Source organism: Halichoerus grypus, chromosome 9 (assembly GCF_964656455.1).
Source record: "Halichoerus grypus chromosome 9, mHalGry1.hap1.1, whole genome shotgun sequence".
Lineage (NCBI taxonomy): Eukaryota > Metazoa > Chordata > Mammalia > Carnivora > Phocidae > Halichoerus > Halichoerus grypus.
Genome location: NC_135720.1, coordinates 142,579,427 through 142,861,505, shown reverse-complemented (window position 1 = coordinate 142,861,505; position 282,079 = coordinate 142,579,427). Strand labels below are relative to the sequence as shown.

Here is a 282,079-nt window from a genome sequence, read left to right as displayed (position 1 = left end):
ACTGAGTGAGTCTCTTCTAAGGCAGCATATAGTGGGTCTTATTTTCTTTATCCATTCAACTACTCCCTTCCTTTTGATTGGAGAATTTAGTCCATTTATGTTTATTAGTAAGTAAGGACCTACTGATGCCTTAATAGTTATTTTCTGGCTGTTTTATACTTCCCTGGTTCCTTTCTTCCTCTTTTGCTGTCTTCCTTTGTGAATTGACCATTTTTCAGAGAGGTATGCTTTGATTTCCTTTTCTTTATCTTTTCTGTGTCTGCTGTAGGTTTTGCTCTGTGGTTATCCTGGGGCTTACATAAAACATAGATAAAACATTTTTCAAGCTGATAACCAACTTAACTTCAATTGCATACAAAAACTCCACCTCTTTACTGCTCCTCCCATTTTATGTCTTTGATGTCACAATTTATCTCTTTTTATATTTTGTATTTATTAATAAATTATTATAGCTATAGTTATTTTTAACATTCTTGTCCTTTAACCCTTACGTAAGAATTAATGTTGAACACACAACCATATTACGATATTAGAGTGTTTTGAATTTGACTGTACACTTATTTTTACCAATGTGTTTTGTAATTTCATGTTTTCATGTTATTGATCAGCATCCTCTCATTTCAACTTGAAAGATGCCTTCCAGCATTTCTTGTGAAGCAAGTCTAGTGGTGAACTCCTTCACCTTTTGTTGTATAGGAATGTCTTTCTCTCTCCGTTTCTGAAGCACAGCTTTGCTGGGTAAAGTATTCTCGGTTTGCAGGCTTTTTTTCTTTCAGCATGTTGAGTATGTTATCCCACTCTGTCCTGGCTACACAGTCTTTTGCTGAGCGGTCTGCCAATAGCCTGACAGGGCTTCCCCTTAAATGGGAGGGATTTTTCTTTTCCTCTTCCTGCTTTTATAATTTTGTCTTTGATTGTAGACAGTTTTATCATAATGTGTTTTATTTTTTTTTTTTTTAAGAATTATTTATTTGTCAGAGGGAACACAAGCAGGGGGAGCTTCAGGCAGAGGGAGAAGCAGGCTCCCCGATGAGGGACTTGATCCCAGGACCCCGGGATCACGACCTGAGCTGCTTAACTGACTGTGCCACCCAGACGTCCCTATCATAATGTGTTTTAGAGAAGATATTTTTCACTGGAAATTATTTGGAGACCTGTGAGCTTCATGAACTTGGAGGTCCTAGTTTCTGCCAAGATTTGGGAAATTCTTAGCTATTATTTCTTTAGATAACCTTTCTGTCTCTTTTTCCCTTTATTCTTCTGGGACTCCAGTAATGTGTGGATGCTTCTTTTAATGGTATCCTATTGTTTACATAGGAGTTCTTCATTCTTTTTCTCCTATATTCTCCTCTGACTGGATAGTTTCAAATGACCTGTCTTCTACCTCACAGGTTCTTTCCTCTGCGTGGTCCAGTTGGCAATAAGTGTCTTCCATTGCAGTTTTCATTTCATTATGTTCTTTGGGTCTAGAATTTGTCTTGTTTTGCTTTTTTGTTTGTGATTTTATCTGTTAAACTTCCAATTCTATATATTTTCCTAATTTCATTTAAATGTTTTTCTCTGTTATAGCTCGCTGAGCATCTTTAAAACAACTATTTTCAATTTTTTTTTTATCATGTAAGTCATAAATCTCCCTTTCTTTAGGGTTAGTTAAAGGAAAATTATTGTATTCCTTTGGTGGTATCATGTTTTCCTGATTTTTCATGTTTCTTGAAGTCTGGTGTTATGTCTTTGCATCTGAAGAGGCAGTCACCTCCTCCTGTCTTTAGTTACTGGCTTTGGGAGAAAAATACCTTCTGTCAGCCCCGTTAGGGATTCTGAGGTGTTCTCAGACCTACTGTGGATATGTCTGCCCCACTCTTCTTGTTCCCTTGCGGGGAGGATTTCCTAAAATTGTGCCTTCTCTCAGTCCTGCAAAGCTAGGCCGGGTGCTGACAGACTCACATTTACTCTCCTTTGGTACCGAATGCTCAGGCTTTAGTGCTTTTCCCCCAATCCTGCAGAGTCAGGCTGGCCTGTGTGGGCTCACGAGCTGTCTCCGAAGTCTTGCTGTCACCGCCATCAGGGATGTATCCAGGGAGCCAGCCACAGGGGGTGGGGCGTGTGTGTGCAGGTGAGGCATGCAGAGCACTGGGGGTGCCCGTAGGCTCACTGGGCGAATCTGCAGCTGAAGCATCCCCAGTGGCTCTTTGGCAGGCTTCCTGATGGAGTCCACGAAGTGGCTCGTAGGATCTGTGGTCCTTTGTTGCCCCCTAGGACACTGACTACTGTTCCCCCAGCTGCTCCCCGCCCCCCCGGCACTCAGGACACTTCAGTATTCTGGTTGGATGAGAGGGAAGTGGGTCCGTTTGGTGGCATCCCACACAGCTAGGAAAGCTGAGCGCTCGCACGCTCTCTTTCCCCTGTGGGAGAAATAATGGGCCAAGAAGGTCTCTCTTGGCACTGAGCTTTACCACCGTGGGGGTGGGGGGTGTGACACAGACAAAATGAAACCGCCTCTTACATCTTCAGTGCATCCAGTCCTGGGTTTTCTGTTTTTTTCATTCTTTTGTTGTTATTGTTGTTGTTTTGTTTGTTTGGCTTTTTTTTTTTTTTTTTGCTTCTACCATGTATTGAAACTTCCCTGCTGGACTCCTGGACTTCCACAAAGACACTCTCATCCATGGGTGATGGTCTAAGTCTGTGTTCTTTGCAGGAAAGATGATAGGAAACTCTTATTCTGCCATGTTATTACTCCTCAATGCTTTGCCTATTATATTTTTTATAAATGTAAATCAGCCAAAATGGTTTTAAGTCCTTGCTTTTTTTTCTTCTTGGGATTTTTCACAGTTGTATAGTCAGGATTACTTTTCATGTGCCTCTGTCCCTTAGAGTCATAATATTTGTAATATTTACTGAGCGTTTGTTATTGCCATTTTCTATAACCAACATAGTTGGTTTCTGCAGGTCTCACTGTTGTTGGTTCTATTGGTTTCTGTCACTTGAAATCAGAAGCATCTTATCTGAGACATTTGTCTTGATTCTGTTTTCCTAAAGTCTAGGTTACATATCTGTTCATGCACAACATTTCCTTCTGCAGTTAAAAACTCTAAAATCACACCTTCATTTTTTTCTCAAGATTTCTATTACAAATCAGTTTTCCCTTACCGATCAAATTTAAGTCGAGAATAATACATAGTTCCTTTTATTCTTCCTCTGCTTTCTGAGAATTGGGCTTTCCTGTGAACCATTACTCTGAATAGACCTCTCCAAGAGCAAAGTTTGTTTTTGTTTATTGACATATGTTACGTATATTAAGTGCATATATTAAGTGCACTGATTTTTATGTATTATATACCAGTGGAATCACCACCCACAGTAAAATGTAGGATGTTTCTGATGCCCCAAAAGTTTCTGTTGTGCTCCTGCTCAGTTATTATTATCCCTCCAGAGTTATCCACTGGTCTAACTTCCATTACCATCGATCAGTTTGGTTGGCTTTTTTTATGTAAGTGGAATTATACAGTTACGTATTCATGTTTGGCTTGTTTTGCTCAGCATGATGAGGTACGTCCATGTTCCTAGATATATCAATAGCTCATTCTTTTATATTGTTGAATAATATTCTGTTGTATGAAAATATTGTGGTTTATTTACCCATTCACCTGATGAAAGACATTTGGGTTGTTTCCAGTTTGGGGACATTATGAATACACTGGCTACAAACAGTCTTGTACAAGTCTCTAGGTGGTCATGAGTCCCGCCACTCGAGTGGAATTGCTGAATTCAGAACAAGCATTTGTGTAACTTTAGTATATAACTGCCGAACAATTTTCCTGCGTGGTTGATACATTTACTCCCCACAGCAATGCACGACGTTCCAGTTGCTCTGTATGCTTGCCGGCAGTTAGTATGCACCATGTCAATTTAATTTTTAGACATTCTGGTGGGTGGGTAGTATAAGTAATTGTGCCATTGTGACATTTAATTTATATTAATAGCAAAATTTTAAAGGGCCTGTGAAGACTTTGGGGAAGTAATCGTATTATTTATTCAGATGTTGTTCGTAGCGGAGAAGGCAGCAGAAATATTTTGCTTCACTTAATAAGGAACAGATTGAGTTGAAGGCTACTGTATGTGTCTAGGGACAGAACTGTGAACGTTGACGTAACGCTTTACATCCTGAGTCTACTGATGAGGGTACCAGGGCCCTCGTCAGCAGTTACCCTGTTTCTGTTTTTGGATTCGGAGAAGTAAAGGAAATGGCATAATTCTTGCTATTTTCACATGGAAAGATAATCTGGATTTAACAGCTTGCTGGTAGTAGCTAATTTGGACAGGATTCATTGTGGTTTCTTCTTCTTCTCCAGATCTGTCCTCTTCGGAGTCTGCCCTTCTCCAAGGGGAACATACTCTACTCGCATCAGCCAGTTTTCAAGTAAGTTGGAATTCCTGAAATGCCATTTAGTCCTTAGAGTGGATTGTGTATTTTCTGCTGTGGGTATGTTCATTTAAAAACCAATGTTGGGAATTCATTCTGGGCTCCCACCTGCCCAGTGACGTTTGAACCTCTGCCTCTCCAGCTTCACTAATACATTTACCACTTAACCTCCTGCTTAGTATCTTGTCATGCTCCAACAGTGACAGGGCAAAGGAAGTACAAAATGTGATCCTTTACTTGAATAGACCAAATGACTGCTAAAAACCAGAACAGGTAAATATAAACAAAGCTAAATGAGTACCATGGAAAATAGAGAATGCAAAAATGTGTGGTCTGGAAGGGTCAGGAGAGTTTCAAGGAGTATGGGATTTGCACTACCTCTCACAGGATGGGGGACATTTGGATATTTAGACAAGTAATGTGGGAGGGATGGGGTGGATTCTAGCTATGGAGAAGATTTTGGGCAAAGGTTTACAACAATTGACAGATGTTACGTAGGAATCAGAAAAAGTGGGGGAGCTGGTTTATTTTGGCAGATGGTAAACAGATGATTAAATAAGTTGGAATATGACATTCCTCAAATGTCTAGATGAAAAGTTGAAGGCTTTCTTCTGTAGGCCATTTGTGAACCATTAATGGTTTTTTTTTTTATTATTATGTTATGTTAGTCACCATACATTACATCATTAGTTTTTGATGAAGTGTTCCATGATTCATTGTTTGCGTATAACACCCAGTGCTCCATGCAGAACGTGCCCTCCTCAATACCCATCACCAGGCTAACCCATCCTCCCACCCCCCTCCCCTCTAGAACCCTCAGTTTGTTTCTCAGAGTCCATAGTCTCTCATGATTCGTCTCTTCCTCCGATTCTCCCCCCTTCATTTTTCTCTTCCTACTATCTTTTTTTTTTTTTTTTACATATAATGTATTATTTGTTTCAGAGGTACAGGTCTGTGATTCATCAGTCTTACACAATTCACAGCACTCACCATAGCACATACCCTCCCCAATGTCCATCACCCAGCCACCCCATCCCTCCCACCCCCCCATTAGTGGTTTTTGAGGAAGAAAGGGACAGGATACTGTTTTAGGAAAACCAGTAACTGAGAATTTAGACAAAAACGGTAACCATTGTTCCACCAGGTATAATTTACCTCAAGCCCTCCCTTAATCAGGCTTTTTCTTAGACTTTTCCCCCTACTTCCTGTCCCACAATGTAATCATCTTATCAAAGAAATGATCCCAGTTCTTCCCACTTTGAGCTCAAGTACTTCTGGTATCACTTTATTTTTTATTAATGTATAATGTGATAATAAACTACATGTATTTAAAGTGTATAGCTCGATAAGTTTTGACATACATATGCACCCATGAAATCATCACCACAATCAAGATCGTGAATACGTCCAGTCAGAGAACATACTTTGTATGACTTGACTCTGAATTTGAGGCTTCTTTTGCCCTGATTTGGTCTCCCTTGGTAGATGAGCAGTGAGCACTTGAAAAGAATGTATATTTTGCTTTTGTTGGGTAGAGGATTCTAAGAATGGATTAGTTTCCTTTTACAAGCTTAATGACTGAAAACAACACATTTACTGTCTTACAGTCACAGAGGTCAGAAGTCCAAAATGAGCTGGCCGGTCTGCAGTCCTCCGAAGGCTGTGGGAGAATCTGTCCCCTCACCTTCCAGTTTCTGGAGGCGGCCTGGATTCTTTGGCTTGTGTCCCGATCCTCCATCCTCAGAGCCATCTGAGGCATCCTTAAATCTTTCTTCACATCGCCTGCTCTGTGACCTTATAAGGACTCTTGGTGACATTGGGCCCACCCCCGTAATCCGGGATAACTTCCCCATCTTAAAGTCCTCAACATGACCTCATCGGCAGTGCCTCTTGTTTTCGATAATTTCATAGTTTGGAGGATCCGGACGTGGCCGTCTTTGGGAGGGGCCCGTATTCCGCACACGCAGAGGTCAGTTAGGGCAAGTCGGTTGAGCGTTGTTCAAATGCTTTATATCCTTATTGATTTTGTCTACTTGTTTTATCAAATGTGATAGGGATGTTTTAATTTGGGGCCCTCATTATGTAGATTTGTGTGTTCTTGCAGCTCTGTCAGTTTTTCCTTCATGTATTTTGAAGCTGCCACTCGGTGCATAAACATCTGGGACTGTTAGGTCCTCTTCATCAAGTGACCTTCCTTATCATTGAGAAATGAACTTTCTGTTGTTGGCCTTGAAGCTACTCTGATATTTGATTAGTGTCAGTGTGGTGTATCTTCGTTCATCCTTTTGCTCTTAATTTACTTGTGTCTTCATATTTACTTACAGGTAATAAGTAGTTCATTGGGTTTTGCTTATTTCAGTCCAGTCTGGCAATCTGCCTTTTAATTGGGGTGTTTAGACCAATTATTTAATGTGACATTTCCATTTAATGTGATTGTTGATGTGATTAAGTCTGTCATCCAGCTTTTTTTTTTTTCTGTTCATATTGCCTTCATTCCCTTTTTCCTCCATTCTTACCTTCTCTTGGAAACTGAATATTGCTTAGGATTCCAGTTTATTTTCTTACATTAGCTTATTAGCCATAACCCTTTATTATTTTATTTTTTAATTTTCTTTTTTAAAGATTTATTTATTTGAGAGAGCACTGGAGAGAGAGAGCAAGCATGAGGGGGGTGCAGAGGCAGAGGGAGACCCTGGGATCCTGGGACCCCGGGATCATGACCTGAGCCGAACGCAGACGCTTAACTGACTGAGCCACCCAGGCGCCCCATCCCTTTGTCATATGTTGCTTAAGGTATACGTATTTATCGCCACTTACTTTCAAGTGATACTCCCCTTCGTGAACAGAAGAACCTTGCAGTAATGTTCTTCCACTTCTCTCCTCCCAGCGTTTAATGTCGTTGTTGGCACATGCTTTCCTTGTACACGTGTTGTCAACCCCACAATACTTGTTATTTTTGTTTAAGCAATTATCAGATGTAAATAGTAAGAAAAATTATATCCACATACTTACTATTTCTGGTGTTTTTCATCTTTATGATGTCTATCAGTGAGTGATAATTAGGGGTGATTTGACCCCGGGATGTTTGGCAGTGTTAGGAGACATTTTGGCTGTTAGGACTTGCTGGGACAGGCTCCTGGCTCCCAGCGGGTTGATGCCAGTGATCCTCTCCCTACAATGATTTAAAAGAATGATTTGGTCCAAAATCATTCAACAATAAGGTTGAGAAACGTTGGTTGTAGATCCTTATTCTCATCTGGTATCATTTTTTCTTCTGCATGAAGGGCTTCCTTAAGATTTCCACAGTGCAGTTCGCTGTTCATGAATTCTTTCCAGTTTTTATGTCCGAAGAAGTCTTTATTTTGCCATTGTGTTTCAATTCTCATTTGACAGTTTTTCTTCTTTTTAGTATATGTTTTCTTCTTGTTTGCATTGCTTCCAACAAAAAAGCTGCTGTCGTTTTTTATCTTTGTTCCTTTACATTTATGTGTTTTTTTTCTCTGGATGTTTTGTAAGATTTTCTCTAACACTGGGTTTGAGTTACTTGATTAAGATGTGCCTCAGTGTAGATTTGTGTCTCGTATGCTTGCAGTTTATTGAGTTTCTTAGACCTCTGAACCTTCATCAAGTTCAGAAAATAATGAGCTATTATTTCTTCAGATGTTTTTTCTGCTCCTCTCCCCTCGTTTTGTTTTCAGGGACTCCCGTTGCACACATACTGGGCCACCTGAAGTCCCTGGGCCATCTCTCTCTCTCTCTCTCTCTTTTTTTTTTTTAAAGATTTTATTTATTTGAGAGAGAGAGAGAGCCCAAGAGGGGGTAGGGTCAGAGGGAGAAGCAGACTCACTGCTGAGCGGGGAGCCCAATGCGGGACTCGATCCCAGGACCCCGGGATCATGACCTGAGCCGAAGGCAGTCACTCAACGACCGAGCCACCCAGGCGCCCTGCCATCTCTTTTTATAAATTCTTGTCTCCTGTCTGTTTTACTTTTGATATTTTCTGTTTTGTTGTCTTTGAATTTACTTTTTTCTTCTTCAATGCCTTTTGTGCCATGAAGACTATTCAGTATGCTTTTCATCTCCAAACATTCTCACTTTTAGCTCTAAATATTCCATTAAGGTCTTTTTAAAAAATGTCTTCCATGTCTCTATTAAACTTTTTATTTTTAAAGATTTTATTTATTTGACAGATACAGAGCGAGAGAGGGAACACAAGCAGGAGGAGTGGGAGAGGGAGAAGCAGGCTTCCCGCCGAGCAGGGAGCCCGATGTGGGGCTCGATCCCAGGACCCCAGGATCATGACCTGAGCCGAGGCGACTGAGCCACCCAGGCGCCCCTCTATTAACTTTTTGAACATATGGAATGCAGTCATAATTTTTAATGTTCTCATCTGTTAATTTTAGCCTCTGTGTTAGTTCTGGGTTGGCTTTAATGGATTATTTTTTTTCCTCATTATAGGTTGTATTTTCCTGCTTCTCTGTAGACCTGATAATCTTTGATTGAATGGCAGACACTGCAAATTTTACTTTATTGGGTTCTGCATGCTTTTGTGTTGAGCCTTATTCTGGGATTAAGTTACTTGAAACAGTGTGTTTGTGTCAGATCTGGCTTCTCAGATGTGTCAGGTGAAGCAGAACAGTGTAGTGTAGGCCGCCTGGTCCCACCGTGGGGGCCCCGCCTTCCTGAGTGTTGTACCCAGCGTCTGACGAATGTGAGATTTGCCAGTTTGACTGATGGGAACAGAAACTCTATTTCCAGCCCTTTTTGAGCACCGGTACTGCTCCCTTGAATCCTTCTGGGTGATTGTTCCCCTGCCTCGGTGGTCTCATCACACCCACGCCCTGATGGGCACTTCACTGAGTACTCGAGTGGGAACCTCTGCAGTTCTCGTTGCTTCTTCCCTTGTGCAGCTTTCATCTGCAGTACTCTGTCCCGTGACCTCGAGTCCCCGATTTCCCCGAAGTCTAAGCATTCTCTCTCAGTTCGGGGAGTCTGTTGGGCAGCCTCCGGGTGCCCCCTGTCTGCACCCTGGCCTGGAAACTCAAGGCAGTTGCCGGGGCCGTTGTGTGACTCACCTCATTGGTTTACTGATTCTTAGGGATCGCGGTTCTTGGTTGTAGGAAACTCATTGTCTTGGAAACCTTGTTTCCTTTGTTTTATCTGGAATTTTTTGGTTATTTCATGCAGGAGTGTGGATCCAATCTTGTTAATCTTATCTTGACCACAGCTTGATCCTTTTGAGGTTGTTTTCTTTGAATTTATTACCCTTTATTCATACCATAAGCTTTATTAGGGCAGATCTAGCCCAGCCTCACTCTGGGACTATTTCTCAGGGGCCCCATGACCACCGTGTACCTCAGTGATTTGCTAGAATGCCTCAGCCAAGTGGCATGACTTAGGGCTAAAGATGATTACTACAAAGGACATGAAACAGGATCAGAAGGAAAAAGATCCTCGCAAGAGGAATCCAGAGAAATCTGGTGCAGGCTTCCGAGTCCTCCCTCTGTGAGGGTCGCACGGAGGCCCTTTGTTTCTGGCTGTGAGAATGTCTCTCCCCGGGAAGCCTGCTTGAGCCTTGGGGTCCAGAATTCTTAGAAGGAGCTGACCCCTCCCGCAGGCACCTGCTGTCGGGCAGCTGTGGGGCAGACCCCAGACGAGGCAGCGTCTGTGCGGGAGGTCTTCGTGTGTGCTTGAAACAGTGCGGACAGTCGGGGACGTCACCCTCCAGGCGCCCCATGACACCCTCGGCCCGTGACGATGTAAGCCTTAGTTTTGAGAGCGTAAGGCTCGGAAGCGTGGATCCGGTTCTCCCTGTTGGTTGGTAAGGATCGAACAGACCAGACTTGCGGCTGCTCCTTCCTCCTGGGTGCACCTGCCTGCTGCGGAAGGTGCTGGAACGGTCTGCGTGTCTGTCGTCACGCTGGGTTCTGTCCTGCGTGACTTCCTGTTTCCCGTGGAGGCTGCCGTGCTCGCACCAGATTGATGAACTCCCGCATCCGCGGTCCCGAGCTGTCACCTTCGTGTCCTCAGCGCCGTCCGACCGCTGTTCTTGAGGGGCCCTGCCTCCCTGCTCTGCAGGCTGGGGTGCCTCCTGGCGGGGTGCCCAGGGGCTTGGGGTCATGTCGGGGTCCCCCTTCTCTCAGGGTCACTGTTCTGTCCCGCTGCTGTTCAGATACGGGGACCGTTGTTCCAGATCTCAGTGGGGTGGCCTTGACACCAGCAGAGCTAGTCCACTTGCTCTTGTTAGAAACAAATCTCACGAGGTGACTTCCCAACTTCAAAACAAAATGAACTCACCCAGTTTCAAATCCAGACTAAAGAATAAGTAGTAGGACGCGCCCCGTACCACCTCCGGCTCCCACCGATGAGACTCGGTGATGTCCTCCTCCAGGTGTTCTCTGTCATTTACATATAAACCTTCCTTTTTATAAAAATAACAGGATCACGCCACATATACCATTCTTAACATCACACGTATTTCCTAATCAGTGCATAGAGAGAGACTTCATTTTAAAATGTCCACAGAAAGCACTTCAGTATGGATGCGCCATACATTCTTCAGCCGCGATCCTACTAACGGACATTTCCGTTTGCTTGTCACCTCCGGAGTGTGGCAGGGGCTGGTGCTGTGTCTCTGCACTCCCAGGTGCTTCTGCACAAGAGTCCTCCCAGCAGCAAACTGGACTGGATGACAGGTGCATTTAAAGTTTTGATGGATCCTGTCCTGTCAGACTGCCCCTGGGTGGACCGAGCGAGGCTCCGTTCCTGCCACGCGGCCCACGCGCGCTCCTGGGCCTCGCCGCTCCGTGTTCTCCGTGGAGCATTCTCTCGTGGCTCATTTGACACTGTCGTGGGTGAATTGCTTGTTTGGGTTGTTGGCTTTTTTGTTGTAATTGTTGTGGGTTCATCTCTTTTACTATTTATGGAAATTCAGAATATTGCCTTTTGTTTATGGTTTATTTTAGAAGTTCTACGTTTTTATGTGGTTATATCTGTCAGTCTCTTTGTCTTAGGATTTTTTGCTTTCTATATTTCAAGCTTATAAACCTCTTTATTCTGTTTTTGCTTTTTCTTTAAAATTCTACTCCAACAGAAATTTTCACGTGTGCCGTGAAAGTAAGAAACTCACCTTAATTTTTTTCTCAAATAGACAGTCATTTGTTATGACACTATTTAGTGACTAATCAGCTTATTTTAACTAATTTGAAAGTTGCTTAATCCTATTCAGTTCTTATAATCCTGGGTCTGTTTCACTGAGTTTTATTCCATACTAGGCCACTCTCTTTTACCTTATCTCTTGGGTATATTTTGAAATGCGGTAGGGCAAGTCTCCTCCCTGAATTCTTTCAAAACTATTTTTGGTTATTGTTACACATTGTAGGTAAGACATCTTATTGATATTGGTAGGTATACTGTTAATACTTCATGTATCTTAGAACACAGAGATGATGATGATGATGAACTACAACACGGACTTAGCACCAGTTGTATGCCCGGCCCTAAATGAAGCATTTCATGTTGAACATTTCTTATTAATTTCTCACAGTAACCCTATGAATGAGGTACTGTTTTTATATTCATTTCACGAAGAAGAAACATCAAAGTCATTTCTCGGAGAGCCCCGTAGCTATCTCGCCTTCCTTCTGTCCATACCGTAAACTTCACCCCTTTCCCAGGTGAAGGCTATAAGGCTAAGGACAAATCTGTTTGGTATTTCAGGAATCCGTGACCTTCAAGGATGTGATAGTGGATTTTACCCAGGAAGAATGGAAACAGCTGGATCCTGTCCAGAGAGATTTGTTCAGGGATGTGACACTGGAAAATTACACACACCTGGTCTCCATAGGTAAGGATGATTTCTGAGTTCGTATCTCAGGGTGTGGAGGAGGAGGGGTCTCTTATGCTTAGGTGAGTTTTTGCCTTTAATGAAGTTAAGGAACCTAAGATTCCGACATTTTGAAAGGCTTTGAAAAGGTTTCTACTCTCCTAGCAAGTAGAAGTACAAACTAGTAACTTCTCTGAGCCCACATTGGTTCCCAAATTATACCGTGTCTGGGAATTTGTAACATCGAGGCTTTATGTGCTATTCACTGCTCTAGGATTTGTCTCATGTAGGACTTTCCTCCTACTGTAATCAGGCACCTTTTTTTCCCCCCGTGAGCAGGACTCCAAGTTTCCAAACCTGATGTGATTTCCCAGTTAGAGCAAGGGACGGAGCCATGGATCATGGAGCCTGGCATCCCCGTAGGTGCTTCGGGAGGTAAGTGATGGATACCTGCCCGGTGAGTATCATTAACTCTAACCATCAGCCTGGTAAGAGGATCTTATGTCTGAAATACAGATGTATTTGCTTCTCTTTACCGTCTCCCGTGGAGAAAGGAGAATCCATCTGGACTCTTGGGGCTTTGTCAGAACACTAATGGTCTCAACATATATTCTGTTTTGGGATACTCCTTTCAGAGGCGGTATCCTTCCTGCTTTTTTTCTGAAGGCAGCCTCTTGACCTGGACTCTGGATTCCATATTTTCCCACCTCCTTTGGGACCCTGGTCTCTTAATTATCACCTCACTTTTCAGCCCTTACCGCTTGTTTGTTTTGGATCTCCAGGCTCGATGACTAGTACTTTCAAACAGAAATAGTACCCTAAATTTCCAAATGCTTTACTCAACTCTGTTCCTCCTTTTGGCCACCATCCAATCTGTCACCTTGCTTTCTCAGCCAAACTCTACAAAAGTCAGTTCCATACCTGCAGTCTTCATTTTTTATCACCTGTTCCTTAAGCTTCTGACCCTACAACTTAATCTAAGACTATCCCTGAAATTGTGAATAACTTTCTTGTAGACCATGAATTCCCAAAGTGCACGGAGAGGAGCTTCAAAGATCTGACCCTGAAAAAATATACAGACTTAGTCATGCTAGGTGAGGGATAGATCTCTAAAGTCAGTGAGGTGGGAGCAGGGGTTCTTTTTATGGGGAGAAAAAAAAGTACTCCATGTTCAAATTTGAGAAGTGCTGGGTCATCAAAATTTTAGCAGGTTTCTTACTGAAAGACCACTCAGATTTCTTAAATATGTAATTGGGCAGTATGAATTTCCAGTAGGGTTGCATAGCATGTAACATTCTCCCTCCCCCACCGTCCCAACCGTGAAGCCTTTTCATACTGCACCTTCAAAATCTTCCTCTTAGAAGACGGTTTCTCAGAACACAGTTTAGAAAAATGATTTTTTAGAAAAATTAAGAGCTTTATTAAGTCATGCTTAACTTTTGGAAAAAAGTCGTCAGGTTTTATTACAAATTAAAGTTTTTAAAAATCCCAACTTGAGCAGATAGAAGGTAATTTTAAAATATTTAACTGTGTACTGAAAAATCCTAGACTTTTCACAAAACGCTTTAGTCATTACCAAAGAGAGATTCATTTAGGTAAAAATAACACTAGATGCCTCCTGTTGCGTAGATAATGTAGATGGTCCCAGGGATCCGCTCAGTAGGCAGAAGACAGACACTTGAAATATTTGGCCCCGTTCCTTGGTTGACTTCTTATTACTGGAATGAGACATGATGGTAGTCTTGGTAAGCTGGCCTCTAGCCCCTGGCCCTGCGCTCTTCAGCATCCAGAGCGGACTCATTCTCAACTGTGGATTTGGCTCTTTTTATCTCTGTAAGAACAATGGACAGCTTTACAGACACATGCGGGTAATTGGGAGTTGTAGGAGTACCCACAGTGAGGTGGCTGCTGGTCCGGGGCCTTGTCTGGATTCTTCTCCTTACCCTCCTCATGCCCTCTCCTCTGGGCCAGGTCTCCACTGCCCCCGCAGGATCCTGACCAGTAACCCTGACCCGAGCTGTGTCTCTCGGGCCCAGTGCCCAGGAGTGTGGCAGTGTTGTGGTCGAGGCCCACAGCTTTGCTTTAGTAAAGTGAGAATTCCTTTCTGCAGCAGGAATGGTGCTGCTCAGTGTGGCCTTCTGGAACTCTCTCCAGTCCTTCATTCTTTGCCACGGATCTAAGACATGACAACGTGGATAACGTTTGTTGCCTTCTCCTGCCCGTCTGGGCTGGACACCCTTTTCCCCTTTAACAGCCTCAGACCCCATGATCTCTGTGTTCCTCACTGTGGAATACTTCCAGAAGGTATTCTTCACGGCCAAGTGCTGTACAAATAGGTCTTTCTTGGTGTTACTCCGTTAGTGGAAACACACCCATTTCTTGTACTGCACAGCTGGCCATTCCCGGACTCTTCGGGTCCGTGCTGGGGGAGCTCGGCTGTTCGGCTTCGCCCTGGGCTTCCAGACGTCGCGCCCGTAGCCAGGGCGCCCGGGATGGGTGGGGGGACCCGGCTGTCCTGCGTCTCTGCCTCCCGGTGCACGCTGGCAGTGACGATGGTGGTGATCGTGGCCCTCCTGTCACCAACGGAACCACAGAAATGCGTTATTAAGCAGCTTTGTTTCTTTACTGAATCTACCGGCATTGACTCCCCTGCTGCGTGTAGCTGTCCCCTCCCTGGGCTTGAGCGACACTCCGCCCCCTGGTTACGCGCCTGCCTGTCTGTCCTTCTGCTTCCTTTCCGCAGTACGTTTGATCCCGCCTGTCAGCCTGTCTTTGAGGGTCTCCCCTGCCCTCTTTTCTCAGAGACATTCCTGTGGTTTCTCCTCTCCTGTGCTCCCTTTTTAGTGCCAGTCCCTCCTCTCCTCTATCTGAACATCTGGGTGGTTCTACTTTTGGCATCTTCCAGCCCCACAAACACCACTGCAGTCAGGTCCCTCAGTTCTCTTCCTGATTCTCAGAATGCCTGGAGTTGAACTTGCTGTCTTCCTCCCTTAAAGTCTGTCCTCCGTCTGCACCTTTCCCATTCCTGGCAGAGATGTAAGTGTTCCCCCAGTGTGCCCAGCTAACGACCCTGGTCCCAATTAGCCAGGTCTTCCCTCGTTGTCCTCACTTGAAATCTTTGTTCCAGATTTTTGTTTGCTGCTCGTTGGCAAGGAATCCCCGTTCAGACTTGCTTTCGTCTGATGGTGTCTGCTCTCGGCCATCTCCCATCTCTGTGGTCAGCTTCTAATTTACTATTACCTTCCTGGTTCTTCGAGATTATCTATGAAACTGAGTGAGACATTCTCTTGCCACTTTCATATTTTATTTATCATTATCCTTCGCTCTTTCCAACCTTCTCCCCAGATAATTGGCTACACTTGAAAACCCTCGAGATTTCCTAAGGGCTTTATTTTTAGCTTCATTAGGTCCTTCCCACAACAGCAGTTATTTGTTTTTCTCTTTAGAGAATAGAGACATTTTCTTTTTCTTTCAGACTGCGAGACAAGACCAGAAAGTAGTTCAGTCCGAGCGCCGAACATCTCTGAGGAGCAGCCCTGTCAGGAAGCAGCAGTGGAAAAGCACAGAAGGGACGACCCTTGCAGTTCTGAGTCTGTAGAAAGCGGGGGGTGTGGGAGTGGTGTAGAGAAGCATCAGGCCAACCAGCAGACGCTGGCCAGAGAAACGAAAATCACTGAGAAGACAGTGCCCACGTGGGAGAGAGGCCCTGCAACTAAGGACTCTGAAAAATGCATCAGTGTGAGTTCAAACCTTGTAACACAAGAAAAATCCCCAGAAGAGACCTCTACTAAAACAAGCGCCAAACAGAATACAAACCCAGTTAAAAAAGAGAAATCTTGTAAGTGCAACGAATGTGGGAAAGCTTTTAGTTATTGTTCAGCTCTTATTCGCCATCAGAGAACACATACTGGGGAAAAGCCCTACAAATGTAATGAATGTGAAAAAGCCTTCAGCCGGAGTGAAAACCTTATAAACCATCAAAGAATTCATACTGGAGATAAACCGTATAAATGCGATCAGTGTGGAAAAGGCTTCATTGAGGGTCCATCTCTTACTCAACATCAGAGAATTCACACCGGAGAAAAACCCTATAAATGTGATGAATGTGGGAAAGCCTTTAGTCAGAGGACCCATCTTGTTCAGCATCAGAGAATTCATACTGGCGAGAAACCATATACTTGCAATGAGTGCGGAAAAGCCTTTAGCCAGAGAGGCCACTTTATGGAACATCAGAAAATTCATACAGGAGAAAAACCTTTTAAATGTGATGAATGTGATAAAACCTTTACCAGGAGCACACACCTCACTCAGCATCAAAAAATTCATACTGGCGAGAAAACCTATAAATGTAATGAATGTGGGAAGGCCTTCAACGGGCCCTCAACGTTTATCCGCCATCACATGATCCACACTGGGGAGAAGCCGTACGAGTGCAACGAGTGTGGGAAGGCCTTCAGTCAGCACTCGAACCTCACTCAGCACCAGAAAACACACACGGGGGAGAAACCGTACGACTGTGCCGAGTGCGGGAAATCCTTCAGTTACTGGTCATCGCTCGCTCAGCACCTGAAAATTCACACCGGAGAGAAACCGTACAAATGCACCGAGTGTGGCAAGGCCTTCAGTTACTGTTCCTCCCTGACTCAGCACCGGAGGATCCACACCAGAGAGAAGCCCTTCGAGTGCACCGAGTGCGGGAAGGCTTTCAGTTACCTCTCCAACCTCAATCAGCATCAGAAGACGCACACCCAGGAGAAGGCGTACGAGTGTAAGGAGTGTGGAAAAGCCTTTATTCGGAGTTCATCTCTGGCCAAACACGAGAGGATCCATACTGGCGAGAAGCCCTACCAGTGTCACGAGTGCGGGAAAACCTTCAGTTACGGCTCGTCCCTCATCCAGCACAGGAAAATACACACTGGAGAGAGACCGTACAAGTGTAACGAGTGTGGGAGAGCCTTCAACCAGAACATCCACCTCACACAGCACAAGAGAATTCACACGGGCGCGAAGCCTTACGAGTGCGCCGAGTGCGGCAAAGCCTTCCGGCACTGTTCCTCTCTCGCTCAGCATCAGAAGACTCACACCGAGGAGAAGCCCTACCAGTGCAACAAGTGCGAGAAGGCTTTCAGCCAGAACTCTCACCTGACTCAGCACCAGCGCATCCACAGCGGAGAGAAGCCATACAAGTGCACCGAGTGTGACAAGGCCTTCAGCCGGAGCACCCACCTGACGGAACATCAGAACACGCACACGGGGGAGAAACCCTACAACTGTCACGAATGCAGGAAGACTTTCAGCCAGAGCACGTACCTCATCCAGCACCAGAGGATTCATTCAGGGGAGAAACCCTTTGGATGTAACGACTGTGGGAAAGCCTTCAGGTACCGTTCCGCTCTCAACAAACATCAGAGACTGCACCCGGGCATATGACTCTCCAGGAAGTCTGCCTTGCCCTTCGGTTAAGTACCGAGGAATCAGAGTGAAGTAAGCGAACTGCTCAAATATTTTTACTTTTCACCGTCCACTATGGTGTGGAAAGGACACAAAGGGCTGAAGGAATCCAATGATGTTGTTAAGCAACTCGGTGACATTGGAAAATTGAACTGTTTTAAGCTTCAATTTGCTCTGTGAATGAGGGATCTGGAGTAGATGGGTTTCAGGAGTTTGGAGTTTTATATTCCAGTTTTGTATATTCACAATATATTCTTGATTAGGATTACTATACATCAGCATTTTGCTATGTTGCATCTAGAGTGTGTATATTTATGCATGTTTTGCTAATAGAAAGCATTTGTGCTTCAGTAACTAGACGGGGGATCTATTATGCTCCTGTTCTAATGCATTTAAGTTGATTAAGTAACTGGTTCCTAATAAAAAGAATTATAAAACATTCTTAAATTAATAATTCATTAGGATATCCTGGCTTACCTCAGGGCAAGGATTAAACCTTCCTGTTCCTATTTCTTTTAGTATGTCTTAGCATTCTAGGAGTTTATCACAACTACAGAGATCCTCTGTAGCTAAACCAGTGTTATTTAACCCTCACTGAAGAGTGCAGTCACTTCCGGACCTTTATAAAATTTGTTGCCAAGGCCCCACCCTCGGAGACTTAAGCCTAGTGGGTGGGGACAGGCTTCACTATGTTTTTAAACTCCGAATGTGCAGCCCAGAAAGAAAACTGGGTTAGATGACCCGCTCCTTAGTCGGCAGCTTCCGGTGGCTCCTCCTAGAAGCCTCACGTAACTTGTACACAGAATTTCGACTGTCATCTTGTTTCATAAGTTGGGTTCTCACGCTCTGGGAGGTAGGGTTAATTTATTTCCTCACCGAAGTGCAGAAATTAAACAGCTGTGTAAAGGTCATCTTACCTGCTTTTCCTTGGCCCCAGATGGCAAAGGCAGATGACAGTTAACGACCTCCCTGGCCGTGTGTGGCTCCGGTCAGGATAATGTGCGAGCCAGAAATCCATATGGGCCGAGCCCAGAAGCAGGCCCCTTCGATTTCCTCCAGATCTAGTCTAATTACCAGGTAGCTCTTTTCAGGGCAACTAACGACTTCCCAGCCGGGCCTTGAGAATGGAGAGCTCTGAGAACAGAGGGTAGCAGAGCAAAGTTCTAGACTCTTCCACAGCAAGGTTTGGGGGGAGTGGGCGCTGCAGACTCTCACAAGTGAAAAAAAAACCAATGTAGTCTTTTTGGCTTTAATAAATGCCAGTGACCTACACTGGAGTCTTGTCCCCTCCTTAAGTGGAGGTGCCAGACAGTGAAAAACAGATCAAATTCAGGAAAAATGTAGCCATTTTAAATCTCACGACCTTTTTCTGTTGTAATTTGAAACATCTGTAAAGGAATGCCGCCTTGGTGTTTCATAATTTCTCAAGGCTTCCATCATGTAGGAATTACAGTCCTCCCACCTCGGAGGTGGAAACGGGCAGGATACAGGGTAAGCTTGGGGTGGGATCGGAGCCCCTCCCACAGGACAAGGAAATGAAGTTTCTGTACCTGCGTGAAGGGTCCTCTGGTGTCAAAGGAGATCCCAAAATGGAAAACACCAGCGTCTGTCTGGAATGCGAAGACGCCTGTCCTTGTGCAGATTCCTAAATGAGGGAGTAGAATTTATGTGGAAATGCGTCACCAACCCTGAAAGATCCCACTTTGTTCCACTCGTCACAGATGCCGTCAGGTCCAGAGCAGCGGAGCATGTGGCCACTGCCCGACTGACTTCCTCTGCTTGCCTGTCCCCCATCTGCCCAGATCTCTCCCCGATCACACAGGCCTGCAGAACGCAGAAGCAGGGGCCTCCAGAGGTTGGCGTGACCTTGGTTTCTGTATCTTCTTTTTGAGTAGCTCAAGAAACCCTCTTTACTGTTTGTCCCGGGACACATTCCACGTCCCCAGGGGAGCAGATTTGCAACTGCCGCTTCTGCTCAGACCCATCACCCTAATCCTACACGCTGGTGAGTGAAGGTGTTCACCACCTGAGCTGCCCCCTCGCCATGTATGTTCCTCCCTCCCCCCCAATCTTAAGAGCCGAGAGAGGAAGTTCCTTCGAGTGGTTTCTTAGTCCTTTTTTCTTAATTGTGTCACTTATATGCCACAAACATCTATAACGTAACTGTTTGGATAATAACATGCTCTATCCCACTATGTCCTACTAGACGGTGGAGTAAAATTAAAATCTAAAGGGGAAAACTGGAATTTAGAAGTTCTAGCCTTTTCCTTGAACTTATACCCAGCCCTGAAAACTAGGAGTTCAGTTTACATTAGAGGTGTACCATCTATTGACAAGCTGCCCCAAAATAAAAGGGTCTCAGAAATAACCAATAAAACCAGACAATACTTTATGAGATGAGAAATTCTCTACCATTTACAAAAAATTCTATGAACTTCATAATGTCGTTTCTTTGGGTGTTTCAGCGTCCAAGACTGAGCATATAAAGACCACACATTTTTCCCTCAGTCCTAGACTGGCAATTTCCTTATCTGCCACCAGATCATAGATAAAGGGCCACCTGACCAGGTTTTTGTCAAATACGTTGTTGGGGGAAAGGGGGAAATACCAATAACCTCGTCATTCTTAAACATTTGGGTCTTCAGGGGCGCCTGGGTGGCTCAGTCGGTGAAGCGGCTGCCTTGGGCTCAGGTCACGATCCCGGGGTCCGCAGGGAATCTGCTCCTCCCTCTCCCTCTGCCCCCACCCCTGCTGTGCTCTCTCAAAGTGAAATCTTTTTTTTTTAAAGATTTTATTTATTTATTTGATAGAGAGAGAGATAGCGAGAGCAGGAACACAAGCAGGGGGAGTGGGAGAGGGAGAAGCAGGCTTCCCGCTGAGCAGGGAGCCCGATGTGGGACTCGATCCCACGACTCTGGGATCATGACCTGAGCCGAAGGCAGACGCTTAACGACTGAGCCACCCAGGCGCCCTCAAAGTGAAATCTTTAAAGCGAAAAAAAAATTGGGGTTTTTTCATTAAAAATAATCCAACCACGGCCACTGCCTATGAGCGACCTAACCTTAGAGTGCTTGGGGGTCAGATGGGGACAAAACCAAATCCCTGCTTCCACAGAATTCACATTTTATTATAAATAAATGTGTAGAATGCTAAGCGATGGTAAGTGTTTGAACTAACACTGGAACAGCGTGGATGGCTTGTGAGAAGTCCCAGCAGGGGCTGCGGAAGTAGGATGGCTGGGAAATGCCTTTCTAAGGAGACCGCCGAGCTCAGGCTGGAGGAGGTGAAGGAATGAACGAAGTCGGTGATGGACAGCCTCCTAGGCGCGGGGCTGTGGCCACAAAGGTCCTGAGACCGAGCGTCTTTGGCAGCTGGAGGACACCGGCTGGAGCTCGGTGAGTGGGGACGGGGTCAGGCAGCTGCGGAACCGCTCACGCGGGGCCTTCCTGGCCTTGGTCAGGACTGGGCGTTTTATTCCCAATGAGATGGGAGGTCAGCGGGGGCCGCTGAGCGGGGGAGTGACAGGATTTTACTTAGGTTTTAGGAGGGTCGCTTGCTGCGGTGGAGGGAGGAGATGCAGGGGTCTGGGTGGAATGCGACCCCGGTTGGTCCAGGTGACCCAGACAGAAGTGTCAGTGAATGTAGGAAGTAGCTGGGTTGAGGCGCTACTCGGAAAAAACAGACCAGGTTTGCTGATGGTTTGGACATGAGAGTGTGAGAGAAAGAAACCAGAATGGCTCCGATGTGGGAAGCAAAGGCAAAAGAAAAATTAAATTTCCTTACTACCTACAGCCCACTGACAAGTCCTAGAAACAGGCAGAGAGACCTTCCTCTGGGAGCTCAGCGGCCTGGATGTTAATACTCTGCTGAGGGCAAAAGGCAATCCTAGCCTGACCTCCAGGATCCTGTGAGTCAACTTTAAAATATAAAAATTCCTTTGGAAACTTCCTCTATCTCTACCATCCTCCCCCAAGACACGTGTTGGCAATCGTGCCCCAAGCATACGGTCCACCGATAGACATCTGAAGGCCCTCGTGAGTCAGGTGCTATCAGACGCTAATAAATGACCTTTCCCCAACAACAGCTGGCCCCCGTGAGGTCCTGGAAACCTTGCTTCCAAATTCCCTAGAGACTCACGCTGTCCCTGAACGCCTCCCAACTTGAGGGTGTACAATGGGCCACTCTTCACAACCCCAGCGCGGCTCTTTCCGCCCACGGGTCCTGTCCCCGTGCTTTACTAAAACCACCTGTTTGCACCAAAGACGTCGCAGGCACTCCTTGCTGGCCGTCGGCCTCGAACCCTAACGTCTTTCCTGCGTCCGCTCTAAGGGCTGCGGCCTGAGTAACATGAAGAAAGCAGCTGCCGAGTCCTGGAGAAAGGACCAAAGAGGGAGCAGGCTCACAGAAGGGGTGAGGCACCTGAATTCAGTTTGGGAGCTTGTTAAACATGGGAAACCCCACAGAATACAAGTGTACAAAGAACACATCGGTCCGATACCACTCAGGTCCCGAAAGAAGCGCGTTGCCGGCGTCCCAGTAACCCCTCCTCTACCCCTTCCAGTCACAACGTGTCTCCGTCCCCCAGGGAACCACCGTCCTGCGTGCCAACACCGGAGACAGTTTCGCCAGTTTCTGACCTGCGCTCATACGGCAGACTCGTGTGACTAGCTTTTTAAACTCAGATTGGGCTTGCGGGACTCGTCCCTGTTGTCGCAAGGAGCTGTGAAGGTCGCACTCCATTCCTCCACAGGTGTCTCATTTGGATTGTTTCCCCGTCGAGCAGCTGGGAACAACGCCACTGATGACGTCCCTGCACGTCTTTTGTGCACGTATGTGCCCGGCTCTGTTCCGCGCACACCTGGCAGTGAAGTGATCGCGTCCGCGTACACGTACGTCCGACTTCAGTAGATGCTGCCAAACCACCGCCCACAGTTGAGAGCTTCCACCGCTCTGCGTCCTTGCCGTTTTCATGGTGTTTTTATTTTAGCTACCTGGGCCAAGTGTTGCTTCGGATACTTTAGACACCCAAGTGCAGCCATCACGTCGGCTGCCGGATGCGCAAGGCTGCAGTAGGAAGGAGAGGGCCACCGCTGGGGGTCCACAGGGTGTCTTTAAAATCATGGGAGCGGATGGTGTGGCTTTGGAGGAGAGTGTAGATAAACCAGAGTTTCAAGGACTGAGCCCTTAGGAACCCCAGCTGTTAGAAATCAGAGGTGGGGATCCATGCAGAAGGCAGAGGACTGAGCCCTCAGGAACCCCAGCTGTTAGAAATCAGAGGTGGGGGTCCATGCAGAAGGTAGAGGACTGAGCCCTTAGAAACCCCAGCTGTTAGAAATCAGAGGTGGGGGTCCATGCAGAAGGTAGAGGACTGAGCCCTTAGAAACCCCAGCTGTTAGAAATCAGAGGTGGGGATCCATGCAGAAGGTAGAGGACTGAGCCCTTAGGAACCCCAGCTGTTAGAAATCAGACGTGGGGATCCATGCAGAAGGTAGAGGACTGAGCCCTTAGAAACCCCAGCTGTTAGAAATCAGAGGTGGGGATCCATGCAGAAGGTAGAGGACTGAGCCCTTAGAAACCCCAGCTGTTAGAAATCAGACGTGGGGATCCATGCAGAAGGTAGAGGACTGAGCCCTCAGGAACCCCAGCTGTTAGAAATCAGAGGTGGGGATCCATGCAGAAGGTAGAGGACTGAGCCCTCAGGAACCCCAGCTGTTAGAAATCAGACGTGGGGATCCATGCAGAAGGTAGAGGACTGAGCCCTTAGAAACCCCAGCTGTTAGAAAACAGAGGTGGGGATCCATGCAGAAGGTAGAGGACTGAGCCCTCAGGAACCCCAGCTGTTAGAAATCAGAGGTGGGGATCCATGCAGAAGGTAGAGGACTGAGCCCTTAGGAACCCCAGCTGTTAGAAATCAGAGGTGGGGGTCCATGCAGAAGGTAGAGGACTGAGCCCTCAGGAACCCCAGCTGTTAGAAATCAGAGGTGGGGATCCATGCAGAAGGTAGAGGACTGAGCCCTCAGGAACCCCAGCTGTTAGAAATCAGAGGTGGGGATCCATGCAGAAGGTAGAGGACTGAGCCCTCAGGAACCCCAGCTGTTAGAAATCAGAGGTGGGGATCCATGCAGAAGGCAGAGGACTGAGCCCTCAGGAACCCCAGCTGTTAGAAATCAGAGGTGGGGATCCATGCAGAAGGCAGAGGACTGAGCCCTCAGGAACCCCAGCTGTTAGAAATCAGAGGTGGGGATCCATGCAGAAGGCAGAGGACTGAGCCCTCAGGAACCCCAGCTGTTAGAAATCAGAGGTGGGGATCCATGCAGAAGGCAGAGGACTGAGCCCTCAGGAACCCCAGCTGTTAGAAATCAGAGGTGGGGATCCATGCAGAAGGAAGAGGACTGAGCCCTCAGGAACCCCAGCTGTTAGAAATCAGAGGTGGGGATCCATGCAGAAGGTAGAGGACTGAGCCCTCAGGAACCCCAGCTGTTAGAAATCAGAGGTGGGGGTCCATGCAGAAGGTAGAGGACTGAGCCCTCAGGAACCCCAGCTGTTAGAAATCAGAGGTGGGGATCCATGCAGAAGGCAGAGGACTGAGCCCTCAGAAACCCCAGCTGTTAGAAATCAGAGGTGGGGGTCCATGCAGAAGGGAGGCGGCCTTTGAGGCAGTGAGATAATCAGGGAGTGGAGTGTACTGGCAGCCCAATGAAAAGAGAGTTTAAGGATGAGAAGATGATCGACTCTGTCTCCTGAGAGGTTGCAAACGATGAAAGCTGAGAACTGACCTTTAGATTTGGCAGGGAAGAGATCAGTGTCGACCTGAAGAGCAGCGTCGGTGGACCGCAGGAACCAAAACCTGACTGGAGCGGTGAACACGAGAGTAGGAAGGAAACAACTGGAGAAAGCAAGTCTGGGCACTTGAGTTTTGCTAGAATGAGAAAAGAAAATTGGGGTAGTTGCTAGAAGAGGATATTGAGTTGATGACTTTTTTTTAAGATTTTATTTTTTCAAGCGAGAGTGAGTGGGGGGGGAGGGGCAGGGGGAGAAGCAGGCCCCCCACTGAGCAGAGAGCCCGACATGGGGCTCGATCCCAGGACCCTGAGATCATGACCTGAGCCAGAGGCAGACGCTTCACCGACTGAGCCCCCCAGGCGCCGAGCTGATGACCATTACTAGGAGTTACGACAGTACATTGGAATGCTCCCGAGTCTGACCCAGTAGGGAGGGAAGAGCTGATGACCCAGAGAGGAGTGAAAATAAAGGGAAGTCCCGAAGGGAGCAGGACGCAGCGAGCTCAGTACACAAGGGGGAGGGCTGACCTTAAAACAGGAGCGTGACCGGGATGGCTGTAGAAACAGGAGGGAGCGCAGAGTATTTGGCTGTGGTTGTAGGTAGGTTGGTGGAGGAAGGCTGCAGAAGTTCTCCTTCGATTGCTTTTGGTTTTTCACAGAATTAGGTCATGAGCGGGGACGGAGAAGTGGGTGATGAGCTGTCAGAGGCTTAATGAGAGGACACAAGGTGTCAACGGGGACCTCGGACAGCGCGGGGGAGTGACCAATGGAAGAAACGCAGGGCTGGAGGGCGACAGACAGGCCCCTTGAGGAATCTGGCCGAAAATTTCCAAGGAGACCCATCACCATCTTTGAGCTTCCTTTGATGTTCCGCTGCATGGGGGCAGGGATAGAATAAGCTGAAAACTGGATTTAACCAGGATTTTCCTAGGACAGTGTGACCCAAGAGAGGGTTAAGAGAGCAAGGCTGCTTGAGAGACGTGGATTATAATAATGACCTGTGGCATTTACGCGGGGAATGGAGTGAGGGAAGCAAAGAAAAACCCACAGGTCTTACTGTTTTAGGTTTTGTTGAGGCTGAAAACAGATCGTACTAGAGGGAGGAAGCTGAAAAGGTAGGAAGGAGATGGTAGTCAGGAAGCGGGCTGCTTGCAACGGAGGTTGTGAGGAGTGTACTCACTGGTAAGGACACGAGGTCCAGGGTGTGACTCCGGGTGGAGATGTCTAAGAGAAAGAGAAAAGCAGACGGTTGGAGGAGAGGCAGCTGAGACCCGAGAGCCCGGGCGTTAGGTGGACTGACTACATGAATATTACTGGGAACAGTGGGGCAGGCGCTATGATCTCAGGGGATGAAGCAGTGACTTGGGATCAGTAGATGGCTTCAAGAAGGGGCGGTGGGTGGTCTGGTTTGATGGCGGATGTCTTGGCGGCGGCGGTGGGGGAGGTCTAGGGACGAGGCGGAAACGATGGCCTGTAAGTGGCGATGAGGAGCAAGGACACCTACCTCACCTCCAGGCCCAGTTAAGTCTGCTTACGTAAGAGAGATGCAAGGGAAGAAGAGCAAGAAGGCAAAGGAAATACTCTAAAAGAAGTGCCAGAATTACCTGAAGAACTGTTTTCAGAGTCTGATGCATCTTCTTGTGAATTCTCTCACTGTGACAAATGCAAATGAGAAAGTAGACTGATAATCTGGGAACATTTTGAATCAAGACTAAAGAGTGATCACAGAGCCTAGGCTCTGTTTACCGGAAGGAGGAAGGAGGAAGGCAGTGGGAGAGGGCCCACCCCCTCAGACGGTGGCTACTCAGTTTGTGTTTATAACTGGGTCACTGGCTGAAAGTTAAGTAGGGCACATACATTACGAGGGAGGAGAGGGGTCAGTATTGATCCTAATGATCCTATTTTTTGGAGGCAAGGTGCCCACGACCCAAGTCCCTAGGTAAATTCGAGCCTCCAGGCTGAAGAGAATAGGAAGTGAAACTGGATGGGCCCTAGGAAGGAGAGAGGGGCAGGGGCCCTGAAGGAAGGGTACGTCGGTGAGCTGGGGGGACCTAGAGAGCCAGAGGCCGACGGGACAGCGTGGGGCGATCGACATCAGTGACTTCAGCGTGACCCCAAACCTTCTGAACCCCACAGCCGACCCCCTGCACAATCTCACACTTCTCCCGCACCCTCATTTCTGGTGACAACCCGGCCGCGCTGTAGATCTGCCCACCCGGAGAGCGCGGGGTTTGCGCATCACTCGCCTGCCCTCCCGACAGACGCGGTTCCCGCGGTTAACTAACAAAGTAGCGGCCTGTGCTCTACGGGAGCCTCAAATGACGGGTCTGATTCGCGCTGGTCTGTGTGAAGAAACTCCTATATTCCGGCCACACCTGGCCTCAAACACCGGGGACCAGGCCCTGGACAATGACCACAGCAATAATAATTACTGTTCATCAAAAAGCAGCATTCCAGGCCGCTTAACATGCATTATCCCATTTTTTCAAACGACAACCCTTGGAGGTTTGTGTTGCTCTACCTGCTTTTACAGGTGATAAAACTGAAATTTGAATGGTAACTAACTTTTCTGTCACTCATACAGTAAGGGTGCAATGGGCATTCAAATTCTATTCCAGCTTGCTTCCAGGTCCCTATTTTCCTACCTCCTCACAATGCCCACCAGCAAGTCACCAAAGGTAAGGCCACCCTCCGAGTGTTGAGTCCACTGGGTTTCTTCCAGTGCCAAGAATGCATAGCCACGCACCTCTTTCAATCTCCACCATAGTTTTATGTACTCAGCGTTCCATCTCTGTGACATCTTCCTTGCCAAACACAAGATGAATCTTTTTTTTTAAAGATTTTATTTATTTATTTGAGACAGAATGAGAGAGAGAGAGAGCACATGAGAGGGGGGAGGGTCAGAGGGAGAAGCAGACTCCCCGCCGAGCAGGGAGCCCGATGCGGGACTCGATCCAGGGACTCCAGGATCATGACCTGAGCCGAAGGCAGTCGCCCAACCAACTGAGCCACCCAGGCGCCCTACACAAGATGAATCTTAAAAAATAATAATAACAACCTTTGATGAAGCTCCTTGTCAAAACTTTTGAAAATCTAAATCACAACATCAAGGCAAACTTCATTGCCTCGGCGTACCAGAGGACTGCCAGTCTACCCTCAACTGGAAAAAAAAAAAAAAGCAAATGATCAATACTTTTAAAACGAATGTCTATACTGTAATGATCATGAAGCAATGGACAGAAAGTAGCATTACCAGTTAGCCCTGAAGTTAAATATCCTGACCATCAATAGAACTACAGGTTTTCAACCTGTCTATACATCAGAGAGCTACAGAATTATAAAATGCATACTGTAAGGCTTCCTAAAATTGATTCTTTTTGGTGCCTGAGCCACTTCTCTCCACCTTTCACCAAACCTTCCCTCCTGTGGAATCAGACCAATTCATTTGAAATCAATTTGTCATAATTGAATTAGACAGAAATCAATGTATGACCAATTTGCTGAAAAATCAATTCACCCATTTTACAAAAAAAAAATGCATTTAACTATAAAGTTACAATTGCGTAAACTGGGAAAAACCTTTCCCCTGCCTGCCGGAGAAGCAGTAACAAGATCCTCAGTGATTGACATACTTTAAAGCTGGAGAAGCACCGCGCTGGATGGTTTCTCAGCAAATCGATGATCGAGGTCTACGGGAGTACTAATGCTGCACTGAAGTTTTTGGTTTCGGAGTCTAGTCTTTTTTTCATAACCGATTAGAAGATGAAACTACCTTATATGATCTTTATGTCCCCAAATTGATTATTTTTTTCAACATTTTTGTATGCTAGAATAATGAAGATTGCCCAGCTTAAATTTTACAGTAATCTTATTTTTTTCTAAAGATTTTAAAAATCTTTAAAATTTTAAAGATTTTAAATTCATTAAATTCATTGCCTCGGTGTACCAGAGGACTGCCAGTCTACCCTCAACTGGAAAGCTCCGTCTCTCCGATCTTTCCCGGCTGGAAACACTATTTTCCAAAAATGGCCCTAGCAGTATTTCCGGTCCTAAACAGTCTTCCAGAAAGCCCATTCTCCCACCCAACCTCCCCAACTCGGGGGCTGTCACTGCCTCCTTGGGCAGCACTCAGCAGAAGTGACCCGGTTTCCAGGTCTAGGTCGTAAAAGGGAGAAGACCCCGCTCCCTTCACTTCTCCCTCCACCCCAGAAACCGCCTCTCCATCCCCCCAATCCTTTGTAACACACGCTACGAGCACAGACGTCCCCTCGCCTTCTAGGAAATAGATGTTTGGAGAGAGTTCTTTGAAAAGCTGGACTTGATCTTTATTACTGTTTTCTCTCTACAATCCAAGCGGCTGACAGAGAGGGCGGTATAAACCCCAGGAGCAAGTGGCACTCAGAATCACCCTTTAATCGGCTCCTGAACCTCTGTCCTGAACGTCTGATACACAGCCACTCACTTCCCTGAGCGTGAACTCTTTCCCGTAAGGTTCTCGACTTCATGCAGAAACCACCTGTAATTACGGGTCTTTCTATTTTCGATTCCTGGCTTTGGGCAGCTTTCAAGCTGCCCCCTCCTCCCCCTCGCCTGGTGTCTGGCCCAGTCCTGGTGCTTCTTCTTTGGGCATGCTGGCGTGCATGGTGTTCAACCCACACAATCCTGGCTCACATGTGAGAACTCTCATCCAGTCCCCCCATCCACCATAAAACCCCACGCTAGGAACCCCTCCACACTATTTTCTGACCATGTGGGGAGCTTGCTGTGCTCTCCCCAGAAAGTCTCACTTTCACACCATCTTGGTGCCTGTGTGGAGTCATCAGTCTTGACATCCGATCCACCGTGCCCGCGTCCTCGCCACCACCTCCGTCTGAGTCCCTGCGCGAACACAGCTCGGGTTTCAGCTGGTGATCTTCATGCATAGGTGTTAGGAATCCAACTGCCTGCTGCAAAAATTCTGGCTCTTCTACAAAAACGTCCTGTAAAACTAAGATCACGCCCGTCCGCTGCGTTGGAACAAGACACACTGTTAGAGCACGCATCATTCCTTGGCTCCCTGTTCTTTCATTCTGTAGTCTGTCAGTGCCGAGAGCGCTGGCAGCTGCTAAAGGCTTCAGAAATATGGCAGACCAAGTTAGTGTGGACGGGAAGCAAAACAACTATCCATTAACTTTTTCCTCCGTGCACTGCAATTATTCAATTTCAGTGGCGCTAGATCTCTTTCCAGCTACTGGTAGAGAGGGGTTCCCAGGAAAAATAGTTTGATGCGGCAAGGGAAAGGTCAGAGAAGTTTCTCTCTCTCTGGATTTGTCCCTGTAAAGGGGTGTGGAGAGGGGACGGAAAGAATGACCTCACAATGGGATGGGGCCTGTGTTCCAGACACTGTCTTGGTCACACCCTGCGCCTCAGATGGGCGTCCAGGTGCTTGAGCCGTGGAGGAACCCACCACGGCCTGACTCACCTCGGTCCCGGACCGGCAAGAAAGCATCCAGGCTCCAGACCCAGGAAGTAGAGACTGTATCGTTACCGAGACCTCCGAGAAGGGCAGTTCGGAGCAGAAGAGCCCAGGGCCAGCGAAACCTGGACTCACAGCTCCGAGCGCTGACGGCCCCATCACTGCCCCATCACTGCCCAAGGAGATCCAGAAACAAACGTGGGTCTCTCGGTAACGGAAGAGATTTTCGGGGGCCTCTTCTTGGCTGCTCCCTTACTTTCTTTGCCGCACCTCCAGGCAGAGTCCCAGAGAGAAACTGATGGCCCCCTCAAGCAGTTTAATGGAAGAAAATTCCCCCAAGACGGGGAACCAAGCAAGGCCAGCGGGGCGCTGGCCCCGAGCCATCCCACACCCCCGAGCCTGAAAGGGCAAGGGCAGAAGAGTGCGTTTGCTTCCCACGGCCGCTGGCACGAAGTACCACAAGCTTGGAGGCTTTAAACAACACATTTCTTCTCATGTTCCTGGCGTCCAGAAGTCTGAAATCAGTGTCACTGGGCCAAAATCAAAGTACTGCCAGGGCCACACTCCTTCTGGAAGCTCCATGGGAGAAATCATTCCTTGCCTCTTATAGATGGTGGTATCACTCCAGTCTCGGTCCCCACTGCCTCCTCCTCTTCCTTTGCCTCCCTCTTATGAGGTCCACCCTCACACTCGGGATCATCTCCCCATCTCAAGATCCATAATTTTTTTAAAAAATTTTATTTATTTGCAAGAGAGAGCACGAGCCGGGGGTGGGGGGGGAGGCGTACAGGGAGAAGGAGAAGCAGGCTCCCCACTGAGCAGGGAGCCCAATGCAGGACTCGATCCCAGGACCCCGGGATCATGACCTGAGCCGAAGGCAGACGCTTAACGACTGAGCCACCCAGGCGCCCCAGGAGGGTGATTTTTTTCGCATGGGAATCTAGGAGCTCCTGAGTAGCACCTTTGTCCTTCCCCAGAGGGGAGCACAGAGGAGGTGGAAAGGAATGCTTTGCCCCACACAGGTCAGGAGTGGAGAGAAAGCGGGCAAAGTGGGCTTTCAGTCTCGGGTGTATGCTTACTCAAGAGTACCACGATCAGCTATGTTCTGGGGGAAGATAACTGACAGCAAATGTGAAGAGCAGGAAATGGAAGCTCAGAGGCAGAGACCAGTTTAGGAAGCCTTCGCAAAGTGGTAGCTGAGAGCTCATATGTGAACTAAGCCAGAGACTGCAGCAAAAGGGGGCTCAACAGGGCTGGGTGATGGGCCAAGTGCAGGAGTAAGGAAAAGAGAAGAGCTGCAGATGAAACCATAGTGTGAACCAAGACAACGGGTTGGCAGGTGAGGTCGTCACCCTATTGGCATTTGAGGGGGACAGTTCCCGCTGTGCCAGATTGCCACAGCATTTTAGGATGTTTATCATCACCGACTCCTGCCCGCTAAATCCAACTAACACTCCCCAGTCACTGTGACCACCAAAATGCCCTCTGAAGGGTTGGGGATACCACTCGACATGGTCGCCAGTCTAACAAGCGGGGTTGAAGATGATGGGTTCCTTTTCACACACATTAGTTTGTGGCGCCAACAGAATCGTGGTCTGCAGACACCTAGGAAACAGGTGGAAACGTAGGTCATAAGCTCACGAGGAAGGCTGTGTGTGGAGCTCCAGACCAGGACCTCAGAGTTAATGGTTTAGGCTGCAGAGAGCCAGAGGAAAGATGCTAAACACAGAACTTTGGAGAATGTCCAAAGTCAAGGAACAGAAGAGTCAGAGAAAGAGACAAAGCAAGTCAGAGTACTAGGAGGGTCAAAGCTCTGAGAAGCGAGATGAGGACATTCCAAGGCAAGACTGTGTGTGGCAAGTAGGAGCTCCTGAAAGCCACAGAAAATGCAAGTTTTTTAATAGGTAAAAATAGTCACATGGCTCAAAAATCACGAAAGTATAAAAAAATACATTAAACTTGTCACTCCTACCTCTGTCCTGCACCTGTCTAGAAGTCCCTTTCAAGTAACCACTTTAATTAATTTGTGTACCCTTCTAGGATTCTGGTGCAGATAAAAGCAAACATAAATTCATATTCCTGTTTTAATTCTTCTTTAACACTGGATATGGCACAGAGAATGTTATTCACCTGGCTTTTTTTCACTCAAAAATATATTCTGGAGATTTTTTTTTTTTGTAGTGTTGTGTCATTCTCTTCAGAGAAACAGAATCCATATAGATGACATACAGATTTAGATACAGAAAGATAGAGATTTATTTTAAAAAACTGGCTCGTGCAATCATGGGAGCTGACAAATCCAAAATCCCTAGGGCAGGCCAGCAGGCTGGAAACTCGGGCAAGTTTTCCGTGTTAAGGTCTTGAGGCAGAATTCCTTCTGCTCTGGGAAACCTCAGTTTTTGTCTTAAGGCCTACCACTGATTGAATGAGGCCCACCCACGTTACGGAGGGTTATCAACTTTACTCAATAATCACATCTACAAAATACCGTCACAGAAACACCTAGGGTTTGGCCAAACAACTCAGCACAGAGCCTAGCCAAGTTGACACATAAAATTAACCATCACAAGACGCACAGTATTTCATTGTATGGACAGGCAGAATTTATTCGACCAATTCCATAGATGGAGGACATTTAGCTTCTTATCAATTTTTTTTGCTATTACAAATTATTCAATGAATCACCTCGTATATATGTCATTTTAAATATGTGCAGATATATGCAACTGCCAGATATTGCCACACTGCCCTTCATGGGGTTGCTCCTCCTACCAGCGACCTCTGAGACTGACTCTTCCCCCCAGCCTTGACAACGACTATGCTGTCAAATCTGGGAATTTTTGCATCTGATTGGTGAAAATGATAGCCCCATGTAGTTTTAATTCTCCTTTCCCTGTGAGCAGATGTAGCTGAGCTTCAAGGGGACAGGTCAAATTTCAGGGGCTGGGAACACGCGGATGATGGTAGGGTGTAGAGCTGAAGAAACAGGTAGTCTAAAGGGACAGAAATCTGGCAATATTAGGAGAGAATTAGCTTGGTGGCTAGAGTAGCATGTGGGTTTAATGAAGATGTTTTTAAATAGAAGAGATCTATTAGACTTGTTTAAAGTGATAATGAAATGAGTCACCAGAAGACTGAAAACTGAAGAGTGTGAGAGCAAAGTCATAAAGGAGACATAAAGGATTGGATCTCCAACGAAGTTGGGATGGAGAGGAGCTAAGTGGTGGGTGTGCAAAGTGTGGAGGACAGAAGCTGGTGGGTGGGGAGCAGACGGCAGGCACCTTTTAAAAGCAGAGGAGGAGGAAAACTTTTGGAACAAGAATTAAAAAGGGAAGGATTAGATTCACCGGTGGGAGAGGAAAAGCACAAGGCGCAGATGCTACACTGGCCAAAGGCATGGGGATTCCTGCCTGCCAAGACCCCCGGGTTCCAGAGAAAAGGCAGAATGTTTGCTGGATGATTCATCCATGTGGACACGGAGATTCAACAAATATTTACCGAGCATTTACCCTGTGAGCCACACTGTTGTCACTGAGAATGAAATGAGACCAAGATATAGAGCAGAAGGCTATAAGCCAGATGCCAAGGTCACGCATGTCTGAGACCAGGAGGAGAGAGTGGGGGAGCATGATAAAAGGCATGTTCTGGGAAAAGCAGAGATTTACTTTAGCCTCAGAGGTACTGTGGAAAATCTAGTAACAAGATGGGTCCCCGGAAAAGGAATCACTAGCATCACGGAGATGACTGGAGGGAAAAATTCTTCATTTGGGCAGTGGTGAAGGGATGCCTTGAACAGGAGGCAGGAAGGAATTAGTGGACCTCACTGTTCCATGAGGAATGCTGGTACACATAAAAATTACAGAAAACTTCAGTCAGACACAGGATAGTATAGTGAACTCCACTGTATCCCTCACTCAGCGTCAACACTGATCAGTATTTTGCCAATCTTGTTTAGTGATCGCCCCCTCATTCCCCACTTTTATTTATTCCTGGAGTATTTTTCAATAAGACCCAGATATTATATGAGCTGCATCTCCTAACCCATAAAGGACTTTTTCTTCCTTTTAAAACATAACCATAATGCCATTATCACAACTAATAAAACTAATTTTATAAAGTTGTTTTGATAAGTGACCGAAGCACCTGCTAAGGGTACAAAGTAACCACACTGGTGTTTAGAAAGCCTGAAAGGAACGCGGACACAGGGCCGGGACTAGGCAGGCCTCTGGAGCACCGCTGAGACTCAGTGTGCAAGTCGGGCGGGCGGCTGAAGACGGAAACACCGTCACGTACCTGCTGTCATCCGTGTAAACACACACGCCTCTGTCCCACACCGAGCCCGTGCAGATACAAACAGGCCTGGGGGAAAGAGGCCGAGAGCACATTCACTACACCGCCCGACGGGAGAAGCACTTCTGCTTCTCGGTCCTCACGCTTCTCGGGGGGGCCGTGGGGAGGGCGGCGGCCCCCTCGGGCGGCGGGCCCCCCAGTGCACACATGGGAGATGCGCATCAGCAGACGGCAGGCAGGGAACGAACAGGGGCGAAGGCTTCACCCCGACTTCTCAGCTCGTTCCAGAAGGCAGCAGCTCACCCACGGCCGGCCCCCGCCCCAGACGGGGCCCAGCGGCACCCCCAGCGCCCGGCGCGCTGCCGCCCACCCCGCGCCCGCAGCAGCTTGGGGCGGTGACGTCACACAGTTTCCGGTGCGGGCGGGGCTTGTCGCTAAGACTCCTGGGAGATGGAGTCTGGGAGCGGGGACGCCGCGGGGCCTTCTGGGAAGCGTAGTTCCCAGCCGTGGGCCCGGAGCCGGCCGGGAGGGCGCGCGTCGCTCGGAGCGCCGGAGGCCGCCGGCACTGCGGGAGGGACGGCTGCGCGCGTTCGGCCGGCCAGCAGGGCGGCCGAGGCCGTGTAGAGCCGGGTGCCGCCCGGGGGGGCAAGTTCCCGCGTGCGGCCGAGTCGGGCCCGTCGGCCAGCCCGCCGCCCTGGAAGCGCGAACCCGGCGTGCAGCGCTCCACCGGAGCTGTGGGGACGACGACCCCCACGAGGGAGGGCGTCCCGGCTGCCGAGGTCGAGGCCGCCTGTGGTCGCTCTACCAGGGAAGCGTGGGGTTAAGGGGAGGCCGCACACTCGTCCGCGTCGAAGGGCTGGGGGCGGCGGGTCTTGTTTCGGAGCCTCAGAGGCGCGTGGGGAACAGAGGACGGTTCAGGGCGATTCGGGACACGACGGAACCAGCCTCCCCGGGGCGTCTCGGCGGAGAGCGCTGTCCCGCTCCGGCCCCGGCCCACGAACCCCTTCCTCTCTCCGTCCGCCGCCGCGTGGGCCCCCACGGCCTGTGGGTGCGGGGCACGGACGCTCGCGCTGCCCCCGTGGCTCGGGGCCGGGACAGCACGAGCATCGGTGCCCCGGCCACTTGGCCGAAGGGACGCACGGTGGCACAGAAGAATGGGCTCCCGGCCCCGGACCCCAGACGCCGGCCCCGTGGCCTGGTGGAGTCACTGGCCGGCCCCGCGCTGCTCGTGTTCAAACTACGGGCAGCGTGGCGGACGTCGTCGTAGGCTCCACGGAGCGGGTCCGTGCCCTCCCGCTCGACAGCGGGGGCCCCGGCCCGGCGCTCGGCGTCGGTCTTCACGCCGGGTTAGCAGTGATTAGGTACGATCTGCGCTTCTACGTGTTCTAAATTTCTTAGTAGTTTTGTGCAGTAAGTGGAAATGATGAGGAAACACTCAGGCTAAATGACCGCCCTGTGTTCGGGAACAAGGAGCGCTCCTGGGGCCACAAGTCGTTCCTCCGACCGCCGCACGACTTCCCTGCTCACGTTCTTCTAGCTTGGATCACAAGCTGCAGTGATTCCGTACACAGCTCAGGGTCAAGTAAGGGTTGGGCAGTCGGGCAGTCCTCTATTTATACACGAAACTGACCTTTGCATGGGCTGGACAGAAATTTCTCAGTCCTAAGATGATCTCTGCACGTTTCAAAACGTCTTAGGAGAAAGTGCATCATTAGGATTTATTCTCATGTCTACAGTAGGGGATTATGGACAGACATCTCCGTGGAAAAGTAAACTGAGAGCCAATGGAATTGCTTGGTACCCTCTCCCTCCGCACGGGAGGGAGCCTCACTCCAGATCCGTGCTGATTTTCGAATGCAGCCGCAGGAGCTGACTACACTGATAAGTGCTGGCTTCTCACGTCCAGAACTCAGAATACGTATTTCCCACACTGTTAACGATGGTTTGTGAGTCAGACACATTAGGGATATTACTCATTGCATAAGCTAATTTAAGTTTGACCTAGCACCCTAAATGCCAAGCATGATTTCCTTGGAAAATAGTTTCTAAGCTGCTGGTCTCAGGGATTTAACTTGTAGGTATGAGTGAAATTCCTGTAGTTTTTCATTTTGGTGTGCCAATCACTAAGGCTCAGAGACATTCAACCATTTATTTATTCGATAGGTATTTCTTGAACATCTACTGTGTGCCAAGCACCGTTGTGTAGCTATGGGTACAAAGGTGGACAAAAAAGAAATTACCTGCCCTCATGTTGGATTTGTTTAAGAAGTTTGGTTAGGAAGACAGACTTTAACCAAATAATCACATAAGCTACAAATTGTGAAGGAGCTGCGAGAGAAAAATGACCTAGTCTGGGAGTCCCAGAAAGCTCCCTTGAAGAAGTGCCACATGAGCTGAGAGCTCGTGGGTGAGGAAGACTAAAGGTTGTATTAACCATATTCTTCTTCTTCTTCCTTGACGCTCTAATATTTGGAACCTCACAGGTGGCAGTGGGATTGTCCCTTCACAGGATTAGCGGAGTCCTAGAGATAGCCAACAATTTGCCGGGCCCCCAACGCCCTTCCCCACCTCCCCTCTGGCTGCTACTCTCTGCTATTCCCCTGTCCTAATCACCCCAGGTCCCTACACACCCCCACTGAAATAATTCAAACTGGCCAATTCTAAACCTGCCTACCCTCCTTCGTCTGTTCTCTTCCATATAGAAACCACAATAAAGGCTTTTGCCCACATTTTCCTCCCACCTCTTTAGCCTCCTGACCAACCCTGGTGCTTCCCCCGTGTGGCGCTGCCTGGCCGGGCATGGCATGCGTGCCCCTCAGGAACAGTGCGTAACAAGCTCTCTCTTCAGTGGCAATCATCTCCTGATGTCACCATACCTAAACAATAAATAAAACCTACATTTTAAAACAGAGGCAAAGAAAACAAGGTAGGGTATGGAGCAGGGAGCGGCTACCATTCTCTCGCCGGCAGAGACCCGGGTGAAGTTGAGCTTTTTTTTTTTTTTTAAAGATTTTATTTATTTATTTGAGAGAGAGAGACAGCAAGAGAGGGAACACAAGCAGGGGGAGTGGGAGAGGGAGAAGCAGGCCCCCCCGCTGAGCAGGGAGCCCGATGCAGGACTCGATCCCAGGACTCTGGGATCACGACCTGAGCTGAAGGCAGACGCCTAACGACTGAGCCACCCAGGCGCCCCGAGGTTGAGCTTCTCCTCCTGGACTTGTGCGGTGGGAACAAACTTCTTTCCCTTGTCCTAGACCATCTTTCCCTCACCTCATCCCATGTAAGGACAGAACTGGCCAAGGCAGAGCGGGGGTGTCAAAGAGACAGAAGTCAAGGGCAACGGCTATACTTCAAGCCTGAGGGTTGTACCATTGATAGATAAGGGAAATCAGGAGATTTGGCTTTTTGATGGGAAGAATCTAGATACCACATCTACCAGCAGAGAAAACGCTTTTAAGAACCCTTAGCAAACCCTTAAGCAGATACTTGAGAAATCACATCAGATGACTAACCTTAGTAAAATAAAGAGAGGGAATGGATAACTAGTTTTAAATCAGAAAGTTTAGCTGTTTGGGTATAGTCAGGATAACTTCTGAAGAGAAGGAAGAAGGGACTTCGTTTGTACTGTTAATGCTGATTTCCTCAGCTAGGTGGTGGTTACGTGTGTATTCTTTATGTTAACATTTGTAATATTTTGAATGTCTTAAATATTTCCTAATGATTTAAAAAAGTGTATTGGGAGATTGTTGGGCAAGGAGGTAGTGTGAATAATTATGTAGGCAATTAATAATAATAAATCTCTCCATAATTGTCCATGAAACATTTACAAAAATAGGTTCTTTTTTATTTAACAAAATACTATCTATGCATATTTTTAAAAGCCAAACAGTACTATTAGGTTTATAAGGAAAAACAGTTATCCCTACGTCCATGACCTGCTGTCCAAAGGGAACTATTATTAAGTCTTCTGGCTATTTTGGTGTTACCCTGAATGTTTCTAAGAAGAATGTTTCTACAGTGCTGTTTATTCTTGATTTTTCATTTTTAGGTAATTATATATTGGCTTTTGCTGTGGAGGATAAGCATTTTTACCTCTCTCAATCTTCCCATACGTATCTTCTCCCCAACCTTTCCAATAAACTGATATCACAAGGCTGGGTGAAATCAGTTTTGATAACTAGGGACTACATAAATATTGTTCACAGCTGAGCCACACAGTACACTATGATTAATTTTCCTTTTTTGTACAGATTTTTGTTTTTCCTAAAGGTAATTATTGCCCCTTTTTCCTGCTTAGTTTTCTATGTACCAATTCCTCAATTCACCAGTAGATCCATGAAAACCTCAGTATGGTCAAACACATCAGACTATCAGTTCAACTGTTCTTCCTTGCTGACAACCCTTTTGGGGGCCTCCTCCTCCTCCTGTTCCCATCTTGACTCTTTAGGCTTACTACATAGTTAGCATTCTGGGGCAGTCTTTTATTGGCCTTACAGCTTTGAACACTCTCAGTGTTATTTCAGTTTGGTCCTGTCTCACTTCTGGCTACTTCATTCTTCATCCTAGTGGTGCCATATATCTTTGATTTTCAGGAACTGATAATATTCCACATGATTGTAGACTTCACCCAGAAGAAGCGGCAACAAATGAACCTTGCTCAGACATACAGATAGAGATGTGATGCTTGAAAACTATAAAACCTGGTAGCACAAGGTAATACTAGCTTCTCCCATGACTCAAATTTCCTCACCTGAGGTACTTTCTGCTTCAATCTAAAATAATAGCACCTTATATTTGTTTGGTGTTTCATGGTACTTACATTGCTTCTATGTTCTCTCATTGGATCCAGATAATATCCCTGTTCACATTTTCTTGTTTATATAATTTTTAAATTTTTACAATTATTTGTTTTGTTGCTGGGTGAACTGGGGAGACTCCAGGCCCTGAGGCCTTGATCAGAGTACCCCAAAGATGTCACCAAAGGCCCTTGGTCTTATCACAAGAAAAAATTCAAGGACAGACAACACAGCAGAGAAGCAAGAAAGTTTCCGGAAGTGAAAGTACACTCTCCGTATCTGAGAGAGCGAGCTGTGTGCTATGGGCTTTGGGTTTCTATCTTTTATTTACAGTTGTTAACAAGGCGATGGAACATTCATTATTTGGGGGGGTAATATCTTGGAAGCAGGGTTTTCTGCCTTTTCTTTCTTATTTGGTCAGGGGTTTCTGGCCGACTTTGTCAGTCATCTTAGGCCTGTCTGGCTGGATCCGGCTTCCTGTGGCTCTGTCTTGGAGTGCTGCCAGGACGGGCTTCTGACTGAGAGCTGGCCCTGACCTCCTCTTGGCCGACCTCCAAGCGTCTTGTTAGAGCCTAATGAACTCGCTCTACTCTGCTGAATCGGCATCCAGATAAGATCCATATACTATGACTGGTTGGTAGGTCTCTTGAGACTCTTTAATCTATAGTGTCTTCTTCTATGTATTTGTTTTCTTGCAACTTTTTAGTGAATTAACTAGGTTGTTTGTCGTAGTGTTTCCCATTGTTGTACTGGATTTTGCTGGTTGTATTCCCACAGTGTCATTTAACAGATTTCTTTTGTCCCTTGTGTTTCCTATAAATCAGTAGATCCAAGAGGCTTAACCAAATATATCTATATTTATATTTTTACATTTATATATAATTTATTGATATATTTAATTATATCTATGTATCTATATTTATTTTGGCGGAAAGGCTATTTCATAGGTGGTGGTGTATACATCTGTTAGAGGTACATAATGGCAATAATGTCAGCCATTGACGATCATTGCCTCAATTAATTCATTATCTCTTGATTTATTTCTGATTTTAAGTATTTTTCTACCTTATTTCTTTTTTTTTTTCTACCTTATTTCTCTCGATACATTATTTGTGTTTACTTGCTCTTCTGTTCCTTGTAGTTTCGTCTTCGTATCTGAAATTTTTTTTTTCAATTCTTTCTTGAGTTGTTAGTTCTTTTCCAAACCTCTCTATTTCTGGTTGTGATATTATAATAAGAAATATGCATCTGGCCTTGTCCCAGTTCCTGAACTCCTAAAACCCTTGTTTTTTTTTTTGTTTCTCCTAAAACCCTTGTAATTTCCTAAGTAATAAAGGCAACAGAAATATCGTCTGTTATATTTGGTTTCTGTCCCCAGCTCTGGAAACAGCTCCAGAATGATAAAGATGAAAGAGCATCCTTTGTTATTCATAAAAGTCCCTTACAACTACCCTGAGTTTATGTTAATGAGGCGACTTTTGGAAAGCCCCTAAGGATGGGGGTGCTGGTTACCAGGGAAACCAACCGTGTGATTAGACAGTTGGAACTCTCAGCCCCATTCCTAACTTCCAAGTATGGGAGAGGGGCTGGAGGTTGAGTTAATCACCAATGGCCAGTGATTTAACCCATCGAGCCACTGTAATGAAGCCTCCATTAAAAACCCTAACCTAAGGGGTTCAGAGAGCTTCCAGGTTGGTGAATGCATCATACCAGGAGAGGTGCCTTATACCCCTGTACCTTGCCCTACACGTCTCTTCCATCTGGCCATTCCTGACTTGCATCCTTTTATCTAGTAAGTATACGGCAGGATGGTGTTACTTACTTCTAAGGCCTCCAAACCTCTTTCCTGTGATACCTTTGCTAAATCAGGACTCCTGGGATTAAGAATATGTCAAATAATCTGTTCAAAAGTTGCCCTCAGCTCTTTCCAAAGAGCTCACTAAGAGGAATAAATGTGTGAGGTGGTGATTATAATACTTAGGCGGTCTTGGTGCGTAAGACTGGCCTAGGAAAGTTAAATGCACATAAGCTGGTCTTCAAGTAGCTAATACTATTTTATCTGAACAGTGGAGAAGTCTCAGATACATTTTAATTAAGTGTTTCACAAAATGATAAATATGACAGTTTTGTTTTCACATTAGTTTGTCCCTAATTTTAGGAGCTCAGAAACTGGGACAAGGCCAGATACATATTTCTTATTATAATATCACAACCAGAAATAGAGAGGTTTGGAAAAGAACTAACGGGGCGCCTGGGTGGCTCAGTTGGTTTAGCGACTGCCTTCGGCTCAGGTCATGATCCTGGAGTCCCGGGATCGAGTCCCGCATCGGGATCCCCGCTCAGCGAGGGGTCTGCTTCTCCCTCTGACCGTCTTCCCTCTCATACTCTGTCTCTCATTCTCTCTCTCAAATAAATAAATAAAATCTTTAAAAAAAAAAAAAAGAACTAACAACTCAAGAAAGAATTGAAAAAAAGAAAAATAATTTCAGATATGAAGACGAAACTACAAGGAACAGAAGAGCAAGTAAACACAAATAATGTATCGAGAGAAATAAGGTAGAAAAATATTTAAAATCAGAAATAAATCAAGAGATAATGAATTAATTGAGGCAATGATCATGTCCCCAGTTACGTACTATCTGTCATTTATTTTGAAAACTTCTCAGCCATTATTACTCCAAATATTTCTTCTGGTCCTTTTGATGTGGGAAACAAAGGCAGAAGAAAATTATTAAATTTCCTTACTACCTAGAGCCCATTGACAAGTCCTTGAAACACGCAGAGTGACATTTCTCTAGGGACTCAACTGCCTTGATGTTGACACTTTGCTAAGGGCAAAAGGCAATCCTAGACCAACCCCCAGGCTCCTTTAAGTCTACTTTAACATACAAAAATTCCTTTAGAAATTTCCTTTATCTCTAAACCCTCCAAGATGCCTGTTGGCAATCATCCCCCAAGCAGATGACCCACCGATATACATCTGAAGGGTCTCATGACTAAGGTTCTATTAGACGGTAATAAATGACCTTTCCCCATCAATAGCTAGCCGTGCCCCCCCCCCCACCGCCCCCAGGTCCTGGAAACCTTGCTTCCAAAATTCCTTAGAGACTTACTATCCCTAACCCCCTCCCAACTTTGAAGTATATTAATGGGCCACTCCTCATGACCCCAGTACAGCTCCTCCTGCCCACGGGTCCTGTCCCTGTGCTTCAATAAAATCACCTTTTTGCACCAAAGACGTTTCAAGAATTCTTTCTTGAGCCATCGAAACGGCTTTGAACCCAAATGTCTTTCCTACATCACTTTGTCTCTTTCTCCTCCTGGTATTCCCATTAAGCATGTTACAATTTTTTTGTAATTGCCTCACAGTTCTTGGATATTCTGCTATGCTCTTTTTATTCTTTTTTCTCTTTGTTTTTCAATTTGGGGAGTTTCTATTAACATATATTCAAGCTCAATGATTCTGATGTAGTTTTGGAATGTAGGTGAGGTTTGGTGGGGTGAGGTCAAAAGCCGATGACCAGGAAAGAATTCTTGAGAATTCTTGGTGCAGAATGGTGGTTTATTAAAGCCCAGGGTCAGGACCTGTGGGCTGAAACAGCGGCTGCCCCGGGGTTGTGAGCGTGACTGATTATATACTGTGCGGCTGGGGGAGGTGAGGCAAAGGGAGGTTTTCAAAAGGACTTTCATATGCTAAAGAGGACCTACCAGATACCAGAAGCCTTGCCATTGTCAAGTCAAGGTTGTTTTTCCCTCTAGCAAGGCATTAACATGATGACAGTTGGGAGTTTCCTGGAGGAACGTCACACAGGTCCCACCCAGGAGTGGGGGGTGGGGCAAGGTTGCAGGGTATCAGCTAGTCTTCTGCTCCCTCATCAATTCTTTGCTTGGCTGTGTCCAGTCTACTCACGGGCCCGTCTAAACTATTCTTCATTTCTTTACACTGCTTTTGAATTCTAGCATTTCCTTTTGATTCATACTTAGAGTTTTTGCTTACATTATCTGTTCTTGTATGTTGTGCACTTTTTAAAGCCCTTAACATGCTCATCATATTTTAAATTCCTGCTAATTCCAAAATCTAGGCCATATCTGAACCTGCTTCTGATTGATGTTTGCTTTCTCTTTAGCCTGTTTTGTGCTTTGTGGTATGCCTTTAATTATTTGTGGAAATCCAGACATGACGTATTGGGTAAAAGGAACTGACGTAAATAGTAAATAGGTCCGTAGTGTGGGGTTTTATGTTTGTGTGGCTAGGAGTTAGACTGTGTTTATGGTTTTCTGCAGCCACAGGCCTCAGAGGCTAGTTTCCTGTGTCCTTGTTTTTGTCTCCTCTGTAGTCCTTGGGTTTCCCAAGAAATTCTTTCCCAAATACAGCCTGAGTCTTACTGGGAAAGTAGACAGTGAGGCTCTAACGGGATGCCTGGAGGCCAGCAAGGAGGCGGCCGTGGCCGGCTGTGGGGAAGGTCAGAGGCCTGTCCCGGCAGCATCCACGAGAGGCCGGATCCCACCAGACAGGCCCAAGATGGCGGCGCCACGACAGGAAAGCCCTGAGCAAGTGAGGAAGAAAAGCTCAAAACCCTGCTTCCAGCCCCAAGTAATAAATATTCTGTCCCCTAGTTAACAACTGTCAATAAAAGATAGAAACCCAGCCCGCAGGACGCACAGTTCTCTCTCTTGAGCTCACCATGCTCTCACAACTTGAAAGTGTACTTTTGCTTGAATAAACTTTCCTGCTTGTACCCCTCACACACTGTGTTGTGTCTGCCCTTGAATTCTTTCTCCTGAGAAGACCAAGAGCGTTCTGCGACATCTTTGGGACAGGCTGGGTCAAGGCCCCAAGGCCTGGAGTCTCCCCAGTTCACCTGTGACATGACAACTCTTTCATGTGTAATCCTCCATCGTTATACAGGCACGATACCGATGCGGTCCGACGTCAGGGTGGCTGGGGGAAGTGTTCTGTAATCTGTGGTTAGGCCTCAGTTGTTTAGTGTTTATGACCCTGGGCTGGGACCTTCACAAGTACTTCTCAGTACTTCTGCTCCCTTCTAGGTGAGACAGGAAGGCAAGAGGGAGCCAGAGCTGGGAGCTTCCTTTCCCCCACGTAGACTTTAATGAAATAGTTTTGAGAGCAGGCATTTGTTAAGGAGAATGGAATAGCTCTGGGCATATTTCAAGATTATTACTTCCAGCAGGGAAAGGATTTTTCTCAGATCTTCACAGGGAGAACCTGATAGGGCTCCTGGAGGTAAACCTTATAAAAACATGGGGCTCCACAAAGGTTGGACCCCCAGGTTTTTTAACTCTCAAATTAGACCATACGCAGTCTCCAGGAACTAGTCAATTAGCCTTTAGCTAATCCTATCAGTAGCTGGCTCCAACCTGGGTTTCTGCTTTTGGTCAGTTGCGATTCTCTGTATCCACCTGTCTGTCTCTCCAGTTTTCAGGGCGGTGTTTGCCCTGTGACTTCAATTCTCTGATGCATCTAAGAAGAGTTGTTAATTTTCAGTTTGTTCAGCTTTTTTCTTGTTGTGAGGATGGGAGTGAGAACTTCCAAGCTCCTTACATGTTGGCCTGGAAACCAGACGTCTATATTGTATGTCATGGAGTTCTGATGCTGTGTAAGAACAGAACTTCTGAATTTTCTCTCAGAATTCTGATGCTGTGAAAGACATGAGCTCTCTGAATGAAGATCCTTCCACATTTGGCATATTGATAGGGCTTCTCACTAACACTTTCTTTGATGTGAAGAGATGGAACAAGACCAAAAGATTTCCGGGGCGCCTGGGTGGCTCAGTCATTAAGCGTCTGCCTTCGGCTCAGGTCATGGTCCCAGGGTCCTGGGATCGAGCCCCGCATCGGGCTCCTTGCTCCATGGGAAGCCTGCTTCTCCCTCTCCCACTCCCCCTGCTTGTGTTCCCTCTCTCGTTGTCTCTCTCTGTCAAATAAATAAATAAAATCTTTAAAAAAAAAAAAAGTGGCCTGGCATGTTTAAATACAACTAGAAGGCCACCGTGGCCAGAGGAAAGAGAATAACAAGGAGGAGAGCAAGAGGTTAGATTCAAGAGGTCAGACAGAGCCAGACTATGTGGGATCTTGCAGACTTCTCCAGGGACTGTGGCTTTGGCTTCTACTTGAGTGAGATGAGAAGCCACTGGACAGTTCTGAGCAGGGGTGACATGATTTAACAAGTATCTGAAAAGGATCCCTCTTGGTTCTGTGTTGAGAACAGACTGTGGGAAATAGTTTGATTCCAGAACAATTCTGAAGTAGGGATAGGATTTGCTGTTGGGTTGGATATGGGATGTGTTTTTAATTTCGGTTGCCACATGTTCATTGTTAAAGAGTTCATTGTTAAAGACACTATGAAGTCATAAGGAAATGGTTAACCACAGGAAAAGGCCTATCGGAGAAGATGGAAAGTGAGGAAAAATATTGGAAAATGGTTCTCAAGGATTCAAATCTCTAGCTCCCCAGAAGCCAATTTTTTTTTTTTTAATTTTAGATTTTATTTATTTGAGAGAGAGCAGGGCAGAGAGAAGAAAGGGACAAGCAGACTCCGTGCTGAGCATGGAGCCCGATACGGGGCCCAATCTCAGGACCCCAAGATCGCGACCCAAGTTGAAGCCAAGAGTCTGACGCCCAACTGACTGAGCTACCCGGGCACCCCAAGAAGCCAGTGTTCTGAAGAAACCAACAGGCTCAGTTAATGCAGTTCTACTCCAGGGTCTTGGAAGTTAGGATAAAAGGTGAGCATCACATGGCAGAAATGTCCTATCTCAACTCTTAAACTTAGAATGGATCCACATCCAGAGCCAGGCTACCTTAGTTTCTCTGCATTTTCCAAAACAGAAGATGTAGCTCAGGTTTATTTCATCTACAAACTGAAGGGTATCCCAAGAATTACTGCTAATTTTGTTAGGTCTGATAGTAGCATTGTGGTTACACAGGGAATTGCCCCTGGTTTTTAGAAATGCATAATGAAATAGGGATGAAACCACATGATGTTTCAATTTCATTTAAAATATCTCAGCAAAATACAGCTCAACACCCAAAAAACAAATAATCCAATTTAAAAAATGGGAAGAAATGGACATTTCTCCAAAGAAGACATACAAATGGCCAACAGACACATGAAAAGATATTCAACATCACTCACCATCAGGGAAATGCAAATCAAAATACACCTCACACCTGTCAGAATGGCTAAAATTAACAACACAGGAAACAACAGATGTTGGTGAGGATGCAGGGAAAGGGAAGCCCTCTTAAGACTATTGGTGGGAATGCAAACTGGTGCAGGCACTCTGGAAAACAGTACGGAGGTTCCTCAAAAAGTTAAGTATAGAACTACCCTATGATCCAGTAATCACAGTACTGGGTATTTACCCCAAATATTCACTAATTCAAAGGGATACATGCACCCTTATCTACAATAACCAAATTATGGAAGCAGCCCAAGTATCCATCGACAGATGAATGGATAAAGACGTGGTGTGTATATATATACAATGGGATATTACTCAGCATCAAAAAGAATGAAATCTTGCCATTTGCCATGACACGGATGGAACTAGAGGGTATAATGCTAAGAGAAATAAGTCAGAGAAAGACAAATACCATATGATTTCACTCACATGTGGAATTTAAGAAAGAAACAAAAAAAAGAGCAAAGGGGTAAAAAAGAGACTAACAAAGAAACAGACTCTTAACTCTAGAGAACACACTGATGGTGACCAGAAGGGAGGTGGGTGGGGGATGGGGGAAACAGGTGATGGGGATTAAGGAGGGCACTTATCATGATGAGCACCCGGTGTTGTATGAAATTGCTGAATCACTATATTGGACACCCGAAACTAATGTAACACTGTGGGCTAACTACACTGGAATTTAAATTTAAAATTTTTAAAGTCAGAAGAATAAAACAAAGGAAGAAAAGAGGGACAAATAAAGCAAATGTGGCAAAATTTCAATAATTGTTGAATCTGGGCAATGGGTATATGGGAATTTATTGTACTATTCTAATTTTGTGTATATTTCAAATTTGTCATTTTTTTATAAGTGAACATTGTTTTATCAGTTTAATTATTTCCTAGAGAACAAGTTTAAAATGGATTTGACTGGTTTTATGATCTTTGAGATAAAAGTTCAAAGCAATCATAGAAGGTATAGACTTGGGGTCTTGATTCTCCTCCAACCTCTTTTCCTAAATTTCATCACCCTACGATTGCCCTTCCTTTCCACCTCCTCCTCCATTTCCTTTCACAGCCAAATATGAAAAAGCATCATGTGTTGGGAAAGAAAAGGCAAAAAGTGATATGAAGAGAAAAATATGACTTTGATGAGATGTAAAAGTTAAATAATCAGCAGCCGCTGACTCCATGTCCCAAAACTGCATAAGGAGCCATCGACTAGGAATTAGGGCAAAGGCTCTTCCTCAGCAACTTCAAAGTCCATATTCCTTTCTCTATCTTTGTTAAAAAATATTAAAATGCAACACCTCCCGATTGGTTTGCAAGAACAAGTTAGCTCGTATGAGGGAGGCCAGACAACCACCAGCGCCATCTCAACACAAACCTTGCATAAGAACGGAGCCGAAAAATAAGCACGTCGATTGCACCCACAGAGCAGACAACGCGCCTTCTTCGTAAAACCGCGTGAACAGACTCCAGGTCCCATCCCGCATCCCCGCGGCACAAACGGGAGTAGCGCCGACAGCACCCACAGGCGCCGCCAAGGGGTCCGCGCCCCCCGCAGACGCCGAAGCCGTCGGCAAACCCGAAGCGAAAGCCCCCTGGAAAAGGAAAGCACGGCACCCCTGGGAGTCGCGCCCCGCGGGCGTTACCTGCCCGGCTTCCTCACGTCCCTCCCCGGCGGCGGCGGAGGGCCGACCCTCAGCCGGGCCCGGGCAGCCCGCTGCGGGGCCCTCTCGTCCGACGCCGCGCGCTCCCGGCTCTCCGGCCGCCGCCGGCCTACGGGGGCCGGGAAGGGCCGGACCGCGTCGGAACGCGGAGCCCGCCCGCAGGCTCCCGCCCGCGCCCCGCCCCCCCGGGCCCGCGAGCGACCGCGGCGCGCGTGTACGCGCGCGCCCATGTGTGCACGTGTCCGTGAGCGCGCGCGTGTCCCGTGAGCGCGCGCGCGTGTCCGGGTGTGTGCGCGTGTGCGCGCAGACGGGAGGCGCACTTCGCCGGGAGGCGTCCTGCCGCGGGAGCACCATGCAGGATTTCCCGGCAGACCCCGCGCTGTTCCCCGCAAAGGCGGACCCCTCCCAATCACGCGTCCCTGTGACTCGACTTCCCCACGGGAAGTCCCTAACGTCTCTGGGTCCACGCTGACTGAGAAGACGCGAGGCAGCCCCACCCGAGAGTGGACACTGGCATGACCGAGGCTGTATCCCAAACCGCTCGCTGCGGGTGCAGGTCACTTACAGGACAAGTCACAGCAGCAGTTAAGGAACGCAGGCTCCGGCCGCTCCGGTCCCGGGTCCGGATCTAGGCACCGCGTCTTCATCCACCGGTGGATGCGCTTCGGCTCCCTCCACCGCCATCCTAAGACTCCAGCTTCCCACCTAGCTGCTGCCTACCCCCACCCCCAGGTCCACACCATCCCGTCTCCTCTCCCAGATTAATCTTTCCCCCTGAAGCCACACTTAATCAGCATCCTCACTCACCTCCTGTGATTCCCTCATTAAACCCAAACGCGATCTAGGACTGGAGGCAGCCATCACCCAGTTAACCCAATTCCAAGTCCGCTTTCCCATTCCTGACTTCACTGAACTCCCTGCCACAGACAGTCCAGTCCATCTACTGGAACTTTCCCCACCTCCACGCCTTTACTCACAGTTCTTTCTTTTCCAGACCTTGCCAGGGTCCACCTTAAGAAGTCCAGTACCATCAGCAGAACTGGGGTCAAATCCTGGTCTTTGGTAAGTTATTTCACATCCGTAAAGGTCAGTTTTTTCATCCCATAAGGTAGGAAATTAAATGACTCAAATGGGTGAAAAGAGCTTTTCTTCTGGCACCCAGGTATCATGTGGTTATCAACTCTATGCCCTGCTCCTTCTAACCCCACTCCCCCGGAAGAACCATCTTCACCCCCACCTTTCTGAGCTTTCCACTATGAACTAAATACTTGTTCACTGGAGAACCTACTATATGCTAGATGTTGTGGAGAATACATTATTTTTTATTTTTTGCTATCAAATGCATTGTATAATTACATGCAGACAAATGGAGAAATTCATCTTACATCTATTCGGAAAGCTTTGGGACAGAATCTGAAAGGGCTGGTGGTGGAGGGAAGGAAAGTTCTCCGAGCAGTGAGCCAGGAGACTGGGAGGACTCTGGCTTCCTTGAAAGAAAAACGAGGTGGGGGCAGGGAGCGGAGACTGGGGCCCACGGAGTATCTGTGGGCCCCGCAGGCGTTTGGATTCTAGCCCAGCAGCACTGAGTAGCCATGAATGGGTTTTACGCTGGGGTGTAGTGTGGCCCCTAGGATTTTAGTGGATCCCTCTGGCCTCGGTGCCCATCCAGGGCTCGGCCAGCTTGGGCAGAAAAGAACTCCTTGCTGCATCATGCAACACTGCAAGCTGCCGTCTCACCCTGCTGTGGCTTTGGGGAGGTGAGGGGAGCCTGGTGAGGGGGACGGGTGCCACACCCATTTTGCAGATGTTTGTAGACCAAGGTAAGATCCTGGCTGTGATGGGCTGAATGGGACAGAGAACACCAGTTCTGTGTGTACCACTTAGAGTGGGAGAGGGGTCCCAGGCTGCAGATGAGTAGGAATCACCAGGGAGACATGCCCGGAGGCAGGGCTGGGGCTGGAGGGGTTTCAGAGAGAGAGAGAGAGAGAGAGAGGGAGAGGGAATGGCATCTGCCAAGGCGCAGTCAGGAGAGAGCACAGTGTGCCAGGGATACCCCTGACTCAGAACTTGAGTATAAAGAACTTGAAGACTGCCTAGGCATCTGTCATTGTCCCTCTCTGGGGCTGCTAAGGTGCAGGCGAGGAGCAGAGAGAGGCCCCTGGGTTTGGGTGTACATGGTGGTTGCAGGAGGGGGGTGGTGGAGGAGGGGCAGGGAAGGCCACATCAAAGCTCAGGCTGTTGGGCGGGGGTGGGGGTGGGGGGTTTAGCTGGGGGACAGAGCAGAGAGGTTGAAAATGGAGAATAAACCCAGTGCTTATCTCTGCTTCCTCTGGAAACTTCATTACAATGATGGCAAAGAATTAAAAAATGCATAAGAGAAGAGATGACCAAAGATGAGTGGTCAAAAAAAAAAAATCTTTCCTTGAAGAATGGACTTTTTTTTTTCTTTCCAAATACAAAGTAAGCAAATGACCGTCCCCCTTTGGTTGCCAGAATGCTGTTTGCACCTCTATCTGGATAACTACAGCATAACCATAACTTGTCCTGATCTTGATCTTTTAGGCTTTCTCCTTTCTCTAATGCTGATTTTTTTTTTTTAAGATTTTATTTATTTATTTATCTGGGAGAGAGAGAACAAGCAGGGGGAAGGGCAGAGGGGTTGGGAGAAGCAGACTCTCTGCCAAGCAGGGAGCCCAACTCGGGGGCTCGATCCCAGGACCCTGGGATCATGACCTGAGCCAAAGGCAGACACTTAACTGACTGAGCCACCCAGGCGCCCCTCTAATGCTGATTTCTGTGTTTTCATTTTCTATTTTATCATGTAAGCTATCTTGAGTCCTTTTCGACACGATACAGTTATAATAAAATAGATGGCTATTGCCTATTATTACCGTTAGCAGCAATGTCTTCTAACTTAAGTGACTGTAATCCTAGTTTTCCATTGCTGGTAATGGACTTACCCTGCGGGGGATGAAATGAAAGGCCACAGGCTGAATCGCAGCAGAATCATAACAATTAGCATTTATTGAGCACTTACTTTATGTCAGGCACTGTTTTCATCACTTTACATGAATAAACTCGCTTATTCCTTACAACAGTCTCATGAAACGGAAAGCCAAGAGGCCAGCATCCCAGGAGCTCTAAAGGAGAATTAGTCCCAAGAGTGAATTTACATAATTCAAGGTAGGACAAAAAGGACCAAAATATTTATGATCTTATCTCTCCATTCATAAGACTAAAGAGATTGCACTATTAAACCCTCCTAGTTTAGATTAAAACAAGTCCAGACCTGCATTATACCATGTATCAGATGGGGCTTCTGAGAATTTAAGATAATTTCTAACTTCAGAAGCTTATGGGAAAAAAGCACCTGAGAGAATCAGAAAACAGAATAGGAAAGTTTGCAATGCACGAAAATACATGCAAACCACGACTGCAAAGGACTTCAAAGGTGGGGGACCCAAAGTGTCAGAGGAGGCAGGACTCGAGCAAGGCCTTTTATAAAGCGTGGACAGGATTTCTGGAGACACAAGGAGGAAAGCAGAACATGTAAAAGGGTGCCAAAGAACCGTGTGAAAAGAAGCCAAGTGCGAGAAGAGGGTAGAGCAGACACAAAGGACAGGCTGCCTACATGCACTGGGCAGGAATGGAACATGGGTAAATAGATCTAACTGCGGACGGCCCTGGGGTTAAACAGTTTGATCTTTTTCCTGGGAACTGTGCACTCTTTGAACAAGGTGGTGGTTTAGTCAGGCAGCGAGATAAAGATAGGAAGACAAGGGCAGCAGTGTTGACTCTCGTAATTTGGGCGCAAACTCCAGCAGCACTAAGAACAGAGAAAGAAATCAACTCGTAAGCCACTTGAAATAAAATCTTGCAGACTGATTACCTGGGATAAAGTAGGCAGTAATTATAGGTCATTTAGTAACTATTCAGCACTATGGATGTTTCACAGGGGTCAAAAAGACCTTTGTCTTCAGGAAGCTTACAATCTAATTGAGTGACCGCAAGTATTATAACCCGATAAAATGAGAGCATTCTGGCCGAACTCTTGCCCAAATTTATAGAGCTGATCATTGTTAATCAGAGAGTGCTGGGAGGTAGGAAAAGTGTGAATCAGCACAGAATCAGGGATGCCAGAAGCAGCTCAAATTTTAAGGCATAAGAGTGGCCCAAAGTGCCAATTCTGCAAATGTCAAGTAGGAAAAAGACTAAGAAATAGGCACTGAATTGTCCTTGAGAGATCAGCTTTATAGGATTGGTGAGAGTTTGAACCAGAGGGTATAAGTTTCATGAAGAAGAAACAGAACAAAAATTTAAAAACTAGGGAAGCAATTTTTTAAAAAATAATAGAACTCAATGGAAGTGTTAGGACATTTTTGGTGAGGATAAGATAAAATAACACTAGGATTAGTTAGGCACATTAGAACTATGGTTTATACTTTGAGGAAAATATGCTATAGCAAAAAAGGTTTAAGAGAAAAATCTGTCCTTATAAAACGAGACTGGATTTGCCTCAACACTATTATCGCCAAACTGCTGGTGCGAAGCTTTTTGTCCTGTTCTGAAGCCAGCTCCTTTTCTGCTACTGGAACCAGCATTTCACTCACACAGGATTTCCTCTTTAAGTAAAGGGGCTGATGTGGTCGGGAAACAAGGTTCACTGACTGTTCAGGGACCCAAGCCCCGTGGAATAGATAAAGTGAGCAAATACAAGGTGTCAGGAGGGTCTAAACTCTAAGGTTGGAGTCCTCTGGAATAGGAGATGGAATACGTGAGGTTCTTACGTTATCCCCTTGTACTCACTCACTGGAGCATCTAGTTTATGCAACAGGAGGAAGGAAGGCTAACTTGAAACTGGCTTATAGCTAGCTAGTAGAGAAGAAAACTCCAAAGATGTATCTACTGTTCTTTGCAGGATAGGACGTGAAGGCTGTGTGCTCTTATGCTAACATTAATGAAAAAGCTCAAATACTACTCTTTAGTGTGAAGTCGCTGATGTCTGATGAGAGTTGAACTCTGGCTGAAGGCTTTCCCACAGTCATTACATTTGTAAGGCTTCTCTCCGGTGTGAGTTCTCTCGTGGATAATAAGGGATGAGCTCCGACTGAAGCCCTTCCCACATTCTCTGCACTCGTGGGGCTTCTCTCCAGTGTGGATTCTCTGGTGCTCAGTGAGGGATGAGCTGCGCGAGAACACTTTGCCACAGCCGCTGCATGCATAGGGGTTCTCTCCGGTGTGTGTCCTCTGATGCTCAACAAGAGACGAGATCCAACTGAAAGCTTTCCCACATTCACTGCATGCATAGGGGTTCTCTCCGGTGTGTATTCGTTGATGCTGAATTATGGTTGAACGGTCACCGAAGGCTTTCCCACACTCGTTACATTTGTAAGGTTTCTCTTGAGTATGAGTTCGCTGATGTTGGCTAAGGTTAGTGCTTCGGCTGAAGGCTTTCCCACACTCACCACATGCATACGGTTTCTCTCCAGTGTGGATCCTCTGATGCAGACTCAGGTGAGTGCCCCGGCTAAAAGCTTTTCCACATTCACTGCATTCGTACGGCTTCTCTCCAGTGTGAGTTCTCTGATGTTCAATAAGGTGTGTACTTCGGCTAAAAGTTTTCCCACATTCGTTGCATTCAAAAGGCTTTTCCCCACCATGAATTCTCCTGTGGACAATAAGGTCTGATTGGTAACTGAAGGCTTTCCCACATTCGTTGCATTTACAAGGTTTCTTTTGTGGGAAGAGTTTTTGGTGTTTAATGAAGTCCGAATTATCTTTGGAGTTTTTCCTAGATATGGGGGATCTAGCTCCCTTTGGAATGTTCTGCTGTATATTAACTTTTGAGCTTAGACTAAATTCACTAGCTTCAGGAACTCTCTCCCTAGTGAAAATTTCCTTGAGGGTCATCGACACTTTCCTGATGGCTGTTTTCTCAAAAGATGTCTTCTGTACAGGACATTTTGTCTGCCTTGATAACCGGCCCTCACCCTTACAGGCCTCTTCATTCTTAGGACCTTGGGCAGTACTCCCTCTGAGACTTTCCATTGCTGACCCTGAAAACTCTAGTTCTTCAGAAATAGCCTGATTGGTGTTGATGCTTTGGCTCAGTTCACATCTCCCTATCTGAAAGACATTTAAAGTGCAAATGTCACCTGCATCTAGTATGGAGAGCAAGGAAAATAAACCAGCAGGAAAAAAAAAAAAGACAACAAATTTGCAATTCACACACACTAGCAACTTTATATGGGAAGAAAACAAAAAGGGACAGCCGAAGGCAAGTGAACAGGAGCAGAAGAGATAACAGGCAGTTTTTATAATAGGCATGGGGAGCACAGAGACATCAAGAAATACGGGAAGGGTGACTGGGTACTACACTGAGCCAAAAAAATGGAAACGAGCAGATATACCAGCTGATGAGCAGAGAGTAGAGGATTAGAAAGTAAAATGAGCTGTTACTTATTATAGCTGATCAGCAGTGGTAAATGGGAGAAAGGAAAGGGATGGAAACAGTAGACTCTTAAGTGTAGAAAAGATACCCTCTAAAAAAAGCAAACAGTAAGGATGATTCTATCAAGCTTGGATGCAGTCACTTTCTTGGGATTGAGAGAGAACAGAATTTCAGAAACGCTGTCTACAACACTGCCACCCGACGTGCCCCCCGACCCTCCTTCCAGCTAGTGTTGGTGTTCTTCTAAACAAGTCTACTTTCAGAGTACACCGAGGACAGCTCACTTACTTGACAAATAGAAAGCAGCCTAACTTAAGTCACCCGGTGAATTCCAAGAACTTAGACTGGAACTCATGTCTCCTAAATATCGAATCGGTGGTCTTTTCATGGTCTCACTCACCCAGACAGGTATTTTCGCTCACTCCCCTCTTCAGTGCCCTGAAGATCCAGCATCCACAGCTGTCCTCCCTCCGACTGAAAGACCATGTCCAATTCACATGCTGGGACTCCTGCTGATGGGAAAGGATTTAACACAAGGCTTGGGTGCTGGAGACACAGGGCTATTCAGAGCTCAATATTAATGCTTTGATCTATAGAAAAGATGGTGTGAACTTTCAGAAGCTGTGGGAGGAGGGCCTGGCAAAAATGGCTTTCTGAAAGGGGGCAAAGTTGGGTTCCAGAAGGTTATACACATTCACATCAGAATCCCCCAGGGAACTTGTTAGTCAAGATACCTGGGCTTTGCTTCAGACCTAGGAGGTAGGACACGGGGCCCAGGCATGTGTATTTAATAACTTCATATAACTTGACAAGTAGAACTGTCCAAAAAGAAGCCTAGAAAGATACCCTAGATTGCCTGAAAAATGTGCTCCCCACTCCAACGTTCCTCACAGAGCAGGAGGGTCTAAAATACAAACTCAGCTTCCCCTAGACAGGTGGCTTCTCCCTTCTGCCAGCAGGGCCAACACTTCCCAAGGATCTCACGATTCCCAGGTAGCCAGCCAGCTTTCTCAGACACCTCCTATCACAGCTGGTGCCCCACGTTCGGACTGCCCGGCACCAAGCAGTCCACTTAACTCCCCACTGACAGCTGGTTTTTACACCTGCCTCCTGAGTAAGAGCAGCGGGCCCTCTCCTGGAACACCGACCTGTGCTGAGCGACCCACAGAGCATCCTCCTACAGCAGCCTTCCTGCTGGGGAAATGGGAGAATGTGGGAATCTGTGTCTTTCCTCTCCCATCTCTGCACTCTAACTCTCCCCACGAAAGCCTTTTCTTTAAGCCATGGTCTTGTGGATTCATCTGGAGCCTCTGTGCTTGACAGTCAGGTACAAACTATATACCATCTCCCCTAATGCTTCTGCTCACAGCACAGTTTGAGATCCGCTGGGTTAGGACATAATCTGGTTTCACAGGCTCCTTTCTCGTAGACCAGGGACCCTTCCAGATGTGCAGGTGAGCTGTGGAGGACATCCACCAAGAAGTCACATAGGGAGAACCTCTAAGGCAATGTGACGATGCTGTCTGTATCCAGCTTGGCCAAAAACATGCCTTCCAACTGGAAACAGGGAACACAGAAGCACTACCACTAGACCGATTAAGAGTCTGATTTATTTAGAGCCTCTCAGTACAATCCAGTTGCATACTTTACGGTGCCCTCATTCCTTAGTAGGAATCTGCCGCATCGCTAGGTTGGCTGGCCTGCATTCTTGCAGCACAGACCCTCCCACTACGCCATCCTGATTTTGTTGACCATTCACTGTTATTTCTCTCTTCTATGGCAGTAATTCTCAAGGCCTGCTGCCTCCTGGGGAGAGTTCTGGGAATTGGTGAGGGGTTTTTTTTTTTTGGACCGTCATGTTGACTGGATGGTGCTATTGGAATTTAGTGGGGGTCAGGGATAATGGGCATTCCTGCAAAACAAAAAAATGTTTCTGATCCTGTGTGACTTTCAAAAAAGTTGTTTAATAGCGGCACCCAGGTGGCTCAGTCAGTTAAAGCGTCCAACTCTTGATTTCAGCTCAGGTCGTGATCTCAGGTCCTGGGATCGAGCCCCACGTTGGGCTCCGTGCTGGGCGTGGAGCCTGCTTGAGATTCTCTCCCTCTCTCTCTCTTTCTGCCCCTCCCCCCACTCTAAAAAAAAAGTTAATAGTTACCTAAGGCTAGAACCTAACATTACTTTACATAGAGATACAAAATATTTTGTACAGCTTTGATACATATTGGAAAATTAAGGAAATATACTTCTCTTTCTTTCTGCTATTCTGTTTCTTTCTGTAGGCCTTGTTCACATTTCAGGAAAATCAAACCACTTAATGGTGTTAGATTCGGAAATACAACATTCACATATCGGGCTGCTGCAGGTGCAGGCATCCATTCACCCCGTCTAGACGTACACACTGGAACACATACTATCCTAATACAAATTACTTTCCTTTGTATCAGGTTAGGTAATACATTGATATTTTGGAAATTATATCTATAGGCAATCAATATTATCTGTCAATCTTACTACAGGATAGTAAATGGGACTTTTGTTCCTAGGGGAATGTTACTACATTATTACATATTATATCCCATCCTAGGGAAGAGATACTGTTGAGAAAATGTTTAGGTTTTTGGTGGTTTAAGTTTTCCCCCTAACCAGGAAGATCTGAAATTTGAAGATCTTTGTAAATTGTGTTTAAAAAAAAAAAAAAAAAGATTGTATTTATTTATTTGACAAAGAGAGAGTGCAAGCAGGGGGAGCATCAGAGGGAGAGGGAGAAGTAGGCTCCCCGCTGAGCAGGGACCCAGGCGCCCCTGTAAATTGTCTTTTTAGAACCATGAAAACATAGGCTACCTAAAAGTAAGCAGAATATCCTGAACAGAGAAAGAACTAGGACAGAATTCAAAGGAGATGGCCAGGTGGAGGTTGAGGGTTCTCCTTCATGCTCATTAGTATTGGTGGTTGGTAAGCTGAGCCAAGGTGCGATGGGTTTATCTATATAATTCAATTTGTATGTATACTGTGCGGTACAAGTGTCCCAAAATGTAGCTGTTTTGGCATTTCAAATAAGTTCATTACATGTATAACTGTATTATGCATTTCATGTTTGTAAATGTGACACATTATCGATACACAGAAACCCCACTGGGAAAGTTTCTACATTAAAACAAAGGAACCTAACTTGGGAGATTCTTTAGGTCTTTTGGGTCTGCCTTTTATAAGCATTTTATGAATATTGACTCATTATGCTTCACAACAGTGACAGGGGTACTGTTGTTATCCCCACAGTACAAATGAAGAACCGGAGGTACAGAAAGGTTAAGTAACTTGGCCCAAAGCCAAGTGTTAAATCCTGGACTCAAACTCACTGGGGACCAACACCTCACTGCACTTTCCACTCCTGTGGCCCCTAAATGGCCAAGAAACTAACCCCCATGATCCCAGGACACCAGCATGACCTTAACCACAGTGTGCCACGGAGGTTTAGAGAGTGCCTGCCTCTGAAGGGTGACCACCCTGAGAGGCTGCACTGAGTCCCACTCATGCTAAAGCCCTATCTATGTAACCTGAGCACTAGATTTTCCAGCCACCCCAGTGCAGGCGGCATCCTTGGCACGAATCAGTGAAACATCAGATAGAGGCCCTGTGATGTAAGCATTTACCAGGTAATCTGGATTTTTAAAAAGATTTATTTATTTATTTGACAGGGGAGAGGCAGAGGGAGATTATCAAGCAGACTCCACTCTGAGTGAGGAGCCCTATGTGGGGCTCGATCTCAAGACCCTGAGATCATGACCTGAGCCGAAATCAAGAGTCAGATGCTCAACTGACTGCACCCCCCAGGCACCCCAGTAATCTGGATTTTGATTATAGTTCTAATGATAGCTATATAAAAAACAGGGGAAAATAACCAATCTGGTTTTTATGTCTCCTCATCTGTCAAATGAAGATGTTGGACTTGATTGTTTGGTACAAAGCTCTTTGATTCCTGGAGTTTAATTTTAAGTGCCAAACACTAAAGCACATACCTGTCTGCCTAGACTAAGGGGATTAGACTAATATGAGCCTAGTCTTTTTGAAATCATGAGACACGTGAGAGCCTCAGGTCCACGTTTCGGATGAAACCATTCAAGAAACAGGCCAATAAGGTGTTCTTCAATCACCTAATGATGAAATAGAGCAAAGGAGTGTTGAGGAAGACATTAAGGGCAATCAGCAGGCAAGCGAAGAACAGTCCCATCCTGGGCAAAATTTGGCAGATTCACCTAAGGGAAGTTCTATGAAAAGAAATAAATGTATCCCCTGCTTGGAAGAAGGAAGACTCCTTAACTTACATGGGACATAGCTCTTCTAGTGAGATAGACAGTTGCCTTTCCCTCTTCCACCTTCCACCACCTCTTGGCTTTCTTTCTGGTCAAAGATAAAGCTGGCAAAGGTCCTATCCTAGGCAGCCAGAATCACTGGTCTAGTAATGTCACATCTGGCCAGTTGAATGCAACCTTAAGCATTGAGGTAAAACAAATGCCTAAAAGCAATCCTACCTCCTCCCAGATGCAGAGAAAAGGACAATAGACATTGATGTCTGACCTGAAGTCCCTAGTTCTTGAATGATAAAAGGTAAAGGGGATGGATCTGGGCCAAGTCTAAACCCTCCCTAAACTCTTTAGGTGATCTGAGGCATAAAATCCAGGCTCTTGGTCAATTTCCTCCCATGGGGTAGGAGTTCAAATGGAGTTTGACACAGTCTCTTAATTCCTCCTGAGGATCAAAACAGAAGGCAGCCGATGCCGCTCCAGCACCCTAGGGCTGTGCATCCCCGAGCAAGTCACTCACCTCTCTGAAAGTCTGGTCCCACGCTGTAAAATGGCATAACTAGAACTTGCTTGTCCTTTCTCACAAAGCTTCTGTTAATGCTACAAGTGAAAAGACAGCAAAGCATTTACAATAAAGGATTTCATATACAACATAAAGAGATACGATTGCTGTGCATATCTCAAACGAATTCACTTTAGGGGCGCCTGGGTGCCTCAGTCGTTGGGTGTCTGCCTTCAGCTCAGGTCGTGACCCCGGGAAGCCTGCTTCTCCCTCTCCCACTCCCCCTGCTTGTGTTCCGTCTCACGCTGTCTCTCTCTGTCAAATAAATAAATAAAATGTTAAAAAAAATTTTTTTTCATTTTAAAATTGTGAGGGTGTTCATTTAAGGGCAGATGCTCTCCGAGAACTCGTGAGGCTCCCGTTGGCAGCTGCTGCTACGGGGCGGAGACAGATGCGTTCTTCGTCCCGGCTTTGGAGGACGCACAGGAAGGCAGGGCTGGTCTGTGTGACAAAAGTCTCAGGAGGGAACCCTGAGATGTAGTTCAGAGAGGCCAGGAGGTCACTGTCTCCACAAGGTTACAGCCATCCCCGTGCTCAGGCTCCATCCGAGGATTCCTCCCCCACAGTGAGGCAAGTCCTCCTCTCTCCTCCTCCCTCCCACCTCACACTCAGTTATCTGGATCACCTTACTGCCACAGACATGCTGTACCCCACGTACAGCGGTCCTGAGGGCTGCGGCAGACCCCATCTGCTTCTCCGGGACGAGCTTCCCAGCGCTGTCCACCTCCTGCCACCCTAACCGGCTGAAGTTCTTCGGACCACGCCACTTCCTCTCCGACTGGGAATCCAGCACGAATTCTCCCGTGTTTCTACCCCCTTCCGTATTGAGCATTTATCTCGCTCAGAAGGAAGCAGGCCGGAAGGTTCTGGAAGAGCTCTTCTCCAGGTGCTTTGCTTTCTGGTCTGGGCCGGACGGCTTGCTGGAGGCTTTGCTGATGGACACAGGAATCAGCAGGAGGGCCCGGGCAGCCTCAGCTCAACCCCACCACAGAGACGTCCTGAGACCTACTGAAATACGCTCTTCAGGCAACCGTGCTGGCGGAAACTGGCTCGAGATAGCACAGAATTTGACTCACAGTATTTGCCAAACTCCCCACCAATAAGTAAGCACCTACTGTATGCAGGTACCAACGGTCCTCGACGGAACCGTAAAAGAAAGGCTACTACTCACAAGCTGCGTAACTTCCCGGAAGGTGCTTCATCTCGGCGTGCCTCAGTTTCCTCGTCGGCAACGTGGGGATGATAACGGTGCATGTCATGCGGTGGCTGCGGGGATAAAAGGGGTCATCCGCTGCAAACGCCTGGCGCGGCGACGGGCGCAGCCGCGTACAGAAGCCCCGCGGCGCCCGGCTGCAGGGCAGAGGGGGGCGGGTCGCGGGCACGCAGCCCCGGAGACCACCGCCCGCCCCAGCGCAGCCGCGGGACCGGCCTGAGCCCCCGCAGACGCAGCCCGCGTCCCCGCCGCCCCGCCCGTGGCTGCGGCGCGACACCGCCGGAGCGCCTCCCGGGGCCTGCAGGCCCGCCCGCCCAGGCCCGGCCCTGCGCGCTCCACTCACCGCCGCCTCGGCCGCGCGCCGGGCCACACCCGGTGCCGGGGCCGCGCTGCGACGGAACCCGAGTGCGCGGCGCTCGAGGAAGCCGGAAGGCTCCGGGGGGAGCCCGGCGGCGGCCCGCGGCGCGCGGTTCGCCGGCCCAGCGGCGCCCCCTCCGTCGCGCTCGGCGGAGCCCGGCGCAGCCCAGCCGCGGGAGCGCCGAGCGGGTGGGGCCGGGGGCCGCGCGCGGCGGCGCGGGTCTGCGCCTGCGCCCGAGAGCCGGGGCCCGCGGCGCGCTGCGCGGAGCCCCTCCCGCCGTGGGTGCGGGCGGGCGGGGGCGGAGCGCCGCGGTCGTCGGGCGTCAGCGCGGGACAGCCCGGGCCCGCGTCGTGGTGAGCGGCGTCCCTGGACGACTGCGTAAAGTACTGACCCCCGGGCTCGCGCTCCGCCCTGAGGAGGGTCGCGGGGACGCGGCGCTGCCGACGGGGCACCCCGGGCCAGGCTGCCCCCCGACCTCACTGCAGAGACGGGCTTGCCCAGCCTCGACGCGCACGCGCAGTCAGCCGCAGGCGCCTGGGCCGCCCAGCCGGTGAAGCGGCCGCCTTCGGCCCCGGTGTGGTCCCGGGGTGCTGGGATCGAGCGCCGCACCGGGCTCCCCGCTCGGCGAGGCCCGCTTCTCCCTCTGCCCCTCCCCCTGCTCTCTGTCTCTCAAATAAATAAAACTAAACACAAAACAAAATCATCCCATCAAGAGCTGTACAGATGCGTAAAATCAGGCTCTATTACATTTGGAAAAAAAGAAAAAACCAAGACGCTTTTCTACACAAAATTTTAATACAGGATAGTGTCCTTGCCCCCAAATCGGTCAGTTTGATCTGGGAGTTCGGAAGGGAGAGCCGCTATGGGATGAGGGACATCAGATGGTCTGGTTCATCGGAGATGCGATGAAAGTACAGCGGAGCGCAACGCTGAGAATGACGAGCTGGCCGAGGGGACGCGTGTGCAGAGCTGCGGACTGGGTGTGTGAGGCCGTGCGCCCGCCGCGGGGTCATCCAGGAGGGTCGGGAGCCGGATGACAAAGCTGGAAGGGGCCTGGAGACCAGCTAATGGGATCACTTTCATTATCTTTTTCATAGTAAAACATACAGACCACAACAGTTCCCGTTGTAACTATTTTAAAGTGCACGGGAAATTTTTTAGTGTATTCAGAATGCTGTGCAAACAGCACCACCCTCCGATTTCAGAACATTTCCTCACCCCAACAGAAACCTTGAGCACACTGAGCAGTTACTCCTCATTACTCCTCCCCAGCTCCTAGTAACTTCCGTTTTACTTCCTGTCTCTATGCACTTGCCCAGTCTAGACAACACATAAAAGTGGAATTGTACATTTACCTTATAGTGTCTGGGGTTTTTTCAATTAGCATAACCTTTTCAAGGCTAAACCACGTTATAGCGTGTATCAGGTTCACCCTGTCCCAGGTTCATCCATATTATAGCGTCATCCATTCATCTCTTGTTCAACACTTGGGGTGTTTGCACCTTTTGACTATTGTGAATAGTGCTGCTGTGAACATTGGTTACAAGCACCTGAGTCCCTAATTTCAGTTCCTGTTTTAATTCTTGTTGGGATTTTGACTGGGGTTGTATTAAATATATGCATCCATCTGGGAAGGGTTGATGTCTAAACAATATTCAGTTTATGAACATGGTAGATTTCTCAATTTATTTAAGTTTTCTGAGCAATCTATTTAGTTTTCAGTTTAAAGGTCATATATGTGTTTTGTTAAATTTAACCCTAAATACTTTATGGCTTTTATATCATTAGAAATGGAATTATTTGGGGGCACCTGGGTGGCTCAGTCAGTTAAGCATCAGCCTTCAGCTCAGGTCATGATCCTGGAGTCCTGGGAGCGAGCCCCATGTGGGGCTCCCTCCTCAGCGGGGAGTCTGCTTCTCCCTTCCCCTCTCCCCCTGCTCATGCTCTCTCTCTCTCCAATAAATAAATAAAATCTAAAAAAAAAAAGAAATGGAATTATTTGCATTTTATTTTCTGGTTGTTTCCTACTAGCATATAGAAATGTGATTGATTTTTTTAAGGATTTTATTTATTATTTTAGAAAGAGAGAGCTCAAGTGGGGGAGGGGCAGAGGAAGGGAGAGAGAATCTCAAGCAGACTCTGCACTGAGCATGGAGCCTGATGCAAGGCTCCATCTCACGACCCTGAGGTCATGACCTCAGCCAAACTCAAGAGTTGGACACTTAACTGACTGAGCCACCTGGGTGCCCAGCAATTGATTTTTTTCTACTGATCTTATACTGTCACCTTGTTATGTTTACTTATTTGTTTCAATGATTGTTGTGTAGGTTCCTTGGGATATTTCCATGTAAATAATAATGCTGACTGTGAATAGAGTTTTACTTCTTCTTTTCCAATCTTTAGGCCTTCTATTTCTTTTACTACTTTTATTAAATCTTGTGCTATTTATTTTCTATTTATTCCTTATATGTATTCATTAATTTTATTTCACCGGCTAGGACCTCCAGTACAATGCTGAATGGACATGATGACAGCAGATGTCTTTGTCCTGTTTCCAATCTTATGAGCAGAACTTTAATATTCACCATTAAATATATTTGTTGTGTCAGATTGTGGAATTTTGCTTCTATTCCTAGTTTGCTAAGAGTTTTTTATTTAAATAAATGGGTATTGAATTTTGTCACCTTTTTTGCATCTATTTAAAAGATAATGTAAGTTTTGTCCTTTATTTTGTTAATATGATGAATTACATTGATTATTCAAATGTTTCACATACCTTACATTACAGACATAAACCCCACTTGATCCTGACATATTATTTTGTTTATATTGAGGGATTCTTGATCTCAGGGTTGTGAGATCAAGCCCCATGTCGGGCTCTGCACTCAGCGTGGAGTCGGCTTGAGATTCTCTCGCCCTCTGCCCCTCCCCCACTCTTTCTCTCTAAAATAAAAATAAGTAAATCTTTTTAAAAAATAAAGTTTTAAATATTGATGGATTCTATCTATCTGATAATATACTTTTAGGGATTCATCTATGTTCATGAAAGATATTGATCTATAATTTTATCATAATATCTTTGTCAGGATTTGGTGACAGGATTATGCTGGTCCCATAAAACAACCTAGGAACAGTTTCCTTCCTTTATATTTTCTGAAAGATTTGGGGGAAGTATAGTATTATTTCTTCCTTGTGTCTTTTGATGGAATTTACCATATAGGCCTGGAGGTTTTTGTTGGTGTTTTTTTTTTTTTTTTTAGAATTCCATTTAATAATGCATTAAATTTGGGGTGCCTGGGTGGCTCAGTCAGCTAAGCATCTGCCTTCGGCTCAGGTCATGGTCCCAGGGTCCTGGGATCGAGCCCCACATCAGGCTCCCTGCTCGGCTGGGAGCCTGCTTTTCCCTCTCCCTCTGCTCTTCCCGCTTGTGATCTCTCTCTCTCTCTCTGTGTCAAATAAATAAATAAAATCTTTAAAAAAAAATAATGCATTAAATTTCTTTAATAAGCACAGGGCTATTTATTCATATTTTCTATTTCTCCTTGTGCTAGTTTTGTTGTGTTTTTCATAGAATTTGTCCATTTCATCTAAGTTGGGTTTAGTGGCAGGAATTTGTCCATATTATACCCTTATTATTTTTTTGTTGTCTATAGAATCTGTAATGATATCTTCTGTTCATTCCTCTTATTGGTAAGTTGTGTACTTTCTCTTTTTTTCTTGATCAGTTTTTCTAGGAAGTACCAATTTTACCAGTATTTTCAAAGAACTTTTTTCTGTTGATTTTCTCAAACCTTGTTTTCTATTTCATTGCCTTCTAGTCTTAACAGCCATTTACTTATGTGGGGTTTAATATGTTCATTTTCTAGCTTCTCAAGGTAGACAGATAATTGACTTTAAACCTTCTTTTCTAATATAAGCATTTAAAGATACAAACTTCCCTCTAACAGAGCCCTTCAGCTAGATCTCACACATTTTGCTATGTTGCACTTTTACGATCATTTAATTTGAAATATTTTCTGATTTCCCTAGTGATTTTTCCTTTGACCCACGAATTACTTATAAATGTGTGTGTTCTTAATTTTTAAATGTCTCAGGCTTTTCTGAATATTATACCGTTATTGATTACCAATTTAGTTCTGCTGGTCAGAATATATTCTGTGTAAGATTTCAATTCTTTGACATTTATTGCAACTTAGACGTATGGTGAAAGAGCCTGCTTTGAAAGGTAAACTCAGGGGCATCTGGGTGTCACACTCAGTTAAGTGTCCGACTTTTGGTTTCAGCTCAGGACGTGATCTCAAGGTCCTGGGTTTGAATCCTGTGTTGGACTCCATGCAGCATGGAGTCTGCTTGAGATTCTCTCTCCCTCTCACCCTCTTCCTCTATTCCTCCTGATCATGCTCTCCTCTAAAATAACTAAATAAATCTTAAAAAAAAAAAAAAGGTAAAGTCAGCTAAGTAACTGGCTGATACATAATCAACCATCAGACAGACAAAGCCGTCAGAAGAATATGAATTAAAGGAAAGGCAAGGAAGACATACAAATGGCCAACAGACACGTGAAAAAATGCTCAACATCACTCGGCATCAGGGAAATACAAATCAAAACCACAATGAGATACCACCTCACACCAGTTAGAATGGCTAAATTTAACAAGACAGGAAGTGACAGATGTTGGTGAGGATGTGGAAAAAGGGAAATCCTTTTATGCTGTTGGTGGGAAAGCAAGCTGGTGCAGCCACTCTGGAACACAGTATGGAGGTTCCTCAAAAAGTTAAAAATAGAGCTACCATAGGACCCAGCAATTGCACTACTGGGTATTTACCCCAAAGATACAAATGTAGTGATCCGAAGGGGCATCTACACCCTAATGTTTATAGCAGCAATGTCCATAATAGCCAAACTATGGAAAGAGCCCAGATGTCCATCAACAGATGAATGGAAAAAGAAGATGTGGTATATACATACAATGGAATATTATGCAGCCATCAAAAATGATATCTTGCCGTTTGCAATGACGTGGATTGAACTAGAGGGTATTATGTTAAGTAAAATAAGTCAGTCAGAGAAAGACAATTATCATATTATCTCACTGATATGTGGAATTTAAGAAACAAGGCAGAGGATCATAGGGAAGAGAGGAAAAAATAAAGCAAGGCAAAATCAGAGAAGGAGACAAATCTAAGAGACTCTTAATCATAGGAAACAAACTGACAGTTGCTGGAGGGGCGGGGGGTGGGGGGATGGGGTAACTGGGTGATGGGCATTAAGGAGGGCACGTGATGTGATGAGCACTGGGTGTTATATAAGACTGATGAGTCACTGACCTCTACCTCTGAAACTAATGACACAATATATGTTAATTAATTAAATTTAAATTAAAAATAAATGTAAGAAAGTAAAGGAAAGGCAATCATCCACTCATTTATGTATTTAGTAAGTGTCTCCTGTTTACCAGGTCCTATTCAATGTACACAGCTGAGCAGAAATGTATGTTCTCATGGACTTTGCAACAGATGGGAAAAGACAAGAGTCAGCAAAATAAATAGACAATATATTAAGGACTGGTTCTGTCACCAGACTGGTGGGATTCTCAGTCCTTCTTGGAAGCTACTGTTTGGGGTTTTTTTTTCCTCCCAAACAGAACCCTTGAGGTCACCCCTCTGACCCCAAGATGTTTTGCACTGTCCAGTTCTCACCTCCTGGATATATTGGAAGATACTTTCTCATGGTTCCCCCAAACACCTCTCTTTGTCCTTGGGCTCTGAACTGCGAATATGATCCTCACTCCACCTCATGACTTCCAACAGCCGTACCCCAAGAAGGACTGAGAAGCCCAGCGTTGTGGTGGCCAAGCTGGCTTCTGTCTATATCCACCGAGAGAAGCTCGGGTTCCTGCAGGGCTGGAGTGAAGGACGTGAGTGAGGGGCACCAGGTAGGATGACAGACATGTACTCCCTAAAGTCGTCCACTTCTGCTCCTATATTTTTTATTCTTTCGTAAAAGCCTATCTTTAAAATGCCAGCGTCCCCTTAAATAATCCGAAGGAAAGAGGAGTGTCACGGCGGCTCGGTGCTCGGTGCTCGGTGCATCCCGGGGTGTCTTGGACACGGAGGGGACCTGGGGCTGGCACGGCGGGAGAAAGGACGTGCCGAGGGCTGGGCGGTGACGTCTGTTTGCCGGGCTCCACTCCTCCTGCCCTCCCGTCCAGCGCACTGCTCCCACCGTGGCTCCCAGGCACTCCCCGTCCATCACATTACCTGCCGCTCGCAAGCCTCCAGCCGCTCCCCACCTCACTCAGGAGTGAGAGCCACAGTCCTGACATTCACTTAAAAGGCCTCTTCTTTCTTTCTTTTTTTTTTAAAGATTTTATTTATTCATTTGAGACACAGAGATACAGAGAGAGAGAGCATGAGCAGGGAGAGAGGCAGAGGGAGAAGGAGAAGCAGGCTCCCTGCTGAGCCAGGAGCCCGACGTGGGACTCGATCCCAGGACCCTGGAATCATGACCTGAGCCGAAGGCAGATGCTTAACCATCTGAGCCACCCAGGCGCCCCCTCTTATTTCTTTTTTTAAAGATTTTATTTATTTGAGAGAAAGAGAACGCGTTGGGGGGAGGGGCAGAGGAAGAAGCAGACTCCCTGCTGAGCAGGGAGCCCGATGTGGCTCAGAACACATGAGCGAGCCCCCGGGCAGGTAGCCGGGGTGGGAAAGCCTCCGGCCAGAGTGCACAGCTTAGCCACATCAGATAACCTGCACCAGGGAGAAACCCTGCGAAAGTGGTGAACGTGGCAAAATCCTTACCCAGAGCACAAGTCTCACCACAAATCCGAAGACGGCACACTGCAACAAGACCCTACAGATGTAGTCAGTCTGAGAAAGCCTTCAGCCAGCGTACAATCCTTTTTTAAATAAAGATTTATTTATTTATTTGAGAGGGCCAGAGAAGGGAGAGATAGAGGGAGAGAGACTCTCCAGCAGATCAAGCCTGACGCGGCCTGATCCCAGGACCCTGACACCATGACCTGAGCCGAAACCAAGAGTCAGGCACTCGAGTAACAACTTACATCCCCCAGAATAGAATCCTTTTAAGCATCGAATAACTCACGTGACCCAGAAATTCTGTGAATGTGAAGAATGTATTGACTTCAGGTAAACATCAGTCATCACCTGAGATCAAAGACTTCACTGGCAATACAAGGAAAGTTTAAGACTTGACATTTCATGAAAGGCCAGCCAGTTAATGTTGTGAGCAAGACACTAACAAATAAATTCTGTGAGATACTGGAGGACAGGTATTGTGTAGTTCTGATATTTCAGCTTTTCATCAGTATTTCTTATAGAGATTCCATGTAAATGCTTCTATCATTCATTAACAAATTTTCAGTCAGACTTTTCATGCCCTCATCTTCAGAAGCTTTCTGAAACCTTAAAAAATAGGAATTCCCCTATAAAACAAATAAGTCACGGAGATGAAAACTCCAACACAGGGAATCTAGTAAAAAATATCATAATAACGTTGTATGGTGACAGCTGGTAACCTCTCTTATGGTAGTGAGCATTGTGCGATGTATAGAATTATTGAATTACTATGTTGTGTCCCTGAAACTAATATAACATTGACTGTCATGCATACTTTAATAATGAAAAATTAAAAAAAGCAGTGCCCCAAATGGAAATGGAACCACCCACATAAAAATTGAGAAAATGTTTTAATTGGAAGATCATCCCAAATTCTACATCCACAAGTTCTATCCAGAGAAGCCAGGAATCCAAGTATCTATCACAGCTGTGACAGAGACAATTCCAGAGGACCCATGGAAGCAAAGGGACACCTTTTAGATAACTGAGCCCTTTAACAGAGCTGTTCATTCCATCACTATGCTTCTCTTCACTTCCTCATCCCCAACACCACAAGATTTTATCTAAGGGGGAAAGACACATGGGAAGAGAGTGATTTTCAAGATGTATTTCACAAGAATAAATTTCTACAGGATTATAGACATGTACTTTTTGAAGCCTATCTTCTCTCTGAACATACCAGTGAAGAAGTAGAGGATCAGGAAAGACAGATACTATATCTCTGAGCCTATTTCTTATTACTTGGCACTTGGTTTAAAAAGCACTATGCTGGGTGCCTGGGTGGCTCAGATGGTTGGGCATCTGTCTTCGACTCGGGTGGTGATCTCGGGATCCTGGGATCGAGCCCTGCATCAGGCTCCCTGCTCAGCGGGAAGTCTGCTTCTCCCTCTCCCTCTGCCGTTGCCCCCCCCCCAGCTCATGCATGTGTGCGCTCTCTCTCTAATAAAGAAAATCCTTTTAAAAGAGCACTATGTTATTATGCTTCATGAGTGAACCTAATTACCCATATTAAATGAGGTCACATCACTTTAGTAGATTGGGCCTTAGGTCAGAAGGTAAGATGATAGTAAATCCGAGTTCCCTTGAGATACCCACAGCATAGAAGGAGGAAACCAGAAATGACCTAAACAGGATGAAACTGTGAAACTTGATTACTCTCCCCGCAAAATGCACTTCTATTTAGTTTTAGTTGGCTGTTAATCAGTGTAAGTTCACATAAAATTTAAAATATTCTCTAGATTGTATGGCCACAGTTATAATACAACCAAACATCGAGATCAGAAATTGTGGCAGGGTACAGAAATTATTTGTCAAAATCTTTAGGCCAGTATTCAATAATATTAAATGGAAAATACAGGTTTACACTTCCATTGACTTCTATTTAATCCACCCATTGATGGGTTAATGACATGATGGTAATTTTGGTACGACTCTAAGGGCTGGCTGGTGTTTGGGGCAGTCTGAGTATGTAAAAGTCGATAAGACTATTTTTCATTTGCAAAATCAGTTAAAATTAGTTAACAAATTCCAAGAGACATAACTTCAAACAAAGTAGTATATAAATTTTTATTATAAAACCAATAATTCAAATATGTTTTTAATTAAAAAAAACTCTGATTTCATCTATTTAATGGGAAATCACTAAAATGTTGCATACAGGGATACTGCCTACGAGGGAACTTTCTGGGGGACAGACAGGTTCTGTATCATGACCAGTGTGGTGGTTCCTCAAGTGTATACATTTGTCAAGCCATTCACCTGCATACTTAAAAATACTTTCAAAAATATTTGAAAAAAATGTTATGCAAGCAGACCATTAATTTCTATTATTTCTCTTTAAGGACACATATTTTTTCCTTACAATATGTATACATTCCTGAGAAGTTTGTAAAACTAGCTCTTTATTTAGATTTGTGAATCTACAGGATCCAGGTTCAAGCTCAGATGCATTTATTTCTTTCCACACACACTCATGCATATATATATATATATATATATATATATATTTCCGTGTCTTGCTACATCACTGAAGGTCATGAACTTTAATCTTTCCCAGCTTATTTTGACAATGATTTTCTACTTTTTAATTTTTCCAGATAGAATTGCTTTTTTTTTTTTTTTTTTCCAATTTTACTTTATTGGAATCTTTGTGGCAGTTTTTCATTTAGGAGCATTAACGTTCTATGTATTGAATTCTGAGTTCTGTTTGACTCTCTCTTAACTGTTCCCAATTTCTTTGAGAGGCTCCTTGTGTCATTTGCCAGGCTGGGTTCTTAGCAGCATCACATTCATAACTCGTTTCATCTTCGTAACAACCTATGGAAGGAACCACCAAGGAACAATCTCTGAGATGCACCAAGGGAGAATGCCACACACTGTGAGGGGTTTCAAATTCCGCCCATTCTTAGCCAAAGGACTGTGAGAGGCTTGCTTAGATATAAGGATATAAGACTCAGGAAATGTAGAGAGACAATCAGACAAATCCATTGATGTTGTCTCTCAGGCTTGTCTATTTAGGAAGGAACAAGAGCCTATGACATTTTCGGAGATGCATCCACATAAGCACTTAATTCAGCGCCAGCCACTCCACTTTTCTGCTCAGCACTGACTTCTTCCAACTACCAATGTGCTTCTCTGAGCTAGGCCCCTTCACTCACATTCATCACTGTCAGAATGAACAACTTACATCAAGGCCATACCTTATCAAGGGATGCAATCTGACAGTTTCCATCTGAAATACGACAGTATTTGGATCTTGGAGATATTGTCATTGGTAAATATATTGAGGTCTATACAAGGTCAGGTAGATGAGCTAGAGTATACATCTGTCTCTCACTCACACACACATACATACACACAAACACACACACACAAATACCCCAGTAGTTGGGTAGGAAAATAATTGGACTAAGATTAACCATGGACTCTAATCTTAGTTTTGCCATATGCTAGTTCTGAAACTTGAAGCATGTCCTATCTTGGGCAAGTAGTAGGGCCCATAACACAACAATTAAGGATGTGAGCTCCTCTAGCCAAATCATGGGTAACCTTATTTAACCGCTCTGAGACCGTTTCCTCATCTGTAAAATGAGGTTAATAATAATGACTTCATTTATTCAAAAACTATTTGATTATCTACAACATGCCAGTCTCTGTTGGAGCTTATGTTTTGAGGTAAAATGTGCTAAGACACATCTGATGAGGACTACCAGGAATAAATGTATAGTCCAACAAAATTAGGTTTATTCATCCACCGCAACAAGGTAGACCATCACCAGCAGTAACCTGGAGCATCTCACGAAGAATGAAACAGGGTTATTGCAGGATTTTGAGAAAAAGTAAAATTTTAGGTAAAATTTTATGAAAGTGTTTTGATAGACTCAATGCAAGGCTGGTTTGGATTAATTTTGTTTTTTTTAAGAGAGAGAATCTTAAGCAGGCTCCCCACCCCGTGTGGAGCTGACCTGAGTTCCACATGGGCCACAGGGCTCCACATGGGGCTTGATATCGTGACCCTGAGAACATGACCTGAGCAGAAATCAGGAGTCAGATGCTTAACCGAGGGAGCCACTCAGGCACCCCGGCTGGTCTGGATTAAAAAGTAGGTTCAGGGTCCTGCTTTGTTTTTGAAATCTCAAAGTTACCATAAATGTGACACGTTGTGTGTGAAAATGCTGTATCTGGAGCTCTACAGCTAGCTTGGAAGAGATTGTTTTTGTTGAAGGTGGCTCCGATCCTCCAGGCAAGAGTGGAGCATTTACTTATCCTGACAGTGATGTCAAATAGTTTCTGACAGTCTCTGATTTTAGCAAAGAAGATTTCTCGGTCATTTTTTAAGTGGGAGCAGCAAGGCAAAGATATCATTGATAAGAAAGCAGTAATTATTCAAAGAGGATCATGGTGAAATTTACAGCTCCAGTATGATTTTGGGAGAAATATTTGCTGTTAACTTTGCAGCAGGCTCTCTCAGTGTCCTCTGAGTCTGGTCTATGGCAGAGCCGAGTTTTGCTTTTTCAAACGAGATAATACAAGTAAGGTGCTTAGAAGAGTGCCTAGCACACAGTTTGTGTTTAACAGTCACTGTCTATCGCCATCCTGAAATGAAGGAGTCTGATTTTCCTGTGGCTCTCTGATTTTTCATGACGGTTTAAGAAATGAAGGTAGGAACCCGCCTCTCTCCTTTGCGGAGGCACTTCGGTGCGTGCAAATTACTCAGGTATACCCCAGTTACTGGGGCGGCGTCCTGGAGACCGAGACCCGCCCAGCCCGGAAGACCCGCCCACTTAGAGTCACGTGGATGGGCTCTAGCCCCGCCCCGCCCCGAGTCCGCGCAGCCGCAGACGCATCTGGGAAATGTCCCCGGGGAAGGAGCGGGTCCCGCGGGGCCGAGAGCAGCCGAACCGTACTTCCTCCGGGATCGGTGTCGGGACCGGGTAGTCGGTGTCCTTGCTCGGGGCTGGTGGGCCAGGCCTGGCAGGTCCCGAAGTTTCACAGGGCCTTGCTCTGTCACCTTCTCAGCTGCGGCAGCTGTTGCCCGCGAGCGGCGCGGGGGTCCGGGCGCCGACGCCCCTCCAGGCCCCGGATCTGCGGTGCGTCTCGGCGGGTGCTCGGCCGGGCGGCGTCCGGGCCTCGGAGCCCGGCGCTAGGGGCTCCCCGGAGCGTGACGGGGTCCGGCCTGGGGTCCGGAGGCCGCAAGGAGGCGGGTGTCCGCAGGGAGGGCCCCTAGGGGAGCGGGCCCTCGGTGGCGCGGCCGCGGAGCCCGTGATGCCCGGGCGGCCGCAGCACCCCGCGCTGTGCAGGGAGAGCGAGGTGAGACAGGGACCGGGTGCGGCGGGGGGCGGGGGGGGCAGTGTTCTGCACAAAAGACTCACAACAGCCGCGTTTCGGTGCGGAAGAGGAAAGAAAACATTATTATTATTATAGGAACTAATAAAAGCAGAAGAAAGGGATCTGCTCATAGTGGAGGGGATAGGAGGCAGTAAAGGAGAATAAGGCAGAGCTGCACCAGGTCGGGTGCTTACAGCCTCCAGCCTCAGCTGGGAAGCCCCGTGGAGACGGCCAGGCTGCAGTCCCGGCTGGGAGCCCTGGCAGAGCGTCCTCCCCTCGGCTGAGACGGACTGACCATCCCCATATAAGGGCCGTATTCGGAGGGTGAATAACAGGGTCTGCAGTCAAACATTTGTTCGCCTCCGTGCAGTTTGGAGCAAGCTGCATTTCCATGTTCTCGTGCTTCTGTATTTTCAAGGAGCCCGGGCTCTGTGTCTGCCCCCCCTCGGGGATTCCATCCTGGGGGGCCAGCCCCTGCTTGGAGCAGGAGGGGACGTGAGACAAGATTTGTAGCTCTTGGTGTTCGCAACAGAAGGGCCCGTTCTGACCTGGAGGCCAGCTCATGTCCTCTAACCGGGCTCCCGAGGTTACTCACACAGCACGAGTCTCACACCCCCCTTCTTGAGCCTGCCTGTGTCACCTGCAGGCCCAGGAGGTCGGCTCTGCGGGACGAAGCACAGAGACGGGTATCTGTACAGCACAGGGGTGAGGTGCGGACGGGATGTGAGGACAGGCGGCTTTCCTTTGCAGGGAGAGAAGTTTGCAGGAGTAGGTGGGAAGAAGGCTTCCTGGGCTGGGGGGGGGGGGTCCTGTAGGGAGCGCCGGTGGGAGCCAGGAGCAAAGCCCCTCCTGTGTCACTTCCCGTGACCCCTTCTCCCACGCCAGCCTTTTATCCATCGTGGCTTAATGAAAACGGCCTGGTTTGGTTAGTTTCAAAATTATCAGACAGTAAAATTGATAGGAGAGGGGCGTGCAGTTCTACCATGTTCAGAAGCGTGCAAGCAAACCACCGCCACAATCAGGACGCAGAGCTGTTTCACTGACTCCTGAAACCGGCCTTGTGCTCTCCCTTTATTATATTCACACCTCTCTCCCACTGTTAACCTCGGGCAGCCGCGGACTGGTCCCCATCTCTCTAGTGTGTCTTTTCCGGGATGGAATGGAATGGATGGATGGATGGAATCTTACCCTGTATAACGTTTTGGGACTGGCAACTGTCACTCAGCACCATGCCTTTGAGATTCCTTTGGAACATTCCACTAAATAGATATACCAGTGTTGTTTTAATCTGTTCATCCGTTAAAGAACATTTGGATTGTTTCCAGTTTTGGGTAATTATGAATTGTACTGCTCTAAATATTCATGTACATGAATTTTTTCTGTGAACATAAGTTTTCATTCAGCCTGGTTTTGAAAAGCAAACCCGTTTGAACTTCAGTGCTCGTTTGAGCTTTATTGATTGTATGATGGGCTTAGAATAGTTACTTAACTTTTTTTATTTTTTTGAAAGATTCTATTTATTTATTTGAGAGAGCACAAACAGAGGGCGGGCAGAGGGAGAGGGAGAGAGAGAAGTAGGGAGCCCGACGTGGGACTCAATCCCAGGACCCTGGGATCATGACCTGAGCTGAAGGCAGACGCTTAAGCAACTGAGCCACCCAGGCGCCCCGTTTTATTTTCATTTTTGAAAGGTATTTCCTCTCTATATAAAATTCTGAGGTGACACAATTTTTTTCTTTCTGTAAGTACTTTGAAGAGGTTGCTCCACAGTCTTCTAGATTGCTTTGTTTCTGATGTGTTGTCTGTATTCTATTTCTAATGTGTCTTTTTTCTCTGTTTAAGATTTTCTCTTTGTCAGTAGTTTTGACTGATTTGATTATTATGTGCATTGGTTTAGTTTTCTCCATGTTTCTGTGCTTAGAATTTGTTGAGCTTCTTGGGTCTGTAGTTTTCATCAAATTTGTACAATTTTTAGCTACTATTTCTTCAAGTATTTTTTCTGCCCCACTCCCCCAATCTGTAGATTTCAATTGCACAAATACTAGTCGGTTTAGATTTGCCTGATACTCTGTTCATTCTTTTGAAAAGATGATCTTTTCTCTCTGTTTCTTTCTGGATAGTTTTATTGCTGTCTTCAAGTTCACCAATCTTTACTTTGCAGTGTCTAATTTGCCATTAACCTATCACTGCATTTTTCATCTTGATCTTCTTAGTTTTTATCTCTGAGTTCATTTTGAGCCTTTTGAAAAAATTTTGCCTGCTATTCTCTACTCATTTTGGACATGTGCAATGTAACTACATCAGTTGTAATTATCACATGTGTTTGTTCAGATTGGTTTTTATTGACTGATTCTTTTTCATTGTGGTTTGTGATTTTTCTTCTTTTTTTCCCTAGTAATCTTTGTTTGGATGCCAGACAGTATTAATTTTATCTTTTTGGATGCTAGGTATGTTTGTGTTCCTAAAAATATTTATGAGCTTTTATCTGGGATGCATTTAAGTTACTTGGAAACAGTTTGATCCTTTCAGGTCTTGCTTTTAAGATTTGTTAAGTGGGACCAAAGCAGTTCTCAGCCGAGAGCTATTTATTCCCTCATATTAACATGGCTATTCTGTGGATTCAACACAGTGTTTTGTGTATCACGCAGTTTTGTACTATGGCTGTCAGAATGGGCCCTGTTTGAGCTCTGAGCACTGTTACCTCTAATACTGTTAAATAGTTCTTTTCCTGGCCTTGAGTAGTTTCCTCACATGCATATGGTGATCTGTGCCTTGCTAAATACTCAAGGGGGACCCTCCACAGATCTCCAGAGTTCTCTCTACATATGTCTCTTTTCTCAGTACTCTGTTCTACAAACTCCAGCCACGTGGGCCTCCTCAGACTCTGCGTTCCATCTGTTCAGTTCTTATGTATGGATTCCCTAACTCTGTGCTACAGCCTGGAAACGCTCAAGGCAGTCCGTTGGATGTACTAGTTATCCATTGCTATGTAACAAATCGTCCTGAAAACTTAAAACAACATGGCTTAAAACAACACGCATTTATTATCCCGGGGTCAGGAGTCTGAACACGGCTTAGCTGGGTCCTCTACCTCAGGGTCTTTTGCAAGGTTGTGCAAAAGATTCACTTCCTCACTTATTTCTGTGGTTGTTGCAGGATTCCGTTTGTTGCGTTATTGGACCACGGGACTTAGTTTCTTGTTGGCTGTTGGATGGGAGGCCACCCTTGGTCCCTTGCCACACAGACCTCCAGTATTCTAGCTTGCCTCTCCGAAGTCAGCAAGAGAGAGAATCTGCTACCAAGACAAAGTAACATTCTTTTGTGACCTAATCATTCCCTCAATGTTGCCATATTTTATTAGTTGGAGCAGGTTACTCAAGAGAAGGGAATTACACAAGGCTGGGACAGCCAGGATACAAGGATCACTGAGGATCGTCTTAGAGGCTGCCTACACACTAGGGCAGTTGTGGGGCTCTCCCCATCTGTGTCTGTGTCTCAGGGTCACCTTTACTGCTGGATGTCTGGTATCTTAAAAACCATTGTTTCATGTATTTTGTCTGCTGTCAAAATATATATTGTCACTTCAGATTTCGTCATTGTTCATATATTTTTTGGTTGTTCCAGGCAGGAGGATACATCTGATTCTCAGTATTTCACTGTGGCTAGAAGTGCAAGTCTCAGCTCAGATGCTGATTCCCATCTTTTTAAACTTACTGAAAATTGTTTTGGCCTAACATCTGGTCTATCTAGAGAAGATACCACGTGGACTTAAAGAACTGGGAGCTCAGCAGTTGTTGGATGTCATATACTAAAGTATCAAACAGGTCAAGGTGCTTGATAGTGTTATTCAGATCTCCTGTTCTAACTGTATTTTTAAATTGCATTTGGTCAATTGCTGAGACATGGCTGTTGAAAATTAAGAAATGTCCTTCTTCAGCTCTGATAATATTCTATCTTGAAATCTATTATTATCTGACAGCATACCCGCCCAGCCTTCTTACACTTACAGTTTGTGTAGTAAATCTGTCTCTATCTATTTACCCTTGACCTGTGTCTTCATATATGAAATATGTCTCTTGTAGAAAGCATATAGTTTGTCTTATTCTGATGATCCCTGCCTTTTAATCAGGGAGCTTAGACGAGGATTGGACAGACTTTTTATTCAAGAGACAAATGGGAAATATTTCAGACTTCATGGGCCATTTAGTTTGTCACATCCACTCAACTCTGCAAAGAGTGGTAAAAAGAGTAAAGAGAGAAAGCAGCAATAGACAATATGTAAATGAATGGGTGCAGCTATGATCCAGTAAAACTTTATTTTCAGAAAGAGGCATTGGGCCAGATTGGCCCTCGGGCATCATAATTTGTTGGTCCCTGGTTTAGACTATTTGAATTATATTAGTAATTACTAGTATGTTTGGATTTGTCTCACCACTTTATTATTTGCTTTATGTTTGTCCCCTTGTTTTCCCCTGATTTTCCTTTCCTTCTATTTCATAGACTACTTAAATATTTTTAAATATTTGTTTTCAATTTTCCTATTAGCTTTTAGCTGTGCTCCTTTTCATTATTATTTTTAGTAGTCCCTCTAGGGATTACACTATGCACCCTTAATTCTTCACAGGCTTCTTAGCATTAATGTTTCCCTTCACATTAAAACATGAAACCTTAGGGGCTCCTGGGTGGCTCAGTCAGTTGAGCATCCAGCTCTTGGTTTCAGCTCAGGTCATGATCTCAGGGTTGTGAGATCGAGCCCCGAGTGGGGCTCTGTGCTCATCGGGGGTCTGCTTGAGATTCTCTCTCCCTCTCTCTCAGCCTCTCCTACTCTTGCTCTATCTCTAAAATAAGTAAATAAATCTTAAAAAAAAAAATAAAATAAAATGTGAAACCTTACAACCATATAAATCCCATTATCACACCCTCTTCTTTTGTTCTAGTTGTTTCATGTATTACCTGTACATATGTTGTGAAATGTACAAGGCAATTAGATTATAATTTTTCCTTTAAACAGTCACATGTATGATAAAAAAAATTAAAAAGATAAAAACAAACTCTTAAAAATAAATTTTCATCTACCCAGATATTTACTATTTCTAGTACTCTTAAGTTCTTTTGGGGGATCAGAATTTCCATCTGGTATCATTTCCCTTCATCCTGAAGAACTTAATCACTTCTGCAGCGATCACATAAAAAACCCAAGAGACACACTTGGTTGTCCATCAGTGAGCCTCGTCATGGTGAAGAGGCCGCATCCGCTGGTCGTGTTAGAGAAGTTCCAGAAACCCAGAAGTGCGCCGTTCCTGTCCCTTCTTGCCCACTGTGTCCCCACGGCCTGTCCCTCCCCCGTATGTTGCAAATCCATCACTGCTTTCTGTCTCTGCTGTCTCTCGAATCCACATTCTCACCTTGCCTCGATTTCTGGGGCATCCACACAAATATTCTTTCATGTCCATTCTGGCCTTTTCACCTCCCTGCCTACTGCCGGAGAGATCCTTTTTAACACTCCGATGTGGCTTTGTCATCTTCCGTCTCCTCCTCTGAAATGACTGCTTCTTGCTGTCGGGTTGAAGACTGAATGCTTCTGCGTGGCCTGTGAGCCCCCTGTAGCTGGCCTCTGTCCCCCCCGCCCCCATTCAGCACAGACAGCCCGAGGAGCTCTGTCCACACTGGCCTCCTTCTGTTTCTCACCCTCCCCACCTCTCCTTGCACTTCCTGTTTGCTCTGCTTTGTCGCCAAGGGGACTCCAAGCATCCTTCAGAAATTAGTTCAGCATTGTCTCTTCAAATAAGCTCTCCTGAAACCCTGGCCGGGTCAGATGGCCTTACTAGAGACTCTCATAGCGTCGTATGACTCTTCTTTGTGACACTTGTCACCACTACAATTATGTGTGTGTTTGTGTGACTGTTGTTTATCTCCTGGACACTCAGCTCTATGAGATCAGGTACTATCAGGTTTTTTGCTCAGCACAGTATTGTCAGTATTTAGCACGGTGTTCAATAAATATATGTTGAAAGAATAAAAGTTTATTAGTTCAGTCATTTACTCAAAACAGAGATATCCTAAAGATGCTTGGAAGGAGAAAGATAATCAGTTGGCATTATTCTAATTGTCAGATGTGCCTTTTCTTCATAAAAATGATCAAATTGAAATATAAGTATTGGCTCAGTCCAACTCAGTCCCGTTCGTAAAGAGTGTTGCTGCCCAGGAAAAGATTTTTTTCTGTGATACAAACTGGTAATTGCAGTCTATTTGGACAGTAGACACATATGTTGTAGGTCTATCTTCCTTTACCAAACACACTCCTGGGTTTCTCCCGTAATCTCACACGACTACCACAGAGGACACTTCTGACACCAAATGTGGGGGATTTTTTTTCCCCACACCAAGCAATTCCCTGTGACACCAACTGAGCACCCTAAAAATCACTTCAGTTTTGACACTAATTAGAGTTAGCAAAGACCACCGGGTAAGTGCTCAGTCTCCACAGACGGCCCCCACTTCACATGGCCCCCATGACTTCCCTCCTTGGATTCCATCACTTGCTAGAACAGCTCACAGAACCCAGGGAAACACATATGTTGACCAGTTTAGTATATTATCAAGGATATGATAAAGGTTACAGATGAACAGACAGATGAAGGGATACATAGGACAAGGTTCACAAGTGTCTGGTGTTTTGGTTTGTTTTTTTCAGTCTTTATACTCTTTGCTTTTCAGTTTTTGAAAGTTCTATTGATATATCCTCTTGGAGAGTCTTTCGTTAACTGTGTCCAGTCTACTAATGAGTTCATCAAAGGCATTCTTCATTTGTTAGTTTTTTAAAAAATCTCTAGCATGTTGGGCACCTGGATGGCTCAGTTGGTTAAGTGTCCGACTCTTGATTTCAGCTCAGGTCAGGATCTCAGGGTCTTGAGATTGAGCCCCACGTCCGACTCCCTGCTCAGCGCCAAGTCTGCTTGAGATTCTTTCTGTCCCTCTCCCTCTGCCCCTCCCCCTGCTCGTGCTCTCTCTCAAATAAATAAATCTTAAAAAAAAAAACTCTTGCTTTTTTTTGGTTCTCCTTACATTGCCCATCTGTTCTTGCATGCTGTCTACTTTATCCGTTAGAGCACTTACCACATTAATCATAGTAGCTTTAATTCCCAGTTTCATAAGTCCAGCATCCCTGCCATATCTATATGCTCTATAATTTGTCTCTCACTACTGTATTGTAAATATGCTTATAAAGGACATTACTCCTTTCCTTCCAGAAGAATCTGATGGCATTTCCTTAACCCCCTTTTCTCTTCTCAGATAAAATTGAGAGCACTGTCCTTTGTGAAACCATCTTTTCAGGTCGTGCGTGACAATGTGAAGCTCTGATTCGCCTAATTCTCTGACTACTCCTCGGGTTCCTCTCATGGTTTGTTTGTGCCTCTTAACAGCGGGTATCTGTGAAAAATTGTCTCCTCAGTGGTGCTTATGGTTTACAGGTTGACTATCCCTCTTAGCTCTTATGCCTGTGATTATTTGAAAAGTAGGTACTATCAAACATTTACTGTCCCAAATATTAGGGTGGTGGCTTTATCTTACCTTTTTCTTTAAATAATTTCCAGGGTTTAGGTGCAAAAAAAAAAAAAAAAAAAAGGGTGGCCAGACTAATCTTGAAAAACTGCTGTCAGGGCGCCTGGGTGGCTCAGTCGGTTGAGTGTTGGACTCTTGGTTTCAGTTCAGGCTGTGATCTCATGGGTCACGGGATCGAGCCCCATGTTGTGCTCCGTACTCAGCGGGGAGCCTGCTTGAAGATTCTCTCCCTCTGCTCCTCCCCCTACTCTCTCTCTTTCTCTCTCTAAAATAAATAAATCTTAAAAAAATAAAAACCCTGCTGTCATTGCGGCATTCTCAGAAGAAGACCACCAGCATCTGTCCACTCACCAGACATTCATCAGGCATACTCTGTGTACCAGACACTCTGCCAGGAGCTGAGGGCTCAGAGGTTAAAGACTCTAGTCTCTAATCTCCGGAAGCTCAGAGGTTAGTAAAGACACTGGTGAGTGCTGTGATGGGGTAATGCAGACTCAGCATGGGAGCAGTGGTGAAGAGGGGGCTCTGAGGCTGGGTTTAATCCTGGCTCTGCCACATACTAGCTCTGCAGCCTTGCACAAATGTCTTCATGTCTTGAAGCCAGCGTGGACCAGTGGAACTAAAATGCAACCCACATGTGTAATTTTAAATTTTCTACTAGTCATGCTCGAGAAAAGTAATGAAAAAGAGGTAAAATTAATTTTAAGAATATTTTTATCAAATCCCATATGCCTAAAACATTTTAACGATTAATCAAAATAAAACTTTATTACTGAGATATTTTCCCTTTTTCTCTTGAATCTTCAAAATCTGGTATGTATTTTACACTTGCAGCACAGCTGAGTTTAATGCAGGCATATTTCTAGTGTTCGGCAGTCACGTGGCTGGAGGTCACTGCGTGGGACTGTACACTTTTATGCCCCTTTTCCTCACTCATAAAATGAAGATAATAATAGCTTCTACCTCCTGGAGTTCCAGTAAGGGATTAAGTGATTAAATACATGTAAAGTACTTAGAACAGTGATGGTTCTAAGCATGATTAAGTATCAGCTGTTATTATTTATAGGAATTATTTTATTATTATAGAGGCAATGAGAATATAGATAAGGAGCTTAGAGTAGATGATGTTAGAACTGAGTCCTGAAGAGTGAGCTGGAAGTAGCTCAGCAAACAGTAGGTGGCAGAAGGGGAGTTCTAGATAAAAGATCAACACATGCCCGGAGACGTGAGAAATTTGATAAATGTCTAGGAAGTAGACACAGTGTGGTTGGATATAAGGCATGTGTGAGAGTGACAAATGGCGAGGCTGGGTTGGCAATGGATCAAAACATGAAGGACCTGTATCTAAAAAGTTTGAGAAGAATTTAAGGAGTTGAAAAAAAAAATCACGCTATAAGTAATATTGAGGATTGGAAAGAGGCCAAATGGGGGGCTTCCCCTGATGTCACACAGATAGTCAGTAGAAAGCTGGGATTAAAACTCAGGATTTTCTGTCTTCAACCTTTAGCATCTGCTCCATCTGCTTCCTAGGGCAGCAGAGATGAACCCTGGACTCTGGAATTCGGGCTTGTGTGTAACTTGAGGCAAGTGACTTCAACACCCTGAACCTCTCCCAAAGTAAAGATTCCGTTTTCCACTTCCCAGGCTTGTTAGGAGGATTAACTATGCCAATATTGTGAGTCAGCTTGGCATAAACTCACTAAGTATTAACTCCAAACCCACAAAAGTCATTCAAGTTTCCTTCCTCTAAGACATGAAACGCTGACTCTGGAGACACGCATATGCACACACAACATAATGGATAAACAGTATAAGGCACTGCTTTTAAGGACTAAAATCAGAAGTTAAAACAGTACAGTAAATACTGTGGGAGATCAGGAAAACGAGAGTTAGGAATGTCATGGGACTAGTGTAATTTTTTTTTTTTTAAGATTTTATTTATTTATTTGACAGAGAGAGACACAGCGAGAGAGGGAACACAAGCACGGGGAGTGGGAGAGGGAGAAGCAGGCTTCCTGCAGAGCGGGGAGCCCTGATGCGGGGCTCGATCCCAGGACTCTGGGATCATGACCTGAGCCGAAGGCAGACGCCTAACGACTGAGCCACCCAGGCGCCCCGGGACTAGTGTAATTTGAGTGGGGCTCTAAAATATGGTCAAGAATTAGTTGGGCAAAATAAGGAAGGCAAGAAAGGCTTTGGGGGCAGGAGAAGCAATAATAAACTAGTTAAATGAGGAATGAATGTTCAATGTTAGAAGTACAGTTAATAAAATAATTAATTCCTCATGTTTAATGTTTGCTTATTACATGCTATGATCTGGGGTTCACACCGAAAACAGATGTTTAAGTGAAAATCTACTACTTACTGAGGCACCTGGGTGGTTCAGTCAATTAAGAGGATGATTCTTGATTTTGGCTCAGGTCATGATCTCAGGGTGGTGATATCGAGCCCTGTTTCAGGCTCTGAGCTCAGCAGGGAATCTGCTTGAGGATTCTCTCTCTCCCTCTGCCCCTCCTCCTGCTCATGCTCTCTCTAAATAAATAAACAAAATGTTTTTAAAAAATCTACTCACTGGGGCACCTGGGTGGCTCAGTCAGTTAAGCTTCTGCCTTCAGCTCAGGTCATGATCCCGGGGTTCTGGGCTCGAGCCCCAGATGGGGCTCTCCACTCAGCGGCAAGTCTGCTTCTCCCTCTCCCTCTGTGATCTCTCTCGCTTTCATTCTCTCAAATAAATAAAATAAAAATCTTAAAAAAAAATCTACTCACTGAATAGAGAGACCCTCCCCCCAGTTCTTCCTTTCAGTTGACTCAGAAGATGGGCAGTCAGGCTTCCACATACCACCTCCTCCCCAAGTACAAGGTCGAAGTATTTCATTCTGGGGAAACTAATCAGCCCAAAATAAAATGCTATAGGTGCCAACGTTTGGGGGGTCATCTAATGAAACAGCCAGGCCCCTGCCCAGTAATCCTGCAGTGAAACCCGTTCCTTATGTCCTTACACACAAACACTTAACTTTCAATCAACATATTAGTAACTCAATCTTAAGTATGAACCCATAGTTAAAGACAACTTCTAGATATGCTGATATACAAAAAGAAGGGTCATCTCTCTTTTGTCCTCTATGCTTAATGTTCCTTATCTTTTCTGTCCATGACCGAGAGTAAAAAAGAAATACATATCATTGGAAAGCCGTGAGAATTATTTTTCATTTCAAAAAAGTAAATTTCTCCTGTTTCAACCTTTTTTTTCTTTAGACCTGGTTTCTGCTCTTCTTTCATTAAATGTAAAGCAATAATGTCAGCAGCAGTTATTCAACAAAGAGGGAGTAGGTAAAGGTATTGCTTTGTGGAAGTCAAAAAACCAAATTTAAAAGAAGAGTTTGGTTTTTTTTTCAAAGATCTTATTTTTATGTAATCTCTACACCCAACATGGGGCTCGAACTCACAACCCCGAGATCAAGAGTCGCACATTCCACTGACTGAGCCAGCCAGGTGCCCCAAAAGAAAAGTTTTTTTTAAAGAGACATTTAAAGAGCTCTTAATGGGCTTTAGGATAATAGTTTCCTTTCTTAATACCCGTTCATCTTCATGTTTTTCTCTTTTCTAATCTCTACAATTTAGCCTTTTCCCAAATCACCTTCTCTCCCGACAATGTCTGTTCCATTCTCTTTGATTACTTTGTTTTAAATCAGACTCTTTCACACCACTAGCATTTCCAGCTAACCCCTCCCTGGATTACTAGGTTACATTTATATCCCCTGTGTTGTATATTCTCAGTATTACAATTTCATTACCCCATTCCTCACCGAACACCTTCTCTTCTTCCAGCTTTGGACACAGTGGATTTGTATTTTTATGTCTTTTAGATGGCAAGTCTGGACCTAAAGCTGAGAAATCAACAATAGAGCTGCAGGACATTTTCAAAGAAGGCCCATCCCGAGGAATAAACACAGAACTTAAAAAGAGAAAGTCTCTACTGGGAGATACCTGGAGGTCTAGAGAACAGTTTAAGAATCAGCACTTAAACCAAGAGAAGTATCTGGGACACGATAAAGTCACCTGTATGGAAATTCCTGCCAAAGAAGGAGATACAGAATCTAATGAATTTGGAAAAGTTTTCACTCTACAATCAATAGTTTCAGAACAGAGTGATCTTATACAAGAGTGTTTTCATGAACATGGTACACATGGAAAAATCTTCAAACAAAACTCAGAGTTAATTATACAAAGGAAGTGTGATGGAAAGAAACCTCGTAAATGTGGTGGATGTGGGAAAACCTTCAGAGACCACACTGCTCTTGTTCAACATGAAAGGACTCATACTGGAGAGCGACCCTATAAATGTAATGTATGTGGAAAGGGATTTAACCAGAGTTCCCACCTAACAAACCATCAGAAGACTCATACAGGAGAAAGGCCCTACAAATGCAATGAATGTGGGAAGGCCTTCAGTTATTGCTCAGTCCTTACACAACATCAGAGAATTCATAGTGGGGAGAGACCATATGAATGTACTGAATGTGGCAAGACATTCAGTCGTAGCACATACCTTACTCAGCATCAAAGAATTCACACGGGTGAGAAGCCCTACAAGTGTCTGGAATGCGGAAAGGCTTTTAGCCAGAGCACGCATCTTACTCTACATCAGAGAATTCATACTGGAGAGAAGCCTTATGAATGCAATGAATGTGGTAAAACCTTCAGTCAGAGTGCACATCGTACTCAACATCAGAGAATTCATACGGGAGAAAAGCCCTATGAATGTAATGACTGTGGAAAAGCTTTCAGTGATCACTCAGCTCTTATTCGACATCATATCATCCACACTGGGGAGAAACCTTATGAATGTAGTAACTGTGGGAAAGCTTTCAGTTACTGTTCAGACCTCATTCAACATCAGAGAACACATACTGGAGAGAAACCATACAAATGCAGTGAATGTGGGAATGCCTTTAGTGATTGTTCAGCCCTTATTCAGCATCAAAGAATTCACACTGGAGAGAAGCCCTATGAGTGTGATGAATGTGGGAAGGCCTTTGGTAACTACTCAGCTCTTGTTCGACATCAGAGAACTCACACTGGAGAGAAGCCCTATGAGTGTGATGAATGTGGGAAGGCCTTTGGTAACTACTCAGCTCTTGTTCGACATCAGAGAACACATACTGGAGAGAAGCCCTATGAATGTAAGGAATGTGGACAAACCTTTAGCAGAAGGACATACCTTGCTCAACATCAGAGAAGTCATACAGGTGATAAACCATATAAATGTAATGAATGTGAGAAAACTTTCACCCAGAGTTCATTCCTTACACAACACATGAGGGTTCATACCAGAGAAAAACATGAATGTGGGAAAGCTTTCAGCGACCGCTCAGGGCATATTCAGCATCAGAGAACTCACACTGGAGAGAAGCCCTATGAATGTAATCATTGTGGGAAAGCTTTCAGTTTCTGTTCAGCTCTTATTCAACATCAGAGAATTCATACTGGAGAGAAGCTCTATAAATGCAATGACTGCGGACAAGCCTTTAGTGATAGGTCAGCACTTATTCAACATCAGAGAACTCACACTGGAGAGAATCCCTATAAATGTAACGTATGTGGGAAAGCCTTCAGTCAGAGTGCAAGCCTTACAAATCACCAGAAAACTCATTTTAGTGAAAAATCCTGTAAATGCAGTGAATGTGGAAAAGCCTTTAGTTACTGCTCAGGCCTTATTCAACATCAAATCATTCATACTGGAGAGAAACTTTATGAGTGCAGTAAATGTAGCAGAGCCTTTAGCCGGAGGACAGACCTTAAAAAACATCAGAAAACTCATACTGAAGAGAAACTCTACAAATGTAATGAATGTGGAAAAGCCTCAGAGCACATATCTTACAAAACACCAGAAAATTCATAGTGGGGAGAAACCAAATATACATACTGAGTGTAGGAAAACATTTAGACAAAACTCTTCTATTCAACATGAAAAATCTCGCACTGGAGAGAAATCCTCTGAATGCCTTGAGGGTCTGGCTACTGTGGAGACCCTTCCCAGGGAAACAGAAGGAGGATCATGAAAACTGTTAATTAGAGTGGCCACATGGTTTAGTGGGAGGCACACATCTCTGGGTTTTAAAGATCCTGGGTTCCAATCTCAGCTCTATTACCAACTAGGTCTATTACTTACTTTAGGGTAAGTCACTTTACCTCTTCATGCCTTAACTTACTCACCTAAAAAATTGGAAGGCCTGATTAATTGATCTTTAAGATCCACATTTATTTTATTTATTACCAATGCATGTTTTTATAGATGTGACTCTCAAATTGTGACTTATTTATTCTACAACAGGTCTGATTTACAATGTGAGGATGTAGTAGTTATTAGGAATTCAATAAAGATATAGACTACATGCTATTTATTACCTTTGTATTGGTCCTCCAAAATTAAACATACCATGAGTATTCAAGGAGATTGAGACATAAAATAGTATAAATTATGCTAATTATTGCAGTAGGAAGGTTGGGGTCTTGATTAAGAATATGGTGTTTGATAAATCCTCAAAAAGAATGAATCAAATTGTTGGTAAAGGCTGGCTTACCTAGAATCCACCCAAATTTAATGTTGCAATATAAATTTTTTCTATTAAGTTGAATTGGTCACTATCATGTCCCAGGTGAAAAGGAACTAGAAAACAGTTCTAAAGTCTTGAGCAGGTTACCAAGAAAAGATGAAATTGGAAAATGCATTTGTTGTTTCCATACCTTAAACATGTAAAGACCACGTGAATGAGAATAAAACTTGAGATCCCATACATCTAGAAAAGTCTGTTGGTCTCTTGTCTTTGTCCTGTGATTACAGAGATAATAGCCTGAAAATATGAAGATTTATCTCAGAAACCTGTGATTTTAAGTTGGCCAGTTAATCTTTTCCAAATTTTCTGTAATGCCTATGCATTGTTTTATAATCAAACTATTTTTTAAAAGCATTTGATAACTAAACAAATTTAATGGTTTTGGAAAAGGAGCCTACTTTAGCGAATTATGCAATGGATTTAAAAACTATGAGCACAAGTGTAAGAGACTATCATAAAGCTGCTACTTTATGACTTTTTTGTTGTTGCTTTCTCAGCCTGTTTCCCCTTACAGTAAACACCACTCTCCCTTTGAGATACATTTCAGCCAGGCAGTTCCCACTTTCTCTCCTACTTCCCAAAACTTTGACCATATGCTAACTGCAATCAGGATACCCTCCTTATTTACCTTCCTAATATCTGCCTCTCAAACTTCATTTTATGGTTTAACACATACATAGTCTTGGATGATGATGATGATGGTGATGATGATGATTCACCTTCATCAGCTGCTTTCAGCACTCATCTCTTCTTTTTTTTTTTTAAGATTGTTTATTTATTTATTTATTTGACAGAGAGAACACAAGCAGGGGGAGCAGCAGAGGGAGAGGGAGAAGCAGGGTCCCTGCTGAGCAGGGAGCCCCATGTGGGACTCCATCCTATAACCTGAGCTGAAGGCAGACGCTTAACGACTGAGCCACCCAGGTGCCCCAGCACTCATTTCTTCTTTCTTTGAATTTCTGTAGCATTTATTCACATGGACTTTAGTACTTAGTGGTTCCTTGATGTTCAATAATCACCTTAAAGGTAGGTTCCATACCTTAGAGTTTTATAAGTTCACAGAAGCTAAGTAGAAGTAGAAATAGAGTAGATGCTCAGTAAATCTTTACTGACTGAGGAAGCGTGCTGTAGTAACAAGACCATGATGAACACACGTGCTTTATCTCATTTGCAAGATGGCTCTTCGAACTCTGTTTTGTTCCATCCATGAATATACAACCATACTTACTTTTTAAAATATATATATTTAAAACTAGGGGTGCCTGGGTGGCTCAGTTGGTTAAGCATCTGCTTTCAGCTCAGGTCATGGTCTCAGGGTCCTGGGATCGAGCCCCACACCGGGCTCCCTGCTCAGCAGGGAGCCTGCGTCTCCCTCTCCCACTCCCCCTGCTTGTGCTCCTTCTCTCGCTTCGTCTCTCTCTGTCAAATAAATAAATAAAAACTTAAAAAGATAAAACTAATTAAAACAAATAAAAATGTATAGTGATTATAATAAAACAAAAAATTATACTGTACAGCAGTCCTTTATTTCTTCTTCATATAGCTATTTTCAAATAGGATATGGTTTTCCACGATAATTTCTAATGTCTATACTTAACACCACTATCCTGGGATTTTATTTATTTATTTATTTATTTATTTATTTATTTGACACAGAGAGAGAGATAGCGAGAGCAGGAACACAAGCAGGGGGAGTGGAAGGGGGAGAAGCAGGCTTCCCGCCGAGCTGGGACCCAGATGCGGGGCTCGAGCCCAGGACCCTGGGATCATGACCTGAGCCGAAGGCAGACGCCCAATGACTGAGCCACCCAGGCGCCCCTATCCTGGGATTTTTTTAACTTGACATCCTCAATCTTCTCCAGCAAGTTGCCACTGGATTTCAGTTACGGATACCGGACTTTCACACATAGTTATTCTGGCATTTTCTTCCATCGCTTGCTGTGGAGATAACTGCTCACTTCCTGAATCACTCATTCACTTTGGTCTCTGCTAAATATCAATTTCCTGTCTCTGTTTACAATAGAAACCCATTCGTTTTTATAAATGTAAGGTCACTGCTTCCATTTTCTCTTTACCTGAGAGTTTTAACATACTGAGGTTAATTGTTATACATAGTTGATTTTCTTTATTGACCCCTTAGCAGCCAGGTTTGACTCTGTATTCAAAGAGGTTGCTTCCATTAGGATTATGGGTATCTCTTATAACAGGCCCAGAGCAGTGGTCATCCAGACTGTGGACATAAGCAACCCAGGCTTACCTGGGCAGGGGAATGCCAAGATGTCAGAACACAGGCTCTCAGTCATGTCACTCCACCATCTTTGATGTGTGTTTCTGTCCGACGTCCAGGCAGCTTGTCCCTTTTCAAGCTAGTAGAAATGTAAAGACATCTCTTTTCCAGTAGGGGTGTGACCTGGAAGTTCTGTGCATTATTTTACTCCTATCCCATTGACCATAAATGGGTCATACGACCTCATGCTCCAGAGAAGGAGCAAAGGCAGACATAGTTTGAAAGGGGAGAACGGTAATAAACAGCCAGCAGAGATCTTAGGGTGATTGTGTCCCTCATCAGTTAAATTGCAATAGAAAATGACCTGGTTTCATAAGCTCATGGGCCATGCATTCAGTCTGGAAGGTCGGCGGTCAGCTTAGACGTCCCAGTGGAGTAGCTCAATAACGGGACGTAGAAAGCTGCAAGTGTAGGCCAGGTACGCTCTCAGAAGGTGCACATGGTCAGCATGTGCGAGATTGCCCCCCATCCAAAACGGGGAACTGAGCTAATTTCTTAATTCATTAACTTTGAGCAGGTCTTTCTTTCCGAGCGATGTGCCCAGATCTGAGCCCGAAGGCGAGTAGAGACAGCCCCAGAGCAAACACATTACAAAGGAAATCTAAATCCGGCTTCAAGCCAGGGGAAGGTTTGTAGCTGTTGCGTGCTCATGTGCTCGCCACTCAAATCTGTCCGAGAAACTGGAACATTTGTTTCCGTCCAGCTTACCTGGAAGCCAAAGTAATGATGCCCATGGAAAAAGAAGTGAGATAGAGCCGAACAACTCTGTCCACACCAAGGGGTTAAAAAGGCCATCACAGGTGGGTGGGAGAGGCAGAGATGCAGTCCCACCAAAACCCCACCTCCGGGGGGCAGACACACGCAGGAGGAATCTCATAGGTCTGGTAGTTGTCAGAGGGGAGGGGGTTGGAGGACAGGGGAAAGGCATCGACTGTATGATGAGGCAGGGTAACTAGACTTAGTGTGGCGAAAACTTTGTATGGTACACAAATATCAAATTATTATGCAGTGCACCTGAAACTAATGTTGTATACCAGTTTTACCTCAAAACAAACAAACAAACCAAAAAACAAACCAAACTTCATCTAAAACCTTATCAACTCAGACAGGGTGGTATTTGTGCAAGGACAGACAAATGGACCAATGAAACAAAACAGGAGCACATTTTATACTTAATAAATGGGATACAGAAGAGTATGGAAAGGCAGGACTTTTCAATAAATTGTGCTGGCAAATTAGATATCTATATGGAAAAATAATACACCCTACATAGAAACGAATTCCAGGTACATTAATGCTGAAATGTAAAAGGCAAAAGTATAAAGCATTTAGAAGAGAATATAAATAAATATACTGCAGACTTCTGGATAGGAATAAGGAATAAGACACAACAGCACTAAACAGGAAAAATGGATAAATTTAATGAGATTAAATTTACAGATTATTTTAAGAATAAGTGAAATGAAGAACTTGTTCATCAAAAGGCACTATGAAAGAATGAGTCTAAGTCACAAAATGGGAGAAGATATTTGCAACATAAATAACCTACACAGGACTAGCACGAAAATACAGAATATAGAAAGAACTTCTATGCCCGTGACGTCCGTGAGACAGGACGGGAGACCGGCCGGAAGTGTTTGGGCTGAGATGTCACCAGTCTCTTCTGCTTCGCTCTGCTTGTTAGAAGCCAGTCAGTATGGCCCCCGGGTGAGGAGAGGGTATTTGGACCACCTTCTGATGACAGGAGTGCCACAGAGTTTGTGGACCTACTTTATTATTTTTTTTTTTTTTTTAAGATTTTATTTATTTATTTGACAGAGAGAGAGCACATGAGAGGGGGGAGGGTCAGAGGGAGAAGCAGACTCCCCGCCGAGCAGGGAGCCCGATGTGGGACTCGATCCCAGGACCCTGGGACGACCTGAGCCGAAGGCAGACGCTTAACAACTGAGCCACCCAGGTGCCCCTGTGGGCATACTTTAAAACAACTACAGCAAGCAACCTTATTAGAAATTAGGAAAATGCAAACCAACCCTGTAATTAGATGCTACTGATCTTCCACCAAAATAGCTAAAATTAAAAAGACAAGAAGTACTGATTACTGGCAAGGACGCTAAGTAATAACGTTCATCACTACTGTTGAGCGTCTAAACTGATAGAAATACTGTGGAAGTCAGATGGACTTTAGTAAGTTAAAGATGTACATACCCTATTATCCTAGGTCTCTACCCAAGAGAAACACTGCGCGTGTTCAGCAGGAGGGTCTGTAGGAGAATTTTCACAGTGGTGGTGTCTGTTGAGCCAAGAATCGGAAACAACTGGAGAGAACATTTGCACTAACTCGGATAAACAGTGTCGAATACTATTCAGCAGTTGGCAACAGATCAGAGCTACAGAAAACAATATGGATGAACCTTACAAACATAATTTTGTGAGAGGAAGATACAAAGGAAGCATTTAGTCTGATGATGCTTACGTAAGTTTCAAAACCAGATAAAATTAGGCTGTATTGTTTAGGGATATATATGTACATGGTGAAATGTATTAAGAATGTAAATACAGGGCGCCTGGGTGGCTCAGTCGTTAAGTGTCTGCCTTCGGCTCAGGTCATGATCCCAGGGTCCTGGGATTGAGTCCCACATTGGGCTCCTTGCTCGGCGGGAAGCCTGCTTCTCCCTCTCCCACTCCCCTTGCTTGTGCTCTCTCTCTCTCTATCTCTCTCTTTCTGACAAATAAATAAATAAAATCTTTTTTAAAAAATGTAAATACACAGTTACTGTAAAAGTCAGGACTGAGTTTTTCTGGGGGCGTAAGGAGAACATGGAGGACAGAGGTTTAAAGGGAAGGGACACACACAGCTTCCTGGGTGCCAACAAGGCCCTGATCACCATCCCGAGTGATGGTTAGATGTTCACTTTGTGATTACTTGTTAAGCTGCAGGTGTAGATTTTATTTACCTCCCTGTGTGTTATATTTCACAATAAAAATATAAAACAGAACAAAGAGAGACAAGGAAGCTTCCTCTGTTTGAACATGTAAAGATTTCCAACCTATATTGTGAAGTATAAAAAGCAAGGCCCAGAACAAATGAATATATTTACAGGAAAGTGGATAAATTCCAGAAGGATAGGTAAGAAATGAAGAACAGTAGAACCAATGGAGGATGGGGGACAAAGTAGGAACCAGGTAGGTAGGTGACAAGGGAAACGTCAGTGTATAATCATTTTGAACTCTGTGAGTCCACTACTATTTCAAAATGCCAAACAAGCAAATGAGTAAAATCTCTCAAAGCTGTATTCAGAAGACTTACAGGAATGTGCGTCTTCCTTAGAACAGTTTCCCACGCCTTCGAGCCGCATGCATTATATCCTCAAGCTTAGGCACCAGTGGCTCAGGAGTCGGATTATTCCTGGGCAGCCTAAAGGTTTGGGAAGGAGAAGAACTAATGATGAGAGAGGTGAACGTGGGCAGCTCTGCAGATGGGAATGGAGTCTCAGGTGCTCAGTGCCAGGCGAGCCTGAAGTCCTGCATGGCACTGGCTAGATGACAGACCACGGGACGAGGCAGAGGACCCACGGTTAGCCGCTCGGGCTTATGCACCCGACCAGGAGCGGTAGAAACAGAATCTGGAACACTTTACCTAGGAAAAGCCCATTCCTGTCCCTGTTCAGGGTTAAACTCTTGAAATTTGCTTACACATCCTCCTGCAGAAGACTCCTTTACTGAGTGTTTCCTGTGTAGGTGGCAGGCCATTCATTCGGCCTCTACTTAACAAACTGTCAGTGAGGAGTTGCCGTACGACATGTATTCCTCCAGACACCGGGACGATAGCTGTGAACAAAATGGGCAAAAATCTCTGTCTTCATGGAATTTGCGTTCTAATGGGAAATTCAGACGAATGAAAAATATATAAGTACTAATAAAAAATAAAGCAGGAAGATAATAGGGATGACTCCTGAAAAAGTGTTTTGAAATTTTAAATGTGTTGAACAGGTAAGATTTCACTGAGAGGTTGATATTTGAGCAAAACCCTAAAGGACAGGAGGAAATGAGTTAGGCACATATTTGGGGGGGAGGGGGGAGAGTTTCCAGGCAGAGCACACAAGAGAGGACAAAGGCCTGAGGCTGGGGCAGACCAGACTTGCGACTGTCTGAGGATGAGCAGGAGGCTGTGTGGCTGGGGAAGGGGGGCCCAGGGAGGGGGAGGAGTGAGCAGGGGATGGCTGCAGGGGTCACTAGAAGCACTTCAGCTTTCATCCTGGAACCAGAGGGGAGCCCTTGGAGAGTTGTGCACTAATTCTTTGTTTAGAACAGACAGGAAGGGGGGCAAAGAGAAATAGAAACAGGGAGAGCACTGAAGAGTCTATTGCAAACATCCAGGCAAGAGGTGATGGTAGATTTCGAGTGTGACAGCAACGGAAGGAGTAAGAAAAGGTTGGATAATGGATACATTTTGAGAGTGGAGCTGAGAGATGGGATCTAGGATCTGAGCCAAAGAGCATCCACAGCTGGAGCAGCTGCTTATAGGGATGGGGAAGATGGGTGAGGAGCCAGGTTGGGGAAAAACGGGGAGTTCGGGTTTTGACAATGTTGGGTATAAAATACCTGTGGAGGAATCCTGGGTATATTCCAGGAGCTTCAAAAACCAGTCTTGAGGAGTCAGCAAAAGCTTCCAGAAGGAGGTAATGGGTAGCGTCCGAACTGAGATGCAAAGAACAAGCAGGGGATGACAAATGGAGAAAGGGGCAGGAATTCGAGGGTAGCGGCCCCTGCGAAGTGGAAGAGCACGAGAGGACACGAGGCACCAGGACTCTCACGGTCCCTGTGCGCCCCGCCCGTCGGTCACCTGTCCGGTCCGAGGCCTGGGGAAGGTGCAGTGGGGAGGTTCAGAACCCGGGCTGGTGGTACTTTGACGGCTCCAGTCCCCTGTGCGCGGCGTGAGGTTCTCGCGGGGCGCGCGGCGGGGTGGTTGCTGGACCCCCGCGCACGGGCAGCCGCACCCGCAGCCCCGGTGGACAGACTGCCGAGAGCCTGAGCCCGCAGAGAAGCCCGGAAAACAGAAGTCCGTCCAAACACAGGAACTCCTGGTCCCTGTCGAAACGGATCCAAACCTACCCAATCAGAGACGGAATTCTGGAAGTCTGGCTGCCTCGCGGACAAAAGAAAAGCCTCTTGGCGACTGATTTTCGACGGCAGCTGGTGGCGACCTTCCCGCCCCGAGGCCGCCGTGCTGACGCCCCAGCCCCCGGCTCCTCCGCAGCGCGGGGTCCGCGGGCCGCGCCCCACCGCCTCCCTTGCGGCTCCTCCCCGGGAAGGAGGCCGCACAAGCTTCTGGGCAGCGGGCTCGGCAGCTGCGCCCTGCGCGGATCGGGAAGGCACGCACTCGGAGGAGCTGTTGGAACCACCTGCTTCTCAAGGGGACCGGGTTGAAAGAGGCTGAGAAAAGGGAGCAAGGACGAAGGAAAAAGATGCGGCGAAAGAAATGAAACCGTTTTCATATGGGAAAAACTCATTGTGCCCCTGGAATTGCATGTTAACGGGGATGCACCTGCTCGTAAGCGGTGGCGCAGCGGCGGTCCTGAGACTCGAAGCCATCCTCGACTGAGTTTTATAAGCAACTCCTGCTGAACTGCGTCCAAACAGTTTAACTAAATCTACCTCCAGAGCTTTCATATTTAGTTAAATATGGCCACAGAAAATTCGCCTTCTGAAAATCAGTCTGCCAGGGAAGTACAGCTCTAAGTCCCACGTTCTCACCCTCCTCGGAAAAATCTCGCCCTTCTGCTGGTAAATTAAGACATTTCTGTAAACGAAGACTCATCTGACTGTGGCACATTGTCCTGGATTTGTGAAAACGCTCTCCTTGCGGATTCCCAGAGTGGGAACAATTGGAAATACTGAGTCAGAGATGCCTCCTTCAGTTGAGGTAGTCTCTTACAGGATTTCACTGGGGGGCTCTAAGTGGGGGGATAACAAATTCCACATTCACATCCATTACATCTTCCAGTGAAGGGGTTTTTCAAATTATCTATTATTTTGCACTATAAGTAGATGCAAATATAACCCAATCCACAAGAAGTATTTTTAACATAGATTTGGGGTCACAGGAAATAACGTCAGATTTCAATGTTTATACTTGTATTTGGTACCTAGAAGTATGGTAGGAAGATCAAGAAAGACTAGATACAAAATGATGGTATTGGGATTAAAAAAATCTATGGGAGACCCGGAATGGAAATAACGATTTCAAGGAGATAAAGATCAATGTAAAATCTTCCACAGAAGATTAAAGAAGGGGTCTCTGTCTCTGTCTCCCTCTCTCTCTTAAGGGATATTGCTAAGTGTTTGAATTACTAAACTTTTTAGATTCCTTGGATACAAGTCACAAGACCCTTCAGAAGAATTTGAACATATGGAGAAAAATGCTACATGTCCAGTGAAAAATTGTGAGAGGGAACAGCCAAGTTGCCAAAATTCTTTTAGGGGTTAAGGACCTCAGGGAAGTGCACACCGTAGGGCCGCTCACAGTCACCAGACATTTCCCCTCCTTTGTAATGACTTGATTTTTCTTGCACCAAGAAAAAGATTGGTAGATGTTACCAAACTTGGCAGATTCTTACCATTGTTCTCCATTGGTTGCTTTTTTTTTCTTCTCTTGTTTTTTATTATCTATTTATATTTTTATTGTTTCTTTGTTCCTCTTTGTGTCCTTTTTGGTTATTTCTTGGTGCCCAGTAAATAAGAGCTGACAGATTTCACTAAACATTCCGTAAATATTTATTGGGAGCAATCTGTTGGTTTCTTTTGTTTATTTTCCTTTCTACAAGTGTACCCAAATAAGGATTGTTTTCTTGATGCCATTTACATTCCTTCTCTACCTACCTACAGAAAACATAAACAAGTGCTGGGTGAATTGACTATAAAGGTTAAACACCTGCTCAGTTGCCTTTCCTGAATGCAAGAATGAATGGACCACACTATTAAGCTTCATCCTATTTATGTGTATGGATAAAACAATTTTCCCAGAGCCTGGGTAGCTCAGTTGGTAGAGCATCAGACTTTTAATCTGAGGGTCCAGGGTTCAAGTCCCTGTCCAGGCAATGTGGTCCTTGCTTTCCCTGGGTCTGAGAGTCCCTAGGTTTTGTCCTTCGAGGAAAGAGATTTGGGTTCCACTTTGACTTTTACCTGTCTAGAGTGAGAAAACACCAAAAAGTCAGTTACCTTCAACCTTAACCAAAGTAGCTGAGATTTGCTTCCATCTTCCAAGCAGAAGATGACTTTAGTGCTTTTTAATAGAGATTTCCCCAGGAGCACAGTCCAAGGAGTATAAGAAAGCTATCCCTCTAGGCTAGGGTGTTTTAGAAAAGGAACTGGAAATTATATATATTGAGTAAAGTGTTCACTGTGTCAACACCCAGGACCTTTAGATTTTCCGTCTTTCACACTCACAACTGAGCTACTTGGCAGATGCGGAGAGCTCTCTGCCAAGTCCTGGTGATGTCACATTCTAATATAAGGCAAATGGTGCTGCGTTACTTGACAGATAGTGCAGTAAGGTCTTAGGTGAAATACTCATCCTCCCCAGAAACACAGGGACACTTTGCCGTTCATTTCCACAATTCTGGCCAATTGTGAGTTGATGGTGCAGTTGACTGCTCAGTGGATTGTATTTTTCTCTAGAAACACACATTTCCCCTCCCTCTCTGTCTTAGGATTATACTTCCCATTCCCTTTGAAGATGATATGATGGTTTACATAGAAAATCCCAAGGAATCTAAAAACAAACCCCTCCTAGAACAAATATGTATGTTCAGCAAAGTCACAAAATACAAGATCAAAATACAAAAATCAACTGTATTTCTAGACACTAGCAATAAACATGTGGGCACCAGAACTAAAATACAGTATCACTTACATCACTTAAAAAAATAACTTAGATGCAAATCTACCAGAACATGGACATGCTGAAAAATACAAAATTGCAAAAGGCTGATGAAAGAAATCAAGGACCTAAATAAATAGAGAGATATTCTGTGTCCATTGATTGGAAGACTCGGACATGTCAAGTCTTCTCAAAGTTATATACAGGTTTAACATAATTTCTATCAAAATCTAGTGAGTTATTTTTGTAGATATGAACATGACCATTCTAAAATTTATATGGAAAGACAGATGAGTTAGAATAACTAAAACAAATTTTGAGAAAAAGAGAAATAAAGTGGAAGAAATCACTCTTATTATTTCAAGACATTTGACAGCCACAGTACTAAAGACTGCATGTTATTGGCAGAGGGCTAGATACATAAGTCACTGAGACAGCAGAGAGGACCCATAAATCACCGCATACAAGTACAGCTAAGTTATTTTTGACAAAAGTGTGAAAGCAATTTAGTAGAGGAAGGAAAGTCTTAGTTTTTTAAAAAAAAAAAATGGTGTTGGAGAAATTTGATATCCTTAGGCCAAAAAAAAAAAAAAAAAAAAAAAAAAGCACTAATCTCAACCTAAACCTCCACTGTATTAAAAAATTAACTGGAAATGAAAGATTGAAAGTAAAACATAAACGTATAAAACTTTTAGGAGAAAAATAAGAAAATTTGGAGGACCTCAGGCTTGGAGATTTTTAGACATGACACCAAAAACACACCCATAAAAGACAAATTTGACCAAATGAATTTCATTAAAACTAAAAGCTTTTGCTCTGCAAAGGACCTTTTTAAGAGGATAAAAAGGTAAGTTACAGATGGGAGGAAATGTTTGCAAACCACATATCTGGCAAAAGACTCATATCTAGAATATACAAAGAATCCTCAAAACTCAACATTAAAACAACAATCAATTAGAAAATGGGCAAAAGACATGAAGAGACATTTCACCAAAGAGGATATACAAACGGCACATGAAAAGATGTTCAATATCACTAGTCGTGTAGGAAATGTGAATTAAGACCATGATGAGGTATCACGGCACATCTCTTAGAAGAGTTAAAGGAACACAGAGACCCTCCATCTGTCACTCATGGCTGATGGGAGTGGGAGATGGGAAAGCAGTTTGGCAGTTTCTTAAAGAAACGACACATAACACTCACTATACAATCCAGGATTTCCATTCCCAGGTATCTATCCCAGAACAATGAAAACTTAGGTCCACACAAAAACCGTACACTATTCTTCAGAGAAGCCTTATTTGTAATTGCGCAAACTGGAAACAACCAACGGGTTTCTCAGTGGGTGACTGCTTAACCCAACTGTGGTATATCTATTCTATGGAATACAGCTCAGCAGTAAAAAACATGAATGAACTACTGATACATGCAATAATTTAGATAGATCTCACGGGCACTGTGCTAGATGAAAAAAAGCCAATCTTAAAAGGTCACATACTTTTTGATCTCACATATATATCAGTCTCAAAATGACATCACAGAGATGAAAAACAGATTGGTGGGGACCAGGAGTTAAGGATGGTGGGGAGTGGTGGGTGGGTATAAGTATAGAGAGAGAGCACGAGAGATCTTTGTGGTAATGCAATGGTTTTGTATCTTGGTTGCAGTGGTGGTGACACAAATCTGCACATACAACAAAATGACAGAATGATAGAACTATACACACACACAGCAATGGAAGGTGAGAATTGCTCATCCTAGGAAAAATGTAAGGGGAACTTAATATCCAAGTATCTTTGAGGTATTCACAGAAAATGGAGGACAGGTGGCATCTCTCCAAAGCCTTTGGATTTATTGGTCCTGCCATTTGAACAAAAGCTTGAAGAAGGTGTGGGGGGTGGGGGTAAATCCTATAGAGATATGAGGTAAGAATTCTCCAAGTAGTGGGAACCATCAGAACAATAGGTTGGATGCAAGAATCCTTCAGCAGATGAAGGGGAAGAGAAACCACCTCACAAATGTAGGACAGAGGTGGGAAAACCTGAATCACAGAGGACTTCTCTAGAATGTGTAGTATTCCTTCACCCACTGCAGGAATAAACACACAGGGAGGCATACAGAATACAGAGGCTCAGAGTTAACATGTTCACTGTCAATACCAAAAAGAAAAGCTGGGGGAACTGGAACCTTTTCCTTAACTCTTTGACTGCTGGTCCCACCCTCAGGAAAAGGTCACTGTCTTCCACTCCATTATCTGACCCCAGAGGGACAAGCCATTTCTTTTTTTTTTAAATTTTTTATTGTTATGTTAATCACCATACATTACATCATTAGTTTTAGATGTAGTGTTCCAGGATTCATTGTTTGTGCATAACACCCAGTGCTCCATGCAGAACGTGCCCTCTTTAATACCCATCACCAGGCTAACCCATCCCCCCACCCCCCTCCCCTCTAGAACCCTCAGTTTGTTTTTCAGAGTCCATCGTCTCTCATGGTTCGTCTCCCACTCTGATTTCCCCCCTTCATTCTTCCCCTCCTGCTATCTTTTTTTTTTTCTTAACATATATTGCATTATTTGGTTCAGAGGTACAGATCTGAGATTCAACAGTCTTGCACAATTCACAGCGCTCACCATAGCACATACCCTCCCCAGTGTCTATCACCCAGTCACCCCATCCCTCCCACCCCACCCCCCACTCCAGCAACCCTCAGTTTGTTTCCTGAGATTAAGAATTCCTCATATCAGTGAGGTCAGATGATACATGTCTTTCTCTGTTTGAATTATTTCACTCAGCATAACACCCTCCAGTTCCATCCACGTCGTTGCAAATGGCAAGAGCTCATTCCTTTTGATGGCTGCATAATATTCCATTGTATATATATACCACATCTTCTTTATCCGTTCATCTGTCGATGGACATCTTGGCTCTTTCCACAGTTTGGCTATTGTGGACATTGCTGCTATAAACATCGGGATGCACATGCCCCTTCAGATCCCTACATTTGTATCTTTGGGGTAAATACCCAGTAGTGCAATTGCTGGATCATATGGTAGCTCTATTTTCAACTTTTTGAGGAACCTCCATACTGTTTTCCAGAGTGGCTGCACCAGTTTGCATTCCCACCAACAGTGTAGGAGGGTTCCCCTTTCTCCGCATCCCCGCCAACATCTGAGGGACAAGCCATTTCTAATACCATTATATAGGTGACAGTGTTTTTCAATCCATCTTGTGTTTCAGAAGTGAATGAGCGTAAAGTCAATATTTAAAAAAAAGTCAAGACTGGTATTTTAAGAAATGAAATAGAATAGGAATAGGAAATATCAGAATAAATCCCATGTAGTAAAATATTGTTTGGTGGAGTTGGGTTTCTCTCTCTAGATAGATACATAGACTCAGTTGGATATACTCTCTATATAGACACATACTTGTTTTTTTTTTTTTTTAAGATTTTTATTTATTTATTTGAGAGAGAGAGAGAGCACATGAGAGGGGGGAGGGTCAGAGGGAGAAGCAGACTCCCTGCTGAGCAGGGAGCCCGATGCGGGACTCGATCCCGGGACTCCAGGATCATGACCTGAGCCGAAGGCAATCGCTTAACCAACTGAGCCACCCAGGCGCCCCAACACATATTTGTTTGCATACTGTATTGAGTTGTGATTTAAAATGTATTTCTGATTCTGGGTTGCAGTCAGAAAATTTGCAAGAAAACTGCTTTTTGGGAGAATACAGCATCTTTTGAAGATGGCAGCATCTCCTTGGGATGACGAAGATCTAGGAGGGTAAAAGCCCGAAAGGAATAATCGCGTTTCACTTTTCTCGGATCTAGAGTATCCCTGGGGGTTTAAGAGGAACAGGTAGCCTGCGGTCTGGTTCCTGTCTCTGGGCTCCCTCCTCCTTCACGTCAAGTCTGGGAAAACAAATCTGAATTCAAGACCACCCTTGTCCTGAGGAAATCTCGGCCGAAAGGAAGCTCCATCCCGCCTGGACTGCCTTAAGAAGGCCCGAATTAAAGGCCGTTTGAAGTAAGAGTCTCCCTGGAAGCGAGGGAAACCTGAAATTGGCCGGAAAGTGACTAGCGATGTCTCTCCGTCTGTCTCCGCGAGGGGACGCTGGTGTCAGGGAGTTGCCGAGGCCGCGGCCCGAGCTGCAGGAGCGGGGCTGGCGAGGGGGGCGCACCCCCGCTCTGCCCCGGGAAGGGCTGTGCGCGACCTGCCCCGCCGGCTGGGTTGTGCTGTGCGCGCCCCAGCTCTGCCCGCGAAGGGCCGCCCTCCCCCTACCCCGCCGACCCCCGCTGGGTTGTGCTGTGCGCGCCCCGGCTCTGTCCCGGGAAGGGCGGCGTGCGCACCAGCTCTGTCCTGGGAAGGACCGCGTGCGCCCAGTTCTGCCCCGGGAAGGACCGTGCGCAACCTCCCCCGCTGACCCCCGCCGGCTGGGTTGTGCTGTGCGCGCCCCAGCTCTGCCCGCGAAGGGCCGCCCTCCCCCTACCCCGCCGACCCCCGCTGGGTTGTGCTGTGCGCACCCCGGCTCTGTCCCGGGAAGGACCGCGTGCACCCCGGCTCCGACCAGGAAAGGGCCGTGCGCAACCTCCTCCGCCGGCTGGGTTGTGCTGTGCGCGCCCCGGCTCTGTCCAGGGAAGGACGGAGTGCTCCCCGGCTCTGCCCCGGGAAGGACCGCGTGCGCCCCAGCTCTGACCAGAGAAGGGCCGTGCGCAACCTCCCCCGCCGACCCCCGCCGGCTGGGTTGTGCAGTGCGCACCCCGGCTCTGTCTCGGGAAGGGCTTTGCGCGCAGCGGGGAATGGGCGAAGGATCCTGGGCCGGGCCGGCAGCTGCGCTCGCCACTCCTGCGCAGAGGTAAACGCAGCTGCGGCCGCTCCCGCAGTGTAGTTGCGGACGGGGAAATGGAGTAAAGGGAGACACGAGCGTGCGAGCCCCGGTGCAGCCGTGTGATCGAGCGAGCTCACGAACGCGCGTCCTCCAGAAGCTGACATTAGTGAAGATACGAGGTTTACCGCTGTGCAGACGGGCCCTAGGACCTGGCGTCCTCGGAGAGGCAGCGACAAACGGGGGCTGGTGTTCGCAGCCGTCCTAACACGGTCTGTTTGGAAGCCCCTATCTTTATTAGTTTCTCATTTTTAGTTCCTCTCTGTGTGTCACAACGGCTCCAAACGAGATCCAGTTGAAATCGTGGCGCCATGTAATCATTTGAGCAGTAAATTGGGTTTATTCCCCCTTTCCCGGGCGCATTGTCCTTGTGAAAATCTGCGCCCTTGCAAGCAAATAAACTCTTTTTTAATCCAAACGATTGTCCTTGAGACTTTTGGAGACGACACAAGCGCGGTGGTCAACAGGATTCCTCTCGCTGATGGTGGTTCAGGGTCCGCTCGGGCTCCTCAGATTCCGCCCGAAAAGGCTCCACCCCGTTGTGCTGGGCGCGCTCTTCCTCAGCTCTCTGAGCAAAGAGCGGCTCAGAGAAACAAATAAAATTAAGGGGAAAAAAAAAATTCCCGAGCTTGGACGCTCTTTTGGCAGGTTGGAAAAGCGCAGCCCCGGAAGGGACGGCCCTTAGCCACCTGGTTGTGGGAGAGCTACTCTCCGAAAAACCCACCAGAAGGGAAGGAATTAAGACAAAAGAAGGATCATTTTCTCAGCGTGGAAAAGGTGACTTTAATCATTAATAGACACAAGAGAAGAGCAAATGCAGCAAGCAGAGTGGCGCAGCGGGAGCGTGCTGGGCCCATAACCCAGAGGTCGATGGATCGAAACCATCCTCTGCTAGGAAGCTTTTTATGCTTGCTTCCCTCTTGCTATGAGCCCAAAAGCCTAAACCAGTTTTTAGATCTTTCATATCCTCCTCTAATTTGGATTCCTCTTCCCCAGCTTTCTTTGAAATCATGCTGTCTCCCAGTAGACAATTCTCAAAAGCTTCCACCTACCTGAAGTTCGGGAATTGTAAAATCCCTTCCATCCAGGGCGTCCAATAAAAGAGCAATTGGAAATACTCCTTCAGTTGAGGTGGTTTTATATGCTGTAGGGGATTTCATGGAGAAGGAGGTGACAAACTCCATATTTACTTCTGTTAAAATCTTCCAGTAAAGGGGTTTTCAAATTTATTATCTACTTGTGATGTTTTGTTTGCACTGCATACTACTAGTAAATGCAAATATAACTCAAACTAAAAGAATTCATTATAACACAGATTTGTGGTCCCATCAAACAGCAAAATCTCAGATTTCAATATTTACACTTATATTTGGTGCAAACTAGTACAGTAGCATGATCAAAGAAGGACTTTAAGTAACCATACATTATATTGGCATAAAACTCATTCAAGGAGCAAGAGAATCAATATAAAATTTCCAAGTGTCATAGAAGGGCATGCTTTTCTATTTTTTCCAGGGGATGTTGGCAGGTATTCAATCACTATGGTTTTTAGATTCCATTTGGTACAATAAAGGAGTGTGATGCTACACTTCAAAAAATACTTAAAAGTTTACAATATACCAGTCATTACCGTCTTCGTGCGTATCTGATGAAAACTGTCAGGTAATGGTTATAAAGCACATGAGGGTGTTCCAAACTGGTTAAAAAAAATCGTTTAGAAGGTAAAATCATCCCCAAACTAGTGAAGTTCAGGGCACGAAGTGGGGGGGGGTCGTATTTGCTGGGACATTCCCTTCCCTATGAATGGTTGATTTTTTTTTACATCAATAAGTATTTGGCAAAACACAATAATTTCAACTATTGCTCTCCACTGATTGCTTTCCACTTTTCCTGCTTTGTCATTAGTTTTGTTTTTCTTAGTCATCAAAAGGTGGCCAGTGAGCATATTAAGTATTAATAAGTATTTACGGAAGACAATCAGTTGGTTCCACGTTTCGAGTCCCACTCTTACAAACCGAACGTAAATGAATAAGGATTATTGTATTGATGCTATTTACACCCCTTCTATCTAAGCCGGGATGGTTGGTTAGACGTAGAACAAACATAACAAACAACAGCTCCCCAGTGAACACCAAGTAGCACTCAGAAGACGTGACTACACTTCTGTTCAGTGAATCGTTCCCATGGACTTGGAACTATTTCTTCAGCTGTCTTCCCCGAGTCCAAGAGTGTATTTACAATACTAATCAACAGCAGTGATGCTCGCTAAAACCATCTGTGTAGACAAATAAAAGCTACTTCCTGGGGCCTATGTGGCTTGGCTGGTGGAGCAAGAGACATTAATTCTAGAGTCAAGGGTCCAAAGCCTCCTGCAGGGGTGACAGCATTTTCTCCTTTGGTGCACAGTTTCCTTTCTCTGTTCTTCAAGGGACAGATCCAAGGAACTATACCCAAGTTACCTTACATACACCTAGATACGATTTAAATGTTATATTTTGAGACCTCTGGGGCCTCTTGGGAAATGGTGAGTGTGTTTTGCATATGGAAGAGACGTAGATCCTTGGTGGCCAGAGGCCAGGCTCTGGAGGCAGCCTCTAAGATGACCCCCAGTGATCTTCACCTCTTGATATTCACGCCCTTGCATAGCTCCCCACGGCACTGTATCAGGGCTGGTCTTTTGTGACCAAACTTACGTGATGGATCTGGCTCTCTGGGAAGCCCGTTGCTAAGTCATGGCAGCCCTATGAAGACGCCCCCCGGGGGGAGGAAGGGAGTCTTCCTGCCTGCACCTACTGAGCACATGGCTCAGGATCCTCCAGCCACAGGCAAACGTTCAGATGACCCGAGCTCCAGCTGTTGTCTTGTTTGCAACCTCATGAGAGACCATGAGCTGCAACTACCCAGGTGAGACACTCCTTTTTTTTTTTTTTAAGATTTTATTTATTGATTTGACACAGAGAGAGAGACAGCGAGAGAGGGAACACAAGCAGGGGGAGTGGGAGAGGGAGAAGCAGGCCTCCCGTGGAGCAGGGAGCCCGATGCGGGGCTCGATCCCAGGACCCCGGGACCATGACCTGAGCCGAAGGCAGACGCTAAACGACTGAGCCACCCAGGTGCCCCTCCAGGTGAGACACTCCTAAATCTCTGACCTATAGACAACACGAGATAATAAATGCTGTTTTTTTTTTTCAGCCACTGAATTTGGAGTTACTTGTTACAGTAATAGATGAGTAATACAAACCTCAAACTAAGTTTATGACTTCGGGCTCCCTGAACTCCTCAGGAAATGCATCTAGGATGCCTCTCTACTTAGAGGTCCGCTGTGGGGCTCTGGCTTCTCAGCAGTGGGGATGTTTTCCATTTCTTTTACTCCACATCTTTCCTAAGGGACAAGATCATTTTTCCTGCAGTTCACTGGGAGTGGGGGTTGAGTTTTCTCTCTAGGTCATCATTAATCTGAGTAAATACCAGGGGGGCACGTGATAATATAGGGTTTTCTCCATTTTGAGCAGATTCCAATGACTTCACTTTGCCTCAGTGTAGAAGTTGCTAAAATAGAAGCACAATTTTGCGTCTACGAGTAAGCGCTCTAGAGAGCAAAAGCAAGGGGGTGCTACCAAGCTGTGCTTTGTTCTCTTTTCCTTCTAGATCCTTTTTCTATGTGTCCCTCAGGTCTCTTTAATGTTACTGATTGTCATTTACTAAAATGAACTCTTTTCTTTCCTAAATTTATTTAAGTCATCTCTACACCCAACATGGGGCTTGAACTCATGACCCCAAGATCAAGAGTCACCTGCTCTTCCAACTGAGCCAGCCAGGCGCCCCTTTAGAGTGAACTCTTTTTTTTTTTTTTTTTAAAGATTTTATTTATTTATTTGACAGAGACACAGTGAGAGAGGGAACACAAGTGGGGGAGCGGGAGAGGGAGAAGCAGGCTTCCCACGGAGCAGGGAGCCCGATGTGGGGCTCGATCCCAGGACCCTGGGATCATGACCTGAGCCAAAGGCAGACGCTCAATGACTGAGCCATCCAGGCGCCCTAGAGTGAACTCTTAAAGAATTGATTTATAATATACATACTGACTTAAAACATCCTTAAACTTTTAAAGAATGGATTCATAACTTTTTGAAGCACACAAATCATAAGGATGTAGGTCAATAAATTTTCACACAGAAAACCCACAAGTAAGCTCCATCTAGTTCAAGAAATAAGGTACGGCCAGCCCCTCAGGGACAGCCATGGTCACCTGTCGGTCACTTTTCCCTGAAAAGTAACCATCATCCTAACTTCTTTTGTTTTGTTGGGTAGGCCCCATGCATGGAGCCCAACGCAGGGCTTGAACTCATGACCCTGAATTTGATTCTTAACCATGTAGTTACATTTTTTAATTTGTACTATATCAGAATTTTTTACTGATAAAATTTTTTGTTTTTAGAATTTATATGTATGTTATATTGTATGTATTCATCTACAATGTGCTCTTTTATTCTTGATGAGACTTTCATAGATTGACTCTAAATGGATTAATATTTCCCAAATTTTTATCTAGGGGTAATCAGGACTACTGTCTATACTCATAAGGATTCTAAAACCATGCTGTCCCGCAATTAAAATAATTTTTATCAGGATTTTTTAGATGCAATAGAAATCCCCATTATGAGCAAGGGGAAATGATCGTATCTGAAATGGCACAGGTGGATGGGGAAACTCTAGTACCATATTTAATCATCACCAAGGCAAGACGAAAGAAAACTAGTGATGGTTCTCCAGCACCAGGTTTTTCTCATGTACAGAGTTCACATGAATGGAAAGACCCAAGGTAGTCCCATAGAAGAAAACAAAGCAGCTCACTAGCAAGAGGATAGTATGGGTGGCTTTTGTCTCGGGAAAAGATTGTGGAGAGAGGCTGGGACTGTGGATATGCGTGGGTGTCTTGTGATGCCTGAATAGGACAATCACCATGTGGAAACTGGTCCAAATCATGAAGAACGAAAAGAAGAAATCTAGCATAAACATGACACTTTGAAATAACACTGACAATGGTATGTGAACCGTCTTGTTTTACAGAACATCAGACAATACACGAGTCCAACTTCAGTGGAACTGTTGGTGGCAGGAGTACTTATGATCACGGATGTGTTCATTAGCACACTGCTTATCCAGGAATAAATCAACAAGGGCAGAATGTGTGTGAAGATTCTGGGCTTGAGCCATGCCCACTTGGAATGAGCGGGACTGATAATAATGGCCTGAGATGTACATAGTAGCGAAGAAGTGCAAATATAAGCACCCCATGTCACTCTAAAAATGTATAGCACTGCTTCACAACCAATATCCTCCAAAATATTTCTAATTCCAAAGGATGTCACTATATATGGGATGCCCCTGAAGACAGCTGTGATAACGCTGGCCAAAGCTAGGTGAATGAGAATCCCATCTACGGGCTTTTTCTGATGAGGCTGAATGAATAAGATATCCAGATATATAATGAATGGCAGTCAGTTGTCCACGAACCCTGTGCCAGTTCGGACAATCCTGTCACGTTTAGGAACTTGCAGTGATTCATTACTACCTGAGTGATGGCTTCTGCCCAAGACCTTCCTCCTGAGCTCCAGAAACACTGACCACACACACACGCATTTCCCAAACTCGCTCATGACTTCGTACCCCACGTTTGCTGCTCCTCTCTCAGGCAGCAGCATTCATTGAGTTCAGAGCTGAGAGTAGGATCATTTCAATATATTCTACACTCTCACTTCCCTAGTCAAAGAAATGTCATGCTGATTCTATTCCCCACATATAAGCACTATAGCCCTCCTTCCCTGGCTCATTCTTCCACATTTATTTTTTTTTAAGATTTTATTTATTTATTTGAGACACAGAGAGAGAGCACGAGTGGAGGGGAGAAGCAGACTCCCCGCCGAGCAGGGAGCCCGATGCGGGGCTCCATCCCAGGACCCTGGGATCATGACCTGAGCCGAAGGCAGACCCTTAACTGGCTGAGCCACCCAGGTGCCCCATCCCCATTTATTTTTTAATTCATGCCTTGAAAATCTCTTTTGTGGTGTACTGTGATGCATTTATAATTAGTTCAATTTTCTTGCTCAACTTTGCCATTCAACTCATCTACTATGTGGAAAATAATTATGTTTGATTGCGTCATATCCTTGCTTAAAGCTAATCCAGAATAACACGAAAAAGCGGTGGGGAGAGAGAAACAAATAACAATGGGGACGAATAGAAAAACCACAAGATGGTAGACTTAAATCCACCTAAATTACAAATTACATAAATCAAATGTAAGTAGGCTAACCATAACGATTAAAAGCTGAATGTTGTCAGACAGGATTAAAAAAAAAAAAAAAAAAGCCAGAGTCAATTATAACCCGCCTGCAAGAAATGTTCTTTACAGACAAACACGCAGGAGTGACGTCATGGAAGTGTCAGAGTTGGGGGCTCCAAAAATCACTTCCTCCATGGGAGCAACCACGGAGTTGGCAACAATGAACAGAATCAATGTTTTTGGAAGTCTGAGATCTAGCAGAAAACTTACAGGAACCAGGGGAGTGCTTAATGAGAAAAAGAGGGCTTGATTTTGGTCAGAAAGTCTTATGGCCCTTCTGCCTACCCACCTACCATCCAGCCGTCCCTAGCTCCGCGGTGGCCAGGGAGACCGCGATCTCTATTCCTGGAGTGGCTGGCTGAAATGAAGGGGGAGGCAATACAGACAGCGTGCTTAAAATAAAGTTTGTGGTCTTGTGTTTTGACCTCGTTCTGTGGTTCTCTGAGAGAACGGTGCAGAGACCTTTGTTTGCAACCATCCCCTCAAGATGGAGCACCACTCTGGATGGCATCTGTTGAAAGCATTTAAAAATACACACTAGCTAAGGCTGCTTGGAGAAAGCGATGGCCTATGGGACACGCAGAGGATAGATCCTAAAACCTGAGGAGGAGGGGACTGAAGAGGAGCATTCCCAGGGACAGAGCTCTGAGGGGCTACCCCATACGTGAGGTGGGATAGTTAATTTTATGTGTTATCTTGCCTAGGCTGTCTGTATCCAGGTGTTTGGTCAAACACCAGTCTGGATATTACTTGAAGGTATTTTTTTAGATGAGATTAATATTTAAATCAGTAATTTTGAGCAAATCAGAATACCCTACATAATGTGGTGGGTGTCATCCAATCAGTAAAGAAATTCTGCCTCCAGCCTGCCTTGGGACCAGAACTGTAAGATCAGCTCTTCCCTGGGTCTCCAGCCCAGCGGCCTGCCAGTCCCCACAACAGGGTGAGCCAATTCCTTCAAATCTCTCTCTGTGTCTCTCTCTCTGTCTCTGTCTCTCTCCCCACATCCCATTTGTTCTGTTTCTCTGGTGGACCCTGACTTACCCTACAAAGACAAGCTTAGGATGAACAAAGTAACAAAAAAATATGAAAATAGGGGTGTGTCAAACAGCAAAAGGTTTGCATTAAGGTGGTCTAAAAAATGAAAGACAAGTATCAAAAACAAAGAAAAATTAAGTCAAGAGGCAAGGAGTAAAGATATAGAATTAAAAAAGAATACCTGAATTTCTAGACAAATATATAGATAGATAGATAGATAGATAGATAGATAGATAGATAGTAAAAATTTACAGATTAAAAGCATTATTAAAATAAAACTGGAAATCTTGTTTAACACACAAGCATTAGAAAGTAATATAAAACATTTAATAAGAGGATGAGCATACATAAAGAGGGAAAAGAAGAAATTGAGGAGGATGAGTGGAAAGAGGAGTAAGAATGAAGAAAGAGAAAATAAAAATGAAACATGTAAATCCGTGCAGGAAAAGTGTAAAATAAGAAATAGACTCTATAGTAATGGGAGAAATGATGCTCAAAAATGATACAGCATGAGGAAAAAGGAGAATGCTAGAATTTTAAGAATTATGTGTAAAAAAAATTTTAAAGGATATCGGAGGGAAGAAGAATAAAAGTTCCACACATCCACTTGTGAAATCAGGGAAAAGCAGAAGCACTTATGGGATGCTAGAGATCTAGTTACAGGAAAAAGGAGGACAGCTCTGTACATAAGTGGTTGTAAAAAAGCATAAAGAAGGGCACCTGGGTGGCTCAGTTGGTTAAGCGACTGCCTTCGGCTCAGGTCATGATCCTGGAGTCCCAGGATCAAGTCCCGCATCGGGCTCCCTGCTCAGCAGGGAGTCTGCTTCTCCCTCTGACCCTACCCCCTTTCATGTGCGCTCTCTCTCTCTCATTCTCTCCCTCAAATAAATAAATAAAATCTTTAAAAAAAAAAAAAAAAAGCATAAAGAAAATACATAAAATATCCAGAAGGTATGCAAAACACCTTAAATGAGAAATAAATGGGTACAGAATAAAGCTGAGTAGAATAGAAGGCAGAGGAAAACAAGAGAAGTTGTAACAGAAGGCAGGAGGTGGCCCAGTAAAGGAGATTGAGAATCAGATCTTTTAAGAAAGTCACCTAGTGTATGAAGTACAGAGAAGAAAGAGCAGAAGAATAAAAATATTAGAGGGATGTAATGAATGGAATTAAGTAAAGCTTGAGCAAAATGATTAATGCCAAAATAGATTTAAAATGTGAGAAGACAGGGCGCCTGGCTGGCTCAGCCTGTGAAGCCGGCAACTCTTGGTCTCAGGGTTGTGAGTTCAAGCCCATGCTGGGTGTAGAGAGGACTTCAAATAAATAAATAAAAAATGAAAAAGTATAGAATATTATTTTTAATAAATAAATAAGATAAAAAAATAAAATACAATGTGAGAGGAATTTTAAAAAGAAATAATGTAAAAGTAGAAAATGAAACTTGAGTAGATTTAAACACAGCAAGTGCATTATGAGGATAGGAGATTACTAAAGTACTTAATAAATACTTGTTTAGCACTTATTCTGTATAAAGCAATGTCCTAATGCTTTACAGATACTTAATTTATTTAATTGTCATAAAATCCATGAGATATGTACAATAATTCTTCCTAATTCACAGACGAAGACCCGAAGAGACTGAGTAATCAGCCCCGGGCCTCCCCGCTAATATGTGGCAGGAACTGAACTGACCCCAGGCAGCCTCTCACATCCATCCATCCTGCTAACCACTGCTTGGGGAAGGAAGTAGCAGAAAAGAAAAAGAGAAATAAAGGAAGGGAGAAAAAATAAAGAGAAAACAAAAAGACCAAGAGTCAGTGTTTGGTAACCAAAATTAGTAAGAGGTAACACTGAAATAGCAGGAGAAAAATGTGAGCGGAAAGTACATTAATTTGGGAAAGGAACGAATGAGGGTGGTGCTGACTAATAAATGTGCAGGGCCCCGGGCAAGATGAAAACACAGGGTCTCCAACAGACACATGAAAAAGTGTTCAACATCACTCGGCATCAGGGAAATCCAAATCAAAACCTCAATGAGATACCACCTCACACCAGTCAGAATGGCTAAAATTAACAAGTCAGGAAATGACAGATGTTGGCGGGGATGCCGAGAAAGGGGAACCCTCCTACACTGTTGGTGGGAATGCAAGCTGGTGCAGCCACTCTGGAAAACAGTATGGAGGTTCCTCAAAAAGTTGAAAATAGAGCTACCATATGATCCAGCAATTGCACTACTGGGTATTTACCCCAAAGATACAAAAGTAGGGACCCAAAAGGGTACGTGCACCCCGATGTTTATAGCAGCAATGTTCACAATAGCCAAACTGTGGAAAGAGCCAAGATGTCCATCGACAGATGAACGGATAAAGAAGATGTGGTATATATATACAATGGAATATTATGCAGCCATCAAAAGGAATAAGATCTTGCCATTTGCAACGACTTGGATGGAACTGGAGGGTATTATGCTGAGTGAAATAAGTCAAAAAGAGAAAGACATGTATCATATGACCTCACTGATATGAGGAATTCTTAATCTCAGGAAACAAACTGAGGGTTGCTGGAGTGGGGGGTGGGGTGGGAGGGATGGGGTGACTGGGTGATGGACACTGGGGAGGGTATGTGCTTTGGTAAGTGCTATGAATTGTGCAAGACTTTTGAATCTCAGATCTGTACCTCTGAAACAAATAATGCAGTATATGTTAAGAAAGAAAAAAAGAAGAAGAATGTAGCAGGAGGGGAAGAATGAAGGGGGGGAAATCGGAGGGGGAGTAGAACCATGAGAGACGATGGACTCTGAAAAACAAACTGAGGGTTCTAGAGGGGAGGGGGGTGGGAGGATGGGTTAGCCTGGTGATGGGTATTGAGGAGGGCACGTTCTGCATGGAGCACTGGGTGTTATGCACAAACAATGAATCATGGAACACTATATCTAAAACTAATGATGTAATGTATGGGGATTAACATAACAATTAAAAAAATTAAAAAAAAAAAGAAAAAGAAAACACAGGGCCTCTCGTGAAAAAGTATTAGGAATGTCGAGATGATAACAGCAAAAGCAATAAGCCAAACCCAGGGCTGTCCCCGTGAACCTGGCCCTAAGTAAGAATAAGAAAAGCTTTCAGGAGCCTTAAACCTCCCTCAAATTCTCAGAGCAGAAGGCTTTGAAGAATACTCACCAAAGGAGGTTTCCGCCGCCGATCAATGCAGGCAGGGCGGCCCAGACTGCTCGGCCCACTGGGAGAGAAGGCGCGTCTTCGTTTGGACTTGTCATCCTCAGTGAACGTGTCTCTGCAGAGTGAATTGCCCCGATGTGTCCAGAGAAGCCACAGATCCCTCTCCAGATACCACGTCCTCCTGGCAAATTTAATATAATCATCAATTAAAATCACGAACTTAACACCTGGGCGTGCTTCTTTTCAGCCCAGACGATGCACACCCAAGTGTATTCTCCGGGGCTGTAGGACGACCCCGGAGATGAGTCCGCCGTGAGCTTCACGCAGCGGACAGAAAGTGCAGCTCTGCTCTTCCGTGGGCCTTCCTGCAGCGTCCCAGGGAGTTTTTCTCCCTTGAACACGGCCGTCATAGCGAAACATTTCGAGTGGGTCTGTATTTCTGAAGTCTTAAAAAGCAATCTGAAACGCTGTTAAGTTTTTTTTGTTCCATGAGCTAGGCCCCGAATTTTAATAGAACCCCTAGTACCTGTTATTAGTTGATATGTACAAGATGCCTTAAGATTTAAAAATTTTTACTGTATTTTAATTGCTTTCAACAACATAAGATTTAATATGATACAGTATATTTCACTGTGAAAATGTGAACGCATACAACTACACGCATATTCAACAATGCAATATATAGAAATAAAACAAATACACAGATTTGCACAATATGGCTTTTACAAAATCAAACACTGTCAGTAGCTTTAAAGCCTCGGGTATCTCCCTCCTCAATTTCACCTTCTTTCTACCCAGAGGCATTGCTATTTTGGGTTTATCATTCTTCCCCCTCCCTCACTCCTATCTCAACCACCTTCACCCTCCCTCTCCCCTAGGTCTGCCTTCTGCACTCTACCATCCTCCCCTCCCTAAGCCCCCGACTGACCGTCTGTCATCTTCCTAGGCAGCACCCCTCCCTGGTCTCTCTCTACATGGCCCACCCAGCACCACCTCAACGTCAATCTTGTTCCTCTGGAAAAATTCCCAGCCACTAATGTGGATTACATCTCCGTCCCTCACCCCCACTGCCTTGCCACCCAATAGTAGTGGACATAGTAAGAGCAACCCCTGATTGGTTCTTTAAACAGATTTGCTGGCAGCTTCCTCAGAACCAATCCGAGTTCACCCCAAGGCCCTGGGCCTAGATCCTGGAGAAGGCTAGGTTGTGCAGAAGGGCAGATGGGTAAGTTAAGCTACACTAAACTGCTTGTCAATTTTGTGGACTAAAACTTAAAAATTGCCATAATTTCTTGCCTACCTGATAATGTGCTGAATGTGTGCATTACCTGCTTAAATAACAAAATAATTAGGTACCCAGGATTTACATATTATGGCACTATTACACAAATCGCAAAGCAATTTGAAGAGGAGTGAACATGGAGTCCGAGCTCCAAGACACTGAAAATTTATTTTATTTTTTTAAATTAGCAGACTTTATTTTTTAATAACAGTTTTAGATTTACAGAAAAACTGAACAGAAAGTACAGGAACTTTCCAGATACTTTCTCCTCCCCCCACCTCCACTCCTAGTTCCCCTCTTAGCAACATCTTGCATTGGTGTGGGACATTTGTTACAACAGATGAATCAATATTGATACATTATTATTAACTAAAGTCCACAGTTTACATTAGGGTTCACTCTTTTGTTGTATACTCTATGGGTTTTGCCAAATTCATAATGTCATCTATCCCCCATTATAGTTTCATATAGAATAAAGTGCCCCATGCTCCCCCTCCCCAAAACCTCTGATCTTTTTACTCTCTCTAGTTTCGTGTTTTCCAGAATGTCATATAGCTGAAATCACACGGCCTTTTCAGACTGGTTTTGTTCAGGTAGCAATCAATACAGACTTGAGGTTCCTCCCTGTCTTTTCATGACTTCATAGCTCATTTCTGTTTAGTGCTGAATAATATTCCATTGTATGAATGTGCCACAATTTATCACATTCCTCTACTGAAGTGTTTCCTGGTTGCTTCCAATTCCTGGCAACTATAAATAAAGCTTCTATAAACATTCATGTGCAGGTTTTTGTGTGGACAAAACTTTTCAGCTCATTTAGGTAGATACCTAGAAGTGTGACTGCCAGAGGGCTTGGTAAGACTATGTTTTGTTTTGTAAGAAACTGCCAAACTGTCTTCCAAAGAGGCTGTACCATTTTGCATTCCCACCAGCAATGAATGAGAGTTCCTGTCGCTGCACATCCTGACTTCTGGTATCACCAGCGTCCTGGATTATAGCCACTCTAACACGTGTGTCATGGCATCTCACTGATGCTTGATTTTGCAATTCTCTCATGATGTATGATGTCGGGCATTGTTACACATGCATATTTGTCATCCGTGTATCTTCCATGGTGACTTACCTATTCAGATCCTTTGCCCATTTCTAAACTAGGTCTTTAAAAAACTCATTGTGAGTTTTGACAGCTTTATGTTTATTTTGGATACCAGTCCTTTATCAGATAGGTTTTGCAAATATTTTCTCTCAGTCTGTGGCTTGTCTTTTCATTCTCTTAACAGTGTCTTTGGCAGAGTGGAAGTCTTTAATTTTAATGAAATCCAATAGATCAATTTTTTCTTTCAACGCCAAGATTTCTGATGCTGCCTGTCTCCTTACCTGGCAGGGACTTCTAGCTCAGGGCTGCTATTGTCAAGCCATCATGCACAAAGGATGCTCAAAGTAACCTTCCGTTCTCCCCTCTCATTCTCCCAGAACCCCAGCTAGGCGGGTCAAGGATCAAAGTCCACATCCCTACTTAGGCCTCGTTGCCTGGATTCCTGAACTCTTCCGATGGCCTCCTTCTTGACTCCTGGCTACAGACACTGAGTTCAAATACATCTTCCGTGCAACTAACTTTTTTTTTTCCTTTTTAATCTTTCTTTTTAAAAATGGAAATAGTTTGATTTTTTTAATGAAATAGAACCTTGTAGAAAATATGAAACAGTGCAGGAAAACCAAAGAATTCCTTGCAAACCCACTCCAGTAACACACCAGAGATAACCACTATGTTAATGCTTTGGTCAATATCCTCCCTTCTTCTCTGACCACGTCTCTATCTAAAAATCTATAGCTATATTTTCACACAAATAAAGCCTAGAATTTAAAATTGTATGAGGTTAAGAAGAAGCCTTATCTATCATGGACATAGACGAGCAATATATGAAGGTCTGCCTTATCTTTGCTGGAACGACCCAGGCCTCGGGGCGCCCAGCAGCGGGGGCGAGAGCAGCCTCGGGCCTTGACTCCTGGGCAGCACGAGCCTTCGATCATTTCCTTTGTCCAGAAATCGCTGCCTCTCGGGTCTTCTATTCAGAACCTTGTACTTGTAACTGAATGGAACAGGGGGAACTTTTCTTTCCCGAGGACACTGAAGTCGCGGGCAGGGGAGACTCCAGGAGGAGATTCATCCGCAGAAAGTCACGAAGGACTCGAGAAGGAAACTATTGCGCACCCGGGAGCAGAGTGTCCCCTCCAGCCTTTCTCTAGTGTCTCCGTCCCGACCCGCTCCTACCGGGGGCTGAAGGCAGCGTCCTAGCCTCGCGGCGCCACGGCCCGCTGCCCCGAGCCACTCCGCGCTGGGTCCCTCTCCAAGGCCCTCCTGTCGTCCCGCCGACAACTGAAGGGCGACCGGGATTCGGACGCGGGGCGGAGACCCAGGACGGGTCCGGGAGGTGGCGGCGTCGGGAGCTCGTCCTCTCGCCCGTCCGACCTGGCGACGAAAAGGTAAAGGCAGCAGGAAAGGAGAAGCGTGGGAACCGCCCGCCGGATCCCCGAATTCAGCGCCCAGGGCTGCTGGCTGCTCCGGGGGCCCTGTCGGCTCTCCAGCCCTGCGCACCCCGAGCGCCGCCCGCACCCACCCTGCGGGGCTCCGACCGCCAGCCTTACCCCGACTCCGGGGCCGCGCGCCTGGACCCCTGAGTGGCCGCAGCCAGAGCCTGGAGACCCGGCGCCCACTCGACTGCAGCTCCCAGACGGCGCCGGCGCGGCGGGCGCGCACGCGGAGTGAGGCCGAGTGGGGCCGCGCGCCGCCGCCCCGCCCCTCCCCGGCGCGCGCCGCCTCCCCGCCCCTCCCCCGACGCGCGCCGCCGCCGCCCCGCCCCTCCCCCGACGCGCCCCGCCTCCCCGCCCCTCCCCCGACGCGCGCCGCCGCCGCCCCGCCCCTCCCCCGGCGCGCCCCGCCTCCCCGCCCCTCCCCCGACGCGCGCCGCCGCCGCCCCGCCCCTCCCCGGCGCGCGCCGCCTCCTCGTCCCACCCTGGCGCGCGCCGCCACCGCCCCGCCCCTCCCCGGCGCGCGCCGCCGCCCCGCCGCCCCGCCCCTCCCCGGCGCGCGCCGCAGCCGCCCCTGAGAGCGCACGGCCCCGAGCGCCCCGCGGAAGCCTCAGAACCGCACCGCAAGCTGTTGGGGCTGCCGGGGCCGCTCTCCGTTCCCCCCGGGCGCCGACCTGTGGGTGCCGGGCCAGGGAGGGTGCCGAGCGCCCCGAGACCCTCGCACTTTCCTCGCGCCAGGATCCCAACCGTCAGCGGAACACCGCGCACTCCGACTCCGGCTGGGTCAGTCAGAAACCTCGGGAGCCGACCCGCCTCCTCGCTCCGCATGGGCAGTTACCTGGGCAAGCCGGGGTCCCCGCCGTCGTCCCCAGCGCAGACGCGCGCAGACTCTTCGGGGAGGCCGCTGCAGCGCCGGCCAGCTCAGCCCCTTCGTCGGGGCCACCGGCTCCCGCACGGCCATCGCGCCCACCCCGCCCGGCGGCACAGACGTGCGAGGAGGCAGCCGCCCCGGGAGCCGGCCAGGCCCACCGCGTGCGCGGCCCCTGGGGCGTGGAGGCGCTTTCCCATGGAGAGGCCCCGGATTTCCGTCGTGGGGCCTCTTCCCTCGGACTGGTGGGACAGTTACGTCAAGCGGACCGTTTGGTCTCTTCGGCACCCCCGCGCAGCAGGGAGCCCGGTGACCATCAGGATAGCCCCTCCTGAGCGGGGAGCGCTCGCCTCCACTTCCCCCGCAGCGGCGATCGCCTCCGCTGGGCCTTCGCCCTCTGAGAAGCCCGCAGACCCGTGTGCGAAGGAGACGGTGCTGAGGGCCCTCAGAGAGTGCAAGAAAGGGAGAGGGAGGTTTGAAGAACCGCTGTTGCCCGACGGCTCGCACAGTGAGAGAAGGAGCCCGGACGCCAGACCATCCGCGTTTAAGCCGCTGGTGAAAAATGGAGTTCTCACTTCTTTCGTGCCCAGGCCCGGGCCTCTGAAGAGAAGCCTCGAGTCCCGGAGCTCCGGTCGCAGCCCGGATAAGAGGCCCAGTCGCTCCCCCGTGAGCTCCTTGGCCGGCACAGGCAGCCCGCTCGGCTCCGGAAGAAATGCCATCACAAGTTCTTACAGCTCTTCCAGAGCTTTCTCTGAGCCCTGGAAGAGGAGTGTTCCCAGTGCGCCCCTGCAGACACCAGAATGGCCAGTAAAAAGGAAAGAAAAGGGTCATCAGCCTCACTCCCCAGTCCCACTGGAATCAGACGAGTGCCCAGCATCAACTGGCAGCTCTGGGCAGCGAAGTCGGGAGGTTCCACGGCCACTCTCTAGGCCCCGGGACCTGCTGTCACTGACGCCACCTCCCCAGCCTGGTGATGCAGACCCTGAAGAGGACCTGGCCTTAGGGCAGAAAGGTGGACTCCAGGGGAGCGATGAAGCCGGAGAGGAGACAGCTGAGGTCACCAGAGACTCTGCCCCTGAGACGTGCTCTGCTCTTCAGCCTTCCCGGTCTCTCACCCTGCTTTCCGCAGGCCCAGCTCCAACCCAGGGCACGAGTCCACAGCTGGGAAGCGTGACACAAATGCAGAGCTCTCCCCTGGCCCTCCCACCGTCTCCTGAAGCGGGAGTCGGCGTAGCCCAATCCGCGGGGAAGGAGCATGGCCTGCTGTCCTCCCGGGGCTGCTCACGGTCACAGCCCCTTCCAGGCACCTCTGCAGACTCAAGGCCCACGGCAGCTTTCATCCTTCTGACCCCTGTTGCTCCCACGTCACCGGCCACTGACACCACAGGGCCCCCTTCAAGCTCTCAGGCCGGCAGGACTACCCTGCCCCCGGGGCTGCGGGCCCTCAGCCCTGCAGGGCTCACTGCGCAGAGTACTCTGTCCGGAATGAGCAGCCCAGCTCCCCATCTTCCTGCATCTGCACCTCCTGTCGCAGCTTCTGTGGGCCCCACGTCGAACCCCATTTGGGGGCTCCCACCCAAGAGTGAGATTGGAGGCTCCTTATACTCCAGAACTGCAGTCACCGCTACAGCATCTTCAACTCCGAGCATCCTGACTCCCACCTTCAAGCCCATCTTTGGCGGCATGGGACCACTTACAACCATGCCCGTCATAGCGCCTCTCTCTCCCAAGCAGACCTCTCCTCTGGCTCCGGCCGCTCCTACCCATCTGCTCCGTGGCCTGGTCAAAGCTACCTCTGTCGTCGTGTCCACCACCCCAGCCAGCACCTCCAAAGACTCTGCTTCCGTGGCCCCTCTGGATGTGGGCACAGTGAATGTCCCCAGGAGCACGGACAGCGCTCACCGCACCCCGCCGGCCTGCCTCACCTTCCTCCTTGGGGCTGCCTGGGCCTTCAGGGCCAGCTTCGCCCCGGCCACAAGCTTCGTTTTCCCAGCACACCAGCGTGCTACCATTCCTACCGTACACACGGTCACCATCTTTAGCCAGGTTCTTTCCAGTGCTGTCCAGATATCCCCTAGTAAAAGCACTGCCAGTTTCCGGGGTGTGGGCGGTCCCCTGTCAGCTTCAGCCCTGGTAACCCCACACCAGCCCTCGTTATCACCCAGCGTATCCGGTCCGGCCTCAGCATTCGCAGTTCCCTTGGGGTCAGGCTCGAGGCCACCCTTCCCACTCTCCCCAGGAGCCACTCCCCAGCCGGCACTGGGGGCTAAGGGTGGGCAGAAGCAAGGGGCCCCCCAACCAACCCTTGGCCCAAGCTTCAGTAGGCCTTTCATTTTTGGAAGCGCAGCTGTGGCATCCCCCACCCCAACCCCCCCTGCAGCTCAGCCAGCCTTCAGCCGGGCCTCGCACTCACCCCTCGGGGGGTTGACAGCCTCAGCCTCCGCCCGGCGCCTCCCTGCCGTCATCTTGCCGAGTTCTGGCAGCACTCCAGCAGGGTTCCCCTTCGGTCGAGCTGGTACAACTGGGTTTGGGGCTGTGGCCCAGACGCACGGGAATGGCGCTTGTGGCTCAGTGTTTGGCAGCGCAGCCCCACGACCTTTTGCCTTCGGGGGATCAGTGACCCCTATGGACTGTGGGGAGTCTGGGATCAGTGCCACTGCCCCAGACAGGAGCTCCAACTCTGGAGCATCCAGCACTGGAGCAGGGCCAAGCCGGACCGCTGGCACCATCACGCCCTTTGGAAAAGCCTGGAGCCAGAACACCCCGGGCCTGACCAACCAGAGCTCACCTTTTGTCTTGGGGAGGGCCAGCGTTTCTGCAAGAAAAACTATGTTTGGGGGCCCCTGCATGGCCCCCTTTGCTCAGAGCACCCCCGTCCCTGGGCCAGTAATGACAAGCAGCAGCCTCGGCTGTGGGATGCCCTCTCCACCTGCCCAGGGTTGTGCTGGGAGAGGACTTTTCAGATCATCAGCCTCTTCATTTTCCATTGGTGCAAAATCAAATACCCCAAAGAATCGGGAGCAAGGGCATTCCCGAAGGCATCATGCCCACAAGAAATAGCCTGCGTCCCCGGTCCTCTGATCTGGACCTCAGTATTGTGAAGAGCCTCGGTGTCTTCCAATTCTCGAGAGCAAACGTCCCCCGGATCTAAGGCTAGAGCTTTACATATGCACCCTGTGGTTCCCAATCTATAATCCAGAAGAAGGTGAAGGACCAAGGTATCTAGTGGAAACAGCAGAATGAAACTGGGTGGGACCAAACCTTTGGAACTGAAAAAATTCTCCTCTTGCCCGCTCCTCTCTGTGTCAGGTGCAGTGCAGTCGGCCCTGCCTCTAGCTTTCTCCTTGGGATAGACATGCCAGTGCAGCCCACGCTCTCTTGCACCTCTGGGGGGAGGAACAGATTCTAAGTCTTAGCCTGCTTTTATTTGGCCCTCAGAAGTAGCTCCCCTTCTCTTGTCCCCCAGGAATCCTCACTCCTCACTGCTCTGTTCCTCAATGAGTGCTTGGAGGAGCTTTTGATGTCATTTGATGAAATCTGATGCAATTGTCCTTGACTGATGAGCCCTTGAGGGCACCCACATGTCCTGTGCTTGCTGTCACTTCCCCCCACCGAGCTGTTTTAATCTTTTCCCGGGAGAGGTGGTGCTCCGGCCCCTCCCTTTTCCCTGCCAATTTAGCCCCTCACAGATGGGTAGGTCAAGCCTCAGTCTGTCAGACCCCAGTTGCCACTCCTCGTTCCAGAAAAGGGAAGCTCTCGGCCAGTGTCCCTCCAGGCTTGGAGCAAGCTGCCCGGCCTTCTGCTTGCCACTCCCCAGTGTGTCTGTGCAGACTTGCTCTCATCACTTTGTCAACACCACTGTGCATTTTGTACTTTCAGCTGAGTTTGGAGGAGGAATGGCTTGTAGGAGTGATGTTATGCGGAGAGACAAAGCACCTGTAAGAAGGTTTCTGGGACCGGGCTGATTGTATAGGGCCAGCAGCACCACTTAATGGCTGCAAGTGTTGATTCCTGAACTCACAACAGTGTTTTGACTTCAAGGGATGACTTCTCAAGAAGTAATAGGGCCTGGAGTGGGAAGGACAGGTTCTTCTCCCTATTATAGTCCTGATCTCTACAGTATGAGCCAGAAATGTCCAATTAGGGAGCCAAAGTTTACATTTCATTTTTTCTTTTAATCTGTGCCTCCACGTTCACATCTCTCCTGGAGAGGACAGGCAGGGCAGGAAGCCTCTTGGACCTGAGAACACGGAGAAAGGGAGAAACAGCAGATACATCAGCAGACTTCTGCCCTGTAACCAATAATGTGACCAATTGTGAGCTGTGACATATTCCTTAGCACTTCCTAGTGGGAAAAAAAGAGGCAAGAATGATTCCCTGAATACATCTATCTCCTGTTTTATGGATACCTTGGAAGAGGTCCAATTGGAAAAATAAGCAATCTTAAATTGGTTGATAAAATAAAAATAAATTGTTGAAATAAGTATATGATACAGGAATTACTGTTAAACTCATATCAAGAGAGACGCAGAAAGACGTTAAGAAGCTTGCCCAAACCCACCCCGTTAGTAAAGGTAGATTTGGGATTTAAAGCTTCATGGCTCCAAAGTCTGTGGTCACCTCTCCCTCACTATGGCAGGCCACCAGAGTTAGAGGTCTCCTACGGGTATGTCTGACTCCAAATATCCATGCTGTTTCAACTTTTTAAGGCATCCCATGACCCAAGATCGCCATCTTACAGAGGGGGGCAAGAGGAAGGGATAGGACTCTGTCTACTGCTCTTTACATGATAATTTAACATTTATCTCGTGATGACCCTATTGTGCTTTGTACCAGACATTCAGAGGCAAAGGACAATTCCTCTTTGGGAAAATTAATTGTGTGGGGAGATTGGTAAGTAAGCCAATGAGTCCAACACAAATGCCAAATGCCAGGGGAATGGAAGCAGAGCAGGTCATCTTATTTAAGACTCAGAACTTGAATTCTGTCTTAGTGTGTTCTGAGCACCAAGTGGAAAGGGGTCATTGCAGGCTGAAGGCGGAGCATGTGCACTGATAGGTCTGGAAGACAGAACAGGTCTACTGGGTTAACTTCCAAGGAGATACCGGGATACTTCCAGGCATGGCTGGGGAGAAGAACGGGCAGATCGTGGGCAGATTGTGGGCAGATTGTGGGGCAGATCGTGGGCAGATCATGGGGCAGATCGTGGGCAGATCATGGGGCAGATCATGAGGCAGATCATGGGGCAGATCGTGGGGCAGATCGTTGGGCAGATTGTGGGCAGATCATGGGGCAGATCTTGGGCAGATCATGGGGCAGATTGTGAGGCAGGTCATGGGACAGATCGTGGGGCAGGTCATGGGGCAGATTGTGGGCAGATCATGGGGCAGATCGTGGGGCAGATCTTGGGCAGATCATGGGGCAGATTGTGGGCAGATCATGGGGCAGATCATGGGCAGATCTTGGGCGGATCATGGGCAGATTGTGGGGCAGGTCACGGGGCAGATTGTGGGCAGATCGTGGGGCAGATCATGGGGCAGATCGTGGGGCAGGTCATGGGGCAGATCGTGGGGCAGATCATGGGGCAGATCGTGGGGCAGGTCATGGGGCAGATTGTGGGCAGATCGTGGGGCAGATCGTGGGCAGATCATGGGCAGATAGTGGGGCGGGTCATGGGGCGGATCGTAGGCAAATCATGGGCAGATCGTGGAGAGATCGTGGGCAGATCGTGGGCAGATCATGGGCGTGTTCACAAACCAGGTGCAGTATGGACACTGTTCTAAACACAATGGAGAGCCATGGAAAGATTTTAAGTAAGGAAGAGACAAGTGTGGGTTTGAGAGCTCTGGCTGTCACGTGAGGGAGGAATCACACAGGGATAGACTGGAGGCTGGAAGACATGGGAGAATGTGAAGACACCTGCAAATGTTAAAAATGTGAGTTCAAACTAGGTCACTAACAGTGACTGCTAAGTAGGCGGAGGGAGAGCAGAAATTAAGGAGCAGGAATTGGTAACAGATTGCATGGTTGTGGGCATAGGAGAGAGTCGGAATGAAGAAAAGGGGTTGCTGAAGAAGATGGCTTCTTAGCCATCTGGCTTGGAAGAGTGGATAACACACTTTGGGCAGAATACATGGAATTTCACATAGAATGTGAAATGACTACAGGATGTGAAGGACATGTTCAGCAGGCTATTCAATCAATAATTCACTCAAAAAACACTGGCCAACTGATATTGGTTATTAGGCACTCTTCTAATATTTGGGATGTATCAGTAACAGACAAAATTCCTATTCTTATGGAGCTTTTATTCTGGGTGGTGATAAACAATAAACATAATAGAAAGTAACTACTAGGTGAAAGAGCTGGTAAATGGCATGACCCAAATATAGATCGAACAGGGCAGGTGGATTAAAATGGGGCCAGAGTTTCATCTGCGGTCTTATGAGAAGCTGACAACTGAGCAAAGATGTGAATTCAATGACAGACATAGCCGTACCAGCGAAAGAGGGAAGAGGATCCCAGGCAAGGAGAACTCGTCCCAGGCTCCGGAGTGGGATGTGGAGCAGGGGGAGGCTTTGGGGCAAAGAAATGACAGGATCCGACACACTTTTAGGTATTATTATTCTGACTGCTGGCTGAGATGAGACTGCAGAGTAAGAGAGGAGGTGCACAGACTGGGAAGAGGGTTCTAGAAGAGTCCAGATGAGAGATAATGGTGGCCTAGAGCAGTCACAATGGAAGTGGTGAGAAATGGTCAGATTTTGTACATATTTTCAGAGCTTTGCTCTTAAATTGGTTGTGAGGTGTGAGATGAAGAGATGAGCCCAGGATAAAGCAGGGTTTTTAGTTTGAGCAACTGAAAGGACAGTGTCTGGTGGGGGCTAGAGGAATATTTGAGCCTTGTCAATGTGCATTAGAATATGGCCATCTTGGAAAGAGATGGTATGCCTTAGGGGGAGGGTATAGAGGGTGAAAAAGAGGGCTGAATTAGTGTTTTTTGATCAGTAGGAAGTTAGTGAACTTCTCAACTGTATTGTTATAAGGAGCTCAATTCTCCAAAAACAATAATACTGTTTCATTTCATACAATTAACAAAAATGAATTCCAAATGTATTAATGACTCTAAGAGTAGGAAATAAAATTATTTTAAAATTCAGAAGAAAATATAGATTATGTTTATATCCTGGGGACAAGAGAGTCCTTCTTACAACCAAAAATAAAATAAATTACTTATATATATGTTAAAATTAAACTTTGTAATAAAAAACATCCAAAACTTAAGGACTTTTGTGAAACTGGGAGAAGTACTTCCAGCAAATACAATATATATATATATATATATATATATGATATATATATATATATCATATATATCATATACATATATATCACCATATCAAGAAGCAAAAAGCAAAGAACTCAAAAGAAAACTAGGAAGGAATGTAAATATAAAATTCAGAAAAAAGGTACTGTTCCTCTCTATGAAGGATTCTAATTTGACTAGCAATTAGTGAATGAAATTTCTAAATGAACGCATTTATTTTTTTTTTAAGATTTTATTTATTTATTTGACAGAGAGAGAGAGAGCACAAGCAGGGGGAGTGGGAGAGGGAGAAGCAGCCTTCCTGCTGAGCGGAGAACCCAATGCGGGACTCGATTCCAGGACCCTGGGATCATGACTTGAGCAGAAGGCAGACGCTTAACCGACTGAGCCACCCAGGTGTCCCTAAATGTATGCATTTAAATTTGAATATTTAAAATGTAATAACACTCTAAAATGTTCACAATATAAAAAGTGGACACAAGTGTGAGAGACCAAGCCAAGCCCCGAAAGAAGCAGCACAAAATCAGAAGCTAGAGGCACGCTCTGCCAGGCTTGGGGCAGCTCGGTGCTGGGGAGGATGCATCCGAGTCTGGGAGGAACAGCAGCAGCCCCTAGTGACATATGTTCTGTTGGGGGTCAGGGACACATTGCCATGCCCATGATAGCCTGGGTGAGTTCTCCCCGGAAATTCTTCTCCCGTGGCTCCAATTCCAGGCTCAACGAGCAACCTCCACTTTCCTAATCAGATTGTTTTGGCACCTCAATCTGGGCACCACAATGGATCCCATTAGTTATTTCACCATAAGGGCATAGTCCCTACTGACACCTCAAAATACATCTGCCGAGAGTGTTTTGTGGTTTATGATGAACTTTACCTTCCCTGACAAAATTCTTAGTTTCTAGACTGGCCGTGCTGAGTGCTAAGTCCTAGGAAGCCTGGTTGTACTGTTTTTTACTGCTGCGTCACACATTACCCCAAACTGAGCAGCTTAAAACAACACACGTTAACCCATAGTTACTGTGGGCCAAGAGTCTGAACGCGACTCAGCTGGGTCTTCTGCTTAGGATCTCACTAAGTGGCACGAAGGTGTTAGCTGAGGTGGTGATCTCGTCTGAGGCTGACTGCGGAAGGAGGCACTCTCAAGCACACTCCAGTTGTGATAGAACTCTGTTCTTTGCTGCTACGGGATGAGGACAGCAGTTCCTTGCTGTCTGTCGGGGAAGGGCAAGCCACGGCTGCTGGCCATGTGGGCCACCAACATGAATAGGCCACCACTGGCCCCCTGCTTCCTCAAAGCCAGGAAAGGGGAGGTGGGGAGAGACATAGAGATGCGGGTGGGGGTGGGATTAGGGCAGGCCCCAGCAAACAAATGGGTGCTACTATGTCATTCACGTCATCATGCACACGTCATCACATACCTGCTGTCGTCCTGCCATATTCTGTTAGAAGAAAAAACACAGGTCTTGCCAGACGCTCAAGGGAACCGACCACAAAGGGGCATGGACATCAGGAGGGAGGGACTGTGGGGATCATAGTAAGAGTTTGTTTGCCATGCGGGTGTAGCTAGCCGGTTCATCTCCACCCACAACGCTTGTGTGTCAGGTGTGTCAACGTCACGGAAAATGAAAAACAAGAACGAACAACCACTAGCCTGGGGGTGGGTGGGCATAGTCTATTCAATAGAAGGCACTCAAAAAGGATTTATTGAAGTAAAATGTAGTTTTATTTTACATAGTATTTACTGTATATACATATTTTAATGCATCACTTTTTACTTAATATTGTATTTATGCATATTTTCCTACTACAGCAAATATAGGAGTGTAGCCTTTGGCAAACAATGCATCTTTAGAAGCTCAAAATTTGGGGCGCCTGGGTGACTCAGTCGTTGGGCGTTTGCCTTCGGCTCGGGTCATAATCCCAGCGTCCTGGGATCGGCCCCGCATCAGGTCCCATATCGGGCCCCCTGCTCTGCGGGAAGCCTGCTTCTCCCTCTCCCACTCCCCCTGCTTGTGTTCCCTCTCTCACTGTCTCTCTCTCTGTCAAATAAATAAATAAAATCTTTAAAAAAAAGCTCAAAATTTTTCTTAAACCATGCAAACCTGTGGCACATGAAACATACTTTCTTATTATTTTTTTTTTTCAACTAGGTGCCAACGCAGGGCTTGAACTCATGACTCTGAGATGGAGACCTGAGCTGAGATCAAGAGTCAGGTGCTTAACCAACTGAGCCACCCAGACATCCCTATACTTTCTTAATCTTGAGAAATCTAAATTTCCATTGTGGTTGTAATTTCTCATGTTTTATTACGCTTTTGCAATCTAAATAACTACTCTAGTAGAGTTGAGACACGTATCTGTTGAATGTAGAAGACAAGATTTTTTTGTATCTTAGGGGGCTCATTTTATTTATTTTTTATTTTTATTTTTTTTAAAGATTTTATTTATTTATTTGACAGAGAGAGACAAAGCGAGAGAAGGAACACAAGCAGGGCAAGTGGGAGAAGCAGGCTTCCTGCTGAGCAGGGAGCCCGATGTGGGACTCGATCCCAGGACCCTGGGATCATGACCTGAGCAGAAGGCAGACGCTTAACCATCTGAGCCACCCAGGCGCCCTTAGGGGGCTCATTTTAAAGCAGTCCAGACCGTACCATGAAAAATACAAATAAGTTTAGGGGCACCTGGCTAGCTGAGTCAGTAGAGTCTGCAAATCTTGGTCTCAGGGTCATGAGTTTGAGCCCCACGTGGGGTGTGGAAGCTACTTTAAAAAAAAAAAAGAAGGGGGTGGGGGGATGGGTTAGCCCGGTGATGGGTATTAAAGAGGGCACGTTCTGCATGGAGCACTGGGTGTTATATGCAAACAATGAATCATGGAACACTAACTACATCAAAAATTAATGATGTAATGTATGGTGGTTAACGTAACATAATAAAATAAAATTAATAAAAAAGATTAAAAAATACAAATAAGTTTCATATGAAGGAGAAAGAAGGGAATTCTTCATGGGTGTGGCCAGAGATGAAGCCGACTGCTCAGCTTTGCCACCTTCTACAATTACAGCATTTTCCTGTGGTGGGTACGCTGTCCATTCACGTCACGTTGGGCTAGGTTAGTGAGGAAAGCGCGAGAAGGCAGTGTGGCTCTGTCGAGGGGCCACATCAGGACCGGCCACTTCTCTCCTCAGTATTTTCTCCTCACCCCAAAGGCCTCTACTATAAAGGACCACACGTATTTTTTTGTTTGCTTTAGCTCTACTCTTCGTGACTTCCTCACAGAAACCATTAAGCTAGGTTTTAGAGAATCCCTAGCCTTGAGAAGTAACATCCCAGAGTTTCTGAGCATGCATTTGTAGCTGCCATTCCCTCTCAAAGGAAGGCAAGGCCACTCCCCAGCTGAGTACCCACTGCTTGAAGCTTCTAGATCTCCCAGTGTCCAAGCAACTGTGACCTCGTGGACAACATGGAAAAAACCTAAGTCTGTTGTTTGTTTACATAAGTCGTGAAAAGTATTTAACTGGGTGAAAGGACATAATTCTTACTGTCTAAGAATGTGCTTTCCAGAAAACGGATATCCATATTTTAGTTCTGATCTCCCTTAATACAGTCCTCGAATTGATATGAAGGAAATGAATTCCTGGAAGTAATACTTGGAAAGTAAATTTTCTTTCACTTGTTGAGGAGAATACTCTCAAGTCTCTTCGAGTCAGCACCTTTCTTTGCGTATGTCATTCTTTCATGCGTGAGGGGTGGTGAGGAATCCTGCCAAGGTTCGGCACTTTCCTCAACGAGCGCTGTGACTTTTCTCCTGCTCCCAAGGACTACTTCATGGTTCTACAACTGATTTGGGAAGTTGTCTTTTCGTGCCCACTTTTGCCTTAGCTCCCTGAAGTATGCATAGAAGGTATTTCTTTTCCTTCCTCCTCTCCCTCCCTCCCTTCTCTTTTGGCTATTACGTTGCTGCGGTCCCCTCTTTTCTCAGTACTTTATTGAAGTATATTTTACATTCAGTAAAATGCATGGATCCTAAGTGTAGACAGAGCAACGAACTTTGCGTATGTCTATCCCATGTGACCACCGGTCGCATCAAGATTGAAAACATTCCCATTACTCCAGAAAGCTGCCTTATGCCGCCTTGCCAGCCAAGACTGCATCCTGCAAGCTAAGCACTGTTCTGATTTCTATCACCAGGTAGTTTTGCTTGTTCCTGAACTCATATAAGTGGGATCATATAGTACATCGCCTCGTGTGGCATTTTTTGCCCAGCACGATGTTTTTAAGATTTAATTGTGCTGTTACATATACAATAGAATTGATAGAAATGTATTGTTTTTATTGCTAAGTAGGATTCTATTTTATAAACAAACCACAATTTACCTATACAAGGAAATGAGATACCTGACCATGTTCATAGTTAGGAAAAACAGCACCCCCTATGGTGTGGCTAGCAGAGTGGCGCAGCGGAAGCGTGCTGGGCCCATAACCCAGAGGTCGATGGATCGAAACCATCCTCTGCTAGGGTCCTTGCTACTTTTTTCTCCCTCCCGGACCTCAGGCAGAAAGGGCAAGTTGCAGAATCTGCTTTTCCTTTGACCACTCCTGTGACATCTTGCCACACCTCACCTAATCTCTACAAATGGTTATTTCTGCTCCCCCCTTTTTTTGCAAAACCTGCCCTTCTCACTCATTTCAAAAGAGAAACAAATCTCTCTCCCTTCTTACTCGAAGACGTGACAAATTTACCTTTAATTTCCAATGCATCAGCATTATGTCTTTCAGAATACACACTTGTTGCTAGTTATGGTTTTATATTTTCTTTACACTTGAAAGAAAAACATCCTCATTGGGGATTTTTGTCTGATGACCATATTGCACTTTACTTGGGCACAGGTCTCCTGCTCCTTCCATTTTTTAATTCAGTCCTATGCATGATTTATCAGTTAGATCAAGTTAATGGGAATGTTTTATGAATCCTGTCTAAAGCAATACATGTTGCAATAATCATGAAGACACCATTTGTATGCACTTTATGGGCAAAACAGAAGCAAAGAAGTTAAATGTGAAATGGTAGAGAAAAATGGAAGGGTTGCATTACAATAAAAAAAAGTTTGTGCATCAGGATCCCATGGACAAACTCAGAAAAAAACCAAAACAAAACATGGAAGTCTTAGCAAGGTATTTGCAAAAATATGTCTTTGAGGAGTTTTGTGAGTAAAGTACTCTTGCATGAGTTTCTCTACATTATAACAAGAAAATACAAATTCCTATAACAACAAGCACCTTAAATAAGAAAAAAATTTAAAAATCACATGGAAAAATGGAAATAAAGTGACGGGGTTTGTAGGACCAGGGGCAGGGAGGGGGGCGGGGGCGCTGCTTTGACCCTTCACTTTTACAGGTGTGAACTTTGACTCACAACAGAATGTGCAGAGAATGCAGGAGCTGATACGCCATCATCTTGCAACCACCCTGGTAAAGATTGGTTATCAATACATGCTCGCTCTGAGGGGTAATTTTCATGGGCCACGGGCAGGCTGCCCCAAGATGGGCCACTTCGGCATGAAGACTATTTTGAATTAAAAAGCCAGCAGACTCAGGAAAAGCTCTTCACCTCCCCTACAACATGTCCGTGTGTGTTCCCTCTATGAACAAGATTAAACTTTATTTTCTCCTGTTAGTCTTTCTCATGTGAATTTGATTCTTGAAGGAGCTTGAAAGGCAGAGGAAATTTTTTCTTCCTGACTGGAGCAAGATATTTGTATGGTCTTAAGATGTCTCCCCACAAACTGCCTATTCCTCATAAAAGAGGAAAGTATACTCATGTGTGACCTTGACTGTGTGATCAGAATTAACCCCAATAATGAGGGGCAGTAAACATTGCATGTCTCTTGAATTTAGATGCCCTGAGAAAGACTTAATACCACTTACATGGTATTATGGTTGGGGGTGCATAACCTGAGCCTAATTATGAGTGAAAGAAATGCCACAAAGTGCAAATGAGAAGTGTTATTTAAAACAACAACACAAACCACAAAGTGAGCAGTTACTGTACTCTTAAAAAATGTCCATGTCATAAAATACCAAAAGAGGCTGTGAAGATGTTTTAGATGAAAGGAAACTAAAAGGATATGGACAGCCAATGTTAACTACCTGGAATTTAAATAAAAACGGTTTTGGGGGTGCCTGGGTGGCTCAGGTCATGATCCCAGGGTCCTGGGATCAAGCCCCACATCGGGCTCCCTGCTCAGCGGGAAGCCTGCTTCTCCCTCTCCCACTCCCCCTGCTTGTGTTCCCTCTCTCGCTGTCTCTCTCTGTCAAATAAATAAATAAAATCTTAAAAAAAAAAAAACGGTTTAAAAAAAGGATATGGTCAACAGATACAATAGCTAATCTGTACTGGAGGGGAAATGCTATAAAGGGCATTATTGGGTCAACAGACAACATTGAAATACAGGTGAGAGATTTTAAAAACAATATCGTTGTTAAATACACTGAACTGATACATATACGTCATTATATATAAAGAATACCCTTATTTTTAGGAAATGTCTACTTAAATATTTAAGAGCAAAAGGCCATGGAACATACAATTTACTCTTACGTGGTTCTGAAAACAAATAGAGAAAGATAAAGATGAAGATGGAGACTGAGTCAGAGAGGGAGGAGAGGGAGAGGGAGGGAATGGTTTACAAGGTTAATGGGTGAATCCCGATAAAGGGTATACAGGCAGTTTTTGTACTATTAGTCTTACCGGTTTTCTTTAAGTTTGAAGTCATTTCCAAGTAAAAGACTTAAGACCCTTGTAACGGCGATTTGAAAAAGTAAAGAAAGAATAGGGTGATAAACACTCAAGTTCCCACCCGCCAGCTCCCACGGTTAGCAGGATTTTGTGGCTGTCTTCCCTCCGCTCCTCGCCAGCCGCCGATCGTCAGCATTTTGAAGCCAGTCCAGGACGGGAGGTTCCCAAGCAGAGCCTGTGCCCAGGAGGCGGGGCAGCCAGCGTGCGACCAAAGCCTTGGCTCTTGGCTGCGCGGTCTGAGCGGCGATGTGATGGGGCGAGGCAGTGCGCCGCGGGGACGCCCTACCTGAGCCCCCGGGAGTCGTCCATCTGCCGGGTGTGTAAGGCTCTCAAGGCCGCCGGCCAGGTGCCTCCACCCAGACCCGCGAGAGCCCTGCAGTCCCCGAGAAGCCCGCGAAACCACCTGTCGGGCGGGAGAGGGACGTGCAGGAAGGGAGGCGGGACAGCCGTACGCAGCGCGCCGCGGTCCTTCGGGCGGGTCAGGCTGAGCCGCACAAAACATAGGTCTCCGCTCCCGAGAGCCGGCGGGGAGGCCGACGAGGGTGGGATTCGAACCCACGCGTGCAGAGCACAATGGATTAGCAGTCCATCGCCTTAACCACTCGGCCACCTCGTCCCGCGGATACAGAGCGTTTTGAATACTCTCTTACGTCTTCCCTTTGGCCGAGCTTTGCACTTGGACCCTGAGGCGTGGCCTTGCCCTTCAGGCTGCGGTCGTCCCCGGAGATTTCTCACCCACAGCCGGTTCTTTCCACCTTCCCCCGGGGAGCCTTTCACACCTGGGTAATCCTGCCTTACCCGCCCCCACTCCAGCCTCAGTTCTCTTCCTTCCTCGGCACTCACTCTTGCCTTCCAGTCCCCTGAAATTCTTTCCCTTCTCCCCAAACTCCACAATCTCATTTCCTACCCGCTACTCTGCCCTCGCTCCACCGGCTTCGGTGCTCCGCTCATCCTTCAGATCTCAGCTAAGGCCCGACAGCCCCTCGACCCCCTGTTTTCCTTACAGTCCGACTTACTGAGGCTTTACAGTTGAAAAATTTTTGGTAAAACGTTTTCTCTTGCAAATGTATTTTCATTCCATTATCTGCTACAGAATTTTATCCCAATATTACGTATTTTTATGCTCAAACACCCTATCGTGCCAGCAGGCAACAGAGAGCATACCTTGAAATCCAAGTTTTGGTTATTTCCAGCGTTGATACATCTATTCAAGCACTTCTCTTCTGACCTGAATTGCTTTCGCATTTAGTAGTAGCACACAATAAAAGATACGCATAGGTAATTTTGATAAGTAATTTATTATATATGTGAAGTAGAATTGCATCGGAAATGCGAACGTCAGTGAAAGGCCTGGGAATATTTTTCCCCATCAAGTCATGTGTCTGCAGTGGAATAAGAAGAATTTGGTGGGAATTAACAGCAAAAAGACCACTGGTTTGTGCTTTTGAGTAAGTGTGGGGCGTTTACAAAAGTGATTTTATGATTATCTAAGGTGCATGATCTTCAGTACATTTCCTCTATCTAAATTTAATAAATAAACGGTAGTAATAAATAACAGTGATAGCGAAGAGGGAACTTGCAACCACCGAAGCATAGTTTTACAAAATATGATTGATTATCTTTCTCCTTGGACAAGAGTCAAGGAGAATAATTTTCTGAATAAGTGTAAAAAAATTAAAGCGCTGACTTTCCATGATATGCGTGTGTTCCCTTTCGTGTTAAGTGTGCTGTTAGTCGGAAGCGGATGAGAAATTTGTCACCTCCTCCACGAAGAAACCGTGGAAGACACGCCACTGAAACGCAGCCCTGGGTCTTGTTTACAGACAATGCAGAATATGGGAGACGCCAATGTTTCCAATTGTTCTTTCTTGGCAACAGGGACCCCCCCGCCCGCCCCAGGTCACACGCCTACAAGGTCATAAAACGGCACGATCTGCCAGGGGATGTGGAAGCAGAGAGGGCTCACCCCCAGCAGGAGCAGGTGCGCGCTCGGGAAGGAAAGCGTTGCGCTGTGTCCTGCGAGCCCCGGGTCTCCAGCCTCGGCCGCGGGGCGCGCTGGCTTCTCTGACCTCCACTGACACCGGAGCTGCTGGTTTGCGACCACATTTCCTTGCTTCTCGCCTCGCGCCCCGACGCCTTCCTCCTCCAGCAGAGCCTCTTCCCCAAACCAAACGTCCCCAGCGATTCCCAGAGCGACTGCGCTTTTCCAATCTGCACAACGGGGCCCACGGGGGAAAACCAAAAGGCCGACTGCAGAGAAGGTTAGTAAAGGTTTTATTCGCAGGTTTCCTGAGCCAGGGAGACGGTATTTCAGACTGCTCTGAAGAGATGCCCTGAGATTGTTAGCTCACAGGGGGTCGTAGGCAGGAAGGGGACGCGGAAACGTGCTGGAGAGCCCCTCTCCGAATCCTGGCGCTCACAAGGGACCATCTGTTCGGTTGTAAAAATTCAGATGTACTGATTTCCACATCGACGCTTAAATGACCCACAGGTCATGTTAATACATATATTTCTATTATATCCGATTGTTCAAAAATATTGTTTGCATGACTCCACTTAACTGGTTTTCTGGGTTTTCCTGTTTTCCATGTTTCCTGGAGGTCCCAGAAGGCTGACATCAGTCACCTATTGCACGTTTAGTGCACAAGGGGCTTCGGGCTCTCGGGCCAGACGGGGAACAGCAGAGAGGAGTGAGGAACAGCACGTGCAAAGTACTCAGGGACCCCTCGCCTGGAACGGTTGTGGCCACGGCCGTAAACACCGCTGTCCTCGGAAAGAAGTCTATGAATCAGCTCATGTCCCCCTTCCCTGAACGAGTAAAGCTTGCTGGTGCAAACTGGAAGCCTCACGTCTACCGAGTATAGACTACTGCGGATTGTATCTTCCTGCCCCCGGTCTTCCGACCCAGACCTCTGAATTGGGGCTGCGATTTGTGTGCTCTTGTCTGAGGACAGTTTTCTCTCCGCCTAGATCGACTCACCTAGACCCACAGCTTAGGGGTAAATCCTTTTCTAAATTACCATCTTGACTTTTCTGGGTCCACGACTGTCACCAAATTTCCTCTTGCTCTTCTCACAGGCCATTTTCCTTCTTGTCTCAGTTTGGGGATCTTTTCCAGAGATTTCCAGTTCCAGCAAGGCTTGGGAGATTTCCTTGTGCGTTTCCTTCAGGGATTTCTCCTTCCCCTGCACCCTGCCACCGCCCCCCCCCCACACACACACATGAGTTGTGCGCCGCAAGCCTTAAACTGTAGGTTGGCTAGTGTAGGGGTCAAGGACAGGCTGCACCAAAATGTGCCACTTTGGCTTGCAGATTATTTTGAGCTGAAAACAATCAAGGCCCAGGAAACTTAGGAAGAAACTTTGACACACCCTTCCCCCAACTGCCTAAAAGAACCTGCTCCAGGAAGAGAGCTATCACCATAGATAAGGACATCATACTATGAACCCGGGTGGTAGACAGGGAGGAACCCAGCAAGACCCGTTTGATCCAAGTTCTGTCTGTGTCCCATTGTTTCTCAGTGGCTCAGCAAATATTGCTTTACCAAACATTTTTTTTTTCTTTTTTATCATCCTGCGAATTACTTCTCTTCCCTTCCAAGTCCCAGACCCCCTACCCCTTTCTCCTTAGCTTGGAATAACATATATACCTCATTTTGGTCTTGGAATCTCATGTCTGTTTGGGTTCCCTGAACCTTTGAAATTAAATTTGATTTTCTCCTTTTAATTTGTTTCATGTGAATTTAATTCTTAGTTCAGCTAAAGAATCTTAAAGAATCTTGGTCCCCAGTGCTGGTGACTGGACACCGGTTCAGTACTTGTGACAGGAATATCAAGAATAAGTTTGGGCACAGCGATTTGCGTGAAAAAAGAGCATGGCTAGCAGAAAGGAGCTGAAAGTCTAAAAGTCACAGGGAAAAACCACAGAGGTCCCACCGAGATTTGAACTCGGATCGCTGGATTCAGAGTCCAGAGTGCTAACCATTACACCATGGGACCCGTCTTGTCAAGCGTGTCCCTCCAGGCTTTGTTGGCCTATTTCTCCTTCCTTAAATCCAGTTACTTGAAAAGCGGGAGCATTTTGCTTTTCGTCCTCTAGGATTAAGTGATGGACCGCTCCCTGTTGCGCACCCTCCACACCAGAGTCTTACTGAACAGCCCTGAGTCCAGACGTGGGAGGGAACCCCCCTCCAGCCGCGAATTCCCTCCCACGCGGCTGGGGAGCTGGGCGCCCGCGCCCCTGTCCCTTCGCTGGCAAGCGCGCGAGGCCGTGGCGGAGACCGAGCCCTCCCCGAGGAGCAGGCTCCGTGACAGGTGTTTCGGCCGCCCTGTGAGAAGGGGACCACGGTCCCTGTTTCAGGGGTGCGGAAGCCGAGGCAGAGCCCGGGGTCCTTCGCTTGGTTCTCAGGTCTTATTCGCGCTCTGGAAAGGTTGCCCCTGCCCACGGGGGAGCCGCGCGGCGGGCGCGTCCGGAGAAGAGGAGTCGCTGGGCCTGCGCCGCGAGGCTGGACGAGGGTCCCGGGGCGCGGGGAGCACGTCGGGGTGCGGCAGCGGACGGGAGGAGGGACAGGTCGCAGCCCCCCGTCTTCCTCCTCCTCAGCGCTCAGCAACCGGCAGTGGGAGCGGCACAGACCCCCGAACAGACGCGAGGACGACCCCCCGCCCGGCCTCGCGGGCCCCGTCCTCAGGCGCACAGCGCAGCGCGTACCGCGAAAAGGCACCCACGCAGACTCGGTTTGTGCGCGGAGCCTCGTCGGGCGCCCCGCTCAGCACCCACACTCCTCGGGCGGGCCCGGGACGGCACGCTGAGCGACCTCGGGAGCGGCGGCGCAGGACCGAGGGCCGTGCTCGCGGCTTACGTGGCTTCCAGTCCCTTCCGAGAGCGCGGACCTAGCGGAATCCCGAGTCGGACCTTAAAGCCCGCGGGATCCGGGGAGCGGCGGGGTCCGAGTCTGACCTTAAAGCCCGCGGGATCCGGGGAGCGGCGGGGTCCGAGTCTGACCTTAAAGCCCGCGGGCCGGGGAGCGGCGGGGTCCGAGTCTGACCTTAAAGCCCGCGGGCCGGGGAGCGGCGGGGTCCGAGTCTGACCTTAAAGCTTAAAGCCCGCGGGATCCGGGGAGCGGCGGGGTCCGAGTCTGACCTAAAGCCCGCGGGATCCGGGGAGCGGCGGGGTCCGAGTCTGACCTTAAAGCCCGCGGGCCGGGGAGCGGCGGGATCCCGAGTCTGACCTTAAAGCCCGCGGGCCGGGGAGCGGCGGGGTCCGAGTCTGACCTTAAAGCCCGCGGGATCCGGGGAGCGGCGGGATCCGAGTCTGACCTTAAAGCCCGCGGGCCGGGGCGCGGCGGGATCCGGAGTCCGACCTTAAAGCCCGCGGGATCCGGGGAGCGGCGGGGTCCGAGTCTGACCTTAAAGCCCGCGGGCCGGGGAGCGGCGGGATCCCGAGTCTGACCTTAAAGCCCGCGGGATCCGGGGAGCGGCGGGATCCGAGTCTGACCTTAAAGCCCGCGGGATCCGGGGAGCGGCGGGATCCGAGTCTGACCTTAAAGCCCGCGGGATCCGGGGAGCCGCGGGGTCCGAGTCTGACCTTAAAGCCCGCGGGATCCGGGGAGCGGCGGGGTCCGAGTCTGACCTTAAAGCCCGCGGGATCCGGGGAGCGGCGGGATCCGAGTCTGACCTTAAAGCCCGCGGGCCGGGGCGCGGCGGGATCCGGAGTCCGACCTTAAAGCCCGCGGGATCCGGGGAGCGGCGGGGTCCGAGTCTGACCTTAAAGCCCGCGGGCCGGGGAGCGGCGGGATCCCGAGTCTGACCTTAAAGCCCGCGGGATCCGGGGAGCGGCGGGGTCCGAGTCTGACCTAAAGCCCGCGGGATCCGGGGAGCGGCGGGGTCCGAGTCTGACCTTAAAGCCCGCGGGCCGGGGAGCGGCGGGATCCCGAGTCTGACCTTAAAGCCCGCGGGATCCGGGGAGCGGCGGGGTCCGAGTCTGACCTAAAGCCCGCGGGATCCGGGGAGCGGCGGGGTCCGAGTCTGACCTTAAAGCCCGCGGGCCGGGGAGCGGCGGGGTCCGAGTCTGACCTTAAAGCCCGCGGGATCCGGGGAGCGGCGGGGTCCGAGTCTGACCTAAAGCCCGCGGGATCCGGGGAGCGGCGGGGTCCGAGTCTGACCTTAAAGCCCGCGGGCCGGGGAGCGGCGGGATCCGGGGGCAGCCCCCAGCCTCCCCGACCCTTCCCGGGCGCGGAGGCTAAAGCGCGGACGCGGCAGCTGGCGGTAAGAGCCGGGCGAGCATCCTGCCAGACGCTGCGTCGTCAGCGTCGACACTTTCTACATTTTCATCAGCATCGTCATCAACAACATTTTCTACATTTTACGGAGAAACATTGCCTCGAACTAGGAAATGACAGAGCTGGGGACCCAAGCCAGGTGGCCTGGCTCCAGGGCGAAGGAAGAACGTGAAGGGCTGGCCATCACTTTGTGACAGGGTCTCCCTCCTGCTTCGAGAAGCGTTATTGCGCAGGGACGCCTGGGGGGCTCAGTCGGTTAAGTGTCTGCGTTTGGCTCCGGTCATGATCGCAGGGCCTGGAGTCGAGTCCTGCATGGGGTTCTTTGCTCAGTGGGGAGCCCGCTTCTCCGTCCGCCTGCAGCTCCCCGTGCTTGTGCTCTTGCCCTCTCTCCCCCTCTGACAAATAGGTAAATAAAATCTTAAGGGGGGGGGAGGGGGAGAGAAGTGTCCTTGGGAATAAGTATTTCTATGTCTAGGCTTGGAGAATTACTTATGTCTTAATTCTTGTTACAAGTGTCATCAAAATTAATTTTTTTGAACAGAGGGAAAAAAGCTTAAGATTTAAAAACACCTTTTTACACATTTAACCACAAGCGATCACACTGCAAACCCATGAACTCTACTAACAATGTGTTGAGAGGAACACGCTTGTGACCTTCGTGTCAGTTCCTCAAGCCAATCACCTTCCCACGTGTTCTCCCTCACCCCCGGGGCAGCCAGTCCTCCTCCCCGGGACAGAGCCTGGGAAACTCAGGTCAAAGTGACCAAGCACGCAAGCCAGGCCACTTCCTCAGGATCAATCCTAGTCCAATCCTAGGGTCCGAACCCGCTGACCCTGAGGGAGGCCAGGTTTTGTAGAAAGGTGAGGAGGGAAGTGAGGCTACCTCAGACACTCCTGTCATCTAGTGGAATAAAAGTGTTAACGATTGCCAAAATTCCTTGAGTGATTTGTTTGCTTAAGTAATAAAATAATTATACACCAGAGACCTAAGCTATACATATCATAGGCCCATTTAAGAAATGATAGGGGCGCGTGGGGGGCTCAGTTGGTTAAACATCTGCCTTCAGCTCCGGTCATGACGTCAGGGTCCTGGGATCGAGCCCCGTGTTGGGCTGTCCTTGCTCAGGGGGAGTCTGCTTCTCCCTCTCCCTCAGCCCCTCCCCCAGCTTGTGGTCACTCTCTCTCTCAAATAAATAAAAAATCTTAAAAAAAATTTTTTTAAATGATTAAATTGTGACTTATAGTTTTTAGAGACTTGCTCAAGGGGTTCACAGCAAGTAACAGGTCAACTTGCTAGTAGCCTTTCAAACTGAACGTCAGATGTTCCCTGACTGACCCCCGAGGGGGCTTCCTTATCCACAGCACCATGATCACTCTAGTTATGCACATGTGCTCTCATTCTGTGCCCTCTCCTTCTTCCCGCTCCACACTGGCCTGTGGCCTGAGTTTGAGGTCCACACCCCGATTCAGGACTCAGAGCTGAACACTCAGCTCTTCCAGTGGCCACCCCCCCATCTCAGCCTCCTACTCCACACAAAATCTTCCACTCATCTTTTTTATTCATTCTCTTTAAAATAGGAAATATCTGAGTGATTTCTTATAGTATAAAATTTTTGTAGAAAATGCAAAACAAGGAAAATTGAACTCCCTCCAAACCCACTCCAGTACTTCTCAGAGGTAATCATTTTATTAAAAGGTTGGATTATAGTCTTTCAACTTTGCTCTTGGCCTATGGGAAAAATCTTTATCTATACATCTAAAGCTTTATTTCTACATTAATAAAGCCCAATAGACACGATGTTACATGATTTTTAAACATATGTGTGCTGGACACACTTCAAACATCAATACATCAAAGTCTGCCTTATTTTAGTTGTTTGATTCTATGCTGTAGCTTAATTTATTTAACTAGACCTTATTTGTTGGACATTCCAGTGATTCCTATTTTTCTCTCTCCTAAAGAAGTTTCATATCAACATGCCCGTGCTCTGTGCCCCTCGACCTGTCACCTGTTGTCTGCCCTCCCAAGGCTGACCCCTGAGTCCTCACACAGATGCCCAGCTCCTAGGACTTCCTGCTGGACCTCTGGGTCAACCTCTCTGACCCTGACAGGCTCCTGCTGGGTCCTCCTACAGATGGAATCTTTGACCCCTGGGTCCCATGCTTGTTTCTTCTGTGAGAGGCTGGGAAGGCCCAAGGCTGGCATTTTACCTCCTCGGGCTGTAGAAAATTGTGTCTGGCCCATGTACTGAAATCTAGGGAGGCTGCAGCCACAGAACCCTGTCTACAGGGTTCTTTCCATAACAAATCACTGATGAGAGGTGTGGAAAGTTAATTCTGTAAACTTGACCTCAGACAAATTGTGAGAGGGGTTTCCTTTCCCTCCAGACTCTTCCCTTTCTAGTGCTTTACCCCGATAGGCTCCTGCCCAGAGTCTGAGGTTGGTGCTGTAATCACTTTTTCTCCTGGCCTGCTTGGTGGAGCTGGGGAACTCTCCTCTCAGATGTCCTTCTGGGCCCACCTCTCCCGGGGTCCTGATCCCCCCTCCCCAGTACAGCCCCCACCCCCACTCTGCCCGCCCAGCCTAGCCCTCTGACGAGTTTTCAGCCTGAATGTATTGGCTGGGGTAGGTCAGGAAGAGGGTCCTCTTTGTGTTCAAGGCTGAGAGGGGACAGGCAGATGAGAACTTCAGTTGTTAGAGGTATGAGGTGAGATGAAAGAGCAAGGGAGAAAAGCTCACGTGACCATGACCGTGCATGAGGATGCATTTCTCCCGAAGCTGACATGGATCCTGCTGGACCCCAGGCTTCCAACCTGCCCCTTCCCGGCTCTGGAAAATGGTTGTGAGCCAACCGTTGTCTGTGTTGGGGAGCAAGTAATCCTGTCCCCATCAAGGTCCTTCTTGCTGGAATAAGAATCGGATTGCCATGAGACGGATTAACAGGAAAAAATCAAATTTAATAGGAGGAATACATACAGACATAGAAATTCCAAAGACAGTCTAACTGAGGCATATATGTCATCCTGAACTAAGAAGGGAGGGGGTCTGGGACTTCAGGGCAATTCCAGGGCCATCAGAGGCAGAGAAGATGCTCAATAATTAGATGTTTGCCCTGTTGTACAGACGGGTCACTCAGATAAAATGCATCTCTGATAATAACCCTTATTCTGGAATAGACTCCCAATTTAGAATCTTCTATGTAGTTAAGGGAGGAGCAAAAGTTTTTCTTGAGCCCACAGGGTCTCAGTTGCCTTCAGCTCAGGATAATCTTCATGGCAAAGTGGCCCATCTTGGGGTGACCTGCCCTCCGCCCCTAAATCTGATTTATTGAATATGATTTCTTTATGTTCGCTCATAGAGCATTTCTTACATAGATTTATTTCTAAAACTAATCTTCATATTACTTTCATCGGATGAAATATAATTAGTTATTTGCACAGAGAATAACTAAAGAGGTAAATAAAATAGAAAAAATCCTTATTATTTTGGAAAAGGTCACTGATTTACAAAATGAGATGTGTGAAATGATTCTCAGCGAAGAAAGTTTTCTGAGCATGTAGTAAAAATGGTAAATCAAATTATCTCTGAATACACTTTAAAATTAGAAAATCAACTACTTGAAATGGTGAGCATAAGGTTTCTTATCTGGATACAATTTTAGGACAACCAAGATCGTCCATGTTTATAATAAACACCATAAGGTCTAATTTCATTAGTGGCTAAATATTTATGCCAAGATAGAGTCCACTAGGATGCCCTTATTCTCTTGAGACTTTCAAAACCAAACAGAGCGCAGGTAACTCCTTCTAATAACAATGTCTGTACGGATTGAACGTGACTTTACGAGCAAGGTCATTTAAGAATCATTGGCTAACGACTTGTTCCATTCTAGAGTCCAGCCACACGCCGTCTCCCCGTACCCTTTGATGCGGGCAGGGACAGGGCCAGCCTAAGCCAGGGACCCAGCCGAGCCAGCCGGGTGCCCAGTGGGTTCCATTCAGCCGCTTGTCCCCTCTGAGGCTGTGCTGTCAGTTGCTGTCTGGCCCCCCAGGAGTACCACAGGACCCCCCCATGCGGGGGCGCTGATGGGGCAGGGAAGTGTTCTGATGCCCCTCAGGTAGCGATAAAGGAAAAGTGCGTGGATCCCACATACCCCAAGTCTCAGACCGCCTTATCAGAAGATGCCCACCCTCAGCCTCCCAACCCAACAGAGATCCGAAGGCCCGTTTTTGTTGCGTTGGCTCTTCAGGAGCCCTGGCCCCGGGCCCACAAGCGGCCTCCTCCCCCCTAACATGCCCCAGCACACAGAAACCCCCAGACAGGATGATCTGTGCTGTGCCCCGTAGCCTGGAGCCTCCAGACAGGTTGTCCCGGTTGGAGCCTGGAGACCCAATCCAATATTCCAGTACATGTTGCAGACAGCTGGCCCCCAGCATCTTGAGCCCCAGGATTCCCAGGGAGGCGATGAGAACCGCTAGAACAGGCTACTGCCCTCAGCGGAAACAGCAGAGGCCTCAGCTGCCCGCCCTTCACCCTCCAAAAAGCCGGCCCCCCGTTTCCACCCAGGGCGGAAACAGGCATCAGAGTTACCATCCTGCTTGAAATAACCAAAACCTGACAAAGGACAGGAAGCAACAATTTTCAAGACAGTAGACCTCAGGCAAAGAAGGATAGCAATCCCCAAATGATAAGTGATCTTGGGGGGAAATGGGGTGAGCACTAGGATTGCCCCCAACGTCTTGCCTCGAGAGAGTTTCTCGGCCCCAGTGCAGGGAAGAGAGACCCGGGCAGAGGCTGGCGAACTCCCTGAGCTGAAGAGAGGTGGCTGACGTCCAGCCGACCAAGACAGCTGGAGGTGACAGCACAGAGAGCTGTGACGAGAGAAAACTCCAGAAGGAATTCCCCACTGAGGGGCATAATGATCAGCACACGCAGGCGGGGAGGTAACTATACAAGGTTGGGGCCAGACCCCCACGAAGATCAGACGTAACCAGTCAGGAGAAATGATACAAGGTATATGTCTATTGATTGCAAGAATCTAGATTCAACTCCTGTTCGAAAGAAAGACAGACAGAAAGAAAGAAAGAAAGAAAAGAAAAAAGGAAGGAAAAAGAAAGAAAGAAGAGAGAAGGGAAAAAAGCCTGTGTTCTGTGTTTCTTGTTCAAAGAGGTACAGACAGGTGTAGAGAGAAGGATTATCCTGAACTAGCCCTCCACCTGCGGCCAATCTCGGCTGTCAGCGAAATTTTAGTCTCAAAACATGGAAATAACAACCTTTTAAGAATTTCTCTTTTACTTTGTATCTCTTGATGTTTTGAGGAAAAAGGAGGTTGGTTGGGAAACAACTTTGGAAAGACAATTTAAAATCAAACAAGCTTAAAGAAAAAAAAGTTGCCTGTCTCTCTTTTCCACTACTTGTTCCCCATTGGGCAGAACTCGGGCTCTTGGGCCCCTGCCGTCAGTCAGCGATGGCAGAGAAGGCACCACGTTCAAGCTCACATGCACCCGGGAACCGAAGCGAGTTATGAGTGGATTAAAGGAAACTGGTGGCGATGGACTGGGAACTCCGTAGACTGTTGTACATTATTCCCTGCTTTTTATACGTTAAGAAGTGGGTTTTTCAGAAATTAAGCGTCTATATTTGAAGGGGGGCGGGGCGAAAGAAGAGTTAAAAGCAGTGGCCAGTACGGGGATCGAACCCGCGACCTTGGCGTTATTAGCACCACGCTCTAACCAACTGAGCTAACCGGCCTCCGCTTAGAGTAGGTTTTTTTTTTTTCTTTTCCTTTTCCTACTTTTATTTTTCAAGGGCTAAATTCGGAGTAATTGTTGCTGTTTTTTATCTTCGGTAATCTCTTCGTTGCTTTCACACCATATCTCATGTCCTGATAGCTCCCACACATATAGAAAATGTGTCAAAGAATTTGCGCATCGACAATTTCGGTAGACATTGTCCCGCTGAGCTTCAGACGGCTGAGCCCGGTGTGTGTGTCTGTTTGTTCAACTACACTGAGGACAAATAAATGGGATCGTGGCCACATTTCCTACTCCTCCTTCTTTCTGAATTCCCTGCTGCGGGCTGCGGGTCTGAAGCAAAACTCGACAGTCAGCGAAGATGTAGGGGAATTCACAGGGGGCGCATGTTTAGTTTGGAAATGTCCTCTTCTCTCAGGTAGGTGAGACTTTGGGGGTGCACTTAGTGGTTTGACAAAGAGAGTGTGGTAGAAGCAGACGGGACAGGAAGGGGCTAAGTGAGAGCCGGGAGAAGGGGTCCCCAGCGGCTTCCGTTTTCACACCTCAGAAAGAACCTCGTGGGCACAAACATCTGAGGACAGCGGGCTAACGCAGCCCAGTGTGTCTGGAGATCACGACTGGTGGGGAGAGTACGAGACAAGACAGAGAGGAGCGAGCACGTCGATGATGCGGGACCCTGTAGTAGAATACAGAGTCTAAATCGGGGTACTTTTGTTGGTAAAGGGGGTGCTGACAGTAATTAACAGGCACTAACTGATCCACATCAGGTATAAACTAAGGAGTAGGATCACTCTTTACAGGTGAAGTTAGGGATTATTTAATTGGTTCTACCAGTAATGGGAATCCACGGGAGGATTTTAGGCAGAGAGGTCATATGAACAGATTTGTGGTTTAAAAAGATCGCCCAGTTTCAGGCACTTAGGAGGCATTAGGGAATGGCAAGAACAGGCTACCATCACCAGCAACAAAATTTCTACCCTCGAAGAGGGTGGAAACAGAAATGAATAATAACATGATAAACATGAAAATGATATAATGTATAAAAAGCTGTTACCTGTGATTGAAAGAATGGGGCTGGGGGGGCTGTAGTGTTGGGAGTAGGTTGGAATTCTGAACTGAGTTGTTGGTGCCGGCTTACTAACGTTGTAGTAACGTTTGATGGGAAGAAGGTGTGAGGTATTACAGGGAGAGAGCACAGCAGGGACCAAGTCCAAGGTGGGCACTGGTGTGAAATGCTTGAGGAATGGCAACAAGGCCCAGAGCATAAGCAAGAAGGAGAAGAGAGATGAGATGGGGGGCAGTGGAGGGTCAGAATGTGCCGGACCTTGTAGGAGATCTTAGGAACTCAGCTTTACTTCGAGTAAAATGCAAAAGTATTAAATAATTCTGATTCTAGGAGAGACTATAGTTGCAATGACTTTTTAAAAATGATTTTACTTATTTGAGAGAGAGTGCACACCTGGGGGGGCAGAGGGAGAAACAGACTCCCCACAGAGCAGGGACCCCCTAGGCAGGGCTGGATCCCTGGACACCCAGGATCATAACCTGAGCCAAAGGCAGATGCTTAACCGACTGAGCCACCCAGGAGCCCCTGCAATGACTCTTTAGAGTTGTCCTGGATCGAGGCAAAAGAGTGGGGTTGTTGCATGCACTCAGAGACCTTCTTTTAGATGTAGGCTGCTCCCAGAGAGAGGGTGTAACCTGAGACGCTAGCTTCCTTTGGCTGAGAGCAATGGCTGGGAGGAGCTCAGCTTGCAGCCCTCAGCAAAGGACACTCCAGGCTGTGAGATGAATGAGTGCCTTGCACCGGAAACAGGTGGTTCTAGGCTGAACACCCAGCTCATCCAGTCCACTGATGGTGCTACTCAGAGCCACCGCCTTCACATCATGAATTCATGCCATCTGGGAATAACTTCTCTAGGACTCTGGTTGCTCTGGTTGGTCACATTTCCTGGGTAAATTTTTTTTAAATTTTTTTATTATGTTATGTTAATCACCATACATTACATCATTAGTTTTTGATGTAGTGTTCCATGATTCGTTGTTTGCATATAACACCCAGTGCTCCATGCAGAACGTGCCCTCTTTAATACCCATCACCAGGCTAACCTATCCTCCCACCCCCCCTCCCCTCTAGAACCCTCAGTTTGTTTCTCAGAGTCCATAGTCTCTCATGGGTCATCTCCCCCTCCGATTCCCCCCCTTCATTCTTCCCCTCCTGCTATCTTCTTCTTCTTCTTCTTCTTCTTCTTCTTCTTCTTTTTAAACATATAATGTATTATTTGCTTCAGAGGTACAGGTCTGTGATTCAACAGTCTTACACACTTCACAGTGCTCACCATAGCACATACCCTCCCCAATGTCTATCACCCCATCCCTTGGTCTCCTCCAGAGAGGTGCTGTGTTAAGGATTCCACACTGATCTCTCTGACCAATCAGCCAAACCATTAGTCACTGTACGTGAGCTCATTTCTGATATCTGATATCTGAATGAAATGGATGCCCAGGTCCACCAGCCAAAGATCTGCCCATTAGGAGGATTGCCCCCTCACTGCTATCTTCCAGAAATATTCCAGGATGGGGTGCAGTGCATTTAGCGGTGTGCCCTGCTGGTAGCCTGGTAGAACTGTGTTAGTGAGATTCACTGGAGAACTTACTTAAGACTTGCAACCGAGGCACTTTATTTGTAGGCTTGAAACCCAAAGGGCCAGTTTTAGGTCTAAGAGGCAGAACAATAAACAAAGAGCCTGAAGATGTTTCCTAAGGTTTTAAATCGATTCATATTCTTACTAAGTCCAGCTCATGCACCAGCAAAACAAACTTTCTTGTTGAGTTGAACGTGAGCCAAACATCCCTCAAAGCTGCTTTGAACCCACAGGAATGAATCAGCCAGTTGAAAAGAAAGACCGTTCCTATTCTTGGTTCACTGTTCACATTCTTGAGTAAAATGAGACTAACACACACAACCAAGTCACTATTAAACCTTCCCCCATCTCCTTCCTCACTTCCAAAAATGCAGCAAATGGCCCCACTTATTTAGAGCGTGTGGGCTCCCTCCTCCCGCCGGGAACGGTCCTGGGCGCTGCCAGAGCCCCATGACCTCCGCCCAGCCGCGCTCTGAGTCCAAGGAAATGTCCAGCAAGGGGATCTGCACGTCCAGGTTCTTCGGGAGGACTCCAGTGCACATACATGCAGGGAAACACCCTAACTCCATCCTAAATGCGCCAGGAGAGTCCTGGACCTAAGTGGAACACGCGTCGATCCCACTGAAGCTGAGTGAGTGAACTTCAGGGGGTTGGAAAGATTGACGGCCAAGGGGCCTTGGCCTGGAGGGGCGGGTATGGCCGGGGCTGCGTGCCACCCCATCCGCCACGAAATCGCGCGGGCGGTGGAAATCCCTCCCCCCTCCCCGCAAGGCCGTGGTTGGAGCAGCGTGAGGACCGAGTCCCTGAGATCTGCTTGGGGACCAGACGACGGCAGCGTGGGGGTTGGGGTCGCCATGTGAGATGGGTTCGGCAGTGGGCTGGGCCCCACTGAGATCTCCCTGCAGATTCCTGTCCCACGATACTCCTACACTTCTCTCTCTCGTCCCCCAGATGACCCTATATCTGAAAATATTGGTCTGACTGTAAATAAAGTGCTTGAGACTGGCGAGGTTCACCACAGTGTCTGTGGACGCTCGGTTTCCAAAGGAGATCTTCAATGGGGGTGGGGGGAGGACAGACCTGGGAAGGAGCGGAGACACCCCCCCCCCCAGGAAGGAAACCTCCTGCGAGTTAGACCCAGCTGACTGCTGGAGGTACCCGGCGAGGGGTCCCCACTCCGAGGACCATAAATGGTGCGATTCCAAACATGTCCACTGCAGGGCTCTGGAGAAACTTCAAAAAATAAATGAATAAATAAAAATACTCCACAAGCGAGGGCCCCCTCTGTTTCCGCCCGGTTTCGAACCGGGGACCTTTCGCGTGTTAGGCGAACGTGATAACCACTACACTACGGAAACCTGGCCGCATGCTGGTTTTCTCTTCTCTGGTAGAGAATAGACTTTTCCTGGCTGTCCCAGGTCTGGGAACCCTGAATTGATCCTTCTTCCAAGAAATTTCAAGCTTACTGCACTTTTCTAGTTATTCAAATCAATAATATTGGAGTCAATGACTCACACCAAGTAAACTCTCCCTGGGGAAGAAGCCCTTACCGACCGCAAGACAGAAATTTTTGGCAGCCTCGGAGTATGGGAGATTTCAGAAAAATTCGTCGATATGGTCCCATTTGGGTTTATCTGACTAGAAGGTTCTATGGTCTCCATCTTTTGGGTGCCCCAGAATGATCCCAGGAAAATAACCGGGAGCCACTGAACTGAACTCTGGAAAGTGCCCGTTCTGGGCGGGGCAGGGCTCGACCCACAGAAGTTGAGGACTGAGCGGGGGATGTGCCCTGGCCCACAGGCAGAGTGAGGACGGAAATGGGGAGGAGACTGTCCGCCTGTCCCTGGCTGGACTCGGTACTGATGAGTGGAGCCCACTGTGTCTAAGAGATGTCAGGTGGCCTACCTGAGATGCCTTGCGGAGGCTCAGTTTCCCCTATCTGCAATATCCCATATTGTTTTTATAACACCAGGAGGGCCGCGGTCATAAACGGAAAGGCCCACCAGGGCCTCGCCAGTGACCTTTCCAATGGGGACTGGAACCACCTTTCCAAACTTGGGCAGGGCCCAGAGCTCCAAGGAGACCCCCTCCCATACCTGTGAGCATGCAATGGTATCTCAGAGTGATTTTAATTTGCATTTTCCTAATGACTAGCGATGGCTTTCTCATGTGGATGGCCATTGTCCCCGCACGCCCTGTTGAAGAGACTATCCTTTCCCTCACTGATGCCCTGGCACTCGGGTTGCAAACCAATTGGCCATATGTGGGCGGGGTGACTTCTCGACTCTCAGTTATGTTCCGTGGATTCGTAGGGCTGTCCTTTTTGCCACGGCTTCAGCCTTGGTTACTGCATCATCATAGAAGGTTTTCAAATCAAAAAGCGTAAATCCTCCCACTTTGGTCCTCTTTTTTCGAAATTATGTTTCCTTTTCTGGGTCTTTTGCATTTCCATACGGATTTTAAGATTAGCTTTTCAGTCTGGGGGAAAAGGCTTCGCTGAGATTCTGATTAGATCGATCGCAGGATTTGAGAAAGATGAAATTTCCCCGTGAGTGAGGTTCATTTGTGCTTGAAGATGGATTTTTTTCTTTCCATTTTTCTATTCCTGATAAATTGGGTGGACTGAGAAAAGTAGAAAAACGTCTAGTTTTCCACGAAGAACTATTGCAGGAAATAGAGCTTTAAAATTTGGAGCGAAACAACTGGTAGCGGGCTGGCCGGTTAGCTCAGCTGGTTAGAGCGTGGTGCTAATAACGCCAAGGTCGCGGGTTCGAGCCCCGTACTGGCCACGGCGCGTTTTCCCTCAGTGTTATCTACAGAGATTTAGTTATACTTTCCTAAGGCTAGCACTTTAAATTCCTGCTGTCAGGGTGCCCTATTGGATTTGATCTAACTTAAAAAAAAAAATAAAAAGAGATCTCTGGCGTTCCTTCATTATTTAATTGGGGAACCTATTTTGTCCAGGATATATTCATTATATTATTTTACAATCACCTGTTTTGCCAAAAATCTTTCCCTTTAACTTACCCAACTTCAGCCTTTACAAACATTTTCAGCCTGGAAGTAGACTTTCCAACTTCTAAAATTTCCAAGATTTTATTCATACTTACTTGCTAGAAAGCATTTCATTTCCCCCATTTTCATTGTCAGTTACAACTAGAATTTGCGAGAGAGCACTAAGGGATATTGTGGAAACGTGCGCACATTTCTGGTTGTCCTCACGTTGGCGGGTTCTCCTGGCATGTGGCAACTGAGGTCAGGCGTGCTGAGCATCCTAAAATACGCTGCAGAGTCCACACACGTCCTCAGCTGCACTGGACTTCCAAACGTCCTTCTGGACCTTCTTGTAAGTAACAATGTTTTACTTACCTGAGCCTAAACCTGAACTCTCTTTGCGTATAAACGCAAACATTTTACACGGCTTCAGTGTCTACAAATTCATAAACTGAGGATCGGTTGACTTTTGTTTGACCCGCTGAGTGGTGCTTGTTTTAGAAAATGGTGTCATTGAGAGTCGTGGCATCTGGTTTGGGGCCGACAATGAAACACACCTCTGTCAGGACTCTGAGTCTGGATCCGGGTACAGCGAGGGCTCGGGTCAGGGCCAGGCAGAAAGCAGGCGTTCCACAGACCTTTAATGAATGAACGAATCCTCCCGAACAGAGAATGCTGCCAATGCTTTTATTCTGCCATTCTGGTAAGTGAAAAGGGATACCCCCTGGAGTTTAATTATTTACATTTCTCTGATGAGTAGCTCAAGTATCTTGTCATTTATATAAAAGACATTTTTATTTCCTTTTCTGTGAACTGTGTGTTGATATTCATTTTATAGGGTTATTAGATTGGAAACACCTGAGCCCAGATGGACACATTTTTCATCAGAAGACTGAGTTAAGAGAGGTGACACTAAAAAAAAAAAAAAGAAGATAGTAGGAAGGGAAAACTGAAGGGGGGGAATCGGAGGGGGAGACGAACCATGAGAGACTACCGACTCTGAGAAACTGAGGGTTCTAGAGGGGAGGGGGGTGGGGAGATGGGTTAGCCTGGTGATGGGTATTAAAGAGGGCACGTTCTGCATGGAGCACTGGGTGTTATATGCAAACAATGAATCATGGAACACTACATCAAAAACTAATGATGTAATGTATGGTGATTAACATAACATAATAAAAAAAATTTAAGAAAAGAGAGGAGACACTAGCCACAGGCTGCAAGAAAATATTCCTACAGGTATGTTGTGAAAGGTCTTGATTCCAGACGACATAAAGTGCAATACTAAGAAGAAAGAACCTATTTTAAAGTTAAGGGGGTGGGTTTCCAGGACGGTCCTATTCTCAGAAGGCCTCTGTTGAGGGCAGGGCTCCAAGGGGCCAGGTCCGACGGGGCAGGTGAGGATGCAAGTCTCAGCGCTGCTGGAATCCGGGTGACTTGGGAAACCCGTGTTTTCAGGTGCGGGCCCCCTGGGGAGGGTGCGCAAAGGCTTATGCATTTCACCCCAAGTGGCAAAATTCCCAGGAAGGGCTGTTTCCGCCCGGTCTCGAACCGGGGATCTTTCGCGTGTCAGGCGAACGTGATAACCGCTACACCACGGAAACCCCCGGGCAAAGCGCCTTCTGGGAATTGCAGGCATTGAGACACCCATTTCCTGGGTGCCCCAAACCTAGTAATTTCGAATGATTTTTCTTTTAGTGTATTTTCACTCACGATGAATTTATTTCTCCTTACACTTGTGGTTTGTTAAAATGACAATATGGAAACTCCGTCACTCACCGCCGAAGGCACCTCGAAACCCGAGCCCAAACCCCTCCCGACTGCGGCAGGTCGCCCCGGGTCTCGGGGCGGTGGTCTCCTGACCTTGAGAAGCGGGACCCCCGTCGCGCGCTGGAGACCTCCCACCCTCCCGCCAGGGCCAAGCCGGGCTGGGGGCCTCCGCCGGGCGGGGGCGCGGGCTGGGCCCAGCCTACTGTGGGGGGTGACAAAGGGGTGACACGACGACCCCGTGTCCCCCCGCGGCTGTGCAACAGCAGGGCTCAGTGACCGGTGTCAATGGGCTCAACAGATGGTGTGCTTGCCTAGTTTCTCATTTTCCTCTTCATTTAGACTGACGTTCCTCGCTCTTCCCCCTTCCCAGCGCTTCCCTGAGGGATCTAGAAGGTGCTCACTGCGAAATGACCTTCCCTTTGCTCAGACCGTCGTGAGAGATCCGTGCGACCGCGCGGCTGACGACAGCGACTTGGAAACCCCTCCTGACCAGGAGCGGTCCGGTGGCCGTGTGGCAGGAACAGAGCGAGGCCGTGTGTCCTCGATGGCCAGCTCTCCGGTCTTCTTTCTTCTGACATCAAGTCGACAGCATAAAGGATAGCTCATTTTTCAGTAAGTTGAGTAGGCGTTTATTTTAAAAGCATTAATGAGGGAGGCCTCGGTGGCTCAGTCGTTAAGCGTCTGTCTTCGGCTCAGGTCATGGTCTCAGGGTCCCCGCTCAGCGGGGAGTCTGCTTCTCCCTCTGACCCTCCCCCCTCTCATGTGCTCTCTCTATCTCATTCTCTCTCTCAAATAAATAAATAAAATCTTAAAAAGAAAAAAGAAGAAGTAATGAGTAGCCCACAATGTGCCCAGTGCTGACCTAGGCTCTGGAGGTACCAGATGTCCTGAAAAATTGGACAGGCCTGGGGTACCAAAGGGCACGTGCGCTGATTATTATAATATGATTGCACAAAATAGGTTAATTATTTTTAAATTGCCAAATGAAACCACAGAGATAAATGCTCATGCATTTTCACAGAAGCATAGAAACGGGGCAATTTTCCAACTCCTAATGATTAGAAAAGGCTTTCAAAAGAAGTGATAACTGATCTGAGATTTGACAGAGGGAAAGAAATACATTGGTGGAGGAGAGGTGGAGAGAAGGGGGCATCTGGCATTGGGAGCAGTATGATAGGTCATGGGTCAGAGGAGATGTCATGGGACCTAGGAATAATGAGGATACATTCACTTTAGTCAGTAGAGAAATAGGATTTCAGTTAAAGACAAGACACTTCAGTAAAGACATATCGGTGAATTTCCAGATCTTATTTGGGATCAATTTGTAGAGAACAAACACTCTCCATTTATTTTATTTAAGCACTCACCTCTCCCAGCAGTGTTTCATATCACTGTTTATCACCTTTATTTCTTACAGTAGCCAGCTTTCCACTCCAAGAGGTCTATAAAATCAATCTTCTGACACACAACATTCCTCCCAAATGGCTCACAAAAGGAGCAATCAGCCTGTTACACCACTATGGGAAGAAGCAAGAAACTAATTGAAATGAAACCCATTGTTTGAGAAAGGTTGTGCACCATGAGTGGGACGGAGAGCATGATAAATAAAAGTATTTCTTAGAACTCTGAAGAAATAGAGCACATAAACAAGAAAATCTCAAGTCTCGGGGTTTATTATTATTTTTTTTTGTCCAGGTTTACTATTTTTTAGAGTTATGTAACTAATAAATGCACCAAGAGTTTTCAGGTTTATACTTTTATTTCCACTTGCCTCCAGCATTTTTAAAAGGAATTTTGTGTGCTTTGCCATTAGTTCTTCTTTTTTATCCTCTTCTCTTCCTTCCAAAATTTCTGGTATATCCTAGAGTCCCTTATCACATGAAAAGGAGAGAACAGTTATAATACTACTTGATTTACACTAATTTATATTAGAATTTTTACCTTGTTCTTTGCTTTCATTTGTTTTGAATTAGATTTGACAAAAGGCAAATGAGTAAACACAACCCCAGGCTTACTAATGGGTGGCTATAAACATATAAAAGAATAGAACTCAAAACCACAACCATTGAGGTGCTGGGAAAACTGGACAGCCACATGCACCAGAATGAAACTAGACCATATTTACACCATCCACAAAAATGAACTAAAAATGGATTAAAGACTTGAATGTAACACCTCAAGCCATAAAATTCCTGGGAGAAAATATAGGCAGTAAGTTCCTTGACATCAGTTTTAGCAATGTGTTCCTGGATCTGACCCCAAATGCAAGGGAAACAAAAGCAAAAATAAACAAATGGGGCTACATCAAACCACAAAGCTTTTGCACAGCAAAGGAAACCATCCATCAGAATGAAAAGACAACCTACTGAATGGAAGAAGACATTCTGGTGGTGATCACTGTGTAGTGCATACGATGGCTAATTATAATGTGCACTTGGAAGGTATATAGTATTACATGCCAGTTTTACCTCAAAAAAAAAAAAAAAGCCACAACCATTGAAACGATCACTAAGTCACTAGCCTTTCTACACAGAATAAGGTCCATGTACCAGCAGAATAACTATCAATCACCAGGGAGCTTGTATAAAGACTGAATTTCAGGCCCCATCAGAGATGTAATGGATTAAATCTTTCATTTTAATGGATCACCAGGTAATTCATGTGCTCACTAAATTTTGAGAACCATGTGCACTATTCGGTGGGCCAAAAAGCTATTTGGTGCAAAATTGGGGCTGGGGGAGGGGAAAATAGCTATTCAAGGAGCCATTCAAGAAAAATAAATGTGGACAGTGTTCTAGTTGGTAAAGATTCTAGGAGGCAAAAATAATTAAGACAGTCAGAGAGATCACATAAAGTGGAAGTGGTGAGTGCCTCACATTCGATCTCAAATGGTAGAAGAAGACCAAGAAGCACACCTCACTTACCCTAGGCAATTCAAGGGCTCAAATCATAACAGTAGAACAAGCTCTCTGAGTTTTTCAGTTCTCAGCATAGATGTTTTGGTTTTTCTATCACTGTACTATTGGGAAAGATTTTGTTGTTGTTGTTGTTATTTTTTTTTTTAATAAGATTCTTCATCTAATGCTGTCCCTCCCACTCCTGGGGCTTTAGGGATGTAAATTCAAATTATCTCCAATTCTCGGACTACTAAATTGCAAAAGCTCACATTGGAAGGCCCCGCTGGGAGTCGAACCCAGGATCTCCTGTTTACTAGACAGGCGCTTTGACCAGCTAAGCCACGGAGCCCACGACAGAAGGTGGCTCACTTGCATATAATTTGAGGGTGACTTCACTGTTCCGTCTGACTGCTGTGGTTCCCAAGAATTTTTGACCAACAGAAGTGCATCCAGACTAATTCTCGGGATTATTATCATTTTTTTTAATCCTCAGGATTTTGATCAAGTTTTCTTACTTTCTCCTGAAAGGTGCCCAGCAGTTATACACTGTGCGGGGAAGAGAGACTTCCTCAGCCCCTGGAACCCTTGCAACAGGGAGCCAGACCGTTGTCCCTCCAGGAGCGTTTACAGCTCCACACGGAAGATGGATTCAGCTTGGAATCTGCAATAGGGAGACAATGGTGCTTCTCGGCTGCACGGGCTCAAGCACTGCGGATTGCCCCGAGGCTTTCCTGGAGTGACACATAAATCACTTGGCAAAATGCAGTTTTCTTCTTTTTGTCGCTAAACGGTTGCTTTTTAATCCCATGTGAAACTGACCATTTTCTGTGTTTGCGGAGCTTGGTAATTTGCTGTAGCAAAGGGGATGCATTAAAAATACACAGCGCTTCTTAAATTCCACACCTGAAACTAATATTACATTGTCTGTTAACTACCTGAAATTTAAATACAAATTTGGAAAAAAGTTGTTTAAAAAAGAAATTACATATAAATATCAAAACACATTAAAACTTCACTGGTATATTAGCATCCTTACATTTTTCCCACCAAGCAATATTGGATAGATGTCTTCTTACTCTCACCTTTTTCCTGATATTGATCTTAAAACTAATAATTATCCCTTTCTTTCTGAAAAACAAATACTAAAAATGATCTGGAAAAGGCACACGTTCTCATTCCAAGAGATTGGAACTGGACAAATTCTTTAGATGATCTCGTCTATCCTTGACACAAACGTTGGAGGAGTATATTGTAACAAACACCAATTAAACACACATATCTATAATAAAATTCCACAAACTTCTATAAAAAATACACAGTGCTTTGTCGGGAGGAGCCTCGCTGGGCCGTCGTGCTCACTGCCCCCCCACGCCCCCTTGCCCCTGCCCCCTCCACCCTCTCCATTTCCCCTTCCACCCGCCCCAACCCTGACCCCCAAGCCAGTGTAGCTGAAGAGGCACAAGATCAGTAAGGGCGACATCCAGTCCTGGTCCTGCAAAGATGAAGCTAAGCTGAAAATTTTGCAGCCCTTCCTGGGGGAAAAAAGTGCAAATAAAACAGAAAAGAGTGACCCAAGGGAAACAGAGCAAAGTGATTAACCGAGAAACCAAGGGTTGAGACTTAAAATCGGGAGCGTCCAGAGTCAGATGAAGCAGGAGGGGCCAAGACAAACCTGAGCATCCCCGGCCCACATGGAGTCTCAGCACTGCTCCCTGTTATCTTGATGTTTGTACAATTGGTAGGAAGAGTGCGATCTACCACTTGCAAATGTAAATAACAGCCTATAAATACAAATAGAATAATCAGAAAGTTCCACCACCTCTCTCTCTGCCTCATATGTAGAGAAATATAAATGCTTTTGACACTGAAATCCAGTGCTTGTTGTCTTGCTGTGCAACCAGAAACTAGTGGATTTGGGGGTTAAGAGACGCTTTGTCTCGTGTGTGAACCTTACATTCCACCGTTCATCGGGGTCAGCATCAGGAGAGATGAGAGTTCAGGCAATTCTTCTCCAAGTTATTCCCTGATCACTTAAAATCATTTAGGAAGAAAAATATTTTTTAAAAAGGACAAGAGCAAGCCACCCAGTTGTTGAATCTGGAAAGTTTGGGTTGATTTCTAGATGACATACCCATTGTGTCACTGAACCTCATCCAGGAAATACCTTCAAAATGCCTTTTTCATTAGAAACCTTCTGCTGAGTCCAGGAAGAAGTGACTGGCTTCAAGACAGAGACAGACACGAGATGCTCAAATGTATGATTCCAAGACTCAGACCAATTCGCTTTATGCTGTTTCCAAAATCCGCATTCATTTATTTCTTTCATAATAAAAACAATCTGTATTATCCTTTAGAACATTTTTACGTGTGGTAGAACGGGCGTAGTTCCCTGAAGGTCTTTTTGCTTGTGTATATACTTTTATGTTTGTCTACTTCTGAGCTTGTGAAATATTATTCTGCAGTTGGTTGATCTCTGTACTTCCACCTAAATTTTGTTTCTCATATTCTTGAGAATGTGGATGAATCCTTAATTCAGACCTACGGTTTTTAATTCCTAATGGTAACTCTCCAGTAGACTTACTTATTTTGTTGGTACTCTATTAATTTAAACAGATCAAATACTGCAAAAAGATAGCATCTATGTTATCCCAACTATCATTCAAGAAACTAAATAAGAAATAGATCTAGCATGCAAAAAATTGTAGCAGAGGAGAGAGAAGTAGCATATTTTCAGTGGACTATGACATGTGTGGGAGAAAACATGTTTTTTAATATGGTAAATTAAATAACAATTCAATATCATGGTGTTCTATCCTTTGTGTTTATCTTTAACACTCTACCGCAAACAGAGAGGCCAAGCCAATCACATTAGTATCCTTCCCTCAGTGCATCCCTGCATATAATAGGCAGCAAACACATTCAAATATTCATAGCTGGTGAATAACATCTGAAATTTTTAGATGCACAGAAAAAATAAATAAGAACCCTCAATAGAAATTTTAACATTCCAGCCTACACTGAAAGTAGTTATATTTAATGTTTTTTCAGAAGTTTCTTGAACTATAGGTCTCTCTTGAACAGAACTGCCTTGACTGATTGAAATTAACTACTCAAGTTTTATAATAAATGATAATAACAAGTAGAGAAACTGCTTCTAATAAAAATACACAAGAGAAAGAATCCCTAATACATAAAGGGAAAATGCAGTTGCTTAAGAGATCCTGATATTATTATATACAAAAAGCAAATAATTTGAAAAGAGAGGTTAAGCAGTTGATAAATTATGTGCATTCTTGAGTATCGCAGTAGCTCAATGGAAAAAGATTGGCAGGAGGTGTGAGTATAAGTGTATTTTAACTATTTGAAATTCAGTGATGTTTTACAAACATTCCATCCTCCTTTTCAATTTGTTCTTCCTTTCTAAATAAATTGGAGTATTGAAATAAGGCACTGTGTTTTCTTCTGTTGCACATTTTTACAAACTATGCTATCCTTCTGAGGATGTGGGAACTCTCTTTATGAGATTATGGGTGTTCTTGGTCTGGGCCTCTGTTGAGCCTCCACGGGCAACCCTGTTCTTCCAAAATTCATCTTTCTCACTACAGCATCTGAAGGTCAAGTGGTCTCCACTTTGGAAGCTGTACTTCTACCACTTTGATTAAAGCCTCCGCAGTCTTTCCTAGACTTTCACTCTAAAAGGCCAACTTTCCCCTTCCAGTGAAAAGTGCCCTGCTGACTCACGCCTCTCCACAATTTAACTTTATTTTTGTAATATGGACGTCTTGAAACAAAGCACGTTTTGGAACATGACATGTGCTGAACTACCTGTTTGGACTCCACCACATCTTTGGCTACTGTTACTGTAAAAAAAAGCATTACCTTACAAAAAAGAAAAATGCTTGCCGCTATTTATTTTAAAACAGTGTGGCAGATAAAGGCATGAAAAAGGAAAAAAAGAAACAAGGTAAGAATTCAGCAAGGTCTGTCTGACTTATTTCACTTAGCATAATACTCTCTAGGTCCACCCATGTTGCAAATGGTGATATTTCATTCATTTTTTATGACCAAGTAATATTCTTGTGTGTGTGTGTGTGTGTGTGTGTGCATGTGTAATATCTTCTTTATCAGTTCATCTATCAATGGACACAGGTTGCTACCATATCTTGGCTATTGTAAATAATGCTGCAATAAACTTAGGTGTGCATATATCTTTTCAAATTAGTGCATTCATTTCATTTGGGTAAATATGTAGCAGTGGAATTACTGGATCATAGGGAAATGCTATTTTTAATTTTTTGAGGAACCGCCATACTGTTTTCCACAGTGGCTGCACTGATTTAAATTCCCACCAACAGTGCATGAGGGTTCTCTTTTCTCCACATTCTCACCAACACTTGTTGCTTATCTTTTTGATACTAGCCATTCTGACTGGGGTGAGGTGATATCTCACTGTGGTTTTGATTTGCATTTCCACGATGACTGGTGATGTTGAGCATCTATCTCTTCATGTGTCTGTTGACCATCTATATGTCTTCTTTGGAGAAATGTCTACTCAGGTTATATAGGATTTTCTACATAGAAAATCATGCTATTTGTGAATAAAGAGAGCTTTATTTCTTCCATTTCAATCTGCACATTTTGTTTTATTGTAGTAGCTAAGATCTCTAAGTCTTTCCTTGACCAGGAAAAGTGAGAAAGAGGACATTTTTGCTTTGATTTAAATCTTAGAAGGAAGCATTCAGTCTTTCACCATTAAGTATGACATTGGTTGTAACTTTTTCTTTCCTTTTTTTTTTTTGTAGATATCCTTTATTTGATTAAGGAACCAAAGCTCCCTTCTATTCCTAGTTTGCTGTGAATTTTTATCATGAATGGATGTGGAATTTTACTAAATGCTTTTTCTGCCTCTATTGATACGATCATATTGTTTTTTGTGTTTAGTTAGCTTATTAATATGTTGAATTAAAAAAATATGGTGAATTGCCCTGATTGATTTTTGAATGCTAAAACAGACTGGGATAAATTTCATGTAGTAATAATGTATTATCCTTTTTATATATTTCTGAGTTTGATTTGCCAATATTTATTTAGGGATTTTTTGTGTCTATATTTAAGAAAGATGTTGGTCTATAGTTTTCTTTTAATGGCTTTGTCTCATTTTGGTATGCATATTTTAATATATATCCTAGACGTAAATAAGTCCGTTTCTGTCTGGGACCATTGGAGAGTTAACCAAATATACGGGTTCAACACTAAGTGGAAATTTCCCACCGACAGACAGTGTTTCTATCACTCAGTGGCTCATGGCTGAACGGGTGTGGACACGTGACATGTAATGGATATGCCTTCCTCTCAGAGCGGATATTCTCAAATTCTGTCTCCTTCTGTGTCAATCCGCTGTTACTGCATAAGAAATCACCCCAAATATCACCTACATAAAACAGAGTTATTTATTCCCAAGAGACTACTGGTTGGCTCTGGGTCACTTGATGTAGGTTGGACTCAACTGGATAAATCTGATCTCAGCTGGGCTTGCTGAAACATCCGAGGATCAGCTGATAAGACTCAGACTGGGGTAGAGGGAGAGTGGATTCTGTTCCATGTGAGTCTCATCCTCCTCATGGAGCTAGCAGACTGGCTAAAGCATGTTCTTCCGCCTACGGGAGCACAAAGAAACAAGCCCAATAGCACAAACATTTGGTTATGTCAAAGCCACTAACTTTCTATTAGCTAAGGCAAGGCATATAAACAACCTCAAGACTCTTTCAAGAGTCTGCAAGTTCTAAACTAATTTCATAGTAATACTAGATATTGATGATGGGCTTGATAGTGATCTTAATGAATGTGGTTTTTGATCTTGTGAATTGAAATGTGCAGTAGTTTCAGGACAAGGGGCAAAGGAAGAGTTAACGTGGACTGCTGCTAAATTCAAGGATAGTATCCATGAAATATAAATGCACTTTTTAGTACCACAATGTCATCTCAAGAAGGGATTTTTTTTTTTTTAACCATGTATGTACTGCTGGATCCCAGAGCCTTGAAAAGTGTCTGGAGTATAGTAAGCTCTCAATAAATATGGGTAGAAAAACAACAAATGTTGACCAAACTAAGAATGTTCCAGGAGAATGGAAATGGAGAAGTCATAGTACTCATTAAGACTTTCAAGGTTGTGTATGTGAGATGCAGATAGTTCATTTGTTCCACACACCCTCCCTGGGCCAAGTTCACAGGAGTTAATTCTTAGTCATAATAACAATTGATACCTAATTCTGGTCTTCTTTTCTCACCTTGATTCTAGTAAGAGCTCTTAGGAGAGTAGGTCATCTTCAGGTTCCATGGTGTAGTGGTTAGCACATCTGCCTTACACGCAGAAGATCCTGGGTTCGATTCCCAGTGGAACCCACAAGGTTACCTTTGGCTTCCATTCAAAAGAAATTTGGGGAGCTTTCCTTTTCCCTCCAGATACTGAGATAACCTAGGGCTCAGTGGGTTGCGTCCTCAGTTTCCCCTTCTGGACATTCACTTGACTGGGCACGCAGTGTGGGTTCACACTGGCTTGCACTATCAGAGGATTTCTCTGCTTTTCATAATGGCCAGGGAGAAAACAGTTACAAGCAAGGCCTGATCAACAACAAATATGGATACTTTAAAATAGTACACAGCCAGGGCCTGATTGAAAAGATTATTTTAATTCTGTAGTAGTTACAATGTTAAGGATTTATAATTGCAGAAACAGCATCTACTTTGACAATGTTAAGCAGTAGAGGTGGAGAAATGTAGTTAAAGGAAACCCCACTTGTTTGATCTCAGAAACTGGAAGACTCCAGTTTTCATGTAATTAGACATGTGCGGTTTCCCACAGAACCAGATTTTAAGGAGTGTAGATCAGACATTCTTTTGTGGTTTTGTAAGGAAACATGAACATTCACATGCTTGTGGACAGAAGGTTGCTACAGTACCGATGTGAGAAAATTTGACACTATTAAATAAAATGGAAAGCACACCCTTTTTTTTTTTTTTTAAAGCACTATGTAATTTTTTATGTAATTTTTAAATGTCTCATAATTTAGGTAGTGATTTAAAACCTGAGGATAGTAATAATCGCTCAGATCTGAATTTCCCAACATATTGAAACACACGCACACAACAATAAAACCATACCTTCTCCCCGACTAGAAGAGAGAACACTACAAACTTCAGGTTACTTGTCAGGAGAACTATAAACATCCAATCCAAGCAGACCTATCTTTCAGGAGCTCCCAAAGGCAAGTCTCTGCAGAGATTGGAAGAAGGTCCAGAAATCCATCTAGAAGTAAGAAAATGGCAACTGAGATCCTAAGAATCAGGTAAAATTCCCCTCCTCTCAAATAGAAATTCCACTCTGAGTGAGAAAACACGAAAAGTGCTCCTGGTAGATCAAAGCACCATCTACAGGGAAGGAACGTGGACGTCAGCCGGAAATAAGGCAGTAGCCACACAGAGGAAGGACCAATGGGTGAAAAGAAAACAGGAGGGAGAAGCTCCCTTTGGAGATTGGTTGGTAAAGGAAAAACAAAGAAGGGGATTCAAAATCCTGCAAGACCAAAGGAGACAAAACTCCGAAGACACAGAAACTTCTCTCCATGGACCCCTTCTCCCTGTCCCAAAGACATCTATTAAAGTTACTGTATTTTTATGTAGGGATAGAAGAGGTTGGTCTTGAACTAGGAATTGTGTAAATTATCCTAAATCTCTTCACACAATATCTGAATAAATTTATACAAAACAACGGTAAGAAAACACAAAATCAAAATATTTTAGCTGTTGAAAATTCTTCCAAAAATGAAAAAGCAGAAGAAAAATTTAACACAGCTCCCATTTGAATGAGACATTTCCTTTTTTTTTTGCATTTCAAAAGCAATTTTAATGAAAATATATGAAAACAAATGTACAAATTTATATCATGACATTACTGAGTATTAATAACTATAATTTTATACTGAAGAAAATAATCCGCTAAAATTAACACAAAGTTTATTTTCTGAAAATCAAAAACCACTTGTGCATAAATAAATAATATTATAAAAACTATATTCTAAAAGTATAACCTAGTTTAAAAGTATGGTATTCACCTAGTTAACCTAGTTTCCAAGTGTAGTGTTTCTCAGGAACAAATACATTTTGATTATACTATTTTCATGTATATATCATTTCCCAATAATGTGAAGTGGCTATAAGTATTAATCATATAATAAGTATTGAGTAAAGAGCCATTTTAACTTAAGCCATTATTTTCATATAAGAAATATTCATGACATACAATAATTTCCTTTTTTTAACATTTAAAGAAAATTTTACATTATCACTTTAAGACTTCATAGAATCTCATTTACTGAAGGAAAAGATAAGCTGCACCAATAAACTAAAGGGAACATAAATAACATTATATACTTGTTAAATATATGTTGCATTTAGTAATTAAGAAAATCTCACTTTGTGATCCTTTTATTTCATCTTTTTCCTCTTTTTCTTTGATTTTTACTTTTTTAATTTAAATTCAATTAGTTAACATATAGTGTATTATTAGTTTCAGAGGTAGAGGTCTGTGATTCATCAGTCTTATATAATACCCAGTGCTCATTACATCACATTCCCTCCTTAATGCCCATCACCCATCCCCCCACCCGCCTCCCCTCCAGCAACTCTCAGTTTGTTTCCTATGATTAAGAGTCTCTTATGGTTTCTCTCCCTCTCTGATTCCATCTTATTTTATTTTCCCCTCCCTACCCGTACGATCCTCTGTTTTGTTTCTTAAATTACACATACAAGTGAAATCATATGATAACTGGCTTCCTCTGATTGACTTATTTCACTTAGCATAATACCCTCTAGGTCCATCCATGTTGTTGCAAGAGACATTTTCAAACAAGCATTTTTGGATTTAAAAAAAATCACTTTAACTTAGAAATTCAAAAAATTAAAACAGATGGACAAAAATGGGAAGAAATGAAATGAAAGTTGGTTGAACGTAGAAAAAAAATGCAAGAAAAAAAGAAAAATCACATCAGAAACGAAGACTACATTACAAGGCACCCAAGGGAGAATAAATTTACAACACAAATGTTTGGAATGAGAATGGAAGAAAGAGAACCTGCTGAGAAAATGAAAAGGAGATAAAGAAAGAAGTAAAATGGGTCAGATAAAAATGATTTAAATAAAAAGCAGGCAAAGAAATTCCAATATACGAGTAATTGGAGTTTCTGAGAGAAAGAAAAATGGTCAATAAAATATAAATAATAATTAAATCTATAATCCCAGAAGTTTCTATAAATAGAAGAAGCCTAGCATCAGACTTCTGAAGAGCAATATAAAAAAATTAGATTAGCATGAAAAAAATAGAAGAGTGAAGCAAGAATTCTATATCTAGCCAAGCTGAGATCTTCAAGAATCAGGACTATAGAAGAGAGTTTTAAATATGCCCATACTGGACTCTTCTTGCAGAGTATATGATAGGATGGGTTCATTTAGTTAAGAAATAAAGAAACTTCATTGGATGAACATTTAATATATTTAATTGTAGATCTACGACTAAAATAAATGCAAGGGCAGAGGTGGGAGCATAATTTTAAATGTTTCTATTCTGGCACAAAAGAAATAATGCATGTAAAAATAGGAAAAGAAGGGAAAGGAAAGAGGAAACAAAATAAATGTACAGACCACCACATAGACAGTAAGCAAGAGTGAATGGCCAACAACAACAACAACAACAATAAAACTGGGGAAAAAACAAGTTAAATAGGGTAAATAAATGGGGGAAACAGGAGGATTAAGGTAACTGCTAGGACAAAAATTCAAACCATCCTAGATGTCACAAGAAACTTTTTAAATGAGAAAAGAAATATCAAAAAAGAAATACAAGAAATACACATTATAATGACAAAATATGACAGAGTTAAGAACAAATGTATCAATCATATCATTAGATATTAATGGGCTTAAGTCATATGTTAAAATGTTTTCAAATTGGCTCGCAGAGCAAAATGTAACAATATATTGTTAAGATGTACATCTAAAGCAAAATTGTTCAGAGAGAAGAAAATAAAGAAATGGGCTACACTACATCAAAAACTAATGGAGTACTGTATGGTGACTAACACAACATCATAATAAAAAAATACGTTCATTAAAAAAAAAAAAAGAAATGGGCTAAGATACACCAGGAGCAAACCATGAAAAAGCAGGGTTCATGATCTTGACATGTGATAATTTTGAATTCAAGCCCCCCCCAAATTAAACATGACAAAAGAGATCAGTTTTGAAGGTTAAAGGCTATGAATCCAATAAAGTCAGAACACTTATACATAGTTACGGACTAAAGAATGTACTAACTACATTTATAAAATAAAAATTACGGAAGATATAAGAAATAGGTTTAAAAGCAGGAATAATAAAGACTTTAAAAGGACACCTTCAGCACGAGCAAGGTGACGTGAGCCTAAAATAAGAAAGGATATAAAGAACCAGGGCAGCCTAATCAAGAAGGTAGACTTTTTGGAACCTCGTATAGAGAGTATGCATTTTCCCCAGGGAACATTGACAAACATGGTGACGCAGCATGTCCCAAAGGGGCGTCAATGCAGAGGAGGGCCATTAAGCAGAACAGTTACAGCCCCACTGCGGTCCTACCCCGAGCCGCTTTACAAGGCCCTTGGGGGGTCTCCTGCCACGTGGAAGCTCCGCTTTGAAACAAAGCGCCAGGACGGAGTAGACACCGGTCTCTGGCACAGGGCTCCTGAAGCCCTTGTCGCTTCCCGGGTGACGGGAGTGTCTTTTGTTCCGATGAGGCGACTCCGGGTGGGCTCCTGGGGGCAGGGGTGGGGTGGGGGTCATGGGAAAGACCAAGCCATGACCGGAAGCTGGGAATTTTCCGTCCCACCCTCCGTTCGCTTGAGAAGGGAGAAGGGCTAGAAATGGAATTAATGATCGTGCCGACCTGATCATGAAGCATTTATAAGATCCCCAAAGTGGGGGTTCAGAGCGCTTCCAGGCTGGTGAACAGGCGGAGGTGTGGGGGGGCGCCCCAGGACAGGGCGTGGAGACCCCGTGCCTTTCCCACACACCCCAGCCCGCCCGCCCTTTACATCTGGGTGTTCATCCGCATCCTTTATCACATCCTAAAGGATGTGTACACTGGTTCGCTTGAGTTCTGTGAGCTGCTCTAGCAAATTAGGGAACCGCAGGAGGGGGCCATGGGAACGTGGGATTTTAGCCACATCGGACAGAAGCTGTGGATGACCTGGAGACCTCAGTGCGCTGGGAGTGTTGTGGGACTGAGCGCTTAACCCGTGGGATCTGAACTATCTCCAGGTAGATAGTGTCAGAACTGAGTGAAATCGCGAGCCCCCCACTCGGTGTGCCAGAGAACTCCTTGTTGTGGGGGAAGACCTCCACACATTCGGCGACCAGAAGCATCAGAAGGGGGGTGTTTGTATGAGGAGTAAAAGAGACTCGCAGGGGAAAGACTCACAGTAAGGAAGAATGGGGCTTTCTTTACACAGAAATGAACAGGGAAGTTGCGCGTGACTGCTGGAAGTTGGGCTTAGCTTCCCAGCATTGCCAGAATCCCTGATTCTCTTCAAGGTGCTTCTATCTTTTCCCGTTAATAAAACAGATCGGAGATAGTGGGAGCTAGGTTTATCTGCTGGCAAATACAGAATAAAATAAACCCTGGGTTGTTGGATTATAGTTGGAGACATCCCTGTGAAATCATGGTTCTATCTATAGATAGCTAGCTATCAGTATTGAAATAGACATAGATGTGCACATGTACGTGCGTGCAGATTTCTTGTCTCCATCGGCGAGAGGGCCTGGGGGCAATGAGCTTATTGAGAACCTAGAACTTGATTTCTAAAAACCGTTCCCTGGTAAGAGCATCCAGAGCTCCTTTGAAAAATAGCTGATCTCAAGATTGGGGCCCCCCAAATTACAATATAAATGTGGGGCTTTTTCTTGTCCCCCAAATTAAGAACTTCCTAAAAAATGATGATACATGTCAGAAAGACACAGAAGTTGGTTTGAAGGGTCCACATCGGCCAGATTTGTAACAATCTGAGCATCAAAATACATGATTAGTGATTATAATTCTTTGAGCAGGAATCTGTGCATTCATTTGAGATAGACAGACAGACAGACGGGTGAGAAGGGGAAGCTCTTCCTTATAATGGAATTTCAAACAATCCATGTAAAAAGAAAAATAGGCTTTTTACATTGTTGATTTGAAATGATTGCAGGAATAATTGATTCATACTAGAATTATGAATGGATGCCAAACTAGTAGGTACAACTTTGAGGAAGATGAAGCTATTTACATAGTTCTCAAAGACTCTCCACAAATTTCTTTTTAAAATACTGATATTTTTTATTATGATAAATTATACATAACATAAAATCGATCATTTTAACAATTTTAAGTGTACAGTTCGGTGGAGTTCAGCACCTTCCTGTTGCTGTGCACCCATCACCAGCGTCCACCTCCAGAACTCTTTCATCTTCTCTGACCGAAACTCTGACCCATGAAACACTAACTCCCCATGCTCCTCCTCTCCACCCCCAGCACCCAGCTCTCTGCTCTCCCTCCCTGTGATTTTGACGGTGCTAGGTACCTCATTTAAATGGAATCATCCACTATTTTCTTTTAGTGACTGGCTTATTTTATGCATAATGCCTTCAGGTTTCATCTATGTCGTAGCAGGTGTCACAATGTCCTTCCTTGCTGGGGCTGAATAATATTCCACTGTGTGTCTATAACACCTTCAGTTTATCCATTCATCCGTTAATGGGTACGTGGGTGGCTTTGTGGTTCTGGCTATTGTGAATAAAGCTGCTGTTAAATGACTGTACAATATCTGTTTGAGTCCCTCCTTTCACTTCTTTTGGGCGGGCACCCAGAAGTGGAACTGCTGAAGCCATATGGCAATTTTATGGTCAATTTTTTGAGGAATCACTATACCGTTTTCCCCAGAGGCTGCACCATTTTATATTTCCACTAGTAATCCCTAAGGGTCCCAGTTTGTCTACATCCTCACCAACATTTGTTCTTTTCTGTTTGCTTTTTTAAAAAAAATAAGAGCCATCCTAATGGGTCCACAGATTACTTTAAAAATATGCATAGGATAGGGCGCTTGGGTGGCTCAGTTGGTTAAGCGACTGCCTTCGGCTCGGGTCATGATCCTGGAGTCCTGGGATCGAGTCCCGCATCAGGCTCCCTGCTCGGTGGGGAGTCTGCTTCTCCCTCTGATCCTCCCCCCTCTCATGCTCTCTCTCTCATTCTCTCTCTCTCAAATAAATAAATAAAATCTTAAAAAAAAATAAAATAAAAATATGCATAGGATAGCCATATAGATTAATGGGACACAATAGAGACTTCAAAAATAGAGGTATACATATAAAATAAATTGACTTTTGACAGAGTTGTCGATATAATGGATGGAAGAAGAACAGTCTTCAAAAAAAAAAATAGTGCTGCAAGATTAGGATAGCCCTATGGAAAAAAAATTAACTTTGATCTTTATTTCAGTATATGTAAAAGTTATAGTATATGTGAAAATTAGCTGAAATTAGATTATATACCTAAACAAAAGCCTAGTTTATGTAACTCTGAGAAAAAAACATAGAAGATCATCATAACCCTGAAGAATATCTTTGCATGAATTATAAAATACAAACATCTGATCAAATGTTCTCCATCAAAAGTAAGGAAATGAAAAGGCAAGTCACAGACTGTGAGAATATTCAGATACATAACTAAGAAAGGACATGTATCCAGAATATATAAATACTTTTACAACTCAGTACTAAATGACAAAACCCAAGAAAAACATGCGCAAAAGACTTGAACACACACTTCAAACAAGAAGATATATAAATAGCCAATAAGTACATGAAAAAATACTCATTATCAGTTATGGCAAATGCAAATTAACACTACAATGAGATAATACTTCAAATCCAGTAGACTGTCTAAAATTTAAAAGTCTGACAATATCAAATGTTGGAGAAGTTTGGAACAAATGGAACTCTCATAAAGTATTGTTTGGAATGTAAAATGGCAGTACCATTTTGGAGAACATTTGGTGGTTTCTTATAAAGGCAAACATACATTGACCAAAAGACCCAGCAATTCCACTCCTAGGTATTTTACCCCAAAAGAAATGAAAACACATGTGATGGTTAACTTTATGTGTCAACATGGCTAGGCCACAGTATCCAGATATTTGGTCAAACATTAGTTTAGATGTTGCTGTGAAGATATTTTTCAGATGAGATTAATATTTAAACCAGTGGACTTTGGGGCACGTGGGTGGCTCAGTAGGTTAAGCATCTGCTTTAGCTCAGGTCATGATCAGGCACCGAGTAGTGCTCCCTGCTCAGCGGGGATTCTGCTTCTCCCTCTCCCCCTGGTTGCACTCTCTCTCTCTGTCAAATAAATAAATAAAATCTTAAAAAAAAAAAACAAAAAACCAGTGGACTTTGAGTAAAGCAGATTACCCTTCGTATTGTGGGTGGGCCTCGTCCAATCAGTTGAAGTCCTTAAAAGAAAAAAGACCTTCCTTTCCTGAGGAAGAGGGAATTCTGCCAGCAGACTGCCTTTTGACTGGAGCTACAACATCAGTTCTTTTCTGGGTCTCCACTCTGCTGACCAAACCTGCAGATGTGGATTTGCCAGCCTTCACAATGGCCTGTGCCAATTCCTTAAAGTCTCTCCCTCTCTTTTTCTGGAGAACCCTGACTAATGCAACATATGTCCACACAAAGATTTGTTCCATTAATCTTCACAGCAGCGCTCTTCATAATAGCTAGAAATGAAATGAAAACAGTGAAAATGTCTATTTATATGTGAATGGAAAGCAAATGTACGGATGTATCTGTACAATGGAGTACAATTCAGCAATAAAATGGAATAAGCTACCGACACGTGAATGAATCTCAGAAGTATTGTGCTGCGCACAAGAAGCCAGGAACACAAGAGTATATAGTCTATGGTTTATAAGATATTCAAGAAAACGCAGAACCATCACGACAGAAGGAAGACCTGTAGTTGGCTGGGGCTGGGATGAAGGTATAAGTCTCGGGAAGGGGTATATATCAGTTTCCTATTGCAGTTGTAACAAATCACAACAAATTCAGTGGTTTATAACAACATAAACTTACTATCTTACCGTTCTGGAGGTCAGTCTAAAATGGGTCAGCAGCACTCCTTAACTGCATGTGCAAAGTCCCTTTTGCCATGAACAATAGCATATTTGTAGACTTCAGGGATTAGGATGTGGACATCTTTGGGGGAGGGCATTATTCTTACTACCACAGAGCACGAAGGAACTTTTGGGGATCATGGAAATGGTCTCTACTTTGCCGCGGTTGTTACTTGCGTGTATAAATATGTCAAATTCTATGCTTAAAATGGGTGCATTTTATTGCATGTAAATCATCTCATAATAAAGCTGATTTTAAAATAGAAGAATCACAATCTTATACAAAGCGTTTGAGTTTCTGCTTTTTTCACATAACAATTTATCTCCAGCATCTACCAGACACAGAATAACAGCTAATTATCACATTCTAAAGAGTGGAGAGATTTAAAAAAGAAAATGTAAAATAATACATAATTTTCTTTTGGGGTTCTTTTAATGCTCACAGTTTCGGCAGAACATGCTTTGTGTGAACATTATGGAGGTCATCTTCCCCCGTGCTCTCAAGTTTCCCAAAGCCTCCCCCGTGCACATTCCCTCCATCAATGACGCAAAAGGTTAGAACATTTCAGATTCAATTTCTGAATATGTCATCCCTTTGGAAAATAAGCTCTAACGTTAAAAAGCGACTTTTTCAGAAATTAAGCATCAAAATAAAGGCAGTGGCCCGTGCGGGGATCGAACCTGCGACCTTGCTGTTATTAGCACCAGGCTCTAACCAGCTACCGAGAAGAAGGAAAAAAAAAAAAAAAAAAGCTTTCTTAGTCCTTACTGAAAGTGTAATATGAGCCAAAACCATTTCAGCTTTTTTTCCAACACAAAACAGGAAATTCTCCAACTCTTCCTATCCCCCTCTTGCCTCACTGTACCCGCTCTACTTTGCTCAATTTCCTTTAAAAATACTCTCCACTTTAGCTTTCGTCTGTTACTTCTTAAAAAAAAAGAAAACAAGAACAAGACGTTAGGTCAAAACAGCCCTCCCAAGAATTTCGGCTCAGCAGTGGTGTCCTCTGGGGACGATCCATGGGGACTGTGCTCAGAAACGGTAAAACAGGGACTCACGTGGCCCGTACGGGGATCGAACCCGCGACCTTGGCGTTATTAGCACCACGCTCTAACCAACTGAGCTAACCGGCCAGCCGCCGGCCACAGCCCGCCTATTCCGAAGATGTAAACAAGAACCGAGAGCACCACCGGTTCTTCAAATTGGGGGGGGGGGGGGGGGAGGGGAGGGGGACCAAAACAAAAACCTAGAAAAATGAACAATTTTTTTTTTTTTAAATCCCACATCTTTCCTAGTTCGCGCTCCTCCCGTGGATGATGGGAAAAGGAGAGAAGTTTGACATTTGGTTTGAATGAACGAACCCTCTCGCGCATCCTTCTCAAATCCCAATTCTGACCCGAAAAGATTCTGACCCAAGTCGCCGAGCAGGGCTTCCTCTCTCCTATTTGTTACTGGCTTGTCTTTTTAAAATTGATTTCCGGGAATTCTTTAATCTGGACACAGATCATTTGCCAAATGCATGTAGTGTGCATGTTTTCCTTCAGTCTTTCCCTTGTCTTTCCACTCCTTAATGTTTTTTAATGAGAATTTTTTTTAATGAGAAGTTTTCATTCTGATGTCAATTTATCCCTTTTTGTGTATCTTACGCTATTCTTTTCTCCCTAAGAAATACTTGCCTACTACAAGGTCATAAATAATTTTTCTGTTTTTTCTAGATATTTTATAGTTTTAGCTTTATGTTTAGATCTATGATGCCCTTGTATTAATTTTTGAGTATGGTATGAGTAGGGATGAGGTTACATTTTTCCCCCAAGCTCTGAAGCTCAGAGAATGCTTGGGAAGAGAAAACAGCCTAGCAGCACCCAACCCAGACCCATTCAGTTGTCATGTTACGAAGAAGTTTGCAAAAGAGATTGAGAGAAGGTCTATAATTTATCCAACTGTTCTAGAATCACTTGTTTTAAAGACTTTTCTTCCTCCCTGATTAGCATTGGCATCTTTGTAGACAAGTAATTGATCGTGTGTGTGTGTGTGTGTGTGTGTGTATCTACTTCTGGACTCTGTCCTGCCTCGTTGATCTATTTGTCTACCTGTAATGCCCAAACCACATTGTCCTAATTATTGGAGCTTTATAGGAAATCTTTTGATGAGGTAGTACTAGTCCTCCACCTTTGTTCTTCTCTAGATTCAATGTGAGAGATTTCTGTCACGTTGAGAGTATGGTCTACAGAGTGAGCATAGACTGGGCATTTTGACAGGGTCCCTGGAGTTCTCACTTTGGGATAAGGTTATGCGTGCATCCGCCCCAGAGCAGAGACCTCCAAAGCAGATCGCCCCGGAAAGAAGCCCTACTTGATCATGTTTAAGGGTGGAATTTGCATGAGACAGACCAGGGGTCTTCAGAGCACAATGCTTCTACATTCCTCAAAACCGTTTATCCTCATTAGAATTCAAATATTTTCTAGGATATAGAGCATAACTGGTAAACGAAAGTATTAGGCAGGGGAACCACAAATTTACCAATCCTCCTGGTCCTGAGAAGTATTTTTGCAATCTTTGATCCAATTTTGCATTCTTTGAGCTTCTAGAAAAGAGAGTTCACATGACAGTTGATGAGGTTGTGAAACATGGAACCCATATGGGTGTGTTTGCTGGGATGTCACAAGCCCCTCTCTCAGGGAGTGGGCATTCTAGTATGGAGGAGTTGAACAAAAATGAAAATAAAACAAGGTCATTTCAGATAGTGCTGGTGGCTGGGAAGTTCATAAAACAGGTAATGTGACAGGGTGTGACTGGGACCTGGGAGCAGTCAGGAAAGGCCTCTTGGAGGAGGTGACATTGGAGTTGAGCCTCCATGTTAAGAAGGAAGAAGTCACTTAAAGGTCATTAAAGGGGACGCCTGGGTGGCTCAATCAGGTCATGATCTCAGGGTCCTGGGACGGAGCCCCACCTCGGGCTCCCAGCTCAGTGGGGAGCCTGTTTCTCCCTCGGCTGCTCCCCCTGCTTGTGCTCTCTCTCTGTGTCAAATAAATAAATAAAATCTTTAAAAAAATAAAGGTCATTAAAGGGCACAACCTCTGGGCAGAGGGAGCAGCTAATGTGAGGACTTGAGGTAGGACGTGGCTCTGGATGTTAAGTAATCAGAGGCCACGTGGTTGGCATGCAGTGTCGAGAGTAGTAGGAAGTGAGTTCAGAGAAGAGCTCAAAAGCCAAAGTATGCAGGGCCTCGTAGCCACGGGAGGGAATTCAGACTTTATTCAGGTTGTAGCTGGAAGTGATCTGAGGGTTTTAAGCAGAAGAGTAACATGACCCAATTTACCTTTTGAAAGCATCACTGTGGTTGCCAGGTAGAGAATAGATAGTGGGGGCCAAGTATGGGCCAGGGAGGCCAGGGAGGGAGAGCACCTCAGAATTGTCCATCCTTCTGTAACAGAGACTCATGCAGGCAGACAGTGATGCTGTCCGCACAGCAATCTTGGGTGAAAACAGTGGGCTGCCCGGTCACCGGCAGCCAGCCTGGGGACTCGGGCCACCCCAGAGCCACAACGCACCCCACGACGTACACCCGATAGTTCAGCCTGGGCCCGCAGGCCCCCTGCCAGGGGAGCTCCGAGAATGCTTGAGGACAGAGCCTCGCACCAAACCCAAATGCGTGCGGATGTCAAGTTGCAAAGAAGTTTGCAAAGGAGATGGAGGGAGGCTGCATCCGGCCAAGTGGAAGGAAAACCAAAAGTGTGTGAAGAGTTGAGGCTAGACCCCATCCTTTCATTCCCCAACAGGCACTGAGCGCCCACGCTGCGTCAGACCGTGGTGTACCAGCTGAACACACACAGGGAGGCTCTGAGGCTGGACCCCAGCATGAGGGGCTATGGCTCGAGGTCAGTAAGCGGGACAGGGTAGCACCTGCTGAACAGGGCTGGGTTAGCTCTAGGCAGGAAAAAAGAGTTCGTCCTGAGGGTTTGGAGTCAAGATAGGCAAGGAGCGACTTCCTCACAGGAGCGTGGCCTGTGGTTTCTCTTACCCCTTCTCTCATCCTGACTTGTCTTTACTTCTGCCCTTCCCAGCTCCCCAGAGATGCTGTCCCCCTGACTTGCTACTTCCTGCCCTCCCAAAGCCCGGGGCGTCCCTATCAGGATGTCAGAGTAGCATCTGGTGGTGGGAAGTGATGGTGAGTGAAGGTTTAGGAAGGAAGATTGAGAGAGAGAGAAGGACCTGTGAGAAGCAGGGACAGCTCAGGGTCTGAGGTCTGAGCAGGGTCTGAGCAGGACTTGGGCCGGGGCACATTGCTCTGACATTTGGCATTTAAAATGCCAATATTCCTTCTGCCGTGTAGGGGACACAGAGAGAAGACAGCTGAGTATGAACCAGGGAGCGAGGTCTCACGAGACACCTGGTTTTCCGGTGCCTTGATCCCACACTTCCCGGTTTCCAGAACCGTGAGAAATGCCTAGCAGCGGGCCATGAGCCACCCCATCTACAGTGTGTCTTCTCACGGCAGCCCGAACAGACTGACGGAGAAGCTGACTCCTACCAAGACTGCTGTGTTTCTGAAAGTAGGAAAAAAATAAATCGATGTGAGATCGTTCCAGAATTCTATGACACAAAGCAGCTTTACAGAACATACTTTAAACAATAAAAAAGGATAGCCATGAAACGGTTAATAAAATGCCCTCTAAAAAATAAAATTAAAAAACCAATATTCACAACGAGAATAATTCTCCGCTTATATTTATCCAACTCTTGGTCACACACACACTTTCAATCAGGAGTGAGGACGTTTGTGGAAACAGGTGCTGAAGCCCACTTCCCGGAAATTTCCTCGTTCAACACGAGCTGCTTTCTCCCGTCCTGTGACTACGTCCAGGTGGCCACGCAGGGGGTGGCGGGGGTAAAAGCCCCTCAGCCCCCCTGCTCACCGGGCTCCTGGCTCCCCTTTGCCGGCCCGAGCCAGGTCTGCAGCTGCTGGAAGATGCTCTGCGGAGAGGTGCGCACAACTGTGAAGGTCAGACTCCCGCCCAGCAGAGGGCGGGCACATGCAAATCGATACGCAAATGACATGCCAGTCACCCCGAGCCTCTGCTCTCTTACCTGGCGCCCTAGGCGGAGGCTGGGGGAGTCTGAGGGCCTCTCGGGCGCCATGTCCATGCAGTGGGACGCACCAGGGATGAGAAGGGCTGACTGCGAGGGTCCCGAGGCTTGTGTTACGCTCAGCACGTGCCAGGGGTCTGTGTCCCCTGGTAAGAAAGGGAAGAATGGTGTGCTGCCACCCGGGCTAGTGGAGATCTAGGAGGCAGGTTCTGACGGCAGGCTCACCATTAGTGAACAGCACCTGGCTGGCCCCCGGGGTCTGGCCGCCATAGTAGGAGTTGGTCTGGGCCACGGCCTGCGCGATGGATGAGGCTGAGAGCCCGAACACCTGCTCACATAGCTCTAGCTGGGAGGGCAGCGCTGGGAGCTGGGAGAAAGGGCATCTGGGGTCCTCACAGGTGACATCTGTGGAGGGAGATATCTATCAGTGTGGGGCCTACAGCCCTCCCCTTTAATAATCACTTACAGAGCTTTCCCTGGTGATGACCAAAACTGCTCCATACCCTCCCTTCAGTAAGTTCACGGTCCCGTCAGAGAGACACCCCCGCCCTCAGATGGCGACCGCCCAGGAGGTCGTGTCTGTGATGGACAAGGCCTGGGGTAGGAGGAATCCCAGAGGGAGCATGACAGGCTCCAGGAAAGCACCTTCAGGAATTAGGAAGAGCGAGCCAAGCAAAGACACAAAAGAGAAAGCCCCATAAAGAGGGGAGACAGCACGTGTACTCAGCTAGAGAGACAAGGGGACATGGGAGCGTAAAGCACAAACTGGACCATGTCTCCCTCGCTTAAAATCCCTAGCTCCCCCGAGCCTTCAGCCTACATCTAACTCCCTTAGCCTTCCACTCACTCTCTCCTTTCTCCACCATTCATTGAGCACCTCCTCTATGCTCAGATGCCTCGTGAACCGTATTGGGAGCCCAGTAGCAACTGAGACAGTCCCAGGCTCTGCAGTGACAGGACTCAGTGCAGAGGGGGAGACGAGCAATAAGGTATGTATGATGAGACTGTGGGAAGTGCTAGGGAGAAAAACACAGAACTGTGGAGGGGGTAGAAGGGGAGGCCAGGAGGCAGACTTAGCTCCGGCAATCAGGTAAGGCTTCCTGAGGAGGAGGCATCTTGTATTGAGACTTGAAGATGAGTGAACTGTGTGACGAGAGGAAGATGAGTAATCCAGGACAAGTGAAGAGTATGGGCAAAGTTCCTGAGGTGTCAGGAAAACTGGTATATTGGGGGGTCAAAATATGTAAAGTCTTGTAAAAATAATAATAGTAAGTACCTGATGAGTATGTGCTATGTACCAGTGTTATTCTCAGCGTGTGACATATATTACCTCCCTTAATCCTGGAAATAACCTTATGAGAGAAACACTATTGTTATTCCCATTTTACAGATGTGGAAACTAAGGCACAGAGGGAGAGCTTAGGTTATTTGCCCAAGTTTGCACAAGATCACATAGCTATGAAACGGTGAAGTTGGAATTTGAACCCTTTGCTTTAAACCATATCTTCATTGCCTTCAGGAGATGTGGAAAGGATCTGAACTCTGGGGTAGTGTGCCCAGATTTAGCAAATAAAATTACAGGATGTCCAGTTACATTTGAATTTCAGATAAACACTTTTTTAGTGTAAGTATGTCCCATGCAATATTTGGGACAGGCACTAAAAAAATGTTTATCTGAAATTCAAATGTAACTGGGCATCTTGTATTTTATTTGGCAACCCCACCCTAGGGTCACTGAGGAGCCATGGGTTTTGAGTAGAGAAAGGACAAAGTCGTATTTAGAAAGATCTCTCTCGACTCGGTGAGGAAATTGGATTGTATGGGTGAAAAGAAGGCCTGGAGACCAGAGAGGAGGCTGGGTCAGGGATGGAGGCAGGAGGGGCTGGGGGCCTCCACGGGGACAGCAGAGCTGGGAATAGAGAGGGGGCTGAGGTGAAGAGCGGGCAGGGCTCAGGGACTGGCAGGCTGTGGGGACAAAGGGAAGGGGGCATGAGAAACACTGCCAGGGTTTCTAGACGGTAAGTAGGGAGCCGGTAGGGCCCTTCCGGGACTGGGACACGGGGAAGAGCAGACTGGCGGGATGATCACCCGTGTGGAGGGCTGTGTGTGAGAGAAGGTATGTGAGGGTGCCGAGCACACGCACACTCCAGGGGGGTGTCTACCCGCCAGCCCCACCCCCGCAGGCTAAACGAGGCCCAGGAGTCTGGCCAGCTGTCCCACCGAAATGAAAGCCAGTCCAGACCCCCATGAGACAGCTCGTCCGGGCACAGCACAGAATGTCTGTTTGGGGGTGAGGGTGCGGCGGGTCACTCACAGAAGCCGAACTCCGTACAAGTCTGGTACAGCCACTGCCGCTCGCCCGCGCTGGACGCGTGGGGGGCTGTGACCTTCAGCTGCGCCACTGTCTCTGCTCGGGAGAAGCTCAGACACCTCTGGCCCAGGCTGTGCAGGACAATCTAGGGGACAATACACACGCAGACACACGTGAATTCCTCCTGTGCCCCCAGCACGTCAGGGCCCAGGCCTGAAAGCGTACATAGGTCCTTGCAAGTCAACGGTCAGAAGTCCGAGGAGCTGCAGAGTTCTGGGAGTCCGGGGTCGGAGCGGGTGGGTGCATGGGTCCCCGGGGTTACAGGTCCTGGACGGCTGTGAGACCCTGCGCAAGCGATCATCTCTTGGGCCTCAGTTTCCTCATCTGTAAGTGGGCATAAAAATAGTGCCTGTCTCCTAGAACTATTGCGAGGATTCAGTGAACTGATACATGTGAAGCCCTTCGTACAGCATTCGGTCCGGACAGCGCTGGGGAAGTAACAGCTGTTGTGGCTGCGGATTCCGGGGCTGGAATCCCCGGCTGAGGGAGAACTCCGCCCGGAGGGCTGCATTTCCTCCTTTCTTCTGTAAATGCTATTTGCTATGCTACGCATTTGCTACGCATCTGCTCTGCGCTAGACTCTGTTGCAGGCCTGGGGAAGTGGACAGAACAAGATGGGCAAAAGAGGTAACAGCCACAGTCGCTAACACCTGCAAACTGCGTGCTTCTCTTGACCGACTTCACTGCACCTCCCTGAGGGCCCAGAGGTGGCACCCCTATTTCACAGAAGAGGAAACTACGGCTCAGAAGGGTTCACGCTGGCCCAAGGTCCAGCAGAGGAGCAGGAACCCCTGCCGGCTGACCCCCCTCCCCCGCACCAAGCTGCGCGCAGGGCCGCTCACCTGCGCTGCCCGCCGGAGCCCGTGGTAGGGCGCAGAGCTGCTGCCGTTGCTCCGGCCTTCGAGGAGGAGTCCGCAGAGCCGCCGCACGCTCAGGGGCGCTCCCGCCTGCGCGTCGTACTGCACCACGCCCCCCACCAGGGCCTGCAGCGCCCCCAGCAGCTCCGCCTGGTCCTCGGTGCGGCCCAGCGACGAGCAGGCGCCCAGCTCCGCCCGCAGCGCCGCGCGAGCCCCGGGGCCCGCGCGCAGCCGCCGCTCCACCTCCGCGAAGGCTGCGGACGCCGCCGCCAGGCACTGCGGGGAGCGAGGGACCGCGCTGCTGAAGACTCCGGCCCGGGCCTCGCCTTTCCTTGCCCAGGACCCGCGTCTTTCCCGAGCGCCCCACTTTCTGGGAGCTCCCGCCGAGGCCGCGCCCCCGGGCGGTGCTCCTCGCGGCCGTCTCCCCGGGCCCGCCCCGCTGAGCCTCTTCCCCTGGTAGGGTCGTCCCCCCAAACCTCCCTCCGCCCCGCTGAGCCTCTCCCTCCTGACAGGGTCGTCCCCCCCAACCCCCCCCCGCCCCGCGCGGAGCCTCACCCCCCTGATAGGGTCGTCCCCCCGACGCCCCCGCCCCGCGCGGAGCCTCACCCCCCTGATAGGGTCGTCCCCCCCACCCCCCCGCCCCGCGCGGAGCCTCACCCCCCTGATAGGGTCGTCCCCCCCACCCCCCCGCCCCGCGCGGAGCCTCACCCCCCTGACAGGGTCGTCCCCCCCAACCCCCGCCCCGCTGAGCCTCTCCCTCCTGACAGGGTCGTCCCCCCCAAACCCCCCCGCCCCGCGCGGAGCCTCACCCCCCTGATAGGATCGTCCCCCCCACCTCCCCGCCCCGCGCGGAGCCTCACCCCCCTGATAGGGTCGTCCCCCCCAAACCCCGCCCCGCTGAGCCTCTCCCTCCTGACAGGGTCGTCCCCCCCAACCCCCGCCCCGCTGAGCCTCTCCCTCCTGACGGGGTCGTCCCCCCCAAACCCCCCCGCCCCGCGCGGAGCCTCACCCCCCTGATAGGGTCGTCCCCCTGACGCCCCCGCCCCGCGCGGAGCCTCACCCCCCTGATAGGGTCGTCCCCCCCAAACCCCGCCCGGCTGAGCCTCTCCCTCCTGATAGGGTCGTCCCCCCCAACCCCCCCGCCCCGCGCGGAGCCTCACCCCCCTGATAGGGTCGTCCCCCCCAAACCCCGCCCGGCTGAGCCTCTCCCTCCTGATAGGGTCGTCCCCCCCACCCCCCCGCCCCGCGCGGAGCCTCACCCCCCTGATAGGGTCGTCCCCCCACCCCCCCGCCCCGCGCGGAGCCTCACCCCCCTGGTAGGGTCGTCCCCCCCACCCCCCGCCCCGCTGAGCCTCTCCCTCCTGATAGGGTCGTCCCCCCCAACTCCCCCCGCCCCGCGCGGAGCCTCACCCCCCCTGGTAGGGTCGCCTCCCCCCGACCCCGTTACCCTGCGCAGAACCTCTCCCTCCTGATAGGGTCGCCCCCCAGGCCCGCCCGCAGCAGCCCCGCCCCTGCTGGGGCGCCCCGCTTTTCGGTGCCCGCCCCATCTCTGAGTTCCCGCGTTCTAAAGTCCGCCCACCTTCCGGGTCGCCGACCTCCCTCAGACCCCGCCACCTTGCAAGCTTCACCCTCTGGCCCCCACCTTCCAAGACCTCCTGTCCCGCTCCCCCTCGGACTGGCCCCATCTCCTACCTGCGGGGACCCGCCGACAGCCGTGCTCCTTAGGCTTCTGGACACCACCTGCAGTGGGACGGCGGGGGAAGGGATCAGGGGCTCCCCGCGCTGAGGACCCCTCCCGCCCCCGCCGCCCGCCGCGCTGACCTCGTTATACTCGGAGAAATCCAGCACGGCCCGCACCGGAGCGGAGGAGGCGACGGAGGCGAAAATGAGGTGGGGGAACTGAGGGAGGACAGCCGTCAGCCTGCGGGCGGGGGCACCCGGGACCCCGCACTTCCCGCCCCCGTGTCGCTCCCGCGTACCCTGCCCTCTACTCGCGGACTCTGGTGAGGACAGCTCGTAGACAGCTTCTCTGGGGGGGAGGGGAGGGTGCGGGGGGGGGCGAGGGGGGACGGGGTACACCTGTCCTCTGAGATGGGGCCCCTCCCCCAGCCCGCCGCGAGGGTCCCGGGGACCTTCAGCCTGGCCCAGGCAGCCAGGGAGCCGGCGTACGAGCCTCCGAAGCAGATCCAGGGGCTGGAGGTGGAGACGTTGAAGAGGCGGGCGAGTGCCAGGCGGGCAGAGGCCACGTCCGCCAGCCTGGGGGCAGAGGGGAGGCTCGGTGGGCCCTCCTGGCCGGGAGTCCCTGAAGATTCCCTCCCTGCGCGGGCGGGGACCCAGAGACGTGACGGGGGAGTCTGGCTCTTCTCACGGGGTCGGTGTGAGGGCTCCCCGCGCCCCGCGCCCGTCTCAGCAAGTGCTCACCTGGGCCAGGGGAGGCCCCTCCAGAAAGCCTCCACCCTCCTTCCTCCGGGCAACAGGCGGGAGGATAAATCTCTGAGGCATTTTAAGCGGACAGCTGACAAGTACAGGGAAGGGTTGGGGGCAGAAAAGGAGAGCTACTCAGGGAGAGGAAGGGTCCTAGGCGGGGGGTAGAAGCCACCGAGGGAAGGACAGACACAATTACAAAGAGAGACGTTGGGATGCGTCTAACATCCTCTTTTCCATCCCAAGTGTTTTCTTTCTTCCCGGACTTTCTGAAACGGTTAGTGCCATCCTCCTGCAGCTAGAAACCCGTTTAGCTTGTGAAAAATGGCGAGACAGAAAGAAACACAGAGGCAAAGAGCTAGAGGTGGAGATAGGGAGGGAGGCAAGAGGGAGGCAGAGAGCCGCCAGGTGGGAGAGGGACAGCTCAGTCCTGCGGAACAGTGGAGCAGGTAAAGGACCCTGGGGACCAGGAAGGGCTGTTAACCGAGTAGGGGTGGGGGGGCGAGGGAGGGAGCCCTACAAATATGTGGGGGAGACCCAGTCCCTGCAGAGGGAAGTTGAAAGGCTCCAGGCAGCCCTGTGCTCGGAAGTCTGGGGAACAGCACGGATCTCTGTGTAGCTGGAGGCCAGGGAGTGTGAGAAAGTGGAGGTCAGAGGGTTCACTGCGGACCCAGAGCCCAGGGGCCTCGTTTCCTGTAAGTGAGATGAGAGGCATGTGAGAGACGTGAGTGAGGGGGAGTGGTGAGCTGGTGTGTGCTCAGCCCATCCCTCGGCTGCATCTGTGCAGTAACTGAAGGGCTGGGGGCAGAAAGCAAAGACCAGTGGGTGGGGAGTCTGTGTCCTCCAGGGACCAGACGTGGGGGGTCTGGACCAGCAGGCTGCAGTGAGACAGAAAGAGGTGCAAATATGGCCTGAGAGGAAGAAAGGGGGGTGGGGACAGAAACCCAGAGATAGAGAGAGAAAGCATGAGACACTGAAAAAGAGAAGAAAACATGAACCAGAGACCCAGGGGTCCACTTCAGGCAGCGCAGGACCACGACAGCAACACAGGGAGGCCGAGATGCAGACCTCCTCGGGCCCACGGCCCCAGACAACTTCCCGGCCCTCACTCACGCGTGCCGGCTGGACAGGAAGCCGAGCTGGGCCACATCCAGGCCCCCAGCAGGTATACTCAGGCCATAAAACCTGTGTTCCAGGCCTATCACCAGGGCCCCCCAGGCTGGCGCCAGGGCTGCAGGGTGCCCTGTGAAGAGTATATGGTTGGGGGGGATGCAAGCTGCAGCTCCCCTCCCTGCCCCCACCAGCTTCCCAGCTGTGTCTCCCCCCCTTGCTTCTTACCTCTCATCACTGAGCCAGACCCGAGGCGGCTCTCGCCCCCCAGGTGCAGGAACACGGGTCCACGCTGGCTGGCCCAATGCTGGTCATTCACCCAGTACCGCTAACGGGCGGGATGGGCAAGAAGAAGTCGGATTGAGGGTCCTGACCTCTCCTCTCTTCCCAGTTCGTTGCAGCCTCCCTCCCTTATGGGTCTTTATATATTTGGTAGTATGTGAAATAGGCTTGTTTATTTATGTGTTCTTTTCTTTCCTGTTTGTCTCTTCAGCTAGAATGTAAGATCTGTAAGAGCCATAGTTTGTCAGCTTTTCAGTCCTGTGTCCCCAGGGTCAAGGGTAGGGCTAGCATATTGAAATGAGGACTGTAGAGTAAGTAAGAAATGCAGATGGATTTGCAAGTGGGACCTAGGTGAGCTGACCTTGGCAGAGTGTGCGGAGTAGGTGTGAAATCTGGTGCATTTGTTCATTCATTCATGAGAGCTCTTCAGGTTTCTGTTGTGAGGCAGGTCCAAACTTCTGCTGCGTACTGAGACCCTACATGTTGGTGGTGGATTTGAAGCTCAGTCTGAAGGACGGGGAGAAGTGGGGGGAAGGACAGCGCCCGAGGGACAAAGAATGTGGAGGCTGAGGACAGAGAGGGGAGCCCAGGGGACCAAGGGCACAGCTAAGGGCCCCGGGGATGCTGACAGTAGGCAGAGGATGAGCCTGTGGGGCCCAGCGATGCAGGGACTGGGGGCTCCCCTTCTCCTGGCCTCACCTGCAGGAAGGACCGCCTGTCAGACGTGTTGAAGGGGTCCAGCGGCTGCCCCAGCCACCCTTGTTTTGGGAGGGCCCCAGCACCTGGGCCTAAAGTCAGGCTCAGGCCCGAGCTCTCTTGAAACCGCTGAATGTGCTCCCTCAGGCGCCTCAGGAGGGAGGCTGTGGGACACAGAGGGGAAGGAGTCAGGCCAGGCCCCCTTGGGAGCACCTGTCTGACCCTCAGCGTCTTCCTACCTGGAGCTGAGGAGCCCCCGAGGGAAAGCAGGAGCAGAAGGCCCAGCCACAGGGCAGGCCTGCCGGCCATGCTGTCCCCTGTTCTGCGCTCGCCTCTCGGCGCTCTGTTCGCCCCACGCGCTGAGGCCCTTTGTCAGGTTCCTGGGACTGGGCTTCAAGCTTATAGGCTTTCACCAGGAGCTCGGGTTTCTTTCCAGGTGCCTCTCCCGGGCCAGGCCAAGCGTCTGTGGGAACCACCACAGCGGGGCAGGGACGCCTGCTGACGTGGCCCCTGCCGATCCAGTTTCTCTCTCGCTCGCTGCCCCTCTGTGCCCCAGCCTCCCCCTTTCTAGGCCTTACTCTGCGTTCTGCCCTTCAGACGGCACCCCGGGACCTGGCCCTGCCCACTCGCTCTGCTTTCCTCTCTCTGGGCCTCTCCTGTCCGCAGCCCCAGCACCTCGGCCCCTCTGTGCTCCTCGGCCCCTCTCTGCTCTTCCGTCCTCTTGACTGGAGCGTCTGTCTCTGTCCCAGTCTCACCCTGTCTGCTTCCTAGTCTCCCCTCTTTCTGCTCCTTATCACGGCCCCCTGTCTCACCACTCTTTAAAAAAAAGTCTCCTTTGGAGAAGAAGGACTTCCCTTAGTTTTAAAGAAACACAAGAAGGCCAACAAACTTTTTATTGTTTTATTTTTTTAAGATTTTATTTATTTATTTGAGAGAGAGAGTGAGCTAGTGTGTGTGAGAGAGAGAGAGAGCATGAGCAGGGGCAGAGGGAGAGGGAGAAGCAGACTCCCCATGGAGCCCGATGTGGGGCTGGATGTGGGGCTGGATGTGGGGCTGGATGTGGGGCTCGATCCCAGGACCCTGGGATCATGACCTGAGCCAAAGGCAGACACTCAGCCGACCGAGCCACCCAGGCACCCCAGCTTTTTACTTTTTTAAGTAAAAAGAGGGTCTGGCCAGGTGGCTGTTAGCTCAGGTGGGTAGAAGGTGACGTTAACAGTGACGGTTGTGGGTTTGATCCCCAGACAGTCCAAGAAAGGCATTCGTTCTTGTGTTTAAAAAAATTAAGTTTGCTGCAGTGGCCTCAGGCATTGGAAATAGCCTCTCCAACGTAAAATTGAGATTCGATGTGGACTTAATTTCTTAGTCCTCAACAGTGACACCTACCTTCTCTGTCCCCCGTTCTCCGAGGTGGGGGTGGAGGGAAGGAGAGAAAAAGAAGCAACAACTTGAGAAAAAGTGGCTTAAAGCCTTCGGATAGAAATCTTAGTAAAGAAAATGAGGTACCAGAGTAGGGGTGGGACTGGAGGTGACACGGGAGTCTGCTGGCCACTGACCCCCCCCCGGGGCGCCACGCGTCCTTGTCCGGTTCCCAGAGTCCAGCCCCCAAGTCTCCTCATGGCTCTTCGGTGCTTCACGTACCTGATCATCTTCCCGCTGCCTCTCAACACCGTTGAATTTATTTCTTATTGTTAAAAAAATCAAATCAGACACAATGTGTACCTTCCTTTCCTTTTCTTTTTAAAAAGTTATCAGTTTACTCCCACCAGAATTTCTTTCTATGAAGACAGTTATTTTTTTGTTTTTGTTTTTCCCGGATTTCTAAGACCAACAACGGTTTTGAACCTAAGATAGGCAGTCAGTAAATATTTGTGGGCTGAGTGTATGAAGCCTTTCCGTCAGAGTGTGTTTTCAAATGTCGGCATTTTGCTTGCTGAATCTGATTAATACACCTGTATAAAGGACTAAGGCCTGCCCGAGTCTCTATTTGTGACAAGGCAATATGGTTGGAAAGGCCACATTATTGTATAAGATACGCAAGAATATCAGAAATGAGACATGAATAAAAAAATATAATCCCAGCAAAAAATGAAGGGCAGATGTTTCAGATTTGAATAAAGGGGAATTTTTAAAGGATGATGAAACCATCACCCAATACTTGAAATATGGAGCCAAAGCTTACTTAGGGAGAGAGCTAGGCTGGGCAGGAACTGGTCCTTTGAGAGAGCCAAGGGATGATATTTTTTGGGGCAGGGGGCTCACGGAAGCGAGGACTTTGGGAGGCTGAGTGAGTTGACATAATCTGTGGAAGCATGATTTTGGGGAGAAACTGCTGTTTTTGGTTGGCACTGAAGGGCCTGTTTCTTGACATGAATGCATCTCTGACCGGCTGATCTTCCGAAGGCAGGGTTGACAGTGATTCCTTGCCTTGAAAACAATTATCACTGATAGACTGAATTGGTTTAAAATCGGTTCTGGTGGCTGTTGATATGGCTACAGAATACTCAGTCTTTTTCTAAGTTTGTGATTAGTTTATTTTCTCAGCATTTTACTTCGACCTAAAGGCAAAATCTCTTCCTTCCTTCCTCCCTCCCTCCCTCCCCCTTCCCTCCCTTTCCTATCTATTTATTTATTTTAATATTCAAGTAATATATAATAAAACCAATTTTATCTATGAGCCTCTCAGTCCATCTTAGACACCTTTAACTTGTAGTTCAGTGATGAGATGAGTAGCAGAGATGGAGTTAAGGACATGCTGAGGGATGGATGAGGCTTAGGAATGGTGTAACTGGCGGGGATGAGTCATGATCATGGTGTGGGTGATGGTGGAGTTAGGGTAAGAAGCTGGAATATATGGAGCACATAACCGGGTAATAAAAAAGGTGATTTTATTTTGATCTTTTTGCATCAAATCAACTAGAAATAATTAACTACTATAGTGGGCTTATTACATGAATAACCCCAATTCTTCCCCCTTCCTTCCATTCATGTTGTTTTTCATGTGACCTTGTAGTGCCCTCCCACTCTCTCTTGGTTGAGCACTGTGACTTATGGAGGCTGATGGGATATTAGCAAAGTTGACAAAGAAGATTCTTGAATATGCCCTTTGCTCTTTCTGCTTGCTTGTTTTGGTTGCTGTTTAGTTTTTTTTTTTTTTTTAGTAGTCTTTATTTCTTTATAGCAGTTTAAGTCCATAGCAAAATCGAGTGGGAAGTTCTCATATACCCCCTATGCCAGCACACACACAACCTCCCCCACTATCGATATCCTGAATCAGAATGGTACCTTTGTTACAACTGATGAACCCACACTGACATGTCATTATCATCCGAAGTCCATAGTTTGCATTTGAGTTCACTCTTGTGCATTCTATAGGTTTTGCCAATATATGATATATGTCTACCATTATAGTATCATACAGAATAGTTTCATTGCCCTAAAAATCCTCTACACTCTGCCTGTTCATCCCTCTATCCCTCCTAATCCCTGACAATCTCTGATCTTTTTACATTTGTCTTTTCCAAATATCATATAGTCGAGTCATACAGTATACAGCCTTTTCAGATTGACTTCTTTCACTTTGTAATATCCATTTATGTTTCCTCCATATTTCTTCATGGCTTGGTAGCTCATTTCTTTTTAGTGCTGTATAATATTCCATTGTGTGCATATACCATAGACTTGAAGTCAGGTACTGTCAGTCCTCCAAATTATTCTTCTCTTCTAATATTGTGGTGACAATTCTGGGTCTTTTGCTTCTCCATATAAACTTTAGAATCAGCTTGTTAATATTCACAAAACAATTTGCTTGGATTTTGATTGGGATTGTGTTGAATCTATAGATCAAGTTGAGAAGAACTGACATCTTGTCAATGTTGAGTCTATCCATGAACATGGAATACCTCTCTCTTTAGTGCTTCTTTGATTTCTTTCATCAAAGTTTTGTAGTTTTCCTCACATATAGATTTTATACAAATTTTGTTAGATTTGTACCTAAGTATTTCGTCTTGGGGGTGCTAATGTAAATCACATTATGTTTTGGTTTTTTAAAAAATTTTTAAAGATTTTATTTATTGGGGCACCTGGGTGGCTCAGTCGTTAAGCGTCTGCCTTCGGCTCAGGTCATGATCCCAGGGTCTTGGGATCAAGCCCCGCATCGGACTCCCTGCTCAGCAGGAAGCCTGCTTCTCCCTCTCCCACTCCCCCTGCTTGTGATCCCTCTCTCACTGTGTCTCTCTCTGTCAAATAAATAAATAAAATCTTAAAAAAAAAAAAAAAGATTTTATTTATTTACCTGACAGAGCACAAGCAGGGGGAGCAGCAGAGGGAGAGGGAGAAGATGCTCCCCTCTCTCCCTGAGCAGGGAGCCCGATGTGGAGTGTGATCCCAGGACCCTGAGATCAGAGATCATGATCCGATTTGAAGGCAGCCACCTAACCAACTGAGCTACCCAGGCACCCCTCACATTGTGTTTTTAATTTCAAATTCCAATTTTTCATTGTTGATAAATAGGAAAGTGATTGACTTTTGTATATTAACCTTGTATCCTACAACCTTGCTATAATTGCTTATTAGTTCCAGAAGGGATGTGTTTTTCCTGATTGCTTTTGCCCTGAGCTATTGTCTTGAGAACTTGCCTGGGTTTAGCATGCTGGAGAATATGAAATGTATGGAGATTGGCTGATTGTCTATTGTTCACCAGACATGTGAGTCAACCCAGCTGGGACATAAACAGTCTGGTCAATCCTAACCTATATTAGTTAACCACAGACTAGTGAGCTAAATAGATTTTCGTTGTTTTAAGCTACTGAATTTGGATGGTTTGTTAAGGAGTTAATTTGAGGCAATAGATAACTGATGTGTACATTAAAATCGCATTCATTTTACTCCAGCAGAATTAGCCTCCTTGCTATTCCTTTAATGCACAAGGTAAATTCCACTATGGGTCCCTGTGGGCACAACAGCCTATGTCTGGAGTGACTTTACCTGGACAGCCCCATGGCTCATTTATTTTCTTCCTTCAGATTTTTGCTCACATGTCACCAATAATCCATTTAGAATTTGAAAATAAAAATTTACCCTTAATGTCCTTCTCTCAATTTTTCTCCTTAGCATTTATTATCACATTGTATAGCATTTTATAGTAACTTTGGTTTAAAAAAATTCTGTAATCCTGCCACTAGAAATGAAACAAATTTCTATTTTGTTCATAGGTGTTATTCTAGTGACTAATGCAGTATCTGACACATAGGATGCATTCAATAAATATTTATTGAATGAATGAGTTATTAAGTCCTTTGTTTAAAGAAAAGGGGACACATGCTTGAAGAGAGGGTGGGGGAATGGAGCAAACATCACCTTAGGTCTGGCCCTCCAGATGTTGGGTTAATAGAGATGGAAAGACATATTTCCCTTTTCCAAAAGTTCATAAGAGGACCCACTTGGTGTTAGCTCCTTCCATCTCCTTTCCCTCCTTTCAACATCTAGAAGCTAGGTGGAGTGGAGTTACCCAAATAGGATTTTAGGGATAAGATCACCTATGCTCTAGCTAGAAGGGTCTCTTAATTTAACAAGATCTATAGAGGGTCTAGGTTAATCATTTTGATGCCATTCAAGGGTAATAGTTCATTGACCTATATGCTAGCAAATAGGGATTAATGTGAACCAGTAAATCTTTCAATGTCATTTCCTCTTTGAATCTCTTCTGTCTCCTGTCTCACTATTTTTGCTTTTTCCAGTTCCAATTTCCCTCCTAAAATAATCCATGTGACCACCCCCCCATCTAAATACTTGAGTCACTTTTGGGGCAGAGATTTTTAGTGAGGATCAGGTTATAGGTCTCTTCCTAGGTCACTTGCCAGCCCATGGATTGGCTGCCTTTGAGAACTTGGCCCAATCATATGTGGCTGGAAGTTGGGTGTCCACATTACGTGTTAGAAAATATGGCCATCCTCAAAGAGCATATAGCACTTCTGTGAATGCAGGCTGATGATGGAGCAGTGTCTATTAAATGAGACTGAAGACGTGGCAAGCTGGGGGGTGGCCAGGTCTGGTACCATAGTGGACATCTCAGGATTCCTTCAACTATTTTGGTGAATTTTAGCATAGTTCCAGAGCCAGTCTTCATGTATCTTTGTCCTGGAAAGGGAAAATAACAGAGAAGAGAAACATGGAGTCAAAATCTATTTGTGACATGTTGCCATCATAGAATTTTGGAAAATTCTTCAGTCTCCTCCGGGAAGGAATTTTCACTCCTGTCAGTGAATTACTAATGACTTACAGAGAGTTTTATCTGCATTGACTAGAGCAATCTCCTGACTACTGGATTATTCTCACAAATGTTCAAATATGCTATTTGACTCCTGTCTTAAAAAGGCTTCTCTTGCCCCAAGATTTTCCTCTAGCTACTGACCCATCTGTCAGATGGCTTTTTATAAAATCTGTACAGAACTATCCAGACATACTGTCTGCAGTTTCTCTCCTCCCAGTCTTCAAAACCGCTACATCCGGGGTTTTTGGCACCACCACTTAATGGAAACTTCTTGTCAAGATCACCAGTGACCTCCAGATGTCTAAAATTAATCACCACTTCTAAGTCCTTGACTTCTCAGGGGCCATAGGCACCTCATCCTTCTTAAAATATTTTCTTTGACTTTCAAGACACTGCTGTCCTGGTTGTATTTCTACCTCCCTGGCTGCTGCTTCTTAATATCCTTTGTTTCCCGTCATCTCACCCACCCTTTTCTATAATGGAATGTCTCAGGGTTTGGTCCTTGGACCTCTTCTTTATAAACACTCATTTCTTGGTGATTTCATCTGTTCTCATGGCTTAAATAATGACTACAACTCATAACCTGGTATCTATCATCTAACCCACTCCATTGAACCCTGGGCTTGTATATTCAACTGATTTCTTAGCATGACCCTGAGTGTTGTGCACCAGGCATCCACACTAGTCTGTCTAAAACAGAACTCCCACTCCCCCCGCCCGCCCGCCCCCAATAATGCTGTTCCATCCAGTCTTCCCCATTTCAGTCAATGGCAACTCCATCCTTCCTGAAGAAAACCCTCAAAATCATCACTGATTCCACTTTTTTCACTCTTCACATCCCTTTTCTCAGGAATTTTTTTTGCTCTCTCTTTAAAATATATCTAGACTGTAACTACTTTTCACCTGTCCAAGCCACAGTTCTCTCTGATATGCAGCTCGATGAAAGGGACTTCACAGATCTCCTTGCTGCCATCCTCTTCTCCACACAACATGTTCTCCGCAGAGCTGGCAGAGGGGTCCTTCTAAAAAAGTTAAGACCTGTGGAGTCACTTCACGGCTTGAAATCCAGCGTCCTCCTGCTTTACCAGCGTGAAGGCGAGGTCCCTCGACAGTGGACCACAGGTCCCCGTCGGCCTCCTCCTGCAGTTACTCTCCGCTGGGCACCTCGGCCGCAGTTGGCTGCCCGGCCTCCCTGCACGCACCTGCCACGCTCCCGTCTGGGGCTGTTCCCCGTCCCTTCTGCCCCCGGCGGATGCGGACCTCGCTGCGGTGCGGCCAGCCCCGCGGGCCGCGCACAATCCTCTCCGACCCGCCGCCAGGGACGCAACACGATCCGTGGTCGACGGGGAGAGCGAGCCTCAGCTCTGCTCTTGTTATGTAAGGTAATTCCTGTAACTCAAAGTTCGGGGCCGCAAAGGGAGCACGAACATTTTGAGACTTGGTAGAAAAGTAGGCAAATTTAGGTAGAAAATTTCTGGAACAGAATTTAGCATTTATGGGAAAAGAAAAGTACGTTGTTTCCGCCCGGTTTCGAACCGGGGACCTTTCGCGTGTTAGGCGAACGTGATAACCACTACACCACGGAAACCCGCGAGTTCCGGCCTCTCTTCATTCTCGATTTATTAAAATTAACCTTCAATTCACCCTTTCCTCGAGGCTCTGTTCCTGGCGGAGGCACAGTCCCCCCCCACTTTCCGAGTCTCAGAATCCACAGTGTCGGAGCCGGACAATCCGCAGCCAGGCCAGCGCCCCCCGGAGCCCCCGTTACTTTGCGGACACGAGGGGGCGGGGGACTGCAGCAGACGCCCGGGAAATGTCTTCACCTGTCCCAGGCTCGTGTCTCGGATCTTTAAGACGCCCTGTCCTTCATCTCTCGATGACCGAAGATTGTCCTGTAGGAACCAGAGCCAGCTGGTGAGCCCAGGACTTGTCGCTGGACCGCGATGGGGAACCGCAGGTGGAGTGGGATGCCCAGCATCCCAGCGCTAGCCTTGGTGAAGGGCTGGGCAGCAGGGACAAGCCGTCGTCCCCGGACAGGTTGGGCTCACTTTCTTTTGACCGCCTGGGGGAGGCAGGGTACCAAACGTTCTTCTCCCTGCCAGGGGGACAAAAGGCCCACAGGCTCCTTTCTTTTTGAAGCTGAAGGATCTGGAGAATTGAAATCCCATCAGGCAGGACACCCACTCGAGTGTTTTTTTCTCATGCTGGCAGCCTGTCGGGATCTTGGTCGTGGTGAGATTCATTCAGACACCTGCTTTTAACACTCCTAAGACACTGTCTTGAGGTTTGAAAACGGAAGATGGGCAGGGCTCATGCAAAGATGTACAGCAAGAAACAAATCGCCTGAATGGGTTTGGGAAAGTTTAAAAAACACGGCAGAAAAAAACTAATTCATGGGCTACTCACCAGCGAGGAGTCCTAGAGGAAGGACAGTGGTAGTCCAGTCAGCATGTGTCGGAATTTAGGACGAGTCATCAGAAGTAGCAAGCAGCTTGCAAATGAAGTTCTGATGATGTCCTACATGACATTTATTCCTTTAGTTTAACCCCATTAGATTGAAATGGTCAGTGGTGAAATGAGAAATGGGGAAATCCGACATAAAAAATTCTTCTCTAGCCTCTTTAGTATTTTGATCCCAATATAAATGGTGGCTCCCTATCACCACCCACTATTTCAGGAACCCTTTGGGTTCCATAGTGATGAAAAATCATAGTCAGTCAGAGATGGACCTGATTATAATTATGGAAAATTAAGCACAACATTTGCTTTCTCTCTATCCCAAACTATGCTAGAAAGGGCATCAGGGGTGTTTGAAGGCTTAAATGCACAAGGACAAAAAGAGGAAAAGTGCAGAGCAACAGTAAGGTTTTGAAAACCAGGGAGCAGAATGATTACTGTGATGAAGGACAAAAGTTTATTAGGTATCTTTTAAAAAAACCTTTCTTTTTAAGGTTCACAAGTGTTGTTACATGAACATCTAGTCTATTACACCTCATAGTTTCATAATATTCATCATTATGCTTTTACCACACTTACCTGTCTACTACTCATCATCTATTACCCATTACCAATGATGGCGTCAAGGTTGAGTCTGATTCTGAAGGACCAAAAATAATGCTGCAATTAACATCCACTTATGACTCGATCTATGCCTTTCTGAGATTTTTGGGGGCAATGAGGAATGAGAATCATATACACCTAGGAGCAGAATATCTGGATCATTGGATTTGATTAATCTTGAGTTAAAATTATTAGACTGCTCTCCAGGGTGGCCGCATCAGCATAAACTTCCATCAGCAGGACACGTGGATTCGGATATCCTCATACCTGCAATAATGGACACATCCAGGCTTCTAATTCTTCAAATTCAATGTAGGTAGAGTAAAATCTCAATTATTTTGCATTTTCATACATTACTAATAATATTAAATGTTTTAAATCTTCGTTAATCTTTTCAGATTCTTCTTTATCTTGGCTTTGATGAGCATCCTGTTCCTATTCTTTACCCATTTTATGTTGAATTTTATGCCTGATTTTGCGGATTTTCATGGCTTCTTACTACATAACATGGATGAAGCTGTCATTGTTAAATGTTTCACATATCTTCTACTTGTCCATTGATTTTCCATTGTGGCCTTCATTGAACATACTTTTGATTTGGATGAGGTAAACTATACCAACTGTTTGTGCTTTTAGAATTTTTGTTAAGTCCTCTCTGACCTCTGGGTCACAAAGACATTTCTCTAGATACATTTCTTTAATTTTTACCTCTCACATTTAGGTATTTACACTCTCTGAGTATATTTTATAAACTCTATAGATATTTCTACTCTTTGTTAAGAATCACAATAATAGAGGTAACAAAAGCAAAAATAAACAAGTAGGACTACATCAAATTAAAATCTTCTGCACAGCAAAGGAAACCATCAGAAAATAAAAAGGCAACCTATGGAATGGGAGAAAATATTTGCAGACCGTGTGTCTGATACGGGGTGAATATCCAAAAACATTCTTTATGAACTCATACAACTAATATAAAAAAAAAACAAATAAAGTGGGCAGAGGATCTGAAGAGACATTTTTCCAAAGAAGACATCCGGATGACCAACAGACACATGAAACGATGCTCAACATCACTCATCATCAGGGAAATGCAAATCAAAACCACGGTGAGCTATCACCTCACACCTGTCAGAATGGTTATTACGAAAAAGATAAGAACTAACAAGTGTTGGCAGGAATGTGGAGAAAAAGGAACCTGTCGGGGATTCTAGAAGCCATCACAAACTTTCAATATAACCCCCCAAATGCCCATCTGGAACCTGCTTTAATGAGTTCTTAAACCCAGTCCCTTGACTGAAGTGTTTGAGTGTCTTACTGACTTAGTAGATTATGTGCACCTGACTCAGTGCCTAGCACATAGTAGGTACTCAGGAAAGAAATTTCATTAGTGGAGAGTTAGAACTCTTGGTTACAATACTTCCTTATTAAAACCAGTATCACGTGTTAAACTCCAAACTCCGTATGTGTGCAGTAGGGTTTTCTAAACTTACTGTAAGGGTAGTTTGTCTCAATATTAACTGTCCTCTGGTTCCAGACTCGAAACCCTCACCTGGACAGTCAGAGTCGTGGGTTTGGAACAGGGGCTTAGATTCAGCAGGCAAACCAGTGTTGTCTGATGAGTAATGAGCAGTGTAGACACCACCTTTTTAGAGTTATGAGACATAGTTCATGCGGCTGCATTTTCTCCACCTCTTACTCCACTCCCTTTCCTTTGTGGTTTTCTTCCCAAATCCACTAAAAGAAGGGTTTTCTCTTGAGCATAAGTGGTGACAAAGTGAGTTGAATCTGACAACGTGAGTATTCCGGTAACATCATGTGCTTTTTCTGTCACAATATTTCTCATTTTAATGCAAGTCTGCGAGATCAGGGATGTTTCAGTCTTTCCCTAACACCCATTATAATGTATGGTACAAATTAGTGATTAGAATAATTGTTGAAAATAAACATTTCTGTTAGTGTTTTTTCTCCCCCAAGAAGCATTATAAGGACTTGTTTCCTCCCCACACATTAAAGCCTGGTCACCTGATTTCCCAGGTATATTCATAACCTTCTAGGGACTAGGAATTCTATGAATTCTAACTTAGTAATTTTGACAAGAAGGTTTACATGTGCCACCGGGATGGCCGAGTGGTTAAGGCGTTGGACTTAAGATCCAATGGGCATGTGCCCGCGTGGGTTCGAACCCCACTCCCGGTAGGTGTGCTTTATGTGAGATTAGAATTCCCTTGTTAAGAGCTGGGACTTGGTCCAGCATTGCAGCTCGGTCTGATGCTTTATTATCCAAAAGTTGACAAACTCTATCATTGGTGCATTCAGGTAATCGGCATATAATGCATTCACTGACATATTCCTATTAAAATCCACTGTCTTCTGAAGTTGTTTCTAGGTGTTCCTTTCCTTTATCTTTCTTCCTGTCTTTGAAATTTATGAGCATTTTACATGGTTTAATTTTATCTTCACTACACTATTGTGAAGATAAAATTGTTTTTCATGTCTTTTTTTTTTTTTCATGTCTTTTAAAATGATCTGGACTGGTTTCCCAAGGGTTTTCTAGACACACCTGCAGTTAGCTGGGTCTCCTTTCAAATGGCATATTCCGCGGCTGCTTGCGTGGGGCGAGTGGCTTGCAGTAACAGACTGGCCCTCTCTGCTCTGGGCCGTCGTTGTGGTATTTGCTCTCGTGTCTACAGTACAGCGCGTCACTACTTCTGCTTTACGCAGTCGATCCTATCGAGAGTGATTAACATTGGGGAAAATGTGCCTTCTGTGCAACTGCATTGTAACCACTTCTGTGGATATTCAGTCCTTCCTATCTCTCTGGCTTCCTGTTCCTTCGTCCTGAATTCCTTCTCAGTCTGCTAGATTTTGTCTGGACATATATTTCTATCTTCTTCATTTCTGAAAAATATTTTTTGCTTGGTAGAGAATTCAGGGTTAACAGTTTTTTGGGGTTTTTAAAATTATTATGATTTTTGGTCTCTCATCACTTGGAAGTGTCATTCCCTTGTCTTGTGACATACGTAATTTCTGGCGAGAAGTCTGATGTAGCTTTTATCTTTTTCAGCTATATATAATATGTATTTTGTTCTTTGATTGCCTTCAGTATTCTCTCTTTTATTTGTTTTCAGCAGTTTGAATAGGAGGTAAATAGGGCCCCCCCCCCACCCCATATAAAATGCTTAGGATTCTCTGGTCTTGGAGCTGTGGCTTGATTTCATTATTTTGGGAAAGTACTCAGTCATTATCTCTTCAAATATTTCTTCTGTTCTTTTCTCTTTTTCTTTGCTGTTTGGGATTTCAATTACAAATATATTAGACCACTTGACATTGATCAGTAACTCTTCAGTGATTTTTTTTTCAATCTTTTTTTTCTTGCTGTTTCAGGTTGGGTAGATTCTATTGACCCTCCTTCAATTTCCCTCAGATCTGTGGGGTCTACTGGTGAGCCATTAAAAGGCATTCTATAGCTGTTACCGTGTGCGTGTGTTTGTTTTTTTTTTTAATTTAGCATATCCATTTGACTTTCAGTTTCCAACAATCTACTGAAATTTCTCATCTGCTGATGTATGTGGTCCATCTTTTCCACTAGAGCCTTTAACATAATAATCATGGGTATTTGAAATTTCCTTTCTGACAGTTCCATTATGTGGGACATCTCTGAGTCTCACTTTGTTGATTGCTTTTTCTCTTGACAGTGCATGGTCTCTTGTGTTTATGAGTGTCTGATGCTTTTTCATTAGCTGCTAGACGTCGTATTAGGATGGTAGCCGGTGAGGCAAATAGTATTTAGGCTGGAGATGGATATGTCCCTTTTACTAAGCTATTGATGTGTGAGTTTGAATCAGTCTAAGCAGGAGTTGAGATATGTTTGTGGTTTATCGTTGCTATGATCTCCTTCTGGGCACAACTGGCTTTGAATTCTTTTGGCACTATTTGGGTTTAGGGTGAGGTTGAATTTTTCAGAGTGCTATTTCAGTGGTTTTGTGCTACCCTCAGCTTTAGGCCTTCTCTGTGCGAGTTTCAGAGAGGGTTTCTCTCCTTGGATTTCTTGCCTTCCCCCAGGGCTACCCTTCCGTTTCTTGGTAGCTAGTGTTTGCTAGTCCAATGGGTTGTGCAAGAGGCTTTCTGTCACAGTTCAGCCCCAGACTTGTGATATTCTGTAACCCTGGGTCTCTGAGGTCTGATTTTCTCAGTCAGCCTCTCCTCCTTCCCCCCTCCCCCCCAACCTGGCAGTTGACATTCTCTAATATTCTGGGCCCATATGGTTTTTTGACACTCCCCCAGGGGAGAGATTTTTATTCTTTTGTACTTTCTTCAGTTTCTAACAGTATTTGCCTCTTTTCCCTCAGTGTTTAGGACTTCTTTATTTGGGCGCTGACGCTCCCCTCTGCCAGGCCTGGACCCCTGAAGGAGGCTTTCTCTGCTCTCTTTCCTTGTCCCAGCCTTTCTTGTGAGTGCTCAGTGAAGTGTGTGCAAACTCCCTCCAACATATCCCTGCCTGCCCACACCTGGACTTTAGCAGTTCATTACAAAATGATGGCTTTTAGCTGGATTTTTCTCAACCTCTTGCATGGAGGCCCCATCTTCATCCTGCAGGTTTTGGGTGAGCCAGTGTTCATGTCCCATTTCTACTTGGAAGTACCTGTTTTCCTTAGATTTCAAACTATTTGGTTGCTCTGAGACCTCAGCTCTCTCATGGGTTCACAGAAGATTATGAACTGAGAAAAGTTGTTCTTTGGCAGTAATATAGTTCTTAGACATCTTCAGAATGACTAACCAATTTCTCTGAGTGGAGCATAATCTTATTTTGTTTGGGAATAACAAATTGTGGAATATTTTAAGGAAAACTGTTGTATAAAACTCTACCATAGTAACCTTAGACCTTAGAGAGGTAGCTTTGGAATAAAACCTTGGCTGCAGTAGGCTACTTGGGCAAGCCCTACGTGTACATCAGGGGAGAAATCACTGCAGAGCTAAGAGTGACATCAGATGAGGACTGTGGGACCCAGACTTGAAGAGCCAATAAAAATACACTAAAAAAAAAAAAAGATTATGATTTTTTTAAATTATCTAGATTTTTGGCTGTTAGGTTAGGAGCAACACTTTTTCCAGCCTTCTTCATGTGAGCTGGAAGCTGGAGTCCTGTAGGACTGTCATCTGAACATAAGTGGTGTCATACTATTCATTATCTATGATATTATTTTACTGACCTTCTGGGTATCTCGCATGATGAGAAATCACAGGAAGTCAGAGATAGATCTGCTTGTAAAGATGGCATATTTAAGATGGGCATTTGAGGGCGCCTGAGTGGCTCAGTCGTTAAGCGTCTGCCTTCGGCTCAGGTCATGATCCCAGGGTCCTGGGATCGAGTCCCGCATCGGGCTCCCTGCTCTGCGGGAAGCCTGCTTCTCCCTCTCCCACTCCCTCTGCTTGTGTTCCCTCTTTCGCTGTGTCTCTCTCTGTCAAATAAATAAATGAAATCTTAAAAAAAAAAAAAAGATGGGCATTTGATGGCTCTCTACCCAAAAATCTACTAAAAAAGAAAGAAAGGGGGTGTTTTGAAGGCATAAATGCACAAGGACAATAATGGGAAAATAAAGAGCTAGCACCAAAATTTTGAAAAACAAATGGCAGAAGGACTAGCATGATACACAGGATGGTTTGTTCTAAGCCAGAATTGGGAAAAGCTAAATAAAAATATAACTTATCTTGTGGAAACGAACCCCCTAAATTAAAAAAATTGTGGGCTGCAGGTATTTAGACATGGACAGTGAAAGTAAGGCAAAGAACAAAATTTATTTGAATGTCACTTTTAAGGAATTTCAAGCTGTAGAACCTCTCCCTCACTTTCAAGATATGGGGAGACTACCCCTCCAAACTGTGGCAGAATATTTGGAAGTGAGTGAAACAGAAGCTCACCTGCCTGGAAGACTAACAAATCTGAAAGGTGTATACCAGTCTGTGAACCATTCTATCTTATCTTGGCTCCAATTCATAGTTAGGACTGTAATATCCTGCAGTAGACTGGAAGATTTTTGTTTCTGAAAATCTGCCCAGCCCACTTATGGATGCTGACAGGAAAGATTTTCCCAACCAAACGGCCCAGCCATGTCAACCGGAAGTTAATTTCCCCTTTAAGAGCTCCACCCAAATGCCCTGAGCTTCTGGTCTGGCAGGAATTGGATGTGGGAGTGGGGTCTGGGCAATGGGCCTTGATACTGCCAATCTTACCCTTGGCCTTCTTCAACACCACCCTCATTGCTGGTCGAAGTGGGGGTCCAAGCTCTCCACTGGGCCTTTTCAGGTGGTGATGAGAGAGTGGGGGTTTGGGACACCGTGTTTTCTGCGGTGTGTTGTTGGAGTAGAGTGTTACTGTCTGAACGTTGTCTGTCTTGCTAGGCTGCTCTTTTCCTCGTCTTGTGGCTACAGAGAGATGACTTTCCTGTAATTTTCTGGGTGGTAGGTGCGTCTTTTGTTCTGCTGAGGCAACTGTGGGTGGGTTCCTAGAAGGTCACCAGAAAGACCAAGCCATGATTAGAAACTTGGAATGTTGGGGCGCCTGGGTGGCTCAGTTGGTTGAACGTTGAACGTCTGCCTTTGGCTCAGGTCATGATCTCAGGGTCCTGGGATCGAGTCACACATCGGGCAGATGCTTCACGACTGAGCCACCCAGGTGTCCCATAAATAAAACCTTAAAAAAAAAAAAAAAAGAAACTTGGAATGCTCTGCCCTTCCCCCAGTTCTCTTAAGAAGGGAAAAGAAAGAAGAGTTAATGATCAGTCACCACATGATGAAGCCTCCATAAAAATCCCAAAAGTATGGGATTCAGAGAGCTTCCAGGTTGGTGAACTCACCTCACCAGGAGGTACAAACCCAAAGTACTGGGGGGGGGGGGGATGTGCTCCAGCTCCTGAGGGACAGACACTCCTATGCTTGAGACTCTCTCAGAAGCCCCCGCCCCCATGCATCTCTCCATGTGGCTGTTCATCTGCATCCTTTACCACACCCTGTAATGAACTGCTAGATGTATGGAAGTGTTCCTCTGAGTTCTGTGAACTGTTCTAGCAAATAATGGAATCCAAGGGGGAGGAGCTCCTGGGAGCCTCCGGTTTGTTGCCAAGTCGGACAGAGTTGGGGGTCACCTGGGGCTGACTAGCTGCCGTTGGCGTCTGAGGTGAGTGCAGTCTCCTGAGACTGAGCTCGTAACCTGTGCGATCTGACACGACCTCCAGATAGACAGTCTCAGAACTGAGTTAAATCCAAGACATCAGCTGGTGTTGAAGAATTGCTTGGTGGGAGGAAAGACCCCACACGTCTGGTGACCACAAATGTAAAGGGTTCTGTGTAAGGAGTAAAGGAGACACACAGGAGAAAATTTAAATATGCCTCTCACTCTCAAATTCATCCTTTTAGACAGCTTTTTGAAAAGGGATCTGGGCCTTCACTTTTTTTTTTGTACCTGCAGGCACAGAAATTCTGACAGTAGGGGCGCTGGAAAGACATTGCAGGAGGAAGGGGTTGGTTTTCTCCGTGGGGAGCTCCTCGCCCCTCCGCCTCAGCTCCAGTGTTTGGCTCCGTTCTACTGACTTCCAAAAAAGTGGAGAAAGGAAATTGGATATTCCCTGATCCATTTACAAACAGTTACTGGACATCACGTATGGTGACTCTCCCAGGATGCGGAAAGAATTAAGAGCAGTTGCGGGGATCATGTAAAATCAAAAACAGCGTTTCCAGTAACTGCTGGAGCCCGTATTACCAGCTCTCAGATGATAAAGTCAGAGGTCAAAGGCAAAATATTTCAATTATTGCAAAGCAAATCACCGATAATCTCATTGCATAGGGAAGGGGCATTGTCATCAGATGAGAATTCTGAATTTTCTGGTGTCTAAAAATAGTTTGTGGTGCTTCAGTCATGCACTGTGAGGAGTGATTTTTCATGCAAATTTTTACACATTCCATCCAGTCTTTCTGTCTCTTCTTTGAAAACTTCTCTTACCGCCACCTTCTGAAACTGAAGGCATCTATAAAGTAAACATCAGGCTTTTAGTCTTCCACATCATACAACAATTGAGTAACTTGGGTTTCATCAAGAATAAATCCTCCAAACTGTCTTCAACAAAACTAGGACTAACATTTTCAAAATGACAAAGCCTCCAGATAGCCTCACCAAACTGCAACCCAGACTCTCCTGTTCACTAAGCAGGTTCTTTCACCCGATGACTCACAGAGCCCTCTTGCATAGAAAAAAAAGCAGGTAAAGAAATATAGTATGAAAAATTTTCATTTTCACACACTAGGAATTGCTTTTGCAGAAGAATACATGCATTTTTTGGAGTAAAAAACAGATGCTTTGGAATGTGACACCACCACGGAGTCTGCCCCAAAGAACCACATCCTGGCAAATTAATTGCACTTTACTGATGTTACCACATCAGTAGCCACAAGAAGATGTGAGACTTAAAACTATATAATAAGTAATTTTAATTTTCCAAGTAGCCATATTTAAAAAGTATAAATAAATAAGTGTAATTAATTGTAATGTTATATCCTAAATATTATAATCCAACATGGAATCAATTAAAAACCCCATGAATAAGAAATCTCACTTTTTTTTTTGGAATTAAGTTTTAGAAACATGTGCTAATGGCTATTGTTTTGGACAGTGCAGCTCTAGAACATTCTGGGGAAAAACGAAAAAAATTTTTCTTCACCAAATAATCTCTGTTGATGTTTTTATGGGGAAGAGAAGTTCCCAACCTGCAGATTAAAAACAAAAAAAAAAGCCTCAGTTTTCTCCTTTAGGTTCAAGAGTGTGATTATTATATCAAAGGTCTTTTTGTTTGAGGGGGAGATGGAAATGGACTTCTTTCTAAAACGAGCCACCAAAAAGGGGGGGGGGGAAGTATTCGATGAAATTTACACGTTTCTAACAAAAACCTTGAGGAAAACAAAACTCTTGAGAGTAGACACGGTCGGTTACCTTAAAATTAATTACCTTGGGAAAAAATTAATCCCCGTGGTTCCAGCCTAGTGGCAGAGTGCTGGGGTCGTGATCGTCCTCTCCGTACGGACCCCTGTGTCTCACCCCACCGTGCGAGGTCCGTGATGCTGTCAGCGGTGAAGCGCGGCTGATAGACCACAACGCACGCGGCCCCAGCGAAGTGCGGTCCGCGGGCCGTCGCGCCAGCGCCCCGTTGCCAAAACGTCACCGGCTGCACCCAGGAACCCGTGTGGCATCCCCGGGAGCCAGGCCCAGAAAACTGCGTTTCATCCTCCCTCCCAGTGATTTTCCCGCGCGCTAAAATTGAAGAAGCATTTGCTTTAGGAAGCTCTAAGTCCTTTGGACCATTCTTGCGGCCTTCCCCACCTTTTAATTCGCGTTCAGCCGGACAGACCGTGTATCCAACGGGTCTGGACGCGTGGCAGGCTCCCGGCGCCCCTCACGACGCACGCTGTCCGGCGCCAGCCCGTTTTTGTAAGATGAAGACGTGGATGTGCGCCCCTGAGGGTCTCTTTCGCTCGTCTGTGTTCACCCCCACCCCCCACGCTGTCGCAGGGGTCGCGCGCAGGGGCACCTGCAGAGGAGGCCCCCCTGCTCGGAGACCCCGCCAAAGGCTGCCGCGCCCTCGTCTCCCTAACACCCTCGGCCTCTCGTCTGCTCCGCTTCTGTCTGGGATCCTTTACGACCCTAAACAGTTTCCTGGGGTCAGTCCTCCGCGGGGAGGCGCGGGCGCTGCGGGCCACACGGCGGGGCGGGGCGGGGACAGGAGGCGAGTCGCTTCCGTGGGTGTTAACGTGGATCTTTGCGGAGATCGGCGAACCAGGGGTCTAAGCGAGGCTCCGATTTCCTTTGTCCACAGCCGCGTCTTTCTTGGTTCGACGTTTCTCCAGTGGATGTCCCTCCTCTCTCCTCCGGGACCGATGCTCAGGGACAGAAAGTGTGCAGGAGAGAGAGCGCCCTGCCCAACGGGGGGAAACTTCGTGAAGAAAATACTGGTTTGTATTGGTTTTTTTTTTTTTTTCCTTTGACGCTTCTTTGATTTTTAAATATTAAGGTATAATTTACATACCATAAAATTCACAGAAAAGTGTACAATTCAGTGGTTTTTAGTGCATTCCGATTTGTGCAACCATCAGCCTTATCTAACTGCAAAAAGATTTCCATCACCCCCCAGCAAATTCTGTACCTTTCCACCTTTCCCAGCTCCTGGCAGCTACCATCTCTGTGGATGTGCCAATTCTGGACATTTCCTATAAATGGAATCATACCCTGTGGCCTTTTGCGTCTGGCTTCTTTCAGCAGATGTCTTCAAGGTTCATCCAGGCTGTAGCATGTATCAGAACATTCCTTTTTATGGCCGAGTAATATACCTCATTTGATTCTTGAAGTTGTCTTTCCAAAGATCTTTCAGTCAACTGTCAGTATGGCAAAAGGAACTTGAGGAAGAGAGACGATTTGAGCCCTCATTCCGATTTACCGGATAGCCAGGGCTGCCCCCGAGGTGAGGAGCCAGATCAGATGAATTACCTTCCAAAGCACTTTGAGAGTTTGTTTCTCTTACCAATTTGAAGAACGTACACAGAAAGACATTTTTTGAGAGTTTGCTTCTCTTTTTTTTTTTTTTTAAAGATTTTATTTATTTATTTAATTGACAGGGAGAGAGAGAGAAAGAGAGAGACAGCGTGAGAGGGAACACAAGCAGGGGGAGTGGGAGAGGAAGAAGCAGGCTTCCGGCTGAGCGAGAGTTTGCTTCTCTTACCAACTTGAAGAAACACAGAAAGACATTCTTTCGAGAGAGAAAAAAAAGAGAGAGAAAAAAAAAAGAGGAAGGTCGAGCCAGCCAGGAGTCGAACCTAGAATCTTCTGATCCGTAGTCAGACGCGTTATCCATTGCGCCACTGGCCCCCCTGGTTAAGAGGTGTTGATTATTTATTATTCATGAGAATCACTGAGTTGCTTCCTGATGTAGGCAGAAGTGAGCCGAAGGAGAGAGACCTGTGGTTTCCGGTAAAGCGGACTGATTGGGATTAGCTTGCACGAGTTACATTCCGGTAAAATAGTTGCATTTCTGAAAGGATTTCCTGCCTTGAAACATCATGTGTGTGACAGAAAGTCGCTTGCATTGTTTTTTTTCATTTATGTGCATGCTTGTTTCTATTGTCCCTACCTGTGAACGCTTCAGTAGTTTATGCAGTCGGTTCACTGGTCCATCAGCAATCGCATTTTTAAAAATTTTTTATTGTTATGTTAATCACCATACATTACATCATTCGTTTTAGATGTAGTGTTCCAAGCAATCGCATTTTTCTTATGTACTTAATACTCAGGCTATGTGTGGATCAATTTTTAGTAATCCACATCATTTAAAACTTTGATATAATGACACAGAAAGTGGAATAAAATGCACTACTGAGTTATTAATCATATGTTTTCCACTGCACTCTCCAAAGAGCCAAAACTCGTGCTGGAGGAGATGATTTCAGACTCTATGCAGCAGAACAGACATTCAGAAACACCCACCCTCCCAAATTAGGCCACGGTGCAGCAAGAATTCAAAAAAGGTAAATATTTTTTTTTTTTTAAAAAGGTAAATATTTTAAGAACCCAATTCACATAGGAACTTAGAAGTTTGGATTTATAATTATAGAATTAAAGACTACCCGTCATTATTACGTAAATCGGCTAGGTGTATTAAAGTGCTCAATACAGGTGGAATAGACGCTTGGAAACACAAAGCATCTGTAAGTGAGGCGGGTCCTCTCCTCTGAGGGCGAGAAGCAGAGGGGCTTGGGTCCTCGGGCAGCCAGCGTGCACCCAACTCCTGCCCCACTGCACTTACTGCCTTGGCCAAATCGTTATTTTCTCTTTGCTTCGATTTGCTCATTTCTGTACGATGCTTTAAAGAGCGCTTGGCGCGCGCACACGCACGCACGAATGGATCTTTATGATCCTAGACCTTTACGTTTTCCACCAGCCCGTTTTAGGTTTGTTTGCTTGCTTTTCCTTTTTCTTTTTTTAAATACCAGAGAACTCTTGGAGGAAGCTTGCCTACATTTCTATTATCAGCACGGGGTATTTCATTAAAGAGTTTTAAAAATAAAATTTCCTGGTTCTCTTTGCCCCTGGGGTCTGCCTCCAGATTTCGTAATCCCAGTACAGGCCAAGCAGCTATTCTGAGCGCGGGATCCCAGGCTTTGCTCGCCGGGGCCTAAAGAGGCAGCGCCCACGCACGAGGGATGGGGGGGATGGGGGAGGGGGGGATGGGGGAGATGGGGGGGGACGGCCGGCGCTCGGCTCGGCGGAGGGTCCAAGGGCCAAGACGCACCGAGCGGTGCTTCAGAAAGGGCGGGGGCAAATCAACACAGACCTCTGGAAGGGGAGCTGCCTTCCTACTTTCCAGTTTGCGGAATAAGATGAAAAGCTGAAAATAGAGCTGTTGGTGAGAATTTCATTTAGTAGTTTGGATAGAAAAAGCACCACGAAGCGCTGTGAGCAGGATTTGAACCTGCGCGGGAGACCCCATTGGATTTCGAGTCCAACGCCTTAACCACTCGGCCATCACAGCCGTGCGCGGGCGGGGCGCTTATACACTAGAACACACACCCCTACGAGGCCCCAGTACAGCCCGGTCTTACCAATGCTGGTTGCTTCTGCTCGTTTGGCACGTTCACTTCAGTGGGACAGAAAGAAATCACTCCCGAGCCCCTCCGTCGGGTCTCTCCGCCCAGCCTTGCCCAGCTTCCTCCAACCCAACCCCATGCTGCCAGGCCCCGGGCCGCAGAATCTCACCCCTCCGAGAGAAGGCAATATTCCGGCATCACAAGAATCCTTGATTTTCAGCATTTTTCTGCAGTCTTCATGGGTTGCCTGGTTTTTACTTCATAGTGGGCAGGAAATGAAGTGAGGAGTTGTATCCAGAATCCTGTTCAGTTGTGCGCTCCACAGAAAATGCTGGGCTTTGCTGATGTGGAGGACAATTCGTCAGCACCGACCAATGTTCCAAACGCAAATACCCTTCGATACAGCATTTCCACACATACACAGGATATGCTTGCACACCTGAGAGGTTACATTGTGCTTAAGTCTACTCTCTGCAGCATTAACGGTAATCACAAGATTGGGAAAAACCTAATTATTCAGAATTATTTAATTAGATAAATCATGCCATAATTACACAGTGGAGTGCTATGCATATTTAAAAGAAAATGAGAAAGTTCATTGTGTACATACATATTTTTTATTTTTTATTTTTAAAAGATTTTATTTATTTATTTGACAGAGAGAGACACAGCGAGAGAGGGAACACAAGCAGGGGAGTGGGAGAGGGAGAAGCAGGCTTCCCGCAGAGCAGGGAGCCCGATGTGGGGCTCGATTCCAGAAGTCTGGGATCATGACCCGAGTGGAAGGCAGATGCTCAACGACTGAGCCACCCTTGCGCCCCCATACATATATTTTAAAATAAAAACAACAGTCAGAGCAATCTGCATAGAATGCTACCACTGGAAGTATATTTGTGTTAGATTACATATGCATTTTACAAAAAAAAAAATCTCTCAAGGGTAATCAGTCAACTCATGACAACAGTAAGCAGTTGAGGGGCTGGAGACTGAGGAGATGGAATTGTTCAGGAGCAGGAGGGAGAAAGTTACTGCATGCCATTTTAGACTTTGGACGTACCTACTAAAAAATATTACATAAGAGCTCAAGAAAACACTACGAATGAGGAGGGGGACAGAAACTGTTTTTACCAGAGGCCTTCTCTGAATGGTGAACGGAGAGCTTCCTTTCTGGAGCTCAGCGACACGAAGGCTCTGAAGGAGGCCTCACCAGGAGCCCCAGAGCGAGCGAATTGCGATTTGGAGTCAGTCTGGAGTCAGTCAAGAAGCCTGAGGCAGCAAGGCAAGAAGGCTCTGGAATGGGGTTCTAGCCTGGCCCTACTGAGGGCCAGCGAGACCTGGAATGCACACCCTGATTTCAAAGCTTGTTGAGGGGAGCTGTCTTGATTTGCTCTAGGGAGTTCTGGGAGAAGCGGAAGAAGTCCTCTCTCCACAGTGCAATCTTGGACTATTTTGTCCAAATTCACAAAATTTAAATAGTGTAAACTTCCTCCTTTGGATCTAGGAGTAACAACTTGCAAACTCTGTTTTTTTGTGTATGTATTTTGTTTTTGCAGAGAAAGCAGTATTTTCGGTCTGGGCCAGAGTGTAGTTCTTACAACGTACAGTTTCCAGGAGTTGTTTTTACAGGAAATCCTGTCTTGGCTTTAGGGGCAAAGAGCACTGAGTGGAGTAACTCTGTAGCAATCTCCAGTCCCTGCCCTCAGCTTTGCCATTTACCCAGTCCACAGCTCTGCAACAGACCCGGGACCAACCAAGGCTAGCCGAGGGGCAGTTTCATTGGTTTGATTCTCAGGCCTTTGACAGAACCCGTTGGAGACTCAAGTAATCTTGGGATGAAGACTATCGAGTCCATCCACAAATCAAAAGCTCCTTTGAAATGTCTGTGATTCTTAGCTAGATCTTGATTTTCTCCTAATCCTTCTACTCTACCAAGGAATTCAGGAGTCCCTAAGGAAAAAAACAGAGAAACAAGGACATCTGTTTAAAAGGACACCATCCAAAAGCTGTCACAGCTCATCCCTTCCTTCCTGCTTCCTCCTGGGGAGTTTAACTTTTGTCAGAGATTCTTCTCAATCCCAAACAGCTTCTCAGACTCTGTGTCACTGGGAACTTGCCACTTTCTTGAGCCCATCGACACCCCCCAGGAGATGCTCTTTTCTCTTCCGTCCAGCATTGACTCCCTGGACGGGGAGCTCTGAGAAGCCCAACGCGTGTGGATGCTGCCCAATGGGGGTAGAGTTGGTAGAGAAAGGACTGGTAAATTATTATAATTTTCTTTAGAGTGTCTTTGATTTCCAAATTTGTCCTAGAGACTTTCTCAGTCAACGTCCTTTCTCAATGTCAGGAAGAAGTGGGAGGTAAAAAGAAATCTTAGAAGATGGCTCCTTTGTTGTCTCTCAAGACCTTCAGACTTAGCGGACCCCAGTAGGTCCAGATGTGCCGAATCAACTCAGGATAACTTCCTCTCAAAATGTTGTAATAATTTATTTCAGCGCCAGACTGAGCATCACAGTTCAGTATCACTTCTTTGAACAATATAGGAAGAAAGATGTTTTTCACAAGAGAGAGGAAAGAAACAAGACAGCCAGGAGTGACCTGTGACCCCAGTCAGACCTCTGACCCCTTGAGCCACTGGCCTCCCTCCACAGGACGTCCGTGTCAACTTACTCCGGACAAACATGGTTTGAAGTCAGAAAAGGAAGGGGATGTTTTGGGGGTTGCTATAAACTGCTTGTGCTCCTCCAAAATTGGTATCTTCAAACCTAATCCCCAATAGGATGATGGTGTTTGGAGGGGGGGGCCTTTGGGAGGTGATCAGGTCCTGAGGGCGGACCCCCCAAGAATGGCAGAAGGCGCTTATCAAGGAGACCGTGGAGAGTTCTTTCCTGCATGTGAAGACACAGTGAGGAGTCTGCCCTCCAGGAGCCACGAGGCCAGGAGGCAAACTTTCACCAGACTCAGAATCTGCACATGCTTGAGCTTGGACTTCCCACCTCCCAGAACCTCAAGAGGTAAATGCTTGTCATTTCGGCCACCGAGTCTCTGGAGTCTTTGTTATAGCAGCCCAAGGGGACTACGGCTGGGATGGAGACACAAGAGAGGCCGACAAGACTGAGCCGTTCTGGAAAGGCAGATCCATTGCCCTTGTGAGCGGTTTGCGTGATGTACATTTGCCTGAAACGTCCGTATGTAAGACAGCGATCAGCTTTCCACGTTAGAACATGGTGACATGGTAAGGGGTCTCTGCGACTCATTTATAACATGGGACTGGAGTACTGATACACCCGTGAGGTCGGGCGGATGAGGGGGACTGCTGGTTCAGCCCGCTGAAAGCCCACTGCTTCCGATGGGTTTTAGGGTTCAGTACAGAGAAAAGAGCACGGACCTCATCCATAGCTGTGTACTGCTTGCCCGCGCACGTGCCGATTCTCTCCTCTGAGGACATGACACCCGAAGAGCAGATACGACTGGAATAGTCCCTTGACTGAATTTGGAGCAGCTCACTGTCATTCTCCATAGCGCGCCACAGCTGAATAGGCAAGCTGAAAGAAGATACGGAGGCAATCTCCGCCCCTGCATCTTTCCGGTCCCTGATGTTGGCCCCACGCCTTGCTACCCCTCCAAGAACAGCCGCGCTGCTTTGGGTTTACTATTGTCACGGTTAGAGGAATTTCTAGTGGCTTCCCCTTGGCCTTTTCTGCCGTAATAGCATTCCCTCCATCAGTCACAGAAACAATATTAGGGACGCCTGTGTGGCTCAGCCGGTTAAGCGTCCGACTCTTGATTTCGACTGAGGTCATGCTCCCAGGGTCATGGGATCCAGTCCTAGATCTGGCTGCATGCCCTAAGAGGAGTCTGCTTGGCATTCTCTCTCTCCCTCTGCCCCTCCCCCTCTGCTCTCTCTCTCAAAATAAATAAAAGAAACGATGCTAAAGATACTGTCTGGAGTTAGGGAAATGATCTCAGGGTGGGTTTAGGGACCCACTGTGCCCACAGTGAAATGGACCAGAAGCAAACGTCATTGAGTCATTGAGTCTCTGCCTTGCTTGGTGGACAGCAGTGATGCTTTGTACCTCTAGGAATCAATGCCAGTCATTTTCTAGTAATCCTAGAAAATTCTATTTCCTTTCCCCTAATGCACAGTCACTTTGGTAAAAGGACACAGGTCCTGTCTTGTCCTCACATGGTCTTTCCTCTGTGCAGACTCGGAGAGAGATTTCTGGTATGTCTTTGTCTTCATATAAGGAAACCAGTCCAATTGGATGAGGGCCCCACCCTTATGACCTCGTTTAACCTTATTTACCTCCTGAAAGTTCCTATTTCCAAATACAGTCACATTAGGGGTTAGGGCTTGAACATGTGAATTTTGAGTTTGTGACAACACCCATCTAGTCTTTGGCAATTCCTTGCCAAGATTTGGCTCCTATCACCCCGTGATCCAATCATGTCCATTATGTTCAGGGATTCCAGTTTAGTGGTAGCAGGAACCCCTGTAATTTCTGGCCTATGAGGAAAAGTCACCACAGAGCAAATCGGGCATGTTGAGACTCTCCTCATGAATTTCCTTCTCACAACCTTGGTGAAAGTTCCTCTGGAGAAGCCCACGATACATTCATTCTAGAATTTCAATCTCCTTATGCCTCTAGTTTGCTCTGCGTACACTAAGGGAATACTGATGTTTCAATTTCATTGTGTTGGTTCATCCTAACTTTGGGTCCATATATTAATCATTTATTAATTATACTTTTTTAATGAATAAAAATTTAGAGCTGTTCCCAGGTCCTTGAGTTAAAACACTGAATTGGGTACCTCTGCCAAGTAAGACTATGTCAGTGAGCTTGGTCTGATGCAACTTTATATTCCTGCCACCTTGATCCTATTCACTTAAGATCCATTCCCATTCACACTTGGCCAGGTTTCTGTCAATATAAATTTGGGAAATCATGCAATTATGTTGATGTGTATCACACCTCCCCATGGGTCACACTTGGTACTTGGCCCTCTGGAGTCTCAAGAAAGGAGAGAGGTGGTAGTGATAGATGCTAGAGAGTATCAGCTGAGCTTAGCAGATAAGTACCTCAAAGAGGCCATTACAAATATCTCAGACAAGAGGACGCTAACCTCTTAAGGCTGGGCTCAAAGGACCGCTTCTACCAGTTAGCACTAGGGGGTTGTAATCTGCAAGTGTAGAATAATTTCCCTAAATATGGTTGAGACAGGTGATAGTTCCCCTCTTCTAAGCTTATCTCATTCCAGAAAACAAAGTCTGCAATATTTCTGACTTTTAGCAAAATCTCTGACTACAATACAGACCCACATATCACTAAATTATTATGCAATTTACTCCTTTCCTTTTTTACTATCCTATCCTTACCCAGTCCCCAAGATAGGAATTTATCTTTCACCTGAGTCAGTTCATTTTTATTTGAGTCATTTAACAATGACTTTAGAAAGACTTGTTCTCAGTCTGAGTCTCATCAAGAGCAACTGTGGCATTACATTTTGTTGCCAAATATTGCCAATTTGGTTGGCATAATACCTCATATTAATTTTTTTTTCTTTAATATGTGTCCAGTTCAACTATGATGGGGAGAGCATGAGATTCGAGAGTGAGGTGACATAATCTTGTCTTGATTCCTGTTTGTACCAGCTGTAAGTTTGGGCAATAAAACAGTAGAACAAAGAGATCATGCTTCTGTAAGGAAAACTAACTACTAGACTCCGAGTTCCTTGAGGACAAAGGCTTTCTGCATTTGCATTCTTTGCCAGCGAGGGTGTTCTCGAGGTACTCCATCTGCTCCCTTGTGGGTCTCAGAAGCCTGCTAGTGAGATGGAGCCGGGATGCTGCCTGGGCTTTTCACGCCTGAAGTTTGCACAAGAGCTGCGGCCCTGGGTGAGGATTTGCTCGGACACGAGGGTTTCCGTTCTTTGTAAGCAGAGGGGAGAGCGCGGCCCCCCTGCGAGCCCTTCCCGAGCCGCCCGGCGGCCGAGGACCCAGGCCCGGGGGCCGAGCCGCCTCCCCACGTGGGCCCGCTCAGAGGCGCCCCGCGGCGGCAGGTGCGCGAGCGTTTCCGTGGTGTAGCGGTTATCACGTTCGCCTCACACGCGAAAGGTCCCCGGTTCGAAACCGGGCGGAAACAACGCCTTTTTTCCCGAGACGCACCTGACTTGATTTCGGAGATTTGGACTTAAATCCACAAACCACGCAAAATGTCAAGGCGTCGCCCTTCCTGTCTGTGAGGAATGGGTTTTCCCGGGAGACCTGCGCTGCCGCTGCCCTCGGCTCCCCCTGCGGGTCCCGGGGCCAGTGAGCGGCCTGGGAGGCGCGGCGACAAGGGAGGGTCGCTCTCCTCGGGCCCCGGGTGTCCACGGAAGCCGAGGGGCAGGGACACCAGCCGCCAGCCCCACCGTTGCTTGGCAGCCTCCTATGCTCACCCGCAATCCGCTGACCCCGGCGCCGCGGGAGCAGGTGCAGCGGGGCGCCCCGGGGGTGCGCTCCCCGCCGCCCGCCGCGCGCCCTTCCCGGAGGCTCGGGGCGCGGGCGGCAGCACGTAGGGCCCCGCGCTCCACCTGCGGGCGCCCGAGCGGGTCCTGCACACAGACTCGGCCCCCGACGTCCCGGGCTCGGTGGGAGGAGGGAGCCCGCGCGCCCTCGCGGTGGGAAGGCCGCCCGCCCGCTCTCCCGGGCCCGGGCCGTTCTGGGCTCTGGCCGGCGGAGAGCGCGACCTCGGACACAGCCATTCCAGGGCGAAATGAACGACCATCGTCACGAGATACAAAAGGACTGATCATGCACATATGTATCATTACTGTAACATAAAAATATGGAAAGCAGGTGTTTATTTGAAATTATATCATTCTATTCGCTGTTCTGTTGCATAAATACTGTTATTTAATCAAAACAATAGGACTAGTTAAAAGGAGGCATGAGCGATTAATAGCAGAACTAATTAAACAAATAATACATGTGAGGAAATATAACAATACTTTTATAATGTTTCTGTCCTCTGACAGAGAAACTTAAACTTCTTATTTGATATTTCAGTTTTGTAGATTATGTTATTGTGTATGCCATACATGTAATATTTTTTAAAAGGAAAACAAATACAATAGGACAAAGTAAACATGTTACCTATATTTAATAAAAAGTAATGACTTTTTTTTTCTGTCCCATGATACTGTAGGATATTTTTACTTTTTGTTTCCTTTTCCGGTAATATTTCACTGAACTGCTTGCAGCCCTTAGGACATTCTTCTTTTCTTTAATGTAGTGGTAAAACCAAGACCAGTTAAAGATAAAATTCACGTTGACATGCAGCTCTGTTCCTCTCAAGCCTGTTTTACACTGCTTTGTGTCAGTTCAGTGTGATGACATCCATCCATAAATAGATGACATCTATTTTCCAACTAAATGTCCTCTCAATAACACTGAGCATGGAATCCTCAGGATTTTACTTAATAGCAACAGCAGGTTCCTAGACGGGTGGGAATTACTTTCTAGCTCTGCAAAAGTGTCCACCTACTTTCCATCTTGTTTGGGTTGACCAGCTGTTTGACATCAGGTCTTCTGCATCCGTAATTTCGTCATATCATCTCCATGTCAGAAATGTCCACTGGTTAAAAACATTCCATAGCACACTGGACAGTATTGTAGCTCAACCTCTCTTTCTTGGGGAAAATGGTTTTAAAGCACAGACATAATTTGAACTTGTAAAATGAAAGTTGGATTCCAAATAAGTTACAGCTTTAGTAAAGAAATGAGAAAGTCCCATTTAATGTGACTGCTCTTTGTGGTGATGTTTTTTAAAAGGTCTGTGCGAACCAGTCTTATTTCCCAAAAATGGAGTCATTTTTTCACTGTATGAGTTTTTCGTGTCAATCTGCACGTGACATTGAACAACTCTGGCTCATCTGGTTGGTTCATCCTTTCCTAGTCTTTATATGCCCTCTTCAAAGACCGTCAGCCAGTTTTGGAGCATCTACATTTCTGCTTTGCTGGAATCTTTTTCTACATTCTCATCCTCAATGTATTCCTAAAATAAAGGAGGCAATTCTCCTTGTCCCCAAATTTGAAAATCTGATTTTGTGATTTTACAAAAGACAAATATTTTTACATCTTTTCTGTGGCCAGCAGCAGCGATAGTCATCCTGTAGGCACATGTTTAAAGAGGCCAGATCCTTTCATTTCTATACGGTCAAAAAATCTCATTGTTTCTGCAAATTTTGAGAAACTGAAAAGTGACCCAAACCTTTAGTTATGGAAGCTTCACTATCATAGGTGAATAAAGCACACCGCTGTTTCCCATGAGATGTGGTGTACAAGACGTGATGTGTGAGATGAATGGGACATTTAGCAGGTATCAGCTTTTCATTTTCTTTGGTAAGACATCTGTTGGCTGTGTTTGCCAAAATTTACATCTGTGCTGTCAGATGAGTATGCAGATCGACAAACAAAATCTAATTTTTATTTGGGCAAAAGATCATGAGATTACAAGTGATGTGGGCCATTCTGATGGATCCAATAACTGGTTACCTTTAACCAGTTGGATCCAGGACCTGGAGGATGAGGAACTGTTTTCACTAAAAAATTTACTGAGACCAGGAGGGAAACGTTATATTTCATTCAAGGAGAAACACTTTAGCAAAGATAGACATCTCTGGGTGTCTTGGCCTTGTTTAGGCATTTTTTGGTAGGTTAAAAATATTTACCAGTTGTGATGGTGCATTTTATGTTTCAACTTGAATGGGCCATGGTGCCTGGATGTTTGGTCAAACATTATTCTGGTTGTTTCTGTGAGGATGTTTTTGGGTGGGATTGACATTTAAATCGGTGGACTTTGAGTCAAGCAGATTGCCCTCCATAATGTGAGTGAGCTTCATACAATCAAGCGAAGTCTTGAATAGAGAAGAGGGCTGATCTCCAGGGGATGAGAGAGAATTTTGACACATGCTGCCTTCAGATTTTATCTGCAACATCAGTTCTTCCTGGTTTCCCAGCAGACTGCCTTTGGACTCAAATTATCACTCCTTCCTGGGTCTCCAGTCGGTCAGCTTCCCCCATCAGATTCTGGACTCACTGAGCTGTCACAATCATGTGAGCCGGCTTCTTAAAATGAATCTCTTTCTATAACATAAACATCCTACTGGTTCTGTTTCTCTGGAGAAACCTGACCAACGTACCAGTTATTACTGTAACATATTTAACTCTTCAAGAGTTCCGAGGTGGCAGCCCCTGAAGTTTCTACAGCAGTATTCTGATGCGAGTAATCTTTTAAAAGGGGTCTTGGTTCCCCTGTCCATGCAAATAAGGAGTGTCGTTGGCAGCACAAGACAGCTGATGGTCAAGGATGCCGGTCCCTGGGCAGCAACATCTCTGGTGCTGGGCGCGGGCCTCTGTCACCTTGTCTGGCAGTTGGAAGTGGCTGTCCTTCCCAGTTTGGGAAGGGAGTCCATGGAATATTCATATTCTCAAAGGGACATAAGACCTAGAAAATCTATGACACACTGATGGAGAGGAGGAAAAGACTAAGGGGTTATTGCAGTTAGTAAGAATAACGTTAATCTGTGCTCCAGGAACATCATGTTTGCTTTCATGGGATATATACTAACAAATATAAGTGAATGTAGGATAATATAAACACAATATATGTATAGCATAAATAAATAATAATACAATATGTTATAAATAGTATATAAAGTATATAAATATGTTATGGTACTCTATTAATATCAATAATAATATAAAAACTTACCAGAGTTTCTGGGAAGAGGTACCTATCTCCATCCTTTCATTGCTAAGGGCAACTACAGCCCCTGCACATTACACATAAAATAAACAGAAGAAGAATCTGAAAGGTGGAGAAAGGAAGGAACCTGGCTAGGGACCCTGGGGCCGGAGGAATGGCCTCCTGTGTCCTATACTTGGAGCCACATAAGCTGGAAGCCCGAAACGCCAGTGGGTGCATACAGAAAACTAAGAAAAGCTGCTCTCTCCAGCCAGAAGACCATCAGAGGGACAGCCTCGCATGACAAAACACTTCTGGATGATGACTACTGTCCTTAAGCCACACACCACACAAAACTGTAGCCTCACGACTACCCAGGGCAGCAAAGATCAAGCAGGAAGCTGGGACTCGTACCCCCACCCAGCAATATCTCTCCCTCTCCCTGGCTGCTGGGGTGGTGTTAGAGGAGCCTAGTGAAGAACAGGACTTCCGTCACTGCCCAGCGGTAGCTGGGTCCTGCCTCCATCCATCTCTGGGCCAGTGGAGACCACATGGGACCAGAATTCTCACCACCTCCCAGCAGAAATAAGATGCTCCCTACCTCTGGTGTCAGTGGGGGCTGAGTGGGGGATCCTGGACTTTTGGACTGTCCACCTGGCAGTAATGAGCCCCCCTACTTTCCCTGGGGGTAGAGAAAGCCAATTACAAAGGAGGGTTTAAGTAAGAGCCAGAGTCTCATAACACAAAGCACAAAATGTCCAGATTTCAGTTGAAAATCACTTGTCAAACCAAAAACTGGAAAAATCTCAAACTGAATAAGACATTCAACAAAGTCCAATAACAAGATGAAAGGGATGTTAGGATGATCTGACAGAGATTTTAAAGCAGCCATCTTAAAAATGCTTCAATGACAATTATGAACATGCTTGAAACAAATGAAAAATAGAAAGCCTCAGCAAAAAAAAAAAAAAAAAAAAAAGCATCAGAAAAAAGAAAGAAAAAATGTAAAGGAATACAAAATTAAAATTTTAGAATTGAAAAATTCAATAACCAAAATAAAAATCTCAGAGCCTGGGCTCAGCAGCAGAATGCAAGGGACAGAGGAAAGAATCTGTGAACTGAAGCCAGAACAACAGAAATTACCCTACAGCAGCCCCAGCAGACTAATACACTCATACATTGCTGGTGGGGAGGTAATACAGCCACTCTGGAAATACTTTGTCATTTTCTTTAAAAACTAAAAATGACATCACCATGAGACCAACAATTGCCCTCCTTGGCATTTATCCCAGAGAAGTAAAGACTTATGTTCACGCAAGTAACTATGTAGGGAAAGAAAAATAATTGTCCCTCTATCCTTCTAGATTCTTGGCTGAGACCTCCCTGCAATAAAAGACAAATTAGCAAAAGAAAAAGAAACAGAAGTTTGACAGTATGTATATCTTCTCTATACAGGGTAGTTACATAGTATTCCTGGTTCTCTCCCATGTATACAAAGGTATACATGTTATTAAACTTCTGTTTCTTTTACTTTTGTTCATCTGTCTTTCATAATGGGTGGTGGGAGGGCCTCAGCTAAGAACTTAAGAGGGTGGAGGGAAAATTATGTTTCCTCTCCTTCAACTGTGTGTGGATGTTTATACCAACTTTATTCATCATAGCCAAAACCTAGGAAAAAATCCAGATGTCCTTCAAGGAGTGAATGGGTTAAACATCCCTGCCATGGAATACTGCTCAGCAATAAAAAGAAATCAACTATGGACACCTATAAGAATCTGGATAAATTTGCAGAGAATTTTGGAGTGAAAAAAAAATCCCAAAGGTTACATACAGTATGATTCCATTTATGTAACATTCTTGAAATGGTGAAACTACAGAAATGGCGGAGAGATTAGTGGTTGCCAGGGGTTAAGGAGGGAATTGGCGTAGGAGGGAAGTGGGTGTGGTCATAAAAGGGCAACATGAGGAGTCCTCAGGCTGTTGGAAATGTTCTGGATTGTGACTGTTTGAATGTCAATATTCTGGTTGTAACATTGTTTTGCAAGATGTTACCTTTGGGGAAAATGGTAAAGGGTATGGGATCTTTCTGTATTATTTCTTACAACTGTATGTGAATCCACAATGATCTCAAAATAAAAAAAAAATTATTAAAAACACTTAAGTGCTTCTCTAATACTTTCAGATCTCAAAACATTTTTTATATTGTTTCATTTGCTCTCAGTCTTTTATTGTATGTTTTTCCTTCTGCTCATCTGGTATTGCCAAACGATCTCCGTTCCTTCAAGATATCATCTGGTTACTTCCGGTGTAAAGTTTCACAAAAGCCAGAACCGAATATGCAGTAATTTTCACAACCAGGTCACATCCGGTCCCACCTTTACTCTTGATGTCCTCCTATGAATTCCGTCCTCCATTCTTCTGTACTAGGACAGGCTGCGGGGCACCTGTTCTGCTCTATCTTCATTCACAACCAACCCGTGAGTCCTCTTTCCTTGCTTCGCCCAAAGTCACCACACTTTGCAGTGCTAAGAGAACCGTGTGTTGTTACTGATGACATTTTTCATGTCTAGGTACCGGTCCTAGCAACAAACAAACGGAGCCTGAGTACTCATTTGCTGTCCCCAGATGATCATTTCAGATACAGATTTCTTTGACTCATTGCTCAAAATGCCTTTACCTAATTTTTGTCTGAGCTTTGGACGAGTGATGGGAAGAAGCATGACACTCAACTTCTTTTAAAAACGACTTAAGTTTTCCCTGCTCCTGCGGCTTCAGGGAGATTAGTTCACAGGAAGGAATCCTAACGGGAGAAGTGAATTTATACAAATGATACCAGATTTGTTTACTTTTCTTATTTTTCCTCATGTTCCTTAGAGATTAAAGCTCACATTTGTGGGACTTGAAGCTAAGTCATTTGAAACCATGGGAGGACACATTAGAAATCTTACATAAAACCAATTTGCGTACATGTTCTATTTCCTTAATTGAGATTGAAAGAAGAAATCGGCTCTTCATTGTTCCATTTTCAAAAGTTGCTTGAATGGCCACTCGCTGTAGCTGTGGTTGATGCTCTGATGGGGAGAAGAGGAAGCAAGAAGAGTCAGAAGAGGCTGTCGAAGTAGACCAGTAATGCACGGAGACCAGTGAACTTCTCGCTTGTTCCATATGACAAATACATACTGAGCCCAAGGGCCAAATCCTACATCCCTACATTCAGCTTGTCCAGATTCCTGCTTTCAGACTCCACTGCTCTCCACAATTTATTGGTGGTCACAGAAAGAAAATTCTGCACTCCACAATTTCTGAGACAGAATTTAAGGTACTCTCTTGAGGCCCCACTGGGAATGATTTTTCATAGATGTTTTAGAGAGACCAATCCTTCGTATTATCGTTTCTCTACCGAAGACCCCACTGTCATCTCCTGAACTCAGAATCCTAATTTCCTAGGTGACATCAAGGTTCACCATTCCCTCCGTCAGTTAACTTCTAAACAACATACAGTATGCTCTGGCAAGCCGTCTTCAACATTGCTGGTGACAATACTCTCCGAAATTACAGAAAAGAAAGGGAGAAAGATTCTAATGCAGGATATTCTGTTTAAGCGGCTGTGCCATGAAGCCAAAATATGGACGTTTTCCATGGCATGTAGTGTAAGTGCTTTCACTGGACTGTGCTGCTAATCTGTCCCGATCATTTGTCAGAAAAACATCAGTATCAGACCTGAAGGACAAGAGAAGATCCTTCTTAAGCTATAATGAAGATACTGCCTCTGTGGAGAAGGTCATGCCTACACTCAGCTACTCAGAAATTGTGGATGCTACTGGATTTTAAACTCTGGGAGGTTGTGGGGGGAACCGTGTGTGGCTTTGGGCCATTATGGGCTACCATGGTGAAGACCAGACTGGATCATGGCAAGATGTCCATAAACATTTGTCAGATCAGTGAACAACATTATGGGTAATTTTCTGAAATGTATCCTAAATTCTATATGACATTCCTTTGCCCCCCCAGGTGCCCAGCAATCTCCCCCAGAAGTCTAAGTAAAACCTGGCAATGCACCTGCAAGGAGTCAGCCATTTCACTTCTGGAAGTTTCCATGTCAACAAGTACATATTATTTCTCATTTTCCCCAACTTCAATATAAGAACGATCGTGGCTATCTCTTACTATTGATTGAATAAATGATGTATGATGGAAAGTTTACTTGAAACAACATGCAAATCACCTGGCACAAAGTAGGCCCACAAACGGTTAGCTTCCTTATTGAGAGCAGCTAGGCTGTTACCTTATATTTTAAGGGAACTAGTTTCAAGGATGACAAAAGCAATTTTGGCACAGAAATCTGGAAACATTTGGTTTGGTTGTACAAAGTTGCAACGGTGTGTCCCTCTCAACCTCCTGATTAAAGCAAGCCCATAAGCTTCAGAATATCAGGTTTCTGAACCCATCAGGGAGTTGAGGATACAAAAAACCCCAAGGAAACTAAATTCCACAAAGAGGCCTCCATAGGGTAAAAGAGGCCTCTGGTTGCCCTTATCCCTGGCAGATGGGCAGAGGGGCAAAGGAAGAGAAACCTACGAAGACACGATTAGGAGCAACTGGAAGAAACTCTAAGAGATTTTTAAGGTTTGTTGGTGGGCCGGCTTCACCCATGGCAGAGAATTCCATGCAGCCCAAACCACTGCCGATTGTCTCTGCTAAGGAGAGTAAGCCAAAAGGGGCCTGAGGGAAAAGGCCAGAAAGTGGAGAGAAATACCCAGGGAGGGCAAAGTCTTCCAAAAGCAGGGAGCATGGCAGGAAAGCTAAGGGCAACCAGTCCAAGGCACTTTGTATTAAACTGCTAAGAGCCAGGACCGAGAGCTGAGGGAAATCTCTCCAAGGCTCTCTGGAAGGAGAGCGATCTCCCAGCCAAAAAAAATAGCCCGGGGAAGACTGGAGAGCAAAGAGGATGCCCAGCAGCCCAAAGAGCACACCTCCCCCTGCCCCACCCCAAGCAGGAGAGATCTCCCAAGGTTTGGAAAGCTAAGGGAGCAGCAATAAAGTGCAAAGAGAAAAGTGACCCGAAGAGCAAAAAATCTGGTTTTTCAATTCACCTTCTACTGAATTTTTACTAGAGGACAAAGCAAATGCACACAACTCCGAGTTCACATGGAGGATGCTGACGCAAAGAAATGTGCTTAAGATAAGGAACATGATCTTATAGCTTTTATTGTTACATTAAAAACCAATAAGTAAATAAAGAGTTGATCTGCCTTGTCGAAAGATGGAGCTCTCCTTTCTGCAAAAGAAAAAAAGAAGAGAAAAAGCGTCTTTCGAGTCTTGCTCAGATACATGTTTGTACAAAGCAGGTCAATGGACTTCAGAAGCAACAAAGGGCAGTAAGTTGGAGGAGAGGCATGGGAGGGTTGTAGGGTCCGACGGAGAAAGGATAAAGGCCCAACTCCGAACTCGCCCTGGGCTCGCCTTCTTTCGTCTTGGATTTAGGACGCCTTAGTTCTTTTGGGACGGAGAGGGGTCAGAGGCTGTCGAGGGGGCCGACCCCCAGTCCTCGCGCCCCGCCGACGCCAGCCCTGCCCTCGGGCGCCACCACGCGTCCGCGAGCCGCACTGCAGCGCCGGAGGCCGGACGCCGCTCGCGATTGCGGCTGGGGCGAGCGCCGACTAGCGGAGGCCGGGCGGCGGGGCCGCAGGGCCCGGGTCCCCAGGGCGGCCCCTCCGGGGCTGGGGCGGCTCGCGGCGCCGGAGAGGGAGCCCCGCTCGGGACTTCTAGCGGCCGCTGCCGTCAGTGCGAGGACTCAGTTTTCCCGGGAGGAAGCCGGTTCGGCTGTGTCGGCACCGGGAAGTCTCTCTCCTCTGTCTTTGTGGAAGGAAGAGCATCTGTCCCGGCCTCCGGGGGGCAGGCGCCGGTGGAGCCCGGCCGCCGTGACTATAACACGATAAGTAAAGCGCGCGCCCCCGCGCGGCCGGTTAGCTCAGTCGGTTAGAGCGTGGTGCTAATAACGCCAAGGTCGCGGGTTCGATCCCCGTACGGGCCACGTGCGCGCCCTTTTTCCCTTTCCGCCCACCACGTCCGCGGGGACTCTGCTGCCTCCCCCGGGACGGAGGGCCCGGCGGCGCCGCTGCTGAGCGCTGGGCGCGGAAGCTTTACTTTATTGAAAAAAAGAAATCGCGTCGGGGGCCGGGGAGAGGTGCTGCCTTTCGGGACGGGCCAGGAGGGGCGAGCTCCCGCGGCTTTGCCGTGACCCCGCGCAGGCCTCCGGGGGGCCGGGCGGCGCGGAACGTTCACGGGCTCCCGGGCGCACCCCGCGGCTCGGGCGCGGTGGGGCGGGGGAGCGGCGGCCGGCCCGGGTCCTAGCGCCCGCCGCGTGCTGCCCCCGACGACCCTCCCGGCGCGCCGCGCCCCTCGCCCGACCCCGCAGGCCGCCGGCGCGCTCCGCTCTTCCTCCGGCTTCAGAGCCTGGGGCTCCCACGGCAGTGCCGGTCGCCGTGCCGGTTAAATAACACCGTGAGCGATGTCTCGACACGGTGCCGGGGATGCAGGGGATGCCCAGGGAATCCCAGGCAGCCGGGCTGGTCTGTGTGCCCGGAGCGGCATCCTGCACGTCGGGAGCCGACGAGCTCAGTTAAAGGCTGGGAAGCCTGTTTAAAGGGTTGACGAAGGACACCTGCTTGTCCGCGGTGTAGTCAGTGCTGCACCCCAGAGACTGGTGCAGGGACTCGGCAGGCCTGTGCTGACTCGGAGGCCGCAGGGGCGGCCCGGCCCGGGCCCGCTCGCCGACAGCCCGCCGGGAAGCGGACCCCTCGGCCGCACCCCTGCCGCAGGGACCCGGGCCTGCCGCACCTTCCTGCTGCCCGAGGAGCCCCTGGGCTCTGTTTTTCTTGGGTAGGGTAATAGCTTCCCGTGGTCGGTAACTAGATGGGTGCGTCCCCCACCTGTCCCTTTTCCACCTGTCCCTGCTCACCACTGCCTCCCGGCTGCAACTCCTGTTCTCAGTCTCACCTGTATGCTCCCTGATTTCCTTTAGGCGTGGATATGTAAATACGAATATAGGTTTTCTTTCTGCTTACACAAAATGTCACACTGGACACACTGTTTTGCATCGTGCTCTTTTCACTTGATGTGTCTGGAGGTGTTTATTGATCAGCATACACTGAGCTGTCAAACGTTACAGGAACAGCCTCTTTTCAAAGGAGTCGGTCCAGCTAGCCAGAAGTTGAATCTGAACTTTTAAATCCATTTTACCCCTGCCTCCGGAAGTATACAAGTAGGGCTGGAGATAGGGCAGGAACAGGACACCTTTAATTTTCTGTTATAATGTGAATAAAACACTTTCTGTGTGAAACCGTATGATATTTCAAATAGTACTAAGGTAGGAGCTCCAAAACACACTGCTGATCAAAGGAAATAATGTATAGATTTGTTCAAAGATAATTTTCAGGAAAAGGTAAAACGGTGACTCAGAGAGATACAAAAAAGAGCATTTGGTTACACAATAAGATATTTTCAATTGTTTTAGTTCACAAAAGCGAAGTCTACTAAATTGTTACAACTCACAGCGTAGATGCAGGAAGGAGAAAGAGCTTCTTTGTAGATCCAGGAGATAGAGCTTTGTAACAGCATCAGCAATATTCCAGACGGACACGACAGTTACCCCTCAGTCAGTCTTCTGGAATTCTTGCTCCCCTGGATCTTGAGTTAACAGTTGTAAGGGTAAATGGAAATTATGTTCTCTGTTTATATAGAGAAAAGTTGTTCCTTGCAGTGTTTCCTTGGATATGTAGTGAATCTGAGTCCTTACTCGAATCTTCAGAATAGAGATAAATGTCTCTATGGATTAAGTCCGGTCTTCAGTTTTTACAATGTAGAATATTTCTAAGGTTGTGGGCCAAATAGCCTCCAGATATATAAAAATGTACCCGCCAGAATTAGGTCAGAGATCTCTCAGGAGATTGACGGGAGACTCACAAGGTGCAGCACTTTGCTTCTCAAGGAGATAAGGAGAAGTCAGTATTCTTTCTTCAGCTTTGCTGTAAACAATGAGTCAGATTGTATCATAATTTTGTTGTCACTTTGATGCTACTTTATATACATGTAAAAACGCTAATACTTCATAAAGTGTCTTCTCTCTCTTCTATCGAAAAGGAAGCATCTTTCTGCTGGCTGAGTCATTTTATTTCCCCAAAACAGTTTCATGAACCCATGAGCTTCTTGAGCAGAATTCTGGAAATCCAGACTCAGTAGAATGGTTATGGTCTTAAAGTTGTTGAATCCAAGCCATCCAGGGTCTGTAACCAAGCGTATCTGGTATAGTCATCTTTTCCTACGAAGCTCTGAGATGGTCTTTCTTTGTTGAAGATGAAGCTGATTGCAAGTGCTTTCCCAACAAAATAACTATATAGAGAGATGACAAAAGATTTTAAATGGTTGTGATTGATTTATTACTTATAATTCTCCAAGGCAAAAGGGCTGATGAGAATTCATGATAAGAATAATGCCACTAACAAGGAATTTTGGTTGTTTCTGTGGCATGCAAAACAAGATAACAAAGCCATTCCAAAATAAGTTCTAGACAAAATAGTTGTAGACATTATGACCTTCATATTTTCAAAGAAGATTAAAAAACACTGCATTTAGTTTATAGAAGTGGATGAACATAATTTCCACAGAGAGAAAGCCTTGAAATGGACATATGATAATCCTGAGACAGCATAGGCCACAAATATACAAGTCACATAGTAAGAATACACCAAGACTATGTCAACAGTATGAAGCAAAGAGGCTTGGTAAGTCTGGAGTGGGTTCTACATATCTATACATTAATAAGACTTGTTAATAATTAATAACTGTGGTAAGTCCTCAATTAAAACTCAGTAGCCCAGAAGATGCTAGATTCAAATTAAAGAAATAAAGTTGCGACCGAGTTAACATAAAAAAAAAAATAGCTGGGATTATGCCTGATTGCATTCTACCCCTGTTGTCTACTATCAGACAAAACAACACCAGGATTTTATATGTTGATAGAAATATCTCATGTACAGTAAGAGCCTTGATAAATCCCCAGGAATTTCCCATTCAGTGTACAATTTCTGAAATACTTATAATAACATTTTACCCATGCAAATTTGACTTAGGGAAGACTAAGCCTTTCTCCTCTTCTCCTTCCTCCTTCTTCTCCTTCTTCTGATTTTCAACTCTTCCTGTGCAACTCATCATTAGTAACACATCAAATAGCCCTGGTTCTTTCCAGCATCTCTCTTTTTTGCAGGGTGAAAGAACAAACCTTTATGATTTTCCAGGTACCTCCTGGGAAGTCTCAAAGACAGTTGTAGGTGGAAAAGATATCTTGAAAGTTTTATTGTACATTTAGGATTTGATTTGGGGAAGGTAAAAATTAAAAGCTCTCAGGACATTTGAACACTTAGGAGAGGAATCAGATTATGATTGCTGGGGAAAATATTTGGCTACTTGTTTCAAAGTTACAGTAAAACATTTTAAAATAAGCATAGAAGGTAACATGAGTGTAAAGACCTGTAGCTCATTCCTATGTGAGAAACCTTTGTTGTCTTCAATAATTAAAGACAGCACAGTCAGCATAAACTATAAAAGGGTATTCTCTAAAATACAGAATATTTGCTCTCCAAGAAGATGACACAAGGGAAAACCAAAAGGGACCCTGTCATATTATAGGGGAAGGCAAGAAGCGGTAAACCAAAAAAACAAACACATCAAAATGAAGCAAACTTTCCTAGATTTTAATACAGTTCATAGCTTTTCAAACTCAGGTATTATAAATGAGGATAAATAAACTTAATTTTCAAATTCTGTCCTTCGTTATGCTCTCCCCCATCCTGGAACACTTTGACACTGTATTTCAGGACTGGCTCCAGGAATCCACAAGGTTGGAACTAATTTCATACTATTACCAAGCTGTTATCAACATGGATTGTGTTCCACTTTGTTAACTTCAAATGAGTTAATAAGTAGGGATTGTAAACATTTGTGTTGGAATTGTTTGTAATGGAACAAACATTCCAAGTTTGTATTTTAGATACTTAAACCTCTGAGGCATAGTTTGTCCAGTTGTTTACAGTGTTTCTCAACAGCAGTTTTCCAGCGTAAAGGACCCTGAAATACCAAACTTCCAACTGTTCCCCCAGGTGAGTGGACTGGCCCATCGAAGCATGAAAACAAGGAACAGGAGGCTCTTGAGATGTAAGAGAAATATTCAGCCAGTTCCAGCATGTAAATAAATAGATAAACAAACCAACCATTAACAACCATATTTCAGGATTTGATTTATAAATCTGTTAAAACCCAAGGCAACTACTTATAAACTGCCAGATATCCTTATTTTCAAACATTTTTCCTTTCGTGTGCAGCCTTTTTATTTGTTTATTTTGATCTGCCTGCCTTGCTTTCTTGAATTTTTTTAATCATTATCTTTCTAAGAAGATTTCATGTCAGCCCACTATAATAATAAAAAAAAAATCTTCACTGAATCCGTTATCTTGCAAAACTTAAAATGTATGTTCTGTCTCATCTTCTGTCCTTCCTCCTAACTTCCTTCCTCCTTCTCTTCCTAAGTTTGGCAAAAGACATAGGAGAGAGGATTCAACTTCCTTGTCCAGCACGCAGGCTGTGAGGGGGGTCTGGGGATATATTAATGATGATATTAACAGTGGAGAAGCCTCCCTTTAATCTGTTGTGAGTTGGGGGCAACCAACAGTGTTCTGCGGGCAGGTTTGGCTCCTGGTTGTCCTGCTTCATGATTCAGACAAGGACTGACAGGTACCTGAGCATGTCTGTTCCTCCCTGACGGAGTTTTTGGTGGGTAGAGGGCAGGAATAACACTTTAATATATGATCGGTAGGTCTAATGGTATTTTCAACCTTCCCTGGATTTAGTTTCTGCAAAGAGAGAATACTGCAATATGAAAGTTACATGAGGCTTGTAACTGACGGGGGAGGAAAGACATCTCCCTTCTGCCTTTCTGAAATCTTAGCTGAGACCCCTGTAAGGAAAGATTAAGAAGGGGAAAACAAACTGAATTTTGTTAACACGCTTATTCCAGGTATAGGAGGGAGACATCCGGGGAAAGATGAGTAACTGTCGAGGTGGCTCAGAAGTCCAGCTCCTACAGCATCTTTACCAAAGGACAATAAACGCGCCCTGAGATGATGTAACAAAGGGAAGGCAGATTCGGGCCAAGGGCAAAGATAGAAGCTAGTTAGTGAAGTTTCTGACTTCATTGCCGGGCTGATAGGCTCTAAAGTTGTCTCTGGGGAGTAACCTTTGTCTTTCCCGGTAGAGAGGGAAGAAGGGACCTCTTTGTAAACGTCTGTCCTGCTTCTAGGCAGGTAGGGGGAGGGCAGAGAACTTTTGGGGAATCTGCTTCTTCTCACTTGCTTTCAGCTCGCAATAATCCATATGCCAAAGTGGCAGATTTTGGGGTGCTATCATCTGCTACCATTCACCGCCATGTTTTTGTTCACATTGCTTTGAAAGTTGGGAGGGGCAGAACTGCTAGGAATAAAAGGAAGATGAAACCAGCTTTACTGTGGAGTGTAAGTGGGATTTCGGGCACGGGGCAGGACCAGGTGAAAGACTGACTCTCAAGGAGCTCCAGTCATAACCTTTGAAATCTCTTTGTACAAGACGGAAAAGCCCAGAGCATAGGCCAGTGCTACCCAGGCCTTTTAGCTTAGCTTATGATTTATTTCTTCAAAAGGTCATTGAGCTCCGGTCTTGCCCCTTACACTCAGATGCACAAAGACGACAGTTCTTAGGGTTGCCCAAACCAGAATGGTGAGAGTGTAAATGTCCCCCGTGCTCTCTTACTTGTCCTCATAAACTATGAGTCTGACAAACCGGATGCCATGGCTTATTAATTCCTCATCTGACACTGACAACCAAACTCTGTCATTTAGCTGAAAATATTGGCCGTCACAGATTTAGAGGTTTGGAGACTGAACTTCCAAGACAGAATGTGAGATGTTGCTTTCTATCACCTACTGCAAGATAACTGGTGCTCGGTTCCTAACCTGGTCTTACCTGTCATCAGCAAAGCCATCGCTTTGATCAGCTATGGAAATGTGACTCATTTTCCCTTCATCCCAGTCCCTCATCATGTGATGCAACCACCTAGCAAGAGACTCTCCTCAGCTGGAATAACAATTGAACATAGGCTCTACCTGCCATATACATTCTTCAAGGCGACTCCAACATATTCCAAGGCAACGACACTGCTGAAAATAGAAAACGAAACAAAGAAGGCCCCGCTGGGATTCGAACCCAGGATCTCCTGTTTACTAGACAGGCGCTTTGACCAGCTAAGCCACGGAGCCCCTTTTTGCATTTATGTTCAGTTATATCATATTTATACCATTTTCTGTGAAATGTAGCAATTTGTCAGAAATTTATTTGATTTTGTGACAAAGAGAAGGTATCTGTGTTTCTGAGCTTTTACTAAGACAGAAACTTCAACATTTAAAAAATGCATTCTTCAATGCAAGGTTTTAAAAATTTCAAATTAAAAAAAAAAAAATTGGGTTACATTCCCATTTCATGGCGACTATCGCCATCTAGAGGAAATATTGGATATTGCAGCACCTTTTAATTTTGTTTCTGCTTTAATTCATTCATTTTGTCCACAAATGTTGAGTAGGTAATGTATGTCAGGTACTTTTCTAGGTATCGAAGATAGAACAGTGAACAACAAACAAACAAACTTTCCTTCCTTATAGAATTTGTATTCTAGAGGGCGGTCAAGAAAACAAGTGTAAACAATTTGCCCTAACACCTACCCCCCCCCCCCCCCGCAAACAATGAGAACTAATCCCACTACCACCAGGTTACAAACCCACAGTGCTACCTTCTGAGCTAATTTATTGCATTTGAACAAGACTATTCTGCTTCCTTCCATTTTATCTAATTTGGCCGAGATGAGGACACACTGATGCAGAGATTTTCGGCCACCCGCTTCCAACTTGCCCAAACCGGGCAATGTCAGGCGCTTTCTTTCAAAGACGGGTTGGAGCCCCGCACGATGTGTTGCTCAGCGCGGAGTTCCGCAGGAGGAAACGACTTTAGGCACAGTCTGGTTCTGTTCATTGACCCGCTGGGTTAAAACTGACTTGATCTCTGTCTTCATCAAGACAGAAAAACTGAGTGGAGGGTACAGAGAAGTCCGGAGAAAACTGGGGTACGATGTGATAACTAACCCCCCCCCCCCCCGGGATGCCCGTGGGATCTGGGCTGGGCACAGGGAGGGGCTTAGTCCAGTCACATGACCTCTCCTCTGACAAGTTCTGCCGCAGGTGTTGGGAAAAGCAGGAGGGGTCGTGGCGGGTGTAGCCTGAATGCAGCTCAGCGTGGAGAAGACCAGGTGGGACCATCATCCTGCGGTGTTTAGATACCCACTTTGTGCTCTATGAGTGGTGACGGCTACGCATTCACTGGGCAGCCACAGAGGGCAAGACCCTGGCGGGGTGAGAAAGCACGTGGGAGATTTCCTTGGGGCAGATCCTGTTACCTGCTTTCCTCTGGACATCTCCGGCTTTTCCAGTCTACCCTGTATCTGACCTCTTTGCCCTTTCTTACAACACTTCAAGGTTTATGCATTCCCTTTGTCCCGAGGTCCTGCTGCCACGCCTCTCCTTATATAAGCTAATTTGTTTATTGTACATCATTTCAATATGTATTTTTTGTAAAGTTGACATTGTGTGCACATATATAATAAATTTACATAAATGGTGTATTATATATTTTTGTGTCTTTTAAAAACATCATGACTTTAAGATCCATCAAAATTGCCCTGTCTACCTAAATCGTGGCTTCTAACCGCTATATAAAATGCCTTGGTGGGCGCTCACGATGTGTTTTCTCTCTTCTGTCCCAGTGGTGGACTCACAGGTTGCCTCCACTGTCCCCCGAGTCCAAATTACACCAGCTTTTCCTCCACCCCCTTTATGTCCGTGTTTGAGAATTTCATTGGGTTGTAGGAGCAGAATGACTAACTAATCCCAGTCTATTCTCCAGTCCACACTCCACCAGCTGTGTATGCCCCATTATTCTTGTCCACGCTCGACACTATTCAGCTTTCTACTTTGTAATCTAATATGCATAGCGTAATGAATCTCATCATTGTTTTTTTTTTTAATTTGCATTTATGCCTTCTAAAGATTCTGAGCATCTGTTTATATGTTAGCTTCTGGCCCTGCATCTTAGGACATTGACTCTTTTCTTATAATTTGCCTATGTTCTTATTGAGGTTGGTGTGTCTTTCACACTGATGCACGGGGCGGGGGGGATACTGTGTATTGTGGTTATTGGGCTACTGTGAATTTTAGATCTTGCAAAATCATCTTCCAATGTGTTACCTGTCTGTTGACTTGTCAGTGGAGGAACTTAATGACAGATCCTTGATTTTGTTAAGGATTTCTCCTCCCCCCACCCCATGGTTTGTATTTTTGAGGTTATGCTTCAGAGGTCTTTCTCTGTTACTAAGTTAAAAAATGTCCTCTCTAAAAAAACAAAAGATGTGTAGATTTTCTTTTTCAGATTTGAGACATTGATCCATCTAGTACTCTAGATAAGTGTACTGGTTTTTTATATGACAATCTATTAGAACTGTGTCTTCTGGTTCTCAAAGCTTTGGTTTGGTAAGGATCTCCAAGATGTGTGATTGCTTGTGTGGTGTCCTTTATCTTAGCCTCTTCATATTTTCATGAAGTTAGGTATTTAATAAAATCATGCATTTTTCCTGTTAGAATATTTATCTGCAAGGTCAGGAAGAATCCAGTTATTTCCTAATACCCTGTACACGTCATAGCATGGAAAGAATATATTTTAATAAAACAGTTGTTTGAATTATATTTTATGAATTTCCCATCAGATAATCTTCCATAGATTTTTTTGTTTATGTTCTTGTAATCCTGGGCCTATGTTTCACGGACCTATAAGGTCAATCCTAGGTTTCCCAAACTGTTCTTACAAGAAAAAGATACGAGAATACAGATTCTAAGTTGCTGGGATGCACGAGTGGGCAAGATGCTGAACTTAAGGTTTGCATGAGTCGAATCCTTGCTTGTGGCAAATAATCTTCTCATTTGTCCTCTTCAATAGGAACTGGAAACCCCTCTTGTTGGTTCCAGAAAACCTATGAATTTCTATTTTGCACTCAGGAAATTTGATTATATTTCTCTCTCCTAGAATCCTGTACCTTACCACCAGAGTTTGGGAAACTAATCCTACAAGGCAGTGTTTACTAGGTACATGATTGGATCTTTCTACCATGGTCTTAGCCTACCATGGATTTGGCATAACTGCCCAAGTCCATCAGTTTCTAAGTCTACTGGAATTTTATCCTAAGCTAAAATGTGAAGTGAGAAGACCTCGGGCGACACAGAAGGATTATGTGGCCCACAAACAACCTCCTCGGCCTAGTGGTGCTCACCAGTGACTTGACTTTCAGCTCCTAACTCTTCCCTAAGGCTCTGGAGAGCAGGGCCCAGAGTTTGAAGGAGACCCTCAGACCCATAGTGTGTCCCAGGAAGGAGGAAACAGAGACTGTGTAAGTGAGCTAAAATTTCTCTTCTATGCTTTTAGGGTTTCTGGCTGTGCCTAAGAATTAAACGGACATAAAACAGATTAATAGGAAAAAACACACACATTTCAGGAAGTCAGTTTTACATGGACGTGGGGGCCCTCACAAGAAAAAAAAGGCTCCAAGAAGCAGAGCCCCTGGCCTACATACTAGGTTGGGCCAACAGTGTGAAAATGGGACAAGACAAAGGGGTTGTGGGGAGGGCAGTTAACCGTGGCCAAGTGACTAGGAAGATAAGGGTTAGTTTAACCGGGGTTTTGGTACAGATTTCTCTTGGCCTGGACGCCCTGGCTCTGGCGATAAGAAGGCTTCCTTCCTCCGGGGGCAGGGAGGGCTCCCTTACGGGGTGTTCTACGCCTTGCTTTCAGGAAGAAAAAGGAAGGTCAAGAGTTCTCTTTCTTCCACCTGCTGTTTTTCAAGTGCCTTTAACTCAAAATAACCACTATGCCAGCGATGCATATTTTGGGGTGGCATGCTCTGAACCCCGATAGTTGAAAACATGGATTTGTGTCCCATCGTGACGCATAAACGTCCTCAGCGTAATCCCAGCTCTGACCCAGTCGCAAATGAAGGTCAGGACCGTGCTGCTCGCTTGGTCTGTAATTTCCCCGACCTAACGACGCGGTCACCGCGCGGCCGGTCCTCGCGGGGACGTGGGGGGAAGGTGCGAGCCCGCGGGGGTCCGACCGCAGCACCTGCGCGGGGCGTGGCGCGTGCGAGGCGCCCCGAATCCCTGGGCTCGCGGAGGGGTGACCGCGGGCCAGTCCAGAAGCGTTCAGGGGGCGCGTCCACGCGGCGGCTTCCCGGGGTTTTCCTCGCGCGTCCACGGATGGCTCGGCCTGAGGCGCTCCGGGCTCGTGCGCGCGCCGGGACGCCGTAAACCCCGTGCGGGGACAGGCGCCTTTCGGTGCGATGACGAGACAGTTCCCGACGTGCTTGTACCGGGGACAGGCGGGCGCCCGGCAGCTTGCGGTTCCATAGTGTAGTGGTTATCACGTCTGCTTTACACGCAGAAGGTCCTGGGTTCGATCCCCAGTGGAACCAGCGGCGGCGCGCTCCCTTTTCCGCCCCTGCTCGAAGGCAAGCGGCGGGGCTGTTCGGGTTTTATTTCCAGCGCTTTCCTCCCCCCCCCCCCCCTTTTAAGTCTAGGCTGAGACACCGGCTTGCGGCCGTTCGGGACACGCTCCTACGCCGCTCAGCCGCGGGCTGTCGTCACGGAGCAGCCTTGTCCCCGCCGCGTGCGGCCACCGGCAGGCCCGAGGGACGCCTGCGTGCTCGAGACGCGGCCCTGCGGGGCTTCCCGCGACTGTCCGCCCGGGCGCGCGGCGGGGATGGGGTGCGGGGCTCCGCACAGGGGCCGGGCTGGGGGCGCTGCACTGGGCCCGTCCGCCGAGACCTCGGCCCCCCGCACCGAGCCTGCCCGGCCTCTTCAGGGCCGCTTCCCCGCCCGGGAACCCGTGCCGTCGAAGGGCCCGAGCTGCCAGTCACCTGTCCAGTGTCCTGCTCTTGGCTGGGAACAGAAAAGTCAGAATTGTCACATATTTGAAGACTGTATTACAGAAAGGTACTAAGAACACAGAAACAAAAAGCAACTTGAGGGATAAGGGCTGGGTCGATGGCACAATGCTGAGAATACACTGAGGTGCGCAGAGAGGTGGGACACAGCGTTGAGTACCCAAACAACAGGTGTATCCTCTACGCAAGGAAAGAGGCTCCTGTCAAACAAAAATATATGATCAGAAATGAAAAATTCAACAAGTACATCAGAAAGTGTGGGATATTCTGGAATATCAAGCAAAAACATAGTGCTGAAGGAGAGAAAAAAATTATACTTGAGGAAAAGATGAGGATGTGTTATAGCTAAATATTACTTCTAAAAATAAATAATAGGGAAAATGCAAGGAAGATAAACTTCGAAAAATTAGGTACATATCACAACCCTAAAAAAAAAAATTTCTAGGCAGTCAGGGATCGCTGAATATTCAGTCAAAAGGATAAAAATAGTCCGATCCTTGACTACCGAGCAAACAGAAAAGAACATAAAATCTTCTGGGTGTGTTTTGGGGGGAACACAAGTCACAAAAAGGATCAGTTAACAGAACAGCTGATTTTTCAAGGTTGACATTGAAAGCTAGAAGACAATGAAGCAATGGTTTCCAATCTTAAAGAAGATGAAATCCACCCTAGATTCAATGTGAAACCCCAGTATCTATCAAGTATGAACATAAAAGAGAGACATTTTCAAATGTACTTGGCTTTGTAAAATTTACCTTTAGTACTCCCTTCCCCAGGATCTCTGTAAAAATGAAATGTCAGTTGAGAAATAGGGAGACTTGAGACACAGAAAGTATGAGATGTAAATACAGCAAAAGAGACGAACAAGGGATGGGCCAAGATGACAGGAGCCTCATGTATTCACAGGGAGCCAGACTGCAAGAGGTCAGGAATGTCTGGGGAAGACAAACTCAAGGAGATGAAAAGTGGAGAGCAACTTGGATGTGGGTAGACATCCTCAAAAGAGATTTCAATAACTGGGGGATGAATTTGGGGTTGAAATAATAAGATCTATTGAAAACTGTGCAAATAAAAATAACATTACTCACCCCACGTGGGAGGAGAATTCATAGTCTGTTAGGACGATTTAAAATTGGAAAGGAATAGATAAGGAATAAATAAGGAACCATTAGTTGCAGATGATATGATATCTATAGAGAAAACAGAGAATCGATAGGCGTTTAAAATCAATAAATGAGTTTAGCACATTTGCTAGATACTGTTCATAATTTTAATTCAGAAGCATATAGAAAATAAGGCTTGAAAAATTATACCTAAGAATTAATCTGACAAATTATGTATGATATTTACACAGGAAGAGTTATGAAATATGGAAAGATCAAAAACTGCTCAAGTAAATATAGAGATACACCATATTAATGAGACCAAGAGCTTTATAAAATAATGCAAAGTTTCTTTAAAATTATAATATATATTAAGTGAGAGTTCAATCAGAATTCCAACAGATTCTAATACTGGGAAGGACTAGAGAGTTTGGCAAGCTAAATCATTTTTAAAAAGAAGAAAAAGATAGTAGAACTGCTTTCTCTCTCTTTTTTTTCAAGATTTTTAAAATTTATTTATTTGAGAGAGAGCAAACATCAGCAGGGCGAGGGGCAGAGGGAGAAGCAGACTCCCCGCTGAGCAGGGAGCCTGATGCAGGACTCGATCCCAGGACCCTGGGATCATGACCTGAGTGGAAGGCAGATACTTAACTGACTGAGCCACCCAGGTGCCCTGAACTACTTCCTCTTGTGAATATTACAGGTGCTGCAAAGGATAACAATGAATATATATGGTATTTTGCAGAGGTATATAAGTAAACCAATGGAACAGCATGGATGGCACAATATAGACCAAAGCAAATAATGAAACCATCGTATCTGACCCAGGTGGCAGGACGGGGCAGAGGGCTATGTCAACTATTCATTAAGTAGCATGGACTCAATTATCCATATTCGGGGAAAAAATCCATACTTTAAAATATACATAAAAATGAATTACAGGCAGCTCACAGGCTGAAATGTGAAAAGCAAAGATTTTAGATATTTTAGCTAAAGCAGTGGAAGAGAATTGCTAAAAACTCTTTCTCAGCCTTGGGTCTACCAAGAGCCATGAGGGAGATACCACGTGAGTCACCCCTTCTGTCTCTTCTCCTTAAGACTGCTGTACCTGATCTGCTCCGATCTGCCCCCCTCCTCTTCCAACCTCTGTCCTTAGGAGTCTGTCCTGCCCTGGGCCTCACACTTCAAGGGAAGACTAAGAAGGCTGTAAGAAGGACACAGAGCAGTAAGAAGGCCTCTGGAGGCCTGTGGAGGTTAAGATCCAAGTTTTATTCCTTAACCAAGTGTAGGGCTGCTTCTGAACCTTGTTGCTGGGAGCCGGGACCTTCTGCTCACCACCTGGCTCATCCCACGGCCAGCACCTATACACTTCTTAAGCTTTCTCTCCTGAGGTTCTTTGTGAGGTCCTGGAGGAAAAGCCCCTCGTTTCTCCTGTTGAAAAGCTTTCCAAAATACGAGCAGCCATGCTGGCATAAAGGAGATGCTAGAATGGTCCGAGTATGGACAGATCGCTGCACACTGGGGAGAAATGAATACTCCAAGCCCCTGCCTAGTGTGCTAGTGCAGAGGGACTTCTGCTCATAGTAAAAGAACGTTTCTTGGACGTCAGTCTTTCCTTTTCCCGATTCCCTGACTTGTGGCCTTCTTCCTACGATCTGCCTTTCTCCAAGACCTCTCTCTGTGCCTTCCCCAAATTGATAACCTATTATTGGCAAACATTTTGGCGATGATCAGCTTTAGAAATAGACTAGCTGAAATCTTGAAGTAAGCCTTAATCCTGAGGATGGACAAAACTCTGCCTGCCATGGTGGGAATGAGCTCATTACCATCAAAATAGCACAAGATTGCAGTCATTTAAAAAAGATGCTGAGTTTTGCGTGGGTGTTTGCAACATCACTGCTTCACAAAGGCCCTGGGCCACAGAAGTAGCAATGAGATTTACTTTTTTAACAATAACAACAATGGCTTATTTGATCATGTTTTTGGTTTGCAGCTCAGTAAGCTAGTGCCATCATGCATATTAGGCCCTTAAGTCTTTAGAACAGTTGTAAAAAGTGGTCATTCTCATTAGCATCCCCTGAGAGATGAGGATGATGAGGCACAGTGAAATTTAAAAACCAGATCATGAATGCCAGAGAGGAGGGCAGTTTTCTCTTTGCAAAGGTTGTCAGCAGGTTGTGTACGATGCTCCCAGACTGATATTCATGCACTCATGAAAGGATACCTGGAAAATGCAAAGTTTTTGTCACATAACTCCCCTGCTCAGTTTGTACCAGATTGGCTGATGCTTATTCAAAGCTACACAATATACTCATGAGCCAGAGACCTTGATACATCTAATATAGATAGACATGTGCTTGGCGCCAAGTACCATTTGGTACATGCCAAGCAAGCTCTTTTTTGAGCAAATCCAGAGTATGGGTCTTCTTTTCCCCCTCACTCACCTGGTGCTACGGGTTAATTCAGTGCCAGATTTAGGACCCTAACCCTGTTACGAAGAGGTAGCCTCTGGGCCATAGTCTGTGACTTCCTGCGACTCAGGCCAGGAAGAACGGAAGAAAATGTGTGCAGGATTCAGGGGTTTGTCTCTGTTCGAAATCAGACTTTCCTTGTTCCCTGGTGGCAGAAGAATTGACAGGAACTGGTCCTCCTGGGTCAATACATACTTGATTCCTGTCCTCACCCATGGAAAACCGAGTAGAAATAACACACATGAAAGAGCAGATGTGATACAGGTGACCACGGATGACACTGTGAGTGGAATGAAACCTCTGGGGCCACCAGAGGGATGACATCCAAAGTATAAGCCACTTCAGCCCAGTTACAATATCTCTGAAGGTTTGCTGGTGCGAGTTTCAGAATCTGTGTCAGACGGTGGGGGAGGAATGGGGGCTACTTCAGCCTTAAGAAGGGAAGGCTTTTGGAAATGGAAGATCTTCATGCAGAAGACAGTCATTGTGGGGCCTTCAATATCTGCAGGCCCAGGGGGAGATGAGAAGCGACTTGTGCGTTGTCAGAGCGCTGTGCCCTGGGAGAAGCAGGCTTCTGGAAGTTCCGTGGGGGTCTGCTTGTCCCCTTCCAGCCCCCTCCCACCTCAGGTCGGCTCTCCTCTACACCCACCTTACCCGGTCCACCTGCCCCTTTCGAAATCGCTCTGGAAGCTGAAGAGGCTAGATGTGCTTCTGAGCCATAATGTTTCCCCCCAAAAGTTCTTCCCATTTCCTCCAGAGGTTCACAATTTCTCCGCACCGGCCCAGCCCCGACGGGTGGCCTGTGCGGTTCGTGTGCTAGGAAAGATTGCCACCATCAACCCGGGTGCGCATTCCCTGGCGCTAAAAGGGAAAGGACTTCTAGGTTCATCTCTGTCACCTCAGGTTCTTCTTGGGCCTTCCAGCCGGTGCCAGCAGGACCGTGGGGCCTGGGGCTGGCTGCGGGGAGAAGCAGCCCCACGAGAGCGCGGGCAGGGGGTGAAGGGCGTCTCCGGGTCGGCGGGCGCGCGGGAAAAGGCGGAGGCGAGCCGAGGGGCCCGGGACTCCTGCCGGGACTCGGATTCGAACCGAGGTCGCTGCGGCCACCGCGCAGAGTCCTGACCACTATCCGATCACGGCGCGCCACGGGGCCCCGCCTGCCCCCGGCCCCGCCTGCCCCGGTCCTCGGCCCCCGGCGTTCGCGGCCCGCACCAACGCGCGCCTCGGCGGGCGGCCTTTCCCGGACGACCCCCGGGCCGCCTGGTGCTCCTGCTCTCCCCAGGGCTTCGCTCCGGGCCGACAGACCAGAGGGGAGAAGTGTCCCCGCAGGGACCTGGCCGACGCTCGCGGCCCCTCGCGCTCACGAACCCCCCACGCTCCGAACCCACGGCCGCTCCCGCCGCCTTTCAAAGTGCTCCGACCCCCGCCCGGGCTGGAGACGCGCTGCTTCCAAGAGAACCTCCCCGGGAACCACTTGTGGCCCAAGTGGTCAGGATCTGCGGGGGCTGGGCGCGCAGTCCTGCCCCTCGCGGGGGTCCCGGGTCCTGAGCCGCGCACCTGCCGGAGGCCCGGAGGCCTCAGCCCGCAGGCCGCGCTGCGCGCACCGGCTCCGGCCGCCTTAGGGCCTCTGTCTCGGGCCTACGGGCTTGCCAGAACCGGGAGGGAACAGCGTGCGGCCCGTGCGGCCCGGAAGCTCCACGGGACCTCCCCCCACCGCCCCACGCAGGCTGCCCTCCGACCTGCCCGCTCTTTGCCGGGCCCGATTTGCTAGCTTCAGTCCATCGGGGAAGCTGCCCCTGACCTCCCCTCTCCACGCAAGGCATTCCTGCCAGTCTAGGTTAAATTGTATTTTCTCTGTTCCGTGATCCCTTTTTCTTCTCTTTCAATGCCCCTTATTATGACATTATGACATATTACTTACTGCAGTGACTTTAATTAACGGGCAGTCTGCTCTCCCCTCCCTACCCCACTGTGCCCCCAGAAGAAATAACTGTTCTGTTCAGTAGTTCTGCTCCGGGCTCCACTTTTAGCAGGTTCTGCGTGAATATTGCTTGGCCGCAGAATCAATGATGGACAGAGATTGCAATTCCACGCTTTATGAAAGCGACTTCTCCCAACAGCGGGTGGCCACGCACTGAAGCCTGGTTTTATTGTGTGTGCACGATGGATGCCGGGGTTAGGGCCGCGGGTGGGAAAAGATCCACAGAAAATGCAAGCGAAGGAGTTCAGAAGCACGTCAACAGCTGTCTACATAGTGCTTCTCAGCAGAGCCAAAATGCTGTGCTTAATTTTCTGAGAGTTTGTCTCTTTTCTTCTAGGTTGCACAGAGCCATCCATCCTAACACTGGCAGGTTTGCTGAAGAATTACCTGCTTCTCAGATGAAGTTTTTGATCCCAGAAGGGAAGTAGGGATTTTTCCGGTCTCCAGGACAGGAGCTCCGCTCAGCCAAAGGAAGGGGAATGTGGACTGCTGCCTGCTCAGGCCTGCTGGAGGTGGCCCTCTTCTTCCTCTCCTTCCCTCAGGAGCTTCCTCTAAATCCCCTGATTTAGAAAGCTGCTGTGGACACTCGTGCCCTTCGGCATTCTCCGCTGGCCTGTTTTTGGCAATTGGATTGATCTGCATGTGTCTCTCTCCGAGGAGAAGGGAAAGCCAATCCTGTGTGTCCTGGTTCTCGGTGTGGCAAAGCCCCGTAGGACAGCCTCTTTTGTGCTTTTTATACTTAAAGGCCTTTCTGAGGATCTTGCCTGACCCGTCACCACGCTGATCGTGCGGATAAGCCAGGCTGGCCTCGTCTAACCAACTAGCTCTACATTCACCAACGCCAGGCACTTACCTCCTCCTGGCATTCTTGTATTTTCTCAGAAATAAATTTCAGGGGGCGCCTGGGTGGCTCAGTCAGTTAAGCGTCTGCCTTCGGCTCAGGTCATGATCCCAGGATCCTGGGATCAAGTCCCGCAGCCAGCTCTCGCTGTGTCTCTCTCTGTCAAATAAATAAATAAAATCTTAAAAAAAAAGAAGAAATAAATTTCAGAACCTCTCTCCCACGCAAGGGCATAATAGTTCTAGCAACTCTTCCCTCTCTCCTATATTATTAAAAAACAAATCTCTAGGGGATCTTTCCTATCAGGATTCAGAGATGCTTTTATTTCCTTCATCTGGAAGACGTGTTCCCTTGCTCCCCGAATACCCTTTGAGCAACTGACGTCACTTCCCAGTTTCTGAAAGTGTCATCACACTGTCTTCTTTCCTTCATCGCATTGCTTTTAGGGAATGGATTTCAGCCTGCGTTTCCCCAAACTCTCCACTTACACGTTCACATTTCACTAAAGGGTAGTTGATTGTCCTCATCGTGCTTGACTTCCGGGCAGCGCCTGACACGGGTGGCCGCTCCCTCCTCTGGAAACATTTCTTCGTTTGGACCCTGCACCCTGGACTTTTGTCCCTTTTCCTTAGCCCCCAGTCCTCAGTTTTATGCACCAATTCATGCTTCCATCCTCAAGTCCTCAAGGTTCGGTCTTGTTCTCCACCTTCTCTCAGTTCCTTGGGGATTAGATCTGGTTGTACCCACACTCTGGGATTTCAGCCAAGACCTCTACCCCCCAACTCCAAACGTGATATTCAGCCTCTTGGTTGGTACCTCCCCTGGATGTCTGATAGACATTTCACATTTAATATGTCTGGAGCTGAATTCTTGATCTTTTCTGCGAACTTAACTTCCTACTTCTCTCCACTTGGTGCAAACATTGGATGGGTGGTAAGAGATGAAGAGTAGATGAGCGCACACTTGGTGAGACACTGAAATCAAGCGCCCCTGCACCGTCATACCTGATTCCCTGGGGGAAGAGAGGCAGCTCACCATGATTTCTAGTTGCTTCTGGCAACACTGGTGGGTTAGTTCTTGAGGGTAGAGTGGGGGGAAATGACCACTGTAACACAGTACTCCTTCTCCCCAGGAGAGGGACGGGACAACTCTAATATTATCTCTTTATGTAAACTGGTCTACTGAAAGGACATTTTGGAGACTGACAGTATGTTCAGGGAGCCTTCTGATTTATTTAGTGGTGGGGCCAGACCACATCAGACAGGCCGATCCCTGACAGTGCTTTGTAGTTCTGGTCTGATAATTTTATTTGTAAACTTTTCAAGCAAACAAAGTAGGAGATGCAATGATTTCCCCACAAAAATATCAATGAGTTTAGCAGTTCTGCCATGAATAGAAGGTTAGCTTTTGATAGGTCAAACAATATTCATTTGCACGAGCAATTTTACCCTCAGAGTTCTTTTGATACTTTCCTTTATATATTCCAAGGAAGACTTGGGATCTTAAATTCATATACCAACAGCCAGTTGTGGATCTAGATATCAGTCAAGCATTCTTGTAAATAATCAAAACTCCTATCAGGTGCTTAGAATAGCACACCTAGGATTGAGATTCCCTGGTAAGTGAAGCCATGTCAACAAAGTCAGCCTGGTATAAAGTTATATTCTTTTGTCCTTAGTCAAGCATCCTCATTATCCATAACCACATGTATTTCTGAGATTTTGTCATTATTAATTATCTGAATCATGCAGTTACTTTGGGGTATAAATATTTGATTTGATATTAAATATTAGATTTGACCTTACAATTGTTCCCTATTCCCAATGCATTACAACAGCTCCATCTAGTGACAGGTATGACGATGAGGGGGTAAAGAATGGAACATGGGGAAAAGTATGTATTGTGATCCCCATTTTCAGTAAACATTACTTGAATAATTAAATCTAGTTTTATTCTTTCTCATTTGGTATTTGTTAATGCAAATCTGATAGTGATACTCCTGCTAAAATCTTCCAACATCTTCTTTTGAACTTTCTCACCCAAGTTTTGCACACTTTAGACCAAAGTATGTAAGACCAGGTAGTTAAGAGAAGGCAGTTATGTGTGGGCTGTGTGTTGGGGTAGATAATATCCTGATTTACAGATTTATCTCTTACAAATTGAGAATCTGACTGAAGAAGTAACACTGTACTTTGTTGTCTTCCTCAGTTGGAGATGGTATGACAAATACCACAGGCTGAGTGGCTTAAACTGATAAGAACAGATACTACACTTGATCTTAGCCAAAAGGCCCAGAAGCGATAGGCTGGGTGGCTTAACAAATGTTAGACAGTTAGTGAGGCTCTAACAGGATGCCCGGAGGCCAGCAAGGAGGAGGCCATGGGCAGCTGTGGGGAAGGTCAGAGGCCTGTCCCGGCAGCATCCGCGAGAGGCTGGATCCCACCAGACAGGCCCAAGATGGTGGCGCCATGACAGGAAAGCCCTGAGCAAATGAGGAAGAAAAGGCGGGAAACCCTGCTTTCAGCCCCAAGTAATAAATATTCTGCCCCCTAGTTAACAATGGTCAATAAAAGATAGAAACCCAACTCCTGGGGCACACAGCTCTCTCTTTCCCTCTTGAGCTGCCTGCTCTCATATCTTGAGAGTGTTACTTTTGCTTCAATAAACTTTCCTGCCTCTGTCACGTGTCCCCTGTGTACATGTCTGTCCTTGAATTCCTTCTCAGGACAAGCCCAAGAGAACCTTCGTGGACTCCTTTGGGTCTGGCTGGGTCGAGGCCCTAGGGCCCAGAATCTCCCCAGTTCACCCAGCGACGCAGTTATTTTTCACTGTTCTGGAGTCTAGGAAGTACAAGATCAAGGTGCCGACAGACTCAGCGTCTGCTCAGGACCTGTTTCCTGGCTTGTAGGGGTTGCCATCTCCCTGTGTGCTCACGTAATTTGTTTGTGGGCTGTGGGGAGGGAGGTGTGCTGGTTTCTTCCTCTTCTTGTAAGAACGCTAATCTCAAATCTCATCATGGGGACTCTACCCTTAAACCTCTCCTTAAAGGCTCACTCTCCTCTCGTTTGGGCCTCAACTATTCATCTCGAAGCTTTCACCTAATGGGGCAAAGTTGGATTCTTTCCCAGTAGCAGATGCGTGAAGTGATTTGCTGGATCTGGAGGAAGGCGAGCAGGCCAGTGGAAGATCCTCGCGTAGTCCTTATAATTGTTTTATGTCACCTTCCATTTGCAAGGATGGAAGCATCTAAGTTTCTTACAGGAGTATATAATGTTACTAAAGATTTTCAGAAAGTCTGTCGGTTTTCTCATTATTTCTCTAAAAAGAAAACACATCCCTTTTGAATTCCCTGATGAAAGTAGTTAATACTAGCTATATATGCTAAAAAGTTTTTCAAATACCATCATTGACATAACGTTGATCTTTATATTCATGTTAATGTATGTCAGAGACTTAAATATGTGGTATCCAGAGGGCGCCCCCCCTGCCCCCCCACGACGACTTGCTGCCCCACTGCAGAGTGACTGTGGTCCGAAGCTGGGCAGCCGCTGAGCTCCCCCGGGCTTTGCTTTACCCCACTCAAGGTCACACCCTTGTCCAGGGCAGCCCACAGCCCGGGTGGAGCAAAGTGGGGCTAGAAAGACTAGTCCAGGGGGATTTTCGCCCAGCCTGGGGAATCGCTGGTAGGCCACCCCGGAGTCAGAGCGCCCACGTCTGTCTGACATTCTCCTCTGCCCCATCCTTGCTCCTCTTCCTCCTTTCACAGCTCTTGGTCCCTAATCACACCTTGTACCCCAAACTCCACCTTGGCATCTGCTCCCAGAGAACCTGACCTGCATGGCTATGTCACCATAATCTTTTTCCCGGGTCTCTTGCCTTTTATGCTTGTTCTAGTCAATAGGGTTTCTGCACGCAAAGACTAGGAGTAGTGTAGGGGCCCAGGGCAGGCCGCCCCAAAGTGTACCACAGTGCATAGTGATTATTTTGAATGGAAACTACTCGGGAAACAGCAGGTGCAAGGACATCACACCGTCCTTTGGCCCCTGAAAGCAGGAAACACATCTCCCCTATTCAAGGTACCTTCCCAGGGCTAAGAACTAAGACATCCTTATCACCAGAGATAGGAAATTTAGAGCCAAGCAGGCTGTAGAAACAAACCTTGTTAATTCTTTACTAATCTACTACCTTAGCCCAACTTTTACTTAGAATTCCTAACTAATTCAGGCTCCCAAACATCTGTTTTCTTTATCCTGTCAAATCCTCACAACTTTTTTTGTCTTTGTCTAAAATGTATAAAAACTGCCTGCTTTGATCATTCTTTCAGGTCTCAGTTTCATTACTCGGCCTTCCCAGGCACATAATAAAACTTTTTTTTTTTCTCCTGTTAATCTGTCTCATGTCAATTTAATTCTTAGAAGAAACTTGGACAGAGGAAAATTTCTTCCTTCCATTCAGTAGCAAAAAAATCTGTATGTATTGAATTACAAACTGCGTGCTCCTAAATCTTTGTGAACCACATGATAAAGTTTAATACTACTTTTATAGTGTCTTTTTTTTTTAAGGGGGTCGGAGTCCATAAATTTTCACATCTGATTGGCATTATCAAGTTTATTATCTCGGAGATTACGATTGCTATTGCTTCTGATTACTCATACACATTAATTCACTCACCCTACAAAGTCTATATTGTGCTCCCCACCACCTGCTTTTCCATCATACCCTTAAGGGCCTGTTGGCTGTTCCCAACAAAGGCCACGTTTTCTGTCTTAGGCCTTTGCATTTTCAGTTCCCTCTACTTGGAATTCTCCTCCCCTAATGTCTACCTTGCTCATCTTCTTTTGATTTACATAGGCCTCTGATCAGGTAATACCTTTAAAGAAATTATCTACACTTACCCTTTGTCTAAAATAGGAGTCCCTGTTATGCTCTACAGCTTCTCTATTTTCTTCATAGGATACTTATCACCTAACCTATTGTATGTTTATGTCTCTGCCGCCTAGAAGTCATTTCAATGGAGGCAGATATCTATTGTTGCATCCATTGTTGTGTCCTGAGCTACTGTAAGAGTGAATTAAGTAGATACACGTGCTCCAAAGAAATAGGACCAAGGATTTACCAATATGGATTCAGTAAGTTCTGCGTATCTTTAATCAATAAATCAGACTGTAATTCCCTTCAAAATGAAATCCTGAAGAAAATGGAAATGACCACTAAGAATTCCACCATCTGGTGAAAATTACGTCTAGTTAGGCCACTTAAGTCAGATCGTCCTTTTCCAGGACTCTTCTACTATACCCAGGTCGCTAAATTTGTCCTGGGACAACAGTCACTGCATTCTAGCTTTACTTTTGGCCGTTTACAATCAGTAATTGATAGGACCGTCATTAAAGTGGGCTCAGGGATTTGCCCATCTGGTTCCATCTGCAACTTTTGAACAAACTCTTCTGAGCCTGTTAGTCTCAGCCCTGACGATCTCCAAATTGCCCTTTCTGTAATTCAGACTACGTCTAAGATTATCAGTAGAGTTTCTCCTCCTTCTCCCAAAAAACAGCACGAAAAATATGGAAAGGCGGATCACGTGTATCAGCCTTCTCTTTGAAACTATAGATGGCTCTGAAAAGAGCCTTTGTTTTGCAACATCTCTAACCTTACTCTCCCTTATTTGGCCTTGTGGTGGCTCTCGGTCTTCTTGGGCAGCAGCACGGCCTGGATGTTGGGCAGGACGCCGCCCTGCGCGATGGTGACGCGGCCCAGCAGCTTGTTGAGCTCCTCGTCGTTGCGGATGGCCAGCTGCAGGTGGCGCGGGATGATGCGCGTCTTCTTGTTGTCGCGCGCCGCGTTGCCCGCCAGCTCCAGGATCTCGGCCGTCAGGTACTCCAGCACGGCCGCCAGGTACACGGGCGCGCCGGCGCCCACCCGCTCGGCGTAGTTGCCCTTGCGGAGCAGGCGGTGCACGCGGCCCACCGGGAACTGCAGGCCGGCCCGCGACGAGCGCGTCTTGGCCTTGGCGCGGGCCTTGCCGCCTTGCTTGCCGCGTCCGGACATCACGGCCCCACACCCCCCGCGAGCAGCGGCCGCAGCCACAGCGCCGGCCCAGCACTTTTTATAACCCTGTCGAGCGCCAAAAGGAAGGTCGCGCATTGGCTAAAGCTGTGGCTTTATGTCGCCCAGTGGAAAGGCAGCTTTGGGATCCTTGCGCTCCGATTGGGCAGAACTAACTTCTGACGTCGGGCTGAACGGTCACCAATCAGACGCGGGACTGTACTTTACGCCTTATTTGCATAAGGGCTTCTATATAAAACGGACAAGTTGCGCTCTGTTCGCGCTGTTCCTTCCTCCCGTGTTTCGCGAGCGCCTTCGTTGTTGTCCCCGCCATGCCCGAGCCCGCCAAGTCGGCCCCGGCCCCGAAGAAGGGCTCCAAGAAGGCGGTGACCAAGGCGCAGAAGAAGGACGGCAAGAAGCGCAAGCGCAGCCGCAAGGAGAGCTACTCGGTGTACGTGTACAAGGTGCTGAAGCAGGTGCACCCCGACACGGGCATCTCGTCCAAGGCCATGGGCATCATGAACTCGTTCGTCAACGACATCTTCGAGCGCATCGCGGGCGAGGCGTCCCGCCTGGCGCATTACAACAAGCGCTCGACCATCACGTCGCGGGAGATCCAGACGGCCGTGCGCCTGCTGCTGCCCGGGGAGCTGGCCAAGCACGCCGTGTCCGAGGGCACCAAGGCCGTCACCAAGTACACCAGCGCCAAGTGAACTTGAAAAGTAAGCGTGTTTAAACTTAACCCAAAGGCTCTTTTCAGAGCCACTAAGTTGTCGGTAATAGAGCTGCAAATGCGCGATCGGTTCAGGCGGTTACCCCGGGGCGGTTATGCGGATTCCATTGCACCGAGTAACGCGCGCTGTGGCCAGAAGGAACCCGGCGCACTGCGGTGTCTGCAGTAAACAGGGCCCTTAGCGGATGTCAACACAAGTGTGTGTTGTGTGTGAGCACAAAATGATTCCTGCCTTTGGCGCGAAAGTGGATCCTTTGGTTGTGTGCGAGAGTGGCTTCCTGTTTAAATCCTAACAGCCTGGGTCCTGTGGCCTTGCTCTGTTGCAGTTTATACATTAGTAAATTTGGCCCCCAGTGCTCTAAAGTCAGCCTTTTCGCTCAGCGGTTATCCCATGTCCTGGGCGGTTCCGCATGGAGGAAGGGGCATTACACTGGCAGAACAATGGTCTCTAGCTTTAAAAAGTTGGCCTCTCCAGCCAGACAAGGGGGGGGGGGGGCAGTCTGCAAGGCAAAGACAAACCTCCCGAGTAAGGAAATGGAATGCTACGGCTCACAAAAAAGATACGTTACTACTTTGTCATACATAGGACTAGAGAGATCGTAAGTGCTAGGTGGTATAATGGGGAAAAACAAGGGCACGTAAGTAGGTTTGAGCAAATTGAAGTCTGCAACTGTTTGTACAAGATTGATCTGAACTTTGTGATTTCAGCTGCTAAATTCTGTGCTCTCCAGAGACTGAAATCTGAATAGAATGAGAGAATAAAAGTGACTTTCTCGGGCCCACAATCAGACCTACTGTAGAAGAGATTGGAATAATTGGTCAGATTGGGAGGGTCAGAGGCACATCTTGTACTTGTCCTGACACTTCCCTCGGTTCTCCACCCTAGGAAGGACCAGGACAGCAACCCACTCGTTGTGATGGCTGCAGCTACCCAGAGTGGTTAAAAATATTACACGTTTGGTTATAGAATATAACATTTGTGATTTGGTTATTTGAGCTGGCCGTCAGTACCTTTTGCCAGTTTAAAATGAGAATAATAAAACCTCTCATTACATGAGAATCCAAGGAAAGCTTTAAGCACAAATTTGAATAAACTATTATAGGCATGGTTTCTTCTCTTTCACTCTACCTTTGTCTTATAATGCCTTGCAAATTTTAGGCTTTTGGTTAATCAATCATTGCTTATTAAAAGAATAGGAAGATCAGTCTAAAAGATTGAATCTCCAAGCCAAATAATGAGATGAGCAGCCTAAATTTTTTTGTCTACTTATGCCTGCAGTTCTTTGGGGGAATTAAAGGAGAGGGGAAATAATTACTATATGAACAGGCAGCATTTGCAAAAACTACTAAAAATATAAACACAACATTATGACGTGATTCCAAAGTAGCCAAAAAGCTTGTAAGAAACTAAGCAACTTTTTTATAATCAGAGCAATGCAATTTAAATACTTGAGATTTAGTTTAGCAAATGCTGACTAGCAAAAAATTTTAGTCTGCCATTAGTGAAATGTTGAAGAGGAACTCTCAGAGTACTTGTGGAATATAGGGGTGTAAACTAAAAATACAACCTTGGAAAGCAAGTTGCTCATTTCATGTTGAATACGCACAGACCCCGTTATCAAGCAATTCCACTCCTAGATCTGCAACCAGAGAAAGCATGTCTGTGGACAATGCCCACAGCACTGCTATTTGTAATGGGGGAAATACAGCAACTTACATTCCAGCAGAGAAACGAATGTATCCTATCTATGTGTTTACACTGTAGAGAAAACTACCCAGAGCTCTCTGCCGCTCCTCGTACCAGGGTCCTGGTCAGTGGTCCCTGTTCCTTTTGTTTACACCCCTCGCCCTGACATGTAGGAACATATTCGAAGGAACCCAGGTTAGTGTTAGGCCTGGTCCCTCAGATGCAAGGCCTCCCGATCCCATGCGGTCCCCACCCCGCGGCGAAGAGCGGCTGGTGAGCAGAGGCCGCGCCCGGCTCACCCGGTACCGTTCCCTCCCCGTCGGCACCGCACGCAGAACCCGCCTCGAAAGCGGAGCCAAAAACTTACGCAACGGCCCTACGCGGAGCTGCTCGTAGACAAGCACTAGAGCTCTTTCGAGGAAGACTTGGGGGCCCTGAGAAGGGCCTTTGGTTCCCAGTAGGAAGCGAGCTGGGAAGCCGGGGCTCAGCCGCCGAAGCCGTAGAGGGTGCGGCCCTGGCGCTTGAGCGCGTAGACCACGTCCATGGCCGTGACCGTCTTGCGCTTGGCGTGCTCCGTGTAGGTGACGGCGTCCCGGATCACGTTCTCCAGGAACACCTTGAGCACCCCGCGGGTCTCCTCGTAGATGAGGCCGGAGATGCGCTTGACGCCGCCGCGCCGGGCCAGCCGCCGGATGGCGGGCTTGGTGATGCCCTGGATGTTGTCGCGCAGCACCTTGCGGTGCCGCTTGGCGCCGCCCTTGCCCAGGCCCTTCCCGCCCTTGCCGCGGCCGGACATCTCCGGGGAGTCGGGGACGCAGAGAAGTGCAGCGCGGCGCGCCCGGGCTCCTCTTTATAGGTAACCTCTGCGGACCGGAGTGAAAACCGGCAGAGCTGCGGCGGGACGTCCCTCTGGGCTGGGGGAGGGGATCTGGAGGGGAACCGCCGCGGCCGTGCGCTCGCCTTGGGTCTCCGAGCGCTTTCTAGCCGCGAGACCGAAGGCCATTTTTTTCTCCTTCTCTTTCGTGTTTCCCATCCCATCCTCGTGAAACAACGCAACTTTAACACTGTAGAGGATACACTTGAAAAAGCACAGAGAATAAAATGTGCTGTTTTTATCTGCACATGTATGCATGCATTTTCTTTTTCTAACAGTATTTGCGTAGACTCTACCATTTTGTAAAGGCTTTCTCCTTGTTATACGGGGGGTGATATGCTCCAAACACTAACTTCCTAGAAGTAGAACAAGATGTGCTAATAAAATAGAGAATTTTAAGATCTTCCAGGTATATGGCTAAATTCTCTTCCACCACCAAAGTGGTACCAGTTTTCATTTTAAACAGTGTTTTCCAATACTAACTGACTTTAATAGATCAAAATAAACTTTCGAATCAAGGTACTTTCCATGTATCTTTCACAGCAGTTCCTGTTATATCTTACTCAAAATGAGTAGAACCAATTAAAAAAAATTTTAGCTATAATAATCCGGACTTGGTTTCTTGTATAGAGAATTAACTTTTAAAAATGTTAACGGGCTGGCTAATCAGTATAACATATTATATATTTTCTCCACTGATTTGAGGAAATTAATTGTTCATATATTGAATAGTTCACTTAAAATTATTTCTTGAATTTTCACTGTTATGCACATCAGTCTATCTGTACTGCTGAAGTATTATAATTATTTGTAACATTGAAAAATATCTTAGTATTTGGCTATACATTTATTATGGTAAATTTGTTAGCTTTGAAATATTGTGTCTTCCTAACCTGAAAAATACTGAATCTCTCCATCAACCTAGGTCTTTAAGTGTATCTCAGTCGTGTTTTTTTTTTCTAGATAAAATATAATTAAAGACATTTTTTAAACTTTCATTGATTACAAGAGTAATTAATTTGTCATTAATGAACAAGTATAAAATTCAGATGCAGGGAAAAGAATTTGGTCTTTCTACGAAAATCTTTATTAAAAGAGTATACTTAATACATACTTAGTTAAAAAATATATATATATAGACAATTTTACTATTGCTTAAATTCTGAGAAAATTTAATCACTCTTTTCAGCATTAGCTTGTAATCCCCTTGTTATCCAATTATTTTCTTGCTATCCTTTATTTCAGTGAGTTACTTTTTTAGCAATGTTACATTACAGTATTTCCAAAGTATTCCATTTAAATTTCATAAAATATATAAAAATAATTTTTAAATGTCATTAAAATATTGAGAATTTTTTCTGCATTTATGTTGCAATAGAAGAAAACTTGCCAAACACTTGAAGAAACAAAACATTCAGACAGTGGGAGGCGAATTCAGTATATTTTATAGAGGGGGGGATAGCATAGGTTAGTTTAAGGGCAAATACAAATAGAAAATAAGAGACTTACTTCTCCCTGAAGGTCCCTCTATTTTCCTTTTTCTCTTTCAGAATTTCTTTCTCTGTCCTTTCCAAATGTAGGTAAATCCTTTTGACCGCTAAATAAGTCTTTGGCCAGCCTCTTAACTTAGGAACTTTCCTCAAGGATCTTTGAGTCCTTTATTTTGAAGTGTAATCATCAAGAACAACAGCACTCTATTTGCCAGTGTCTTGAAAGGGAAATTTAACTTCAGCTGGTATCTGAGTCCACATTGCAAATCCTACCTAATGTAAAGGGTTGTATCCACTTAGGTCTAAAAAAGTGAGATTTCTTTCTGTCTTTGCCATTTCTTTAGAAGATTGCCAGTGATGAGCATGATATTCTGGCTTTATGCTTATTGAAGAATAACATTGTTTTTTTTTCTTCCTTATATCTCCCCAACATTAGTTCATTGGAATACATTTTACAGACCCTACCTTCTCTACTTTAAAAATCAGTAAAATTTCCATCAACCAGTAGCTTCCCTCTTTATCTGATTTCATGGATATTTGCATAGCCACTAGTCATGATAAAAGGTAGCAATGGATGGATAGCTGAAAAGTTGGTCAGGCTCTTTATAGTTTCTGACATTGATAGCCAAAGGTATTTATTTTTCTATAAACCTACAGTATATTATTTTGTAAAAATACAAAGCTATCTGGGCTGTTTTCCAATCCTAGCTGACTTTAATAGATCAAAATAAACTTTCGAATCAAGGTATTTTCCATGTATCTTTCACAGTTAAGGGTAGCTGAATATGCCACCCAAACTATGCCTCTTTGTCACAAGGATCATTTTGAACTGATTATTTTTGAGAAATGGCATATACAGGAGTATGTCTGAAAATAGAAGTTACTTTTTAGTAAGAGGCATTTACATTTATAAAGGAAATTGCCGTTTCTAAGTACCAGGAAGGAAGACTCTAAATTACAGGAGAATTTTAATGGAGAAGACACCTACTTTAATGTGTAAATCAAAACTTACCCTTGTTTATCTCGCTTTTCCTGGTATTGTCTCATAACTGTCGCCCCCCTCTCCCCCCACCCCAACACATACCTCTTTCTTTTGTCTTTAGCTGAAGATGGTATATGAGGGGGTAGCTTGGCCATCTTGGGGGGTTTATTCATTTTTCCTATCTCCCATGTCTACAGGAGGTATACATGTTGATAAAATTTTGGTTGTTTTTCTCTTAATAATCTGTCTTTTATTATTGGAATCTCAGCCCAGAACTGAAACAGGTAGAGGGAAAATTCTTTTTTCCTCCGCAACACAGGACACCTCACACCGGCAGCAAGCTTTCGTAGTCACGCTTGTAAAGTCCATCCTGTACTTACGGCTGCCTTTAGGCCAAGCCGCCACTGTCTCTCCGACTTCCACAGTTTAGGCTAATTCTGAACTTTGTGTTCACCACACACTTGTCTTAATGAACTTCCAAAGTTATGTAAGTTGGGTTTATGCCGTTCCCACGTTCAAAACTTAGAATGGTCATTTCGCAGGATTTGCAAAACTCAGCTTGGCACGGTCTGACCTCTGCCTGTGTCTCTGAACTCACTTTCTACCCTCGTTCCCTCTGCTCTTGATCTTTCTTACACATTCTTGATCGTAGACTTGATCTTTACCGTCCTTACGCTTTGTGATCCTGCTGAAGCACTTCATGTATGTGATGGCTTCGGGTATTTGCATTATCTTCTTAGAAGACTTCTCCCAGCACACCTGTCAGAATGGCTATAACCAGTAACACAGGAAACAACAGGTGTTGGCGGGGATGCGGAGAAAGGGGAACCCTCTTCCACTGTGGGTGGGAATGCAAGCTGGTGCAGCCACTCTGGAAAACAGTTTGGAGGCTCCTCAAAAAGTTAAAAATAGAGCTACCCTATGACCCAGCAATTGCACTACTGGGAATTTACCTGAAGGATACAAAAATACAGATTCAAAGGGGTACATGTACCCCGATGTTTACAGCAGCATTATCAACAATAGCCAAGTGATGGAGAGCACCCAAATGTCCGTCGACTGGTGGCTGGATAAAGAAGTTGGCATATATATACAGTGGAATATTACTCAGCCATCAAAAAGAATGAAATTGGAACTAGAGGGTTTTATGCTAAGCGAAATAACTCAATCAGAGAAAGACAATTACCATATGGTTTCACTCATATGTGGAATTTCAGAAACAAAACAGATGAACATACGGGGGAAGAAAGGAGAGAGGCAAACCATAAAACAGACTCTTAACTATAAGGAACAAACAGGGTGTCTGGAGGTAGGCAGGGGGGATGGCCTAAATGGGTGATGGGTATTAAGGAGGGCACTTGTGATGATAAGCACTGGGTGTTGTATATAAGTGATGAAACACTAAATTCTCCTCCTGAGACTAATCTAATATTAAACTCTATGTTAACTGGAACTTAAATAAAAACTTGAAACACAAACAAAAAAAGAATACTTTCCCCAAAAGAACAGCATAATTTACCACCAGGTATGATTCAGATCTCTGCTTAAATACCATCTAGTCAGAATTTTTCCAGGATCATTGTATTGGCTTGAATCATGTCCTCTTTCACCCCCAGTTTATGTCTACCTGGTTTCCTCAGAATGTCACTTTATTTAGAAATAAGGTTTTTGCAGATGTAATTATTGAAGATCTTGAGATTTAGTGTGGGCCTTAAATCTAATGACTGGTGTCCTTAGAAGGGGAGGGGAGGGCACAGAGACATGCAGGGAAGAAAGCTCTGTGAAGCTCAAGGCAGACGTTGGCGATAAGCCGCCACAAGCCAAGGAACACCAAGGATTCCTAGCCACCACCAGGAGCCGGGCGCGAGGCATGGAATTTTTCCCTCAAAGCCTCTAGAAGGAACCAACCCTGGTAACTCCTTCATCTTGAGCTTCCTGCAGAACTGGATAAGAATACATTTCTGTTACCTAAGCCATCCAGTTGGTGGTAAATTGTGACAAGCGGCGCAGGAAATGAGTATTGCCACCCAAAAGGGAAGACCCACAGCTGCACCTGTCTCTCCACAGCCCATGAACCTGATAGCACTGATCACAACCTAAAATTTAATATTTTTTTAAGTTTATTTTGTTTCTTGCTGGAATATAAATGCTCTGAAGGCAAGGAAATTGTCTTGTTCCCTTTGCATGTGCGATGTCTAGTTGGGTATGTCCTAGTACAGTTGTCAACGAATGACTCCTCTTAAATAGGTGATATTTTTCCATTTCACGGAGAATTTTATAATTTATTACCTTCTTCATTGAAACTCATGTTTCCAAATTGATGCGACCATAATTTTGAGTCTAAAATGTGTGTAATGTAAAATTAATGGCATGTTACAAGTGTAGTTAGCATTTCTTTTTTGTGTGTTTCTTTTGTTAGAAAGAAAACCGCAGGCCCAAAATGGCTTCACTTAGGTTAAGGCCCCAGGTCAGCAAACGAGGGCTTAATACCTAATCGAATTGCAGTTTCAACTTTCCCCAGAAATGTAAATTTTGACCAGTCAGAAATTTTCCGGTAAGCACCAAAGAGGTAATCTGTCTCAGGGACCTCCTTCCCCCGCAAAAGGAACATGAGGTAATCTGCATCATCAGACCCCCTGGCCTTTCCCCTAACAGGTGATCTGGCCTGAAACAATCCTTTTTCTTTTGTTTATACTTTGCCTCACCCTTCTTATAAAACATTCCATTTTATATACTTCCTCAGATGCTGCCCAATTCATGAATCATTTAATGAAGTCAATTAGATCTTCAAATTTACTTGGTTGAATTTTGTTTTTTAACAGATTATTGGCTCATATGGTCTATTTTGCTTGCCTACTTGGGTGTTTTAGATTTGATGAAATTTGGTACTAAATGCTGCAGTCACTGTGAACATATGTCTTCATGCCATTTGATCAAATAGCTCTTCGGAAACCCGTAGAGGTTCATCTTATCCAAAAAAAAATTTTTTTAAGATTTTATTTATTTGACAGCGAGAGAGCAGCTGATCTCTTAGCTCAGGCAACAGAGCCGAGGGGCGGAGTATCCCGTGATGGAAAGTGGAACCACCCTCAAGTATTAACGACCGCCCAGACCGCCCAGACCAGTCTGAACTTATTCCGACTCCGCAGGTGGGCCACGGAGTGACCCACGCAGTGGCTGACAGTCACCTGTACGTCATTATCGTCCTGAAATCTGCCCAAGGAGGGGTACAGGGCTCGTTTCCGTAACGCGCAGTGTGCGTCTAGCATGTTTCCAGCACTTGTTCAATCTTATGCCACCTCTACATTCAATGAGGAGGCCCATCTTCCTAAATATTCACCCTAACCCTAAATAAAAGGAACCCATTCCCCCTTGCCTGGGGAGTCATGGCTTTGGAAGTTATCCGCCTGACCTCCTTATTTGCTGCAGATAAACTTTCCCTTGTGCGACAACTCACCTGGTGCAGTTCTTTCTTATTTGAGAGAGAAGAGGGACAAGCGACTCCGTGCTGAGCACCCAGCCCAGGACGGGGCTCGATCCCACGATCCCACGACAGGAGATCATGACCTGAGCCGAAATCCAGAGCCAGGTGCTTAACCGACGGAGTCCCCTGGTGCCCTTGCTGTGACTCCCCAAGAAGTGAACTCACGCATGAGTTCCGTTACAACGATAGAGGTTTTCAGTGTGTATTCCGTTTGCTTTCAGATGTTATTCCACATGAGAGAAATCCAGGCCTCCTATTTCCCTTTGATTTGGGTTGCAGCCCACAAATACATTGATTAGTGATGAGGGAGCAGAAGGCTCGCTGAGGACAAAGCAGCAGCTGACCCCCTACACCCCCCCCCCCATGTGGTATGTGTGACATTCCTCAGGCACTCCCAGCTGCCCTAAAGGAAAAACAAATGGTTAACTGATAAGATCACAGTCCTGCAGGACAGGAGTATCCCTCAGTTTACAAATGTCCTAGTGATTTACAAGGAAGCTTTCTCATCAGTAGCCTAACTTCCAGAGACGCATAACTCGGTTCCTGAAGCCCTAACATCACCCTCCCTTCCATAAAATTAAGGGAGGCTGAGGCGGAAGGAAATGCAAATAAAATTGAATTTCTTCTAAACCTGAAGCCCATCGACAGGACGTGTGATAGGAGGAATGTAGCATTCCTGCAGGAAACCCCCATCTGTCTTCCTGTTAGTGCCTCATTAGAGGGGAGAACAGCCTTGGCTTGACGATAACCAGGCCTCCAGTACCCGGAGAGTCTTTAGCAAACGACAGTCCTTCTGGACTCTCAGCTCCCAGCTCCCAAGTATAAAGTCAACCACACCTCACAAACCGGAGCAGCTCTTTCTGCCCACGGGTCCTGTCCCTGGGCTTTAATAAAACCACCTTTTTGCACCAGAGATGCTCAAGAACTCTTTCTTGGTTGTCGGCTCCGGACTCCACCCCACCAAACCTCATATATATTCTAAAACTTCATCATTACGGGACATAAAGGGAAAGGAGCAGAATCCAGCCAAGGCAAGGGCAGGTCATCAGACTAAAGGAAGGATTGATCATCGTCCTTCCCTCTTTCCTCCGTCCCCTTCCCCCTCAATCTTCCCACCACAACCACATGGTTTTCTTACTGTCTCTCTGCACTATTATAAAAAGTCCTCATCAAGCCTATGGAACTTGAAATGAGTAGATTATCCAAACTGTAATGGATATATAAATATCTACAAATAAAAGAAAAAGAAAAAGTCTCAATTACATTAACACAGAACATTAGATTTAAAATGAAAAAACAAAAAGTCTTAAAAGTAAAGAGAGAGCTTTCATTTGCTTTAAACTTTTTGTTTAGAAATATTCTGTGTATCATTTAGAAATATAATGCAGATTTCAGATTTTTTATTAATACAGACCCAATACTGTACTATTACTCACAAAGTATTAGCATTAAGTATTGAGCAGTAGCAGAATAGGCCACCCCAAAATATTCCATTCTGGCATAAGGCTGATTTTGAGCTGAAGGCATTTGAGATGAAGCAGATAGAAGAAACGCTCTTTGTCTTCCTGCTTATTTTCCTAAAAGCAGGAAGTAGACTTACAAAGCTCTCCCTCCTTCCCTCTCTACCTGGAAGGACAAAGGTTAATCCCAGTGTCAGAGTAGGGAGTTAGTTTAGGCTCTAACAGGATGCCCAGAGGCCAGCAAGGAGGAGGCCATGGGCAGCTGTGGGGAAGGTCAGAGGCCTGTCCCGGCAACATCCACGAGAAGCTGGATCCCACCAGACAGGCCCACGAGGGCGGCACCACGACAGGAAAGCCCTGAGCAAGTGAGGAAGAAAAAGCTTGAAACCCTGCTTCCAGCCCCAAGTAATAAATATTCTGTCCCCTAGTTAACAACTGTCAATAAAAGAGAAACCCAGCCCGCAGGACGCACAGTTCTCTCTCTTGAGCTCACCATGCTCTCTTATCTTGAGAGTGTACTTTTGCTTGAACAAACTTTCCTGCTTGTACCCCTCACACACTGTGTTGTGTCTGCCCTTGAATTCTTTCTCGTGAGGAGACCAAGAGCCTTCTGCGATATCTTTAATATGGGTTGGGTCCAGACCTCAGGGCCCAGGGTCTCCCAGTTCACCCAGCAATACCAGTAGACAACTTTAAACCCTTATCAATGGAGAAGGTGCCAACTTAAAATCTGCCTAACAAACTTTATTCTTGTTTTCCTGGTAACCTTCCCATAACTGACTTCCCTGCACCTTTTGTCTTCGGTTTATAGGGGCCGAGGGCAGGATGCCCCAAAGATGTGCCACTTTGCCGAGATTATTCTGAGCTGAAGACAATAAAGACTGTGTGGTCTTGAGAGAAACTTTGGTCCCTCCCTTAACTGCATAAAAGAATCCAATTTGGGGTCTTTCCCAGAAGAGGATTATGAACAGAGATAAAAGTTATCTGAGTGACCCATCTGTTCGGCAGGGCAAACATCTAATTACAAAACACCTGCTCTTCTTACTGCCCCATGAAGGTCATCCCTTCTCTTCGAAACCCCAGACCCCTTTTCCTTAGTTCAGAATGAGATAGATGCCTTCTTCTGCCTGTCTTTGGAATTTCCAGGTCTGTGTGGATTCCCTGTACAAATGCTATTAAATTAGATTTTTCTCTTGTTAATCTTTCTCATGTCAATTGGATTCTTAGTCCAGCCAGAAGGACCCTTGAAGGGGACAGGAATTCTTGCTCCCTGACAAGCTGAAGACAGTATTTAAGCGGTATTTCTAAGGCACCTTGGGGGTTCCTCGCTGTCCCCAGTGTAGCTTCCATGTGTACATGAGGTACACACGTTAGAAAAGAGATAGCAGCCCCCAGATGGAGTCAGGTGTATAAACCCCACATCAGCAAAACAAGATTTAACACCTAATCTCATCATAGTCTCACTCCCAGATTCCCACGCCCACCCCCAGGAATGTAACCTTTCGCCAAGTACAATTAACCTAGACTGCTAGTGAGATAATCCACCCAGTGGCCCGTCCAATCCCTTTAGGAGGACGACCTTGCTTGAAACAATGCATTTTTTGCTAGTAATTTCCTTTTTCTGCCACCTTTCCACCTTTAAAAGCCTTTTCTATAGCTCAGCAGGACTCCTTTTTATTGCTGGATGGAATGCTGCCTGATCCAGGAATCATTGAATAAAGCCAATTTGACCTTTAAATTTACTCAGTTGAATTTTTGTTGTTTAACAATGTTAATAAACTTCTGTGCTGTGTGTGTTTTTCTCTTGGGACAACTGTCTTTTATTACAGGGATCTCAGCCAAACACTCAGAAGAGTAGAGGAAAAGTCATTTTTCTTTCCCTATAATGGGAAGACATATTTAAGGACAGAACAATTAAATAATGAGTAAAATTATTTGGGTCACACAGCTTCTATAAAGCCCATCAAAAAGTCAAATATTCAACCGGGGTGGGGGGGGGGGTGTGCATCTGAGTACCTATCATTGTTAGATCCTGTTGTCAGCATTTATTTTTATTCCAAGAAGTCATATGTATACCAGGATTAGAAGTAGTTTTTACCTTAAAAAGTAGTATTTTACCTTAAAAAAAGTAGTTAAGTACAAGAAATAGGAAAAAGGGTATGAATATTAATATGACATATTAATAGACTTTAAGTGTTAAAGAAATCCCATATAGGAAGGGGTGCTTTCAGGGAAAAATTATAATGAGGTTGAAAAGTCATGGGTAGGTCAACCAAATTTTAGAATAAGGGTTTTTAACCTGGAGTCCATATACACCAAAATACCTCCAAGGATAAAAATCGTCAGTGCATGGTTGGGCGGGGGGTGGTAGTGAGGAGAAACCCTAGGAGTTGGGATGGGGAAAAATATAATTTACTTTTGACTGATCTTTAGCATTTCCCTTTATAATGAATTTAGGCCACAACCTTAGTACCTGTGAGTTTGTCACCCAATGGAAATCACAGATAATCTCATTTCTCATAACAATTGCCAAATTACCTCGAACCATTATTTTACTTGTCTAATTATTGATGGCAATTAGGCTCACCAAGATTGTATTATGTAATGTGTTCGCTGTTTAGGCACATGTCAGTCCTAGCAACTTTATTCTTAAAAATACGTTGATAACTAATGGGATTTTTTTTTTTGCAATTTTTGCATTTTATGCACTTCAAATATTATTCTGAGAATGATTTCCATAAATGTCACCAGGCAAAGTTGTCCATGACATTCAAGAAAAAACCGCTAAGAATGTTTTTTTCCCCCTTTTTGAGATGACATCATCAGTGAACAGAGAGTAGGAGGCAAGATTCTGTGCCCTGGGGAATAAAAACCGTTGGCAGGGGTTTTCCTTATTTCCTTACAAAAGCAACAAAAGTTAGGTGTGATGCACATCAATCGACCTTCCTCCATACCTAACCCTGCCCGCTGGGAGGAGGCCAGGGTTCGTCAGGAGCCCACCACACACTCCATTCCTAAGCAGCCCTTTGTCAAAGCACACCAGAATCCTCTACTTAGAGTGTTTTCCTCGCTCCACTTGCACCTTTAAATCTGTAACGCAGAACAGCCTTTGGGATTAGCAACACTTTACACTTCAATAGCACTAGTTATGGGAAACATCCCTTATATGTTAAGGTGTGACAAATTACGCTGAGTCAACAGCCTTGACTTCAGGCTCATCCCAAATGTGAGAAACTTTTCTCGGGCTCCAGATGGTGTCATAGCTACCATGTAATCCCAGTAGTTTATTCATTTGGCAACATCGAGGGTGGTGGAGGGCAGTGCCCCAAAGCCTACGTATTGTTAGGAAAACTGGATGCGACTCTTGGCAGCCTTTGGATGGGGGAAGACTATCCTGCAGTGAAGCTCTCCATGGACCGGTAGGGGACCGGATGTCCTTGGGCATGATGGTGACGCGCTTGGCGTGGATGGCGCACAGGTTGGTGTCCTCGAAGAGCCCCACCAGGTAGGCCTCGCACGCCTCCTGCAGGGCCATGACGGCCGAGCTCTGGAAGCGCAGGTCGGTCTTGAAGTCCTGCGCGATCTCGCGCACCAGCCGCTGGAACGGCAGCTTGCGGATCAGCAGCTCGGTGGACTTCTGGTAGCGCCGGATCTCGCGCAGGGCCACCGTGCCGGGCCGGTAGCGGTGCGGCTTCTTGACGCCGCCGGTGGCCGGCGCGCTCTTGCGGGCCGCCTTGGTGGCCAGCTGCTTGCGCGGGGCCTTGCCGCCGGTCGACTTGCGGGCCGTCTGCTTCGTGCGGGCCATGGCCGGACACTCGCGCTGCGAAAACCAGCGACTGCCGAGTTGGTGCGGGGACCGGACTTTATACTCATGAGCCCCTCCTGATTGGTCAGAGCTGTCGCAGGAGTAACCTGATTGGCTCCCAATCCAATCCTCATCTGAGTCGGTTTTGTTTTCCACGCTTGCTTTTATTTTTGTTTCCTATTTTTATAGGAAAAAATTATGGCTATACTCCACCCTAAGTTTACTGTTTTCAACCAAAACGTTAAGATTCCACCAGTGAAAAGGAATCGGACCTAGAATCTGTGAAGTCAGAGCCTAAAGTGTCCTTAAATTTTAGTCCTTTCCCCTTTTCCATATAATATGGGGAAAAAATCATATGAGAATAATGTGTTGGTTAGTCTAAGAAAAGTTGCGTTTCGTAACTGCATCATTAAGATCTGCTTCTGCTGATTGTGCCGAGACCCAGAACAAAGTCAGTTTTCAAATAAGACGGGCGCCGCGGAGCCCGGAACACCAAGACTTGACTTTGCCCCGCGTGGTGCGGGGAGGGGAGCTTGAGTGTTGGACTCCTCAGTACCAGCGAGCGGTTCTGACATCAATAACTTACTCTGGTGCAATCAAGTGGCTGATTGGGCTACGTAATATGTAAATTGTGCTAAATTTAATCAGCAGGTGTGGAGTGCTGACATCTACAGCGACCGGTAATTAAAGAGCTTTTCTCTAGAGCAGCTCTGAAGTGTTGTTAGGAAGCTTTTCGTTACCAATGAACCATCAGGTTCTGCTGGTGATAAAGACCCAGAAACAACACAAAACAGGTTTAATTAGTGTATTAGCTGGAACAGAAATTTACTTCTTAATTAACCAGAGCAGTGTGTTCGTGGGGAGGGCACAATAAAGGTGGTTTAGTGGTTTTATAATTGACCAAAATATGCATTGTATGGCCTTTACCAGAATTGGCCAAATCAAGAAGGAGGCCAGTTATTTCCTGCTCCTTACATTTAGGTTGTTTGTAGCTAAGTTTCAGGAGAGTGTTAAGTTCTTTCTCAGAAGTGGTGGGTGGCCCTGAAAAGAGCCTTTTGGTTTTGAAGTTGTTGCTATCGAGACCTTACTTGCCCTTGGCCTTGTGGTGGCTCTCGGTCTTCTTGGGCAGCAGCACGGCCTGGATGTTGGGCAGGACGCCGCCCTGCGCGATGGTGACGCGGCCCAGCAGCTTGTTGAGCTCCTCGTCGTTGCGGATGGCCAGCTGCAGGTGGCGCGGGATGATGCGCGTCTTCTTGTTGTCGCGCGCCGCGTTGCCCGCCAGCTCCAGGATCTCGGCCGTCAGGTACTCCAGCACGGCCGCCAGGTACACGGGCGCGCCGGCGCCCACCCGCTCGGCGTAGTTGCCCTTGCGGAGCAGGCGGTGCACGCGGCCCACCGGGAACTGCAGGCCGGCCCGCGACGAGCGCGTCTTGGCCTTGGCCCGGGCCTTGCCGCCTTGCTTGCCGCGTCCGGACATCACGGCCCCAAACCCCCCGCGAGCAGCGGCCGCAGCCACAGCGCCGGCCCAGCACTTTTTATAACCCTGTCGAGCGCCAAAAGGAAGGTCGCGCATTGGCTAAGGCTGTGGCTTTATGTCGCCCAATGGGAAGGCAGCTTTGGGATCCTTGCGCTCCGATTGGGCAGAACTAACTTCTGACGGCGGGCTGAACGGTCACCAATCAGACGCGGGACTGTACTTTACGCCTTATTTGCATAAGGGCTTCTATATAAGACGGACAAGTGGCGCTCTGCTCGCGCTGTTCCTTCCTCCCGTCTTTCGCGAGCGCCTTCGCTGTTGTCCCCGCCATGCCCGAGCCCGCCAAGTCGGCCCCGGCCCCGAAGAAGGGCTCCAAGAAGGCGGTGACCAAGGCGCAGAAGAAGGACGGCAAGAAGCGCAAGCGCAGCCGCAAGGAGAGCTACTCGGTGTACGTGTACAAGGTGCTGAAGCAGGTGCACCCCGACACGGGCATCTCGTCCAAGGCCATGGGCATCATGAACTCGTTCGTCAACGACATCTTCGAGCGCATCGCGGGCGAGGCGTCCCGCCTGGCGCATTACAACAAGCGCTCGACCATCACGTCGCGGGAGATCCAGACGGCCGTGCGCCTGCTGCTGCCCGGGGAGCTGGCCAAGCACGCCGTGTCCGAGGGCACCAAGGCCGTCACCAAGTACACCAGCGCCAAGTGAACAGTGAGTTGGCGGCAAACTGAAAACTAACGGCTCTTTCAAGAGCCCCCATATTTCCAAAGAGAGCTGCTGCTTGTTTTTATTCCGTGCTGGGCTCCTGCAACTTTACAGTAATTGGTCTGCGAGGTACGGCAGTCACTAAACAATGTCAGGCTTTTCCTGTCGCGATCACTAAGCGACAAGAAACGCTACCAGGTCCTGGCAAAGCCCTGTAACACCTTTGCGCAAAGTAACCGCTCTGAGCTTGTCCCTGCCCCTTGGAACTATTTTCACAAGGGCCCTGCCACCGGCTCTGGTGACCGTTAGGATTAAGTAACTGGCAGAGAAAGCGAAGCTCGAAGCAAATCCAAATACAGCCCAGTTATCTGCCGAGAGCAAGGAGCTGGGCGCGGGCGCGGGGTCGCGCGGGCAGTTTGAATTTGCCGCCTTCCCCTCCGCGCCCTGATTGGCTGCCGGCGCCCGGGCCGCGGCCGCGGGTGTGGATGCGCGGAGGCCCCCGAGCCCCGCACGCAGCAGCCGCTGGAGGAGGCGTCCTCCCGAGTCCGGGCTGCTTTTCATTCTCCTCGTCTCTAGCGTTCTGTCCTTGTAGGAATGACGTTTGTACTTTTCCTCTTGGAATTTTCGTTGCGGAGAAAGGAATTTGGAGGATGTCATCTTCAGTGTGAGAAGTACCCATGCTTCATTTCTAGTTAGGGTGCCGCTTTCCCTTTGCCGTAGATCCAGATAATGGAAAACACAAGACGAGACAGGCCTGGGTTTGGGGCGGGGGGGGGGCGGTCAAATGAAGGCAAGAAGCTTGATGGCTATCCTAGACTCTCCTGAAACAAAAATCAGTAACTATTGTAAAGTTCCCTTTGTTGGCATTTTAAATCCTATGTTTGACATTGCCTGGAACCAGTGAGGAAGAACACACTCCGAGGCTGTTAGGTTGTGAATAAGAACCGTCACCCAACAATAGTATGTCTGCATTATAACTATTGCACATTCTGTATCTCTTAGCTTAAAAGCCACGATCTATAAAGCATTTGGAAGCTTCCACTATGGCTGGTTTGGGGTTTAGGTAATTTTAAATGGATTTAATTTAAATACATTATTTAGTTTATCTAAAACGGATCTAAATTTAATACAGTGGTAATGCCTTAAACAATATTTTGTTAAATCCAGTGTCAAACATACACTTCTTTGTTGATTCAAATCCTACTCATGTTTCAATGCCCACTTCAATCTTGCCTGCTCTCTGAAATTTCCTTCCGTTTTTGAGCTTCTTCTAACAGTTTGTCCAGCATTTGGGACTGCCTCCATATATATGGATATATGGATTTGAATTGCTACTAAATGGTTTGTTGTATGTTTCCATGTAGAGAATATACAGTCATGAAAGGAAAAACAAAGAAAAGAAAGTTCTTTCCTTCATCTCCACCCCACACTAATGATAAGTGAGTATCTGTAAATAAACAGAACATAGATAATTTTAGTCACTTCTGTCGTATGAGACCCCGACCCTCTCCATTAATCCAAATAGTCAGATGATAATTTCCAAGCTAAATACTTTTTTTGTTGTTTGTCTTATAGGATATAGAAATCAGAATAAAAAGCCGGAATTTGTGAGAAAAGGACAGGGATTGAGACAGAAGATAAGTCATAGGCAATAGTCCATTCCCAGATGAAAATCTGTAAAGACTGTTTTTGAAACTACGATGTTGAAAAGATCCCAGCTAATTCTCCTATTACTCAGAAAATTAAACTGCTTAAGCCGTAAACAAATCAGGTAAATAAATCAAATTTTCATCTTTGGGGTAATCTGCACCTTGATGGAGTCCCCTTGTAAATAAGGCAAGGTTTTGTTTTAATCCTTTCCTTGAAAAACAGTTATCACTTTAACCATTGCTAATCAGCTTCAGAAAAACTGGTTCAAAGCTAAACTAACACAGTATATCATTGCAAAAAATGTACATTGTGAAATATCATATCACAAAATAGATACTTGTTGCTCAAGTACTTAAGACTATTTGACAGGTCTTCCCCAGAAATCACAAACCAGAATGATGCCTAGAACATTGTGTTAGAACTAGCTGTTTGTATGAAGCCTTTTTTCCAGTTATATCAAATGATTATATTTCATTTTTCTACTGTGTACATATTTCTTTTTAAACTAATCTCCAACCGTTGTTGAAATCAAGGCACCCATTCCCTAGGGAATTAATAGAGCCCCACTAAGAAAATCTATGGAAAGATCAGTGGCCCTATATCTAGATACCATGCAGATATCTATTCTTCCATTATACCTTTGGTGTGTTAAAGTTAATTCCATTGTAATATAACTTTGGTTAATTTTATTTTCAAGTTTTGATAATATATGGTAAATATCCAATTAGTAATAACTATATTTACAAACTATCCATTGATATGAATGACTTATTCTAAGCTTTAATTTCGAAGTATCACTTTTCTTGGTATTGCCCCCAAATGTTAGATATGCAACTCTCTTTATAGAGTTTGCATTGCATGAAGACATATTTGCATTCTGCACATAAAGTAGAGCAGAATTTTTTAATTTTAATAATAAAAAAGGGATTCCTGAAGAACTTATTTTGCACATTATTAATATTTTTTCTCATCTTTATAAGTGAATCTGTTCTCATTTACTATGGAAAGTATACTATACACTTGACATTGGGAAACCCGATGAACATGTGGTTTGTGCTCTTGCACACCATCAGATCTACAAAACTATGATGTATACATCAGTATTTGATTGTCACATGGAAGCGATATATAACGAGGCCCAGCCCGAGCAAGGACTGAAGGAAGAAAATAATTGTTAGAGCAAGTAGCTCACACTCCAGTTATTTCTACTTCTGGAACATAGTTATGCTTTTTATTTTTATTAACATGAGTTTTCTATAAATTGTTGATTGAGAAAGACTGTCTAGGTTTGAAACTAGGCCGTGGCACTTAAAATTTGCATTTACACATTAAGACTATCTAGGTTTGAAACTAGGCCGTGGCACTTAAAATTTGCATTTACACATTAATTTCTCTAGCTTTTTTCCTCATTTAAAAAGGGGGATATAGTAGTGCTGATGAATTAACATTTTGCACATGCCTAGAACACTGCCTCGCATGCGGTAAGTATTCAACATACGGGATGTAATACCACCGCTGAAGCCAATCAGAAACAGTAATAACAACGTACCACTCAGGAGGATCCGTGAAAGACAAGAGGGAAGAGAGGAGGATTGCTGCCACTGGGAAGAATTGGGAGCATTGCATCTCATTGTTTACTTTTGCTGGAAAGAGAAATGATCTAAGATATCGATCTAAACTGACTCGTGTGTGGCTGATTTGCCTGGCGAGGCAAAGATGTGAAGGGGACAAAAGTGGAGGTTTGTTGACAAGTTTTGGGGAACAGTGAGATGGATGGACTCAGAATGGTCCCGGAGCATAAGAATAATGTTGGCCTCTGCCAATGCCAGCCATGAGGTCCATGCTTCCATGGAAGTTCTCAGTAATCAGGCAGACACCACCAACCGTGTGCATGTCAGTACCTTCTTACTGCCCAAGCAATTTGTAAGCCAGGTGGCCCACAGAAGAGGTTATACAAGAGCTCCTCAACATAGACTTAGCTCCAGAGAGCTGACCCGGATACTGACGCTGCCAAGCGGCCCAAATACTAGGACAAGTGTTCTTGGATCCATTTTGTCCTGGATGAGGCAGATACTGGACTTCATTGAGATAGACACTTATTCTAGATTTGGCGTGTTTCACTCTCAGGCCATTGCTAGCAAGCTTACCTACGAATTTACTGGATACTTTATACCTCCTATCTCACAACACGATTTTGACCCATTTCAGTACATCATAGAGAAAAGCTAAGGCAGCGCAAAGACGGCCACGGGGCTACCTAGTCTTCACGTGTAACCCAGCCTTCATGAGCCGCGGCCTTATCAGTTCCCGGGAGACTCCGTGAAAGCGGCATCTAGGAGTTTGGCAAGTTATTGGAGTCCTGTTCAGCTAGATACTGTGTAGGTACTGAATAGTGACAAAGAAGAGCCATACTTTCTGCCATTGCCAAACACATTGGTTAGAGAACAGAGAGGCGGAAATGGAGGGGTCCCTCTGCCACGGGGCTTGATCACTGACTCGAACAACCTTCACTTTCCATCCTTGCATCTCAGGGCTCACTCTGTTGAGTTTATTGGATTTTTGGTTTTTTGTTTTTAAAAGTTGTAGTATTCAAAGGAGGAATGCCTCTGCCAGTGGACACTGAGATGACTCTATTAAATGGTTCATTTTTAATGTAAAGTTAAAGCAATTTTAATTGGATTCACTAGCTGGCTTAAGAGATATGTGGTAAGTCTTGACTTGGGGGATTGAGACCTTTGGATTCCCCTGTTGCTCAGTCTTCTCTAAGTTTTTGTTTTCCTTCTTCCCTCTTGCACTTTCTCTTTTTAGGAGGATGGGCAGCAACTGGAACAGAGACTGTTTGAGTGTTCTTTAAAAGGCTGTCATAAAAAATACACAATGAAAGCCAGTCAACTTAGTCTCAGAAATCTTCAAATACAAGTTAAACTGCACTAATGTAAGTTACTATAAAATTGATAAATACACAAATAAAGTTTCAGTAATTCTTAAGAATTGGTCACTTGATGAAATTGTTTTTAGATAACTGAGTTGAGAAAAATTGGCCTGTTACCCATGTTTCCTCCTGTGATATTTCACATGTTTATGTATTTAACCTAATCACTGATTTTTCTTTCCTTCTCCCTTAGTATTTTATTTAGGCTGTCCTGATGCCACATGTGTAAGTCTATAAGTTACACAATATATAGATGGCCTAACGATAGAACCAGGAGAGCAGTGAATTCTGGATTACGAGCTATTTTCTATAACTAAAAAGATTTTGCATGCTCTTAAAACATGACTGAGACATGCGAAATGGGCAAATCATCATCATTATGGAGCAGCAATATGTGGAAAAGAGTGTATTTTGGTTTTTGGTCATCGTTTATTTCTCAGTTTACAAAAATTAATTGCATTTCTGTATAACAAACTTTTTCAGAAATTATTAAATATATATATAGAACCACATAATTGCTGCATTGTAGGGTTAAGAAGAAATCCAATGCTTTCAGACTCTTATTTAAAGGTATTAAGTGAAAAGATGTAGTATGTTCATAGATAAGAAATATTAAATAGCATAAAGATGTCAGTTCTTCTAAAATTGGTGTAATTATTTAAGGTACTTCCAGTCAAAATCCTTATGTTAGTTTTGGAATTTGGAAGTTAATTTTAACATTTATTTGAAAAGCAAAGTGATAAAAAAAAAATCCAAGAAACTCTCAATGCGAGGTACAACATGATTTAGTGATAAAAGACTTATATAATACTATGTGGTACTGCACAGAGATGGAAACATTTACCAACTGAATTAGATAGGAAGCCAAGGATCACATCTAATTTTTTGTTGAAATTTCAGAAAAGAGAGAGGTGAGATTTCAGGTTAGTGAGGAAAAGACAGGTGGCTCAAAAAAATTGATCGGGGCAACTGGTGATGGGGTGGTTGTGGGGGAAGACCCCTAAATGTAAATAGAACATCACTAAGGCCTTCCGAAAATAAAATAGGAAAATATGACTATAGAGAAGGACTTTTTAAACAAGAAACAAAGGCACCATGAAGAAGAGTGTTACATTATATATCTCATTAGAGAGGCATTTTCTCTTAAGCTATTTTGCAACATCAAGACTTCTGGGTTCTTTCTTCCTTAATGTGGGAAGGAGAAAATATTAGTAAATGTCAGTTGAAAGTGAAGAAGGGATTGAAAAGTCTGTTTCCCCTGAAATCTGACCTTGACCTCACCTGAGGTCAGATCTTTAGGTTCAAACCTTCTTTCTTTTCTCTTTCCTTCTGGTTCCTAATTCAGAATAATAAAATTGTTAAGATATCTTTCCTATTTTGTCTATAGATACAGAAAACAAGTTTGTTTGCTTATTGTGTAAAAAACTAAGGTTTTCAGAGGAAAAGTGTTTCAGTTATAATCTTAAAGATGCTAACTTTTATGTAAATGAAATATGAATGGAAACTATCAGTATGATACTACTTTTGTTTTTTAGAAAACTTCTCCCCGGCACTTTTCATAGAAAGGCTCTACAAACAATGACAATCCATGAACAATGAGAATTGCCATCACCCAGATTATCTTTTCTCAATCCTTTTCCAAAGAGCAAACTCGACTATTTGGAGATTTAGTTAAGTGATACGCATTGAAACAGATTTGGGAGACATAGCAATCAATGGAATCCTAATTCAGAAAAATCATTGTAAAAAAGTATTTGAGGCAACTGAGGGTTGTGGTTTTTGTTTGGTTTGGTTTTAAAGCACTAGATATTGGATGATGTTACGAACGATCACTTCTAAGTTTTTTTCGGTGCGAGATTCTTGTATTTTGTTTACCTGTATCTGTTGGGACGTTTGTGACAATGCTCGAGACAGAAGTGAGGAGCTTGTGTGCCCCGCCCGCCCCAGCAAGCGCGGACAGCGAACAGGTGCGGGCAGGATGCTGGTAATCCCCGCAGATTGGGGCTGTGCTCCCAGCCTCCCCTGCACACCCGCCCCCCCAAAGTTTTTTAGGGCAGGATGCTGGTAATCCCCGCAGATTGGGGCTGTGCTCCCAGCCTCCCCTGCACACCCGCCCCCCCAGTTTTTTAGGGCAGGATGCTGGTAATCCCCGCAGACTCGGGCTGTGCTCCCAGCCTCCCCTGCACAACACCCCCCCCAAAGTTTTTTAAGATGTCGGCCCAGTTAACGAATCTATTTCTCTTTTGGTCAACAAAGGGTGACACAGGGGAATCCAGACACGGAGAAATCACCGCGACTTAACCGAGGGAACAGGAAGAGGGGTGGGCCGGAGGGAAGGGCCCCCAGCCCAGGCTCCTCCTTCCAGCCCACCTGCGGGAGAGCGGCGCACGCTGTCGCCACCTGCTGGCCGTTTGGGACAATGCAGCTAAAACTTGGTTTTGTTGTGTGGTTTCTATTAGGCAGTCCCGTGCGAGGGCTTCATAATGGCACACATAAAGAACACAAGAAGCAAACACAAGAAACAATCCTGCTCCCAACATAGTCCTTCACCGCCCAGCTCCCCCATCAGTAACAGGGAGCCACATTTACTAGTTTTGTGTGTAGCGGTCTGGAACTTCTTCATGCAAACACAGAAACGTGGACTCCTCCCCACCCCCAACACACACACTTTAATTTAAATGGCCAATGGTGATGTTCTTCTCACGGTTCTACCCATTGCTTTTCTCATTACCTAGCTTGGAACCCTTTCCTTAATAACTAGAGCGGCTGAAAATTCTCGGCAGGTGCACCCTAGTAACCTAAGGAAGGTAACCCGAGGCCAAACCTGTTCCTACACTGGGAACCCCTAAAAGTGAGCCTGATGCTCATCTTTAAGAGGGCCGAAGCAGGTCAGGACAGCTGTGGTATGGGACCTCTGGGCTTTGTAAGTGGAGACACAGATCCTAACACCGAGCATCACCTTGTCAGTGGGGCCGTGGTTAATAGTCATCTTTATCATTGAGCGACCCCACCCTAATTTCCTATTCCTACTTTCTACTCTATTCGTCTTCATAATGTGTACCAAGATCTGACATGCTGCATGTTTTACCTATTCTTTGGCTTCTCGTCACCCTAACACCCTCCCCACTAGAATGTAAGTCCCTTGAGAGATGTATTTTTCTGTTTTAGTCTATTTTGGTCACTACTTGTATTTCCCAGCTTCTAGAACAGTGCCAAGCACAGGGTACATCTCTGAATAAATGAGTGAAGTCATATTCCTTGGATCCACTGTTGCCAAATGGGAGACCCTCAACGAATTTTCTTTACTTCCTTTGGTGGATGATACGGAAGATCAAAGACAACTCATCCCTTCCCAGCATTCTCCGAGCACTCCTGGTTGAGTTCCCAGTTTTCTCCCCCTGCAAAAACCTTTGGTTTTGTTAAAACTCGGATTTCCTCTCGTTCCTGATGTTTCTCATTAATGATTATTGGCACATGCATTATTTTTATATACCAAATAAGGCAATGAACACATTGTGTCACTTCCAGATATCCTGCCCTTCTCTGAGTCTCAGACTCAGGACCTTCCTTCATTAGGGAAGCCATGAAGCCTGCCAGTTTCAGGGGGTGAAGCTAACGGGAAATTATAAATCCCCTTCTCTGAGACTGCTGCCTTCTGGATTTCCATTTCTCCTGGAAGAGAAACCCTGGTGTCTAAGGACTTCTCCCCTAGAGCCCCCAGATGTCCATCCCACCCTGCACCTATGGTGACCACCGCTCAAGGGCGCTGCTGTCCAGCCTTTCCCTGCTCATCCAGCCGAGGGACCTCGTGGCCTTCTGGGTGGGCACGGTTAATGTGTGCCTTTGCCTGGTCTTTTTCCTTCTCTTTCACTTACCTCCAACTCCCTGCCTTCTGAAAGTTCCATCACTCTTTCACAGCCAGACTATGGAGTAGGCCATCTGGTCCGACGAATGAAGGCACACATGACTGCCAAACCCGTCTCCAGCCTCAACTTCTCCTTCCTTTAAATGTGCACTGGCAACTGTGTGACCTGAAACGTTCTTCAAAATACCACCAAAACCACCAAAACCACCGTGCAGGGATCATCGATCACTACCGCCATTCAGGGCTGTATGTCAGGGAACCAGAAAAAGGGAGTCACTCACCTTGTTTTATTTAATCCAATTTATTATTATTTTCACAAACATATACTATTATCCTCATTTTAGAGATGGAGCTGAGGCTTGGCCGGGGGTGGGAGGGTGTGGAGTATCTTCCTAAAGTCACGTGGCTGATACCTGGCAAAGTCAGTGTTGGCAGGCAACATGTGTTACCCCCACATCTGTGCTTTCTTCACCCCAGTCCATGTCCGTCCCCCTTCCTTCTCCACGAGTGCTCACCAGCTCATTGAACATATTTACATAGCTGTGGGTTTCTTCATGCACCAGAAAGATCCCCACCTCCAATGGCTTGCCAAATCTTCCAGATTTTGCTCCTGCAAGTTCTCTTTCTGTTCATTCATTCCTTCACCCAGTTGTGGTACACAGTACTGTGGAGGAAATGCCGTGTCACACAGAGCTCACCTCTGACTCCAGAGGCTGATAGAGGGCGCGTGGCCCAGCATCTGGGGCTCTTCCGTGTTGGGATGTGCTCTGGCTTCTCCACCCCTGGTGGCCCCTTTCTGATGGCCCACAGCTAAAGAAAGAGACTTCAAAGCTCAGTTTGACCACGTGTAGGAGTGCTGACAACACTGACTCCATTCTTGACTCCTCCCTCTTCGGGTTTGCAGGATGGCCTCTTTGGGGCCCGTGTTCCCAGCCCTTGGAGATTAATAGACATACTTTAGGAATGACTGCCAAGGGCCGGATGCGGCGGGTGGGGGGGCTTGCTGTGGCCTCCTGTGAATCTATTAGAGATAACATAGTCTTTCCCCTTCTTGACACACAGGTGGGGTCACAAGATCTAATTAAAGGTTAGCTGTCAATCAGGTGCAGGTGACCCCTTTGATCTCACTACAGTGCCCTTCTGCGAGGCCCCCCCCTTGCTCTATAAAATCTGGGGACTACTGTCTGGACTTTTTGGAGAATAGCCATGCAGCTGCCCTGTCTCATTTCCCAGCAGATTCTCCCTGTCAGTAAGTTACCCTGAGTAAAGCTCTGTGTAAACTGTATGGAGCCCCCTGTTTAGTTTTCCAGTCTCAGTGCACCTTCTCAGTTTGGGGCACACTTTACTGTCCCTCCCCCACCACCCAACAGGCACGTAACTCCTCCGCCCCAAGTTCTTCAGAAGATCTTCCGTCTTCTTGACCTGCATTTCAAACCATGACTCAACACCATCTACAATTTCCCAGCTCATTAAAAAAAAAGTCATTTCTACCATAAACGACTGTTTCATACTCAGTTACTAAATACGTTCTTTTCTCAGAGAGAAATTCCCATTCCCATGTCTGTGGCCTCTCTGCTCTGTTCTTGCTTCAGCCTTATCCTTCCATGCTCATTCTTGATTCCTTTGATCTGATAAAGCGTTTTTCTCTCCCCCCACCCAGCTCTTTCTTTAAACTTGTTTTGTGCTTTTGCTCTTTGGGGGGGGGAGTGTTGGGGGGGGAGGATGGCTCCTGTTTTGGACATTTCCCATCTCCTCAAGAGCTGTAACTATCACATTGTAACCTAGTACACATTCCAACACCTAACATGTGGACTTCAGAAATTGGTGATTTGTCTTGGGTGGAAAGAACTGGTTTTTTCCTTTGGAACAACGTTTTATAGGTGTCAAGATAGGAAATAAAAAAACAATTTGTATCTCTCATTTTCCCTAATTGACAGCCTCCTCTGTTCAGGCCTTTGCAATGTTTTGTACAAAGAGGTTTGCCTTGGTATGTTTCCTACTGGAAACAAAATGTGACTTCTCAATTAAAAATTCCAAAAGTGTACTGGCATGCTCTTAAATGTTGTCCATATGATGCATATCAGGGGCGCCTGGGTGGCTCAGTTGGTTAAGCGACTGCCTTCGGCTCAGGTCATGATCCTGGAGTCCTGGGATCGAGTCCCGCATCAGGCTCCCTGCTCGGCGGGGAGTCTGCTTCTCCCTCTGACCCTATCCCCTCTCATGCTCCCTCTATTTCATTGTCTCTCTCAAATAAATAAATAAAATCTTTAAAAAAAAATGATGCATATCAAATAAATTACTTTCTAAGACAATAGATTGTTGCTTTGCAATCCATTCTACTTATCTGGTAAGCAAAAGATATTGGATTCAAATCCTCACAGGATTTTGGTTTTGCATGTCTAGTACTTCTTGATACTTATTTCTTCCCACAAAACTTGGCCCTGGATTAAGCCTCATTTGCCTTATCTAGTCAGTTCCACACCTGACCTACAAGCACCTGGATAATTGAGAATAATATAATAGTGTATAATGGTGCAGGGCGCGTGGGAAGCTCAGTTAAGCGTCTGCCTTTGGCTCCGGTCATAATCCCAGAGTCCTGGGACTGAGCCCTGAGTTGGGTTCCCTGCTCAGCAAGGAGTCTGCTTCTCCCTTTCCCCTGCTTGTACTCTCTCTCTCTGTCAATAAATAAATAGAAAAATAGAATCTTTTTTTAAAAAATGGTGTATAATGGTGCAATAAATAATAACTGTTGAATAAGTGCCTATTTGCCAAGAACTGTTTCAGGCATCTGGGAAGCAAAAAGGAGTGAGACATTACCCTTGCTCTCATAGTCTAATAGAAGAGACCAAAGGTGCTTTTATACTTAATCCCAATAATCCCGCTGCCAGGAACAAAAGTGATGTGTTCAGGGCCTTCCTCAACTCCATAGTCCCCGGCTCCAGGAACCTAGGACTGTGATCCTATTTGTTCCCATTCTCAGTCCTTCAGACTCCCATGAACACAACCCAGGAAGAGGCAGAATGGCCTCCTCCACATAGGAGTAGGACCAGACCCTCCAAACTACTTCTGTAAACTCAAAAATCATCCTTGCCAGTTTCCTTCTATTCCATTCTGATAACAGGGCAGGTCAGTATAACATTGTGTTTGGGCTTTCCAGCATTATTTGATTCAAATACCATTTTGAAATATTTTTATTTATATGCTTGATTAAAAAGTTCATCCTTTGTAAAATATTAAGCTGAGGATTAACAAACCATAATATCTTTGAATTTATGTTTACATTAATTATGTTACAAAGTCAATACTTTAAAGTTTATAGATTTGAATTCTAAAATTTCTTTCTTGATTAAAAATAATATACGCATGCTAAAATATTTGATTGACTCCTAATGGCCTGGAAGTTATGGTAACATCTTATTAGGGCTAAAGTGTTAATTTGTACTTTAAGAATGCTTACAAGACAATTTCAGGAAATGCTAACAATTTAAAATTTAATGTCCCTGGTTACTTTTCAGTTGCTTTTAGTTTTTTGGGGTATTATAAGCTCTGTGAATATTTTTGTGTATGTCTTTTGGTGAACTTATGCATTCATTAATTTCAGGCATATAATTAGGAGTAGAATTGACAGTTTATAAGGTAGTCATAAACTTTTCATAAACACTGACAAATATTTTTCCAAAATAGAGAAACCAATTCAGTCTTCTCTCAGCAATGTAAAATGATTTTAATTGCTTCATATCTTTGCTTTATAACTTGTTAGGCTTGTTGATTTTTGTCCTTCTGAGAAGATGTGCAGGGATATTTCATTGTTTTAATTTGAATTTTCATTTCCCTTATGAATAATGATGTTGTATACCTTTTCATATGCTTCCTGTACCTTGCATGTCATTAAGTGGAGGAGATTATTCATATCTTTGAGTATTTTTTATTGGGTTATTTAACATTTATTTGTTGATTTTTAAGAGTCTTTTCCATATGGATATTTCCATACGGACATATCATTGACCCAACACAATTTATTAAGAAGACAACCCTTTGCCCATTACACTTTAGTGTTTGTCACAAATCAGGTGACTATATACGTGTGGGTATATTTTTAGTTCAATACCAATCACCCTTACTACCATAGCTTAAGATAAGGATTAATATTAATTTAATAGTCCCCCAAACTTGTTCTTCTTTTATGATTGTCTTTGCAATTTTCATAAGTATTAGATCCAAGGAGATATGTTTCCTAACTCAGGGGTTGGCAAAGAATGGTGTGTAGGCGAAATCTAGCCCATCAGCTGATTTGGGTAATAAAGTGTTACTGGAACAGGGCTATGGCAGTCACTTGTGCGTTATCTAGGACTACTTTCTCGCTACAACAGCAGAGCAGTGACAGAGACTCTAAGGCCTGCACAGCCTAAAATACTTACCATCTGGCATCTTAAAGAAGATGTTTGTAAACCCCTATCCTAACTCATTCTATAACAGGGTCATCACTTTGGTACTAACATCAGGCAAATACACTACAAACAAAGAAAACTCCTGACCAATATCCTTCACAAACACAGATGCAAAAATTCTAAACAAAATTTTAGACATTAAAATCTATTCATATATTTAAAAAAATAATACAGCATGATCAAACATTCCTGGTTTATCCCCAAAATGTAGGGTTGGTTTAACGTGAGAAAATCAATCAGTGTAGAACACTGCATTAACAAACTAAAAAAGAAAATTCATATGATCATCTCAATAGGTGCAGAAAAGCATTTGACAAAATCCAATATCCATTCCTGATAAAAACTCTCAGCAAACTAGGAACAGGATTTCCTCACCCTGATAAAAGGCATCTACAAAAAACTCAACTAACACCATTCTTAAAAGGGAATCACTGATTTCTCCCTAAGATTGTGAATAAGATAGCTATGTCTGCTCTCACTACTTCTATTGAATGTTGTGCTGGAAATTCTAGTTAGTGAAATCAGGCAAAAAAACAAAAAAAAAGAACAAGAGAGAGAAGGAGAAACTGAGAGAGAGACAGAGAGAAAGGAAGGAGGGAGGGAGAGGAAGAGGAAGAGAGGAAGAGTCACCCAAATTGAAAAGGAAGCACTTGTACTGGATTTACAAAGAGCTAGTAGTACCGATGAGTGAGGTCAGAAAAGTGACAGGATGCAAAGTTAATGTACAAAACACAACTGTACTTTTATATACTGAGAACAATCAGAAATTGAAATTTTTAAATTTATTCTATAATATGATAAAAAATATGAAATGCTTAGAGATAAATTTGACAAAAGATGTTAACTGCCTGTGCCCTGGAAAAGACAAAATATTCCCGAGAGAAGTTAAAGAGGCAACTCAATGTGAAGATATAGTTATTCAGAAGTCAGGAGACTCAGATTGTTAACATGTCAGTTATCCCCCAACTGATCTTTAAATTCAACAAACCCAATTAAAACCCAGAAGTTTTCTTTGTAAAAATTGACAATATGATTCTAAAATTCACATGGAAATGAAAAGGATCTAGGATAGCGAAAACAACTCAGAAAGAAGAACAACGATGGGTGGCTCTCAACTAGTGATTTCAAAGAATTATTACAGAAAGCCAAGCAACATGGTGTCACAAAACAGGCAAATAGGTCAATGGAACAGAATGGAGCGCAAGAATAAACTGACTCATATATGAACAACTGATTTTTGAGAGAGGCCCAAAGGCAAATTGGTGGAGAAAGGATATCCTTTTTATTTTTTTAATTTTTTTTAAAGATTTTATTTATTTATTTGACAGAGAGAGAGACAGCGAGAGAGGGAACACAAGCATGGGGAGTGGGAGAGGGAGAAGCAGGCTTCCTGCTGAGCAGGGAGCCCAATGCGGGGCTCGATCCCAGGACCCTGGGACCCGGAGACCATGACCGGAGCCGAAGGCAGACACCTAACGGCTGAGCCAGCCAGGCGCCCCAAGGATATCCTTTTTAATAAGTGGAAAAACTGAATATCCACAGGCGCAAAAAAAAAAAAAAGCCCATAATTTACAAAAACAACCTCAAAAAAAAAAAAATCACAGACTTAAATGTAAAATGAAAACCACAAAACTAGGAGAAAATGTAGGAGAAAGTTTTGTGACCTCGTGTTAGGCAGAGTTCTTAGCTGTGAAACCAGAGATACGATCCAAAAGGGAACAAATAAATTGGGCTTCTTCAACAAAAAAATTTGCTCTTCAAAAGACAAGAAAATCAAAAGTCAAGCCACAAACTGGGAGAAATCTTTGCAAATTCACTCATTTGATAAAGGACTGTATTTTTGGTATGCTCAACATTCAACACTGAGAGAATAAAGGGTCCAATTAAATAAATGGGCACAAGATACGAACAGACACTCCATAAGAAAGTATGTGATTGCCAAATAACTACAGGAAAAGATGTTGAGAATCATTAGCCATTAGGGAAATTCAAATTAAAACCATAACCAAAGACCACTACACACCTACTAGAAAAGCCGAAGTTAAAAAGACTAATCATGCAAAGTGTTGGAAAGGACATGAGGGAACTGGAACTCTTGTGGTAAACTTGTGCTGTCAATGGAAAATGGAAAATAATTTGACTGATTCTTAAAAAAGTTAATCATGTAATCTACGATATGATTCAGCTATTGCACTCTGAGTTTCTACTCAAAAGAAAATGAAATATATGATCATTGTCGACATGGAAAGATTTTTCCCTTCTTCCCTTGGTTCTTTGGCTGGTCTAACAATTAAACTGACATAAAACAGATTAACAGGAGAAAAACAAATTTAGTTTCATAGGTGCCGGAGCCCCATAAAAACATGACTCAGAGACGTGAGCAAAGCAGGCAGCTTCTATACTTTGGAGACAAAGAAACAATAAATTTCTGAAGAATTGACAAGACAAGCTGGGCTTGGGGTAGTAAATTAGTGAAGTAACAAGATTTGTCTATACGGCCTTGTTGGTCCTAAATTCCCAACTCTGGTGAGAAAGAGGTCTCCCACCCTCCCGGGACAGGGAGGGTACCTTTCACGTGGAAGATTTATTTCCTGCTTTCAGGGGGAAAAATGAGGGTCAGAGAGTTCTTCTTGTACCAGCTGTTTCTCAAGTGATTTTGTTCAAAATAATCAATATGCCAAAGTGGCATATCCCATGAGGGTCTATTCCATTCCCCTTCATCACACGAAGACTCATACACAAATGCTCACAGCAGTCCTCTTTGTATTCGCCAAAATCTGGATATTGTCTAAATGTCCATCAATACAAGATGGCTACAAGATGTGGTATATTCATGCAATAGAATTCTACTCAGCAGGGAAAAGGAATGAACAGCTGCTAGACAAATGTGTTGGTTTCCTATTGCCCTATTGCAGCATGATACATTACCACTGTTTAAAAGAAGAAAAAAAAAAGACAACAGGCGCCAAATCGAGTTGTTCTGCCAAATTGACTGGGCTCACTGAGGCAGACACTAAAACTAGGAATTAAACCTGCCAACGTTAAGAACTTAAACACCGAACAGGCTCAAACACTGTAGCCAGGACCCTAGTCTCTCTCATTTCCAAACTCCGTCTCTAGCTACAAGTTCCCAGTCTAGAGGGGGGGGTAGGGGTTGACTTGACGTGGGTGTGATGCTGATAATCTTAGCTACCCCCACCTTTTAGATGACTGACTTTCTCTTACACAGAGCAATGTAGTGAGCTACAGTTCCACACGTCATCTCAAGAGGCAGTGTATAAATTGCACCAGCCTCAAATATTTATCCTGCAGCTTCTCTCAAAATTCACCGGGCCCTTTAAGTTAGAACAATGATCCTTCCCCTCCTGGGCAAAAATAATGGAAGTTGCCTCTCCCTGTTAGGGATGGGGGACTCACGTCCAGCATCCAGGGGACCATGCTCATCACCAGCATCCTCGCCTGGATCTCAGCCACCAGCCTCCCCAAGATCACGCTGGTCCAGATCCTTTGAATTCGACTGATGTCAAGACGTTGAGGACAAGTGAAAAAGCCATGCTTGGTGCTCCCTCTCCAGATGCCCGAGACAAGCGAAGCAGAAGCTGTGTTTGCAGACTGTCAAATAGGGATTTTGAAGTAGTCCAGGTGAACAGGATATGTCAATCAATGCCTTTCTGAGTTTTTCTGGGAAAAAGAAGGATTTACCATTGTGGTAAGTGATAAGGACTGAGAATGTTCTTATTTCCAAATGATGCTGTAATACACACATAAAATGCATACATAACACTAGAGAGATATTTGAATTAATAAATTTAGAGAGGTTGCTAGATACAAAATGATGTACAAAAATCAATTTTATTTCTTTATATATTATGGTTACAGAGTGAAAGATGATATTTTAAAGAGGTTTTTTCTCCTCAGTTTAATCAGTGGAATCAGTTGTACGCCTATTAACACACCAGCATTTTCCTTCCTTGGCAATTGAGAAAAATAATGTAAATTGATGTGGAAATGAACAGGGTCCAGAAACCTCAAGATCAACACAAAATGCAAAAACCCGAAGGCATTGCACTAAAAGTATCATCCGTGATAGGAAGCCATCCTATTTAGAGCCACCTGGGACTGTTCCACAGAAAATAAATCAATGAAAAGCAAAATTTCAAAAAGGCAGAAACGTATATAGAACCCGAATGAAAGATAGAGTAGGCGCTGCAGAAAGTGGGGGAAGGACCGCCTTTTCAGGAAAGACTGCTGGGCTAATTGGACAAGAATAGAGAACAAATCTGAAAATGACCCCTCTATGTCACCTTAAAAATTTCAGTTCAAAATGCAGTGTATCTGGAATGGGAAATGAAAAACAGGGAACCTCACATAAGATAACCCCAGTGAAAACTAGAGGACTTCATGGAGGGAAGGACTTTTCTTTTTTTTTTTTTTTTTTTAAAGATTTTATTTATTTATTCATGAGAGACAGAGAGAGAGAGAGAGAGGCAGAGGGAGAAGCAGGCTCCCAAGGAGCAGAGAGCCTGATGTGGGACTCGATCCCAGGACCCTGGGATCATGACCTGAGCCGAAGGCAGACGCTTAACCATCTGAGCCACCCAGGCGCCCGGGAAGGACTTTTCTAGGGGAGAGAATGCCATCACCATGAAGCAGAAGACGGAAAATCGGCATATATTAAAATTATGTTAAAAAAAAATGAAACCACTGACAGTGGAAAATGAAAAACACAAAATGGCAAAGAGCTCATTTGCCAAAAAATAAAAAAACAAGCAAAACACTCCCTAACCAAATAAAGATAAAGAAGCCCATTAGGAAAAAAAAAAAATTGTCAAGACTTGAAAAGGCACTTTATAGAAGAGAATTTCTAAATGGACAAGGGGCCCAAACTCATTAGTGTATTCAAGTAAAAATCACAGTCTGATGACCCTGCACACCAACCCCACGAGCCACGCTAACCACGGGGAGCACACCACCCACAGCGACATGGGTGACATCATGTGACAGCGAGCATGTCAAGCGGAGGGGACTCTCCGTACCGAGGATGTGGGAAAATGGCAACATCCACACTGAAACCCTGTTCATCAGCGTGAACGAAAACTGAACACATGTCTGATCTCTAATTAAGCAGCTCGAATAACTGCAAGCTCACGGCCTCGGAACGACTGACGCGTTTACGCAGCAGCATTGCTGTAATTGCCCAAATTCGCAAAGGCCTCTTTGGGAACCTGTTAACTGGTATCTAGTAAAAACGCTTATACACACACACGAACACCATCATCAAGGAGGCAGGGCTCCGGGAGCAGACACTGTGTTCACATGTCACAGTGGGGCTCCTCAGAGTCCCCGAAACAGAGACAGGTCAGTGCTTTCTGGAGCTTAGCCACGGATGATGGGGAAGGAGACTCCACTGATTCCAACTCTTAAGGTTCTTGGATCCAGTTCCAAAGGGGGTGGCTCCTCCCTCCAACCAACACCAAGCAATTCTTGGACACCAGCAGGGTCCATTCAATTCTGATACTGTATATGGGGAACAGCATCAGACCCCACGGGGTTAGGGCTCAGTCCGATAAGACTGCCCCTCTAAGATGCCCGTTGGAAGTCCCAAGCTGTTACCTGTGCTTCTGATTGACTGGCTACAGATTGGAGTTTCCCAGGACCTCCTCCTCTCTTAATTTGCTAGAATGGCTCAGAGAACTCAGGGAAACAACATTACCAGTTTATTAAAGGAAGTGATAAAGGATATGAATCAATAGCCAGATGAAGAGATACATAGGGCAAGGCGTGGAGAAAGGGCAAGGAGCATCCATGTCACACCAAACACCCTGTGTCTCCACATGTTCACCAACCTAGAAGCTCTTTAAACCCAGTCCTTTTGGATTTTCATGGAGGTTTCATTGCACAGTCATGATTGACTAAGTCACTGGCCACTGGCTGATTCAACTTCCAGCCGCACTCCAATCCCCAGAGGTCTGGGGGCAGGACTCAAATTTCCAACCCTCTAATCACATGGTTGGTCCTCCTGGCAACCAGCCCTGCCCTAGGGTGGGGTCCAAAAGTCACCTTTATTAATAACAAGACAACAATTACATCTTTATGGCTCTGAAAGCATTTACAGGAACTGTGGATGAAGACCTAATATGTCTTATCATTATATTGCGGAGATACACACAGCCATGAGGGTGACACCATCAAGAAAGACTGAGTGTCCCATTACTATTTGGGATTCTTTCATTCCTTTGCAGATGGCTTAATGCCCATTTTGTAGCAGGATGGGAGTTCAGTGCTTAAACCAAAATTTAGGAGTTAAAAAAAAAGCTAACTGGAAGTTGCAAGCGAAGTATGATTGACAACATTGAGCAAAGGCAGGATATATATTCCATTAAAAAAAATGCTTTGGAAAGGAGCCAATTTTTTTTTATTGAATTAAGTAATACTTATCTCTACAGGCAATTATGCATTCTTCATATCCTCTTTGCTCACTATCTCACTGCCTCATAAGATTTTGAGCTCCATGAAATATAGCCCATATTTCTGTGACTTTCCGTTTTAGCCCATGTCAACAAATAACACTCAACATAACTTTAAATGGTTCTACAATGTGGCAGAGCCATTTATATTTTTAAGGAGAATCCCCTAGAGTGCTTTATTAATGTTTTCTCTAAAATATGCTCAGGGTTGAAGGGGTAGAAGAATTCGATTACCGAAGGAATGGTGTAAGACAATTTCTATACCTTCCAGACCATCTACTTACTGTGTTTATTTTTTTAAAACAAATGCCGCCAACGGTAAACACATATTCCTCATCATATTCCTCACTGAAGTGATTTCTAATACGGTATAGAAAGAATGCAGGAATTAAAACTCACTTCTTGCACTGAGAAGCTCTCTTCTGGCATCCAACTCTGAAGACTGTGAGCTACATGTAAAGGGCTCTAGTTCCATGCTGCCATTTTATTGGGGCAAGTGAGATCACACCTTTTACTCACATCTTGCCACACCCATCTCAACTACTATCTCCTTTGATTGGATTTTCCATTAAAAAGCCAATCAAAATAAGGCAAGAAATTCACCAGCCCATTAAGACTCCAGCTACACACACTAGTAAAGGATACAGAGTAATTTCAAATACTCACCGGTTCTTGGATTCAACAAAGCAAGGCAATGTTGGATTTTTAAATACGGGGTCTTGGAAGGCCTCTTAGACCTGATCCCTGAAGGAGGAGGAGGAACCAGCCTCAGGGAAAGGGACAGTTTAGAACAGTGGATAAGGTAGACACTAGATTTCAGACCGGACAGGTAAAAATTCTAAACCCCCAAGCCAATTTATCAGCTAGTGACCTTGGGAAAGTTTAAGTTCTTTGTGCCTTGGATTTATTAAATTTTAAGTGGAGATCATAATTGTATCAGATATTTTTTTAACGAGAATGTGACCCACATTTGATTAGGAAGTGCACATCTTAGCCCTCCACGTCTTATTTAATGCATGTGGGTGTGACTGTGTCTGCTCACACGTCTGTTTCTCACACTGTGTGTCCCTGTACTACTCTGTACCAGTCCAGGTCTGTGTGTTTTTCAGTAGTATTGTGTGTGGTTTAAGTTGTGTCTCAACAGCGAGAGTTTGTTTCCTGTGTTACGGTCCGTGCGGTCGCGGTCTGCATCACCTACCAGAATGGACTTCCTTAGGGTTGTGCTGGGTCACTGCCCTGTGCCCACGATGGCCCTGCCCAGAACCATGTACAGAGAGGACTTAGTAACGGTGCAGGAAATTAATACAGCAATGGATGAGATTTGCTGTTTTGTGCCTGTCTGTTGCTGTATGTCCCTGTCATTGTGCGTCTCGATCATCTTGTCAGTGACAACCTCTGAGGAGGACCTGATTAGATGAATGTCTGATGTGCACCTTGCTGTCACTGCGTAGCAGTGTCCGTGTTTTGTCCTTTTATGAACGTGTGGCTTTTCAGAATCAGTGCGTTTGGAAGTCATGAACCCTGGCTCTAGATTTGCCATCATGTGAGCCTCACAAACCCCACAAGGGGCGCTAGCTCCTGAATTTCTGGGTTTTGATCTTCAAGGACTATAGACAAGGACCGTTTCTGCTCTCTGAACTTGACAAGACCCCAGACCTAGACCCATGTACATATGTACCCAGACTCAGTACACAAAAATTCTATTCTGGAAGTAAATTTTTCATTTAATATTTCTTTAGAAGTCCATTACGTACCAGTCTCGATAGCACGGACACACTACAGAGTGGGACACAGCCCAGGCCCTTACAGAGAAAAGGAGACAGATATTATGGGAGACAGATATTAAACAAATGGCTGGGAACATTTAACTGTAATTCTTATATGTGCATAAAGAATTATAAGGGGCTCTGAGAACTTACCAGGAGGCATCTTAATCTTGGAGACCAGAAAAGGCCTCCCAGGGTGGTTGGCATTAGATCTTTGTAGCTAAGAACGGCAGAAGAACAAGAGCACACTGCAGGGTGTAAGCATACAACTAATCTTAATTGGTATATTTTCTGCTTGAAGAAAGAAATCTCTTGAGAAGTTCTCATCTTATCAGAAGATAGCACATTGAGAACAGATTACTGTGATTCTTCAGTGGTCTAATATGCTAGGAAGGGTTCTACACATTTCTGTATACATTTGATAGAAGCAGATTAACTGTACCCAAGTGAGTGGGGAATGGGCTTGTTGAAGAAATATCACCCCAAGGCAGGTGCACTTGGGCAGGTGTCTAATCAGCTGGGTCCATGACAAAGCACCACACGTGTTACAGAATGCAGAACCAAACTCAAAGTTGAGAAGCAAACAATCCATCCCTTTTCTCTATAGCCATTCTACAGAAGGTAAATCTGGAAATAGTCTTTGAAAAGATATAAATCAGTCAAAGCAAGAGGAGCAGTCCAGATTGCACAAACATCCTAAGAAATGGGTTAGGTAGGAATTCATAGGACACGGGTGAGAGAGATCAAAGCTTCACTCTGAGGAGTATTAAGAGCGTGGAGGGTCTCGAATGCTGACATAAGGAGTTGGGTGTTGATCGAAACGACAGTCAACTTGTGGCCATTTGATGTATTTTTCTCTATTTTATATATATATATATATATATATATATATATATATATGCATGCATATAATATTATATTTTTATACATATGTGTGTGCATTATATTAGTATCTATCACAACATGTCAGGATTTCTCAACTTTGATACTGATAACATTTTGTGCCAGAAAATTATTTGATGTTGGAGACAGTCCCATTGGCAGCATCCCTGGCCTTTACCCACTAGATGGTTCCTCTCTAGCTG

At 45.8% G+C, this 282,079-nt stretch overlaps 12 protein-coding genes, 2 long non-coding RNA genes and 21 other non-coding genes across 61 annotated transcripts in view; 15 read left to right on the top strand and 20 right to left on the bottom strand.

Moving 5' to 3' along the window:
* The window catches only part of ZNF184 (zinc finger protein 184), a 24,463-nt gene extending 6,328 nt beyond the window's left edge, over positions 1-18,135 (top strand). For 3 of the 4 annotated variants that reach the window (XM_036112224.2, XM_036112225.2, XM_036112226.2), the window contains exons 3-6: positions 4,350-4,417; positions 12,140-12,266; positions 12,585-12,680; positions 15,721-18,135. In XM_036112224.2, coding sequence (XP_035968117.1) covers positions 4,350-4,417; positions 12,140-12,266; positions 12,585-12,680; positions 15,721-17,675 — 2,246 coding nt within the window. In that variant the 3' untranslated portion in view covers positions 17,676-18,135. Of the gene's footprint in view, positions 1-4,349; positions 4,418-12,139; positions 12,267-12,558; positions 12,681-15,720 lie in introns of those variants that run through there. The other variant, XM_078055797.1, reaches the window with a different exon arrangement.
* LOC118548377 (uncharacterized) overlaps positions 1-47,984 on the bottom strand; it is a 53,292-nt gene extending 5,308 nt beyond the window's left edge. The window contains exons 1-7 of one of the 12 annotated variants that reach the window (XM_036112275.2): positions 34,227-34,618; positions 26,083-26,131; positions 25,659-25,702; positions 24,473-24,615; positions 19,247-19,341; positions 18,614-18,830; positions 13,678-14,818 (exon numbers count right to left, since the gene is read on the bottom strand). In XM_036112275.2, the coding sequence (XP_035968168.1) occupies positions 18,654-18,830; positions 19,247-19,341; positions 24,473-24,615; positions 25,659-25,702; positions 26,083-26,131; positions 34,227-34,318 (600 nt within the window). In that variant the 5' untranslated portion in view covers positions 34,319-34,618 and the 3' untranslated portion in view covers positions 13,678-14,818; positions 18,614-18,653. The other 11 variants (XR_013441488.1, XM_036112273.2, XR_013441487.1 and 8 more) reach the window with 11 other exon arrangements.
* Positions 38,884-43,770, top strand: LOC144379144 (uncharacterized). Its single transcript, XR_013441503.1, has 2 exons — positions 38,884-38,936; positions 43,357-43,770. It is a non-coding gene; the product is annotated as an uncharacterized LOC144379144 (long non-coding RNA).
* A 2,890-nt stretch (positions 47,985-50,874) lies between the features above and the next one.
* ZNF391 (zinc finger protein 391) lies at positions 50,875-60,700 on the bottom strand. 8 transcript variants are annotated; one of them, XM_078055815.1, is made up of 6 exons: positions 60,365-60,696; positions 59,819-60,198; positions 59,326-59,448; positions 59,152-59,231; positions 54,731-54,842; positions 50,875-53,547 (listed from the first exon to the last, which is right to left on the bottom strand). In XM_078055815.1, the coding sequence occupies exons 4-6, from the start codon at positions 59,186-59,188 to the stop codon at positions 52,854-52,856; spliced, it is 843 nt and encodes a 280-aa protein (XP_077911941.1). In that variant the 5' UTR covers positions 59,189-59,231; positions 59,326-59,448; positions 59,819-60,198; positions 60,365-60,696; the 3' UTR covers positions 50,875-52,853. The 8 variants fall into 8 exon arrangements, with proteins under 8 accessions (XP_077911941.1, XP_077911943.1, XP_077911938.1 ...); XM_078055817.1 differs by having other exon boundaries at positions 54,731-54,839; positions 60,365-60,692; XM_078055812.1 differs by lacking the exon at positions 59,326-59,448 and having other exon boundaries at positions 60,365-60,700.
* Positions 60,701-80,205: 19,505 nt separating this feature from the next.
* On the top strand, positions 80,206-87,327 carry LOC118548374 (uncharacterized). Its single transcript, XM_036112228.2, is given in 4 exon segments — positions 80,206-80,966; positions 82,047-82,099; positions 84,383-86,384; positions 86,386-87,327. Coding segments are annotated over 2 exon segments (1,998 nt in total). The 5' UTR covers positions 80,206-80,966; positions 82,047-82,099; positions 84,383-84,579; the 3' UTR covers positions 86,579-87,327.
* Positions 87,328-96,444: 9,117 nt separating this feature from the next.
* Positions 96,445-96,517, top strand: TRNAK-UUU (transfer RNA lysine (anticodon UUU)). Its single transcript has one exon. It is a non-coding gene; the product is annotated as a tRNA-Lys (tRNA).
* A 6,487-nt stretch (positions 96,518-103,004) lies between these two features.
* On the top strand, positions 103,005-103,076 carry TRNAM-CAU (transfer RNA methionine (anticodon CAU)). The gene has a single exon. It is a non-coding gene; the product is annotated as a tRNA-Met (tRNA).
* A 208-nt stretch (positions 103,077-103,284) lies between these two features.
* LOC118548372 (uncharacterized) lies at positions 103,285-116,776 on the bottom strand. Its single transcript, XR_013440986.1, has 4 exons — positions 116,666-116,776; positions 116,292-116,489; positions 112,741-112,918; positions 103,285-103,326 (listed from the first exon to the last, which is right to left on the bottom strand). It is a non-coding gene; the product is annotated as an uncharacterized LOC118548372 (long non-coding RNA).
* A 598-nt stretch (positions 116,777-117,374) lies between these two features.
* Positions 117,375-120,476, top strand: POM121L2 (POM121 transmembrane nucleoporin like 2). The gene has a single exon (XM_036112172.2). The coding sequence runs from the start codon at positions 117,375-117,377 to the stop codon at positions 120,474-120,476; it is 3,102 nt and encodes a 1,033-aa protein (XP_035968065.2).
* An 8,711-nt stretch (positions 120,477-129,187) lies between these two features.
* Positions 129,188-129,259, top strand: TRNAM-CAU (transfer RNA methionine (anticodon CAU)). Its single transcript has one exon. It is a non-coding gene; the product is annotated as a tRNA-Met (tRNA).
* A 2,815-nt stretch (positions 129,260-132,074) lies between these two features.
* TRNAS-GCU (transfer RNA serine (anticodon GCU)) lies at positions 132,075-132,156 on the bottom strand. The gene has a single exon. It is a non-coding gene; the product is annotated as a tRNA-Ser (tRNA).
* A 3,310-nt stretch (positions 132,157-135,466) lies between these two features.
* On the bottom strand, positions 135,467-135,538 carry TRNAQ-CUG (transfer RNA glutamine (anticodon CUG)). Its single transcript has one exon. It is a non-coding gene; the product is annotated as a tRNA-Gln (tRNA).
* A 7,957-nt stretch (positions 135,539-143,495) lies between these two features.
* Positions 143,496-143,569, bottom strand: TRNAI-AAU (transfer RNA isoleucine (anticodon AAU)). Its single transcript has one exon. It is a non-coding gene; the product is annotated as a tRNA-Ile (tRNA).
* Positions 143,570-147,501: 3,932 nt separating this feature from the next.
* On the bottom strand, positions 147,502-147,574 carry TRNAV-AAC (transfer RNA valine (anticodon AAC)). The gene has a single exon. It is a non-coding gene; the product is annotated as a tRNA-Val (tRNA).
* A 1,357-nt stretch (positions 147,575-148,931) lies between these two features.
* TRNAI-AAU (transfer RNA isoleucine (anticodon AAU)) lies at positions 148,932-149,005 on the top strand. The gene has a single exon. It is a non-coding gene; the product is annotated as a tRNA-Ile (tRNA).
* Positions 149,006-150,738: 1,733 nt separating this feature from the next.
* On the bottom strand, positions 150,739-150,811 carry TRNAV-GAC (transfer RNA valine (anticodon GAC)). The gene has a single exon. It is a non-coding gene; the product is annotated as a tRNA-Val (tRNA).
* Positions 150,812-154,149: 3,338 nt separating this feature from the next.
* On the bottom strand, positions 154,150-154,223 carry TRNAT-AGU (transfer RNA threonine (anticodon AGU)). The gene has a single exon. It is a non-coding gene; the product is annotated as a tRNA-Thr (tRNA).
* A 5,980-nt stretch (positions 154,224-160,203) lies between these two features.
* TRNAV-UAC (transfer RNA valine (anticodon UAC)) lies at positions 160,204-160,276 on the top strand. The gene has a single exon. It is a non-coding gene; the product is annotated as a tRNA-Val (tRNA).
* Positions 160,277-170,164: 9,888 nt separating this feature from the next.
* On the bottom strand, positions 170,165-170,238 carry TRNAI-AAU (transfer RNA isoleucine (anticodon AAU)). The gene has a single exon. It is a non-coding gene; the product is annotated as a tRNA-Ile (tRNA).
* A 3,735-nt stretch (positions 170,239-173,973) lies between these two features.
* Positions 173,974-182,242, bottom strand: PRSS16 (serine protease 16). 2 transcript variants are annotated; one of them, XM_036112171.2, is made up of 12 exons: positions 182,173-182,242; positions 181,937-182,097; positions 181,184-181,283; positions 180,959-181,088; positions 179,554-179,677; positions 179,243-179,320; positions 179,114-179,161; positions 177,407-177,697; positions 176,508-176,649; positions 174,419-174,598; positions 174,194-174,339; positions 173,974-174,079 (listed from the first exon to the last, which is right to left on the bottom strand). In XM_036112171.2, the coding sequence occupies exons 1-12, from the start codon at positions 182,240-182,242 to the stop codon at positions 174,005-174,007; spliced, it is 1,545 nt and encodes a 514-aa protein (XP_035968064.1). In that variant the 3' UTR covers positions 173,974-174,004. The 2 variants fall into 2 exon arrangements, with proteins under 2 accessions (XP_035968064.1, XP_077910553.1); XM_078054427.1 differs by lacking the exons at positions 177,407-177,697; positions 179,114-179,161; positions 179,243-179,320; ... (1 more) ...; positions 180,959-181,088; positions 181,184-181,283.
* Positions 182,243-189,719: 7,477 nt separating this feature from the next.
* Positions 189,720-189,792, bottom strand: TRNAV-AAC (transfer RNA valine (anticodon AAC)). Its single transcript has one exon. It is a non-coding gene; the product is annotated as a tRNA-Val (tRNA).
* A 3,588-nt stretch (positions 189,793-193,380) lies between these two features.
* On the top strand, positions 193,381-193,463 carry TRNAL-UAA (transfer RNA leucine (anticodon UAA)). Its single transcript has one exon. It is a non-coding gene; the product is annotated as a tRNA-Leu (tRNA).
* Positions 193,464-202,100: 8,637 nt separating this feature from the next.
* TRNAH-AUG (transfer RNA histidin (anticodon AUG)) lies at positions 202,101-202,173 on the bottom strand. Its single transcript has one exon. It is a non-coding gene; the product is annotated as a tRNA-Arg (tRNA).
* Positions 202,174-203,752: 1,579 nt separating this feature from the next.
* Positions 203,753-203,833, bottom strand: TRNAS-CGA (transfer RNA serine (anticodon CGA)). Its single transcript has one exon. It is a non-coding gene; the product is annotated as a tRNA-Ser (tRNA).
* A 6,122-nt stretch (positions 203,834-209,955) lies between these two features.
* On the top strand, positions 209,956-210,028 carry TRNAV-CAC (transfer RNA valine (anticodon CAC)). Its single transcript has one exon. It is a non-coding gene; the product is annotated as a tRNA-Val (tRNA).
* A 9,545-nt stretch (positions 210,029-219,573) lies between these two features.
* TRNAI-AAU (transfer RNA isoleucine (anticodon AAU)) lies at positions 219,574-219,647 on the top strand. The gene has a single exon. It is a non-coding gene; the product is annotated as a tRNA-Ile (tRNA).
* Positions 219,648-225,883: 6,236 nt separating this feature from the next.
* Positions 225,884-225,957, bottom strand: TRNAT-AGU (transfer RNA threonine (anticodon AGU)). The gene has a single exon. It is a non-coding gene; the product is annotated as a tRNA-Thr (tRNA).
* A 4,231-nt stretch (positions 225,958-230,188) lies between these two features.
* TRNAV-UAC (transfer RNA valine (anticodon UAC)) lies at positions 230,189-230,261 on the top strand. The gene has a single exon. It is a non-coding gene; the product is annotated as a tRNA-Val (tRNA).
* Positions 230,262-236,220: 5,959 nt separating this feature from the next.
* LOC118548415 (histone H2A type 1-E-like) lies at positions 236,221-243,170 on the bottom strand. The gene is made up of 2 exons (XM_036112341.2): positions 242,773-243,170; positions 236,221-237,284 (listed from the first exon to the last, which is right to left on the bottom strand). The coding sequence occupies exon 1, from the start codon at positions 243,168-243,170 to the stop codon at positions 242,784-242,786; it is 387 nt and encodes a 128-aa protein (XP_035968234.1). The 3' UTR covers positions 236,221-237,284; positions 242,773-242,783.
* Positions 239,241-239,427, bottom strand: LOC118548449 (U2 spliceosomal RNA). The gene has a single exon (XR_004923622.1). It is a non-coding gene; the product is annotated as a U2 spliceosomal RNA (small nuclear RNA).
* A 296-nt stretch (positions 243,171-243,466) lies between the features above and the next one.
* On the top strand, positions 243,467-255,403 carry LOC118548425 (histone H2B type 1-K). 2 transcript variants are annotated; one of them, XM_036112358.2, is made up of 2 exons: positions 243,467-243,889; positions 254,689-255,403. In XM_036112358.2, the coding sequence occupies exon 1, from the start codon at positions 243,500-243,502 to the stop codon at positions 243,878-243,880; it is 381 nt and encodes a 126-aa protein (XP_035968251.1). In that variant the 5' UTR covers positions 243,467-243,499; the 3' UTR covers positions 243,881-243,889; positions 254,689-255,403. The 2 variants fall into 2 exon arrangements, with proteins under 2 accessions (XP_035968251.1, XP_077911922.1); XM_078055796.1 differs by lacking the exon at positions 254,689-255,403 and adding an exon at positions 246,169-246,751.
* Positions 246,072-246,383, bottom strand: LOC118548344 (histone H4). The gene has a single exon (XM_036112170.2). The coding sequence runs from the start codon at positions 246,381-246,383 to the stop codon at positions 246,072-246,074; it is 312 nt and encodes a 103-aa protein (XP_035968063.2).
* Positions 255,404-256,026: 623 nt separating the features above from the next.
* Positions 256,027-257,697, bottom strand: LOC144379128 (histone H3.1-like). Its single transcript, XM_078055795.1, has one exon. It carries the CDS (start codon positions 257,680-257,682, stop codon positions 257,062-257,064), a length of 621 nt encoding a protein of 206 aa, XP_077911921.1. The 5' UTR covers positions 257,683-257,697; the 3' UTR covers positions 256,027-257,061.
* Positions 257,698-258,471: 774 nt separating this feature from the next.
* LOC118548413 (histone H2A type 1-E) lies at positions 258,472-259,270 on the bottom strand. The gene has a single exon (XM_036112339.2). It carries the CDS (start codon positions 259,253-259,255, stop codon positions 258,767-258,769), a length of 489 nt encoding a protein of 162 aa, XP_035968232.2. The 5' UTR covers positions 259,256-259,270; the 3' UTR covers positions 258,472-258,766.
* Positions 259,271-259,458: 188 nt separating this feature from the next.
* LOC118548443 (histone H2B type 1-K) lies at positions 259,459-267,702 on the top strand. 4 transcript variants are annotated; one of them, XM_078055794.1, is made up of 6 exons: positions 259,459-260,537; positions 261,231-261,305; positions 261,442-261,637; positions 264,325-264,451; positions 265,984-266,415; positions 266,705-267,702. In XM_078055794.1, the coding sequence occupies exon 1, from the start codon at positions 259,489-259,491 to the stop codon at positions 259,867-259,869; it is 381 nt and encodes a 126-aa protein (XP_077911920.1). In that variant the 5' UTR covers positions 259,459-259,488; the 3' UTR covers positions 259,870-260,537; positions 261,231-261,305; positions 261,442-261,637; positions 264,325-264,451; positions 265,984-266,415; positions 266,705-267,702. The 4 variants fall into 4 exon arrangements, 1 of the variants encoding a protein (XP_077911920.1); XR_013441476.1 differs by having other exon boundaries at positions 259,872-260,537; positions 262,980-264,451; XR_013441477.1 differs by lacking the exon at positions 265,984-266,415 and having other exon boundaries at positions 259,872-260,537.
* Positions 267,703-282,079: the final 14,377 nt, after the last annotated feature.

Excerpts from the sequence above, each read along its gene's own strand:
- ZNF391 (XM_036112259.2), bottom strand. The coding sequence starts at position 53,927 with ATGGAAAGTCTCAGAGGGAGTACTGCCCAAGGTCCTAAGAATGAAGAG.
- POM121L2 (XM_036112172.2), top strand. The coding sequence starts at position 117,375 with ATGGGCAGTTACCTGGGCAAGCCGGGGTCCCCGCCGTCGTCCCCAGCG.
- PRSS16 (XM_036112171.2), bottom strand. The coding sequence starts at position 182,242 with ATGGCCGGCAGGCCTGCCCTGTGGCTGGGCCTTCTGCTCCTGCTTTCC. Across the intron at positions 179,321-179,553 it reads CTGCCTGGGCCAGGCTGAAG|TTCCCCCACCTCATTTTCGC; the intron begins GTCCCCGGGACC and ends GTCCTCCCTCAG. Across the intron at positions 174,080-174,193 it reads GCCTCCGCCTAGGGCGCCAG|AGCATCTTCCAGCAGCTGCA; the intron begins GTAAGAGAGCAG and ends ACCTCTCCGCAG.
- LOC118548415 (XM_036112341.2), bottom strand. The coding sequence starts at position 243,170 with ATGTCCGGACGCGGCAAGCAAGGCGGCAAGGCCCGCGCCAAGGCCAAG.
- LOC118548425 (XM_036112358.2), top strand. The coding sequence starts at position 243,500 with ATGCCCGAGCCCGCCAAGTCGGCCCCGGCCCCGAAGAAGGGCTCCAAG.
- LOC118548344 (XM_036112170.2), bottom strand. The coding sequence starts at position 246,383 with ATGTCCGGCCGCGGCAAGGGCGGGAAGGGCCTGGGCAAGGGCGGCGCC.
- LOC144379128 (XM_078055795.1), bottom strand. The coding sequence starts at position 257,682 with ATGGCCCGCACGAAGCAGACGGCCCGCAAGTCGACCGGCGGCAAGGCC.
- LOC118548413 (XM_036112339.2), bottom strand. The coding sequence starts at position 259,255 with ATGCGCGACCTTCCTTTTGGCGCTCGACAGGGTTATAAAAAGTGCTGG.
- LOC118548443 (XM_078055794.1), top strand. The coding sequence starts at position 259,489 with ATGCCCGAGCCCGCCAAGTCGGCCCCGGCCCCGAAGAAGGGCTCCAAG.